This window comes from Ovis aries, chromosome 3 (genome assembly GCF_016772045.2).
Source record: "Ovis aries strain OAR_USU_Benz2616 breed Rambouillet chromosome 3, ARS-UI_Ramb_v3.0, whole genome shotgun sequence".
NCBI classification, from domain to species: Eukaryota; Metazoa; Chordata; class Mammalia; order Artiodactyla; family Bovidae; genus Ovis; species Ovis aries.
The window spans coordinates 34,224,862-34,500,812 of record NC_056056.1 but is presented as its reverse complement, the minus strand read 5'-3'; the positions used below and the strand labels follow the sequence as shown (position 1 = coordinate 34,500,812).

At 47.6% G+C, this 275,951-nt stretch overlaps 16 protein-coding genes and 1 long non-coding RNA gene across 57 annotated transcripts in view; 10 read left to right on the top strand and 7 right to left on the bottom strand.

Annotated features, from left to right (window-relative positions):
* IFT172 (intraflagellar transport 172) overlaps window positions 1-13,884 on the top strand; it is a 34,439-nt gene extending 20,555 nt beyond the window's left edge. Inside the window, exons 23-48 of the mRNA XM_004005769.6 lie at window positions 74-152; window positions 325-445; window positions 622-766; window positions 1,965-2,054; window positions 2,656-2,753; window positions 2,918-3,053; window positions 3,142-3,258; window positions 3,593-3,735; window positions 5,555-5,648; window positions 5,810-5,874; window positions 6,067-6,247; window positions 6,471-6,580; window positions 6,736-6,865; window positions 9,448-9,546; window positions 9,738-9,847; window positions 9,974-10,037; window positions 10,138-10,224; window positions 10,559-10,675; window positions 11,231-11,341; window positions 11,599-11,718; window positions 12,218-12,313; window positions 12,531-12,590; window positions 12,676-12,774; window positions 13,078-13,231; window positions 13,433-13,524; window positions 13,748-13,884. Coding sequence (XP_004005818.1) covers window positions 74-152; window positions 325-445; window positions 622-766; window positions 1,965-2,054; window positions 2,656-2,753; window positions 2,918-3,053; window positions 3,142-3,258; window positions 3,593-3,735; window positions 5,555-5,648; window positions 5,810-5,874; window positions 6,067-6,247; window positions 6,471-6,580; window positions 6,736-6,865; window positions 9,448-9,546; window positions 9,738-9,847; window positions 9,974-10,037; window positions 10,138-10,224; window positions 10,559-10,675; window positions 11,231-11,341; window positions 11,599-11,718; window positions 12,218-12,313; window positions 12,531-12,590; window positions 12,676-12,774; window positions 13,078-13,231; window positions 13,433-13,524; window positions 13,748-13,837 — 2,808 coding nt within the window. The 3' untranslated portion in view covers window positions 13,838-13,884. The remainder of the gene's footprint in view (window positions 1-73; window positions 153-324; window positions 446-621; window positions 767-1,964; window positions 2,055-2,655; window positions 2,754-2,917; window positions 3,054-3,141; window positions 3,259-3,592; window positions 3,736-5,554; window positions 5,649-5,809; window positions 5,875-6,066; window positions 6,248-6,470; window positions 6,581-6,735; window positions 6,866-9,447; window positions 9,547-9,737; window positions 9,848-9,973; window positions 10,038-10,137; window positions 10,225-10,558; window positions 10,676-11,230; window positions 11,342-11,598; window positions 11,719-12,217; window positions 12,314-12,530; window positions 12,591-12,675; window positions 12,775-13,077; window positions 13,232-13,432; window positions 13,525-13,747) is intronic.
* A 72-nt stretch (window positions 13,885-13,956) lies between these two features.
* KRTCAP3 (keratinocyte associated protein 3) lies at window positions 13,957-15,604 on the bottom strand. 2 transcript variants are annotated; one of them, XM_042245920.1, is made up of 7 exons: window positions 15,537-15,604; window positions 15,210-15,394; window positions 15,039-15,098; window positions 14,639-14,845; window positions 14,377-14,511; window positions 14,159-14,272; window positions 13,957-14,040 (listed from the first exon to the last, which is right to left on the bottom strand). In XM_042245920.1, the coding sequence occupies exons 1-6, from the start codon at window positions 15,562-15,564 to the stop codon at window positions 14,165-14,167; spliced, it is 723 nt and encodes a 240-aa protein (XP_042101854.1). In that variant the 5' UTR covers window positions 15,565-15,604; the 3' UTR covers window positions 13,957-14,040; window positions 14,159-14,164. The 2 variants fall into 2 exon arrangements, with proteins under 2 accessions (XP_042101854.1, XP_027822430.2); XM_027966629.2 differs by having other exon boundaries at window positions 13,957-14,037.
* Window positions 15,605-15,718: 114 nt separating this feature from the next.
* Window positions 15,719-28,449, bottom strand: NRBP1 (nuclear receptor binding protein 1). Its single transcript, XM_004005768.5, has 18 exons — window positions 28,349-28,449; window positions 25,299-25,528; window positions 24,634-24,756; window positions 24,347-24,448; window positions 23,349-23,438; window positions 23,167-23,207; window positions 22,698-22,792; window positions 21,105-21,188; window positions 20,861-20,919; window positions 20,601-20,699; window positions 18,028-18,160; window positions 17,737-17,842; window positions 17,545-17,595; window positions 17,314-17,449; window positions 16,802-16,855; window positions 16,651-16,714; window positions 16,352-16,407; window positions 15,719-16,263 (listed from the first exon to the last, which is right to left on the bottom strand). Exons 2-18 carry the CDS (start codon window positions 25,506-25,508, stop codon window positions 16,159-16,161), a joined length of 1,608 nt encoding a protein of 535 aa, XP_004005817.1. The 5' UTR covers window positions 25,509-25,528; window positions 28,349-28,449; the 3' UTR covers window positions 15,719-16,158.
* A 15,899-nt stretch (window positions 28,450-44,348) lies between these two features.
* Window positions 44,349-64,042, top strand: PPM1G (protein phosphatase, Mg2+/Mn2+ dependent 1G). The gene is made up of 10 exons (XM_004005766.5): window positions 44,349-44,664; window positions 58,537-58,606; window positions 59,060-59,145; window positions 59,480-59,612; window positions 60,311-60,726; window positions 61,305-61,439; window positions 61,779-62,013; window positions 62,382-62,511; window positions 63,026-63,128; window positions 63,433-64,042. Exons 1-10 carry the CDS (start codon window positions 44,545-44,547, stop codon window positions 63,634-63,636), a joined length of 1,632 nt encoding a protein of 543 aa, XP_004005815.1. The 5' UTR covers window positions 44,349-44,544; the 3' UTR covers window positions 63,637-64,042.
* Window positions 64,043-64,506: 464 nt separating this feature from the next.
* On the top strand, window positions 64,507-68,053 carry ZNF513 (zinc finger protein 513). Of its 2 annotated transcripts, none has more exons than XM_027966624.3 (4): window positions 64,507-64,542; window positions 65,070-65,231; window positions 66,204-66,791; window positions 66,882-68,053. In XM_027966624.3, the coding sequence occupies exons 2-4, from the start codon at window positions 65,207-65,209 to the stop codon at window positions 67,706-67,708; spliced, it is 1,440 nt and encodes a 479-aa protein (XP_027822425.1). In that variant the 5' UTR covers window positions 64,507-64,542; window positions 65,070-65,206; the 3' UTR covers window positions 67,709-68,053. The 2 variants fall into 2 exon arrangements, with proteins under 2 accessions (XP_027822425.1, XP_004005814.2); XM_004005765.4 differs by lacking the exon at window positions 64,507-64,542 and adding an exon at window positions 64,569-64,826.
* Window positions 68,054-68,159: 106 nt separating this feature from the next.
* On the bottom strand, window positions 68,160-73,970 carry SNX17 (sorting nexin 17). The gene is made up of 15 exons (XM_027966626.2): window positions 73,794-73,970; window positions 73,257-73,331; window positions 72,139-72,256; window positions 71,453-71,517; window positions 71,058-71,168; window positions 70,853-70,943; window positions 70,607-70,694; window positions 70,292-70,361; window positions 69,910-70,002; window positions 69,611-69,814; window positions 69,351-69,476; window positions 69,109-69,186; window positions 68,908-68,982; window positions 68,769-68,810; window positions 68,160-68,675 (listed from the first exon to the last, which is right to left on the bottom strand). The coding sequence occupies exons 1-15, from the start codon at window positions 73,854-73,856 to the stop codon at window positions 68,562-68,564; spliced, it is 1,413 nt and encodes a 470-aa protein (XP_027822427.1). The 5' UTR covers window positions 73,857-73,970; the 3' UTR covers window positions 68,160-68,561.
* A 232-nt stretch (window positions 73,971-74,202) lies between these two features.
* On the top strand, window positions 74,203-79,970 carry EIF2B4 (eukaryotic translation initiation factor 2B subunit delta). Of its 7 annotated transcripts, none has more exons than XM_012166730.5 (13): window positions 74,203-74,260; window positions 74,641-74,684; window positions 75,006-75,141; window positions 75,324-75,527; window positions 75,794-75,876; window positions 76,075-76,166; window positions 76,402-76,516; window positions 76,716-76,792; window positions 76,984-77,086; window positions 77,318-77,445; window positions 77,584-77,761; window positions 78,169-78,349; window positions 78,475-79,970. In XM_012166730.5, exons 1-13 carry the CDS (start codon window positions 74,230-74,232, stop codon window positions 78,672-78,674), a joined length of 1,572 nt encoding a protein of 523 aa, XP_012022120.1. In that variant the 5' UTR covers window positions 74,203-74,229; the 3' UTR covers window positions 78,675-79,970. The 7 variants fall into 7 exon arrangements, with proteins under 7 accessions (XP_012022120.1, XP_004005813.1, XP_060267967.1 ...); XM_004005764.6 differs by having other exon boundaries at window positions 75,321-75,527; XM_060411984.1 differs by having other exon boundaries at window positions 74,203-74,433.
* A 2,500-nt stretch (window positions 79,971-82,470) lies between these two features.
* GTF3C2 (general transcription factor IIIC subunit 2) lies at window positions 82,471-102,490 on the top strand. 2 transcript variants are annotated; one of them, XM_012166708.5, is made up of 19 exons: window positions 82,471-82,623; window positions 89,765-90,035; window positions 90,198-90,519; window positions 91,112-91,391; window positions 93,223-93,317; window positions 93,740-93,817; window positions 93,968-94,066; window positions 95,164-95,391; window positions 95,563-95,674; window positions 95,889-95,997; window positions 97,267-97,292; window positions 97,477-97,606; window positions 99,419-99,563; window positions 99,662-99,823; window positions 100,000-100,087; window positions 100,345-100,473; window positions 100,761-100,913; window positions 101,064-101,171; window positions 101,449-102,490. In XM_012166708.5, exons 2-19 carry the CDS (start codon window positions 89,789-89,791, stop codon window positions 101,665-101,667), a joined length of 2,730 nt encoding a protein of 909 aa, XP_012022098.2. In that variant the 5' UTR covers window positions 82,471-82,623; window positions 89,765-89,788; the 3' UTR covers window positions 101,668-102,490. The 2 variants fall into 2 exon arrangements, with proteins under 2 accessions (XP_012022098.2, XP_012022088.2); XM_012166698.4 differs by lacking the exon at window positions 82,471-82,623 and adding an exon at window positions 83,075-83,100.
* Window positions 102,491-106,081: 3,591 nt separating this feature from the next.
* On the top strand, window positions 106,082-115,958 carry MPV17 (mitochondrial inner membrane protein MPV17). 2 transcript variants are annotated; one of them, XM_015094269.3, is made up of 8 exons: window positions 106,082-106,165; window positions 106,561-106,633; window positions 112,819-112,934; window positions 113,152-113,244; window positions 113,339-113,434; window positions 113,685-113,717; window positions 113,974-114,026; window positions 115,035-115,958. In XM_015094269.3, the coding sequence occupies exons 2-8, from the start codon at window positions 106,564-106,566 to the stop codon at window positions 115,102-115,104; spliced, it is 531 nt and encodes a 176-aa protein (XP_014949755.2). In that variant the 5' UTR covers window positions 106,082-106,165; window positions 106,561-106,563; the 3' UTR covers window positions 115,105-115,958. The 2 variants fall into 2 exon arrangements, with proteins under 2 accessions (XP_014949755.2, XP_060267973.1); XM_060411990.1 differs by having other exon boundaries at window positions 113,339-115,958.
* Window positions 115,959-116,082: 124 nt separating this feature from the next.
* UCN (urocortin) lies at window positions 116,083-117,704 on the top strand. The gene is made up of 2 exons (XM_015094272.3): window positions 116,083-116,880; window positions 117,142-117,704. The coding sequence occupies exon 2, from the start codon at window positions 117,155-117,157 to the stop codon at window positions 117,542-117,544; it is 390 nt and encodes a 129-aa protein (XP_014949758.2). The 5' UTR covers window positions 116,083-116,880; window positions 117,142-117,154; the 3' UTR covers window positions 117,545-117,704.
* Window positions 117,705-118,104: 400 nt separating this feature from the next.
* TRIM54 (tripartite motif containing 54) lies at window positions 118,105-139,577 on the bottom strand. Of its 2 annotated transcripts, none has more exons than XM_027966616.2 (9): window positions 139,067-139,577; window positions 122,834-123,006; window positions 122,141-122,312; window positions 120,247-120,342; window positions 119,320-119,553; window positions 119,029-119,051; window positions 118,788-118,912; window positions 118,561-118,653; window positions 118,105-118,257 (listed from the first exon to the last, which is right to left on the bottom strand). In XM_027966616.2, the coding sequence occupies exons 1-9, from the start codon at window positions 139,232-139,234 to the stop codon at window positions 118,241-118,243; spliced, it is 1,101 nt and encodes a 366-aa protein (XP_027822417.1). In that variant the 5' UTR covers window positions 139,235-139,577; the 3' UTR covers window positions 118,105-118,240. The 2 variants fall into 2 exon arrangements, with proteins under 2 accessions (XP_027822417.1, XP_027822418.1); XM_027966617.2 differs by having other exon boundaries at window positions 119,029-119,048.
* Window positions 125,550-146,619, bottom strand: DNAJC5G (DnaJ heat shock protein family (Hsp40) member C5 gamma). Its single transcript, XM_027965777.3, has 6 exons — window positions 146,566-146,619; window positions 143,821-143,936; window positions 143,111-143,324; window positions 142,768-142,912; window positions 141,722-141,795; window positions 125,550-141,521 (listed from the first exon to the last, which is right to left on the bottom strand). The coding sequence occupies exons 2-5, from the start codon at window positions 143,931-143,933 to the stop codon at window positions 141,743-141,745; spliced, it is 525 nt and encodes a 174-aa protein (XP_027821578.1). The 5' UTR covers window positions 143,934-143,936; window positions 146,566-146,619; the 3' UTR covers window positions 125,550-141,521; window positions 141,722-141,742.
* A 13,116-nt stretch (window positions 146,620-159,735) lies between these two features.
* Window positions 159,736-168,346, top strand: SLC30A3 (solute carrier family 30 member 3). Of its 3 annotated transcripts, none has more exons than XM_042245913.1 (8): window positions 159,736-159,972; window positions 163,877-164,058; window positions 164,646-164,792; window positions 164,889-165,042; window positions 165,715-165,913; window positions 166,142-166,247; window positions 166,543-166,626; window positions 167,535-168,346. In XM_042245913.1, the coding sequence occupies exons 1-8, from the start codon at window positions 159,878-159,880 to the stop codon at window positions 167,681-167,683; spliced, it is 1,116 nt and encodes a 371-aa protein (XP_042101847.1). In that variant the 5' UTR covers window positions 159,736-159,877; the 3' UTR covers window positions 167,684-168,346. The 3 variants fall into 3 exon arrangements, with proteins under 3 accessions (XP_042101847.1, XP_027822416.1, XP_042101848.1); XM_027966615.2 differs by having other exon boundaries at window positions 166,492-166,626; XM_042245914.2 differs by having other exon boundaries at window positions 166,492-166,626; window positions 167,503-167,679.
* An 8,134-nt stretch (window positions 168,347-176,480) lies between these two features.
* CAD (carbamoyl-phosphate synthetase 2, aspartate transcarbamylase, and dihydroorotase) lies at window positions 176,481-198,247 on the bottom strand. Of its 6 annotated transcripts, XM_042245905.1 has the most exons (45): window positions 197,994-198,247; window positions 197,610-197,749; window positions 195,657-195,786; window positions 194,799-194,941; window positions 194,494-194,635; window positions 194,136-194,307; window positions 193,772-193,957; window positions 193,487-193,599; window positions 193,034-193,179; window positions 192,660-192,791; window positions 192,301-192,534; window positions 191,954-192,175; window positions 191,571-191,759; window positions 191,227-191,351; window positions 190,902-191,032; window positions 187,902-188,014; window positions 187,421-187,665; window positions 186,951-187,197; window positions 186,539-186,637; window positions 186,125-186,349; window positions 185,856-186,038; window positions 185,450-185,668; window positions 185,018-185,185; window positions 184,227-184,409; window positions 183,977-184,081; window positions 183,308-183,547; window positions 182,982-183,063; window positions 182,547-182,713; window positions 182,223-182,387; window positions 181,948-182,079; window positions 181,557-181,758; window positions 181,021-181,211; window positions 180,726-180,866; window positions 180,442-180,543; window positions 179,984-180,080; window positions 179,660-179,710; window positions 179,328-179,372; window positions 179,046-179,215; window positions 178,861-178,935; window positions 178,129-178,341; window positions 177,821-177,946; window positions 177,452-177,607; window positions 177,250-177,351; window positions 176,974-177,068; window positions 176,481-176,862 (listed from the first exon to the last, which is right to left on the bottom strand). In XM_042245905.1, exons 1-45 carry the CDS (start codon window positions 198,073-198,075, stop codon window positions 176,760-176,762), a joined length of 6,729 nt encoding a protein of 2,242 aa, XP_042101839.1. In that variant the 5' UTR covers window positions 198,076-198,247; the 3' UTR covers window positions 176,481-176,759. The 6 variants fall into 6 exon arrangements, 4 of the variants coding, with proteins under 4 accessions (XP_042101839.1, XP_042101841.1, XP_027822415.1 ...); XM_042245907.1 differs by lacking the exon at window positions 179,046-179,215 and having other exon boundaries at window positions 179,649-179,710; XM_027966614.2 differs by lacking the exon at window positions 179,660-179,710.
* Window positions 198,248-198,435: 188 nt separating this feature from the next.
* ATRAID (all-trans retinoic acid induced differentiation factor) lies at window positions 198,436-203,383 on the bottom strand. Its single transcript, XM_012166550.3, has 7 exons — window positions 203,254-203,383; window positions 202,442-202,563; window positions 200,437-200,508; window positions 200,160-200,231; window positions 199,928-200,049; window positions 198,978-199,075; window positions 198,436-198,769 (listed from the first exon to the last, which is right to left on the bottom strand). The coding sequence occupies exons 1-7, from the start codon at window positions 203,350-203,352 to the stop codon at window positions 198,665-198,667; spliced, it is 690 nt and encodes a 229-aa protein (XP_012021940.1). The 5' UTR covers window positions 203,353-203,383; the 3' UTR covers window positions 198,436-198,664.
* Window positions 203,384-203,458: 75 nt separating this feature from the next.
* Window positions 203,459-220,048, top strand: SLC5A6 (solute carrier family 5 member 6). Of its 20 annotated transcripts, none has more exons than XM_060411977.1 (19): window positions 203,459-203,513; window positions 204,216-204,280; window positions 206,282-206,365; window positions 206,500-206,566; window positions 207,172-207,717; window positions 208,049-208,114; window positions 208,423-208,474; window positions 208,847-208,914; window positions 209,198-209,352; window positions 209,718-209,858; window positions 210,054-210,183; window positions 210,702-210,790; window positions 211,180-211,292; window positions 211,612-211,679; window positions 212,083-212,169; window positions 212,316-212,497; window positions 212,733-212,836; window positions 213,064-213,179; window positions 213,590-214,559. In XM_060411977.1, exons 5-19 carry the CDS (start codon window positions 207,325-207,327, stop codon window positions 213,740-213,742), a joined length of 1,917 nt encoding a protein of 638 aa, XP_060267960.1. In that variant the 5' UTR covers window positions 203,459-203,513; window positions 204,216-204,280; window positions 206,282-206,365; window positions 206,500-206,566; window positions 207,172-207,324; the 3' UTR covers window positions 213,743-214,559. The 20 variants fall into 20 exon arrangements, with proteins under 20 accessions (XP_060267960.1, XP_060267963.1, XP_060267964.1 ...); XM_060411980.1 differs by having other exon boundaries at window positions 203,459-203,650; XM_060411978.1 differs by lacking the exon at window positions 203,459-203,513 and adding an exon at window positions 203,773-203,806.
* A 1,667-nt stretch (window positions 220,049-221,715) lies between these two features.
* On the top strand, window positions 221,716-265,973 carry LOC121819017 (uncharacterized). Of its 4 annotated transcripts, none has more exons than XR_006059136.2 (5): window positions 221,716-226,036; window positions 231,224-231,525; window positions 259,878-259,993; window positions 260,399-265,104; window positions 265,591-265,973. It is a non-coding gene; the product is annotated as an uncharacterized LOC121819017 (long non-coding RNA). The 4 variants fall into 4 exon arrangements; XR_009599784.1 differs by having other exon boundaries at window positions 225,712-225,771; window positions 225,885-226,036; window positions 260,399-265,973; XR_009599782.1 differs by having other exon boundaries at window positions 260,399-265,973.
* Window positions 265,974-275,951: the final 9,978 nt, after the last annotated feature.

Genomic DNA, 275,951 nt, shown 5'->3' with positions numbered 1-275,951 from the left:
CTACCTTGCGGGGCTGACAGTTGATTTTTGTGTAGTAGGGGTATCTTTGAAGTAACATGGGATGTGTTAACAGGCAGGTGATCTCTTTGAGAAGATTCGAAATCCACAGCGGGCCCTGGAGTGCTACTGTAAAGGCAGCGCATTCATGAAAGGTACTGGCCAGTCCACAGTGTTGTGGACTCCTGCCCTAACAGTCCCCTGACTCCTGCCCTAACATTCCCCGACACCTGGCTTCAGCAATCCCCCTCCCTTGTACTCCACGCCTCACTTCTCTGCCTCACAGTGCCCGAAGCCTGCACTGAGTACCCTCTCTGTCTCCGGCAGCAGTGGAGCTGGCTCGGTTGGCATTCCCAGTGGAAGTGGTGAGATTAGAGGAGGCATGGGGGGACCACCTGGTGCAGCAGAAGCAGCTCGATGCGGCCATTAATCATTACATCGAAGCCAGGTGTGGTGGTCCAGGGGTGCAGAGGGCATTTGGACATGAGGTGAGAGGTGATGGGACAGGCGAGGGCAGCAAGGCCTCACTAAAACAAGGGAAATCTCCGAATGTGGGTTGGAATATGCTTGAGGTATCTCTGCCTCCATCCATTTTCCTCTTTCCTCATACACCAACTACGCCAGGTGCTCCATTAAGGCAATTGAGGCTGCCCTGGGTGCCCGCCAGTGGAAGAAGGCAATTTATATATTAGATCTGCAGGACCAGAACACTGCGTCCAAATACTATCCTCGCGTGGCCCAACACTACGCATCTCTGCAGGAGTATGAGGTGAGGGATAGCCCCTTTCTGCAGCATGAAGCAGTATAGCGCAGGAGGACGAGGAGAGAACCCAGAAGAAGGAGTGGGGGCCACCTCACTAGATCCTTCTTACTGGGGCCCAACAGTGTCACCACCCTAAATGAGACACACCACCATTTCATTCTGACATGACACAGAACCCTCTCCCAGACATATAAGGCAGGTCTCTAGCATGAGAGATGCTTCAAGAATAACTTCAACATTAGCAGATGCAAACTATTATGTATAGGATGGATAAACAAGGTCCTGTTGTATAGCACAGGGAACTATATTCAATATCCTATAATAAACCATAATGGAAAAGAATATATATATGTGTGTGTGTATATATATATATATATATATATATATATATATATATATAACTGAAGCAGAAGTTAACATTGTAAATTATACCTCAATAAAATTTTTTAAAATTAAACTAAAGAGTATCACCAACATATTTACAGTATAGAATCATCATGGACTGCAAAAACGTGAGGCCATCTTAAGTTCAGTTCAGCCGCTCAGTCGTGTCCAACTCTTTGCCACCTCACGGACTGCAGCACGCCAGGCCTCCCGGTCCATCACCAACTCCTGGAGTTTACTCAGACTCATGTCCATTAAGTTGGTGATGCCATCCAACCATCTCATCTCCTTCTCCTCCTGCCTTCAATCTTTCCTAGCATCAGGGTCTTTTCCAATGAGTCAGTTCTTTGCATCAGGTGGCCAAAGTATTGGAGTTTCAGCATCAGTCCTTCTAATGAATATTCACAACTGATTTCCTTTAGGATTGACTGCTTGGATCTCCTTGCAGTCCAAGGGACTCTCAAGAGTATTCTCCAACATCACGGTTGAAAAGCATCAAAGAAAGTTCAAAAACTTTCTTTATAGTCCCACTCTCACATCCATACATGACTCTTGGAAAAACCATAGTTTTGACTAGACAGACCTTTGTTGGCAAAGTAATCCTAAACTCCCACTGTATTGTCCTCATACCGTTTGGGGCTGGTCTTTTATTGAAACAGAAGAAAGCCTGAGACACCTACAGTCACTTTGTCTTCTCTGTGACTGGACGCTAATGGAGTCCCAGGCTCTGCTCCCTCCCAGCTGAGGTTTGCTCTTTCCTCCTCCAGGCTGCTTTCACTCTGTCACTCTGACCTTTTGCCTCTTCCTGTCTCACCTGCAGATTGCGGAAGAGCTCTACGCTAAGGGAGACCGGACGAAAGATGCCATAGACATGTACACCCAGGCTGGCCGCTGGGAGCAAGCCCACAAGGTGGGCAATGGGTGACATTCATGAGAGGAGAATGCCACCTTCATGGTTGTGTTGTCCCTTCCCCTAGTCGCCAATCTCCCCACTTCACTGGGCTCCCTGCAAGCCAAAGAAGAGTACCAGAGTACGGTCTGGGTAACTGATGCTTAGCCAAAAGGAAAGGCAAGGATCATGAGAGGCTCTAGTTCCCAAACCTGCAATTCTGAAGACAGCAGATGGCCTTGGAAGCTGGGAATCTGAAATACCTCTGCTGAAGCTCTAGTCACACTGGTAGCTGTTCTCATTCGTGCTCCTAGAGCCCAGTGGGTGCAGTAGGAGTATATTAGTGGGATCAGGTGCCCCCACCCAGCACAGGGCATCTCTGACCCTCCTACCTTAGCAGAATGTAGTTCTTATTCTGCTCTTTATGGACTTGGGATCCCTGAGCTGAGTAGGAGAGTGGCAGTAACCAAACTCCTGTGCTTATTGGGAAAGTTCAGAGTTCTTGTGAAAACAAGCTTCCTTGAAGAAACCCCACTTCCACTTCCCTGTCCACTCTGTGTTGCCCTCTGCTTCCCTTGGGAATTAGTGCCTGAGGCTGCCCTGACCCTGTGTGTCTGCACAGCTGGCCATGAAGTGCATGAGACCAGAAGACGTCTCGGTGCTATACATCACTCAGGCTCAGGAGATGGAGAAGCAGGGCAAGTACCGAGAGGCTGAAAGGTGAGCTGTGGCCCCAGGGGAGGTGTAGCGGGATATGGGGCTTGAGGGCTGGGGTCTGCAGATATGTGCCCTCTGCCCAGAAGACAGGGACGGAATCCCTTAGGAATGACTCTCACAGCAGGAATCTGGGTCTAGGAGGCCACAGGTGTTTCTCCTGTTCCCAGGCTATATGTGACCGTGGAAGAGCCTGATCTTGCCATCAGCATGTTCAAAAAGCACAAGTTGTATGATGATATGATCCGCTTAGTAGGGAAGCACCACCCAGATCTCCTCAGTGACACACACCTGCATCTGGGCAAGGTGAGCTCTTCTCCTGCTTCTGCCCATCTTTCCCCAAAGAGGCTCCATCCGCCCCTCTCCCCATCCTGACTTGCCTCTCCCTCCCCAGGAGCTGGAGGCTGAGGGCCGACTCCAGGAGGCTGAGTATCACTATCTTGAGGCCCAGGAGTGGAAGGCGACAGTGAACATGTACCGGTCCAATGGGCTTTGGGAAGAGGCTTACCGGGTAAGGTCTTCCCCTTACTGGGTAGGGATGCACAGGGTCCTTCCATCCTGCTTTCCCACACTCAAGTAACTGTCTAATTTTAAACTGGTCGTGGGTGTCTTTGAAAAAAGTCCACACCTACACACACAATTTCACATACAATTTTAATGGTTTGTGAACGACCTGAAATCCATCCTTGGACCCTAATCAGGTTAATAGGGCTGAAATTTAGCCCTCTTCCTACTGCTCTGGAGAGGTACCTGATCCTTTTCCAAGCTGAGGTCAAGTCAGAGATGACAAGGGAGCAGCCATGTACCCCTGTGTTGGAGGGTTGCCACGGGGCTTTGCTTTTCAGGTGGCCAAGGCTCATGGAGGAGCTAATGCCCACAAACACGTGGCCTATCTGTGGGCCAAGAGCCTAGGAGGAGAGGCTGCTGTTAGACTGCTCAACAAGCTGGGACTCCTGGAAGCTGCTATTGACCATGCTGCTGACAACTGGTGAGGCCCCAAGCCTTCTCTCTGGGGGCCCCATCCCAGATAGCCTCTATATAGAGAAAGAAAATTGATGTATAACTGAAAAGCATTTCTAGAGGCTGAAGCAAGAGTGAAGAAATGTGGTAAGGAGAGATCCTTGGAAGAGCTTGATAGAGAGGCAAGAATGAATTAGTAATTCTGCTCCTGTTCCCCTGGGGGCTCAGAAGGGTGTTTAATTTTTGGCTGTTTTAAGGAGAAAGGAGGAAAGAGAATAATTTTTAAAGCTAAAATGCTCTAAGCCAGTAATTTACTGCTGAGTAATGTGTGATGTGAGTAAAGTGTGGGTCTCTCCAGTGGCTCAAATGGTAAAGAATCTACCTGCAATACAGGAGACTTGGTCTTGATCCCTGAGTTGGGAAGATTCCCCTGGAGAAGGAAATGGCAACCTATTCTAGTATTCTTGCCTGGAGAATCCCATGGATGGAGGAGCCTGGTGGGCTACAGTCTAAAGGGTCAGAAAGAGCTGGACATGACTGAGCAACTAAGCACACACACACACAATGGAAATGTGATTCCATTAAATGCAAAATGAGCTTTTCTTTTTTTTAAAATTAAGTTAAATTATTAATTTTTTGAAGTGTAGTTGATTTACAATATTTGTTTCAGGTGTCCCACATGGTGATTCAATATTTTTTATAGATTATACTCCATTTAAGGTTATTATAAAACATTGGCTGTATTCCCTGTGCTGTGTAATGTATCCTTGTAGTTTATTTATACCGAGTAGTTTGTACCTCTTAATCTCCTATCCCTGTCTTACCCTTCCCCCTTTTCCTCTCCTCACTGATAACTACTGGTTTGTCCTCCATATCTGTGAGTCTGTTTCTGTTTTGTTATATTCATTTGTTTGTTTCATTTTTTAGATTTCATATATAAGTAATAACCTATAGTATTTGTCTTTATCTGACTTACTTTACTAAGCATAATACCTTCCTGGTCCATCCATGTTGTTGGAAATGGCAAATTTTCATTTTTTATGACTGAGTAATATTCGTGTGTGTGTGTGTGTGTGTGTGTGTGTGTGACATCTTCTTTATTAATTTATCTGTTGATGGACACTTGGTTGCTTCCGTATCTTGGCTATTGTAAATAATGCTACTATGAACATTGGGGTTCCTGTATCTTTAGTGTTTTTGTTTTCTTCAGCTATATACCCAGGAGTATAATTGTTGGATCTTATGGTAGTTCTATTTTTCAGTTTTTTGAGGAACCTCCATACTGTTTTCCATAGCGGCTACACCAAATTACATTCCCACCAACATTTCATAAGGGTTCCCTTCTCTATACATCCTCACCAGTATTTGTTATTTGTAGATCTTTTTTGATGCTAGCCATTCTGACAGATGTGAGTTGTCTTCTCATTGTGGTTTTGACTCGCATTTCTCTGATGATTATTGCTGTTAAGCATCTTTTCATGTTAGCCATCTGTATATCCTCTTTTGGAAAACATCTATTCAAGACTTCTGCCCCAAAGTGAGGTTTTCTTAAGCAAATGTTAAGAACACCAGTAGGAATCCTGCAATGAGTCAAATTGCTATGGGTGGTTTTACTTGTTCCCAGAAGATTATTTTCCTGCTAGTGCAGATGTGGCTCTGTGGGAGGCGGTGGAAGCACCAGGGGTCCTTCTTGCCTGTTGGTATCGTGCTCTCTGTGCTTCTCTTATCATTTTGTTGATTTTTAAAAATCTGTCCCTTTTCTTCCCCTCAATCCTTGCCCTCTGTTTGTCTTCTGTTATAAAAGGAAATATAGTGTAGACAAACCTTGTTTGCACCTCCCATTTCAGCTCCTTTGAATTTGCTTTTGAACTCTCGCGGCTGGCCCTCAAGCACAAAACCCCTGAGATCCATCTCCGATACGCTATGTACCTGGAGGATGAGGTATAGATGTGGTTCTTCCCCAGTACTTTTGACTCTGACCACAGAGCCCTCCTTCCCATGCCCTGGTCCACTGCTGCCAGGCATTCAGACCTCCTGTCTCACGGCTGCCTGGGGTGCCAGTCTCTTCCGCATCGTGTATGGCTGTTTCCCTCTCCCTCTAGGGAAAATTTGAAGAGGCTGAAGCTGAATTTATCAAGGCCGGTAAACCCAAGGAAGCAGTCCTCATGTGAGTTACCCCACAAATCCCCTAATCCTGTCCTCCCAGACTCAGTCCCAGGACCTCTCATTGTCATTTTCACCTTCATCTAAACCTAGTTCCAATAACTCTTACCCCCTCTCAGTGACACGGTGGTTTGCCTCTCATCATTGAGGCTTCAGTCCTGTACTCAGCCTTCTCTCTGTCCTCATCTGGGAACAGGTTTGTCCATAACCAGGACTGGGAGGCAGCTCAGCGTGTGGCCGAGGCCCATGACCCTGACAGTGTCGCCGAGGTGCTCGTGGGGCAGGCTCGGGGGGCCTTGGAGGAGAAGGACTTCCAGAAGGCAGAAGGGCTGCTGCTTCGGGCCCAGAGACCAGGCCTGGCCCTCAATTACTATAAGGTGGGGCAGCAGATTCAGGGGAGGAATCCCATGAGGAAGGGGGAGAGGTAGGAGAGCCCATAGTGCACTACACTGAACCCTGGTTTTGAGAAGGTTAACCCTGGGGAAGGGGGAGGAGCAGAGAGAAGGAGGAAAAGAGGTCCAGGGACCAGTGGGCTATAGTGGTGGGCCTGTGTGCAGTGGGAAGCTGTCATACCATCCTGATACCTGGAAATCTGAGCAGGAGGCTGGACTATGGAGTGATGCTCTGCGGATTTGCAAGGACTACGTGCCCAGCCAGCTGGAGGCACTGCAGGAAGAGTACGAGCGGGAAGCTACCAAGAAGGGGGCCAGGTATGAAGCCAGGGCTCCAGGAAAGAAGGGGGCCAGGTATGAAGCCAGGGGACCAGGAAATGTTGGCAGGACTGGGGGTGGATCAGAAGGTGCACACAGGCTCAGCCACACTGCACCTTCCCCTGTCCTGGTCACAAGGGCTCTCGTCCACACAGGGGCATGGAGGGTCTGGTGGAACAGGCTCGACAGTGGGAACAGGCTGGAGAGTACAGCCGTGCAGTCGACTGCTACCTCAAAGTGCGGGACGCAGGAAGCAGCAGCCTGGTGGAGAAGTGCTGGCTGAAGGTGAGGTGCCACACCCGCTGGGCTCTGCTCCCCGCCTCCGTTCACACCCAGCATTCCTTCTCAGACATTCTTTGTTTTCAGTCAGGTAGCGGGTGTATGCTGAGTTCCTGATGGATGCTAGACCAGAATCTATGAAGGCTATAAAAAGGGATGTAAGACAGAACTGGAGAGACAGCAGTTGGGGGAAGGTAGACTAACACGTGGATCAGTTGCTTAATACTGCAAGTTAGTGAAGACAGAAGTTAACTAGTGAAGTTCAAGTAGAGTTCAGAGAAGGGCGAGATCTCCGTGGCCTGGAGGGGTCAGGGAGGCCTTGTGAGGGAAGAGTAGGCCTAGGGCCAGAGTTGAAAGGGCAAATCCAGACCCTGAAACTGGGCCAGATGGAGGCCGTGAGAAAAGCAGAGGCCCCTCATCCACTCAGTAGCTCCTTAAAAAAAGCCTCTGGCAGATTAAGCCAAGCTAGTATGTTTCATCAATTCTAAGATGGATTCTTAGGGTCTTTGTGATGGGGATACATGTATATATTAATGATGTGCCTCAGACGCAGGGAAATAGGGTATTAGAAGTAATGAAGGGTTGAGACTGATCAGTCCCTGAATAAAATGTTTTTGTGCAGATGCCCCTGCAGAATTTCCCAAAGGTTGTGAGGCCTTGTCATTGAATACCCCTTGAAGTTGGAGGGGAAGGAAGTAGAAAGACTGAGGTTGGTTTTGAGAGTTTAGCAAGTTTTATCAGGTATTAAGCATCTGCAAGCTGGAATCAAGATTGCTGGGAGAAATATCAATAACCTCAGATATACAGATGACACCACCCTTATGGCAGAAAGCAAAGAAGAACTAAACATCCTCTTGATGAAAGTGAAAGAAGAGAGTGAAAAAGGTGGCTAACACTCAACATTCAGAAAACTAAGATCATGGCTTCCGGTCCCATCACTTCATGGCAAATATATGGGGAAACAATGGAAACAGTGACAGACTTTATTTTGGGGGGCTCCAAAATCACTGCAGCCATGAAATTAAAAGATGCTTGCTCCTTAGAAGAAAAGTGACCAACCTAGATAGGATATTAAAAAGCAGAGACATTACTTTGCCAACAAAGGTCCATCTAGTCAAAGCTGTGATTTTCCTAGTAGTCATGTATGGATGTGAGAGTTGGACTATAAAGAAAGCTTTTGAACTTTGATGCTTTTGAACTGTGGTGTTGGAGAAGACTCTTGAGAGTCCCTTCGACTGCAAGGACATCCAAGCAGTCAATCCTAAAGGAAATCAGTCATGAATATTCATTGGAAGGACTGATGCTGAAGCTGAAACTCCAATACTTTGGCCACCAGATGTGAAGAACTGACTCATTCGAAAAGACCCTGATGCTGGGAAAGATTGAAGGCGGGAGGAGAAAGGGATGGCAGAGGATGAGATGGTTGGATGGCATCACTGACTCAATGTACATGAGTTTGAGCAAGCTCCAGGAGTTGGTGAAGGACAGGGAAGCCTGGCATGCTGCAGTCCATGGGGTCACAAAGAGTCGGACATGACTGAGCGACTGAACTGAACTGAAGCATCTGCTGTACCTTACTCTAGGGAATTGTTAACCCAGGTCTGTGCACGACTATACCTTCTTTAGGTTAGTCACAGGGTGGGCTTTCTGGGTGGGAGCACTTAAGCCTTGAAGGGTTTGGCAGGTAAAGAAGAAAGGCAAGAACAGGTGGGGAAAGACCAGGAGGCTTCACATAGACTATAGCTGAAGTGGACTCTGTGGAAGTTAAAATCTGGTGAGGATATCAGCATCACAGCATAAACAGAGTGAGCTCATGGAACAGTTGGATTTGTAGAATTACTGAGTTTTATGGTTGAAAGGGGTCTCCAAAGTCATCTAAACCAACACCGTCCAGTAGAAATACAATGCAGGTCACAAAGATCTAAGTCATATATGTAATTTTAAAATTTTCTAGTAGCCACACTCAAGTGTAAAGAAAAAGGTGAAAATAATTATATTCTGCTTAACCTATTATACCAAAACTATTATCAATATTTCAACACAAAATCAATATAAAAATCTATCAAGGTAGTCTACATTCCTTTTTTCATACTAAGTCTTTGAAATATGTAAGGTTACTGCACATCTCAGGACTAGCCACATGTGACTCGTGGCTGCTGTTCTGGGCAGTACAAATCTAGACCAACCATCACTCTGATGGGTGAAGAAACTGAAACTCAGAAATGCCCAACAGAAATAGTTGCAGAATGTCCTGGGCTCCTGCTTTAGGGGTTTTTTCCCTACACCATGCTACCATGGTTCTGTTTGTGACAAAGACCTTGAGAAACCAGTTTGTGAAAGGTGACAGAAGCAAATGCAGTGCTCTCAGGCAGCAGTGAGTGAAAGAGGAAGGGCTGAGAGGAACAGATAGGTCCTCTGATGGTCATGGAAAAGCTCTGATGGACCATGAGGCAGGATTTGCCCCAGAGGGCGGAAGGTGAGGGAGAAGGCAAGAAAGTTGGCATCTGGAGGCAAAAATAGAGCTGGTCGAGGACCCCTGGGCAGTATGTGTCTCTCTGCCCACTACCATCTTCTGCTCAACCACTCAGGCAGCTGAACTCTCCATCAAGTTTCTACCTCCCCCACGCAGTCTGGAAGTAGTTCGGGCTGTGGGACCCCAGCTGATTGGAATTGGAAAGCCCAGCGCAGTAAGTAGGATGCTGGAACTGACAGAAATAGATTCCACAGAGATGGGTAGAAGCTGTGTGAAGTCGGGGTTGGGGGGCGGGGGTCTCCTGGCAGGCTCGGTGTGCATTTCTGTTTCCCCAGAGTTCCCAGAAGGGAGATGAGGGAAGGAGAGGGGAGAGACATCTCCAGTCTCAGATTTTCCCCTGTGTAGGCTGCAGAGCTCTATCTGAACCTGGACCTCGTCAAGGAAGCAATCGATGCTTTCATTGAGGGTGAGGAATGGAACAAGGCCAAGCGTGTAGCTAAGGAGCTAGATCCCCGGTAAGCTCATGACCCCTTCTCACTAAAAATTTTTTTACTTCCTTTTGTAAAGACTAGGAGGAAGTTCTTATGGGAAGGGTGTGCTTCTGGGGCTTTGATGTGCGAGCTTTCTCCATGCCTTCACAGGTATGAAGACTATGTGGACCAGTGTTATAAACAGTTCCTCAAGAGCCAGGGCAAAGTGGACTCGGTGAGACTGGCAGAGGCAGCAGGAGGCGAGCACAGGGAGGCTCAGAGACTCTTTCCCTCTTCTTCCCTCGTGTAACTCTGTCTTTTTAACTGGCCCATAGCTAGTGGGTGTGGACGTGGTGGCTGCTTTGGACCTCTATGTGGAGCAGGGCCAGTGGGACAAGTGCATTGAAACAGCCACCAAGCAGGTACTGCTCCCTTCCTCCCACACCAGCCCCTCTGGGTATTTCCTCTGACTCCCCACCTGTCCCGGAGAGTGTCTCTCTCTCTTCCTCCAAAGCCCAAACCCCAAAGATCCCTAATCAGCATCAGAGAGCTCAGTCTTCACGCTCTGACATCAGGTCAGAGCAGGCATGCACATGCCCTTCGATGTCAGAGCAGGCATGCACATGCCCTTCGCCTCCTAAACAAATCCATGGCCTCAAGTCAGGACCCCACCCCCAGGGACTCAAGTTACGACCCCACCCACACAGCCTGGTCTGACCCCAACCTCCCCCTGCTTTTCCTGCACCCCTCAAACAGAACTACAAGATTCTGCACAAATACGTGGCATTGTATGCAACTCACCTGATCCGGGAGGGTGGCTATGCCCAGGCACTGGCCCTGTACGTGCAGCATGGAGCCCCTGCTAACCCACAGGTACCAGCCTGCTCCTCAGGGTGAATGTTTCCCCGAAGAAATTTTTACCTTCTCCTCGACAACTGCTTACCCAACTCAGGATCTGTCTTCTCAAAGAATTCCTTTGTTAGCATCGTGGCCAGAGACTCCGCCTAGGCTCTTCTGAACTGTACAGCCTCTCTGGAGGATTTACCCTCTGAAGGCTAACACAGGGAACAGTCTTTCAGAGCTGAGCCCTGTACACACCTCGAGGGCCTGACTAACTTCCTCCAGAGTGTGAACACCCCTCTCCTGTCTGAGCATCACAGCTTTCCGGGTGTTATGCTGTTAACACCATGACTGTGCATTCACAGTCACACATCTGCCCACACCCACAGAGCACCAGTTAGGAAGAAATGGGTGTTTTCTTACCCTCCTTCTTTCTCTTCCCTGAAAAACAGCACTTTCTCCAGCAGCATCTCATAGCTCCTCCACATGCCATTTCCAGCCCAGTTTTCCTCTTTAGCCCCACTTCCCCTGACTTTCTCATGCAGTTGTATTCCTCTCGCTCAGCTCCCCTTCCCCTTCCGCCTGCAGAACTTCAACATCTACAAAAGGATCTTCACTGACATGGTGAGCTCTCCTGGGACCAACAGTGCTGAGGCCTATCACAGCTGGGCTGACCTCCGGGACGTCCTCTTTAACCTGGTGAGGAAGCCAGGCAGGCAGCAGAGTGGGACGGCTGCTCAGGCCACCTGGCCCTGCCCTCGTCTCTCCCTTCACACCCAGTCTCCTTCACCCTCGAGCTCTACCTTCCTCTGGGCAGCCGTCCATTGACCACTCTGGCACTCCTCTGACCCACCCTCAGGCTCTACCTTCCTCTGTCCAGATGGCTGGCTGTTGACCACTCTGGCCCTGACACTCCTCTGAACCCTGACCCAGGCTGTGTGCTCTTCCCACTCTAGTGTGAAAACCTGGTGAAGTCCAGTGAGGCCAACTCTCCAGCCCACGAGGAGTTCGAGACCATGCTGTTGATTGCTCATTACTATGCCACCCGCTCTGCAGCCCAGAGCGTCAAAGAGCTGGTGAGATGGAGCAGGGAGGGGCACTCAGCTTCACATGTGTGAAGCTGAATGAATGCAAGTTCAGGACAGTGTCAAGCTTGGCCCACTTCTAGTCTCTCTTCCATTCAAAGAAATCTTTAGCCCTTGCTGAGATGGTTTCCTGTCTGTATCCCTTTGACCTTCTTAGGGCTCTGTGCCCACACAGCTCCAGCCTCCTTATGCTCAAACATTCCAATTCCATGATTTCTGCATTGACCTCTTATAATAGATATGTACTTTTAGCTTATTTATGGTACTATATTGAGTTACTGTAGTTGGATGATGGAATTCTAGAGGTGGGAGGAAATAACCTAGGCCCAGTTCTCTTGTGCAGACGAAAAAAACTCAGTCCATGACCTAGAGCAATTTAATATTGATCGTTGATCTTCTGATTCTATGGCTGTTTTAGTTATAAGATCATTGGTCTGGTAGCTCAGTCACTATAGTGCCAGAATCATAATGCTTTTACTTTAATTCACAGGAAACTGTAGCTGCCAGGCTTTCTGTTTCACTCTTGCGTCACACCCAACTACTACCTGCAGATAAGGCCTTCTATGAAGCAGGCATTGCTGCCAAGGTGAGCAATGGGGCCAACCAAGGGTGGGGCTGAGGAGAGAAGGAAGTAAAAGTTGGAAGGTAGACTGTCCCAGCTGCTCAAGTTAGAGCAGAGCTGCGTGTGGGGCCGATGTGGAGGATACCATTTTCCTCCATCTTCCTGGATTCTAGCCCCTGCATCCTGGAAAAACAACAGCCAAGGTCAGCTGCTCACTCCTACTGACATTTCTCTGTTGCAGGCAGTTGGCTGGGAGAATATGGCCTTCATCTTCCTCAACCGCTTTTTGGATCTGACTGATGTGAGTAGGGCAGTTGTGCCCAGAAGTTGCAAGGTTTGGCCTGTCACAAGCTGTGCCCATCTCATGGCTGCCCGCTCTGCCACAGGCAATTGAAGAAGGGACCCTGGACGCCCTTGACCACTCTGACTTTCAGGACACAGACATTCCCTTTGAGGTGCCACTCCCAGCCAAGCAGCACATCCCGGTAAGGGCACAGAAACAGGAGGCCTCACGAGCATGACTGCACTGGAAGGGAGGACACTCTTATGGATGGTCCTCCCAACACTCTCATGGCATCAGACAGCAATGTCTTTGGAGGGGCCCCAGCCCTCACTATTCCTTCAGTGAGAGTAGAAGCAGAGGAGAAAGCTAAGGCTGAGATTGGCTGCCAACACAAGGAGTTTCATTCGTGGGTGAAAGATGGTACATGGGATGACAGCTTAGCAAACCCCTTCCTTACCACCCTCCACTTGCCCTGCACCGTGTGAAGCTGCTCTGTCCTTCCCAGGAGGCTCAGCGAGAAGAGGTTCGAGACTGGGTTCTCACAGTCTCAATGGACCAGCGGCTGGAGCAGGTTCTACCTCGGGATGAGCGTGGGGCGTACGAGGCTTCCCTGGTGGCAGCCAGCACTGGGGTTCGGGCCCTGCCCTGCCTCATTACAGGTACAGAACCCTAGAGCACCATATTTTGTGCTGGGTGGAAAGAAGGGGGAAACAGCAGGATCAAGAAACTGTTTTACTGTGATTCAGTAAAGGATGCAGAAGACAAGAACATCCAACTTTCTACCCCTCACTTGCTCTTTGTTATTGCCTCTCAATCCCCCTCACACTCCAATCATCTTTTTCTCTCCCTCCAACCCCCAGGATACCCCATTCTGAGGAACAAAATTGAATTTAAGCGGCCAGGGAAGGCAGCTAACAAGAAGAACTGGAACAAGTTCCTTATGGCTATCAAGGTTAGAGAGGAAGGCTTGAGGGATGAGGGCAGGGAGAACACTTAAGACCAACCAGCACCAACCACTGGGGTGGTGTGTGTGGGGGGGTGGGGGGTGGACTGTCAAGAAGGCAGGTGCAGGCCCCACAGCCTGCTCCTTACACTGAGATGGAGCTGGTCTTCCTTCTACCGGGAATGTTCTTCCCAGTACTGCTGAGTCCCTCTCCTGCTCTGTTTGCTTACAGACCTCCCACAGCCCCATGTGCCAAGATGTGCTGAAGTTCATCAGTCAGTGGTGCGGGGGGCTGCCCAGCACCAGCTTTTCTTTCCAGTAATTGGGAGAGTTAGTAGGTTCCATCCTTCATTAAAGTCTTGTAAGTAACTGAGACCACTGTATTCTTTGACCCCTCAACACTAGCCCAGCACCCCTTTCCCCCAAAAGGAAACAGTCAAGCAGAAGAGACGTCCTTTTATTACAGCTGTTACTATATAAACATATCCTAGGGGTCAGTGGACGGAGCCTTTGGACCTGCACCTGCTTGACAGAAGGGAGAGCCTGGTCAGAGGGCCAGCAGCACAGCAACGGACTCAACCCAGTTCGAGGCGTGCTCCCTACCACTGCCCTTTCCCAGGCCACAGTCCTCTTGGCCCATTACCTGGCCCTAAACCCAACTTTTCTGTGAGGTCCGGATTTCTTGGGTTTGGTCCAGTAGCTGCACATTTTCCTGCCATTTACGTTTAGGAAATTCAAGCTCTGTCAGCTCCTCCAGCTACAGAAGAGGGCGGGGTCAGTGCTCCAGCCCTCAGTTGTATAATCCAGCGTCTCTTCAAGACAATGTGTATTGAATGAACCCTTCCTGTTCATCTTCCTTACCTGTTCCTGTAGCCCATCCTTCCTACAGGGCCCTACCCCACGCAGGGTGAGCGCAGCCACACAGCAGTAACCAGAGAGAGCAGCCTCGGCTGCAGACATGAACACAGAAGGGATCCAGAGAGCCAAGGCTGTGTCCTAAAAGATGAAGGAAGGGCGGGAGACAAGGAGAGGAAGCCAGGCAGGAGTGGCAAGTGCGGGCGATTAAAGGGCAGGACCCAGGCTCTGTGGACTGCAAAAAGGCTGGGGAGAGAACTGGACTCACATAGATTTTCGTGGGGTCAAAGGGGCAGTCAGCATGTCCAGACCCCTGGTCCAGCGGTACCAAAGGATCCAGCAGTCCTGGGTGGCAGTCAGCAATAAGACGGCGGCCGCCATTGGCCACAGTGAGGGACACAGCGAGGAGGAGGCCCAGGGAGCAGGCAGCAGACAAGAGAAGGTTCACCAGCGCTAGCGCCAGCAGGGCCCAGTGCTGGCAGGGGCAGGAGGTCAGGGTGAGCGGCCTGGGCGGTGGCTCCCTCGCCCACTGACCAGACACCTTGGTTACTCTTATTTGGGGCTCCCTCTCCCGCTAAAGACGAAGCTGAACCAGGACACCCCCACCACCACCACTCTCCCCGCTTCCCTGCCACCAGGCCTCCTCCTTAAAGCTCCAGAAATCTCACCAGTCGTGGGCGAAAAAGATTCCTGGACGCCAAAAGGGCCACAAGTCCCAAGGAAACGCTCTGGAAGAAACGAAACCTGAAGCCCGAGCCGCTCGGCGGCCCTCACCGACCGCGCCCCGGCCCCGGCTCTCCGTGCCCCGGCCCCGGCTCGCCCCGCCCCGCCGCGCTCACCAGCAGCCCTGAGCCCACGGAGATGACATTGGCGGTGGTGTACTCCGGGGTGACGGCGCCGCGGGGGTTGGCCACGTGCCGCAGGACGGTGCCGTGCAGCACGGCCCCCAGCAGCAGGTTCACGTGGCCCACCAGAATCAGCGCCAGGCCCACCCGCATGAGCCGCCGGGGGCCCCGGGCCGCGTCTGCAAGGAACGGGCGAGGGGCGGGCTGAGCCGGCTGAGGAGCCGGAGGCCCCGCACGGCCACCCCAGGTCGGCCACTGGCCCGGGGACGGATCCAGGGTGGGCCCTCGGGGGAAAACAAGACCGGAGGGGCCGGAAATTACCGAAAGCACAGAGGTGGCGGCACTTCATCCGGTCCGTCGGCGCCCGCCGCAGGGCAGCTCTTACCTGCCGGCCCCGGCTCCGCCCCCGCGCCCCGGCGGGCTCCGCCCGCCCGGCACACCTGCGGTCCGGCCTCCGCGCCCCCTGGCGGACAGCGGGACACACCACACACACACTACGCGCGTAGCAAAAAGTAGACTTTTATTACAGCAGCAACTGAGGCGAATCGAATGGCCCCCTGGGGCCATCCCTGCAGCACCACCCTTCTCTCCCGCCCCGTCCGCCCCAGCGGGATGGTAGAACTCAGCTCCCCGCGCCCGTGCGCCTCCTTCCACACAGGCTGGGCGGGAGCGGCATTTCGGCTACTAGCCCCCGACTAGAAGGCGGCTGCTGAGAAGGCCAAGGCCCAGGCCCACGTCTGTGCAAAACAAGTAAACAAAGTGCAGAGGGATGGAAGAGAAGGGGAGGGCTGGGGAGGGTGATGCTCAGAACCAGGGAGCCCAGAGCCCTCCTGAATAACAGAGGAGAGCGGGGCTTCACGGGGTAATACTGACTGGGGGGCGGGGCGGGAGCCGCAGCCTCTTGGGAGGCCACAGCGCGGAGGAGGGGCCGGGCCGAGTGGCTCTAAGAGGAGACGGTGACAGCGGCTGAGTTGAGGGTGCTGTTCCTGGCGAAATTGAACTTGTTCAGGGTCTCCTCCAGCAAAGAAGTCAGTCGGCTCTGGTCAGCCTGGAGGGGAAGGACTCTCTGAGATTCCGCGGAGACGAGAGAGCGGAGGGGCCGCCCTACCCCGAGCGGCGGAAGGCAGACACCTCACCTCACTAATGAAGCCCAGCTGCACCAGCTCAGCCGCCAGCTCCGGGATGTTCTCATCTGAGAGAAACAGGAGAGGGTGAGCACAGTGGCGACTGAGGGTCACGGGAGCCCTTCCAACAGCCCCGGCCGGGACACAAGCAAAACTGTCAAATCAGATCCACCCTCCAGTTTTAGGGGCGAAGATACTCATTCTAAGTGAATCTGCGTGTTGCTGCCATGTCACCTTCCCCACCCCTCAAAGTGTCCCTCACAGGTGAGGCTCATAGACTCTCCATCCTCTGAGGGACAGGAGAGACTCACTTGGCATCAGGTCACAGCTCAGGTGCCGGTTCAGTTTGTCCTCCAGCTTCAGCAGAAGCGTCAGCTGGAGAATAGGACAGTCAGAAAATGAGGCTCCCCTTCCCCACCCTCTGGCCACCCAGCGCTACTCAGCCTGGGCCCTGAGCCTTACGTGGTGCTTGACTCCCTCCTCCACCGACTCGATGTTGCACTGCATCAGCACCACCTAGGGAGAGGAGGCAGAGAGGGTCACAGGCGTAGAGGCCAGTGAGCAAAAAGAGCCCTTAGGGAGAGAAGGCAGAGAGGGCCGCAGGCGTAGAGGCCAGTGAGCAAAGAGCCCTTAGGGAAGGGAGGCAGAGAGGGCCGCAGGCGTAGAGGCCAGTGAGCAAAGAGCCCTTAGGGAGAGGAGGCAGAGAGGGCCACAGGCGTAGAGGCCAGTGAGCAAAGAGCCCTTAGGGAGAGGAGGCAGAGAAGGTCACAGGCGTAGAGGCCAGTGAGCAAAGAGCCCTTAGGGAGAGGAGGCAGAGAGGCCACAGGAGTAGAGGCCAGTGAGCAAAGAGCCCGTAAGAGGCGCGGTTCCCAGCCCACAGGACATGGCTGCCAGTGAGCAGACACACATTCCTGTCTTTACAGCAGAAAGCCTTATTTGAGATGTCCCTCTCTGCTACAACCACACAGCCATACCTTGCGGGTCTCCACCTCAGCCGGCTCGGGTGTTGGAGTCTTGACAGAGGGGGGCACCACAGGTGATGTCACCTCCTCCTGCTGCGGCTGCTGGGGCCGAGGCAGCCCAAAGGCTGTCAGGGGGTAGATCCCATTCCTAAATGGAGATCAGACAGGTCAGATGGGCTCTGGATGCCTTCGGACACCCACCCCTACCTCCTAAAGGAAGTTTTTTTCTTATTCTTCTCTCACCTGACATCTTCAAGGAATTTATCCAGTTCTAGAGCTGGAGACTGAGAGTACCTGGAGAGAAAAAAAAAGAAGATGGAAGTAAAGAAGCGAAACAGCAGGTTGAACCATTCCCAGACAAAGGACAGTTGACAGAAACCTCCAGGTGGGAGTGACCGATCTGTCCCTTTCAGAACCTCTCAGTTAGTTACTCACAGAGTCTGAACTGGTTCTCTTCCTGGTCCTGCAGGGATTTCAGCCAGTACAGCACTGGTATCCATGTTTTTGGTGATCTCCTCCAGAGCATTCTCTGGGATCATGTCTGGAGGGCAAGATGGAATGGGAAGTTATATGGATAGTTCAGATTAATATTATAGAGGGCACAGGGGTCCTGGGGGAGGGTGGGAAAGAATCCTTTTGGAAGTAGAAGAGGAAAGGGAATACTCCAGTGAGAGTTACAAGGCTCCAGACTAGAAAAAAATTCCTGAAAGGGTCAAGAGGACTCACGCTGGTGTCCCACAATGCAGTGGGCAGCAAGGAGTTTGAGCGAGGGCACTTCGAACAGTGCTGGGTGAAACAGAAGTTCTCTGGCGGTTGGTCTGCGAGCAGGCTCAGACTGCAGGCACTTTTGAATGAACTCCTAGAAAAGGGAACAAAGGAGTGGAGCAGGCATCTGGTAAGCAGCCCACTGTATTTGTCTTTCTCTCTCTCACTGTATCTAGCACAAGACTTTGTTATTACTAGGTGCTCATCAATGGCTAAGGCAACAAATTGCTAAATGTATTTGAAAAGACTTTGAAAACTATAATTATATATGAAATATCATTGTCTTTCATTGTTTTAATTATTTTTTTGCTTCCTAGCCACAAGCTTTCTCTTTCCTTTGCTGTTCAAACTTATGATATCTTTTTCCTTATTTTCTCTCTCTCTGCTTTATTAGCCCACTCACTGCCTACCTTCTTCTCCAACTCTCACCAAATTTACCTCTTCCCAAACTCATCCACTGTGGACAGTAATATTCACCATCTTTTTATTTCCCAAGCCTACTGTCACAATTTTCTTTGTCTACTACATCATTTATTCACTGGATTTCCCTCTGTTTCTCTAACCCCTACTTATTTACCTCTCCTAAGTCCCATGACAATTAACCTGCTTTCCTCCTTTCCCTGTGGAAGGCCAAAAAGCCATATACCTAATCTTTTACTTGAACATCGCACCCTGAAACTGAACTAGAAACTTTTTCCACACTACCCTCAAGATTCCCACTAGTCTTCCTTCTTTTCTCTTCGGTCCCTTTTAAATGCATGTAATGACTTACAAACTAACCTCCTCTTAGGACCTTTCTTTCCAGACTCTACTCGCCATATCTTATTACCTGATTCAAAACCCTTTATATCCTTTCAGTCTTAGCTCATTTATTCAGGGCACTTTCCCTAACTATATAAATATACAACCCCAAATGACTGGTTTGAGAAATTCACACTGATTCAGTTCAGTCGCTCAGTCGTGTCCAACTCTTTGCGACCGCATGAATTGTAGCACACCAGGCCTCCCTGTCCATCATCAACTCCCGAAGTTCACCCAAACTCATGTCCATCAAGTCGGTGATGCCATCCAGCCATCTCATCCTCTGTTGTTCCCTTCTCCTCCTAACCCAATCCCTCCCAGCATCAGAGTCTTTTCCAATGAGTCAACTCTTCACATGAGGTGGCCAGAGTATTGGAGTTTCAGCTTTAGCATCAGTCCTTCCAATGAACACCCAGGACTGATCTCCTTCAGAATGGACTGGTTGGATCTCCTTGCAGTCCAAGGGACTCTCAATGGTCTTCTCCAACACCACAGTTCAAAAGCATCAATTCTTCGCCACTCAGCTTTCTTTCAGTCCAACTCTCACATCCATACATGACCAGTGGATAAACCATAGCCTTGACTAGACGCAACTTTGTTGGCAAAGTAATGTCTCTGCTTTTGAATATGCTATCTAGATTGGTCATAACTTTCCTTCCAAGGAGTAAGCATCTTTTAATTTCATGGCTGCAATCACCATCTGCAGTGATTTTGGAGCCCCCAAAGATAAAGTCTGACACTGTTTCCACTGTTTACCCATCTATTTCCCATGAAGTGATGGGACCAGATGCCATGACCTTCGTTTTCTGAATGTTGAGCTTTAAGCCAACTTTTTCACTCTCCTCTTTCACTTTCATCAAGAGGCTTTTTAGCTCCTCTTCACTTTCTGCCAGAAGGGTGGTGTCACCTGCGTATCTGAGGTTATTGATATTTCTCCCGGCAATCTAGATTCCAGCTTGTGCTTCATCCAGCCCAGCGTTTCTCATGATGTATTCTGCATATAAGTTAAATAAGCAGGGTGACAATATACAGCCTTGATGTACTCCTTTTCCTATCTGGAACCAGTCTGTTCCATGTCCAGTTCTAACTGTTGTTTCCTGACCTGCATACAAGTTTCTCAAGAGGCAGGTCAGGTGGTCTGTATTCCCATCTCTTTCAGAATTTTCCACAGTTTATTGTGATCCACACAGTCAAAGTCTTGATTAATTTGTTTAAAAATATCAAGATGGTTGTTTAAGAGTATGTATCAATTACCTGAGGTAACCATCAAATCAGTTTGCCTTCATGTAGAGACACCTAAAGTTAACATGCAACCTTAAGACTCAACCTTATTACCCATCTTAAACCCCTGACCTGAGAGAGAGAGAATGTGTGTGTGTATCAAAAACACCTGGGGAAATGCTCACTACTTTGCCTTTCTGCTTTATATTCTCTTGCTCTTAGAAGAGAGCATATTCCCAGTGGGTGAAGTGAAAGTTGCTCAGTTGTGTCTGACTCTTTGCAACCCCATGGACTATAGTCCATGGAATTCTCCAGGCCAGAATACTGGAGTGGGTAGCCTTTCACTTCTCCAGGGGATCTTCCCAACCAAGGGATTGAACCCAGGTCTTCAGCGTACAGGCAGATTCTTTATCAGCTGAGCCACAAGGGAAGCCTGCCCAGGGGCTAGAAGGAAGAAGAACCTACAAACATTTCAAAGTCTATTAAGGAGAAGTGATCCTAAGGATCCTCACCCTTTGTAATGGGTCTTCTAGAAGCTGAATGGCACTGCTGATGGCTTCCTGTGGCACATATGAGGACTCTCCATTGCCCTGAATCTCCAACACTGCCATCTGCAGAGAAGGGGAATAAAAAGGAAAAACAGAGACCTAAGAAACCTCAGTGTTTCCACGATCACTCCCCCAGACCAGTTACCTCACTTGCCAACCCTCCATTTCCCCTTCTATCTTCTAATCTGACCCCTCTCCACTATCCACCCTTCTGGTCTCCTCACCTCCAGTGCACACATGCCAAAGGAGTAGATGTCCACTGCTGTTGTCACATTAGTGACTTCTAGGGAAAACAGAGCAGCTTTGGTGAATCAGAGATTTGGGGCAGAGCATGGCAGAGATGTCTTAAAACTTTGTGCATGCCAGTAGAGAAGGACAGCAGTTTCAGTTATGTTATCGCTGACCCTTAGGTTATAAATTGGAGAATCTGGGGGATGGGCACAGGGCAGAGAAACTGGGATGCCTTACCTCCATATTCTGGTGCAAAGAAGTGGAGGTTCTTCTGCTCCTCCCGACAAGTCTTCACATGATTGTTGATAGTGTCAGGAGCCACTGGGAGTAGGGGAGATACCCACAATCTGACCACCGTCAACAAAGCACAGCTTTGCTCCAGAGAGAGGCCCCCAAAAGATAAATTCTCTCCTGAAGTCTCTAACCCTCAACAGGCATAAACTGAGCCCTTTCCCATCAGGAAGTCCAAACTAAACATGAACACCACCTGCCTCCCCTTTCTCAATCTACCACTTCTTATCTAAGGTCCCTAACTCAGTAGCAACAAAGGCTCTGCACTAAACTAACAGGTACCTAGGGTCTTTGGGCTGGCAAGGAAAAGCCTAAGGAAAAGCTTTCACTTGTGACCTGCTCACCTGCCCCAAAGCCCAGGTACATCTAACCCCTGATCTCATGAAAATGTTTGGTCTAGTTCTTTCATCCACCTTGCATACAGCATAAAAACACTGGCAGCCCTTCCTAATCTGGAACAATTAAGAGACCTCAGAAACTTGGATGAAGATGGGTAAGAAGGATTAACATACAACCATAAAAAAGACATCCTCCTTCTTATCCACCTTAACTTCTTATCCACCTGACTGAAACTTAAAACGAGCTCAAAATTTAACCAATACCCTTAAATCAGTTTCACTTGGAATCCATCAAAAACTTTAGACCCCTGCTCTACCCTATCATCAACACTGCCTGCCACAGGGCTGAATGAGGAACCAGGGCCGGGCCCAGTTTGGACTCACTCGGATCATAAACAATGACTACAAGTCACAGAGGGTCTGGGAGCACAGTATGACTTAAGGAACCAGCCTGATGATGAGGGAGGAGTAAGAATCCAGGACATAGTGGCCAGCCAGGCAGAATCCACAGGAAACAAGCAGGTTATGGAAGGGCAAGCAGGCGAAGGGTTGGTAGGGCAGCAGCCAAGCAGGCATAATTAGGCAGGGGGACAGGGTTTGCTCCCACGACTGCATGCACTGGGCAGCCGCAAAGGGGAGCAGAGGAAGCACAAACAGCGCCCCACGAAGGGCAGAGGGGGCTCTCACCATTAGCAAAAATCCTATGAAAGACTGTTGGGAACAGAGCAGCCCGTAAGCGGGAGGGAGGAAAACAGAGAAAAGTTGTGAGCGATGGAGCAGCCAAGCCCCAGACAAATGGACACACAACAACACACAGACACGGCACACAGAAATGTTAAACACTGCACACGTGTACACAGCAAATGAAAGCACTCACAGCAGGCACAGCCTGGAACCTCCGATGGTAGGTCTAGCCCCAGGGGCTCAAGTCAGACCTTACACCAAACTCTTGCCCTTTCCCAACCTTCTATCGAGATCTCTGTATTAACCCCAAATTCCCTCCAGAAAGGTTCAAGATTAGGCCCTACCCCTTTTTCCACTACTTGACTGGCCTCTCTATAAACTGCCCCTAGTAAGGTCCTTTCTCTTATCACCAGCCCACACCTCAGAATTTTGCTCTTTTCCCCCATTCCTTTCAGCTTACCCCCATGGTTCCCAAATTCCCGAGGCTCCCCTGCCCAGAACCTCTCCCTCCCCTCACCAGAGCCAATCTTGATGAGTCCGTTGTGCTGGATGAAGATGGTGTCACAGGTCAGGTTCCCATGGATGATGGGGGGGTCACACGAGTGCAGGTAGCTGTGGGGGCACTGGGCTGTTAGAGGGGCCAGTGGGAAATTAGGGCAGGGGGAACCCAAGGGTTAAGAAGAACAAGGGCCTGGTCTCCTGCTGGTCATCACAAAGGTAATACCCACACTCTGAATCTCCATTATGTCTGATGAGTTAAAAAGCTGGATAAGAACTAGGAGAAAGAGGTGGGAGACAGTATCATGGTCAAGCCATTGGGATAAACCCTTTAAAAGACCCATAGGGGCCTAATCTTGAGAATATGGTTCAAAGAAAGTGGGGAAGAAAAGTGGGGCAGAAAAGAACAGCAGAGTAGTGCCCTGAAACTTGTCTGGAGGAACTAATCAGGAATAAATATGGGAAAGACACTACCAGATCTTGCTTACCTTAGGGCGGAGAGGATTTGTGTGCACCAACGTTTCCAAGCCTGGAACAGAGTTTGATCCAAGGGTCAGAAGTTATCCACTCTCTTCACCCTCCACAGTTCCCTCCATCCCTTTCCTGATCCGCTTCATAATCTTTTTTAAACTTCCAAACCAGCCTAAAGCTTTGTCTGTTCTCTCTGTACCTTTTCATTCATAGTCTTGTGGTTTTTTTTGGTCTTCTTCAGAAATTGCTTAAGACTCCCAGATGACATGTATTCTGTGATAAAAATGACCTGGAGAGGCAGAACACACAAATAAAGCTTTACAATAGAAATGATCCCCTATCTGGGTAACTTTTATATAACATACACATAAAATTGGGAAGCCTGGTGTTTTTCTTTTTTCCATCTCCCATCCCGTCCCACCCCTCTAGGTGGTCACAGAGCGCCAGGTTGGGCTCCCTGTGTCACACAGCAAATTCCCACTGGCTATCTGTTTTATATATGGTAATGTGTATGTTTCCATGCTGCTCTCTCAATTCCTCTCTCCTCCCCTTACTGTGTCCACAAGTCTTGTTTTCTGTGTCTGCGTGGAAGCCTTGTATTTTTAATAAAGTTTCTCTCTTTTGTTCTTAGTATTACTTCCTTAGATTTAATAGGGCAATGAAAATTACTGAGCAATATGAGCTATGGCAAGGAAGAAACAAAAATTCACTCACTTTTGCCCCGACTATAACCAGACAAAAGGCACAGGTAATAGTCTTAGGCATACCCTTGGACTGCGAGGAGATGAAACCAGTCAATCCTAAAGGAAATCAACCCTGAATATTCACTGGAAGGGCTGGTGCTGAAGCTCCAATACTTTGGCCACCTGATGCAAAGAGCTGACTTACTGGAAAAGACCCTGATGCTGGGAAAGACTGACGCCAAGAGAAGGAGGTGACAGAGGATGAGATGGTTGGATGGCATTACTGACTCAATGGACATGAGTCTGAGAAAACTTGGAGATGGTGAAGGACAGGGAAGCCTGGTGTGCTGCAGTTCATGAGGTCGCAAAGAGTCGGACACGACTTGGTGACCAAACAACAACATCTCAACACCAGCTGATTCCAGGTCTGTTTCAATACTACCTTTTTCTGAATGTAAAAAGAACAATAAATGTAGCTAGTCTGTTTCCAGTAAGCTCAGGAAAAAGTTCTTACCCTGGCCTTGTTCTCTTTAATGTCAGCCCAATACTTATGAAACTTGACAATGTTGAGATGTTCCAACTGAATCAGATTATCAAACACAGCACGGACCTTTTCCTGGAAGCAGGAGAGACGTTGGGATTACAATGTTCAGAAAGCATTATCATCCTAAAAAGCCATTTCCTATCCCCACTAGAAATGATCTAACCCCAACATACTCTTCTAGTAGTTTCCCAACATCAATTCCTCTTTAACACCAGCATTCTAACAACCACAGGCTGCATCCTTTCACCATTGCTTACCTCCTGCAGCTTGTAGTTCTTGCGCTCTGAGAACTGTACCTCATTCCACACAACCTCTACACCCTCCTCTGTATCCATGGCCAGGTATGCGCTGTCAATACCTGGTACATTCCGCTGATTCACCTGAGAAGAAATTCAAATGAAAGGGAATTAAAGTTACCAAATGAACTGTCTGTTGTAATACTCCATACGATCATCTTCTCCCTGCCTCTGACCTGTTCAAGTTTGGTGCGCCCCTTTGAGACTCTGTCCCTTCATTTCTCACCTCTTAGAATTCAGTGTGAAGTAACACTCCCACTGTGCTGTGCTGTGCTTAGTTGCTCAGTCGTGTCCAATTCTTTGCAACCCCATGGACTGTAGCCCTCCAGGCTCCTCTGTCCATGGGGATTCTCCAGGCAAGAATACTGGAGTGGGTTGCCATGCCCTGCTCCAGGGGATCTTCCCAACCCAGGAAGCAAACCCAGGTCTCCCACATTGCAGGCGAATTCTTTACCATCTGAGCCAGCAGGGAAGTCCAAGAATACTGGAATGGGTAGCCTATCCCTTCTCCAGGGGATCTTCCTGACCCAGGAATCAAACTGGGGTCTCCTGCCTTGTAGGTGGATTCTTTACCAGATGAGCTACCAGGGAAACAATACTCCCACTAAACACTCCCACTGCCTTACCTCTTCTCTCCTCTTCTGCCAGCGCCCACAGGGTGACTCTTCCAAGATTTCAGACTCATCTTCGCTTTCTTCTTCTTCCTCTGGGGAAGCAGCTGAGGTTGTGGAGGTCACAGGAGGTGACACTGACGTCAAACCAGGAGTTGAGGATGAGGATTCTACCTTTGGGTCCGAACCACTGCTGAGTACTGCCTGGGGCTCGCCTTCCGACATGCTGGAACAAACACTCAGGCCTGTATTGGTTGGAGCAAGGGTGAAGGGAGAAGGTGGAGAGGGTTAGAATAGATTCTATAAAGATTCCATCCTAATAACCTAATCTGGGGTTTAAAAGTAAATAAAACATACAGCTCCCTTGTTTCCTTTAAGTCCAAAATCAGAATTAGTCCTGTATGAACCCTAAACATTAACTGCTCTCCTAGTCTGGAGAAGGGGAGCTATCTCAGCTGAAGATGACTCACCCAGGTCAGTGACCAACTGAAGTACACATCAAGCTTAAAGAATATGCTGCTATGCATAAACATGTTAATAAATATATTCTATCATGTAAAAAGATGATTCACCCAAGACTGGCAAACAAAAGATTTATGGTTGTGCAACTCATGTTTAGTAAGGTCCAAATGGAACAGCAAAATCAGGGGCCTCATTCTTTCTCAGCAAATACCTACCCAATAGCCTTCCCTTTGAATTCTCATCTACCTCATCTGCATTATGCTCAAGAACCAAGCTACACGGGCACTATGCAGGGCAGATGACTCCAGATCCCCAAATGTTCCAATGAACCAGCTCGAGAGTTAGAGCTGTAGTATTCTCAACCAATTTGTCCAACTGAAACCCTAAGCTGATTTATTCCACTTGCACTAACCCTGGCATCCACTCTCCATCCCTCCTATGCACAGAATAAGTCTGCCAGTCCATGATGAGGCTACCCTTGGGCCAGGTAACCGGTAGTGGTTAGTGACTTCATTCCTGATGACCTCACCTGCCCTGTGATGTGAGTGTGGCAAATGGGTGGGTACTGGTTAGCAACATTTTTTTTCCATTCACTCATTCAACAAGTGTTTATTAAGCACCTATTGTGGGCCAAGCACTGAGCTAGGTGCTCGAGATACCACAGTGAACAATATAAATAAGATGCCAACACTCATAAAGCCTAAATTTAAGGCACAGCTAAGATTTTAATCTTCCAGTTTTCATTTCATTCACATGGCTCAAAGGCTCCATCCTCTGAGGCACTGGATCTGACACAGGTATCCCTTTTAAGCACAAATAATTCAAGACAAAGCCATTACAGGAAAAGTACTATATTACACTAAATAGTGTATAGTATTATACATGGATATGGCTTCTTGGAAAAAAAGAATTCTCAAAAGCGAAATGTCACAAATTTCAGAGTCATAGGAAAACTGCTGAATGTTATTCCACATCTCTAAGAATGAAGGCCGTGAAGAAGTTGGAACCTGTGTGTGCTGGGCTAAAGGGGATGCTCCCCAGGATGAAAGTATCTTGTAGATTTGCTCCTCTAAGTCAGTTCAAAATACAGAAGCTTCTGATCAGGATCTTTTGAAAAGCTCTCATTTCTTTTTAGAACTCAGATGCCCTCCTCTGCCCATCTCTGCCACCAACCTGCACTATGTTTAACTCAAGTCAGGAGATTTCCTTGGTCTTTAAAAAAAATTTTTTTTTTTCATTTTGGAGGAGATTTTTATTAGATGACATTCCAGTAAATATCAAAGAGCAACAAAGCACTACAGAGAAAATCTGGCAAGATGCTTTTTTTCACCTGTTTTTTCCTCAATCTTTGCCTATCATGGATTTCAATCAACAAGTTTTAGTAATCTATCAGTAAATTTAAGTTACAGATCATTTTTCTTCTCCCCATGAAAAGTAGCTAAAAGCTCACAGGGATTACTTTCTAGAGTAACTATTTATAGAATGTATCCTGAATCTGAACAGCTACGGAAAGAACCAGCTACATAATAAGAAATATCAGTGGAACTGTAATACAGGAAGCCTGTGGCCAGTGGGCTCTAAAGAAACTTCTGGACCCAGGGCACAGACAGTTAATCCACAGTATGGCACGAGATGCCAGACCTTCATCAGTCATAGACGCTCTTCGAATGTGCTTGTCTTCTCCCTCCCCAATCTCTCCCCAGTAGGCAAGATGATGGCAATGCCCAAGAATCCCCAGGACCCCTCCTGCTGATGAAGAAACCTTTGCAACACTGGGAGTTTTTGTCTCAGGGTCAGTCGTTCAGAAATTTAAATAAGACCACAGACGGAAAAAGGGAATCTCCTCGCCGCCTCCAGCCACCCCAAGATGCACAGTGTTCACTTCTGAGCCGTGCAGGTAAAACACTGCAAAGTTTTTTCCTGCGAAGTTTTTCATTTTTTGGACTGCAGCTTCTTAGCATCTCAACTCCTCAGCAACACCTCGCAGGCCACAGGCCTCTCGCCCGCTCTCATCCTGAGGGGACCGAAGAGGACCTGAGACCTGCAGGACTGACCAGTCAGACAGATATAAACTCGAGGAGGAATTTAACACTCCAACAGGTCGCCTAGCCCGCTGACTGCGAGGGAGCGTCGGGCCCCCAAGCAGGCCCTGTAGCCAGCAGCGGCCACCTCACCAGAGGCCGGCCCCGCGGCGCCGTCAGGGGCGCAGGCCACGCCCCCGCGCAGTCGGCGCGCCGGCCCCGCGAGCAGGCGCGGCCCCGACGCTGCGCTTCCGCAGGCCTCCGGGCCTGCGGCCGCCGCCCCCGCCCCCGCCCCCGCCGCCGGCCCCGCCTCTCGTCAGGCCGAGTTCTACACGAACGCCGGGGCCTCGCGCCCCGCGCCCGCAGAATTCCGGGGCCCCCTGCCGCCACTCGGGGGCAGTCGGGGAGGGCCGGGCAGGAAATGTGGGGCCGAGGCGGCCCCCCGGCTCCGGCGGGCCGGGCCTTGGCCACCGAGTGAGCAGGGCCGCCTCCAGACACTCGCCTGCTAGGGTCCCAGATCCGGGCCCTAGAGGCCGATCCTTCGGTCCTCTCGCTGAAACCTTCCCTCCCCTAGGCGCTCACCTCCTGACTCCGCTCCCCGCAGCCTGCGCTTCAGTTCCAGCTCGGGTTCCGGGGCCCCGGATCAGAAAGACTCGCTCACAGCTGCGCTCCGCGGCGCAACCGAACTGCGGGCCCCGCCCTCGTGGCGTCCTGACCAACAGTGGGCGGTGCCGCACTGCCGTTGGGTTTCCATTGGACAGGGCGGCCAGGGTGGGCGGTGCCCCGGGTGTACTGTGGCTGGTAGAGGTAGCCTTCAACCCGGTCTCCTCCCGCTGCGCCTGTCCGGCTGAGATCTCTCGGCGGGTTCGGTGTTTTCGGTCTCAGTGAGGCTCGTCTCTCTGTCTACCCCTCGGTCCGGTCCTGGTGCCCCGGACGATTCTGCTGGGCGAAAGGAAGGCCTTGCCCCTTTTCTTGAAGGCGCCATGACAGTTCTAGTACGACTGAAAGACAAAAGGAGCGAAAGACGCAGCCACAATCCGAGAGGAGAGCCCACCCGCTTTCAGTATTTGGGGGTGAGACTGTGCAGGACACCTATTCAGAAAACTTTCTTTGAATTACTGTGTACATTAAAACTGAAAATTAATAGTTAACGCTTCGTAAGTGGATAGTAATGACGTTGGCCAAAACTTCGCAAGAGGTTTTCACAGATGTTCTCTCTTTTGATCCTCATAAGAAATTGAAATTTTCTTTGAGCAGTAGTTGTCAAATGGAAAAATACTGAATCAGAGGCATTAAGCTATTCACCGAAAGTTGGTAAGAACTAAATTAGGATCCGAAACAGTAAGGCTTATCACAGATTTCCTTGAAAAGATGTTTGGAAAAAATTTAGATCGAAGAGAGTCCAAAGGAAAGAAGTGGACTCGGCTCTTAAGACACGTATTGTGGAGGGAGAAGGGTGAATCAATCAGTACTTGGGAATGTCATAATCACCAAATTTCACTAAAGGACATCTGTTGTCCTGTTTAACTGATAAGACTGGCAAAAGTCTTCTCATTTTCCATCTCTTCACCTCAAAATTTTTAAAATCACTCTTTGTTCCTTGATGCTTTCATCTTTGAAAGAGAGGGCTCCAACACGCTTAGAAATCTGGACCTTGTTTTGGATATTTAGCATATAATTTCAGGGAGCTGAGGTTAAGAATCTTTGTTGTCATCTCAAAGAAAGAATGTTCCTCCTCCTATCCAGATTAATCTCTTAACTTCGTATATTCCAAAGCACTGAATACCTGCCCCACAGTAAACATTAAATATCAGTTGATACTACTATTGCAGTTTCCCATTATCTCCTGTCTGGGTCTTAGTATCATTGACCTTTACCTTTCAACTAGCTCCTTTCAAATCTGCATAAAGGACCTAGGCATCCTCAAGCTCTTATTTGTTTTTAACCTTTCATTCATGGTTTTTTTGTTGTTTTTTGCCCAGCTGCATTCCCCACTGCCCTTACAGTGGAAGTTGAAGTCTTAACCACTGGATTTCCAGGAAAGTCCATTTTCATTCATATTTAAAATGCCCAAGGAGACTTCTCTGCCAGACCAGGGGTTAAAACTGCCCTTCCAATGCAGGGGGCATGTCTTCCAATCCTAGTCAGGGAACTAAGATTCCCGTCGTGTTGCAGCCATGCTGCCAAAATAAAAATGGTCAATTGTTGCCCGTGTTTACACCACATTATTTTTTATTACCTCTTTTTTCTGCTTAAAGAAATAATATGTACTTATTATAATAAACTTTCAAAAATAACTGTAAAGTAACTATATAGTTGCTTGTATGTGCTATTGGAGAAGGCAATGGCACCCCACTCCAGTACTCTTGCCTGGAAAATCCCATGGACGGAGGAGCCTGGTGGGCTGCAGTCCATGGGGTCGCTAAGAGTTGGACACGACTGAGCGACTTCACTTTCACTTTTCACTTTCATGCACTGGAGAAGGAAATGGTAACCCACTCCAGTGTTCTTGCCTGGAGAATCCCAGGGACGGGGGAGCCTGGTTGGCTGCCGTCTATGGGGTCGCACAGAGTTGGACATGACTGAAGCGACTTAGCAGCAGCAGCAGCAGCAGCAGTATGTGCTATATTCCACTGTTTTAATTCCTTATGACATATTAAAGCATTTAATACAACTATCCTATGAATATTGTGAATTAATTGCTATAGAAAGTGAAAACCTCTTATTTTCACCAAAATAATTAAAAGACTTTGATGTATATTTCTCCATATTTATTTTCCTAGGTATATATTAATATATATAGTTTAAAATAAAAGCAAGCTTATACCACATAATCTTTTTCAGTTTACTTTTTACTTTTTTTCCCCACAGCAGCACATATAGCATTACTTTAATTTTTCAACCATTGTAGAGTATTCCATTATCCAAATATGCCATGTTTGATTAATAACTACCAGGGAACTTTCAGATTATTTCCAACATTACTTATTTTAGATAAAGCTGTAATGAATATTCTGCTACATACACGTTTGCCTACTTGTGAAAATGATTTCACTCATTCTTAGAAGGAAATGGCAACCCACTCCAGTATTCTTGCCTGGAGAGTCCCAGGGACGGCGGAGCCTGATGGGCTGCCGTCTGTGGGGTCACGCAGAGTTGGACACAACTGAAGCAACTTAGCAGCAGCAGCAGCAGCTTCCCACCATCCTTACCAACATTGGGTATTCCCGATCTTTTCAACTTTGTGATATATTAAGGGAAAAACAGATATCTTACTGTTTTGAATTAGTAGTGAAGTTAAACATTCTTCTATAAAAACTTTTTAGAATAATTTTACAACAAAATTGAGAAGAAGCTACAGAGACTGCCCACATACCCCCAATCCATTTGCACAGCCTCCCCACTATCAAATCACCAGAGTAGCATATGTTGTATCAAAGATAAATCCATCATAATCACACAAGCCCATAGAACCTTAAGGTTCTTGGTGGTGTACATTTTGTGGGTTTAGACAAGTGTGTAATGGCATACAGAGTGTTCTTACTGCCCTAAAAGTCCTCTGTGCCCTGCCTACCCATTCCTGACAACCACTAATCTTGTCTCCATAGTTTTGCCTTTTCCAAAATGTCATAGAGTTGGAATCATACAGTATGCAGTCTTTGCAGAATAGCTTATTTCTCTTAGTAATACACCTTTAAGTTTCCTCCATGTCTTTTTAGGGCTTGATAGAACATTCCTTTTTGTTGCTAGATAATATTCTATTGTCTGGATGAACCATAGTTTGTTTATCCATGTACCTATTGAAAGACATCTTCGTTGCTTCTTTCAAGTTCTGGCAATTATGAATAAAGCTCTCTATATACATGTGTATACAGGTTTTTGTGTGGGCATAAGTTTTCATCTACCTTCAATAGATAACGAGTGCAATTTCTGGATCATACATTAAGGGTGTGTTTAGTTTTATAGTGAAGTCACTCAGTCGTGTCCGACTCTTTGCGACCCCATAGACTGTCGCCTACCAGGCTCCTCTGTTCATGGGATTTTCCAGGCAATAGTCCTGGAGTGGATTGCCATTTCCTTCTCCAGGGGATTGTCCCAACCCAGGGATTGAACCTGGGTCTCCCGCATTGTAGACAGACACTTTACCGTCTGAGCCAGTCTTCTAAAGTGGTTGCACCATTTTGCACTTTGACCAGGAATATATGAGAGTTCCCATTGCTCCACATTCTCACCAGCATTTGTCTTTTGTTCTGTTTTTGGCCATTCCAGTACGTGTGTAGTAGTATCACCTTAGTTTTTGTTGTGTTGTTATTTGGTTGGTATCTCTTTAATTTTCATTTCCCTGGTGACATATGATGTGGAGTATCTTTTCATATGCTTAATTGGCATCTGTGTATTTTCTTTGCTAAGATGTCTCTTAAGATCTTTGGCCCATTTTTCAGTTGAGTTGTTTTCTTATTGTTGAGTTCCAAGGGATCTTTGTTTATTTTGGATAACAGTCCTTCATCATATGTGTCTTTACCAAGTAATATCTTCTCCCTGTTTGTGTTGTCTTCTTACTCTCTTGACACTGTCTTTCACAGAGAAGGAATTTTTAACTTTACCAAAGTTCAGCTTATCAATTCATCTAAAAAAGGCCTCATCACACCCAAGATCATCTAGATTTTCTCCTATGTTATCTTCTAGGAGTTTTATAGTTTTATATTCACATTTAGGACTGTCATCCATTGTGAGTTAATTTTTGTGAAGTGTATAGAGCCTGGGTCTAAATCCACTTTTTTGCATGTGTGTATGTGGATGTCCAGTTGCTCCAATACCATTGTTTTCATGTGTCTACTGCCTCAAAGCATTTCATTTTCAGTTTCTTGCCAGTATATGTTCTTTGCATAGTATTTTTAACTGGGTTGATCATTTTTTTCTTATTGGCTTTTAAGAGCTCTTTGTATATTAGGAAAATCCTGTTGTTTTCCTAATCTTCTACAATGTGAATCCCATCCTTTCTCTATCTCTATGGAAACTTTACACTCAGTTTATTATAAACCTCTGTTTGAAAAGCCCTTTCTCATTTCCCATTCTCCATGACTTCTTTGGGCTTCCCTTGTGGCTCAGCTGGTAAAGAATCCACCTGCAATGTGGGAGACCTGGGTTCAATCCCTGGCTTGGGAAGATCCCCTGGAGAAGGGAAAGGCTACTCACTCCAGTATTCTGCCCTGGAGAATTTCAGTCTGACAGGACTGAGCGACTTTCACTCACATGACCTCTTTAGCATATAGGACCAATGAATAGCACATTCTTAAATGCCTCTATTTTCATAATACTAATTTATTTCTCTCTCAACTTCTTTTCCTTCTTTACTTTCTGTTCTTCCTGCTTTATTATTATTATTTTTTTTATTCCACACCACGTGGCTTGTGGGATCTTAGTTCCCTGATCAGGGATCAAACCTGGGGTCCTGGTAGTGAGCATGCCGAGTGCTAACTACTGGGTTGCCAGGAAATCCCCCTTCATAACTATTAATGTGCCTATCAGTGTGTCCAAAGTTATATTCTTTGTTCTCTCTACACCATCCTTTAGAAAATACGTCCACTGATGAGCTTCTAATATATCACCAGGATGACAGTTATCATGTCCAACCTCCAAGATAATATTGGATGCGCCACTGTCACTTAAGTTAAAGACTTAACTTGCCTAAGGATTTTTATTTCAGGTTAGTAATCCACCTCAAGAACTAATTTATTAGGGATAGAAACAAGATGGCTGGGTGACAGAGTGGGAGGGAAACTTCTTGTATGATCATTTATACCTTTCAACTTTGCACCATATGTACTTTTTTTTTTAGTTTATTTATTTTTGGCTGCACTGGGTCTTTGTTGCTGTGTGTGGGCTTCTTACTGTGGTGACTTCTCTTGTTGCAGAGCATGGGCTCTAGGATACACAGACTGCTGTAGCTGGGGTGCACAGGGGTAGCTGCCCTGCAGATCTTCCTGGACCAGGGATTGAACCCGTGTTGCCTACATTGGCAAGTGGATTCTTAACCACTGGACCACCACCACCTTGGGTTTCTGCTCAAAGCTTTTCTTCCTCAGTGTGCAACTCACTGGTCACACTTCCAATCTGGTCATTCTTCTGGGGATGTGATGCAGATCCTTTCTTCCAAAAGAGCCTGTTTCAGAATGAAGGCATAATCAAAGGTACAGAAATGTTCCTTTGCCTCAGTCTTGGCACTTACACTTCTGTAGGACCTCCTAACTATAAACCTAGATTTTGTGATGATTGTGAATTATCTAAGGTGGTTTAAGTGGGGCTTCCCAGGTGGCTCAGCAGGTAAAGAATCCACCTGCAATGCAGGAGACGCAGGAGATGCAGGTTTGATCCCTGGGTAGGGAAGATCCCCTGGAGAAGAGAATGGCACCCCACTCCAGTGTGCTTGCCTGGAGAATCCCATGGACAGAGGAGCCTGGTGGATTACAGTCCATAGGGTTGCAAAGAGGTGGACATGACTGAAGAGACTGAGCACACACAAGGTGGTTTAAAACATACACCTTCCCAGGACCCTACCTAAATCAACTGAATCTGAATCCAGAGGACAGGGAGAATTTGAGTATCTGGATGCCTAAGAATCTGCCCAGGTGATTCTGATGTAGGTAGCCTGGCTCATCACTAGGCTGACGGGTGGTAACCATCATTCCAGCTCATGTTTATTCCTGTCCAGGAATGATTCCTGGAGACATTGCCTCATAACTTAGGCCTCTGAACTTCATTATTTAAGTTATGAGATGGAAACATGATTTAGCTCTATACCTTTACATCATGTCATAAGAAATTGAGTCAACTTCTAAAATAAACATAGGGCCCTGGGAAATTAAGAAAAAAACCAGTTGATCTAAATTAAGAATTCATCTGTGATTATTAGATGTCTGCAACTATATTCAATTATGTTCAAATCAAGTTTCTTTATTATTTATTTTGCTCTATGTTTTACTGGCCTAAAAGTAATACCTATTTTATCTCAGAGGGATGTTGTGAATTTAAAATAATTATCAAGTCATTCCACAGCTTTTTCTGGGCTAAAACTCCTAATATAAACCTTTTGTTTGTTTTCATACACTTAATTTACCTTTGTTGTAGCAATAGAGAGAACTTTTCTAAATCTAAAATTATTTCCTGAAAAAACAGATTCAAACTTTAAGGAAAGACCTTTGGAGATCCCTTTTAGCACTGGTAAATTAGATTTCATTATTTCACAGCTCACAACTAGGCTGGAATCAAAGAACAAAATTCAATTTAACTAAGCAAATGTCTATTGGCTTGTAACAGTACATGCCAGGTGCCATCCGAGGCAGACAAATGATAAGACAAAGTTCCTATCCTTAAAGAGCTCAGATGTATTTAGGAAGATATCTGTGTAAACAAAAAAGTGACTACTTAACCGGTACAAATGTATGTATAAAGTTCCGTAGGCTGAATAGAGAAGAGCTGCTTGACTTCACAGAAGGAAAATACAGGGGAAGTTGTGGAAGGCTGAATAATGGCCCCAAAGATGCCAAGGTCCTAATCCTTGGAATTTGTGAATGTCATACCTCAGAAGGCAAAAGTTACTTTAGATGCAATTAAATGAAACATTTTGAGATGGAGATATCCTGGATTATCAGGACAGGCTCTTAAATATAATCACGAGTGCCCATTAAAGAGGGCGGCAGGGGAAATTTGACTACAGTAGAGAAAAAAATGTAACCACAGAAGCAAGAGATTGTTATTATGCCAAGGAATGCAAGCAGCCTCCATAAGCTAGGAAAGGAGAGGAAATAGATTCTTCCCTAGAGCCCTTAGAAGGAACCAGGAGTGCTGACACCTTAACTTTAAACTCGTGAAACCAGTTTCAACCATCTGACCTCCGGAACTGTAAGAGAATAAATTTGTGGGGTTTCAAGCCACCAAGTTTGTGGTAACTTGTTTTAGCTGTCATAGGAAACTAGTACATAAGTTTTCCCAGAGAACAAGAGTGATGTCTGCCTGACCTGGGTTTTAAAGGATGAACAGGAATGTTAAAAGAAGAAAGAGAGACTTTCCTGGTGGCGCAGTGGATAAGAATCCACCTGCCAATGCAGCCTCCTGGTCTGGGTAGATTCCACATGCCTAGGAGCAACTAAGCCCGTGTGCCACAACTACTGAGCCCACATGCCGCAACTACTGAAGCTTGAGCGCCTAGAGCTTTTGCTGCACAAGAGAAATTGAGAAATATTGCTTTCCACAATAGAGAAAGCCCATGCAAGACAACAAAGACCTAGTATAGTCACGAAATTTAAAAAACGAGAGAGAAGGAAGGACAATCTGAAGAAGACTGAACCCTCCTTTTCTCTGACTCTCCAGTCTCAGAAGATAGGAAGTTGGACCATAAGATTTATGATTTTCCACCCTAAGTTTTGTGACATATGCCTCATTTTTTAGCAATAAGAAGAATAAAAGATTTCCAACACAGGTGTTATTTTTCTTCCCTTCACATCACCTCTGGCTTTTCAGTTTGAATTTTAATCTTTGTTTTTACAAAATTTCTTACATCTCAGAGAGGAGAGACTTTAGGAGAAACATTCTTCAGAGAGCAAATGAAAAGACTTGAGAATCTGATAAGGATAATTGTTTATTATTGGAGAAAGCGTAAAACAAGCAACAGAGAGTCCTTGCTTCATTTGTTTGGGACTAAGAAAAACAAGATAGTGAAATTAAAAGTTAGCAAGAGCTCTAAACTGGGTATAATTGAGTAGAGAATAAGTTACCCAGAATATAGCACAGACACAAGGATATATAATTAAGAGAGAGGGCAAATAGATGAAAAGCCCCAACATGTATATTGAGAGTTCTAGAAGAAAATAGCAGAATGATGGTGAAACAGTGTTTGAAAATGTAAAAGATAAAATTTTTAAGTATTGATGAAAGACATCAATCACCAAATTTTAAAAATAAGCTTTTAATATTAATAAAACAAACAGATGCTGAGGCACATTATAGGAATATTTATACAACATTAAAGATAAAGAGAAAATAATAAAAAGCTACCAGAGAAGAGAGGGGAAAAAAAAAAAGATTACTTATGAAACAACAGTGATGACTGATAAAGGACTTCCCTATAAACTTAGAATTTTATCCCCAGACAAGATATCATTAAAGAGTGGGAGCAAAGTACATTTTGATATACCAGAAAGAATTAAGGAAAACTTTTAAAACCACCCATGCAATCTCACTGAAAACTATAAATGACAATTTATAAAACTGCTTGGGGGACTTCCCTGGTTGGGACTCTGTGCTGCCAGTGCAGGGGTGTGGGTTCAATCCCTCGTCAGGGAACTAAGATCTCACATGTGGTGCAGCACAGCCAAAAGATTTTAAGCAGAAGTTTAAAACTGCTTGGGAAACTTTCATTTCTGGCCATGATGGTATTACAGGGACCACATTTACCCTCCTGCCTTAATCATCTAGAAAACTGGACAAAATATATGAAGCAACAGTTTTCAGACATCAGACAACAGGCAGCACAGGACACTGATCCCCGAGAGAAGGGAAACAAATCAAGAGAATCCTATGGGTACCCCCACTTCAGGCCACTTTGTAGAAAGAGGAGACCCAAACAGAGCCTGAAAATCTCACTGCATTGGGAAGACAGAGTTTGGAGTTCAGGGAAGCCTAGGTAGCTAACTTGTGCCTTAAAGCATGGAGATAAACATGGAGAGAACTATGAAGCTCTTCAGGAGCCTCTCAAGATCTTGGCTAAACATACTCATGATGAAACTATCAAGGCTCAGGAAAGAACCATTTGAAAGGAGGAGTTGGAAGAATCTTCCAGTGGTGCGAAAGCCATTTTGGTGGAGAGGGTAGCAGGATTCCAGCTGGTAGGTTTCCTATTACTACTGGGTGTATGTGTGTGTGTGTGCTCAATCACTCAGTCATGTCCTGTTCTTCGACCTAATGGACTGTAGCCCACACCAGTCTTCTCTGTCCACGGAATTTTCCAGGCAAGAATACTGAAGTGGGTTGCCATCTCCTACTTCAGGGGGATCTTCCTGACCTAGGGATCAGGCCCACATCTCTTACGTCACTGGCATGTGAATTCTTTACCACTGTGCTACCTGGGAAGCCTCTTAGCAAATCATAGAACCAAGAGATTACAAACTTGAGGTCATTTGTTACTTTGTGTGTGAGTCTCAGTTAAGAACTTCTGTCCTCATGGTGACCACAAGAACCAGCAGGACTTTTCTAAGTAACACTCTGGTTCTCTTGGGCCAATCAGTCAGACTCAGCTTGTAAGTCCTCAGTTCTCAGTAGCCAACAGAACAGAGGAGTTCTTTAAAGGATACTGAGGAATCTCTAAGGAATGTTTAAGTGTGACACAGATCCTCCCTGGAAATTACCATCACTTTTGCCAGCTGTCCCTGCTCCAAACCACTGTGGCTCTTGAACTTTACCACCACCTCTTCAGTCTCCCCACATGGCCCCATCCCAATGAATACATATCTTCTCACTTGATTCCTCAAAGGTCAGTTTAGTCCAGACACAGAGGCACAGATATGAAACACAAGTAGTCCATGACTGCCAATCAGTTCAGTTCAGTTGCTCAGTCGTGTCCGACTCTTTGCAACCCCATGAACCACGGCACACCAGGCCTCCCTGTCCATCACCAACTTCCAGAGTCCACCCAAACCCACGTCCATTGAGTCGGTGATGCCATCCAACCATCTCATCCTCTGTCGTCCCCTTTTCCTCCTGCCCCCAATCCCTCCCAGTATCAGGGTCTTTTCCAATGAGTCAGCTCTTCACACCAGGTGGCCATATTGGAGTTTCAGCTTCAACATCAGTCCTTCCAATGAACACCCAGGACTGATCTCCTTTAGGATGGACTGGTTGGATCTCTTTGCAGTTCAAGGGACTCTCAAGAGTCTTCTCCAACACCACAGTTCAAAAGCATCAATTCTTCAGTGCTCAGCTTTCTTTATAGTCCAACTCTCACATCCATACACGACCACTGGAAAAACCATAGCCTTGACTAGACGGATGTCTGTTGACAGAGTAATGACTCTGCTTTTTAATATGCTGTCTAGGTTGGTCATAACTTTCCTTCCAAGGAATAAGCCATTAGAAGTGGCTATTCTTCAGATTCCCGATAAGGCAGAGCCAGCTCAGCCTACCCATATTCCCCGAAAGGAATCTCTAGATTATGCCACATCTTGGAGTCTTCATGCCAGCAAGAGGCACGAGTCTAAAGAGAATCTTTCTTTTCCAGTTCAAGGCCTGCTTATGTTCACTTTAGAACGTCTGACTGAAGCACTATCCTTTTCCTTACGGGGGAAACACTCACCTCCACTTTGGCCTGGTTGACACAGTCCCAGGAATCATGGACACTTTCCAGGCTTCCAATAATCCAGCTCTAGCACCACTTTGTAAGATACCAGTTGTTCAAACCAGTCTGTCCTGTGTGAGATACGAAGAAAACTGGCATACTCCTCAGGGTGGCTCCAGTTTTGTGATCACCTGTGAGCAAACACTGGATAAAAATGAATGGTCTCCTAAGAACAAATAAGGATTTTAAGAAATATTCCAGTCTATATTCTTATTTAGGGGGAAACAGATCTCTCTCTGCAAGGGTGCAATCCTGTGAAAGACATAATTTATAACACAAATAAATTAATCCCCGCAACTCAGCCTGAAATATCCGGATTTTGGTTAATAGTAATTTCATGATTTTCTTTAGGATAAAAGTGAGTATTTGCTTTATGTATGTGTAGTGGGCCCATCCTGGTGATTTTCCTAAGCAAAGACAGACTGCTTCAAAATGAATTTACATCTTGCCTTCTAGAAATATAAAACTGAAACTGAAATTTTAAAAACTGACTTTAAAAAACATTTCATTTATTGGGTACCCTTTAAAATTTATGAGTACAATGAGGAGCATGGACTGGACCACATCTCAGAAATAGACTCCTTCCCTCCTCTTTTCTACTAACTTCAAAATATCTGTGTTTCTTTTTTCTTAGCCTTAAATCTCCCCCCCCCCCACTTTTTTCCACCTCCATGGACCAATCTTTCACATTTAATCCCACATGGGGGGAAGTGGGAGGGCAGCTCAAGTATAAGTGTATACATATATATATATATATATATATATATATATATATATATACACACTTATGCTGATTTGCACTGTTGTATAGCAGAAACAAACACAACATTGTAAAGCAATTATCCTCCAATGAAAAATTAAAAAAAATCACACATAGGAAGGAATGTAGCATAAAATCTGTTGAGCTTCCAAAGGTAATCTTTTATCAATAGTATAATGTCATCAGAAACTAGATGTGAAGAGAGTACATGAACAGTCAAAAGTAGTATTAGAATCTCCCAGAAAAGCCTGGATGTGGGTTAGCCTGGGAGAACTTATGTCTCAACTTCTTGCTTTTTTCTAATTCTCCCCTCACTAAACATCTTTCACATGCAGGTTAGGTTTCTCAATCTGTGGTCTGTTACTATCTGAGGGTCTTGAATTTTCAAGGCACTATCAGTCTTCTACAATAATTTTATTTTTTTCTTTTTAAATTTTTATTGGAGTATAGTTGATTTACAATATTGTGTTAGTTTCTGCTGTACAGCAAAATGAATCAGTTATATATACATCCACTTTTTAAGATTATTTTCCCATATGCATCATTACAGAGTATTAATTAGAGTCCCCTGTGCTATACAGTAGGTCTTTATTATCTATTTTATATATAGTTGTATGTATATGTCAATCCCAGTCTCCCAATTCCTCCCTCCCCCTTTCCCTCTTGGTTACCATAAGTTTTTTTTCTATATCTGTGACTCTATTTCTGTTTTATAAATAAAGTTCATTTGTACCTTTTTTTAGATTCCACATATACACGCGATCATATGATATTTGTCTTTCTCTGACTCACTTCACTTAGTATGGTAATCTCTAGCTTTATTCATGTTGCCGCAAATTGCATTATTTCATCCTTTTTAAAGGCTGAGTAATATTCCATTGCATGTGTACCACATCTTCTTTATCCATTCCTCTGTCAATGAATATTTAGGTTGCTTCTATATCTTGACTACTGTGAACAGTGCTTCAGTGAACATTGGGGTGCATATAACCTTTCAGATTGTGGTTTTCTCTGGATATATGTCCAGGAGTGGGATTACTGTTGAAGCGAGCACTTCTATAAGAATTTTAAAACATTGTGCTTTAAGTTTATAATAAAAGCTTGTTAGCATTTTTGGATCATCTGGATTAACATCTGACATTTTTGAGTGATCCTGAATTAATGTTTAAGTTTACAGTTTAACTAGTGTCCTATTATACTCTGAAATTAGCATTTAAATTTTAAGGCAACGTTGCCCAACCTTGGCAGTGTGTATGTGGTGTCCCTTAAATCCCTCAAAATCTGCAGGTATGTCTCAGTGGTAGACAATTACTTATGCTTGAAAAACTGGCTTTAACTACTTTCTTTTCTTTCCTCATGAAAGAAGCTCATGAGAGGCTAACAGAAACAGACAGACAAAAGTTTTTAAAATGACAAGTATTTGTCAGTTTATTCTCAGTGTTTGACCAATTTGAGGGACAAGAAAATAAGCAATCTAATTTTAAATATGAAAGTTGAGAATTCCCAGGCAGTCCAGTGGTTAGGCACCCCACTCCAATACTCTTGCCTGCTTGCCTGGAAAATCCCATGGACAGAGGAGTCTGGTAGGCTGCAGTCCATAGAGTCGCCAAGAGTCTGACATGACAGAGCGACTTCACTTTCACTTTTCACTTTCATGCAGTGGAGAAGGAAATGGCAACCCGCTCCAGTGTTTTTGCCTGGAGAGTCACAGGGATGGGGGAGCCTGGTGGGCTGCCATCTATGGGGTCGCACAGAGTTGGACACGACTGAAGTGACTTAGCAGCAGCAGCAGCCAGTGGTTAAGAACTCAGTGCTTTCAGTGCTGTGGCCAGGCTTCAATCCATCCCTGGTCGGGGAACTAAGATCCCACAGGCAGTGAAGCAAAAAACAAAAACAAAACCCCAAAACCTATTATTTTTAAAAATAAGTCAAATGCAATACTGTGATACTGTGAATACATAAAGAAATTGCCAAATTCTTAGAATTAGTTATTTTCTATCTACAACTAATTCCATGCCTTTATCCCTTTTTATTGAGTGAACTTGGTATATACTTTAGAGATCTTTTTTACATTCAGGCCAGCCCCTAAAGTACATGTTCAGAAGCTGCTTCTGCTACCATGTGTGATTGGCCAGATTTTTGAGGCTCACAGTTTACGAACTCAGGTAAATCAATCTGGAAATACAGTGTTTTGGAGTATTTTTGGTATAAAAATTTTTTTGCTCCCCATCAAAGCATGAAACCTTTGTGTCCTCAGAATTGTAATGTGGTGGTTTGGGGGGAAATGGAGGTGAAGGAGGGAGAAGATAATCTTCGTATTCATTGTCTCTTCCCTATCTCCTTCCATGAGTTACTTAGTCTCCCCCATTTCTCCTCTCAGGGTTACCACTACCCTCCCAGTTCCTTACTTTTTCTTTGAATCATATTTTCTTTCCCACATTTTTCCTTATCTGTTTTTCTCCCATTTTATTTCAGGCTGTCTTCTATTTTTTGTAAACATAATTTAATGTTATTTCCATTCCATATTTAGCTTGTATATATGTATACTTAATAAATGGTAGATTTTTGGTTGACTAATAATACAACATTTATGCAAACTTGCCATTTTATATTTAGCTCTTCTTAGCCTTAAAGCAATCTGGAAAAGTAGATTTTGTATGTCTTTTATAGATGAGGAACTGAGTCTGAGACAGAATAAGTAACTTGTGAAAGACCACACAGGCAGGCATTATATATCAAAACTGCTTTTTTTTTTTCTTTTCACAACGTCACATTCTATTCTTAGAAGAAAAAAAAGAGGTTGAGTAATTTTACATTCCCTTAACACTGCCTTGGTAAGTAAGAGATCTCATCCAGGTTCATGATGACCAACCGGCCTAATTATCATCTTCTACCCTCAAAGCTTAATTTTAACCAGTTTCCGATGTCTGTATGTCTAGTTGTTACCTTAAATCAAACCATTTTCTCCTCAAATTAGCACTACCCCCCTTCCCCATCACACCATTTTCTGTTAATGGCTGCACCAATTTTTGTCATCCAGGGTCAAAACCTTGGTTATATTCATTCATTCAACAAGTATTTAAATGCTTTTGAGCACAAAGTGTGCTAGGGGTGCTGGGGTATAGAATGTCAAAAGTTTGACAAGAGTTTCTGCCTTCCTGAAGGCTTATAGTCTATCCGGAAAAGATAAGTGGGGATCCAAACCAATGTAGGGATATTAGAGAATTCCTAAAGGAAGTAAAGATGGGGGTGGGTGGGGAAGTGTATTCCATGGGTGAAAGCATAGGAAGAGAAAGCATGGAGAAACCCAAAGACATATTGCTGGAGCACTGGGTGGCAGAAACAGAGAGGAAGTGGGAGAGACATGTAGTAATTGAATCAAATATGAAAGGTCTAGTAAACTATGTTAAGGCATTAGAACTTTCTGAAGAGCAGGAGGAAGCCATGATTAGTTTTGTATTTTAAAATAATCTGTTTATCCTTTGAGAATTTTTCCTTTCTCTACCATCCCCTGAATCTAACCTATTACTAAATCCTGTCCATTTCTTTTTGTCTAATTTGTTCTTTTATCTCTGTTCCCATTGCCACCAATTTAGTCCCAGCCTGTCTCACGCTTAGATGAAGAGCCCTTTTTAGCTAGTTAGTCTCCAGGCTTTCTCTCTCCAAACTGCACACAAAGACTAGACCAATAAACTCCAAAGGCTCCACCAGGATAACACTGAAGTCCAAGCCACCCATTTTGGCACTTACGACCATTCTCTATCATGTCTAACGTTACTACTTAAAATCACTCTCCAACGAGGCAAGCAGCTTCCTCAAAAACCCTCCCCAAAGCAGTTCACTTTCTTCACCCCTGCAACCCCGTAACATTTTTCCCTTCTCCCCGGGCATAATGCACGTCTGGGGCATCCTGAGGACCTCAACCAATAGCTCTTCCATTCCCTTTTCATTTCTTCTCCACCCGCACAGACTTGGTCACAGAGAGAGGTCTTCATTTTCTTTGGTCAGAAAGACTGTCTCACATCCTACTCGCATAGGCCTCACAAGGGTACTTCATGTGCTCAGAACAAATTATTAATACTAGTCAACTCTAATTGAACCGCATCGGGAGATTTGTGGGAGTCCGAGGGCGCGGCGGAGAGAGAGATGGCACTTTAGAGGATGAACCGGAAGTGCCCAGTTCCACACAAAAGAGCCTCAGACAAAACGCGAGAGGCCAGGCTAAGTTAGTGAGACGTACTAGCTAGGAGCAACCTACCAGGCCGCCCGAGGCGGGCCGCGGCCGTTGGTGGGCGTGACTACGCCAATCTCGCGGGAGCGGCGGTTGGGCGGGCCGTTGTCCCCGCGGGCGGGGCGAGTTGCTAAGGAAATGACTGCCCGCAGCGCCGCGCCGCGCCGCGCCGCGCCGGCTGGGCGGGGTCTGAAGCGGCGCCGTTTCCGCTTCCGCTCTCTCTCTGCTCCCGTCCCGTTACCGCCTCCTGGCCCGCCTCGCGCCTTTCACCGGCACCTTGCGTCGATCGTGCAATTTAGCTAGTTCTTGCCACGCGCGCAACCCGGGGCTCCGGCTCCAGCGCCGGCACGGGTTGCGCTTCGTTCGCCTGCCCCTGAGGCCGCCGGTCAGCCGCCGCTATGGGTGCCTACCTCTCTCAGCCCAACACGGTGAAGTGCTCTGGAGACGGGGTCGGCGCCTCGCGCCTGCCGTTGCCCTACGGCTTCTCCGCCATGCAAGGCTGGCGCGTCTCCATGGAGGTGAGGCGGGAGGGGCCCATGGGCTGGCGGCTGCAGGGCGGGAACCCGACGGAGAAAGGGAGCGGGGGATGGGGTCATCCCCGGGGGAGGGTCCTAAACGAGAGGCTGTGGCCGCAGCGGCAGTTTGTGAGGCGACAGCGAGAGCGGGGCCGTGGCCGAGAGCGACCTGCTGGGGCTAGGGGACCGTGTGACGGTGGCCAGCTTGGCGGCGAGCTCTCAGCCATGTGGGGAGAGGCACCTTCCGCCAACTGACCGACCTCCCCGTGCCTTCGCGCCATCCTCTCGTGCCAACCCAGCTTTCCAGGCTCGTAAACGGTGTGAGGTTTAGTGTAGGAGTAAAGAAAAAAGGGACTATTTATCCATTGACTTTTGCTCGGGAGAGGCGGATAGATGTGAATGACTGTACTTTAAGAAAAAATGTGGTATGAGAGCTCTTTCTGGGCGAGGAGTTTGACAGTGAAAGGAAGCCAGGCAGATAGTCTGTTTCAAATTCATATTACCTAGTTGCCTGGTTCTGGGCACCACATGTTAATTTCAGAGGCTTGACTTGACCTCCAAGAATTGTCACTCGTTTTTTTCCTCAGGGCCTTTCCTAGCCTTTGGAAAACTTGAATTGTGTCAGTCATTCTAATTTCTTTTAAAATTATGCCTAAGTATTTTTTTCTTACTGAGAATACCTCTACAACTTAGTAGTTGTCATTTGCCTGTGCTTGTTGTAGTTTATAATTTCCTTGATTTTCTATAAAAAAAACTTTACAGAAAACTTATCCTTTTATAGAAAATTGCACTGTTGATAAAATGGAAAATTCTGGATTAAAAGGAATAGTGTTGGGCAAATGGATATGAAACTACAAAGGTGAATAGAGAAAACTGTGGTAGGAGGGAAAGGGAGAAAGACATGTGTAAAACCTGTTTTTGTGAAGAGTATTGTGAGGTCTAGGCAGAGGAGCCAGGGAAATGCTCTAATTATGTCTGGGATGGAGGGTTTATCCAGTTAAACTAGGTGGGCTTTCAGGTAGCAGGCAAATACTGTCTCCCTTGGGAATTTCTTCAAATCCCTCGCTCCTCCCTGTGGTTAGCTCTGGAATGACAGTATAAACTTAAATGGTTTGTTCTCAGACTCAAATTTTATACCTCTAGCAGACTTTATCTTCTCACCAAGTTTGGCTCCCAAATTTTACAACTTAGAAATTGAGGCCCAAAGAGATTAGGATAGCTGTGCCTTGGTGGAAAGAATCTGTAGGATAGAAATTTGACACACTGTTCTCATCTGAATCAACCTGAAATGAAGCATTTATGTTTCTCTATGGTACACTGTATGGAGCTTACCAATTCAGTTGGGTGCTTGGAAAAAAAGCAATTATCTGGCTGGTGGAAATATCTTGATGGAGCTTTGAAAGGAAAGGCTTAAAGTCAATCTTGTTTTTGCGTTAGTTGGTAATTGGAGGTTCCAGTTCTATGGCATTTTCTGTTAATATTGTAAGATTTGAGGTGTCTGTCTCAGAGTAAGGCTTTTCCTTTGAGTTTCTCATTCCGTATTTTCCTCTTTTCCTCTCTGCTGTGGTTTTTTCCACTTCTCTGATATTCTTTCTGGTTTTCTTCATGAATTGAGTTGCTTGGATATTCAATTTTCCAAGTCATTTGTCCAGTGATTCTGTACTGTTTGCTTCTCTGTAGGGCATTTCCTTTTATTTTTGGTTTCTCCTCTGGTAATTGGAATATAAGTGTTTCATGAGAAGCTGTTTGGTTTGTAGAAATCTTACTAGACTATTCCTTAAATCCTAATCTTCCTCCTGAGAGATAACCACTTAGGGTTTTAAAATCTTGTTATACTATTTCTGAATCTCCCTTTGTTTGAATAGTTAAATATACCTAATCAGATCCTCTTGAAGTCCTGTTTGGGCTCGTGTTGTGCTGCATCCATAACATTTGCTTCTGGCTTTGTTTCCTTTCTCCCTAAAGTATAATAGTTTCTTTGCTATGGCAAGAAAAGAACTTTGACTTCAACCTCTTGAGTGAAGAGCTACCTCTTAGCTTTACAGAAAGTATACTCCTGTTCCTCTTAACCTTTGGGGCTTAATTCCGCCAGTTTATTAATTCTGTCAACCTTATTTGCTTAGTCCTAATGATTTAGTTGAGGTGAGTTTATCATAATGGCACACATAATAAAGGTTACTGAAATCCTGATTGATGCATAGATTCAGCCTTAGAGAGTACTGTTTATCCCTTCTCTTGAGGCAAGATGGGAACTACCAGTAGCTGGCATTTTATACTTTCTGCCCCTCTCTAGCCCCTCTTGCTGTGGAACCAGGGTGTTTTGAGGAGGGGTAATCAGATTACTACAGTTGATGTTCCCTTCCCTTCTACCTTCTTGATGATTTGGAGGGACCCTTAAGCTGGTGGTGGTGGTGGTGGTGGTGGTTCAGTCGCGTCCAACTCTTTTTGACTGCATGAATGCAGTGCTCCAGGCTTCCCTGTCCTTCATCATCTCCTGGAGTTTGCTCAAACTTATGTCCATTGAGTCGGTGATGGCATCTAACCGTCTTATCATCTGTCATCTCCTTCTCTCCTGTCTTCAATCTTTCCCAGCATCAGAATCTTTTCCAGTGAGTTGGCTGTTCGCATCAGGTTGCCAAAATATTGGACCATCAGCTTCAGTATCAGTCCTTCCAGTGAATAATTAGGGTTGATTTCTTTTAGGATTGACTGTTTTGATCTTGCTGTCCAGAGGACTCTCAAGAGTCTTCTCCAGCACCATGGTTCGAAAGCATCAATTCTTTGGCACAAAGCCTTTTTTATTGTCTAGCTCTCACATCTGTACATGACTACTGGAAAAATCATAGCTTTGACTATACGGACCTTTGTGGCAAAGTAATATCTCTGCTTTTTAATATACTGTCTAGGTTTGTCATTGGTTTCTTCCAAGGAGCAGGTGTCTTTTAATTTCATGGCTGCAGTCACCGTCCACAGTGATTTTGGAGCCCAAGAAAACAAAGTCTGTCACTGTCTTCATTGTTTCCCCATCTATTTGCCATGAAGTGACTGGATCGGATGCCATGATCTTAGTTTTTTGAATGTTGAGTTTGTTTGTTTTTTTTAATTAATTCTACCAGTTTATTGCTACCAACCCATCTCCCTCCACCCTCATGCATGCATGTTCAGTCATGTAACCCCATGGATTGTAGTCCGCCAGGCTCCTCTGTCCATTGAATTTTCCAGGCAAGAATACTGGGACTGGGTTACCATTTCCTTCTCCAGGGTGAATGTTGTGTTTTAAGCCAGCTTTTTCACACTCTTCTTTTACCTTCATCAAGAGGCTCTTTAATTCCTCTTTGCTTTCTGCTATAAGGGTAGTGTCATCTGCATATCTGAGGTTATTGATATTATCCTCTGCAGCCTTGATTCCAGCTTGTATTTTGGGAGTTAACAGGTATGTTGTGGAAGGGTGCCTGAGAAATATTTATGGAAAGGCTCTTGAGTTTCTGGTGTCAAAGAGACTAGGGTCATTTTAGTTTTTGGTTATGAGGGTCTCTGAAGTGACAAGATTGTTTCCAGTTAGGAAGTGAAGATATATATTTTTATAGATACATACTGTGCATGTGTATATTATAAACACTTACATTTACCCCCTTTTAAAGGCAGCATCAATGCATAACATATAATTTTCAGTTGGATAGCTGTTGCCATATAGAAGCTGGCTTATTAATGGTCAGAATGGGTCATCTAGAATTGAATGTACATAAGGTTGAGCAGAAAGTTCTTAAGCTACATGCATGACAGTTTCAATCATTATATTAATAGGGGGGATATAAAGTGAAATATCACAGGCATGCTGTGGGGTTCCACTGGAGAGCAGGCATCTGAAGCTGAGGAGCATTTATTGTTTGATCCTCAGATTAGCGTCTCATCTCTGTGACTTAAAGCACTTTTTACTTATTGAACCAGATCAGAATTCCTTTGTCTAGGACATGGTTAAGCAACTTTCATGGAAGGGCATTCTTTTCATTTGATCAGCATGCAGTACCTTTTCTTCAACAATTCAAAGATAGTATGAAATGATATCAAATGTATGCCCTTGAGTACAGAGAAGTTGTTTCCTACTCTTCCTTTGTAAGTTTTCAAACAGTTGTAAGTTACAGTCAGAATGTATTTTTCAAGATTTCAAGAATATTTTACATAAATTATTTCTATTGCCTAGTCCTCTAGCAGTTAAAACTACTCTCAACCCCTGACCACCCTCTATTGGGTTATCTACTTAGAATTGTAGAGCTTGAATTTGAGTGTAGAAATAAGATCAGATTGGTAGTTCTTGTCATTATTAGCTATCATTAAATTTGTGCTGTCTGGAAGCACAGATCTTTCGAACTGAACTAATAGCATCTCTGATGCTTAATGACACATTGTCATCTCAGTACCAATTACAGTGGAGTTTTCTGTTTCCCTCTAGATCTTGTTCAAAGATGGAGTATATCAGCTTTAATCATGTGTAGTCCTTGAAAATGTATATTCAGGTTCTTTTTAAACAACTTTCTTGTGCCATGTCCATTTAAAGTATACATTTCAAGGGTCATCCAGGTTGTGCATGAATCAATCACTACTTCATTCCTTTTTTTGGCTGAATCATCTTCCATTGTATGCACATTTTGTTTATTTATTCATCAGTAGATGGACGTTGGGAATTTCATATTTTGACTTTTTTGAATAATGATGCTATGAACAATCATGTTCAAACTTTTGTGTGGAAATAGTCACCCTGCTTATTTAACTTATATGCAGAGTACATCATAAGAAACATCCAGCTGGGCTGGATGAAGCACAAGCTGGAATCAAGATTCCCGGGAGAAATATCAATAACCTCAGATATGCAGATGACACCACCCTTATGGTAGAAAGTGAAGAAGAGCTAAAAATATTTCTTTTGAGTGTATACCTAGGAGTTGAATTGCTGGGTCATATAGTAACTCCCATGTTTAACATTTTGAGAAACTGCCTAACTATTTTCCAAAGTGGTGGTTCTATTTACATTTCTACCAGCAGTATAAGAGTTTCTCTTATACAGCAGTTTCTCTACCTCCTCCTTATACCTGTTGCCCTTTTTCCCCCTGATTATAGCCATTCTTATGGATGTGAAATGATATTCCATTGTGATTTTGATTATATTTCTGTGATGGCTAATGATGTTTGACATCTTTCCTTGAGCTTATTGGCCATTTAGGTATTCTTGGAGAAATGTCTATTCATATCCTTTGTCTTTTTTTTTTTTGGCCATGCTTAGTGGCATGCGGGCATTCAGGATCTTAGTTCCCTGACCAGGTATCAAACCTGTGCCCCCTGGAAGCATGCAGAGTCTTAACCACTGGACCACGAAGGAAGCCCCTGTTGGTGGCTTTTTAGGCACCAGAATTTTAAATTTTGATGAAATCCATTTAGGTGATCCATTTGGAGTTAATTTTTGTGTATGGTGTAAAGAAGGGGTCCAACTTCATACTTGTGCATCTGGATATGTGTTTGTCCCAGCATCATTTATTTAGGATCCTGTTCTTTTCCCTCTTTGAATTATCTTGGCATCATTTTTTCAGTCCAGTTCAGTTCAGTCTCTCAGTCGTGTCCGACTCTTTCTGACCCCATGAATTGCAGCACGCTAGGCTTCCCTGTCCATCACCAACTCCCGGAGTTTACTCAAACTCATGTCCATCGAGTCGGTGATGCCACCCAGCCATCTCATCCTCGGTCGTCCCCTTCTCCTCCTGCCCCCAATCCCTCCCGGCATCAGGCTCTTTTCCAATGAGTCAACTCTTCACATGAGGTGGCCAAAGTATTGGAATTTCAGCTTTAGCATCAGTGCTTCCAATGAAACCCAGGACTGATCTCCTTCAGAATGGATTGGTTGGATCTCCTTGCAGTCCAAGGGACTCTCAACAGTCTTCTCCAACACCACAGTTCAAAAGCATCAATTCTTTGGCACTCAGCTTTCTTTCAGTCCAACTCTCACATCCATACATGACCACTGGAAAAACCATAGCCTTGACTAGTCGGACCTTTGTTGGCAGAGTAATGTCTCTGCTTTTGAATATGCTATCTAAATTGGTCATAACTTTCCTTCCAAGGAGTAAGCATCTTTTAATTTTATGGCTGCAGTCACCATCTGCAGTGATTTTGGAGCCCAGAAAAATAAAGTCTGACACTGTTTCCACTGTTTCCCCATCTATTTTCCGTGAAGTGATGTGACCAGATGCCATGATCTTCGTTTTCTGAATGTTGAGCTTTAAGCCAGCTTTTTCACTCTCCTCTTTCACTTTCATCAAGAGGCTTTTTAGCTCCTCTTCACTTTCTGCCAGAGGGTGGTGTCATCTGCATATCTGAGGTTATTGATATTTCTCCCAGGAATCTTGATTCCAGCTTGTGCTTCATCCAACCCAGCTGGATGTTTCTTTTATGATGTACTCTGCATATAAGTTAAATAAGCAGGGTGACAATATACAGCCTTGACGTACTCCTTTTCCTATTTGGAACCAGTCTGTTGTTCCATGTCCAGTTCTAACTGTTGCTTCCTGACCTTCATATAGGTTTCTCAAGAGGCACAGTTGACCATAAATATAAGGGTTTATTTCTGGACTAGTCATTCCATTCCATTGATCTGTGTACCACACTGTCTTGGTTACTATAGCTATTTTTTTTCATTTCTTCCTTTTGAGTCCCTCTTATATCTATATGAACTTTAGGATCAGTTTGTCAGTTTCACTGCAAAAGGTACCAGGGATTTTGATAGGGCTTATTCTGAATTTGTAGATCAGTTAATGAGTATTGCTATATAAAGAGCCTCTTGATGAAAGTGAAAGAGGAGAGTGAAAAAGCTGGCTTAAAACGCAACATTCAAAAAACTTAAGATCATGACATCTGGTCCCATCACTTCACAGCAAATAGATGGGGAAACAATGGAAACAGAGACAGACTTTATTTTCTTGGGCTCCAAAATCACTGCAGATGGTGATTGCAGCCATGAAATTAAAAAACGCTTGCTCTTTGGAAGAAAAACTGTGACAAACCCAGACAGCATATTAAAAAGGAGAGACATAACTTTACTGGCAAAAGTCTGTGTAGTCAAAGCTATGATTTTTCCAGTCATGTATGGATATGAGAGTTGGAGCATAAAGAAGGTTGAGCGCCAAAGAATTGATGCTTTTGAACTGTGGTGTTGGAGAAGACTCTTGAGAGTCCCTTGGACTGCAAGGAGATCCAACCAGTAAATCTTAAAGGAAGTCAGTGTGGAATATTCATTGGAAGGACTGATGTTGAAGCTGAAGCTCCAATACTTTGGCCACTGGATGCAAAGAACTGACTCATGAGTAAAGACCCTCATGCTGGGAAAGATTGAAGGCAGGAGGAGAAGGGGATGACAGAGGACGAGATAGTTGGATGGCATCACCAACTCAATGGACATGAGTTTGAGCAAGCTCTGGGAGTTGGTGATGGACAGGGAAGCCCAGTGCATTGGGTTGCAAAGAGTTGGATACGACTGAGTGACTGAACTATCTTAATGATATTAAACCTATAGTTTTCTTGTGATGTCTGTCTGGTTTTGGTATCAGAATAATATTGGCCTCATAGAATGAGTTGGGAAGTGTTATCTCCTTTATTTTGGAAGAGTTTGTGAAGAATTCATACTAATTTTTTAAATATTTGGTAGAGCTCACTGGTGATGCCATCTGAGCATGGGCTTTTGGTAGGAAGTGTTTGTCTGGTAAAATACACACAACATAAAATTTGCCATCTTAACCATTTAGAACGTACAGATCAGTAGTGTTAAGTAAATTCACTTTGTTGTGCAGCCAATCTCCAGAACGCTTTTCATCTTGCAAAACTGAAACTATACCCACTAAACTACTCCCCATCCCCCTCCCACCCCGTACCCAGCCCCTAGCAACCATTCCTCTTGTACTTTCTGTCTATGAATTTGACTGCTCTGGATACCAAAGTACTGGCTGGCTTATTTCACTTAGCATCATATCCTCAAGGTTTATCCATGTTGTAGCATGTGTCAGAATTTCCTTTTTAAAGCTGCATGATATTCCTTGGCCCATATATACCACATTTTTAAAATTCATTCATCTCCTGGTGAACACGTGAGTTTTTCTACTTTTGGGCTATTGTGAACAAAGCTGCTATGAACATAGGTGTGTCAGTACCTCTTTGAGACCCTAATGGGAAGATTAAGATCAGGTTGTCTGGAAAAGGCTCACAGTGGATTAGCTGTGTCCTCACCAGGCAAAGGACTCCGCTGGTGTCTCTTACTATAAGAGTACTAATCTCATTCATGAGAGCTCCTTCCTCATGACTTAATTGCCTCTCAAAGTCGGCACCTCTAAATACCATCACATTGGCAATGAAGTTTCAATATATGAATGTTGGGGGGACATAAAACATTCAGTCTGTAACACAGTGGTAATATGTGCATATGATTTTTATAATCAGACAGTAATACATGACTTTTAAAAATGTAGTTCTCTTTCCAACCACTTTGAAAATTTTTTCCTTGAGTTGCAAAGATTTAGATAAATTTAAGTATCAGAAATCTAAATGGTTGATCCAGTAACAAAGGAGCTTTCATGGATGTATTTGTAACCTTAGGAATAATAAAGTGAAAGTGAAAATTGCTCAATCGTGTCTGACTGTATGCAACCATGTGGATCGTAGCCTGCCAGGCTCCTCTGTCCATGGAATTCTCCAGGCAGTTCTGCTGGAGTGGGTAGCCATTCCCTTCTCCAGGGGATCTTTCCAACCCAGGGATCAAACCCAGCTCTCCTACATGCAGGTGGATTCTTTACTGTCTGAGCCAGTAGGGAAGCCCACAGGAAAGGTAAGCAGTTTATTAATAACAGATCCATTGTTTGTCTAGATGGTCAGAGGGGCTGTGTGATACATGATCTAATAAGGCAAGACCTGAGAGTCCTGATTCAGGTGACCTGTGTATTCTACATCATTTCTTTCAGATCATCTCGGTTAATATGTTAGGACACATCTCTAGGTTTAGAATAGTAAATAAAGGAGGAGTTATCCCTAAGATATTTGTAAAACAGCCTGTTTTCATGCTGTTTTGGACCTACGACACTTTTTCCCTATGGAATTTGGATAACGATACAAGATAATATATGCTGAATGCCAGATTATTGGTACAAACAGTCAATATTAAGAGAGTTCAGAACGGGAATGATCACAGAACATTGGTGTGATCTTTTGGAGGTGGTGAGACTAACTGGACCTTTAGGAAATAGTATAAATGGTAACAAATGGGGAGGAGAAAAATGAGAGAAGGAAAAATATTAGAAGAGATAGGAGGAAAGATTGAGGTAGGCATGCTTACTATGCCAGGGTAGAGTGTTCTAGTATCAAGAGTGCTAAGAGTAGTTTCTTTTGGGGAATGGTATGAGTTAAAGAGACTATAGGTTATGGAGATGGATAGAAATGATTATTGAGTGCCTTTAGTTGCCAGTAAGTTATATGGAATTAATCTAATGCAGTAGGGTTCACTGAAGGGCCTGACAGTAAAACATCATATTAGGGAGATTAATCTGGCAGCTGGATGTATGTGGGCTGGATTACAGGAGATAGAGAGTAGAGACAGGAGAGGAGTTAAAATATTGAGTAAAGTAATCCAGGATCATAGTTATGAGGGGGAAGTTAGCAGAACTCAGTGATAGATGTTGATAGATGGAAGTCAGGGAGGACTGATGACTAGGTGTTGCCTAGGAGAGTTAAGATTCCATCCACAGGAATAAGACATGTAGGAGAAGCTGTGATTTTTGTTGTTGTTGGGGGCAGTGACTGCTAAGTTCCTGTTTACATATGTTAAGTTTGAGGTGGAGAAGGGACATCCTGTGGAAACAGACAGTTGGAGGTATAGAATTACAGTTCTTCACAGAACCCAAGAGAACTTTTGAGAAAGCTGACATGGTTTGCACTATTTAATTTCATACAGTGGTTGGAGAGAATGAAGCCTGCAAAATGGCTATTTGGGTTGCTGTTATGTTTATTGCCTGTCTCTGACTTATGATCATGAGGGAGAAGGGTTTGTGTTTGAGAGGAAAATGTTAATCTAGAAAGAGAAGAAATACTGCTTCTGAGGAAGACGTGAAGGAGAGGTTAGACACTGCTATGGAGAAATTAGAAATCTTCCTAGGGAAGTTGAGGTATATCTTGAAATAAGACCTCAATCTAAGTAAAGTAAGAGGTTAGCTCATCTGCTAAGTAATTGTTTTGTCGCTAAGTCCTGTCTGATTCTTTGCAACCCCATGGACTGTATCCCATCCACCAGGCTCTTCTCTCCGTGGAATTTCCTGGGCAAGAATACTGGAGTGGGTTGCCATTTCCTTCTCCAGGGGACCTTCGCCACCCAGAGATCAAACCTGTGTCTCCTGCATTGGCAGGCAGATTCTTTACTGCTGAGCCACCAGGGAAGCCTTTTTTTCTGCTAAGAATGAACAGAAAATATCCTTGAGAACTTGAGTAGTGTGGAAAAGGTTTGTGACTAACTGTGGTTCATATATTTAAGAGTCAGTGCAGAATAGAGAAATTCTAAATGGAAGTAGTCACTGCAGTCAACATGATTTCATGACATTTTTATGACTAGCAATACTTAGTGGCTTAGATTCAAGGGTAAAGAAAGCAGTTGGTTGGGTTATACAAGGATGGATGAGTTTTTCTAGATTGCTAAGAGACAGTGTTGAAATGCTTAGCTCTGACTCAGAAAGGGACAGAAAGGCAAGGGTAAAGGTAGGGAGGCTATGGTTGAAGATATAAGGGGGGAATTGAAGTGCTTAGAGAAGGTAGAACAGTTCCAAGTGACAGATCCAAAGCCTTACCAAAAGGTGGAGGAGAACAAACCTCAAGGCAGGAAGTGAATCTTTATTGTGGGCATTCCTGTTTGAGAAAAAGGATAGAGAAGACAAATGTGAACTGGGTATGACATTCAGAGCAGAATACATGTATATACTTCCGTACTACATCCCAGTTTCCAAAGAATTTCTACTCATTTTACATCATCCTCATGATTGTCCTGTGAGAATATGAATAATGCAGATACTCTCATTCCATATTATAGAAATAATTATTACCCAAATCTCACCTTCCACTATTTGGTATGCGATCTTACAGATTTCTTACATACAGATAATTTATGTTTTGTTTATCACTTAATATGTTGTGAAATCATTTCTAAATGAACACATATTCATCATTTCTAACAACTGCATATATTCCGTTGGAGAGATGTACTGTTTGTGATCTATTCATGGAAATTTAGATGATTATAATTTTTTTATTGTAAGTAATGCTATAATGAGCATTCTTTGTATCTTTTTATCCTTCCTTTAGTACTCCCATAAGATAAATCTAGAAGTCAAATTTCTAGATCAAAAGACATGCACATTTTAATACATATTACCAAATTGCCTTCCAGGAAAACTGCTAACTTATATTCCTGTTGATCAGAGTATGAGAATGTGTTTTTATCTTCACTCTTATTAGTACTGGATACTGTTACTCTTTTGCATCACTCTAATTTGCACAAAAAGATAATTCCTTGTTTTTTTAAATGTCCATTTGATTACTGTAGAGGGTAATGATTTTTCCAGTGTTCACTGATGGCTAGATCTGCTTCAAAATCACATGATCTTGTGAAGAGCGTTGAGAAGTCAGAGATTTTTTAAATAGAGGTGTGGGTTCAAAAGAGACAATACAGCTGTGATTTAGAGTGGTGTTGCAGGACAGAGAAAGACCAGTTGATTCTCTTGTCCACTGGGAAGTAGTAGACAGGAATAGTGCTAAACTCCTCTACCAAAAAGGTGCAATTAAAAGACATTTAATTTACTTTTGAAAAGCTAAACATTCCCATGGTTCCCTCTTGCTCCCATTCATCTGTTTGCACCCTCATGCAGTTTATTAGTTTTCTGTGTGTCCTTATAGTATTAAAGTATGAGAAGACAGATGTACTCCCTCTTACACAAAAAGCAGCTTACTAAATAAATATGTTGTTATATGCTTTGCTTGCTTTATTTAACAGAATATCTTGGAGATTGTCCATGGTTTTTTTTTTTTTTTTTTTAAGGAAAGCAGAATTTGTGGGTCTCTAGTATTCACTGACATGGTTTTAATTTACTGTTACTTCAATGTGTACAGACATAGACCTGGACATAAATTCCATGCCAACAAACCAAACTGCAAAATCAACAGAACTAAAATCAACATTAATGTGACATAGCTATTTTGCTGAAACTAATCAGACACAGCACATCTTGGCACATAATGGATACTCAGATATTTGAATGAATGAATGAACAAACGAATGAATGAATTCTGAGGCACGTTAAAGGCTGAGAACCACTGTAGAGACGATCATAAAAGGCAAGAAAGATGTTGGTGAAAGGAGAGGAGGGGGCAGTATGATAATCCCTGGCTTAGAGGGATGGTAGGTCAGCATGGCTGGTGGTGGAGTCATTGGTAAAGTGGGGGAGAGGAGGAAGATGACTTTGGTGTGGGGTTCTCTAGATCTCAGGGATGAGGCTAAGAGGCAGTTGTGTCGATGACCACACAGGCCATCAAAGGCCTTCTGAGGATCCCCATTAGCTTCTGGGGGCCTTTCTCCTGGAGACAGAGGGAAATAAAAGAGTCCCTCCTTTTCGTTTGCATGTCTTAAAACCCTAAGTTTAATTTTCTAGCGGACTTGTATAATGACAGCATAGTCTTATTTTAGGGACAGCAGAACTGATACACTCAGATTTCCTCTATCAATATAATTTTAAAAATGTAAATACTAAATACTTGAAAGACAAAGTAGAACTATTAACTTTACTATTTAATCAGAATAAATAGTTACATCCTTTTTGTCTGTAGAGAATATACCTATAAGACCATTGCAAATTTCTTTTCAGATGTGCTGTGCCTTCAGAATTAAATGGTGTCTCAGTTCCAGCTGGGGGTGGGAGGTGGGACAACTCTTTGTGACCCCATGGACTATAGCCCTCCATGCTCCTCTGTCCATGGGATTATCTAGGCAAGAATACTGGAGTGGGTTGCCATTTCCTTCTCCACGGGATCTTCCCGACGCAGGGATCTAACCCACGTCTCCTTCATCAGCAGGCGGATTCTTTACCACTGAGCCACCTGGGAAGTGGCTGATTTAATTGTAAATTCCAGTTAACAAGTACCGCATACAGTGTAGTTTAATAACTATTTGTTGGAAAGATTTTGTTTTGTAACTGTATCCTCCACCTAGCCTGGTGGGGTAATCTGTTTTGATGGTGCTTTTCTGGGGATGGGGGGTGGGGAAGGGATACTTCCACTCAGGCTGTCTTAGGATTCTCCTAGAAATTTTGCAGGTAGGTAAGACTTTCCGGTCGCTTTGTCACTTTTTGCTGTCCTCCCTAACATTTTCTTCCTTGAAGTTCACTGATTCATAGAATGGGTCTGGAAGTGACTTTAAAGATCCTTTATTCTGGTTCTTCCCATAGCTGCCACAAATCCAAAAGGGTCAGGTCTAGAGTTCCAACAGCCAAACATTCTGCCATCTGGACTGAGATCTCCTAGGCTGAGGCTGCTAGACTGCAGAGGTAGTGGCCTGATTCATCTCTTCCCTTCTTCCCTCCCGTCTTCTTTCCTTTTGCTCTCTCCCTCCCTTCCCTCCTTCCTCCCCGCTTCCTTTCTCCCCCCTTGTGCTGTTCTTATCATCCCATCTTCCTTTCTTATTTCTAGGCCATGTAGGTCAGCCACGGAAGGGTTTAGTGAGATTAAGATGTGAAGGCAATCCTTCTGACCTGAGATGCACAAGGAAGAATATCCTTTGACCTTAAGAAATGCTAATTATGCTCTTTTTCATAGGATGCTCACAACTGTATTCCTGAGCTGGACAGTGAGACAGCCATGTTTTCTGTCTATGATGGACATGGAGGTAACTTTAGCAGATCATATTGGTAAATTCTGGGAACCCCAATTCCAGGTCCTTTGTTCCTTTTTTTCCCAGAGTTCTGGTCCTCAGATACCATTTCCTGCCTAGTGCTGTTTTTCTCTATTCTGCCATTCGTTTTTCCCAGTAGGATATTTGATTTGTTCTTAATCTCACCAGGCCTTGTTTTAATACAAGAAGGCTTCCCATATATTAACATTTGTCTCTTTTTCACTGAAAACTAAGTATACAGGTGAGAAAACACATGGGCAGTATTAACATAGCCCCGAGAGAGGTGATGGTAAAATCCATTTTCTTGGTCAGAACATCCTAAAACGTTGTTCAGATAGGTTTCAGATGTGCTAAGATATTAAGCTTTGGGATTCACTGGTGTGTTGATATTGTATCACTTTCTGTGTGTGCAAAGCTGTGCTCTGGGTGACTTTACCTTTCTTCTAGGAGAGGAAGTTGCCTTGTACTGTGCCAAATATCTTCCTGATATCATCAAAGATCAGAAGGCCTACAAAGAAGGCAAGCTACAGAAGGTCTGTCTTCCCACACTGTTCGTTCTCCATTTCTGCAGACTTTCTTTTTCTTCCTCACCTCTCCCCGGCCCCAATCCTTGGCTTTTCTTTTTTGATTGCCACCTAGCTATATTTCTTAATTCTTTACCTAAAATGAGCTTATTCCCACTTGGTCCTTTTTAGAGTGTCTTATTGATTCCCAAGTCTCTGAACTGTTTGTCTCTGAGTTATCTCACAGCTTGGTGGATCACTCTGATTTGCATCCCATCCTTGTGCCCAGGATTGTGTATAGGCAATTCATTTTGTACCTGCAGTTTTTCCTATACTTGCTTTATACTATTTTGCTTATATTTAGGCTTTGGAAGATGCCTTCTTGGCTATTGATGCCAAACTAACCACTGAGGAAGTCATTAAGGAGCTGGCACAGATTGCAGGGCGACCCACTGAAGATGAGGATGAAAAAGAAAAAGTTGCTGATGAAGATGATGGTGAGTGTGGCACCTTTTGTTTGAGAGGAAATAGGCATATTAAAGAACTATTCTTTAATATACATATAAATTACGTGTCAACTCTGAGAGAAAATGGCTTCCTTGAGACCTGGGAAATCCCCTGTATGTTAAAGAATCCCCTGTACTACAGGTGGTCACGAACAGGAGAGAGGATTAACCTTTGTTGAGTCCATAGTGTTGTAGTTGTAAGAACTTTAGTATACATTATCTTTTGTCATTGTAATGGGGTCTTTCTGGTTCCTTTCGATGTTTATGTGATCTTTTCTTTTAAGATTGGAACTGCTGTTAGCTATACCAGCCGGTCATTAAGCCTGGGCCATAGGCCTGGACTGGCATTGTGGACTTCCTGGGTCCTCAGTCAGAATAGGGTTTCCAGCTTACCCATAAAACATGAGAGGTGATAGGCGACACATACAGTGACTAGTATTCCTTTGACTAAGAAGGGAGTGAAGCACAAAGACCAAAGGAGATATCTGGAGGCTGATGTTGCTTGAGGAAAAGGAAGCAAAGGGCTGTTTTTCTGTTTTCTGAGTTGTGAAAAGAGACAGGAGCTACTCGAGAAGGGGCGGTGGTGGGCAAGTAAGTCGGAAGTCAGGTCACAAGGGCCATGGAGGTAGTAAGGGACTGCTTCCTGGAGGAGTCTGGCGTGGGGCGCTGATGTAGCATCTCCCCTGCAGTGGACAATGAGGAGGCTGCACTGCTGCATGAAGAGGCTACCATGACTATTGAAGAGCTGCTGACACGCTACGGGCAGAACTGTCACAAGGGTGCTCCCCACAGCAAATCTGGAGCTGGGACAGGCGAGGAACCAGGGTCCCAGGGCCTCAATGGGGAGGCAGGACCCGAGGACCCATCTAGGGAAACTTCTGCAGAGGAAAATGGCCCCACAGCCAAGGCTCACACAGGCCTTTCCTCCAACTCGGAATGTGGGACTGAGGCAGGCCAAGGTGGGGAGCCTGGCACTCCCACTGGTGAGGCTGGGCCTTCCTGCTCTTCAGCCTCCGACAAGCTGCCTCGAGTTGCTAAGTCCAAGTTCTTTGAGGACAGTGAGGATGAGTCAGATGAGGCGGAGGAGGAAGAGGAAGACAGCGAGGTAAGGGCCCATGGGGTCAGACAGATGCTGAAGTTGTAGAGAGGGCCTGGTTGATCGCGGTGCATAATTGCTTTCTACTCTTTTCTGTCTCCTATTTTGACAGCATCCCGCAAATATAGTTTAAGCTTTTAAAAAATTCATTATCTCTGCTAACACAGGTACCATTAGCGCCCTCTTACCTCTTCTTTTGTTGACATTGTAACAAATAGATTTAGTTCTAGCCTTTCAGAATCTGTCTCCTAGAGAGATAACAAGATGGTCTTCCTTTTGGATAGTTGGGTGTTTTTTTGGGGGCAGCTTATTCTCTGGTCATGTTGCTGGAAGGTGCATTTGGCTAGCAGCCCTGGCCTTCCCCAAGGTTTCCTGCTAGTGACCACTGAACCTAGTTCAGGAAACCAGTATTTCCATGCTAGCCCTCTCTCCCTTCTGCCACATTTTTCCATCAGGATCTTACATATATGCATCTACTATGTTTTGAGAATCTGTGTTCAGTAAAGGCCTCTTGGTTCTGAGTGCATTAGGGGGAGGGGCAAGGGGGTCACCCCAGCCTCAGTAGCCTGGGGTCGTCCCTCTGGCAGGAATGCAGTGAGGAAGAAGATGGCTACAGCAGTGAAGAGGCAGAGAATGAGGAAGACGAGGATGATACTGAGGAGGCTGAAGAGGATGATGAAGAAGAAGAGATGATGGTGCCTGGGATGGAAGGCAAAGAGGAGGTGTGTGGGGAAAGGGTGGGCAGTGAATCTGAGAAAGCCAAGAGGCTAGGTGTGGTGAATTCTCTGACTGTGTTTTTGGGAGAAGGGTCCCCTTTCTGTCTTCGCATTGAAGTCAGTGGTCACGGGGGGATTTACTCTACTACAAGGGGAACTAGGTCTTTTGGGTAGAATTGTCTCACAAAAGGGGGCCAGCATGCTGTAGTTTCTGCAAAGATTAAATCTGTGCTCCTTCTGTCTGTTAAAGCCCTCTTGGTGGTCCTAGGGAGAGGAGAAAATATAGGAGAATGATGAGAACTCTTATCCAGGAGCTCCTATGATGCTCCCTTTCTTCCTTTTAAGCCTGGCTCTGACAGTGGTACAACAGCAGTGGTGGCTCTGATACGAGGGAAGCAGTTGATTGTAGCCAATGCAGGAGACTCCCGCTGTGTGGTGTCTGAGGCCGGCAAAGCTTTAGACATGTCCTATGACCACAAACCGGAGGATGAAGTGGAGCTAGCACGCATCAAGAATGCTGGGGGCAAGGTTACCATGGATGGGCGAGTCAACGGTGGCCTCAACCTCTCCAGAGCCATTGGTAAGTGCCAAGAAACTATGGGAAAGACTTCTGGGGTCTTGTTCTCTGTTCTAGTCGCCTATAGCAAACTTTAATTTTCAAAGGCCTTTTATTTTTCAAACTACTTTTGTATGTACTACCTCTGTCCCTTAAACATCTCTGTGAAATAGGTAAGATAGGTATTGAAAAAGACAGGTTAGTGACTGACCTAAAGTTCAGCAACCTAAAGACAGGGCTGAAACCAGAAAAATTAAAACTCACTTCATCCCACTAGATAATAGAACTTGTAAAGAATAGAAATGAATGGCAGGGTTTGACTGGCCTCAAAACACAAATCTGTGGGAGGTGCTCAGACTACTTACTCATCAACCAACCATTCTTTACTTCAGGAGACCACTTTTACAAGAGAAACAAGAACTTGCCACCAGAGGAACAGATGATTTCGGCCCTTCCTGACATCAAGGTGCTGACTCTCACAGACGATCATGAGTTCATGGTCATTGCCTGTGATGGCATATGGTGAGCACTGGCAGAACACCCTAAAATTCCCTTTTTCCCCTGCAGTGTTACTTCTCATGTGGGGCTCTGAGCTTCTTTATCTTCTTACTAATGACTATAGTCAGCCCCTTTTTTCAGGTTGCTCTAACATTAGAGCCTATATAGGCAACTAACTTGGTGTCAAGATCCCCAAGCGGAAGGCAGAGCTGACAGCAGTCTCTGTGGGTGTTTACATTGCCCTGGGGCATCTGTCAGGCTTCCCAGGTGGCGCAGTGGTCAAGAATATACCTGTCAGTGCAGGAGACAGGTTCAGTCCCTTGTTTGGGAAGATCCTCCTGGAAGAGATATTGGCAACACTAGTATTCTTGCCTGGAGAATGCCATGGACAGAGGAGCCTGGTGGGTCCATAAGAGTTGGACACACTTGAGCAGCTGAGCACGCACACATGGGGCATTTGTCACCGATTCTATCCATATTCTTCTACTCTGCCTTGGTGGGACTAAAAAAGATTCTTTACTGTTGTTTATGACCCTAGGAATGTGATGAGCAGCCAGGAAGTTATAGACTTTATTCAGTCGAAGATCAGCCAGCGTGATGAAAATGGGGAGCTTCGGTTACTGTCATCCATTGTGGAAGAGGTAAGTCCAAGGATGGAAGAGGGTGTTTGGTTTGTGTATCCAAAATTTTCTCTTTTAGCCTAAGTTAAAATCAGAGCCTGGGAATATCACTATTTACTGACATACTAAACTCTGACTAGAAAGATCCACTTTCCCTCGCTTCCCTGACTTATACCTTATGGACTCGCTTATAGCCTGTTTTGTGGCGCCTGTTGCCTGTTCCCTTCCTTCTGCCACCTTGTCTCAGCAAGGCCAGCCCTCTAAGATTTTACGTTCCCAGAAAGTTTTCAAACCCTGCAGCTGAGCTGCCCCTTCCCTTTTGTAGCTGCTGGATCAATGCCTGGCACCAGACACTTCTGGGGACGGTACAGGGTGTGACAACATGACCTGCATCATCATTTGCTTCAAGCCCCGAAACACAGCAGCGCCTCAGCCAGAGAGTGGCAAGCGGAAACTGGAGGAGGTGCTGTCTACTGAGGGGGCTGAAGAAAATGGCAACAGTGACAAGAAGAAGGCCAAGCGGGACTAGCGGTTGTCAAGATCTCTGCCCACCTAGACTGTTTTCTGAGCCCTCCAGACTGAGACTGAGTTTTGTCTTTTTCCTTTAGCCTTAGCAGTGGTTATCAGGTGTGCAGGGAGAGCTGGGTGGCTTGGCTCAGCCCATTCCAAAGAGGGCTCTCCCTCCACACAGCAGCCTGGGAGCCTCTGCTGTCCTCCCCAGCCTCCTCCTTGCTCCTTGGGGCTCATCACCGGTTCTGTGCCTGTGCTCTGTTGTGTTGGAGGGAAGGACTGGTGGTTCTGGTTTTTACTCTGTGAACTTTATTTAAGGACATTCTTTTTTATTGGCGGCTCCATGGCCCCTAGCCGCTTGCACCTGCTCTCTGTTGTACACTTTCAATCAACTTTTTCAGACTAAAGGCCAAAACCTAATCGTGCTCATGGTGTCCTTTTTTTCTCTACTGCCATCTTCGCTCACCCAGGGTGCCCTGGCTGCGTACTTAATTCCCACCAGAGTAGCATCTACGTAGCCTTTTTCCTGCGCGCGCGCGCGCGCGCGGTTGTTTGTGCGTATGTGTGTTCGCGCCTGCTTGCCTGTAGTGTAAGTTGGGGAGAAGGGGCCTGGGTATTGTAATTCCCTGAGCTGCTGACAGGCTAGCCTGCCGTCGCGGCTCATTCTCACTGCCTCCTAGAGTTAGGAATGATTTCCTTGTTCCTCCTGCAAGGAGTCAAAGGCTGGTAGACTCAAAACCTAGGGGTAGGGTTCGACCTGTCCTCCTTACCGGCGAGGTTCCACCTGACTCCTGATTGGCTCTTCCGCTTGCTTTCGTCACAATCACTTCCTGGTCACACTGTGGACGCTTTAGCTGCTGCTACTTTTCACGGACTACGCGTCCCGTGTGGCTCTGCGGCAGCGGAAGCGGAAGCGAGTACGGAGGTACCAGCTGGTGTCCGTAGGGGGGTAGGGGGCTCCATGAATGGACGCGGCGGCGGCGGCGGGAGCGGCCTGAGCTGGGCGCCTGGGCCAGGGCCGGGGGCTGCCCGGGGCCCGCGCCGCTGTATGGGGGCTGCCTGCGGGCCCTGAGAGGAAGGGCGGGCGGGCCGAATTGGGAGGGCGGGGCCGGGCGGCCGCAGGCCGGAGGCGCGTCGGGCTGGAGCCGGTCACGATGCCCCGAAGGAAGCAAAGCCACCCGCAGCCCGTGAAATGCGAGGGGGTCAAAGGTCAGGGGTCAGGGGCCGTGGGGTGGGGAGGAGCGGGGGTGGGGTCAGTGGCGAGGGTTCGGGTCTGGGTGGAGGGCGACTCCTGAGGGATGGGGTGGGCGATCTGGGACTCCTAGCTTCCCATCAAGGTACCCGAGAGGGTCTGCGAGTGCGGGAAGTACGGTCTGTGAGGATTGGCTCCCCGGGTGCGGATGATGGGCTCGGTTCCTGAGGGAGAATCTACAAGCCCCCTCCCCTCTTCAGTGGATACCGAAGACTCCCTCGACGAAGGACCCGGGGCCCTGGTATTGGAGAGTGATTTGCTACTAGGCCAGGATCTGGAGTTTGAAGAAGAGGAGGAAGAGGAAGAGGAGGAAGGTGACCGCAACAGCGACCAGCTCATGGGCTTCGAGAGAGACTCTGAAGGTGGGTTTGGGGGCACTTAAGGAAGTGGCCACTGGAATCTCAGCCTTTAGAAGGCGGGTTAGGTTTAGTGCTTGTGAGCAAAACATGCTTTCCTGCCAGTGCGACGGGTTTAGTGTAAGTTTAGATTTGAGCTAGATTTCTTCATTTGTCTGATGGTCCTTCACTTTGCTGAGGTGAAGTTTTGGGGCCTGGTTCAAAGATGTTATGAATAGTACAGTGGAGGAATCACAAAAAGCAACTGATTACAAGTAAATGCCCTTTTAATAACCTTGTCTTGCTCCCTAGCCCATTCACTCATTAAGAGTTTAAAGAGGTTTAGGGAAGCAACCTCATTCATGCTGGTACTTATAACTCCATTTCACCTGCAACATAAACTCCTTTTGTACTGAGGTTTTAACCTCTACCCTCAAATATCCTTCACAGTCTTCCCTGTGATCTTAGCATCGCCCCATCCTAAGTTGCTGCACTACCTATCCACTTAATGCCAATTCTGGAAGTTGCTTTTGAAAGTCACTGAAGGAATCCACATAAAACGGAATCCACCCTTTAGGCTTAGAAGTAGCATTACATGCATTACTTTGCTTCTTCTCTCCAAATTTTGCCTCTTGAGGTAGTATGAAGCTGATTATAAATTAAAAACTGAGTCCCCACTGGTGGATGAATTAGAAAAACGTCTCCGGCCTCTGCCTTGTGTATTTTTGCTTTCTTATCCCAAGAATTACGTAATTGTTGATTGATTTCAATCGGTGGTCCACTGTGAACCACACCTTTTTTTCCATTTCATGGACCAATATACAACTCTTGTCATCACTGGGTTAGTCCAGGCTCAGAGGTAGCTAATTCATGTTCAGTGTTTAGGGTCACTGAATTGAAGGGTGGAGCCCAGCAAGTGGTGAAGCTACAAGTAACAAGGAGGGAGTTTTGAGTCTGGTTCTGCTGTGTTGATGTCTCTTCTCCTGTCTGTCTCACCAGGAGACTCTCTGGGGGCCAGGCCTGGGCTTCCCTACGGGCTGAGCGACGACGAGTCTGGGGGCGGCCGCGCACTAAGTGCGGAGAGTGAAGTTGAGGAGCCAGCCAGGGGTCCAGGGGAGGCCAGGGGTGAGAGGCCAGGCCCAGCCTGCCAGCTGTGTGGGGGGCCCACAGGTGAGGGGCCGTGTTGTGGGGCAGGAGGACCGGGTGGGGGGCCCCCGCTGCCCCCACGGCTACTGTACTCATGCCGCCTCTGCGCCTTCGTGTCCCACTACTCGAGCCACCTGAAGCGGCACATGCAGACACACAGCGGGGAGAAGCCGTTCCGCTGTGGCCGCTGCCCCTACGCCTCAGCCCAGCTCGTCAACCTGACACGACACACCCGCACCCACACTGGCGAGAAGCCCTACCGCTGTCCCCACTGCCCCTTTGCCTGCAGCAGCCTGGGCAACCTGAGGCGGCATCAGCGCACCCATGCAGGGCCCCCCACTCCTCCCTGCCCGACCTGTGGCTTCCGCTGCTGTGCTCCACGTCCTGCCCGGCCTCCCAGTCCCACAGAGCAGGAGGGGACAGTGCCTCGGCGACCCGAAGGTAAAAAGCCAGGACTAAAGAACCTGGGACATGGGTGGGTGGCCTTAGGGGGTACCTGCATTCATAGCCCAGGTCTCATTGTCCCCACAGATGCCCTGCTGCTTCCAGATCTGAGCCTCCATGTGTCACCAGGCGGTGCCAGTTTCCTGCCGGACTGTGGGCAGCTGCGGGGTGAAGGGGAAGGCCTGTGTGGGACTGGGCCAGAACCACTGCCAGAGCTGCTGTTCCCTTGGACCTGCCGGAACTGTGGGCAAGAGCTGGAGGAGGGGGAGGGCAGTCGGCTGGCAGCAGGCACGTGTGGGCGCTGCATGCGAGGAGAGACTGGAGGTGGTGCCAGTGGGGGACCCCAGGGCCCCAGTGACAAAGGCTTCGCCTGCAGCCTCTGCCCCTTTGCCACTCATTATCCCAACCACTTGGCTCGGCACATGAAGACGCACAGTGGTGAGAAGCCCTTCCGCTGTGCCCGTTGTCCCTACGCCTCTGCTCACCTGGACAACCTGAAACGGCACCAGCGTGTCCACACAGGAGAGAAACCCTACAAGTGCCCCCTCTGCCCCTATGCCTGTGGTAACCTGGCCAACCTCAAACGTCACGGTCGGATCCACTCTGGGGACAAACCTTTTCGGTGCAGCCTTTGCAACTACAGCTGCAACCAGAGTATGAACCTCAAACGCCACATGCTGCGGCACACAGGCGAGAAGCCCTTCCGCTGTGCCACCTGCGCCTATACCACGGGCCACTGGGACAACTACAAGCGCCACCAAAAGGTGCATGGCCACGGTGGGGCGGGAGGGCCTGGCCTCTCTGCTTCTGAGGGCTGGGCCCCACCTCACAGTCCTCCCCCCGTTTTGAGCTCTCGGGGCCCGGCAGCCCTGGGTGCCACCAGTAGCCGAGCTCTCCATACAGACTCACCCTGAACTAGGTCCTTCTGTCCCAGGGCTCCATGCAGTAGTCCTGACCCTCCTGTGTTTTATACAGACGGACCAGAAGCCACCTTCTCCTTCCTCCCCCGCTGGCCAGGGGGCTCCACACTGACTCACCTAGGCACTGTATGGACCAGCCCAAACCCCATGGGCAGGGGACCTATATGGACCAGGGGGCCTTGCCTTGACTGATGCACTTCATAAGCTCAGTGAGAAGGGCCCTGTATTCATCTCCACTGCTCCCAGGGGCAGTGGAGGAACTGGCTGGGGGACTGTCCAGCCTCACACCTGTTTATTTAACTTATTTCAGTGCTTTATAATAAAGGAAACACTAACAAAGCCATGTCTATGCTGAGTTGGCAGTGACAAGCACGGCTCAGGCTCACCCTTAGCACAGCAGTGTGTGCTGTGATGGGGGGAGCAGGGGCAGAGAGGGAACCAGAGGTAGGCAGCAATCAGGCTGAGTTTAATGATGGGGAGCTGGGCCAGACCGTACACAGACCTCTGCCCATCCCCTTGGCTCATGGCCCTGAGAAGCCAGAAGCAGCCTGAAGGGAACTGTGGTTCCTCCCCAGGCAGGTAGCCATGGTCCCGTGGACTTTGTGCAAAATACTAAATGCTAATTTGGCATTGAGGGCCAGCTCTGGGCGATCCTTTGTGTAGCCAGCCCCAGGATGGGGGGGGGAGGGGGAGGAGGAGGTGGGTTAGGAGGTCCCTGGCTGAGAGGAGAAAAGGGAATAAGAGAAAGGAAAATGCCCCACGTCTGGGGGGCAGGGCGGGATACAGGCACAGGGCAAGTTTCTGAACATTCTCCCAGGGCAGAGGGCAGACATCCGAGTGCTGGAGATCACAGGTCCTCGTCTCCAATGCCCTCGAAGGCAAAATTGCCATGGACATCACTGGCACTGGCATCTGTACCGGGAGTGCCAATCCCCCGCAGGCTCACAGCACTCAGCTTGCTCTGGAATAAAGGCAGGGTTGGGGGTCAGAGGGATTGAGCCTCCCTGAGATCCCCTACAAACACCAACCTCGCCAAGCCTTGTGGGAAACTCACTGAGAGTTTGACCATGGACTCCCGGCTGGCGTCCGGTGACTCCTGGAGAAGAGGAGACAGCAGCATCAGAGAGCTCGTGGGGAGGTCAGGCAAAGCTGGGGGCTGGGGGCTGGGGCACCGATCAGGGAGCAGTACTTACAAGCAACGGTGGTGACTTCACGGCTTGCTGGCTCTCTGAGCGTCTCAGGGTGCCCCCCACCCGCCGCCGCAGCATCTGGGGATGGAGACGTGAGGCATTGCTAAGGGCAGGATCACTCCCATGGGAATCCTGAGCCTTCCCCTCCCTCTCAGAAGCGTCAGCCCTAGGACAAAAGGCAGGGAGAGCACAGCCACCGCGTACCTTCCTGATACTGCCGCCAGATTTCTTCACCATCAGTTCATCTACCATGGACTGCAAGCAGATACTCATCATGATAGCCTGAGGGCAAGGGGAGAGCTCAGCCTGACTAGAGTGGTCACCCTGAGCCCAGAACCCCTAGGACAAGGGCTCCCACTCACATGGAGTCCTGGAAGCCCTAGACTTGGGTATCTAAGAGAGACGGTGCAATGGGCTCCAGAGGAGGTCTGAGGGTGGGCTCACACCTGGGGGCTGGTGATGGTAACCCACTGTAGCCGGTCCTTGCTCATGAGGTATTCAAAAGCCAGTTCCAGGCGCACCTCACCCCGGCCCCGGCCGGGGCTGCTTGTGCCTCCACTGGGCAGTGGCACCTGGAGAAGGGGAATCAGGTTGAGTTCGTTCTCAGCCTGAGAGACTGTTGCCTTGACCTACTCCAGCCTATTCCTGAAGCTCAAGGCTTGCCAGGCCTCCATCCCAAAGGCCTCCCCCTCCTACCCCAACTCACAGAGGAGGTGACCCGCCAGCACCGCATGCGGGTGACCCGGAAGGAGCCTTCACGGAGTTGCTGGCCAGGCAGGCGGAGCTGGAGGCTGAGCTCACTGTTGCCTGCGCTCACCACCACCGGACAGTCCTTTTCTGGGAAGTCAGCCACACAGGCATCGAAGCGCAGGTAGCCGTAGTGCCGCAGTGTCTGGGCCAGTCGCAGGAACTGAAACCCAGTCACCATGGGGGCGAGTCAGGAGGGGAAGCAGGACCGCCCAGAGGAAGCAACCCCTTGGAGGGAGACGGGGAGGTAAGGCTCACCTCCTTCTTGGAGACCTTCTCCTGCAGTGATTTGAGCTGCCGGTGCTGCTCCTTGGTGACCAGGATCCAACCATGCTCAATGTCTGCTACCGTCTACAGTGGAAACACGGTGTGAGGGGCTGCTCCCAGTCAGAGGTCCAAAGAAAGTGTCCAGTTACCTCTGTCCAGCCTGACCCCTAGCCCCACATCTGAGCCAGCTCTTTGCAGTGAGTATTCTTGACCAATCAGCTTACAAAGCAGGGAGAGTACAGGCTGTGCCAGATGCCCTCAGAGTATGCTAGGAACTTCCCCTTGAATTGGCAAGTAAAAACACGAAAGGAGCTTTCTCGGCAGAGTGGGACACCAGCTCAGGGGAAGGGTTCTGAGGCAGCTCCAAGCTCACCTGAGCATAAAGCAGGTTCAGGCCAACCCGGTTCTCCATGACATCGTCGTCATAGGCAGAGTCCCAATAACTGTGAGGCCAAGGGGTGGAAAGGGGTAATGGGGCTAAGCTGAGAGAAGGCAAGAGGTAGAAAGGAAAGGGGGGCAAAACGGGAGCAATGTGGAACTATGGGGTGAAGGGTGATAAAGTCAGAGGAAGCTTTGGAGGCCTAGTAGAAAAACCCAGCACTACCCCCTTGCCCAGGTCACTCTGTCTCAATACATGGCCCCGTAATCCAACCCAGCACTCTCTCCCTCCTCCCAGCCCACCCCTGACCTCTTCCTTAGCACAATCTTATACTCTTGACTCCGAAGACTGGTAACAGATACATAAGGCAGCTCAAACTCTTGCAACTTCCGTACAACTATGGGTTTAAAAAAAAAAAATGAAAATGTCAAGACTCAGGGGAGGGAAAGCAAGAGGGGAAGCCCTGGGGAAATGCCTGCCACATTCTTGGGGGAGACAGGGAGGCAAATTTACTACTTGAAACAGAGGGAAGTCGTAAAGTCCAGAGAAACTCACATGAAAAGGCTCCATCCTCTTTTTCTCGAACTAGAAAGAGACTGAAGTAGCCAATCAAGTCATCTGGAAGATCCAGCTTTGCAGCCACAGCCTGGGGACAAGGAAGGAAGTACAGGTCCTCAAATGGGGTGGTTCCAATCATCTTAAGCCTGGGAAGGAGTGCAGGGGGCACAGGGGAAGGAAGACCAGTGCAGAAGTGCCTCACCTCCAGGACATCCTCAGTCTGATCTGAAGTTAGCACATTGACCAGAACTTTCTGCCCATTGCTGAGCAGCACCTCCAAAGAGACCTCTTCTGTGGGGACCTGCTGTGTCTCCTGGTTGTGAAAAAACATGGGAATGGAATGGGAGCACCTCCTTGTTAACCACATGCCCAGCGTCCAGCTCTGACCCCTTCCCAACTATGTATTTCTAGGTCCCTCCAGTGCCTTTATTCTCAGCTGCTTAATTATAAGCTGTGTTTCCGTAATTTCACTGGTACAGCAGAAGCCCCCTTCCATGAAACGGTGCCAGAATAACTCCTCTGTACTGACCTGATTAAAATGTGGTGGCCCTAAAGGAAAGTGCTTCAACCTTAAATCTTGGTCCCCCAAGGCCTTACCTGCTGTGCCCGACGCAGGAAACTATTGAAGGTCTCACTGCTCCCAAGCAATGGGTCTTGTCGAACTGTGGGGACAAGAGAATGATGTTCTAGTAACTTAACGGTCTCCTCTTGGCTCCTTCCAGTTCTCTTCTTGGTAGGCTCCCTTTCCTTGGCTGATGGTGGCCTATCACATCTTCCAGCTGGCCTCACCCCACTCACTGTTTGCATAATTTCTTTAACTTAATTTTTATTTTTTGGCTGACCATGCAGTATGTGGGATCTTAGGTTCCCGACCAGAGATCAAACCGGCACCATCAGCCTTGGAAGTGCAGTCTTAACCACTGGATTGCCAGGGAAGTCCCCTGCATAAACTCCCCACCTGCCCTACCTTTAGCTACCATCAAGTTAAGTACTGCCTACAGAACTTAATGTTCATCTAAAGCACATCAAACACAAATGAAGTATGAAGTTTTCCCCACTAACTAAAAATGCTTTAAGACTGTTTAGTATTAGTACTTCTTACAGATGTCAGGGCCAAAACTGCTTTTCTGGTACCCAGATGCTAGAGCATATTTACATGTTATTTACTTTTGCTTACTAAATCAAACAAGAGGCTTCCCAGCAGGGCCTTCTACAGAATCAGCTGTTTTGACTCTCCCCATAATCCTCAACAGAGTCAGCCTCTGTTCCCTTGAGCCACTCACCAGCTTGCATGTACTTCTCTAACTGCTCCCTCCTCTGTTCCACCTCAGCAGGTGTCAGAGAGAAAAGCTTCTTTGGGGGAAACGCAGGAAGCACATTTGCCCCATATTCCTTCCGAAGCTATTTGGAGAAAGAGATATAACTCTTTACATAAACATCACAAGTGACAAGAGGCAATCCACATTCATAATGTTCTCTTGGGCTCCCCTTCCTTTTCCTCAATCACTGCTCCCCTACCGACCCTGTTCACCCAGGAAATGATTCCTTTGGCAGGGGCAGCCATTCCTCTATCCTAGATATATGTCCTTTCCAGTCTTACAGTGTGCAAGTCAGCCCCTTCATAGGGTGGGAAGGGTTTATATAGGGCCAGGGCCTAGTGAGCCCCTTGATTATCTAGCAAGGCTGTATTCACTGAACCCCTACAGGAAGCAAAGGGTTTTGTAATGAGAGTTTATGTGCACAATCATAGCTAAGTATATTCACAAAACAATCTTAGGATTTAAAGGTACACTGCAGATCAATGAATCCATTTTTCAGCTGGAGTAGCTGAGGCCCAAAGAAATCAGGCAGCTTGCTCAGGGTTACACAACTAGTTATCAGTAGAATCAAGACTCTACTGAATTAAATACAGAGCTCACAATCTGGTGAGGAGAACAGAAACAGTACATCACAGACACAGGATAACTGGAACAGCTACACCCACTCAGGTGCATCAAGGAACATAGACCCAAACTGATGAATGGTTTGTATGAATCGGGAAAAGAATTTCAAGTTGCAGCTCAGCTGACAGAAGGAAAGTGCTTTGGCAGCCGAGGGGGAAGGGTGGGCGATCTCTCCATGCACAGGCACAGGCAGTGTACAGGCTGTGTAAGACGGGGCAGAGAAGCAGGAAGGAGAATGTGAGTATAGACAGGGGTGGTTAGAGTGGCAGACATTAAGCTTCCTAGGGAGTTCCCCGGAAATGTCACAAGACCAGACAAAGCACTAAATCCTCCCCTGCGGCTGTGATTAAAAGGGAACTACAGCCTACGGATAAGCGACGAGGCGGGAAATGGAGACGCTGGTGCCCAGGTGGAGGATAGGGCTTGACGCTGCCTCAAGGCAGGGGTGCCAGTCCCACCTGCTCGTGCAGCCCCAGGAGCTGGCTGTAGCGCACCCGACAGTGCAGGACTCCATTCACGTGAATGTTATAGGCCTGAGGACACAAAAGCAGGCAAGCATTTTAGGGTCGCGGTCTGGGCGGTCCCCTTGCGAACCCTGGCCGGAAGTGGCCTGGCACAGCTGCGCTGAGGAACGCGCCGAGATCTTCCGAGGATTGCCAGTCTATCTCCCCCAGAGCCAGGTCCCAAAGCAGAAGGACCAGTCGGGGCACACTCGAGCGCTCGGGCTGCAGTCTTCTTCCCCAAGAGGCCAGTGACGCCCACCAGAGTAGCCGCGGCCCAGCCGAGGGAGGCGATGCGGCCGAACAAAGGACCTACAGGAGCTGGGGCGACCTCTGGACGAATCTCAGACGTAATATAAGCTCCCAGCGAGGCCGTCGGGAGTCGGCGGCCTGTGACCAGGCCTGAAAGCTGGCAGCCAGACCTCGGAGGCCGCTCGGAGAGGCTCCGGCCCGTTATCCCCGCCCCTGCCCGATCGGGCTCCGGCCGCTCCTCACCACGTAGGCGGAGCCGCCGCTGTCCCCGCTGCGGGACTCGGTTTCAGGAATGGAAAAGTGCATATTCCCTGCAGCAGGGCCCGGCCGGGCTCCGGACTATGAGGGCCGCAGCGGCTTTGCACGCTCGCCTCCGCTTCTCAGCGCGTCCCCGCAGTCTCGCTCGCCATTTTGGGGGGTGGAGGTGGGCGCGAGATCGGCGATGGGAAGGGCTGGGAACGTCCGCTCTGGGACGCAGCGCCGCCTGGCATTCTGGGAACTGTAGTCTAGGGTTGGAAGCTTAAAATTGAGATGGCCCTTATCGCGACCCGTAGCCCGGGGCGGGGCCCCAGTGCACGCAGGGGTTTGTAGTCGCCCTGGGGCTGCGCTCCACGGGTGTCTACCCAGGGGGCGCTCCAGTCGCGGTGACCCCGGCGGGCGGAGCCTAGAACGGAGGGTGATGGCTACCGTGGCTGTGGCTGTTCGCGAGGGTGAGTGAAGGGCCGGGCGCACAAATAAGTACGTGAGCCAACGGCTCCAGACGGCTATTTCTGGGCCCTGGGTTCTTCTGGGCCCGGTCATTTGGTTCCCGCGCCACGACGGACTCTGGCCGGCAGCGCCTCGGACGCACTGCGCCGCGCACCGTCTTGTTTCTCCGGGAAGAGTGCGTGCTCGTTTCTTTCCCCCGCCCGGCTTCCCTTTGATCTGGCCGCGCACTGCGTCCCCACGCGGATCCCAGGCTCACCTCCCGCCTGGTGGCGGAGCCGAGCTCTGGTCATGCCGAGCCAGCAACCAGCTGTGCCGAGTACGAGTCCCCCCAGACCCTCCCGGAGCCTCTCTAGTTCACTTTGTGCCCTGTTTTCTGATGCAGACTCGGGATCTGGGATGAAGGCGGAGCTTGCTCCTCGGCCTGGGGTAAGTGAGGGTGCCCGCTCAAGCTACCCTGTCAGGCGGTACGCAGGAGCCTGTATCAACTTCATTCCGCCCCAGCCTCCATCCTCGTTCCACTTTATTTTTCGGTAAAGGCAGCGGATTTTTACAGAGTTTTGTCAGCCTTAATGGTAGTGTGACTCTTGAAGGAGAAACTTCGATCCCTGTGGGCTCTTAGCTTGTAACAAGGAGCTGGTGAAACTCAGGAAGGATTAGGGACCGTGTGGGAGTCTAGTAAGTATCCAGTAGTGTTTATTCATTTTTGGAATTATTGGGGAAGAGCAGTATTGTGTGTCTGTGTCTTAGGCAGGGGGGAGGGAGATGACCCAAGAAGAAAAGCTGCAGCTTCGGAAGGAAAAGAAACAGCAGAAGAAGAAACGGAAGGAGGAAAAGGGGGCAGAAGCAGAAACTGGCTCCGCTGTATCTGCAGCCCAGTGTCAAGGTGCGGGGGCTTTTCAAAGGGCTGGGGTGTGAAGCTGGTAAAGGGATGTGGTGGGAGAAAAGAGGGGGAGACAGGACAAAGTTGATTTGAACAAGTGAAAAGGAAAAGAGGCTTTGGTTGGGGCATAGCTAGTACTTACCTGCCCAAGAGGCTCGGGCACCTCCTTCTTCTACCTTTAGTAGGCCCAGCCAAACACCTGGCAGGACCGGACAGTCAGTTGGGCACTGCCAAGGAGAAAGTTCCAGCAGGTAGGAGTAAAGCTGAACTTCGAGCTGAACGGCGGGCCAAGCAAGAAGCTGAGCGGGCCCTGAAGCAGGCGAGAAAAGGGGACCAAGGAGGGCCACCTCCTCAAGCTTGCCCCAGCACAGCTGGAGAAACCCCCTCAGGTATTGTCCCTTCATTTCAAGATCTCCGTTGAGTCAAAGGCCTATATTAGCTGAGGCTTTCCCACCGGAGAACAGCTGCCAGTTTTTACCTTGGTTCGCAGAGTTCACAGTTCTCCCGTCAGCCTCTTCCTACCCCTGTTTCTTCATCTACATTTTTTCTCCAATTTTCTACCCCGCCTCAAATTTCTCTTGATGTCCCTTATGCCCTGAATGTAGATTTCTCTTTATCACCTACAGTGTCTTGAAGACATGTTGTTATCTTCTAGGAGTGAAGCGTCTACCTGAGCATAGTCAGGTTGATGACCCTACACTTCTGAGAAGGCTTGTGAAAAAACCAGAGCGACAGCAGGTAAGAAGTGGGTTTGGAGTATGGCCAGAAAGAGCCTAGGGAGATGGAATAGAGAGAGGAAGGTTGCTTGGGGCAAAGTGAGACCTTGGAAAAGGATGAGTATTTGGGTCAAAGCGGGCTCACTGTCTTCTTCCTTCCCAGCATCATCCCACAGTTTTAAACTCTGGGCCCTTGGTCCTGTCCTCTTGTTTTGTCAAGGTTCCTACACGAAAGGATTATGGATCCAAAGTCAGTCTCTTCTCCCACCTACCCCAGTACAGCAGACAAAACTCTTTGACCCAGTTTATGAGGTAGGATTTTATGAAACTGTCATAACTTTTAAGTCTGAGGAGTTTTAGTGATTCTGTTTTCAAAATGACTGGAACCTGGAGGTTGGATCTGTGGAAAGAAGTATAAACACAAGGCAGAACTGTTGAGGAAATGGGGGTGTCTGTGCTAGTGAAGGAGGTTCATTTTCATCAGAGGCAGGTGGGCTGTAGGTGCTCAAGTTCCCTTGCAAAGTGTATGACACCGCCATCCCATCAGCATCCCATCCTCTGTGATCCACCCAGCCATGGTGCGGCTCGGCCTGCAGTACTCCCAGGGCCTGGTCAGTGGCTCCAATGCCCGGTGCATCGCCCTGCTTCGTGCCTTGCAGCAGGTATGTCCCATCTTATTCCCTCTTATGACCTAGCCTCACCTTCCCCAACACTACTCCAGCTTCTCTCAGCCAGAGTCATCTCCAGGGGAAGATGAAATGACACCATCCTAGAAGTCTCTCCTCAGAGAAGCTTACCCTATCCCCCTTTCAGAGACTTTTTTCAGGGGACATTTTGCCAATCAACTTGTGTACCCTATAGGTGATTCAGGACTACACAACACCTCCCAGTGAAGAATTGTCAAGGGACCTAGTGAATAAACTAAAGCCCTACTTCAGGTAAGGATGACCACTGCACGTCTGCTCCCACTCTTTACCTTGTTCCGTCCTTTTGTTGAAGCCTTTTTCTTGCTCTTCTATCTCTGTTTTTAATTTTTCTGTCTTCTCTTTCAAAAGATGTTTTTAAATATAAAAGCTTTGTGAGCTGTAAAGCATTGCATGGATGCAAGGTGTTGTGGTTGTTGTTGTAGCTTCCTGACTCAGTGCCGTCCCCTGTCAGCGAGCATGTACAATGCCATCAAGTTCCTTAACAAGGAGATCACGGGTGTGAGCAGCTCCAAGCGGGAAGAGGAGGTGATGAGTATGAGGCATGAGCAAGGCATGCATGGGAGGATGGAGCTGGAAACATATTTGGGACTCCCAGGAAGGGCAACTATCTGGTCTGCCTGGGCAGGGGTTAAGGAGGTGGTTGGACTGTCTAACCTGGGCCCCTTTTAGTCTCATTGTTATATGTTCAAGTATCTGGCATGATAATCAAAGGAAAAAATGTCCATTTCTTGTTTCTTAAGTGTCTTACTCCATTAGGCCAAGTCAGAACTACGAGCAGCTATTGACAGATATATAAAAGAGAAGATTGTGCTTGCAGCTCAGGCAATCTCACGCTTTGCTTATAAGAAGATCAGTAATGGAGATGTGATCCTGGTATATGGATGGTATGGGCCAGACCCTACGACTGAGAAAACTGGGAAGTGAAATGATCTGAAGAAGGGACTGCCCCTTTGCCCTTTAGTAATGAGCTGACCATCAGTCAGTGACATTTATAACTGAATCCTCCTCTCCCTTCGCTCCAGCTCATCTCTGGTATCACAAATTCTTCAGGAGGCTTGGGCTGAGGGCCGGCAATTTCGTGTGGTAGTGGTGGACAGCCGGCCACGGCTGGAGGGAAAGCACACGCTACGTTCTTTGGTCCGTGCTGGGGTCCCTGCCTCCTACCTGCTGATTCCTGCAGCTTCCTATGTGCTCCCAGAGGTGAGGGCAGAGTAAAGGGACTCCAAAGTGGAGTAAAAGGGTACAGTAGTGTAGACATAATCTCACCTTCCCAACATTGCAGTTACCTAGAAATCCTAAAACTCTATAACCTTGTTGATAGCTAATAGGAAGAACATCTCCAGCACATTACACAGCATGTCTAGCTATGACAGGAACCTTGTATTAAACTACCAGCCACCACGAGGGAACCAGACAAAAGTAACTTCACAGTTTAGTCTTCCTGTGGGTGGTGCTGTGAATCAGTGGTGAGGTGTTTTCCAAGGGCCATTATTATGATTTGTTATTCATTGTCTTAATGTTGCTATCCTGGGAGGAGTTGGAAACCTTATTCTGTATTGGTCACACATGATTTTTTTTTTTTTCCTTCTCTCTACTCTTCAAAATAGGTTTCTAAGGTGCTATTGGGAGCTCATGCTCTCCTGGCGAATGGGTCTGTGATGTCCCGAGTAGGGACGGCACAGCTGGCCCTGGTGGCACGGGCCCATAATGTACCAGTGCTGGTCTGCTGTGAAACATACAAGTTCTGTGAGCGTGTGCAGACTGATGCCTTTGTTTCTAATGAGCTAGGTAAGGAGGCCCAGGCGGGCAGAAGAGGAAGTTCCGGGGACCTGAGAAGATTTGGGAGGGAGAAGGGAGGTTGAACTACAACTCAGGTTTTAAAAGTACATAAAAGGGTGCACCTCCCATTGCAGATGACCCTGATGATCTGCTGTGTGAGCGAGGAGAACATGTGGCCCTGGCTAACTGGCAGAACCACTCATCCCTACGGTTGTTGAATCTGGTCTATGATGTGACCCCCCCAGAATTGGTGGACCTGGTGATCACAGAGCTGGGGATGATCCCTTGCAGTTCTGTACCTGTTGTCCTACGAGTCAAGAGTAGTGACCAGTGAGTGGCGGAACACAGGGTCAATAAATGACATACTCCCTACACTTAGCAACTCTGCTGCCTGTTATCCTTTTTAGCATCACCACCACTTAGGAGTCAAGACTCCCCAGTCCCTTTTAGCACCTGCTGCGAACCTCTAGACAAACCTTAATGGAAATGTTCTCAGGTGATTAGGTCCATGCCAGTGCTTTGGGGCCAAAGTGAAGGTCAGCATGGCAACCAAAAATTATCCCAAGTCATCAACCATTTATTGAGCATCTATGTGCCAGACACTGAGCTAGATATAAGGAGCAATACAATAAGGACAAGTAAGAGTCCTATCCTTAGTATTTACTGTTGTTATTATATTAATGTTAAATGAATACAATGGTATTTTATTAAATAATCTTACACATTAATATATATTCTTAGTACTCAGTAGTTAACATGTATTGGAAACCGTTGGCCCTTTCTTATCATTTACAGAGATTCATACCATCCTATGAAGTAAGATTTTACAGATGAGAAAACTGAGGCACAGAGAGTTGAAGTTACTTGCCCAGTGTAATGCTAAGTAAACTGGCATGCGATCTCAGGCATTCTGGATCTAGAGTCTGTGCCTTTAATTTTTATGCTGTGTGCTGTTAGGGAGTACTCATCATGATGGACGAAGACACATGGTATCTACAGTATGAGATAAATTCTACTAGTAGTAATGAACAGAGTTCATTGGAAGCAACTCAGGAGATCTAGTGAGGCTGGGCAAGACTTCACAGCTAACATCTGACCTGGGCCTTGAAGGAGAAGAAATTTCCCAATTGGAAAAAGGATGAGAAGGCAGATCAGCAGAGGAAATAACTTAGACTACAGAATAGGCCTTAAAATGATCAGCTAGTTCCAAATTGTCAAGTCATGAGGTAAAGCTAGAATGGAGGCTTATGTGGAGAATTAGTGATAAAGCTGTTAACATAGGTTGGATTAGGTTCAGATGGTGAGAGTCTGACCATTATGGTTAGCCTAAAAAAACAAGAGTCATCCGTTTTGTGTGTGTATATGTGTGTGTGTTATTGAAAAATTTCAAGTAGCATAGAAGTACAGTGAACTATACGAAGAATCCCCCTCACCAAATGCAGTAATTATCAAGATTTCCCATGAATGCTTTCTGTTTCCCTTTTTTTTTTCCTTGCTGAAGTTGCGTTAGACCAAATCCCAGTCATTATATCATTTCACTCCTCCAAACATCAGCATATCTCTAAAAAATATGGAAACTTACCATGTTATTATACTTATTAAATTCTTACTATCTTTGTCTAATCCATAATCAAATTTCCTTCATTGTCTCAAAAGTGGCTTTTTACAGTTGAATCAGGATCCATACATTATCTGTGGTTATTATGTCTTTTTTGTTGCCTGAATTATTTCATTAGAGGATGCAACATGGTAAATTTTTTCCCTAATTACATCATTCCATGCTTAGTAGCTGATAATCTTCTATAAAGAACTCTCTCTCATCAGTTCATTTCAGTTGCTAAGTCGTGTCCGACTCTTTGCGACCCCATGGACTGCAGCATGCCAGGCTTCCCTGTCTATTACCAACTCCTGGAACTTGATCAAACTCATGTTCATTGAGTTGGTGATGCCATCCAACCATCTCATCCTCTGTCTGTCATCCCCTTTTCCTCATGCCTTCAATCTTTCCCAGCATCAGGGTCTTTTCCAATGAGTCAGTTCTTTGCATCAAGTGGCCAAAGTATTGGAGCTTCAGCTTCAGCATTAGTCATCAGTTACTATTCTGAATTACTAATTCATACTGGAAAGGCAAGATCAATGCTTAATTTGTTAAATTGTCAATTTTCAGGAATTGATCACTAGTTACTTCCAATGCCATGCAGTGAGAAGTTGTTGAATTTTTGCGTTTTCTCTATAAAAATCATGAATTCATTTTTTTTTTTAATTGAGCATACCACTCAATCATCAAAATTAAGCAGAGGTTCAACAGGATCAGCTCTGTGCTTTAGAAAGCTAACTGGTAGAGATTAGAGATGGAGAATCAGATCAGTAAAAAAAGACTGCCCATCAATCAAAACCACAAGTGCACCTAAATTTTGGTCCAGCAATTCTGCTTCTAGGAATTTATACATATGAAGTAACTTAGATACAAGGTTATTTACAGCAGCATCTTATTTTCCCCCCTTTTGGCCCCTGTGAGGCGTGCCCCTACAGTGGAAGCAGGGAGTCTTAACCATTGGACCAACAGGGAAGTCCATATGTAACAGAGCAGGACACCACGGGACCTTCCCACACAGCCTTTCCCCTGCATCCTCTGCTTCAGCTCCTCTCAGGTAACTCAATAGTAGTATTTGATGCACATTTCCCAAGTTGTTTTGCAGATGTAAAAAATCTTCCCTCTCCAACAGATGTAAGATGTTAACTACCATGAGCACACAGTTGAAACCTTTTGGGGCGTTCAGGGCTTTTAGGCATGAGCCACTCAGCTCCTTGTATGGCCCTGCAGTAAACCTTTTTTTTTGTTCCAAATTCCGTTTCAGTTTGTTTGGCTTCATTGTGTCTCAGAAACATGAACTTGCACTAACACATAGAGCAGCATTGTTTGTAATAGCAAAAGACTGGAAACCACCTAGATACCCATTAATAATAAGAACTAACACTACATTTATATAATTACATACTAAGCAATCATAGGGGCTTCCCAGGTGACTTTGTGGTAAAGAATCTGCATACCAATGCAGGAGACTACAGGTTCTATCCCTGCATCAGGAAGATTCCTTAGAGAAGGAAATGGGAAATCCACTCAAGTATTTCTCGCCTGGGAAGTCCCATGAACAGAGGAGCCCGGTGGGCTACAGTCTACAGGGTCTCGAAGAGTTGGACACGACTTAACAACTGAGCACACACAAGAAATAACAATAAGGAAGGTTTTTATGTATAGCAATGGAATAGTCTCCAAGGTACACTCAGTTAAAAGTAAGGTGCAGGACAACTTGGATGCTGTTTGAATTAAAATGGGGAAAGATGTATATGTATTTGCATGAGTATAAATACAGAAAATGTCTTGGACTTGTAACAAGAAACTGCCTAGGTAGATGTGGTCTGGGAGACTGGAGAGAGAAGTGGAAAAGACTCTTCACTATACCCTATACATTTTTTGAATTTTGAATCATGTGAATGTCTTATCCCCCAAATAGATACAATTATTAATATGAGAAAGATTTTGCAATAGTTGAAGTCAAAGATAATCTAATCTGAGGCAACAGGAATGGAAAAGAGTCAGGTTTGTTCATTAGAGAAATAAATGGTTGAAACAAATTTTTTAATGAGAAATGCTTGAAATTGAGAGGAAACACAGCCTCCACTACACCCACTTCAGCATTCTCACAAAGCCTGTCCTAAGCCACAGCACAGTCATAGCTTGTCTTAGGCCACTTAAGACGAATGGATGGGAGTCCCCTTGCTCTAGCTTTTAAATCCTGGCTAGCTTCTCCCTTGCTTTTCATAAATATTTTGTGTAACCAAGGGAATTTAATAGATGAGATTATCTGGGAAAAGATTGGTTTACCCCATCCTTTCCTGTCCATATTTCTACGTCCTGAACTCTCCTATTCGGTATATGCAGACCTGTGTGATTTACAGCTTTAAATGCCTCAGGAAACGGCAGAAGTTTGTTGCATTCTTTCTCCAACCACAACCGACCACCCAGGGAGGGAGTGGGGAGAGGCCTGCGACCAAGGGGAGGGTCCAAGCCTGAGGATCATTTGAGTAGAGCGTCTCCAAGCCAGGCTTTTCTTCTGCTCCTCCCCTTCACTGTGTTTCGGTCTCGGGTCCATCCCTGGCTTCACTAGTGGCTGGATCTGCTGGGGGCTGCCCTGGGGCGGAAGCCGGAGTCGTCCCCCCGCGGCCCAAGGCACGGATTCCTTTGTCTCCCAGGCTTCCGCTCGACGGCGCGGGGGTTGCGGGTAAGTACTCTCTGGTCTGCCCGGCCCTGCCCGCCACGGGCCAGTAGTCTTCGCACAAAGCCAGGATTCAGCGATCGGGAGCGACACTCGGGCCTGGGCGCCCGCACTCTCGAGGCTCGCATAGAAGCCGCGTGGGAACCCGCGGGGGCGCGACGGCCGTCACCGCGCAGGCGTCAGTCTTCCCTTCGGGACACTGCAATTCCCATAAGGCCGTGCCGCGTCCCCCGCGCCTCGGAGGCCCGGGAGCGGCGCCCGCTGCGACGGGCTCGGGGACGCTCGCCGCACTGCATTATGGAATACATAGTCTAATAGAAAACGTCCTGGGGCACAAATTCCCGACCAAACCCACGTGTTTACCTTGTGCACTGGGGGGGTGGGGACGTCAATGAAGAGTAGCTACTAGATTTCGTCATAAAACGGCGACCAGACAGGCGGCGCCATCTTCGAACTTGGACTTCCGGAAGGACTTTGGTGAGGGTGAGTGTACCGCAGCGGGGTGTGAGGGGCCCCACGGTTACTACCCCCCCTTCTTTTTTTGGTAGCACTAAGACATTGGGAACCAATTCCGGCTCCGCTTTTCCGCCTCTGCTCAGCATCGCGACCTCCAGCCCCCGAGCTCCTACGGAAACCGCCGTGCTCCCACCTCCCTAACCCACGGTGGCAGCCCCTATCTCTGATCTCCTCGGGTTTCGCCTTCTTCCCCAGTGAGGTGTCCGTTACATCTTTTCCTGTGTCCGGGCCCCGGCGCTGCGAACATTGCAAACCTCGAACTCTGCGAACCTACTGTAGTTCTCAGCCTTAGGAAACTCACGGCTCACTTCCCGAACAGGCTAGTGGTGAAAGCTAACCCCACTCCCAGAACTGAGAAAGGGCAAGCGGTCACCCCTAGAGGGGTGGCGGGTCAAGTCTTCTCATTGTAGTGTGTTCAGCCTCTTCCTCGGCGAGGTCCTTCTAACCCTGGGGGTTGTGCCCCGCGCGCTGCAACCCCATTGGCGCAGCCAGGGGCCAGTTATGTTTCCCAATCTAGTCCTTTTATCACGCAGCAACTTGGCTTTCTGTTCGGGAAGGGAGAGGTGGCGACTTCAGCTTCACCCGCGAAACTCACTTTGTTAAAAGTGCAGGGTGCAAGCCCCATGGCCCCAGCGGCATATTGTTACACAAACGTCATTCCTGTGCCTTCGTTCCTTTTTGCTACCGTTTCTTATCAACTGTAGCACTTTCTTAATTGTTTTCTTTAAATTGATTTAATTTTAAGGTTTAAGTGCTTTAGTCTTGATCTAACTAGTCCATGGGTTTCATGGACTAGTTAAGGTTTTTTTAAATACAAGTTAAAATAAAAACATAATGAATCAAATTAAATTGTTCAATTTTGTATCAGAAGTCATCTTGCAGACCACCAGTTGTACCATAGGAACACTTTGGAAATAGTGTATTAGACCATGTAGTGTGTGTAAAATACTTCCATACCTGCAGAACAGGGTTACCTAATCATTTTCCGTGATTGGGGAGATCAGGCTGGCAGCCTTGGAGCAGCATGGGAACCAGACAATTTGGGGTGCAGATTTAAAATTTTGTAAATCCTGGTACAGATTTATTAAACCTCTTTTGCTTGTGTCCAAAATTTGTATTGTAAAGTCAAAAATGGAAATTAACCACCACGCCCTGCTCCTGCCTTCTCTGAGAAGTGAATCCTTATAGAGATTCTTGTACCTTGAGAAGTTAGTCCTTAAATCAACAAAGGTTAATGATTGCACTTACCATGTACCAGTTTCTGGATACAATAATGAATCAGACAGACAAGGTCCCTATCTTATGAAACTTATAAAGAAAATAGATACGGAATAAGTAAATATCCATATCTCTTATTAAAAAATCCAGATGGACTAAAGAGCTACATGTAAGATCTAAAACTTACAAATCATTAGAAAACAATAAAAGAAGATATTTTATATTCTGATATTATTATCAATGGGGTAGGAAATACCTTTTTAAAGACAGGAATTTCCTGGTGGTCTAGTGGTTAGGACTCTCCACGTCCACTGCAGGAGGCAGGGGTTCAATCCCTGGTCTGCAGCTGGGATCCTGTGTGAGGCAGGGTGGCCACAAAGACACAAAAGCCATAAAGGAGAAGACTGAGAAATTTAACTCATAAAATTTAACCTTAGTTTTGCAAGAAACATTATAAGCAAAGTTAAAAAAGGTAGATACAGAGAAAAATATTCACAACATAACTCCACAGATCAATAAGAAAATGATCAATTTGTCCTACAGAAATGGGCAATTCATAAAAGACATAGATGTCCAACATATAAAAAAGAAGTTGCTAACCTCAGTTATTATCAGGACAATGCAAATAAATGGGCTTCCCTGGTGGGTAAAGAATCTGCCTGCAATGAGGGAAACTTCAAATGGGTTGTCCCTGGGTCAGGAAAATCCCCTGAGGGAGGGCATGGCAACCCACTCCAGTATTCTTGCCTGGATCGCAAAGAGTCCGACATGACTGAGTGACTAAAAGCACACACAAGGAGGAATTTTTTCACCCATCAGACTGGCAAAAATCGAAGATTGACAAGGGTAGTTAAATGAGTATACCCATTTTTACAGTTAGTGGGAGTATAAATTGATTTTCATCTTGGCGACCTGTTTGGAAGTATCAAATTTTGAAATGTGTGTACCCTTTAACCCAGTAATTTCACTTCAGATGATTATTCTAGAAAAATAATTTCTCATTACTGAAGAGATCTATACTTGAATATTCATTGCAATAGTATTTGTAATAGTATTATAAGCCAATTGTTCATTAAATGGGAAATATCCAAATAAACTATAATCCTATGGAACACCACATAGTAACCCAGAAGAATGAGATAGATGTATGTGTACAGATATGGAGAAATCTTCAAGACATATAGAAGTTCTCTTAACTGATCTTTATTTAACTAACTCCCTCTATTAACTGACATTCTCCATTTCCTCTATAAAGCATGCAAACTGATGCCCATGGCACACTGAATTCTCGAAGCCTATAGGTTTTTTTTCCTGTAGGTCTGAGTACTCTCACTAGTTGATCTGAATGCTTGCCAAAAGTTATTGTATTGTTTCCCATCATTTTTAATGTCAATTGATTTGTCACTATATTTATATATTTGTGACATATGTTTAAACTTTAAGAAAATTTGAGTATGTACAAGTTACGTTTCTATTAAAACTGAATTGAAATATGGCAGATACACAGGTGTTTTATTGTTATTTACATTCTACACATATTTATATGTATTTTGTATCAACTAAAGGTTTTATACAAACCTAAAAAAGAAAAGAAAGCAAACTAAATTGAATACTTTGGAAGGACAAAAGTAGTGAGTTTGCAGATAAGCAAAAAAGCTGCCAACTAGGTGTAAAGACAAGAAACAAGTGAATTGTTAAATGTTAGAAGGCGTCTGCTCCAGTTTAGAAGGAAGCAAGGGAAAGGAAAAAGATAAGGCTTGCTAGTTTCCTTGGGTGGGCCCAGAGAGGGCATGGAGCTAGAACATAACTGGAAAGCTTGACTTCAGAAAGTGGACGTCAGACTCACAAGCAGGGAGTGTTAGTTATTTGACAAGAAATTGAAGTATGGCTTTTGGTTTTTTCTTTTTGAATATTTTTTTGACTATGTCAGGTCTTAGTTGCAGCACACAAAATCTTCCTTGTGGTGCACAGATTCTCTAGTTATGGCACAGGGCCTCAGTTGCTCTGTGACACATGGAGTCTTAGTTCCTTGACTAGGGATCGAACCTGCCCCTGCATTGCAAGGCGAATTCTTGACCGCTGGTTTTTAGTTTTTGTTTCAGAAATCTAAGACTTAGTCATTTGCTGAAGACTATGGGATTAGACACTAAAGGAGAGGGTATGGGAGCTGACAGAAAGAAAGTGTGACTTTAGTGCCCAACCAGCTTAGATGCGCTGGTTGCAGTAGGTGATTGGTTCATCCAGGACTTGAGTTTTGCCAGGCCTATGAAACAAAAAGATGAAAAGAAAGGAAGTTTGTAATATCAACAAGAATCGGATTAAAATAAAGGAGTCTAAACTAGATGGGATATGGCTGACGCAGGGAGAAACTGGAGTGATCGGTGGATAGTGGAGTAATTAACATGGTGAAGAGTAGATACAGTTATCATAGTTGAGCAACCTGGCTGTAATGATGGGAGGTCGTGATCAGATAGTGGGTGTCTTAGTGATTTTGGAAGTTAAAAGAAGGTTTTAATATGTTGGCAAGGTCCAGGGTGTGACAGTGGAGTGGATACTAGTGATTTAGCCAGATGTTACAGGCTTGGAAGGAACAAGGTTTTACAAGATGGGGAGGACTTTTCGGTCAAGAATTGGCACTGGAGAGGAACTGAGAAAACACTGATCCCACTTTCTACTCTGGGGTAAGTGGAATTCGAGAGAATGAGCAACCTCCACTTGTGAGCCTGGAAAGCTAGAAACTCTACTTCCTGGGATTTTTCCATTCAAGATTCTGAATATAATTTAGGTCTTGCAAATCAAATATGCTCTTGAAGAACTCAAATTTAGACTTGAGTTTAGAGAGGAGGCAGGCCAGAGGGCATGCATTCTGCTTTCGCAGATTGTGGCAGTGACACAGTTCTGGATCTGCAACCCAGAGAAGAGTCTGCCTCAGTCAGTCACTTTCTGATTATTGCAGAGGCAGCTTGTTTATGGAGCCATCACCTATGGCAGGGGCTTCTTGATTCAGCTGTGACTCCCTACCGTGGCAGAGAGAGGCCAGGTGGTTCTTGAACCAGCAGCTATGAACCACTTCTCAGTTTGATAAGCACTTGTTCCTAAACTTTTTTTTCCCCTAATCCTTCCTCTGTTCGGGGGATTACTTTTGTAATTTCTAGAAACTTGTAGAAGTTTCTATATTTAGAATGTCATCCTGTTATCTTTACATGAATGACAATTAAGAATTCTCTTGATCCTTCTGTTTCTTTATCCTCTGGCATCAAATGTTTCTGAGAACTCCCAGGCTGACCTGATTCCCTCCCGCCCCGACTTGTAGGAGAAGTTTAGTTTTCATTCAAATATTTCTTGATGAGTCTTTATTGATCTTTGTGTCCTTTTTATACGATAAGCCCTTTTAACTTTAGGCTGAGAACTTGCTTTACTTCAGGAAAGTACACATTCTGTTTTTCTTTTCAGGAAATTTTCTTTTGTTAGGTCCTTGAACATTTTTTTCTAGTCCCATTTTTCTTCTCTGTTCTTTAGAAATAGCAATTATTCATATATTGGCTCCCCACTTTCTCTTTTCACCCATACCATCTTTTCACTAGTCACCAGTATCTCTTTATAGCCTGCATGGTTTCTCTCAAACACCTTTCATACCCCTGATTGTCTTTTCAGTAGTTTCAACATTTTGCTTCTCCTCTGATTTTCATTTCTTTTATTCAGTTTCTTTCCTTATGACTACCAACTCTTTTTTTTTTTTTTTTTTTGCCTTGCCATTGTTTTATCTCTTCTTTGATCTCTTATTTCTTGGATTTCACAGTCTCTGGCTTTTTTGAAAATATAGAAGTTTTTATTGGAAAATTTCTTGTTTTCTGGAGACATTCCTTGAAACGGTCCTTTTCACCTTTCATTTGAGTCCTTTTTATTCTTTCTGTAGCAACTATGCATAGGTCCCATTGGATCCTTTTTGCTTATTCCTGATTTTGAATGGAGTAGTTCTCTCAAGGTTTGCTGTTTGTTTACCAGAGAACAATGTCGGCTTCCCTGGTGGCTCAGTGGTAAAGAACCTGCCTGCCAATGCTAGAGATGCAGGTTCAATCCCTGGGTCAGGAAGATCCACTGGAGAAGGAAATAGCAACTCACTCTGGTCTTCTTTCCTGGGAAATCCCAGGGACAGAGGAGCCTGGTGAGCTACTGTCCATGGGGTTGCAAAGAACAGGATACCACTTGGCAACTAAACAGCAACAAAGAGAATAATGTAGGTGGAGTCTCATTGACCTCTATTTACCTTGATATTGTTATATCCTATCTTTAGCACATGGTGTTATAATGTATCCTTAGCACCTGAGTTAGAGAGTTGGCTGTTACTATAGTTCATAAGGATATCTTCTTGAAGAGAGACAGTTGGAAATTTTAATTTGTATGATATTTCTTATGGTATTTGTATTAACACACTTTCCACTGAGGCTGATGAATTCTGCATCCTTAAGACATATACAGAGATTCCTCCTTTGATCTGAGTTATTTCTTCCCTTTTGTCAAAAACAGGTAGGTTATTCTGGTCACAAACTGGGCCCTTGTAGAGTTCTCTGTTGCTCAGGTTTTTGGTGTGGCAGTCACTGGTTTGTTTATCATTGTCAGTTTACTTTGGTCCGTGGTTGCATAGCTGACTTTTTGGGTTTGAAGAAAATGAAGACCCGTGACTATTTTTTAGTCTATTCTTCAATGTCTAAATAGTTTCTTAATGTAGTGGGATGTTCCTTAATTGTCTCATAGGCTACCACCTCCCCCATCCAGCTGAAAGATTGCTAGCAGGACACTAGAAATTACCTATCCTTAAATAAATCTGAACCTTGACTAATATTCACAAAGATGGATGTTAGCTCTAGTCATCCTGTCCTCCTTCAGTTTGATCTAAATTTTATAGTATCTGGCAGCTATACTTTATAGTTTATTTTAGAAACTTGTGGCCCTTCCCTGCTTCAAAACAGGTGACTTTTTTTTTTCTTTCTCATTTTTTTTTAGACAGGAGTGATTCATTTCAGTAGGTTTCAGAGAAAGGGGTTAAATAATTGTTCATTCACTTTAAATCATCTAAATAAAGCACTTAGAACAGTACTTGGCGCATAGTAAGCATTTACTAAATGGTAGCTTGTTATTGTTTGTTCATTGTCAGTTCCATGAGGTCGGGCACCTTGTCTGCCTTGCTTATTGTCATGTTACCAGTTCCTGGAATAGTGCCTGTTATATAGAAGATGCTTAGGAATTACTGCTGAATGAATGAATGACCAGAGTTTGGGTTTCTGGTTGGTGGGGAAGGTGGGGGGGAGGTTGGAGGAACAATGATGAGAAGAGAAAGACAGGAAAGTGGAAAAATCTGAGCTCTTACCGGAAGCTTTTTCCTTCTAGTCATTTGTATGTCTCTTGCATGCAGGGGCAGCCATTTTTTTGGGTGCTGATGGATACCTACGGGGTCGGCTATATGGCTCTGGAGGAGGCCGGCCCCGTGGGGAGCATGACTGTGGTAGACTCTCCTGGACAAGAGGTGCTGAACCAGCTTGATGTCAAGGCCTCCTCAGAAACAACCAGTGTGGAGGCTTCCATAGAGATGCCATTATCTACCCCTTTCCCTGGATATGATGATTCTCTTGATGAGAGCAGGCTCCTTCCAGAGCAGGAAAGCCTCTCCAGACTGCAACAGGAAGGTATGTCCCTTGACCTTTCAGCCTTTTAGCCCCCCATGCTCAGCTTAAGATGAATGAGAGCAGGTCAAGCTCATAGGACTTTACAACCTGGATATGGTGTAATCTGTTCCAAAGAGGTTTGAGCTCTGGTCCCATCTCACAGACCCATATTCTTCTCTACAGATCTTTCTTCAGAGATGTCAAAGGTCCCAAAGCCTAGGGCCTCAAAGCCTGGCCCGAAGAGAGGTGGTAGGACACGGAAAGGCCCCAAAAGGCCCCAGCAGCCTAATTCTCCATCAGCCCCTCGGGTTCCTGGTCTCTTAGATCAATCCAACCCTCTGTCCACCCCCATGCCTAAGAAACGAGGTCGAAAGTCCAAGGCAGATCTGCTACTGCTGAAGTTGTCCAAAGGCCTAGATCAGCCAGAATCTCCACATCCAAAGATGCCCCCTGAGGACTTTGAGACCCCTCCTGGGGAACGACCCCGCCGAAGGGCTGCCCAAGTGTAAGGATTGTGGGGCACAGCTTGGTGGAGGGGGGCTGGGGTGAAGGGGTGGGGGTGGGGCAGATGCTGGAGAGATAAGTGGACTGTGGTGAGGTGTCAGGTAAGCAGGGGTGGTGCTGGGTTCTGGGCACTTGAGCAATCTTCTAGGTCTTAAAACAGCAGTTTCTGTCTGTGGTTAAATTCTGTCTGTGGGCCGTTTCTTTCTGTACCTCATCCTATCACATTTTCCACTATTTCCTCCAAGTCTTCACTGCAGTTTCACTGCGCTGTATACGTCAGCATATATATATGTCCTTCCATCCTTTCCATTTTCCCTCAGTGATCTCTGACTGTGGTAGAATGTGAGGTACTTCAGACTTGGAGTCAGAAGACCTGGGTTCAGATTCCACAATGTGATCTGAATCATCTTGGCCAAGTTAACTAACTTTCCTGGATTTCTGTTTCTACATCTGTCAAAGGGGAAGGGAAATTAATAGCCATTTCACATGGTCACTGGGAGGATCTAGTGGGATGAGAATCAGCCAAGTGTCAGGCAGAGGGGACTCTGGGTGAAGTGGCTGTGCTATGGCTCTGACTCTGCCCTGTCCTGCAGGGCACTTCTGTATCTTCAGGAACTGGCGGAAGAGCTCTCAACAGCCCTGCCTACTCCAGTGTCCTGTCCTGAGGGCCCCCAGGTGAGCAGCCCTACCCAACCGAAGATAATCCAGCCGCAGGCAGCCTGTCTCCGTGGAGAAGGGGATAACACCGCACGGGATGAAGACTTTGTTCTCCAGGTTGAGGCTGAAGAAGCAGAAGAGAGCGAGGCCCCAAGTGAGAACTCTTCTGACCCTGAGCCTGCAGCACCCCGAAGCACTGCCCGAGGATCTACTCAGGTAACCTGATTGGACAAGAAAGTGGAGGGAGAGATAGGATTATTGGGAGGATCAGCAGGGTGCCCAGAAGGAAGGCTTTAGCCTAGTAACTAGGATGGCCAAAACAGGGGAAAGTTAAGAAAGAGCAACTTCAAACACAGTTGAGATTTTGGGAGCTGAGGGTGTAGCCAAACAAGATTATTTGTTCATACACTGAGCATCTCCTCTGTGCTAGGAAATACAATCATGAATAAGACAGGGTCCTCCATTACAAAGCTTACAGTGTAATAAATGCTGCACCAGGAGTGAACAGAATGCTTTAGGCATATAGAGAAAGGATGGTTAACTGCTTAGACTTCATATAGAAACGCTAGTTGAGTTAGGTCTTGAAAGGAACAGAAGTTTTCCAGAGAGGATGATTTCCCAGAAATTGGTTGTGGCTGCAGCATAGGGCTTGGGTTAAAGTGGGGAAGATTAGACTAGAGAGGATGAAAGAAATGAAACTGGTAGGAGCCAACAAAGAGTATGTGCGTGTATAATTATGGTAAAATAGATATAACAAAATTTACTGTTTTAAAATGTACAATTCAGGGGCATTCAGTACATTCACAATGTAGTATAACCATCACCACTAGCCATTTCTAAAACTTTTGTCATCCCAAACAGAAACTCTGTACGACAATGGTTTGTAGATAGGAAAAGAACATGATCGGTTAGGAAAATAGGTTAATTTGCAGTTGACAATGAGAAGATACCTTCAGTTCTCTAGGTGAAAGGTGGTAAGGGCCTAAACTAAGCAGTGGAGGAAGAAAAGATGAGGAGACAGATACAAGAGATATGTAAGAGAATTAATAGCAGTTGGGAGTTGAAGGAGAGGAAAGGGTAGGAGTTTCCAACTTTGATGATGCTCTCATATACTGAACTTGGGAACACAGAAAGGTTGGGGGATGCAGGAAGGGTGAAGGTAGGCAGGCAAAGTGATGAGTTTACTGTCTGACATGTCGAGTTGGAGGGGCCAATGGGTCAAGGGCCATCCTTCTGGAGACATCTGGTTGCCAGTCAGATATACGGGACCAGTGCTTTACTCCTCCCAGGTGCATTTAAGGGAGCACCAAAACCCTCTAATAAAGATAAATGTCTCACTGCAACATTTTTAAAATAAAAATTAATGCGACAAATCTATGCTGAAGAAAATATTAAAAAAGAAGAAAATATAAACATTTTCAATATGCTGAAAGAAAATATAAAAATTTTCAATAAAGGCAGGAAGTATACTAGTGATATTCACTTTTGCCTCAAGTTCTAATATGGCTCAGCACCACACTGTATGAGTCTAAATTTTGTAGAAAAGTTGAGACTGAGTAAAGGTTACATTTGCTAAGATGCAGTCAGGCATAAAAATGGGGGTCAAAGCCATGAGTCAAAGGATGAGATTACCAGGAGTACATGTATTGAGGGTTGAGAAGACACAGGAACTCTAGGAAATACCGTCAGTGACTAACCCTCAAAGGAGGGAGAGACTACGAAGGTATAGCGGTGGAAGGAATAAGGAGAGACTACCCCCAGGGCAGGAGCTTCAGGAAGCAAATAGGAATGCTCTGAATTAAGTGCTGTAGAGACACACCAAGGAAGATGAACAGGAAATAGAGAGCAGGTTTTGCTGGAGAAGTAAGAGCAAAAGATGGAGAGGTCATTGTAATGGTTAAGATACAAATCGTTTAAGATGCTGATAGGAGAAAAATCAGAGAGCAAGTAGTACCAGGAGAAGAAAAAGCTGAGACAGCTCTCTCCTGAGGATTTTCTCTAACCTGTAAAATTCTCTAACTTACACTTTCTTCAATTTGATCCTCAGAAGCAGAAGCCACACGTCCGGGGAATGGCTCACAATGGCTTACCAAATCACATCATGGCCCCTGTTTGGAAGTGCCTTCATCTCACCAAGGATATGTGAGACTTGGGGAACGGGAGCTGGGGATGAAAGGTAGGGGTGGAGAGCAAAGGAAGACCGAGGACCCAGCCTAGCAGTGGGGCTGTGAGAAAGGGGGGCAGGCACCCGCAGGGTAGAACACGGGAATGACATTTGTAACTCAAAGGTACTGCTGCAAAGGCAGAAGCTCTCAAGATGTGCTGTCCAATATGGTAGCCACAAGCTGTACGAAGCCATTTAAATTTCATTTAAAATTAATGAAATATAATTAAAAGTCCAGTTTCTCAGTTGCTCTAGCCACATTTAAGTGCCCAATAGCTACTTGCAGCTCGTGTGTTAGATTAGCACAGATAACAGATTGCTCCCATCCTCACAGAAAGTTATGGGGCAGTGCTGCTCTGGAATCTCTCTTCCTTCACTAATGCTACTTGTGCTCCTCCAGCCGAGATCAGAAGCATTCATACTGGGAGTTTGCGGAATGGATTCCTTTAGCCTGGAAGTGGCGCTTGTTACCTGAACTGTAAGTTGAAGGGGCATCTTTGAAATCTAGGAGTGGGTGACACCCCTGGAGACAGAAGGGTAACTGAGGACTCTAGATTGATCATCAGAATCCCAGTACAGGTGAAACTTTTCCTCATTTAGACTGTTTGTTCCCTTTGCCATCCCCTAGTGAGGCAGCTCCCTACCTGCCCCAGGAAGAGAAGTCCCCGCTGTTTTCTGTACAACGTGAAGGACTTCCTGAAGATGGCACCCTCTACAGAATAAACAGGTGACGATTGCATCTCTTTTTTCTGATTCTGGGAGACAGAAGTAGGAAAAAGGGATGTCAGAAGGGATGGGAGATTGGCTCTGTTCTTCCCTGAATACTGGTCTAGTTGGTCCCAAGGCTAGGAGAGCTGCCTTTATTTGCTCAGCCCCCTCTAATCTGTAGCGCTTATCCCTGCTGGCCTAGGGAGGTTGAGGGTGGAACAAGTTTTCAAGGTCACATCTACTCAGCTAGACCTGGACAGACTGGCCCTAGAGTGAACACTGTAGTGAATCAGAATGCATGGGCTGTCACCTTTGAAGGTGAGCCTGGAGCTAGACAGACTTGGGGAAGGAAAGGAGGAAGATAACATGGTGGCTAGGCCTGGTCTCACTTGTAGACTGTGAGTGATGTTCTGGTGCTTGCTTAAGTCAGGAGCTCCAGGTGGTGCTCCCATTCTGTCTGCGTTGCTTTTTTTTTTTTTTTTTAATCTTTTTTAAGAACAGTATTAGGTTCACAACAAAACTGAGAGGGGGATACAGAGAGTTCCCATATTCTCCCTCTCTCCCCACCCTGACAAGCACAGCCTTCCCCATTATCAACAATCGCTCACCAGAGGGGCGCATTTGTTATGATTGATAAACTTACACCAACACATCACAATCACTCAAAGTCCATAGTTTACTTTTGGGTTCACTCTTACTGTTGTACATTTTATGGGTTTGGTTAAAGGTTTAGTGACAGATATCTATCATTATGGTATCATACAGAGTATTTTCATTGCCCTAAAAATACTCTGTTCTGCCTGTTCATCCCCTACCTCTCCCACCCTCAGCCTCTGGTTATCACTGACCTTTTTACTGTTTCCATAGTTTTCCCTTCTCCAGAATGTCTTATAGTTGGAATCATACAGTATGTAGCCTTTTCAGGTGGGCTTCTTTCACTTAGTAATGTGCATTCAAGTTTCCTTCATGCCTTTTCATGGCTTGATAGGTCATTTCTTTTTCATGCCAAATACTGTTCCATTGTCTGGATGTATCACAGTTTATTTATCCATTCATCTACTGAAGTCCTTACTGCCTTTTACTAGCTCCGTTTTTTCATCTTTGCCTTTTCTCTAGATTTAGCTCTATCACAGCACACCCAGAGCGCTTGGATGTGTCTTTCTTCACGGGGGGCCCACTCTGGGCTCTGGACTGGTGCCCGGTGCCAGAGGGGTCAGCAGCCTCGCAGTATGTGGCTCTTTTCTCCAGCCCTGACATGAATGAGACACACTCACTGAGCCAGCTGTATTCGGGCCCTGGGCTGCTCCAGCTCTGGGACCTTGGGACCTTGCAGCAAGAAAGCTGGTGAGGTGGGGCTGGGACACTGCCAGGGGAGAGTGGTGGAGGAGGAAAGAAGGGTGGGCTGGGCTGGGAGCAGGGGAAGGCTCAGACTGGGTTGAGACAAGGGGAACACAGGCTCTAGAAGCTCTAGACCCTTCCTTCCTACCCATTCTCTGCACATGCTCTCTCTCTCAGTCTTGGCAACAGAGCCCACTTTGTCTACGGGATAGCTTGTGACCATGGCTGCATCTGGGACCTCAAGTTCTGCCCCAGTGGAGCATGGGAACTTCCAGGCACCCCTCGGAAGGTACTTCCCAGTTGACTGTGGGGTGGCCTTTGGTCTCAGCCAGAACGAAGGGGACTTGGGTCTTCCCAGAGTTGGAGAAAGGGAAGTTGGAGAGTGGGGGGTGGAGTTTTTCCAGCAACTCCATATCAGACTTTCAGGGACCAGAAGCTCACGCATTTTCTGAGACATGCCTGCCAGCAGCAAGTCTCAGTGCAGATCTGGTGTCACCCTCTAGGCTCCTCTCCTGCCCCGACTGGGTCTCCTGGCTCTTGCCTGCTCAGATGGGAAGGTGCTGCTGTTCAGCCTTCCCCATCCCGAGGCCCTGCTGGCTCAGCAGCCCCTAGGTGAGTACTGCCCCCAAGGAGAATGGGGCTGCTGGAGTTGTGGCCAGAGCTTAGAAGGGCCTATCCATCCCTGCACCCCAAAACTCCTCTAGGCCCAGTGTCTCCAGTGCAGAGCCTTACCCAGTCACTCCTCCCATTCTGACTTCACTCTTCCCCATTCTTTTACTTCTCTCTTTGGCAGCCTGCAAGCTGTCCTCTCTCTTGCAGTCTTGTAACTGCCTTCTTGGAGCACATTGTCTTTGATCTCCCCACTTCCATGCTCTCCTTGCTCTCAGGTCTTCCCCCTCTCACTGCCCCAGTTAGCTGGCTGTGTGAGGGGCTGCCGCAGGCTGAGGCTGGTGCCTGGCGCTTGTCTCCTGCCACACTCCTCTTCCTCCCCCAGCCCTGTCCTTACCTCTCCCCCGCTCACCACCAAACATACATGAGAACACGCTCTCTCATGTGAAGGGAAGGAGAATATGGAGCTGAAGGTGAGCATGAAGAGGAAGGGGCAGAGAAGGGCAGCTCCCATTTGATTAAATTTATTTGTTTTTCAACAGTACTACATGTTTAAAGAAGAGGGCCCCTAGGTTTAAACTCTGAGAAATCCCCTATTTAGTGGTTTCTGGTGTTAGGCATGGATTGAGAAGGGAGTGGGAATTAAGGAAGTTAGGACAGAGGTGTACAGACAGTTCTTTCAGGATGTTAGTCTGTGAAGGAGATCATAATAAATGAGGGCGGTGGCTGGAAGTGAATGAGGGGTAAAGGGGGAGGGTTCCTTTGCAGCCCAGTGGTTAAGAAGCCACCCTTCCAATGCAAGCAGGGGCACAGGTTCAGTCCCTGGTCAGAGAACTAAGGTCTCACATGCCATGAGGTGTGGCCAAAATAAGGGGTAAAGGAAGGCTTTGGTTTGTTCATTTGATTAACCAGAGACAAGAGTGCATGTTTTACTTCTGTGCTTGCGAGTGACCCAATAGCAGGAGAGAAAGTGGAGAGTCCAGAAGGGGAGATCAGATGAGCCACGTTCTAGGTAAGGAAAGAGAGGATGAGAGGAGAGTAGAGTGGAGAGATTAGCCATTCTCATAGGAGGAAGGGCACAGTCAAGTAGAACAGGAAGAAAGAAGGATCTGGGGGCAAGCAGAGGCAAGTTCACACATTGATGGTGGCAAGAGAAAAGTGAGAGGGAGGGGCATTGTTGAGAGGGCAGGGGTGCTGGTCTGCGAGCTCAGCCTGGTTGGGACCCCAGCCGTCTGGATCTAGAACTTCAGTTTCTGCCCTTCTTCCTCACAGATGCAGTGAAGCCTGCCATCTATAAGGTGAGTGAGGAGCCTGCTCCCTTAGCCGAGGCTCCATCTTCTAGAGCCTCCCTTACCAATTCCACAGTGAGTCTCCTTCCACCTCTGGAAAATCTCCCACCCCGTGCTGACTAAACACTGATTTGAGCCTTCATTCCAGACAGTAGTTATGCCTAATCCTGGTCTTGTCTCTCTGTCCCTGCAGGTTCAATGTGTGGCAACCCTCCAGGTAGGGTCTATGCAAGCTTCAGACCCCTCTGAGTGTGGTCAGTGCCTTAGCCTGGCTTGGATGCCCACCCGGCCCCACCACCACCTGGCTGCTGGATATTACAATGGTAAAAAACAAAACATAGGGAACTATTGCTCTTTAAATTTTCGTATATGCTTGTTTTTTGGTTGTTGTTTCCCTTTTGGTTCAGTGTTCAACATTATGTAGTTATAAATATTCATGCTTGTAGAAAAAATACAGAGAAGGGAAAAATATCACTAGACTTTTTCCACTCAGAAAAAAAAAATTAAGAATAGATAAACATCATTTCTTGCTGTTCTCTATGCGTGTATAAAAGATGGAAAGAGAAAGAATTCTATAAAAATGGGATCATAAAGATACTTTTAAGATTAAAAAGGGAAAAAATAAAAATTTTAAGTAACATTAAGTAATTGGTATCATTAGGTTGTTACTGTTTTTACTTGTGTGAATTAGATCTTGGTTGCATCATGTGGGATCCTTCCTTGTGGTGCACGGACTCTCTAGTTGTGCCACGAGGGCTCAGCTAAGTTGCTCTGTGGCATGTAGTATCTTAATTCCCCAAGCAGGGGTCGAACCTGAATCCCCAGCGTTGCAAAGTGAATCCTTAACCACTGGACCAGCAGGGAAGTCCCAGTTGTTACTGGTTTTAAATAACAGTTTCACTTTTGGCACACCAGTAGACTTTCTGCTGGGGATGAGGAATTTAGCACTCTTACCCTGCTTTCTTTCATCCCTCTCACTATCTCCTGTGTCCCTTTTGGTGGTCTTACTCTTACATTGTCAAGGTATGTGATACTTGACGCTGCTTTGCCATCTTAATTCCCAGAATTACTAAATCTTAACTCTATATTGAAAAGAGTGCCTGTCTCCACCAGACCTTTCATCTCAGGCTCCCCCTCGGTGGCTCTGTTATTTAAATTGCTTAGCTGTAATTCACTGTCAAGTTTTTTCAAGAAAGGCTCATAAGTGTTACATTTACTGAGTTTCTATATAAAAAGGGGATGTCTTTTACATTGATCAAAGTTATACTTTTGTTTACCTCATCCTCTGCCAGGCTGGTCAGCTTGCTTTGTGGATCAGCCCAGTTAGTTTATTTGTCCATTTGTTTTCTATTCCTCTACATGTTGCTTTTGGCTCTTTGCCTGTTCTCTTTGCCATAGAGTAGAGTTGGCAAACATTTCTGTTCAGGTTCAGACAGTGAACATTTTATGTTCTGTGGGCTGTTTGGCCATTGTTGGAACCATCCACCTCCGCCATTGTAAAGTGAAAGCAGCCACAGACCTCAGGGAAACAAATGGGTGTGGTCGTGTTCCAGTCAGACTTACCAAAACAGGCAGCAAGCTGTGTTTGGCCCCCGGGCTATAGTTTGCCAACCCTTGTCCTAAAGGGTTTATCCTTTAAAAATAAGAAAAATACCCTTGACTGTTATTTACTGGTTGCATTCAATCTATCTTTCAATAGTAGATCTCAAACTAAGCTATTACTTTTATGTTGATGAGCACTGGAACTAAAAATATCAGGTTGAGTCTTTAAACCATGGAGGGAATGTTGGCTAGCTAATCATGATCCCTCCAGTCTCTCATAAGGGATCGATCTGAGAGTAGAAGACATAGGTCCTAGGAGCCAGAGAAAGAAATTAGAGCAAGGAAAAGAGATTATTGTGTGCTGTGCTCAGTCGTGTCCAACTCTTTGCCACCCCATGGACTATAGCCTGCCAGGCTCCTCTGTCCATGGGATTTTCCCGGCAAGAAGACGAGTGGGTTGCCATTTCCTCCTCCAGAGGATCAAACCCATGTCACCTGCATCTTCTTTATTGGCAGGTGGATTCTTTACCACTGAGCCGCCAGGGAAGCAATAACCTAACCGTAACACCTATGCATTCTTTCCTGACCCTCAGGCATGGTGGTTTTATGGAACCTCCCCACGAACTCGCCCCTGCAGCGGATACGGCTCTCTGATGGCTCCTTGAAGCTCTACCCCTTCCAGTGTTTCCTAGCCCATGACCAGGCTGTGCGTACTCTTCAGTGGTGCAAAGCTAACAGGTATGGAACAGGAGGGTTGTGGCAGTGGGAGGTGAGGACAGGCTGACTCTTCCAGAGTTGTTTAGATTTGATCGTTTCCTTCTCTCATCTTTCCACAGTCATTTCCTAGCCTCTGCAGGGAGTGACCGGAAAATCAAATTTTGGGACCTTCGACGACCTTATGAACCAATAAACTCTATCAAGCGCTTCTTGAGTACAGAGCTGGCCTGGCTGCTCCCCTACAATGGTGTCACCGTGGCTCAGGACAACTGCTATGCCTCGTACGGCAGGATGGAGAGAGGATGAGCTCTGGGAACAGGCCCTCAGGGTTGGGGTGCATTGTGCCAGTTTGTTGTGGGGAGAGGAGGGTTGTTTCACTGAGGGAGTCTGGATTTTGGGGGAAGAAATGAGTCTAATCTTAGAAAAAGGAAGATTTTCTTTTCTTTATCTCTTACAGTTATGGACTCTGTGGAATTCACTACATTGATGCTGGTTACCTTGGTTTCAAGGCCTATTTCACTGCTCCTCGAAAAGGCACTGTCTGGGTGAGCCCCTCTCTTCCAAACCTTCAGTACATAGGCAAACGGTTCCTAGTGGTGGTCAGAAAGAGGCCATAGGTTTGGAAAGAAAGAGAAGATAGGTGTGTGGTAATTATCATCAAGGATATGGATTATGTTAAACTTATTTATGCTTGTTTATGTGAATATGTCTTTCCCCCTCAGACTGTGCAGTTGTTACCAATTCACAGAACTGAATTAATGAGTGAGTGAGTGAATGACAAATATCTGTCTCTTCCTATTAGAGTCTTTCAGGATCTGACTGGCTCGGGACAATAGCCGCAGGAGATATATCTGGAGAGCTCATTGCAGCTATATTGCCTGATATGGCACTGAACCCAACAAATGTCAAGCGACCTTTAGATCGAAGATTCGTACGTATATGAATATTTAATAGCACCATCTGTTGGGTCCTAATCCACCTGACCTCCCAAATTAGTGCTGCCAAGTAGCAGAAGAGTCTCCCAGCCCCAGTATTCTCCCTAGAAGTCTTAGCATAGAGTTGTACATAATCTCCCCTACCCTCGTGTATCTGAACATAGGTTTAAACATACCCTTTTCTTCTACCCTAAAGTCTTTCCTGCTCCAAACCAAATTTCTCTCTTTTACTTTTACCTGGTTTTCAGTATTACAGGACCTAATCTCACATTCTTCTTTCTAGCCTATATATAAAGCAGATCTGATACCATATCAGGACAGTCCTGAAGGTCAAGACCACACTTCTGCTTCATCTGGGGCCCCCAACCCTCCCAAGGCTCGAACTTACGCTGAAACGGTCAATCATCACTACTTGCTGTTTCAAGACACAGATTTGGTAAATTGAGGCCAGGAGAATGGGTGCAGCATTAGAAAACGTAGAAGACGTGAGTCCTTGTATAGCAGGGGATCTAGAGGAGTTGCAGCAGAAAGATGCAAAACTAAGAATCTGCTCGCTTTCTCTCTCCTCTCATACCCTCCTCCCCAGCGTTCGTTCCACGGTCTGCCCCACAGAGAACCAATGCTGCGCATGCAGGAGGGAGAGGGGCAGACGCGGCTCTGCTTGGACCGGCTGCAGCTGGAAGCTATTCATAAGGTAGGAACCTTACCTCTCAACTCCTCCCTACTCTGAGCCTGTGAGCCATGAAATCGGAGAGGAAAAGGTAACAGAGATGGCAAAGGAGGGGAAACAGCTCCACACCCTCATCCTCCAGAGCACGACAAACACATCTTTCGTGGTCTTCTTGTCCTGCTTCTCACCCCATCATGGTCCTGTTCTTTCAGATTGCGGCCCTTCTTTTTGCTCTTAGAGCTAGGACTCACCCTGAAGTACCAACTCTGAGCATCGCTTTTGTTTTCTGTTCTTTTCACAGGTACGTTTCAGTCCAAACCTGGACTCCTATGGATGGCTGGTCTCTGGAGGGCAGTCGGGGCTGGTTCGGATCCATTTTGTCCGTGGACTCACCTGTCCACTGGGCCACCGTATGCAGCTTGAAAGCCGAGCCCATTTCAGTGCTATGTTCCAGCTGGCCTCCCCCTCTCCAGGGCCTGGCTTTCCTCCAACCAGCCATTGCCTCCTGCCCGGTCCCTAGTCATGGTCCCCACAGGACCCTCGGAATGAAGTCTGCCGAGAACAGTTGGCTCCGAGCACACAGCCATAGGAACTGGGGCCTTCCTGGACAGTGATGCTGCCAGGCCTGGATCTTTAGACCTGCCTCCCCAGGACCCCTTAGATCCCTCTCCTTCCACAGACTTCTCCTGTCATCATGGCCCCCCGCGGGCAGGGGGGTTCTCCCTCCACAAACTCTCAAGTCTCAGCATAAAACTATGACTCACAAGAAACACTCAGCCTGACCTAGGCTTGGGAGTCAAATTGCTCATATTGAGCATATTGTGAAGTGGGTAAAGCTAAGTAAAGGTACTGGGTGTTTTTGAGACCACATGTGAGTGGGTGTTTGGAGAACTGGAAAGGGTATCTGCATGAAGGCTCCTGTCTGACTATACTCTGGATCCAATATTACTGCCTTCCTAACTTCCTCTTTAGAGTACCCAACACACAGGCTCACGAGCAGGTGATGGTAACTCATTGGACTGAAGCTGCTTATAGGACTTCCTTAACTAAGGAACACACCAGACGCCCTGCCAACAGAAGAGTGGCTCAGATCTTACTTGCTCCTGCTTATGAAATATTCCCAATCACTGGTCATCTGACCCTTCTTGAGCACTCCTAGACAGTCATGTTTTTAAAATCTTCCTTTATATCAAGTCAAAGAGTATACCTCTATACATTTTACCATGGGTGTTAGGAAATCTAGTCACTCTTCCCTGTGATTGCTCTTTTAAGTATTTAAAAATAGCTATCATGTGTTTCCCAAGTCTTTTCTTCTCTAGATTAAATATCATCAATTACTTTAACCATTCTTTCACACGTCATGGTTTTTGATCCTTCTGTCACATTGTTGACTTATTAAACATATTTAGCTACTTTATTTCAGTTCTCTGTATAGGAGGTATTTAAAATCCAAGCACAGTAGTATATCTCATCTTGTTAAGAGTCCTCTTGTGGGATGTTGCAGGCTCATAGTGACGGCAGTATTGCCTGTTAAGCAAGGATGGACCACCCCCCCCCCCCCCCCCACCCCCCGCCACCAAGGAGAACTAGGCAAACAATAGTCTTCGAATGTATGAGTATAACCTGAGGTTTGGTTGTGGGGAGCAGGGGAAGAGTCAGCTGACTTTAGGAAGTAAGAGAAAAGCACACAGCCAGCTCCTATTGAAGGGAGTGGAGATTAGTTCAGTGCCTTCTTGGAACAAAACCCGCTGGCACTCTAGACTGATTGGACAAATATCTGGGAAGAACTTTCTGCCTCTTCAGTGGAGAATTTATCACATGTCAGAAAATGTCCTTTAAGGGGAAAGGAATCAAGTAGTTCAATTCCTTTCCTGTGCAGGAGAGGAAACAGACCTGGAGGCAACCCAGACCATTAGCAGCAGAGGGACCACAACTCACGTCAGTGCCAAGTATTGCACCATCCTATTGTGCTAGCTCAGATTATGCCAGTTTGTTTTTGTGACAGTTGGTAGGGAAGTGCTTTCCATTGCAGCGTTGCTTTGCTCATTCTACACAGCAGCTCCTTGGCACTGCACCATGAAATCCCACTTTTAGTGGTAGAAAGATGGGGTCTGGGGACCCATGCCACTGAGGCTGTAGGCTGGTATTGGCAGCCCTGCCCTGCTGCTGGTTCTGCCCTCATCTCAGCCTCCAAAAGAAAATCAGGAAAATGCTCTCAGCCCTTGCTTCCTTTCTCTACCGTAAACCGTTTACTCCCCAGGCCATCCCCCTTCCAACCATTCCTTATCCATGGGTTCCTGCACTTTTCTTCCTTTGTGCCTTTGCTCTAACTAGTTCCTCTGGAATGTCCTTTTCCACCATCTCCACCTAAGTACTATTCATTGTTGGAGGTTCCAGCTCATTCTAACCTTCACCAAAGGGCTTCCCAGATTTCTCCAGTGAAAATTATTCTCTCCCATGTGTTCCCAAGAGGAAGGAAATGAGGCTAAATGAATATATATTAGGCATTTGATCTATTTCAAGTACTTTAACATATATGACTTAATTTAACCCCAAAAAGTCAATATTGCCCCATTTTACTTGATAAAGATTCTGAGAGCTTAAGCAGTCTGAAGGTCATAGAACTGCTGATAATCTGACTTCAAACTACAACTGTCCAATTTGGCACATTTGGTCTCCTATTACATCTGCTAGTGTAAATTCACTCCTCTAGCATGGTATTTTGTATATAGAAACTTAGTTAAAAGTTTGTGATATCAAATTCTCTTGCTTCCTAACTGCATTTCTCCAGTATCTCTTAGAGGATTCTCCCTGCCTTAATCATACAGGAACTGTGTAAATTGAGGGACGAGCTAATCAGGTAAAGAGCCTGAGTCAGACAAGGCTGCCTCCTGAAGTGTGAGCTTCCTGGGGATAATTAAGCAAAGGGTGCCAGGCTGACATCTGCCAGGGATCTTGCAAAAGTTTCCACTACCCTAGAAAGAATGTTGCAGTATATTCACAAACTGTTACAAATGTTAGAACTGGAATGGGATTAGGAAATCACCTAATCTATTGGTTTCCAAACACTTGCAGTTGTGGGCCTCCTTGTTTAAATGTGGGTTTTTCTAGAAATATACACATATTTTTTATGTGGGTAGCCTTTCCCTTCTCCCGGGGATCTTCCCAAACCAGGGATCAAACCAAGCCAGGTCTCCTGCATTGCAGGCAGATTCTTTACCAGCTGAGCCACAAGGGAAGCCTAAGAATACTGGAGTGGGTAGCCTATCCCTTCTCCAGCGGATCTTCCCAACTCAGGAATCAAACAGGGGTCTCCTGCATTGCAGGCAGATTCTTGACCAACTGAGCTATCAGGAAAGCCCTTAGGAATATATACATATTTTAAAAAGTTGAGATAAAGAACAACTTGTGATACCTCTCTCCCTAGACATCTGCTGCTAAGTCACTTCAGTCGTGTCCAACTCTGTGCGACCCCATCCCTGGGATTCTCTAGGCAAGAACACTGGAGTGGGTTGCCATTTCCTTCTCCAATGCAGGAAAGTGAAAGGTGAAAGTGAAGTTGTTCAGTCGTGTCTGACCCTTAGGGACCCCATGGACTGCAGCCTACCAGGCTCCTCCGTCCATGGGATTTTCCAGGCAAGAGTACTGGAGTGGGGTGCCATTGCCTTCTCCACCCCAAACATCTATAAATCCCTAAAACTGAGGAGCCCTTGGATTGCAAGGAGATCCGAGCAGTCCATCCTAAAGGAAACCAGTCCTGAATATTCATTGGAAAGACTGATGCTGAAGCTGAAACTCCAATACTTAGGCCACCTGATGTGAAGAGCTGACATTGGAAAAGACCCTGATGCAGGGAAAGATTGAAGGCGGGAGAATGGGTTGACAGAGGATGAGATGAGATGGTTGGATGGCTTCACCAACTCAATGGACATGAGTTTGAGTAAACTCTGGGAGTTGGTGGATGGACAGGGAGGCCTGGTGTACTGCAGTCCATGGAGTCGCAAAGAGTCAGAGGCGACTGAGTGAATGAACTGAACTGAGGAGCCCAGTGTGAAAACCATTTCACAGATGAGGAACTTCAAGTCTAGGGATGACCAAGGCTGCAAGCCTGCTTAGTTATGAAACCAGCGCCTAAACCTGAGGTTCTGTAATCCTAATGCTTTCCATGGAAGAGTCATCTTTACGCAGCATTTCTAAAGGCTGCTGCTGCTGCTAAGTTGCTTCAGTCATGTGGGATTCTGTACGACCCCATAGACGGCAGCCCACCCGGCTCTGCAGTCCCTGGGATTCTCCAGGCAAGAACATTGGAGTGGGTTTCCATTTCCTTCTCCAATGCGTGAAAGTGAAGTAGCTCAGTCGGGTCTGACTTTTCTCGACCCCATGGACTGCAGCCTACCAGGCTCCTCCGTTCGTGGGATTTTCCAGGCAAGAGTACTGAAGTGGGTTGCCATTGCCTTCTCCGTTCTAAAGGCTATTGTGGACAAAACATTGAACTAGTTGGCTAGGAGGACAACAAACCCGAAACAAGACCCAGTTCCACCCATTCAGGAGCTCACAGTTGAGGCTAGTGAAGAACTTACATTTTTCAAAAAGTAACACACACATATAATTACGGCTAACAAGTTTCCAAACTCTGATTCCTGAGACCTAGAACTACGTCTGGACCTTGGCCAGTTCCAGGACACGGGAAAGGTGAGGGTCTATAAGAGGCCCTGACACCGAGGAGAGAAGGGGCAGAAAGAGGTAGAAGGACCCTGGTGGGCTAGCGGGCTCAGCAACGAGACCCGGCGCAGAACGAGAAGGAAGCCCTCTCCGCGGTTTCAGAGGCTGGGTTCACTCCTGTTCCGGCCCTGGACACAACGAAAGCCTAGCAGTCAGCCAGGCGGACAAGGCGGGACTTGGGGCGGAAGTCCCTCCGCCCACTCAGGTCACGTGGGAGAGGCCGCGCTCGCGCCCAGGTGAGTAGCTGCAGATCCTTGGTCACCGGTTCAAAGAGACGCGTCCCGCGAGCGCCCAGGGTGCGTGGGACCGCTGCAGGTTCTGGGAGTCAGGGAGTTTGTTTCCGGCGTGGAGTTGGGCTCTGGAAGGATGCGGGCTGGTGCCAACTAAGAGTCTGAATCTGAGGACCCACAAGGCTTTGGGTGAAAGTCCGAGCAGACGTGTCCTGTGTGATCCGGACGGAGACCCCAGATATCTCTGCTCCAGGGATAGGGGTGGGGTAGAGGGTGGCAGCCCCTGGGATTCTTCTCTTGCCCGATTGTCAAAGGAGACCCTTGTGACAGGAAGCTGTCCAGGAAGCCTCTGCCCCTTTAGAGCGGGACAGAGAAGGCGTGGGCACAAGGGAGAAACAAAAGTCTCTTTAACTGTGAGGAGGGGCAGTGGGGGTGACCCCTCTCTCGTCTCGGCTTGGCAGGAAATGGCACTTTGGCGGGCCTACCAGCGGGCTCTGACTGCTCACCCGTGGAAGGTACAGGTCCTGACAGCTGGTGAGTGTCCCGTGGGACCTAGGTGATACCAGAGCAGGCTGATTTGGGAGGCAGAAGCTTGCTGCACACACTCCCTCACCTCATTTCTTGCTTCTATTCAACGTCCTTGAAAGATTGGCTCTCACCCCAGTCTGTTTTGGAGGGAGGGTCCCCAAGGCTGTTTATAAGGAAAGGAGTACACATAGGTGACCTCGCTATAATGTAGGATCTGAAAGTCCTCACAAACCTGAAGGGTCATCCCTTTAGGACAAAGGCATTGGCCCCAGGAGCCCTTAACTTACAAAATGAACAGAAACAAAGGCTCCTTTAACAATTCACAGTGTGCAAAGCACTCTGAACACACATTATCTTACAGGGTCCCCACAAAGTCAATGTGTTAGAGTCCATGTTAGATCCCACACTTAATAAGTGCTGGAATCAGACTCTTACCCCAGTTTATTTTTGTTAGTATTGTTCTTATTGGAAAATATATCTTAACACACAAAAGAAACATGAAGATATATGTGTAGCATTTAAATAAAACTAAACTGAAAACTCCTGAATCTGTACCCAGCTTTGAGACCCCTTGAATGCCTGTCCCTAATTCATACACCCAAGAGATAATTACTTTCCTGAATTTTGTTTAATATCATTCTTTTGCTTGTCTTATAGTTTTACTGTCTATGGATGTATCCTCAAACAATATACTAATCGAGGATTTATTATTGCTCTAAATCCAGTGATTGAGTAGCGACCTCACAAAGGTAACCCAGTGATTTACCTGCATTTGTTATCATCTTTATTTTGCAGATTAGCTACCATGAGAGGAGATGTCATGAAGCTTTGTTTTATAGTGGGAGGGATTGGAAGGCCTGTAACTGTCGGGGCAGTGCGAGGGTCACAAGGTTATGGTGAGGTCTTGCCTGTGTTTAGAGGAAGAGAACAAGATTCTAATGAGAACCGTGGGCTTCTGAGAGGGAGATTGTTAAAAGGGGTGAGGGATGGGAGGACTACTGAAAGCCAGAGTTCAACAGCAATCTTTCTACTGGAATAGCCCCACGTCAGCACTAGAAGCTTCATTGAGTGACTGGCCAAGGAGTCTTGCCCCTCCCTGGGCCCCTCTCCAGCCTCCTGTGCCCAGCTACCCTCCATCCTGTCCTCGGAGTGTCCGTCAGCCGGCATGACTCACCTGGCTGTGCGTGTGGTGACTCATGCTGGACTGGGTGGCTGTGATGGGAACTGACACGCTGGGCCCTTTGCCCAGCCTCAGATTCCCTTGGGGACCCTAGCTGCTGGAAGGAAGGTTCTCCCTCTCTCCCTCGTGGCCATCAGGAATAGGGAGGGGAAGGACCATCCTTGTGTTTCCCTCCCCAAGGGATCTGCAGCAGATCAAGGTAGGAGCTAGAGCTCCAAGAGGTCCAAGTGCAGCTATGTAGCTGAGCTGGGGTTACTGGTGGTCGGTGCTGGAGCCCTGGGGCTCCACACTCCCAGTCTTCATGAGGCTGTACCAACATCTCAGCCTGAAGCAACCTCTAGTTAACACCTTTCTCAGACTTTCCCAAATCTTTCAGAATCTTCCTTCCCTGCTGCTCAGTGTATTCAAATCAAACTGCAAATAAAGGGGGGAGGTGGATTTAGCTCACTGAGCTGTTTTTAGATCCCAACACAGTTGTTCCTAAGGTCCCTTGGGATAGCTCATCACACTGGAAAACAGAATAGAGATTTCAGACTTGGAGCTCAAAGACCAAGATTTGAATCTCTGAGCCATAACTCTTAGCTTTGTGAGTCAAGACAAGACGATAAACCTCTCTGAGCCTTCATTTCCTGATTTAGAATTTGAATTTAGTTATATGACCTCACAGAATCAGTGTAGGGATTATCTCTGTGAAAAGACTTTAGAAATCAAAAAATGTTCAAGAAACTTAAAAGGTTCCAGGAGTTGGGCCTTTGTATGAGTGTTGGCAAGCCAAGCACAAGAAGCTCTTCTTTTTGTAGTGGTGTTTGGGTTGGGTTTGTTCCACTTGCTGTAAAGTTAGCCATCTACCTTGGTTCTCCAGAAAGTAGAGTCTGCAGCTTCAGTGCAGGTAGTTTGGTAGGAAATAATCCCATGGAGGGAGAAGGGAAAAAGGGACAGTCAATATAAGGATGCTTTATCAAATGGACATTGCTTAGGGCCCATGGCTACTCATCCCCTTAAAACTGACTGAGAGGCTCTTTTGAAATGCCTCTTAGGGTCTATGGGTGACTAGTCTTTTCTGGAGACAAGGAGAAACCTTTACGCACCAGCTCCATCCTACATTGGTCAGAAGTTTGCCACATGGAGTATGGATGCCCGTGTTCTGTGCTCTACCACACTGCCCAGGCATCGTCCCCAGCAGTAGCTCTGCCCGAGGTATGGGGCTTGTCTCACATGTGAGCCCCTTGTCTCAGGACAAGGACCCATCAGGTGAACTGCAGTGGTGACTGAAACTGATGATTGAATCAAAAAGATCTGAGTTGGTTCAAAAGAAGTGTCTGATACACCCAGTTTGGGCCAAGTCAGAGTCAGGAACAGGGCACCCAGGGCAGAGTCTGAATCAGCCTTCAGCCTCCAGTGGGCCCAGGGCCCTACTCCATCTATCTCAGGCCACTCTAGTGCTGCTGTGGAAGCTTCTGCAGACACTGGTTTCCCTGGAGTCTGAACATGCAAGCTCAGCGGACATTAGAGACTATTCAGCCCAGCCCCTGAAACCAAGAAAGAAACCGAGGCATGAGAGAGGAGTGACATACGTTTAGGTTTGCGGTCAATGATAGAGCTGCCATTAAAAGCGGGGCACCCCCAGGGCACTAATCCTGCTTGGTCTGGGCTTAGGTACCTGAGGAGCTATGGAACTCTCCATGGTATCTTATTTTCTACCAGTGAGAAGGGCTCAGGCCATGATGGGGAGGGCACTGCCCTCTCGCTGCTGGGCTTCAGCTCCCTCAGGGCTCTGCCAGACCAAGCCCCTACCCCAGGCAGCTATTTAATTGTTGGAGACTTCTGGAGAGAAGTGAGACGGCCCTTGGGCCCTCTGCCAGCAGCTCTACCTGCCAACTCAGGCCTCTCATAGTCAAGGACAGCTTCCTGCTCCTCATTCCAACTTCCTGCCCCTCAGTTTCTTCATTTTCCATTCATACATTAGTTTCCTGCATCTAAGATTGTACACACAAAAGCCAGGAGAGGAACAAAACAGGAAAAGTAGATAATTTACCCCCACCTGTGCCTAGGAAGAGGGCATGGGAAGTTGGGGCTTTTCCACTGGCTGGCAGAGGGTGGTCCCAGATAGATCTGTGCTCAGAGGCAGGCACTCCCAACCCCTACGCCCTCACCCTGCTGAATCTGGTGGTGAGTGACGGCATGAGAACTGGCACCTACCCAGGGGCATGATGTCACAGCCGCGCCAGCGTCTGCCTGCTGGGCTCTGCGCCCAGCCTGGCATTGGGGCATCACTGCCCGGCAGCCCCTTGTCCTGCCTCATTGGGGCTGAGGCATTATGTCTCTGCAGGCCTCCAGCTCCAATCCCCCAGAAACAAGTCCAAGGAAAGGGAAACCAGAGCATTGGAGGGTCCAAACCAACCAAATGGGTCCAAGAGGACTCCCTGAACCTAGGGTGGTTTGGGTCTGTTTGGGTTTTGGGTTGGGGACGGTGGGATGAGGAATCCGAAATGCCAGCCCTTCCTGCTCACACAATCACTTGGACCAGAAGTGCAGGCTTAGACCAGAGCCTTAGACTGCGCTAGAGCTGCTGTTGGCCCAGGGGGCCTGATGATCCATAGGCACAGAAGGAGCTGGGCATGGTTCTGTCTGAAATGGACAGAACAGACAGGGCTAGAGGCTCTATACCACCCCACTCCTGCTGCTGCCCTTTCACTTGGTAATATCTCAGGCCTGATGGTCATGGTTTGGGGGCCTGGAATCCACTTCTCTCCAAGGCTGCAGGCTTCTGGGACCTGGCTACAAGTCAGGGACTTTGGTTTTCACTCCTGCTATGCCTTTAGCGTGTTGTGTAAGCCACGAAGAGTGAAAATGCATGTCTCTTTGCGACTCTTTGCTTCCCAAGGGTATTGCTGCTTGCCTTCCCCACAGGGTGACAAGAAGCAGAGGTTATCACATTCTGGGGAGTAGAAGACAGGAAGTGTGTTAATCCAGGAAATGTCTGATATGCAGGCCTTTGGGCCCTTGTTTGAGCAGGAAGCTCCTGTGAGTTGAAGCCACATGAACCTCTCTGTGCCCATTGGCACCTGAGCCCAGGTCTCTGCCTCTGCTGGGAATTCCTGGCCTCCCATTTCCCCTTGAGAGAAGGCCTGTGTTCAGGCCCCAGCTCCCTTCCTTACCAAGTCACCTCATCTCTCAAAGACATTCAGTGGAGAGGTAACCTCTATCTTCTAGACCTTTTGTGAAGATTAAATGTGTGAGAGTCCTTTGTATACTGTAAATATCTTGCCAGAGTAGAATGTCAAACTGTTGGTCCTTTCATTTAAGCAGCAACTCTATTCCTGTTCCACCCTCCCTGGGCCTTTTCAGGGCCACGTGGCCACAGCAGCTCCCTCCTTTCCCTGAGTGTTCAGCTGGTGACCCCAAGTTGTTAGAGGGAACACGGAGCTAAGTGCTAACTGCATGGAGAGGGAGAAACCTTCAGCCCCGCTGCTTCTCACACCTTAAGCCAGTGTGCACCCTTCAGGTCAGATTTAGCATTCTCCATGTCCTTCCCAGGGCAGTCCTGTTGCCTGGGGTGGTCCGTTTGACATTTCTCCTTGGCTATTTTCTGAGTCCCTGCCAGGCTTGATGTGGTGGGAGATAACAAACACATCTAGGATTCTGTCCCTGCTAGCCATGTTTTGGAAAGAGCCTCTACCACTTCAGGAGTTTCAGGGAGAGGAGAGGCAGGGCTGCCTTGATGGGTGTGCTCGGGGTCCCAGCAGCTGAGGCCAGCAGCCTCGGTCACTGTGGGTGCCCCAGCTCTCAGCCTTACGCAGCTGCCTCTGACGAGGCTGCATGGGCAGGGCTCTTCCGGGGGTGCATGGCGGGGAGCAGTGAGTATGCAGCCAGCACAGACGTCAGCACCAGCTCCGGGCCAAGGAGTGGGGTTGAAGGATGAGGATGTGTTTGCCCAGGGCTAATTGAGGGCACAGTGAAAGTGGTGGCTGCAGGGCTGGAGGGGCCTCTCATTACTCAGTGAGATGGATGGGCAAGCTGGAGGTCATACGGTTGCTCGCAAGTGGCCCTAGAAGGGTGTGTTTGCTATAAACCACCACTCGCCATCACTGACGGGGGGGGCTCTGTAAACAGTGACGCTCTCTGTCTTGGTTTCTGGGTGTAGGTGTCCAACTAGTGCTGCTTGGAGCTAGGTGTCCGTGCAAGTGAGGGGAGGGCAAGCGGGTACGAAGACCTGAGGAGAGATGGCCATCGTGCCTGTTGGCAGCTCAGTTTGAGGCTGTGAATGGGAAGTCTGGGTCGACCTGCCTGTGCTGGGAGGTGACCAGACCCTTCCTTGCAGGGTCTCTTAGCAGCTCAGCCAGTCATCCCCTGCCTGGGATCATTTAAGTACGTCTGTATTAGAAAGAGTTATTCTTGCTGTTCTCCCCAAAGAAAACTCTCAAAACCAAGATGAAGGACATTGGCCAGGGTCCTGCCTTCAGCAGAGGAGAAAAAACCACAGAGTTCCTTACCATTCTGCACATGATCTGTTCATAGTACAGCATTCTGGAAGGAATACCGTCTAGGAAATCAAGCCACCTGGTTCTTCTTGGCTCTGCTACTTACTGTGTGCCACTTCCTGGGCCTTCATTTCCAAGCCTCTGGAATAAGGGGTTTGCACAAAAACATCTGGAAGGCTTTTCCAGTTCCAACAGTCAGTGCTTCTCAGCCCTCAGCACCTCAGATTCACCTTCCTCTACCTGCACTTTCTGAGGCTAACTTCCCTTCAGTGCTCACTGCAGAGTTCTTGGCCGTGGCCTGCTCCAGGCTGCTCATCTCCGTTTCTAACAGGACACATGTGAAGTGTCACCATCCTTGGGGAGGTGTCACCATCCCAGAAGCAGTGGGAAGGGACTGGCCGTTTGCCCCAGATTGAAGCCCTTGGCCTCCAAGTGCCAGAGCCTCATTCATTCATTAGACTTACCTCCCTCCTTGGGATGGCAGCTTGTCCCTGGGAGGTATCCTGATGGCACCTGTGTACCCTGCACAGGGTCTCTGATGGGCCTGGGTGACGTGATCTCACAGCAGCTGGTGGAGAGGCGAGGTCTGCGGGCACACCAAGCTGGCCGGACCCTGACAATGGCCTCCTTGGGCTGTGGCTTCGTGGTAAGTTTTGCCAACAACAGGGCTGCCGGTGAATTGGACAGTGGTCTCAGTTCCTTGTCATCCTTTGGTTTCCATTGGACCCTCTCACATCTAAGCCAGCCTTCAGTGTCTCCTCCCCCTGGGGGTTGGTTTCTAATACTTGAGGATGCAGCTTTGTGATGTAAAATCCTGGTGTCCCCTCCACATCCCTGTTCACCTCTCTGGGAGTTCCTTTTAGGGCCCTGTGGTAGGAGGCTGGTACAGAGTTTTGGACCGGCTCATTCCTGGCACCACCAAGGTAGATGCACTAAAGAAGATGCTGCTGGATCAGGTGAGTGGAAGGAAAAGGGATTTGGGAAGGGTGAGCTGTGTTGCAGGAGGGCGAGGGTTTAGGTGCTCACAGCACTTTAATTTCTCTTCCCTAGGGGGGCTTTGCCCCATGTTTTCTGGGCTGTTTCCTCCCACTGGTTGGGACCCTCAATGGACTGTCAGCCCAGGACAACTGGGCCAAACTCCAGCGGGTGAGCTGGCCCGGTGTGGGGATGCTTTCTGGCTGGTGGACCGGCAGACCCAGGGGAATGAGGCAGGGCGGGGTGGAGATGCAGGCAGAGCCGAGCTCTGGAGGGGAGGAGCTGGGGCGCCGTGGTGCAGTGGTGTCTTCTCTGAGCAGATGTCTGTGTGTGATACTCACACCAGTTGGCAGTTGGCACTGGGAGGTCCAAGGTGCCCGAAAGTGCTGGTGTTCACTTGTTCCTTCTCTTGTCTCCTCAGGACTTTCCTGATGCTCTCATCACCAACTACTATGTAAGAGCTGGCACCTCAGCTGCTGCTTCTGCTTTCTTGAGTCCAGAAATGCCCAGGGATCAGGGGTCCTCCTGACACAGAAATCCCTCCATTGGGATTACTCCCTCATGCCCATGTGGGCACCATAGTCAGGGAAGCACTCACTCAGTGCCATGTGTTCCTGTCTGGAGAAGCTGGAGTCAGACCAGGCAAGGCCTTGAGACTGGCGTTGGGAGATGGAGGCAGCCCCCCAACCTTTCCCTTCTCTCTCTCGTAGCTCTGGCCTGCCGTGCAGTTGGCCAACTTCTACCTGGTTCCTCTTCATTACAGGTATGGCAGATCCCCACCCCACGCTTCAAGGAAGATGCATATTACAAACAGAGACAAAGTGATCCTCATTTTTAACCTTGAACTACCTTATAACACGCCCTGCCCCTGCCCCCATCCAGAACACCCTGCCCTGGTCAGAGCTCCTCAGACTCCTGAGCACTTTGTTCAGAATCTCTTATGTTATAGAACATCCCAGAGCATCTGCCTACTGACATCTCATCTTCCTAGGGAGGATCTTGCTCCACAGCCCTCATCTCCATCCCACCTGGGCTCTCTACCTTTGATGGCCTGACTGTAGGGACAGTATTACAGCCTAGGTTAGGCAGAAAGGTAGACCAGAGTCAAGTAGGAACATGGTCAGGTTAGTCCACTGAAAAATATTATTTTATCCTAAATAATCAGGGTAGTGGCTGAAAACTCAATAAAAATAAATATAGTGGAAACAGGATGAGTGGTTAAAATTATTGGAGGTGAGGGGGCTTTGGGAACAGGGGAAATCATGAAACTCTTAGAGGAGACAAGGTCAGAATGGACATGAATAGCATAACTAAAAGGAATACAGACTTATGAACCAAATCAAACTTTAGAGTCCTGGCAATGCTCTTTGAAACTAGAGTGAAGTATATTTAAAGTAAAGAGAAGGAGGTGCTGCTTTATATGGCAGGCAGCACATTTTTGGAAGATGAGATCTCAGCTGTACAAGACAGATGTGTATTTAGAAGGAGCTTGGATAGAGTATGGATAAAGCCATGCATGGCAAAATGGCTGCTGGGGGGCAGTTAACTTTGAGACTCTTGTCCAGGAGACAGAGCTCTGGGCCAGCACAAGCACCTGAGCTGGTTGTCCTCTCATCTGAGCCACACATCCCTCCATGGGGGCTGAAGGAAGGAGACCTAGATCTGGACATTCTTGGAGATATTCACCCTTTGTCTGCTGCACTTTCCCCCCTCTCCCCTTGGCTTCTTCCTTATACTTCCTCTTCTTCATGCCACTGTCCCTGTTCCTTAGGTTGGCTGTGGTCCAGTGTGTTGCTGTTATCTGGAACTCCTACCTGTCCTGGAAGGCACACCGGCTCTAAGTCGGCTTCACTCCGTCACTTCCATCTTGTAGTGATGCACCTTGACCCTGGAAGGATCAGACCACCTCTTCAAAGTGGGCACATTGGTCTTCACAGGGTTCGGTGGCTGGTCAGAATTTAATGGGGTTAGCACCCTGAAATGGCCCATTTCACTCTAAAATGTAACCTGACTCCTATTGAAATGGCTAAAACGCACCACACAGTAGGCACTCCATAAATATTTGTTGAAACATCATTTTGTCAACTTTAGATTATACGCTCATCCTGGAAGATGCCACTTTTCCCCAGTCTTCATAGACAGCTGTTTTCCTAACCCTTCCCAGCCTCAGTGTAGCTCCAATTTGGGGGAGATCCCCTCAAACTCTCTATAGGGTGCCTCTGTAAATATATTTCTAAATAGGTAATCTGGAAGCTGCAGAGGCAATGAGTAAGACCCAGCAGAAAATGACTGGGGAGTCTCATTTTCCAGGGTTTGGAAAGAAGTCTGGAGACCCCCAAACCCCAATCTTCTATTACAGATGAGGACACTGAGGTCCATAGAAGTAAAGTGACCTGTCCACACTGTGAGTTAGTGGCAGAGTAGAAACACGAACATGTGCTATCATCATTTGAATGTTTGTATCTCCCCAAGTTCATATGGTGAAAACCTAATGCCCAAGGTGATGGTATCAGAGGTGAGACCTTTGGGAAGTGATTCGGTCATGAGGGTAGGGACCTGGTGCTTACAAAAGAGGCCACCTGAGAAGACAGGAAGAAGCAGGTCCTCAGTGGACAGTAAACCTACTGGTACTGTGATCTTGGACTTCCTGGCCTCAAGAACTGTGGTGAAATAAATGCTTGTTGTTTATAAGCCACCCAGCTTTTGATATTTTTGTTATACCAGCTCAAAAAGACTAAGAAGCCAAGTTTTCTTACTTCCTACTCAGTGATCTTAACCTAGAGGTCTGCGATAAAATAATATTGCTGCTGTGATTCCCAGGAGAAAATTTAACTTGGCTAAACTTCAGCTTTGAGGCAAACCAAGAAGCAGATGGATCAGCCTTTGTTATCTGAAAGCACCCCGGCTCGAGAGGCCCTCTTTTTTAGGCACGTCGGACAGACAGCCCTAGGATTTAGATCCTGGGGCTGGAAGAAGATCAAGAATCCTGGCAGCTCAAACTGCCTTTTGGGTAGGGTACCATTGTGGTAGCTGAATGCTAGCAGTGCCATCCTGACTGCCTCCATTTATAGAACAGATAGTTGGGGCAAGGGACTGGATCTGAGCAGCACAGCATTTTCCCCAAGGTCTCTGGCCCCTTTCAGAGGCTGAGCACAAGGTCAGCACCATGGACAGCACCACCGTCCTGCCTCCCTTTCCTGTTCCAGAGAAGGTTGGAGATCTGGACTAGTCTGGGGACTGACCGGTCCCCCTAGTCCCTGCTGGCTGTTCTAAGTGAGTGAAGGACTCTCGTGGCTCCCAGAGCAATCTTTACGCCCCAGAAGGCTTCTCTTTCTCTTGAGTCCAGTGTCATTTCCAGAGACACAAAGTCTGGTGTCCTCCGGCGCGCTCCTGGGGTCTCGCAGCCATAGGGTCGGACTCAGAGTTGCGGCCGTCATTGCTCTACAATCAGTGCATGTTCCTCGCTGACGTCAGCCGGAGCTGTTCTGGCGCTATATAAGGCTGGCGAAGGTCCCGGGACAGACCCCGTGTTCCCCGTGGCGCCCTCAGCCCTCCCCGAGGGACAGAGACTGGAGCTCCATCCTGCAGGGTGCAGAGGCTCTGCTCTCCTGCGAACTGTGAGTGGCTTCTGCGCGTCTGCCCAGACTCCCTCAGCACTAGGACAGCGCTCAGCTCACCCAACGCGACACCCCAAGAAGGAGGCAGGGAGAAAAGGGTGGCACAGGACTGGGAGCGGCTGGGGCTGGTGGGAAGGCTGTGGGCACCTGACGGCAGTCGCAGGGGCCGGGCAGGGGCGCTGGACGTGCTCGGGAAGGGGAGCGGCGTCCCCTGAGACTGCCCGAGGCGCACCTCACACTGCGCTGCCCCTGTGTGTCCAGGGCCGGCGGGACCATGAGGACGGCGGGACGCGCGGCATTGCTGGCCGCGCTGCTGCTCCTGGCACAGCTGCGCCCGGGGAGCAGCCAGTGGAGTCGGGAGGAGGAGGCGGCGGCCGCCGGGTTCCGAGATCCGAGTCTGCGCTGGAGCCCCGGGACTCGGAACCACGGCGGCGGGGCCCACGCTCTCCTCTTGCTGCTGGCGGAGCGCTTCCCGCGCCGCCGGGCGGAGCAGGGCCGATGGGGATCCAGGACGGCAGGTGAGCGGCAGCGACGAGACGACCCTCCCCTGTCCATTGACCTCACCTTCCACCTACTACGGACCCTGCTGGAACTCGCGCGGACGCAGAGCCAGAGGGAGCGCGCCGAGCAGAACCGCATCATATTCGACTCGGTGGGCAAGTGATCGGCGGGTCTCGGGCCCCGACAATCTCGACCCCCATGCTCCACCTCAGGGTTGAGACGTGAGCGACAGGAACTGACCAAGTCCTGCAGGGCTAGAGCGGCCTAGGGATACCCTGAGCACTCTCCGCGTTACCGGTTTTTAATAAAAGTGCTGAAGAGCCGTTGGCCTCTGTTGTGGGGGCGCGGGGAGCCACAGAAGGGTGTGAGCCCGCGGGGAAGTGGGGTCTCCCAGGCCGGCGAGAGGGAACCAGATGCTGTGGGAGGGCTCCGTGAGAACCGCTTTCTGCCAGGGTCCTGGGGTCCCCATCGTCTCCAAGTCTCCAGGAAGTCAAGCCCCAGTGTCGCCGCCCCACCCCCCTGCCCTCTTCTCTTGGCTCTGGGCTCGCGAATCCGTGCCTAATGTCAAGGAGGTGCCCCATAAGGGTTCGTTCCGCTTCACACACCCCACCCCCACCCGTCCTCGCCCCAAGAGGTCCCAGATTTGGAGAAGGGCAGGATGGATGGTGATGCTATGTCTCCGAAGCAGAAGCTCAGAGAGTGAGCAGTGAAAGGAGCTGCGGGTCGGGACGCATTAACTCTTTATTGAGCCCCTCCCCCGCGGCGCCACGCCGGGCTGGGTGGTACGGTGGTCTCTGCTCAGGTCGTTCACCATCCGAGCGCCAGGACCCGGGTGCGCAGGATCCGCAACAGGAGCGAGTCAGTGCTGGCCTGTGCCTGGGAAAGAAAGCTCAGTGGGCGGGCGCTCCCAAGAAACAAGGCAATTCCGAAGCCCAGCTCACTCGTTTCTCTAAGCAGGAGGGTTTCTCCTTCACTTCCCCACCTAACCCGGTCTCCCACCAGCCCAGAGAGATGGATAGTGTTAAAGAAAGTTGTACTTGGGCCGGCGCGCTAGAGGGCGCGCCCCTCCTGGTTGAGGTTGGGAGTAGGGGCTCCAAGCGATCCCTAATGCCCCCGAGAGTACGATGGCCCGACGGTGGAAGGGGGTCCCCGCCAGGCCCCGCCGATGTCCACACTCACTTTCCCGCCCATCCGTCCGCTCTTCCTCTGCTCCTGCGTTGCCCTCTTCCCCTTCTACCGCGACCTCCTCATCCTCTTCCTCTCCAGAAGTGCCTAGGCCAGGAGAAGGCTGGGTGAGTTGGGGTCCCTTATTCTCTGGCCGTCTTACCCCCATCCCTCCCAGACCCAGAGGGTCTGGACGCCCAGTCCTAGCGGCTGGCCGCTCCCTCCCATCCTGGCTTCCTCACCTGGCTGGAAGTCAATGGTCCTCAGCATTTCCGCCACATGCTCCACGCTCAGGGTGAATTGATCCATTCTTTCATAGCCCGGCTCCGGCCGGCCGGCCAGCTCCACCTTCGACATCGTCCCGACCCTGCAGCAGCCCAGCGGCTCAGCTAGAGACTCCCAGCACCACTACCCCCGCTTCCCACCCTTGTCAGTGGAGTCCCCGCCCACCCCTTCCTCTCCCTTCCCGCTTCACCTACTCACTTATTGATCAACTCCTTGGCCTGCTGCAGGGAAGAAAGGAGGGTGAGAGTAAGCACTGTGCCAACGTCCAGCAATATCCCATTTCTGATGCCCACCACTGTCCTGCGGGTTAGGGGGGATGCATGTCCCAATTTGTTAAGGAAAAAAATGGATAGAGAGGGTGACTTGCCCAAAGCCACGGGGCAAGTAGGAGCCAGAGGTAAGACTTGAACCCGGCTTCCCAGTGCAAAGGCCCCCACTCCAGCCACTAGGTGGCCTGCCACTGCCCGCCCCCCTCCCCCCAGGGCCCACCTGCAGGTAGAGTGCCATCTGCGGCTCCTCCATGGACTGGATGGCAGACTCCACCAGCTTAGAGGAGGCCTCCAGGTGGTCTCCGTACTGGCGGATGAGGCCCCTGACTCGCTGCAGCTTCTCCTCCTGCTCCCGGGCCAGCGCCTGCAGCAGCTCACCCTTCCGCTCCTCCAGCACTGCACACAGGCCCTCAAACCTCTGGTTCAGCAACTGCTTCTGCCTCCGGCTGTTTTCCTGAAAAACCAGGAGTAAGGATGAGACCTCACAGCTGGGAGAGTACCAGGCTACTTGTCCCACTCCCCACTTAATGGCAGTCACGGGGAGCCAAGAAGAGATGTGACCCGTCAATTACAACCACAAATTAGTGGCAGAGACCGGACTCCACCCAAGGGCTGCTGGTTCCCAGATCTTTTCAGTAATAATACTGATATATACTTTGTTGAGGTTTAATTGACATATAACATACTAGCTTCAGGTGTACAACATAATGATCCAATATTTGTATATGTTGTGAACGGATCACCACAATATGTCTAGTTAACATCCAGCACCATACATAGTGGACAAAAATTTTTCCCTGTGATGGGAACTTTTAAGATCTACTCTCTCAGAAAATAACACTATATATTTAAAGGAGTTTCATTGAGTGCTGCTGCCTAATTCTCTGACTCTGGTTTTTGTTTGTATTATCTCACTTAATTCTCAAAAAGATCCATGGAGGTAGCCATCATATCATTCTCATCATCACTCTTTTACGTAGTTAAAAACAAGCAAACCCAAACACTAAGAAGTTAAGTCACTGGACCAAAGTCACAGAGGAGGACAGAGCTGGGATTCAAACCTAGCAGCCTGGGTAAGCACATTCTACTACTTGTGATTCACCTCCAGTAGCCCAGCAACTTTCCCTCCCTCCCTTTCCAGGCTCACCTCGATGGTCTGGCACACCTCCTCCATCTGTGTGATCACTGCTTGCACACGGTCATTGCCGGCCACCAGCATCGCGATGCCATCGCTGAGCTCACTCTGCCACACACAGAGGCCAGCACTCAGGGCTGGAGGACCTGGTCTGGAGCTAAGCCCCTCCCTCCCTCACCAGGGCTACCCAGGAGAGGACTGTCCCCTCCACTCCACCATCAGGGCATCCTCAGGGAAACTCTGACAGAGATCTAGAGAGTTTGGAACCATTCAAGAAGTTTGGAAGCACAGTCTATAAATTCTGGAAGGAAGTGGAGAGAGGAAGTCCTCCACCACCAAGTGAGAAAGAGACATTCACCAAATATCCACCAAATACCACACACTGGGCTGCATGCTTTATCTTCCATCAATTTTGAAAAAGTCTTCAGGATTTTCCTTTAAGATAATATTGCCTCTTCTGCATTCTCTTTATTCTCTCATTCTGAGACTCTGATATCTAATCAGAGTACCTAATATATCTAGAGTATCAGATATATCTAATCATATATCTAATATGTTAGACCTTCTCATTCCCAACCTTCTCATCTCCCAGTGCTATATTCTAAGCTATTTTTTCAGTCCTCTCTTTCCCTTTTAAAATTCTTTTATGTGAAAAAAAAAATTTTTTTTTTCTGGCCATGCTGTGTGGCTTGTGGCATCTTAGTTCCCCAACTCAGGCCCTCGAGAGTGAAAGCACAGAGTGCTAACCACTGGACAGCCAGGGAATTCCCCAGTCCTCTCTTACTGAGAGAAAGTTGTCATTTAATTCATCCCTTGAATGTTTTGTTTTCTACAATTATATTTTCATTTCTAAAAGCTCTGTTTGGTTCTTCATCAAATCTGCACTTTTGATAGTCTATTATTGCTTATTTTCAAATTCCATTTTTTAAAGCATTTTATACAAAGCTGACTTTACATTCTTTAATAATTCCAGTATCTTAATTTCTTGAGGGCCTAAATCTGAAAGTTTTGTTTCTGCTGACTTCACTCATGAGTACATTTCTTTGTGTATCTTCAATCGGGAGCTCATCTTATGTTGATCTTAATCTAAGAAAAACCCAAGGCCTAAATTGAGGGTTTTTCCACCAGGCAGAATTTGCATTTGCTTTTGTCAAAAGCCAGGTGGCACAACTGCCCACTTTAGGGATTCCTGGGATTCCAGTGTATCCTGTGATCCTTGGGGGTCTTTGTTGTAGGTCCCCCAAGTTTCAGGAGTTTGTAGGCATAGTCTCATCTGTCTAGTTCAGTAATAATTTGCCCTGTGGGAAATCCTGCCTTTCCCATGCCTATCATATTCAGGGTTCTGTTCACATCTCTCTCCCCCTCCTTCTCTCCCTACCTCACCCACACTTGGAGCTTTCCTTTACTTTCTACCTGTCTATCAATTTAATTTTTATTTTATTTTTTCAATTATTTTTTTAAAATTAACTGATTAATTAATTTTTTTGGCCATACTGCATGGCATGTGGAATCTTGTTTCCCCAACCAGGGATTGAACCAGTGCCCCCTGCGTTGGAAGCTTAACCACCAGACCTCCAGAGGAGTCCCTTAATTTGTAAATAATGTTTTATGTAGAATCTACTTGTATGACAGTGTGATGGCCTTGAGAGTTCACCATACTGCATCCATTTCTCGTATGATCCTTACAACTCTCAAGTGTAAGCATTTTCATGCCCATTTTACAAGTGAGGAAGAATTTTAGGGCCAGAGAGGTCAAGTGACTTACCCAAGGTCACACAGTGAGCTGGGACTTCAGCCCTGATCTGCATGCCTTTGAAGTCAAGTGGAGTAAGAGGCTGCAGTTTGAGATCCCATCCTGTGTCCCCACCCCCACCCCCCCATGCTTGCTCCCTCTGCTGCTTGATACCTTCTGGCGTTTGTAAATGGTGGGCAGTGGGGCCACCTCACAGTCCTTGTGGGCACCAAAGACCTTGCAGAGAGAGCAGGTGGGCACTTCACAGCTCAGACAGTAAATGTTGATCTTCTCGTCTTCATGCTCCTCACACATGAGGTGCTGCTCAGCCTTGGAATGCAGTGGCCTGCGGGGAGGCAGGCAGTGTAGGAGCAGGGGTCAGGGGCCAGGCAGGTGGGGCAAGTGTGTGAGGCCCCCTGAGCGCTTTTTCTTCAGCCTCCACCAGCCACTGCCACCTTGTGCCCCGACAGCTGCTGCTGTGGCTGGGCAGGCAGATGACTTCCTCTTCACTTGAGGAACAGAGCTACATACAGGGTACAGGAGGCCCAGATCCAAGAGTAGTTTCTATTCCAGGGGGCAGGAAGTGCCACAGGGAGGGAGGTCATAGAGGGTTGGCAGGGACCTTGCTGATAAATGGCCAGCTCCTGCCAGGTGAAGAAGGGGAAGCGCTGACCGGGAATCAGAGGCCACCTGAGCTGGTGACCTACCAAGCTGGGGGCAAGTCCCTCCTTCTCTGAGGTCCACTCCTCTCGTCACTAAACTGAAGGGACAGGTTGATCGTTTCAGCTTCTCCCTGCTGGCCCTGATGGGCTCCCTGGCTATGTCCCAGGCCCTGCATTTTAGATAAATGAGATGCTAACAGCTCACCGGGAGGACTCCTGCTTGTAAATGTCGATAATATTCTCCACGAGCAGGTTCCGCTGCAGGCCGTAGACACCATGTCGGTCCAGGACCACCTCGTGCCTGCAAGATGGGCAGCGGAAACGGCCCCCCGAAGACACAGTGGTGGAGCTTCGGGACTGCCACAGAGGGTTTGAGGCCTGTGGGTGCAGAGAGCATGAGAGGAAGGCCCAGTGAGTTATGGGGGAATTGGAGGGGGTGGGAGAGAAAGTCACCAGGGCTGGGGAGTAGGACAGTGATGGAGGGGGAGGCAGCAGCTCTTTTTTTTGGGGGGGGGGGGCATGGTGTGCTGCATGGCATGTGGGATCTTAGTTCCCCAAGCAGGGATTGAACCCGTGTCCCATGCACTGGGAGCACATAGTCTTAACCACTGGACCACCAAGGAAGTTCTTTTCTATGGCTGGGTGCTCCTCTGAGAGCAGCCCCAGGTGGGTGGCCATGGAAATCTCTCCCACCTTTGTGTCGTTACTCAGCCCACCCCTTTGAGTATTGCTGCATCCAGAGCCTAGCTTGATCAGGCCTTGTCAGGACAAGACCTCCTCAAAGGGGCCCGGCTTGGAGCTGTGGGGAGACATTGACCTCAGCAGGAAGACTGAGAAGGGAAATGGACCCTGAGTGGTGCAGCCCATAGCCTCCAGCCTAGGGCTCTCGTGGGCCACGTGTGGGGGAGATTCTTTGCAACCCCGGGCAGGGGCACAGAGACAAATGCTGAACAACAGAGCAGACACGTAGAGTCAGGCAATCCAGGGAAATCTCTCCAGGCACAGGGAACCAGGGCTCCTGGGTTCTCATGCTGTTCCTGTAGTGCCTACTGTGCATGTCTGGGCAAGCATTCAACCTCTGCACAATTAAGGATGAGACTGGTTTATTCACTCTACCACAAATATTAAGTGTGCCAGGTAATTGCTAGGCTCTGGGGAAAAGATGACTATCCCTGCCCTCAGGAGGAGCAAACTCACAGCTCCATCCAGTGGGCTGGGTGTTACGACAGGAGGAAGCTTGGAAGGAGAACTCACCAGATGGGATCAACAGTTCCTCCCATTTATACCCCTGAGAGGACCTGCTCCATCCTGTCCTAAAAAGGAGAGCCCTGCCATGGCTGAGGCCACAGAGCGTTGGCTCAGAATTGAGGACATGATCGGTCACCTGACCCAATAGGACCAATCAGTTTTTCTTTCTAGGAAATTGGAATGGAGACACAGAGGCTGACGTGACTAGACCATGTGCAGCTTTTGAACTGAAAAAAGATCGGTGGAGTTGAGCTAAAAGCCGACATTGTGGCCATCCCGAAATCTGTACAAGTGGGCAGTGTGAGGGGTCAGACACTGTGAACAGAGAAGCCTGGTCTGCAGGGAAGAGAAAGAATCGATCTGGGGAGAGAAGTGGAGAGGAAAGACAGGTGGAGACTGCTTGCTGTTCCTCAACATTCACCTCTTCTTCTTCTTCAATAATAGAGACCTTAGATTTTTAGTAAGACACCTGGGATAAAGACCATGCAACCAAGCCTCCCTTCCAGCCGGGTGTGACGAGGTGACTGTGTTCTGGCCAATGGGATATAGATAGAAATGTTTTGTGCAATTTCTAGGAAGTATCTTCAATGTGAAAGGCACGCCCTACTTCTCCTCTTTTCTCCTTCCTGCTGACTAGAATGAAGATGAAATGGCGTAGGCTGAAGCAGCCATCTAGAGCCAGGCAGTAGCCACATGCTGAGAACGGCAAGATAAAAGGAGTCTCTGATGAGGCAGAACTGGACTGCCCACTTTCACTGGAGAGTAAAAAAGTTTTACCTACTTGAAGTCACCGTTATTTTTGGTTTTCTGTCTTTCACAGCTGAACCTAATCCTAATTGGCTGGAAGAACACTCCTAGAGAGTGATGGAGAGGATGGTCATCTGTGACTTTGTGTGTTTAGATGTATTTCCCACAGTTGGGTTCTATAAACTTCTCCAAATCCTTATCACATTTTGGCAGGATTCTCTTTTTTTAATCTATTTATTTATTTGGGGGTTTGCTGGGTCTCTGTTGCTGTGTGGGCTTTTCACTAGTTGTGGCAAGAGGGGCTACTCTCTAGTTGTAATGCACAGGCTTCTCGTCGCAGAAGCCGAGAAGCCTCTCTTGTCGCAGCACGGGCTCTAGAGTGCTTGGGCTTCAGGAGTCGTGGCTTCCGGGCTCTAGAGCACAGGCTCAGTAGCTGTGGCGCATGGGCTTAGTTGCTCAGAAGCATGTGAGATCTTCCTGGACCAGGGATTGAACCCGAGTCTCCTGCACTGGCCAGCAGATTCTTTACCACTGAACCTTGAGGGAAGCCCTTGGCGGGATTTCTTGAAAATTGTAAGTTAACATTTTAGCCCATCATAAAGCTAAAAAGATTAGCTTGAGATTATCCCAAGGCTGCGTTTGTGTAAGTAAACATAAATCCTTCTTAGTAACTGGAATTGTGTGAATATTGTTAAGTTTAGCTTAAAGACTGGGTTAAAGTGTGAGATCACTGGGCTTTTGTTTGCTTGATACAGTTATCTTTCAGTATTTAGAATCCAAGTGAGCAAGGTGGTGTCAGGAAAACTCTAAACCTGCAAACTCCTGGAATCTTGCTTCTCTTTGATTTGCTGGTGGCAAGCATTTGAATATGCTTGGTGTCTGAATGGGAGGAAAGGGGGCATATTATTTTTTATATAAGTAAATTATTTTATTTTATTTTTGGCTGCGCTCGGTCTTCACTGCTGCACTTGGGTTCCTCTAGCTGCAGAGGGCAGAGCACTCTTCGTGGTGGTGTGTGGTGGTCTCATTTCGGTGGCTTCGCTTGTTGCAGGGCACAGGCTGTATGTGCATGGGCTTCAGTAGTTGCAGCTTGGGCTCAATAGTTGTGGCGCATCGGCCCTGTGGCATGTGGGATCCTCCCACACCAGGAATCCAGCCAGTGTCCCTTGCACTGGCAGGTGGATTCTTAACCGCTGGACCACCAGGGAAGTCCAGGGGGCATATTCTAAAGTCTTGCCCCAGAGCAAAGACAGACTCCTAAAGCTTCTTCTAACCTCTGCCCCTCACTGCGCCCTTCCTCCGTACTCATTATTTAACAGTCAACACAGGTTTTGAGGACCTATTATATGTCAAGCACTGTGCTAGGGGTTTTCCATACATTCTTGAATTTAACCCTCAAGAATTTCTTGTAAAGATGGTAGAAAAGGGACTTCCCTGGTGGTCCAGTGGCTAAGACTCTGAGCTCCCAATGCAGGGGCCCAAGTTCCATCCCTGGTCAGGGAACTAGATCCAACATTCCCCAGCGAAGATCAAATGATCCCATGTTCTGCATCTAAGACTCAGAGCAGCCAAATAAACAAATAAATATTTTTTTTAAAAGATGGTGGAGGAGTTGAACATTTACCCTCTGACCTGAACTATAAGAAATAAAGTAAGAAACATACAAGTCTAACACCTATTGAACACTTAGTTTATGCGAGGCTTTGCTCTAAATCCTTTTATTTGTATTAATTCATTTCATTTTCATATCATTAGCTCCATTTCAATGATGGGAAATTGTAGCCCAGAAAAGTTAAATAAATTTGCACACGATCATCAGCCAGTTGGTGGCAAAATCAATATCTGAACTCAGGCACTCTGACCTCAGGGTTAGGGTAATCATTATACTCTGAATAATCATTATACTACATTGTCAGTTCAGTTCAGTTCAGTTCAGTCACTCAGTCGTGTCCAGCTCTTTGCGACCCTATGTATCGCAGCACGCCAGGCCTCCCTGTCCATCACCAACTCCCGGAGTTCACTCAGACTCATGTCCATCGAGTCAGTGATGCCATCCAGCCATCTCATCCTCGGTCGTCCCCTTCTTCCCCTGTCCCCAATCCCTCCCAGCATTAAAGTATTTTCCAATGAGTCAACTCTTCGCATGAGGTGGCCAAAGTACTGGAGTTTCAGCTTTGTAATATTGCTCTTTACAGCATCGGACCTTGCTTCTATCACCAGTCACATCCACAGCTGGGTATTGTTTTTGCTTTGGCTCTATCCCTTCATTCTTTCTGGAGTTATTTCTCCAGTGACCTCCAGTAGCATATTGGGCACCTACTGACCTGGGGAGTACCTCTTTCAGTATCCTATCATTTTGCCTTTTCATACTGTTCATGGGGTTCTCAAGGCAAGAATACTACATTGTCAGATACAATGAAATTTAGGTCCATTGAAGAATGATGCCCAAAGCTAACATTTTTCTCTCTGAGCCTTAGGTGAAGTGTTTTAGCAAAAGAGTCATGAAGGACCAAGCATCATCCTTTCATATAGGAACCTTTCAATAGGAAAGAGAGGACAGCCTAAAAGTCAACTGTGCAACTGTGGATTGAAGTTATTTCAACAGAAATAAACAGAAGATGACTCATCATGCCAAAATCTCATGTGCCACACAGTGCTAGCTGGCAACCAGAGTGACCTTCTTGTCTGTGGAGAGATAGTTCAGATCTCACAGGAGACCTCCTCCTATGGCTACACATGCCCCCATGGTAGATAATTCATCATAATTCATCAGACTCGTGTGAAAAATATTCTGAGGCAACATAACCAAACTGAAACACTCAACTGCCTACTAATCCAGGTCATACCCCTCTATTCATCCAAGAAGCCAAAGAGCTAAACAGAGATTACAAACCAATGACAACATTCAGAGAGCCAGTCTGCTTTTGGAAGGAAGCCAAGGTCAACGGGGTTGAGTGACGAATTTACCCTCAGTACCAGATAAAGCTACCCTATTTAAAGAGGACTGATAAACAGAAGAGATGCAACAGGAGATGCAAGCCAAGATAATACAAAAAGGAAATGGAAAAGAAAGCATGATGAACAAGGGACAAAGATACCTTCTGGAAGAACTGCTTCAACAAACAATTTCAATTAAAGAAATGAAAACAACTCTCAAATCCATACATGACTAGTGGAAAAATCGTAGCTTTGGCTAAACAGAACTTTGTCAGCTAAGTGATGTCTCTGCTTTTAATATGCTGTCTAGGTTTGTCATAGCTTTTCTTCCCAGAAGCAAGCGTCTTTTAATTTCATGGCTGCAGTTACTGTCTGCAGCAATTTTGGAGCCCAAGAAAATAAAATCTGTCACTGTTTCCATTTCCCACCCATCTATTTGCCATGAAGTTATGGGACCGGATGCCATGATCTTTGTTTTTCGAATGTTGGGTTTTAAGCCAGGTTTTTCATTCTCCTCTTTTACCCTCATCAAGAGGCTGTTTAGTTCCTCTTCACTTTCTGCCATTAGTGTGGCATCATCTGCATATGTGAGATTGTTGCTATTTCTTCCAGCAATCTTGATTCCAGCTTGTGCTTCATCCAGTCCAGCATTTCACATGATATATTCTGCATATAAGTTAAATAAGCAGGGTGACAATATACAGCTTTGATGTACTCCTTGCCCAATTTTGAACCAGTCTGTTGTTCCATGTCCAGTTCTAACTGTTGCTTCTTGACCTGCATACAGATTTCTCAGGAGGCAGGTAAGGTGGTCTTATATTCCCATCTCTTTAAGAATTTTCCACAGTTTGTTGTGATCCACACAGTCAAGGGCTTTAGTGTAGACAATGAAGCAGAAGTAGATGTTTTTTTTTTTTTTTTAATTTTTTTTAGATTTTTTTTGTAATTCCCTTGCTTTTACTGTGTCCAATGGATATTGGCAATTTGATCTCTGGTTCCTCTGCCTTTACTAAATCCAGCTTGTACCTCTGGAAGTTCTCAGTTCATGTACTGTTGAAGCCTAGCTTGAAGGATATTGAGCATTACCTTGCTAGTAAGTGAAATAAGTAGAACTGTGCAGTTCTTGGAACATTCTTTGGCATCAACTTTCTTTGGGACTGGAATGAAAACTGACCTTTTTCAGTCCTGCAGCCAATGCTAAGTTTCCAAACTTGCTGGCATATTGAGTGCAGCACTTTCACAGCATCATCTTTTAGGATTTTCAGTTGCTCAGCTGGAACTCCATCACTTCTACTAGCTTTGTTCATAGTAATGCTTCCTAAGACCCACCTGACTTCATACTCCAGGATGTCTGGCTCTAGGTGAGTGACCAAACCATTGTGGTTATCCGGGGCACTAAGATCTTTTTTGTATAGTTCTTCTGTGTATTCTTGTCACCTCTTCTTAATCTCTTCTGCTTCTGCTAGGTCCTTGCTGTTTCTGTATTTTATTGTGCCCATCTTTGCATGAAACGTTCCCTTGGTATCTCCAATTTTCTTGAAGAGATCTCTAGTCTTTCCCATTCTACTGTTTCCCTCTATTTCTTTGCATTGTTCACTTAAGAAGAAAGCATAGTCTCCTTGATTAAAGAAGAACCAGTCACAAAAGGACAAATACTGTACGACCCTTCTTATATGAGGTACCTAGAATGGTCAAACTCACAGAGATAGAAGGGTGGTTGCTAGGGGTTGGGGGAAGGGAAGTGAGGAGTTATTATTTAATAGGTATGGAGTTTCCATTTGGGATGATGAGAGTTCTGGAAATGGATAGTGGTGATGGTTGAACAACAATGTGAATATTCTTAATGCCACTGAACTGCACACTTAAGAATGGTTAAGACAGTAAATATTTATTTTATGTGTACTTTACCATAGTGCTACAAAAGAGAAGAAAAAGTAATCAAGACTTGTTGGGTTATCTTGGTCAAGGGTCCTACTTCAAATTCCCCACAGTGAGGACTCACCACAGAGATTGATCTGAGGTGGGCTGGCGAGGCACGTGCCTCATCACCGCTTCCATATCTGCCAAAGAAATTTCCTTGGTGGCTCATCCCACTGGCTAATCCTGGCTAATCCATTCTCCCAGGACCAGGGGCTCTGAGAAGCAGTGAATGCTTAGGCAGTCAACCTCAGTCTCTTGTTTCAAGAGCACCTTTCTTGGAAGCTGGAGAGCAAGCAGGGCAGGCGAGGGGGAGGGTTACTCCTCTCTGACCACAGGCTGGTGCTGCTCCCTGGAGTAGATGCCGCAGCTGAGCACAGCTTTGCCACTCTTCCCCGGGTCCTGGAGTCCTCCCCTCTTGCACAGCTCAACTCCTTCTGCCATATTCTACCTCTGGTTGGCTTTCCTCCTAACCTCGAGGGCACTCTTCCTTTTTGTAATGGCTTCAGCAATGTTTCCCCTACCCAACTCCACATCCAACTTTCTTTGCTAGAGTAGACCCTGAAGCGTATATGTATGTGTGTGTATATATATAGACACATACGTGTGTATATATGTCCTTTGGTACTAGGGCTAAACTTGACTACTAATAAACAGAGAAGTTTCTCTTTTGGCCTTTTGGGGGCTTCTGGCTCATGGCATGACATGTTGCTAGCTTATGTAGCTCAGACTCCCTCACTGTGCTACCCAAGTGTGCATTTCCCAAAATGTGGTGGACATACTGAGGACAGGCATGAAGATTTCAGGCGGCATGGGGATGGACATATACATTTCTTAGGTGTTTGTTCTTTAGTCGCTAAGTCGTGTCTGACTCTTTTGTGACCCCGTGGACTGTAGCCCGACAGACTCCTCTGTCCATGGGATTTTCCAGGCAAGAATTCTGGAGTGGGTTGGCATTTCCTTCTCCAGGGGATCTTTCCAACCCAGGGATTGAACCTGCATTGGCAGGCAGATTCTTTACCACTGAGACACCAGGGAAGCCCTCTTATGTGTTTCAGTTCAGTTCAGTTCAGTCGCTCAGTCGAGTCCGACTCTTTGCGACCCCATGAATCGCAGCACGCCAGGCCTCCCTGTCCATCATCAACTCCTGGAATTCACTCAGACTCACGTCCATCGAGTCAGTGATGCCATCCAGCCATCTCATCCTCTGTCATCCTCTTCTCCTCCTGCCCCCAATCCCTCCCAGCATCAGAGTCTTTTCCAATGAGTCAACTCTTCACATCAGGTGGCCAAAGTACTGGAGTTTCAGCTTTAGCATCATTCCTTCCAAAGAAATCCCAGGGCTGATCTCCTTCAGAATGGACTGGTTGGATCTCCTTGCAGTCCAAGGGACTCTCAAGAGTCTTCTCCAACACCACAGTTCAAAAGCATCAATTCTTCAGCACTCTGCCTTCTTCACAGTCCAACTCTCACATCCATACATGACCACAGGAAAAACCATAGCCTTGGCTAGATGGACCTTAGTCGGCAAAGTAATGTCTCTGCTTTTCAGTATGCTATCTAAGTTGGTCATAACTTTTCTTCCAAGGAGTAACCGTCTTTTAATTTCATGGCTGCAGTCACCATCTGCACTGATCTTGGAGCCCCCAAAAATAAAGTCTGACACTGTTTCCACTGTTTCCCCATCTATTTACTTTAATGTATATTGGAAAAAAATAACCAGCCTTTAAAATTGGTGATTTTTCCTGGACTCTGTCATGTAGAATTATAAATATTTCATCTTTAAAGGTGAGTTCTTTTTTACAGAGTTATTTACTTGACTGTACCAGATCTGGTTTGGGGCATGCAGGTTCCTGGTACATGCAAGATCTAGTTCCCTGACCAAGGAATCCCTGAGTTGGCAGCTCTGGGTCTGAATCACCACGGAAGTCCCCAGAGTGAGTTCTTTTAAGTAGAAATACTCGAGCATAGTACAAATGGTGTACACAGCTTTGGCAAAAATCAGGAAGATGACAGAGAATGAAGTTTGGGACATTTGCTCTAACTCTTTCCTAACTCCCTCCCCTAATCAAAACTTGTATCTCTTATGTCCTAAACAGTTTGCAAGTGTGAAGCGGCTACCTTGAGAAAGTCATCTGTACTAGATATGCAGATAAAATTGTTCCCCATTCTTGGTAGCATCTCTGTATTTTAATTGAGAGCATTTAATGCAAGATGATATAGGGAAAGTAGCAGTGATCTGAAGATGTGGTTTGGGATTTGCCATTTATGACCTTGGGAAAACAATTTCTCTTATGGCTCACATTTCCTCAGATCTAAAAAGAGGATTTGTACTTAGCAGTAGCTCCATTCAAAGGCTGATGTTCTCTGAGCAATGAGCCTTAATGGATTTATTTATGGTAAGAACACTGACCAGTGTGGTGGAAGGGAGTTGTTAGTTTTTATAGCAACCTTCTCCTCTCACATCTTGCAGGTCACCATGTCCCTCTTTTGAATCCACTATCTCTAGTTAGTGCCTCCCTCTAGCTGTCCCTTGAATGCCCTCTTCCTGTTTGATATTAACAGTTCCTGAAATCCCATCTTCTCTGAAGTAACCCTAGTGTGTTTAGATGGATTTATACATTCTATAATTGTATATTATTTATGAGGCTTAAAATTTACATAATACAAGAGCTCCCTGGTGGTCCAGTGGCTAAGACTCAAGAGCCTAATGCAGGGGAACTGGGTTCCATGCCTGGTCAGGGAGCTAGATCCCACATGCTGCAACTAAGCCCCGGTGCAGCCAAAAAAAAAACAAAAAAATCACAACACACCTGTATTATCTTTATAACCAGAATAAACAGTAAAATTGTTTTTTCAGATAGTTAACATGCTGGTTATTTAATGCTGCTGCTTAGTTGCTTCGGTTGTGTCTGACTCCACAGACGGCAGCCTGCTAGGCTCCTCTGTCCATGGGGATTCTCCAGGCAAGAATACTGGAGTGGGTTGTCATGCCCTCCTCCAGGGGATCTTCCTGACCCAGGGATCGAACCCAGGTCTCCTGAACTGCAGGCAGATTCTTTACCACCTGAGCCACCAGGGAAGCCCGGTTATTTACTAGTAAAGACTAAATGAGTTACAATGGTATTACAATGCAACTATGTTTAACATGTTCTTAACATGGGGAGAGACTCATGAAAAAAGCAGGATGTAAGTCTATATAGACAGTAGGATCCAAATTTTGAAATGGGTGATGGGAGTTATAGGATTTTTAAATTTCTTATTTGTATTCATCTACATTTCTCAAATTTCTTTGTATAAACCATGAATTACTTTATTAAATGCATAAAATAAAAACTAAATATTTTTGCAATAATTTCCACTGAGTGATAGAATTGTGGGTGATTCCTTCTTTCTTTGAAAAATATAATTTTGAAATTTTGTACAAGGACCTCATATTTGGGGAAATAAATGTTTACTTTTTAAAAATACAATGCTTAATCCTGCCGTGAATGAACAGGGGGCATTAGAGTGCCAGAAGCATTAACAGGAGAAAAGATACTTAGCAGACTTATGTTAGTTTACTCCCTAGTTCATACACTACAGATGCCCTATTTCCTGGGCAGGGGATTCAGGCTCCATCACTCCATTACCTCCCTAAGGGGTTCTTACCGTCAACCTCATCCCTGGGGGCCATTTCCCCATTAACTACCCTTCAGCCCAAGGAAGGGTGATGGGAGAAGGGTTGTCAGTTATATTAAGGGGGTTGTTCTTGTTGTTTTAAACAAACTGGAGAAGCATAAATAAGTAAAAGGGTTTATCTAAAAAAAAAGAACTGTGTTAGTTTAAGGAAAGTGTCTAAGAAAATACCACTTGAAGACAGGGTAGACAGGAAGCATGAGATGGTTATTAGAAAGAGTTTTAGGAAAGCAAAGATACTAGAGGAGTTCAAATTACAGATAGAGGAGTCATGGGACAGGGGAACTTGAAAGGTAGATTTTACCATGAAGGGCTTTTAAAAAAATTGTTTTAAAACCGTACAGGATTTTGAATCCAAGGGTAAGGAGCTGAACTTAATTTTGTAGGCAAGGTTTCTAAACTGCAAGAGAAAATCAGAGTGAATATTAATCTAACAGAAGTGATTTGGATACTCGGGAGAGAAGACTGGCCATTGCTTCTGATGTAAAGGCCCAGGCTTCCCTGGTGGTCCAGTGGCGAAGACTCTGCGCTTCCACTGCAGGGAGCGCCCTTGGCCAGGGAAGTAAGATCTCCCACGCCTCCATCTGGCCAGATAGACACACAGATCAGAAGCAAGTCACAACCAAGTTGCCGTCTTGCCCTCAGACAGAAACAGAAAACCCTGCAAAGACCAGGGATGCCAGAGGTGGAATCTGACCAATTGCATGGGTGTGAGTGGGCTGCCGGGGAGAGGAGGGAGTCAAAAAAACTCAGACCTTTCAAAGTTGGTGCTTGGGAAGACATTGGTGCCTGTGACGCTGCAGAACTTAAACCTGGGGGCCACTGCTCCCCAAATGAGTAGAATTCAAGGGTTCTGTGAACCTTGATGGGAAAAATGACATCTTTATTTTCACTAACGTCTAGAAATTGAGCACTTTCCTTTATTATGAAGGTAGGAAGTGGGGTGTGGAATTGGGTGGGGGAAACATTGCCGAAGCCATGAGCTGTCTCTCTTTTAAGCTATATTCCTTTGGTAATGGTCTGCAGCATCCAATGGAAACATTCCATCTAGAAAGATGCTCTGTGAATGCAGTTCCTCTATTGAATCTACACTTCTCTCAGAATGCTTTCCCTCTTTCCTGGCTACCCAGAGTGATGCTGATTTGGGATACTTGCCCAGGACGTAAGAACGGTTGTTGGCAGCTCTCTCCCCTAAACTGTTGGCCTGGCCAATGATGAATAGGGGACCATGCAGGTCCTCTGAGACAGAACCTCAGAATATACTAGAGAAACTGGGAAAACAGGGGCAGAAGACCACGCATTTGAAGCAAGTTGAAGACCTTTAGAAGAATCCAGGTGTTGGCAGCAAAAGCTGAGTTGTGGGTGGGGGAGGGTTTTTGAGGGGAGGGCTTGCTCTGCCCAACAGAACCTAGCAGTGAGCATGACACAGATTTGTGAAAGGAGGCTGGCTCAGAGGAGGACTGGTAAGCAGGAGAGTGAGCCACGGGACTTCCCTACTCGGTCCAGCAGTTAAGACACCATGCTGCCAATACAGGGGGCGTGGGTTTGATCCCTGGTCGGGGAACTTAGATCCCACATGCCAGTGGTGCAGCCAGGAAAAACAAGAAACAAACAAAAAGAAGAGTGAGCCAAGATAGGACACTAGTAACTGAATGCAAAGTCCTGAAAGAATGGAAATACATGATGATCTCTCTTCAATTTGTGAAATCGGATTGTTAGGTTTACAAGGATGTTAAACAGCAATTTAAAGCCCCTCTTTATCCATGTGTGTGAAACAACCTGCTTTACTCATGACCAATTAAGGAAGAAACTGGTAGGATAGAGCCCAGTAGTGCTGAGTCTCCGTCTATGATTTTGTTTCCCAGTAAATCCAGTTTCTTTCCTCAACTAAGATCCTTCAATCAACCAATTTCCCGTAAAAGAGACCTGCCCAAGTCTGGGCCGGGGAGGGGACATCTCAGTGCCCTCAGTGGCAGGTGGAAGTGGCTGAAGAGGAAGGCTGTGTAGGGTTTTCACCAGCTGGCCTGTGCTTGTACAGCAGCCCTAACAATTAGACTGTAAAGAACTGGAATTTGGGGGACTTCCCTTGTGGTCCAGCGGTTAAGAATCCATCTTGCGATGCAGGGGTCAAGGGTTTGATCCCTGCTCAGGGAACTAAGATCCCACGCGCCATGGAGCAATTAAGCCCTGCAAACCACAACCACTGAGCCTGTGCACCACTACTGGGGAGTCTGTGCACCGCAATGAAAGATCTCACATGCTTCAACTGAGACCCAAAGCAACCTAAATACTAAAAAAAAAAAGAAAGAAAGAAAAAAGGAACTTGAATATGGGATGAAATTAAAGAGGTCATTTCTTTCCCAGTTTGCCCTTTATGACAGAAGGAGGCCCCTTTCTTGCTGTTCCCATGTCTGTAACTCTCTCCCTACATGGACACCCTCCAGAAAAGCTGTTTCTGAACAACCTTCTCACAAGGCCTTCTGGTTGTCTGTTAAATTACAACAGGTTGCAGCTCATAAACAAGTGCCCACAGTGAAGTGGGGGCAGGTATAAAAATAAACCACAGGCTGTTTTAAAGCAGTTTAGGAAGGAATAGAGTTTACAAATTCAGAAACACATGGGAAGATGTTTGTGTCAAATTCCCACACCAACAGCTTTCCCCTAGCCAAAATGCTTGGTTGCTGAGTGGGTGCAAGTGTGGGGAAAGAGAAAGAGAGAAATTAAAGGGGGTTAATGTGGTGTTTTGGTGTTTTATTCTGTTTAAATTCAGAGAGAGAGGGAGAGAGAAAGAGAACTGTATCACAGCTCTAAAGAAAATGAGTTAAATTGTGATGGCAACTATGTAAAAATATGTATAGAGACAAGCATAATATGCAAACATGAAAACAATTGCATTGGGGAAGGTGGGATTATGGATGATTTCCTCCGAAACCTTTAATACGTTCAACATTTTCAATGAAAAAAAAATATTTTTTTGGTCCCACCATGGGATCTTAATTCCCCAACCAGGGATTTAACCCAGGCCCTCAACAGTGAAAGACTCCTAACCACTGGACCGGCAAGTAATTACCTCAAAGAAATATTTTAATTTTTAAAATTTTGTTTCCTGACTCTTTTGTTAACCTGATGTTCAGTTCAGTTGCTCAGTTTCATCTGACTCTTTGCAACCCCATGGACTGCAGCATGCCAGGCCTCCCTGTCCAGCACCAACTCCCGGAGTTTATTCAAACTCATGTCCATTGAGTCGGTGATGCCATCCAACCATCTCATCCTCTGTTGTCCTCTTCTCCTCCCATCTTCAATCTTTCCCAGCATTAGGGTCTTTTCAAATGAGTCAGTTCTTATAACCTGATGTTGTAAGGTCACAATCCCTCCAAATTATTATTTTTTAAAAAATTATTTGGTTGTGCTGGGTCTTAGCTGTGACATGTGGGATCTTGTTCCCTGACCAGGGATCAAATGCAGGCCCCTTGCATTGGGAGTGCAGAGTCTTAGCCACTGGATCACCAGGGAAGTTTCTCCTTCCAAATTCTTCTTTGTTGTCCAGCACAGTAGTTTTTTAGAACAGCCAAACACTGAGCATCATCTAAATGTTTCAGAGCATGGGTGGAATAGACTGTGGCTGTCATAACAAGGGGCCACTATAGAGCCATTCAAAAGGAAAGCGCCTGTTGGAATGTGTGGCTATGGAACAACAGCTAAGATAGTAAACCAAGGCAGGTATAGGATAAATTTAAATGTGTGCACACACACACACACACGCACACACACACAAATGTGTACCTAACCATGTAAAATTTCTGGAAGGGTACCCGAGAAAGTTGGTAATGGCTACCTCTATCTGGAGAAGGGAATTAGAGAGGGCCCAAGGTGAAGATTCGCTTTTCATAAAATAAATTCTTACAGTGTTTGAAAAAAATATGTGTGTGGGTGTGTAATATACTGGTATTACTTTTCTAAGTCCTATTAACTTTCTAGGCAATGTTCTAAGTGTGTTCTTCCTAAGTAGTTTCAAGATATAGAAGTCCTATTCTCGTCCCCATACTTAGAAAACAGACAATCTGATTATGCCTAGAGTTGTCAAAATGTGGAGGCAATGTGTGAAAAAACTAAATATGCTCATCTTTCAGAGGGAGGTCTGCTGAGATGTATATACCTAAGTGCAGCCAAAGAACTGGGTCAGCCTCCCACCAGGCCATCCCAAATAAAGCAGCAAGGAAATGAGCTGCTTCACTCTTCTCTCCTTGGAAGGCCAGGGGTGCCCTGTACTTCAAAAGATACACATTAGTCCAGATCCACAGAACCATCGTGAAGCCCTGGGAATCATGTTATCTCCCAAATATTCTACACAGGGTTCGACCCAAACAATTCCCAAGTCTCTCTGGGCTCAGATCAGTATTCCAGACCTTCAGGCAACCAAACAGTGTGTCTGGATACAGAAGACTGACTTTAAAAAGTTTTCTTTGCTTTCACATATTTCAGGCTCTAATGAAAGAATGTTTAACTACAAATTCATGAGAAGGGATGGGCGTCTCAGCCTGAAGGATGTTCAGAGTTAACCAGATCAAGGGAAAACCCAAGATGGTTGGTTGTACCTGACTGAACGCCTGGGATGATCAGACCCCAGAGAGGGAAAACCACTGGCTCTGAGGTTCTCTGGAACCAAATAATGACAGGTTTGGACACTTAGAGGAATAGGAGATGGCAAAGGCCTCGATGGGAAGATGGCAGGAGAGACCATGGAGCTCAGCGAAGATAGCAGACAACAAACAGTGGGTTGTGGGCACAGCTGCAGAATGACCTGAATTAGCCAGTCCACTATTTTCCCCCAAACATGCTGCCCCCAAAGAACTTAAAAGGGAAGCATTCTCTTGGTTAAGTTAAAAATCACTGTGTTCAACACGTTTCCCCATAATTTCTGATACAGATGAAGACTGCGTGTTCATGATGTTCCTTATCGCTGCCATGCCTACTAAGTCAGCCAGCTCTGGTCTATTCTGAGCTTTTACTTCATTGGTAAGGACACGTGTGTTTGTGTGTGTGTGTGTGTGTGCCTTTATCCCTGACTCTCCCTGATCTTTGTTCTGTTTTAGAGATTACTAGAACCTACACCAGGGCATGGGGCAAGAAAGAAAGCCCATTTATATAAACCATTCTGATACGTGCTGCTTTTAGTTCTGAAACCAGGAGCTAAAATGAGATCTGTGAATCTGATTAGCTATGCTTTGCTCCGTGACCACACACAAGCCAAAATTGGTTCCATTTGGAGGAAGTAAAATGTATTCTCTGCCTTCTTCCTGCTTAAGTGACCTCGATCCCTTTTAACCAGCAGGTCTCTTGACTCACCAATCTGGGGAGGAACACAAGTGTCACCTCCAGTGGGGGTGAATTCCCAGTGTTCTGTCCACTAACTTTGCCTGCCCCCCCCCCAGATGGATGTGCTCAGTCTTTTGCTTTAAATACAAATAATTCCACTGTCATCATGGACCTTTCGCACAGTCCACTTTTTAATGTTTCATTATCTCATTGCTATTTTTTCCAGATTTTCCATATTGTTCTTGAAATCTCAAGTCCAAGCTGGAATGCAGAGTCTAGCACAGACTGTCACACAGCCTGGTTAGAGGATCACTTCCCTGTCCAGTTTCCATGTGGGCCTCCTTTCCTCTGTAGAGACCAGCATCCCAGGGCTGTCCACACACAGGCTGTACGCTCACCACCCTGCAGAGCAGCTGCTGACTCATGCTTACTTGGGGATCTGCTAGGACCCCTGGCTCTCCTTCTGCCCTTCAGCCAGGACAGCCACCACCAGCCTCCTTGGAGCGCCTTCCTCCCATCACCTTCTGGGCGCTTGGCGCTGACCTGACAAAGAAGCCTCACCAGCCTGCCCTGCCCCGGCCCGGCCCCGGCCCACCTGGAAGACGTCGTTGGCGCACTTGCGACACAGGTTGTGCTGGCAGGGGAGGATCACCACCGGTTTGGAGAACATCTCCAGGCAGATGGGGCAAATAAGCTGCTTCTCCAGGTTGTCCATGCTGTGCGCATCCCCTAGCAGCGGCTTGAAACCCACCGTGAAGTTCATCCCCTCAGCGACTGTGCCTACCCTGGCCTTGGCCCTGGTCTTGGCCTTCTCTCACTGCCTCTGGACCCTTCCTCGTGTACTTTCGACAGTCTTCCGACTGTGTTCCCTTCTGTTGCTCACTCCTGAAACAGCTCTATGTCTCCTGTCCCTTCCTCAAAACTATTTGCTCGTCCTTAGATAGCTGTTTTCAGACACTTCTCTGCCTCGCTTTAGTTTCTGCTCTGTACCCTGGCCAGGCACACGTAGCTTTTTCTCTTCCTCTCTCCCTGAATGGCTCTGTCCCTGGAAATTTCTCCTTTTGTTTCCAAAACCCCTCTTGTCCACTCTCTGGGCACCGCTGTTTGTCTCTCACTCCCCAGAGAGGAGATTAGTTTTTAACGTGGGGGTGGGGAACAAGGGGCATGTGTGTGTGACATTCCAGCTCCCAATTTAGCTCCTGTAAGGCGAGCCACAGCTGTCACCGAATGAGTGACTCTGACTCATTCGGGAACGGGTGACTCCCCAGAGCAAGAGTGGGGTGAACTTCACTGCTGTGGTGGAAGCCAAGGTGGGCAACAGAGGTGCCCTCACTCAGAAGGCTCCTGTGAGTCCCCAACCCCCATGCTTGGGCCTAGGTGCCTCTTCCAGGTAGCAACACAGAATCTCAACTGGCCTGTGTGATAGGCACCATACATGGCCTGGGTGAAAGGAGAGATCCTGCTGGACCTATAGATAGAGACAATGAAATTTTTTGCCTCCAAGGCTTAGTCAGTGACTCTGACCATCTTCCTCTGAATCCTATGATTCAAAACAAGGGCACCAGAGATGAGAGAGAGGCTCTTTTTGGTTCTTGCCCAGATCTTTCTTATATCCCCCTGCCCTAGGAAAACAAGCCCAGGAGGCTGGAGCTGGCAGGTGCGCCAGGGCCTGAAACGACCTCATGAGCATATCCCTGAGAAAACATAGGATTCTAGTCCCTGAACACATCACTGGAGCCACACCAAGGACATCTCTTGATTTGTTAGGAAATCTAGAGAAGCGGAGTTGGGCAGAAAGGACCTGGATGCCACGGACCTATTTTGGGCACCGAGGGAATTGGTCTCCAAGAGAAATTTAGAGCACTGACAAAGTCATCATCACAAGGCTCTGGGAAGCCTCTGCCCCAGCTCCACACATGTCCTGATCTCTGGCTCCCTGAGGCGGGCTGGTCTCAGATATGCCCACCTGTCCTCTACCTTTTTCTCCTTCTTCTTCTCTATCCCAGGCATGATTTGTCTTTTGGGGGCCCAACATATGCACTGGGATTGGATTTTAAAAAGCTCTTTTATTAACTGACATTCCTTAGCCCTTCTCCCAGTCAGGAGAGAGAAGTTTGAGGAGTTACTAGGTTCTGACCCTGCGAAGATGGGGAACGGTGTGATGAGGATACCAGACAGACAGTGCGATGAAGCACACATGGGGAAAGGGTCTGGAAACATTCAGTCTTTACCCTATCACATTTTTCATGCCCCTATTTTAAGCGCAAAACATATAGTAATCAGCTTGTACAACATGAGACCAGAAGGATGGAAGCCGGCAGGCACTGCGGTGTGAACTTCGGTCAATCCACAGGCCCCATGCTCATGGATGCTGTGCCAGCAAAGCTGCAGTCCAGGGAGAACTGAAAGGCGGGACAACGACCTCTAAGCCTCAAATGCACCTATGCTCTTTTTGAGTTGTCTCATGGTGGTACGGGATGAGGCTGGCAATGCCAAGGGCATGGGCACCAGAAGAAGACGAGACCAGCTCCCAGAAAGGTTAACTCGCTTGGGAATGAGGCTGAACGAAGAGTTCTTGGCACACAGAGTTGCAACAAAGGCGGGTCACCTGACACAGCAGCTCCAGGACAGGATCCCTCCTGCTCGGTTTTCAGGATCCTGATGGAAGTCTCATAAGTGGCTGACACTACCGCTGACACTGGCTCAAATTCCAAGGAAGGCACAGGAAACACAATGTTCAGGAAAAGACTGTCACCCCTGCCTAAGACCTCACAAGGGTTGGGTAGGAGGGCTGCTCTCTAACAGGTTAAAACTGGGACTAGAGCTAAAAAGAAGAACAGCAGGGTGACCCTGTACGGCCAGGGTCAGTGACAGCATCCAGGACAAAGACGGGATCCTCACTGGGATGGAGGCCAAAAGTGCTTCTGAAGACGCGAGTCTTACATGTAGAAGGGGCAAATCAGGGTCAATGTCAGGACAGGGCTACTTGCTCCTCTCTTCCCCGAGTCCAGTGGTCTGGGCAGCAGAAGGCACCCTCACTGGGTCAGCATCTAAGGGCAGAAGAAGATGGCATCTTATTAACTAGAGCGAATGATCATGCAGAATTTAAAGCAAACCCCCTACAGGTAAGGATACAATACCTGTAGTCCACACTATAAAGATAACTCTCCAAAAAAGACTCAGCTGAATTGTTTTTAGTGTGTATTTTTTCCCTTACCCTTTAGTTATTACTGCATTTCAGTTTTCATACCTCACTCTTCTTCTTCTTTTACTAATTATCATCATTAGAATCATCGTCCCCTCTTCTAAAATGTTCTCTGCGTCCTATGATGGATTGAAAAACACACGTGTAAACATCTAGTAACAATTTTTTACTCTGTTGTATAGTTGCTAAGTTATGTCTGACTCTTTTGCGACCCCATGGACTGTGGCCCACCAGGTTCCTCTGCCCTTGAGATTTCCCAGGCAAGAATACTGTAGTGGGTTGCCATTTCCTTCTCCAGGGGATCTTCCTGACCCAGGGATCAACCTGAGTCTCCTGCCTTAGCAGGCAGATTCTTTACCACTGAGCCACCTGGGAAGCCCATTTTTCAGTCCACTGGTGAGAAAAGGGTTACCTTGCAGTTATGTATTCCTGTCACTAGATGGCACTGGTGTGAATTTCAGTCAACCCACACCCCAGGGGATAATCTTAGACACTACCTCTCTTGCTGCTGCTAAGTCACTTCAGTCGTGTCCAACTCTGTGCGACCCCATAGACGGCAGCCCACTAGGCTCCTCTTTCCCTGGGATTCCCCAGGCAAGAATACTGGAGTGGGTTGCCATTTCCTTCTCCAATGCATGAAAGTGAAAAGTGAAAGGGAAGTCGCTCAGTCGTGCCCTACTCTTAGCAACCCCATGGACTGTAGCCTACCAGGCTCCTCCGTCCATGGGATTTTCCAGGCAAAAGTGCTGGAGTGGGGTGCCATCGCCTTCTCCACCCTTTCTTGAGTAAATGCAAAGAACTGCATCCTCTAACTCGTCTTCAACTACTGCCTTTTCTAGGCACAGTCTCCCACCCCATTCCTTACCTTAATTCTCACCCCATTCATTAAGCTTAACAGTCAGGGAAAGCGAACATTACATTTAAACTGTCAGATTTTGGCAGAAGCCCCTCAGAAACCAAGTGTATCCTCTTCTCTTTCTTCACTTGGCCCCAATACTGACTTGAGAGTTTGGGGTTCACAGTTGAGAGTTCAGGGTTTCACCCACAACCCTAATTCAGCTCTCACCCCAGTCCCTGCCTGTGGTTCTCACCTGACCTTGGAGGCTGATGCTGGACATTTGACGCATATTTCTTGTTAGTTGCTTCCTCAGGTGGTGGCTTAAGTGCTCCACAGCAAAAGCAGCAGCAGCAGCAGCAACAGCAACAGGTGAGCAGGGCACACAAGAGGACAAGTGTCTACAAGGTGGGAAAGAATGGCTTCAATCCAGCAGTTACTGTGTATTTCCATTCAAGCTCCACCCAGCCTCAATGCTTCCAGCACCCAGTATATGAGACAATAGAAGCATTTGTCGTAGGAGAGGAGAATCAGCCATCCTAAGAGTGGAGGGTTGCCCCTCCTTCCTTATTTTTTAAGGGACCAGAGGAATTGTGTACCTTGAACCAACAACTATTCATTGTAAAATAGTATGTGACGCCTTCTTCGCCAAAGTGATCGTATATATATATTCCCAATGAGCCATGCCGGTCATAAATTTTCCGCTTCTTAGGGTCACTCAGTACGGCGTGGGCTGTGTTGATCTCCTTGAAGATTTCTGCTGCTTGAGCATCCCCTGGATTCTTGTCTGGATGATACTTCAAGGCCAGTCTCCTAGCCAGGCAATACACAAAAGAAGGGTGGGCAGAGGATGGGAGTGGTGGGGGTGGGAGGGTTATGATGAATAACAGGGATAAGTCTCTAGAGGGTGAAGAAAGAATGTATAAGAGGATGGAGGCAAGCAGCCCAAATCTACATTTCTTCACACGGAAGAGGATGATGGCCCCATCTGGCCCCAAAGTGGAGGTCTGGGTATTTAAAAATTGGGTCAGGGGACTTTCCTGGTGATCCAGTGGTTAAGAATCTGCTTTCCAGTGCAGAGGACGTGGATTTGATCCCTGGTCAGGGAACTAAGATCCCATTTAGGCAACTAAGCCAGTGCCTTCTAGAGCCTGCATGCCACAACGAAAGATCCTACCTGCCACAAGAAAGACCTGATGCAGCCAAATAAATATTAAAAAAAAAAAGGGGGGGGGTCAGAAAGCAAGGTAGGAGGAGAAGGGTTTAAAGGGGAGAATTGCGAGATTCAATAAGGGGCTGATGTCTGAACCTGTAGGCCTTCTTGACGTCTTCAGGTGAGGCGCCCTTCTTAAGCTCCAGCACTGCATAGAGGGTTGACCCAGACTTGGACAACTGGCGGGCAGCCTCGTCCACATGAGCCATGATCTGGGTGGGAGAAGGGGAAGAGTTTGTGAGAACTTCCAGGGGTGGGGGCCACAGAGAAGTGAACTTCCAGTGACAGGAAACTCATCCCCTTCAGGGGTGAGGCAGGAAAGTGGCTAATGGGACAAATATCAGACAATGATGAGCGGCATCTGTGACTAGCAGGGGAGCACGGGTGACAAGACATTTGAATTCAAGTTTTACAGAGGAAACATCTTCTCCTCAGCTTCCCCAGTGCCCATCAGATGCACAGAGCTCCAGACACCCCACATCCTACAGAGGTGAGGTAAGAGGAGGGCTAAACCCTGCCAAAAGATCCATTTAGTCCAGAGCCTCAAGTACTGTACAGAAGGAGTCCTGAGCCTGTCCAAGTCCTTGTTGGGTCTGAAAGCCCAGCAGGATCCCAGTCTCGGAACAGGCTGGGTGGGGAATCCTGTTGGTCCACAAGCTCCAAGGGAAGAACAAGTCAGACCAAACCATGAGCTGCCTAAGAGAAGCCAGGCGTCTAGAAACCAGGCCAGAAGGCAGTGCCTGCCCCTAGGCCAGACACTTTCTCCCTCCTAGCCACCCCTCTCAAACCATCTCACCCCTGTCCCTCAGGGAGAACAGGGAGAAGACTCAAGGGATGAAGGAAGAAGTGAAAACCGGGAGCTGTTGGATCTGACCAGAGAGGCAGCAGGGAGCAGGACCCAGGGAGTGGGAGAGAGCCTGGGAGGCCGTGGTCTGGGAGAACCAAGGCGACAGCTCAGAAGAGAGTGTTCTGGTTCCTCAGGTCCCCTCTGGCTCTGTGTGGACCCCTCATCCGGCCTGGCATCTACCTCGTAGTCGCTCTATTCAGCCGGGAGGCCTCACGCAACCTCCATGAAGGTGTGAAACTTCACACGGCAGCGGGCCAGTGGTGACCGAGCGTGCGCACTGCGTCAACACTACGGGTCACTTTTTGGCGCTGCCGGTAGGTCTTGGTTGGGGCTGGGGTGGGACTTATTTCGCTCGCGGGAAGCCTGAGCGTAGGGATCTGCCTGGTGACCGCAGCCAAAGGCTGTGGGGTGTCAGTTTCTGCCCCACCCGCGGGTGCAGCCTCCAGGGGCGTCCCTTCTCCCGTGGGAGGGGGAATCATTCATCCTGATCGGGGACATGCCTCATCGACTCACTTAAGGAAAGATAACAGGGCTTGGAGACCGTGGCTGGATGCGTTGTACGGTTGCTGCGAACCTTTCTCAAGAGGTGTATTACCTTCCTCGTGTTCTTTCACAGAATTTATAGGTCGCCACTTGGTCCTTTTTCTTTTCCTGTCCACGGGAAACTCCTACACATGCTTTAAGACCTACATCAAATGTCAGTATTCCTAAGAAACTTTTCTTCATTCCTTCAATTGTTCCCACCTTCCTCTATAAAAGCATTTATCCTATCGTATTGTAATTTACCTTGCATCTTCCTTTAAAATGATGTCTTGAACATTTCCAAAAGTCATGCCTGTTCTTCAGAAACGTCCTTTAAATACTATTACATAAGGAGGATGTACCATAATATAATTACATAATCCAGATTGGATAATTGTTTCTAATCATGATATAATAGTATAATGACCTTATGAAAATTCTTATCTTTAATCTTTGAGAAAATCTTTTTTTTTTTTCTTTAGTGTAGATTTCTGAAAGTGGAATTATTGGGTCAAAGTGAATTTTTTTGAGGCTTTTGAGGCTTTTGATCCACTTTCTTTCTAGAAAGTTACCAAAAGTACCAATTTACCTCCTTAACTAATTTGCCTTGCAGGACATGAGGGCACCTATGGGTGCTTGGCCTCACTTCCTGTAATCTCCGACAGGCTTGCATGAAGTTTACTACTTCATGATGTTGGTTTTCGTAGCTAAGGAACGCCAGTGGTACCTGTAATGTGTAACTGAAAGAATTTTATTGTTTCAATACTATCTCTGCCACCTGTCTTTTGGCTGTTATTATCTTTTCCCTTTATTACTGTTATTTATGCGCACTTACCTCCTCTTCTACAGATATTAATCCAGTGGTCATTGTGCTGGTTGCACATGGATTCAGTTGCATGCCAAAGATGTGAGTCATCTGAGCAAACTAGAGAGTCCATGTTCAACATGCACAACGACCACTGGATTAATTTATTTCTGTAGATCAGTGTAGGGGTGGGGACGAAAACCTTTGGTATCACGCACCAGTTCATAGGTTCTGGGTTAGATGAGTTTAGAGGTTAGTCACCCAAAGTAAAGGAGCTAAAGTTGACAATTTTTTTTTACTAAAGTATATTGTTTCAATATATTGTTCTATTTTATTACTGTTGTAATTTTTTTTAATTTAAATTTTTTTAACACTAAAAACATTTTGTATTCGGGTATAGCTGACTAACAGTGTTGTGGTAGTTTCAGGAGAACAACAGAGGGACTCAGCCATATCTGTACATGTATCCATTCTCTCCCAAGTTGCCCTCCCATCCAGGCTGGCACATAACATTGATAAAGTTGGCAATTTTTTGATGGTTTGTTCTCTAACTAACCTCCAGCTTTTTGTCACCATCATGGGATGACAGAACTAGTGGAACAGCCCAAGTCGTTTCTTCACCAGCACTGGGAAGAGAGCAGAAGGCACTGAAGTTCACTGTACTTACCCGAACCCCTTCTCTCAGTCTACAGGCCCAGTGTGGTCCGGCCCCGCCTCTCCCTCCAGCTCCATGAGTACCGCTGTCTTGCTTGCTCAGGTCTCCGATGAGCCACTTTTCTGTCAGTTCTTTGAAGACACTGTGTTCCTTCCCCCTCCTCTGCGTGGAGGACTCCTCCCCAGGCTACATGCATGGCTGAGTTTAGAAGGCTGAGAGTCTCTAAATTGAGTTCCACTTCTCTCTCCCCGTCTCAGAACACCCTCACCATCATTTGTGAATATATATTTATCTGTACGTTAATTTAAGGTCTGCCTTCACCAGTAGACAGTGAAGTCCATGAGGGCAGGACCTTGTCCACTTGTTCACCATTGTGAACAACACCTGGAACCATGCCTGCTCAGAATAAGTGAATTAATGATTTGCTGAATGAGCAATAGCAGAGGGAGCCCTCTGCTGGTCCAATGGAGGTCCAGAGTTTGGGCCCTAGCAAGAATTCCCTGGAACAGAAACGCTTAGCTGGAGAATTGGACAGGACTGAGAGTCAGCCTTTCCTCATACAGCCTAAGACAAAAAGACAGACACACGAGGGATAAAGAGACAGAAGCATTAGGAGAGAGAGTAATGGCAATTCTGGGCTCCTTGTTTCTCGTTTGTCTTAGTTTTCCTCCATTTCTTAACATAGTTTCTGGAATATTGTAGATGCTCAGTAAATGTTGGTTAAATTGAATGAACAAACACACTAGTGTACCTTTTCAAAACACTTTTACCTTATTGTCTCCTTTGATCCTCATAGCCCTGGGAGGTGGTGTGATCACGTCCCTGCTTTATAGAAGTGAGCCTGAGAAAGAAGACAAATTGTGTTTGGAGAAGGGTTAGTAAACATCTTTCACATCTTGTCAGAGGCTCCAGAATGTTATTACTTCTTATCACTGCCCTCTGACATTCTAATTAATTCTAATCATAGTTTGTGGCTCTTGAAATAGCCATTATCTTTAAGCCCTCTGCTCTCAAGGAGATGACACGGCAGCCAGCAGGCTGCAGAGATGGGAACAGAGCAGTCAAGCTGGTCTGGCACTCTCTGGCCTGGGGCCCTCCCCTAGAAACAGAGCCCTTTTGACTCTCTTTCCTATGCACGGGGTCTCTTCTAACACCCAGCGCAGAACTAGGAAGAACACTCAAGCCAGGAGTCTGAAGCCCTATGTCTTTGTTTTGGCTCTGGCTCTAAAAGCTGTGTGATCTTGGACAAGTCACTTAATCTCTGAGTCTCTTCCCTCTTCTGTGAAGTCCTGGGCTGTTTCACAGGGTTGAGATCAAGACTAAGTTAAATTTGGTTGCAAAAGTAATGGAAACAATTTAAATAACTGCTAAAGGATGATGATGGACTCAAATTTTTTCTGAAATCATTTGCCCTCCCACCGTATCTTGAGTCAATGATCTTAGAAATTTACTACCTCATAGAGCCATGTGGTCTTTCCTGGAGAAAACCAAGAAGCATCCCTTATTTACCCACAAACAACTGAAGGTTTAGTCATATAGCTGGAATATACACATTCAGACAGCACACATTGGCATATTTATACCCAAAATATCACGCTCTCGAACATATGTGGTGGGAGAGAGAGATTGTAATTTGTCATACCCAATTCCCAGGTTCTAGAATTGTACAGATTTTGAGCTGCAAGGGACCTCAGAGACTTAACCAATGCCTTGATTTTTTAATGAGAAGTGTGGCCCAGAGAAGATTAACCTGTACAGGCTCAATCTGTGAGCTCTAGACCTGTCTTCTGACTCCAAGTTCAGTTCATATACCATGTCAGCTCCTTATGCACACCAGCTCCCTCCCCACTTTAAAATCTAGGTGTAGGAATGGACCAAAGTTCTGGTTGATACTCACTTGCTTTCATGATGATGTTAAAGCAGGTAATATCCTGCTTTCACTCCCCCCAGTTGAAGGCATATGTACTACGTGTGGCTGAAAACACCTTCGGCCCAGTTTGTTTGCTGGTCCTCCCCAGGGCCGTCGCCCATCCTCCCAACATCTCATGGTGGGAGGTGGAGGGCTTCCAACTGGAGAAGCTGCTTTATACTCGTCCTCTCTGCCCTGCAGCCTCAGGCTCTGCAGACATAAGGGCAGGCTAACAGGGCACATGGACAAAGGAGCCTGGTGGGCTACAGTCCATGGGGTCGCAAAGGGTTGGATGACTGAGAGACTAACACTTTCACACTAACAGGGCACCCCTGCCTTACCTGTAAAATGGAGATAACAGCCTGCCTTTTAGGGTTGTTAGGAAGATTAAACATTTAATTTGAACAATGCTTGGCGCGTGGTAAGTGCTGTGTCATCGCTGTCATCATCATCACTGCGGTACTTTCTATCCTGTCTCCTCCCAATTTTGTAAAGGGAGAAATTGCTTTTCATTCTGTCTCTGGGAATAAGGGGTAAATCAAGATCCTCCCTCTAGAAGATTTGGAAATTGCCATTGGGATCCTTCCATTCCTTTTCTACATCCTTTCTCAGCCTCTCAGAACTCTATTTTCTCATTCCTCTACCCATTGCCCTCTGGCTATCCAAAATATCCCCCACAGTGCCACAGTGTTCCCCAAGCAGTCAAAAGTCCAAAATTACCCCTCTCATTTCCTCTCCTTTAAATGTTTCTAATAAAAATGATCACCTCCCTAAAATGACCTCATCCCTAAAGGTTAGGTGGGAAGCAATTTGATTAAAACCCTGTAATTCAGCTTATAGTGAGAGCAACTGTTAGAACCTCATCCCCTTAATTCTTATTAACACAAAAGGAATAACTGGCAGAGTTTCAGGCAGTGTGACTGAATGAAGTGAAAAATGTCAGGCTATGTTTTGGGAGGTGACTTTGGGCCTTAAATCACTTCTTTCTGTTCAACTCTACCAATTTCACGTCTTTTCAGCTCTGGGGCTCTGCGTTGTTCTGAGTCTCCTCCTCCATCTCCGCTAAGTTTCCTGTCCCCTTTGCTGGGTCCTCTCCCTTCCTTCATCTCCTGATTGTGGGTATTTTGTATGGTTCAGTCCTTAAGCTCCTGCTTCTACTTGAGAGATGCAGTCTGTGGGTGTGGCTTCAGCTGGTACTGCTCTGTTTTGGCTCACCTTAGAGCCATCCACACACCAGTCTTCCATTGCCTCAAAACCACACTCTGCAGTCTGAGCTCATGACCTTGTCCCCACACTGGTTGTTCCTCTTGCTTTGTCCATTTGCAGTAATGTTACGACTCTTTCCAAGACAATGCTGCTCAAAACCCAAACGTCAGTGGGCTGTGGACCATTATTTTCCCCCAAATTCAGGCCAAAAATTCCTACTCATTTCTTTTTTTTTGTTTGTTTTAACATTTTTATTTATGTATTTTTAGCTGTGCTAGGTCTTCATTGCTGTGTGGGCTTTCCTCTAGTTACAGTAAGCAGGGCTACTCTCTAGTTGCAGTGTGAGGGCTTCTCGTTGCGGAGGCGTCCCTTGTTGTAGAGCCCCGGCTCTAGGGCCTTTGAGCTTCAGTAGCTGTGGTATATGGGCTCCCAGGCTCTAGAGCACAGGCTCAGTAGCTGTGGCCTACGGGCTTAGTTGTTCCGCGGCATGTTGAATCTTCCCAAACTACGGATCAAACCCATGTCTCCTGCATTGGCAGGTGGATTCTTTACCACTGAGCCATCCAGGAAGCCCTGTTCTTAACCATTTCTTTTTTCAAAATTGCACTCTATTTTTCTTCTTCTTCTCAGCTTCCACAACCTTGTAGCACCTCAGTCAGAGGGTTTCCATGTCACACTAACTGCTGTTCTAGCCTCCTAAGTGTTCTTGCTACCGCCACTCTCATGGTGTATACTGCTACCAGATCTTTGTAAAGTGGTGCCTCCGTCATTACTACTCCTTTGCTCATAGCCTACAGGGTGCAAAACAAGCCTTTAAATATGACAATGGGAATTTCCCTGGTGATCCGGTAACTGGGACCCTGAGCTCCCAATGCAGGGGCCTGGTCAGGGAACTAGATCCTACCTGACACAACTAAAAGATCCTGCATGCCCCAGTGAAGATCAAAGATTCTTTGTACTGCAACTAAGACCTAGTGCAGCCGAATAAATAAATACAGAAGTCTATAAATTATGGCAATGAACTCAACAATTTGCTACCAAGTTGCCTATCCAAATGCATTGCGTGCTATTCCCCTAAACCTTCTGTAACCATCAGTCTTTTTTCCCTCCCTGTTCTTTCTATCCTCTATACCATTGCCCTCACACCAGTTCCCTTCATGAACTGTCCTCTTAGTCAGTTCACTTACTCAACAAATACATATTTAGCATTGCTCTATGCCTAGTACCTTAAATACAATGATAATCAGTTCTCATAGATTATGGCTTATTATGGAAGATAGACATTCATTAATATCTTCAACAAATATTTATTAGGTGCTATCAGGTGCCAGATACTCTTCTAGGTACTGGGGATATAGCAGCATACAAAACAGACAAAAATTTCTGACATCATGTAGCTTAAATTCTGGTGAGAGGAGATAGACAATAAACAAGGAAAATATTCAGTATGTTGGGTGGTAATCATCACTATAGAGAAACATAAAGCATGGGACGGAGATGGAAGATTTTTGAGGAAAGAATACAATTTTAAAAAAGAATAACAGAGAAGGCCTGTAAAAGTGATATTTAAGTTAGGACCTGAAGCAGGTCCTCAGGTGAGTCATGAAGACATCTGGCAGCGTGTACCTGGCGTGTTGTAGGACCCATCTGCACAAAGGCCAGGGTGGCTGGGGATTGAGGTGGGAATAGTATGAAATGAGATCAGAGGGGCTGGACTGCATAGGGCTTTGTGGGCCAGTGGAAGCCCTTTGCTCCTCCCGACCGCCACCCCTGACCTCGTACGTGGGGTAGCTCCTCTTGGCCTCCGCCCTTCGGGCGTGGGGCCCTCCCGGCTTCTGCCCCTGACCTTGGACGCGGGGTAGCTCCTCCTGGCTTCTGCCCCTGACCTCGGACGTGGGGTAGCTCCTCTCGGCCGCGCTTAGTGCGCCGGTCACAGCCACCTGTGCTTAGTGCGAGGCCCGAGGCCAGGGGCGGCGGCGGGGAGGAGTGACCGCAGGTCCAAGGAGCGGTGGCTGCGCGGCCGCAGGAGGGCCTAGAGGAGCCATCCCACGTTGAAGGTCAAGAAGGGCGGTGGTGAGGAGATACCGCTCATCCAAGGTAAGGAGCAGAGGCTGCACCTTGCTGGAGCAGCTGTGAAGAGATACCCCACGCCCAAGGTAAGAGAAACCCAAGTAAGATGGTAGGTGTTGCAAGAGGGCATCAGAGGGCAGACACACTGAAACCATACTCAGAGAAAACTAGTCAATCTAATCACACCAGGACCACAGCCTTGTCTAACTCAATGAAACTAAGCCATGCCCGTGGGGCAACCCAAGATGGGCGGGTCATGGTGGAGAGGTCTGACAGAATGTGGTCCACTGGAGAAGGGAATGGCAAACCACTTCAGTATTCTTGCCTTGAGAACCCCATGAACAGTAATGAAAAGGCAAAATAGGATAGGATAGGATACGGAAAGAGGAACTCCCCAGGTCAGTAGGTGCCCAATATGCTACTGGAGATCAGTGGAGGGATAACTCTAGAAAGAATGAAGGGATGGAGCCAAAGCAAAAACAATACCCAGCTGTGGATGTGACTGGTGATAGAAGCAAGCTCCGATGCTGTAAGAGCAATATTGCATAGGAACCTGGAATGTCAGGTCCATGAATTAAGGCAAATTGAAAGTGATCAAACAAGAGATGGCAAGAGTGAATGTCCACATTCTAGGAATCAGTGAACTAAAATGTACTGGAATGGGTGAATTTAACTCAGATGACCATTATATCTACTACTGCGGGCAGGAATCCCTCAGAAGAAATGGAGTAGCCATCATGGTCAACAAAAGAGTCTGAAATGCAGTGCTTGGATGCAGTCTCAAAAATGACAGAATGATCTCTGTTTGCCTCCAAAGGCAAACCATTGAATATCACGGTAATCCAAGTCTATGCCCCAACCAGTAACGCTGAAGAAACTGAAGTTGAACAGTTCTATGAAGACCTGCAAGACCTTTTAGAACTAACACCCAAAAAAGATGTCCTTTTCATTATAGAGGACTGGAATGATAAAGTAGGAAGTCAAGAAACACCTGGAGTAACAGGCAAATTTGGCTTTGGAATGCAGAATGAAGCAGGGCAAAGACTAATAGAGTTTTGCCAAGAAAATGCACTGGTCATAGCAAACACCCTCTTCCAACAACACAAGAGAAGACTCTACACGTGGACATCACCAGATGGCCAACACCGAAACCAGATTGATTATATTCTATGCAGCCAAAGATGGAGAAGCTCTATACAGTCAACAAAAACAAGACTGGGAGCTGACTGTGGCTCAGATCATAAACTCCTTATTACCAAATTCAGACTTAAATTGGAGAAAGTAGGGAAAACTGCTAGACCATTCAGGTATGACCTAAATAAAATCCCTTATGATTATACAGTGGAAGTGAGAAATAGATTTAAGGGCCTAGATCTAATAGATAGAGTGCCTGATGAACTATGGAATGAGGTTTGTGACATTGTAGAGGAGACAGGAATGAAGACCATCCCCATGGAAAAGAAATGCAAAAAAGCAAAATGGCTGTCTGGGGAGGCCTTACAAATATCTGTGAAAAGAAGAGAAGCAAAAAGCAAAGGAGAAAAGGAAAGATATAAGCATCTGAATGCAGAGTTCCAAAGAATAGCAAGAAGAGATAAGAAAACCTTCCTCAGCAATCAATGCAAAGAAATAGAGGAAAAGAACAGAATGGGAAAGGCTAGAGATCTCTTCAAGAAAATTAGAGATACCAAGGGAACATTTCATGCAAAGATGGGCTCGATAAAAGAAATGGTATGGACCTAACAGAAGCAGAAGATATTAAGAAGAGGTGGCAAGGATACACAGAAGAACTGTACAAAAAAGATCTTCACGACCCGGATAATCACGATGGTGTGATCACTCATCTAGAGCCAGACATCCTGGAATGTGAAGTCAAGTGGGCCTTAGAAAGCATCACTATGAACAAAGCTAGTGGAGGCGCTGGAATTCCAGTTGAGCTGTTTCAAATCCTGAAAGATGATGCTGTAAAAGTGCTGCACTCAATATGCCAGCAAATTTGGAAAACTCAGCAGTGGCCACAGGACTGGAAAAGGTCAGTTTTCATTCCAATTCTAAAGAAAGGCAATGCCAAAGAATGCTCAAACTATCGCACAATTGCACTCATCTCACACGCTAGTAAAGTAATGCTCAAAATTCTCCAAGCCAGGCTTCAGCAATACGTGAACCGTGAACTTCCAGATGTTCAAGCTGGTTTTAGAAAAGGCAGAGGAACCAGAGATCAAATTGCCAACATCCGCTGGATCATGGAAAAAGCAAGAGAGTTCCAGAAAAACATCTATTTCTGCTTTATTGACTATGACAAAGCCTTTGACTGTGTGGATCACAATAAACTGTGTAAGATTATGAGAGAGTTGGGAATACCAGACCACCTAAACTGCCTCTTGAGAAATCTGTATGCAGGTCAGAAAGCAACAGTTAAAACTGGACATGGAACAACAAACTGGTTCCAAATAGGAAAAGGAGTACGTCAAGGCTGTATATTGTCACCCTGCTTATTTAACTTATATGCACGGTACATCATGAGAAACACTGGACTGGAAGAAACACAAGCTGGAATCAAGATTGCCAGGAGAAATATCAATAACCTCAGATATGCAGATGACACCACCCTTATGGCAGAAAGTGAAGAGGAACTAAAAAGCCTCTTGATGAAAGTGAAAGAGGAGAGTGAAAAAGTTGGCTTAAAGCTCAACATTCAGAAAATGAAGATCATGGCAACCGGTCCCATCACTTCATGGGAAATAGACAGGGAAACAGTGGAAACAGTGTTAGACTTTATTTTGGGGGGGCTCCAAAATCACTGCAGATGGTGACTGCAGCCATGAAATTAAAAGATGCTTACTCCTTGGAAGAAAAGTTATGACCAACCTAGATAGCATATTCAAAAGCAGAGACATTACTTTGCTGGCTAAGGTCCATCTAGTCAAGGCTATGGTTTTTCCAGTGGTCATATGTGGATGTGTGAGTTGGACTGTGAAGAAGGCTGAGCGCCGAAGAATTGATGCGTTTGAACTGTGGTGTTGGAGAAGACTCTTGAGAGTCCCCTGGACTGCAAGGAGATCCAACCAGTCCATTCTGAAGGAGATCAGTCCTGGGATTTCTTTGGAAGGAATGATGCTAAAGTGGAAACTCCAGTACTTTGGCCACCTCATGTGAAGAGTTGACTCATTGGAAAAGACTTTGATGTTGGGAGGGATTGGGGGCAGGAGGAGAAGAGGATGACAGAGGATGAGATGGCTGGATGGCGTCACTGACTCGATGGACGTGAATCTGAGTGAACTCCGGGAGTTGGTGATGGACAGGGAGGCCTGGCGTGCTGCGATTCATGGGGTCGCAAAGAGTTGGACTCGACTGAGCGACTGAACTGAACTGGAAGCCCTTCAGCTGATACTGAATGAGATGGAGAGTGAGGAAATAGGTCTAGTTGCCTAGCCTGGATTGAGGCTAGATGACAGGGCAACAAAAGCAGAAAAAGGAAGACAACTAGGAGGCTACTGCAATAATCAAGAAGTCAGACGATGGTGGTTTGGACAAGAATGGGAGCAGGATTTGCTGACAGGTTGGATGTGGAGTAAAAATAGAGAAGTCAAGGATGATTCTAAGTTTTCTGGTCTGTGCAAGTAGAAGGATGGAGTTCCCATGTTCTGCCCCGGGAGGACTGCTAGAAGGGAACGTTTGGGATGGGTTGATGATCAGGAGCTTGGTTTTAGATGAATCTTGAGATGCTTTTAGACATTAAAGAGGAGAAGTCAAATTGACCTGGGTATATGAGATCAGAGTTCAAGTGAGAGAGAGAGATCTGGGAATCATCAGGTAAGATGCCACTTATTTTTTTACATTTTTTTTTTCCCTCCCCAACCCCTACGTTTTTTCTTAATAGAAAGTTTCAAACACATATAAAAACAGAATAGTCCAATGATCCTCCAAGTACCCATCCCCCAGCTTCAACAATTGTTTCTTGCTGTTTCCAGGTAGTCTTTAGAACCTGTAGACTGGATGATATATCCATGGGACTGAGTGTAGAAAGGTAAGAGAAGGGGGTGACCAAGTCCTGGACTATTCCAGCATTGGGAAGATGAGGAGGAACCAGCAAAGAAGAATGAAAATAAGCAGTCAATGAAATAAGAGGAAAACTAGATTATGGCATCCTGGAAGCCAAGTGAAGAAATAAATAATCCCTGAATAACAATTTAAGTATGGTATGATAAGTGCTAAGGAAGAAAAAGAAGTGTGCAATGAGAATGTATAACCCACACTAGCCTGGTTTGGGGGAATCAGGGAAGGCTTCTTTGAGGAGGTAACATTTAAGCTGCAGCCTTCTTTCATCCTCTATATCTCCACCTAAATCCTGCTTCCTCCATCCTGCTTCCACTCTGACAATCAGCTCTTCCTTTCTGGGATGGCTTTACAGAGGATTGTGTATCAAACCCTGGGGACACAGTGGTGAGAAAGATAACATCTGTATTCAGGGAGCTCCTGCTCTAGTGAAGAGACAGACAAACAAATGATTTTGTTATCATGTGGTGTTTCCAGCACCTAAGCACGGTGGGACCTTGAGATCACCAGGGAAGAGCAGGTAACCCACCTGGGACAGGGGATGGGGGGATCAGGAAAGGCTTTCTGGGGGTAACACTTCTGTATGTACCCTTCAGTCTGACTTAGGCCTTTCACACATTAACCCTTGCCCACAGTCTTGGACTCCAAATCTTGCCCAAGATCTCTGGCTCAGCCTACATGCTGACCTCAGCACTGGGCCTTGCTCTCCTTTTCTCCCAATGTGAACTGGTCCAGCCTGAGGCCCCCTGAAGCCCCCTTTTGAGCTGCTCTGTCACTGTATGCTCTGGAAGCTGGCACTGACCTGTTCTTTTGAGAACCTCCAGGGCTCCCTGCCTCATCTCCTTTGGGACTAAGAATAGCCTAAGGACACACCTTAGGGAAAATTAGCATCTGAGGAAGAAGTAAGGGCATCCAGAGTGGGTAAATCAGTAACCCAAAACTGCAGAAGAGAAATCAAGTCAAAGCCAGGAGGCGAGAAAACACGTCCATCTTTTTCACCAGGAATCCCCAGGTGGGAGAGCAAGGTGCATGGCAGGAAATTAATGTTCAGTGAAGGTTGAATGAAGTGTTCCATACAGGGCACCAGCCCTAAGCTGTCCTAACTCCTGCACAATCTTCCCATCTCCTGTCCAGGTGCAGAATGTCTTCCTCAGACCTCGCATTCAAGAGGACACTTTGCAAAGATTTTCACAGGGCCACTTGATGGTTTCTTGAGAAACAGGTGCAAGCTGTCTGTTTCAATGCCAAGCTTTTCTTGCATAAATTTCCAAGCAAAAGAAACTGTTGGTATTCTCCCAACCCGTTGCACTCGGCTTCCCCAGGAAGCATGTTCTAAGGCCAGGGAGCTGAGGGGAAGGGCAGCCCAGTGATCCATCTGCTCCGACGCCCCTTTCCCTTCCAGCCTTCTCGCTCCCTGCCGGGTGGCGGGTGAGCACGTGCCAGCGTCTGCGCCCCCTCCCGGGCACCCGGGGCTGCTGTCCTTGAGCCATGCAGGGGCTGCCCAGGAAAGGAAATCCCAGAGGAAGCCATTGTTGCTATCACATTCCCCTGTTGTCGTCATTGGCTGAGGCGTGCCTAGCGGCCCCTGTCCCGCACAGACTCCGGTGGTGTCTGCCCCTTTTCCAGCTCGCCGGCGCTGGCCGCTTCGGGCGAGGCTACCGCATCCGAGCCCTGGGGGGAGAGGTGGCCCCCGCGTCTCCGCTCAAAGGCTCTCAGAGTTAGTTGGCCAAGTCCCAGGCCCGGTGCGGAGCTTCAAAAACAAACAAACAAACAAACAAAACACAAAAAACCCGACGGCGCCAGGCGAGACTTGCCAGGGGACCTGAGCGAGGACATGAGCTGCACCCTGATTATGACACGACGAACAAGGTGACCTTGGCAGGTGGCTTCCCCTCGCGCCGATTCAGTTTGCTTCCCCATAACCCACACAGGAAACTGAGGCCCCATGCTTCTCGGAGAGACTGAGGGAAGAAAGTCACGCCACCCTCGCTCCCTTGCAGCGCGTGGACTGTGGGCTGGGTCTCGCGCGGAGAGCTGGGGAGAGGCGAGCGCGTGGAGGAGAGGCTGGCGCGGGCCCCGCGCAGGGCGTGGGTGGAGGCGCGGCGCCCAGGGCGCGCGCAGACCCTTTAGTGCTTCCGTTCCTCACCGCTCCCCAGCGCGGTACCATCCCTCAGCGCTCGCCGCCCGCAAACCTTGGCACGAGCTGCGCTCTCCCCCGCCAGAACAGCCAGCCCGCCGCCCAGTTTGCCTAATCCGTTCAAGCCTCACCTCCTCCGCGAAGCTCTCTCGGCTTAACCCCATCACTTCCAACCACTCAGTCTGGCATGTACTCCAGTTTTTGTTGTTGTTGTTGTTGTTTTAGGAAGCGCACACGCAGTCTCATTGTCCGGAAAAACACTGTTGGGATTAGATGTCTATCACCAGAACCCTAAATTCATCCTGACAAGTGTTCACAAGTCCGGTGTATTCCGAAGGGTGCGTCTGATGGGTTTCTTGCCTGGGCTAACTAACCACTCCCACCCTCCACCTTCCGCATCCATGCTCACTCTACCCCCCCCCCCCACCCCCCAACCCCGGCTCCGACGAACCCTCCTCTTCACAGAATGTGACAGCTTGGAGTGCACAATCCATCACCATCCCCTTTTCATTCCACACTGGCGGCAGGTGTGAGGAGCAGGGAACACTGTGCATTTGAAGTTTTAACTCCCAGCTCAGCCACCGACTTCGCTGTAAGCCACTCCTTCCCCTGTGCTTTAGTTTAAATGAGGCAAAATGAGGTAATGCCTGGGAAGGTGCTATAGCTTTGAAAGTAAGGAATCCACCTGCTGGCAAGCTGAGCGCTGCCTCCATGAACTTGGGGCTTGTGACCACTGAGAGGTGGCGCGCTCTTCCCTCCGGCTACCCCAGCCTCTGGGCGACAGGACTGCGGCCAGTCTCTGTCCAGTCGCCAGTGGGGCGCCCTGACCTGGGAGGCAGAGAGGGTGGGGTTCCAGTCCCGGTCCTTTATTCATTGGTCGCATGACTTTGGACAACTCTTCCTCTGGGACTCAGTATATTCATCTGAAAAAAATAGGGATAATAACTGATTGAAGGAGAGTTGGAAACTTTTTGTCACCCCATGTCTCTGTATAAAAATAATCATGAGCTGTACAGTGTTTGGCAGCAGACTTTGCTCGCGAATTCCGACCTCACATGCTTCACAGAGGGGTTTCTGGCCAGAGTCCCTGGAGTTCTCCCTGATTTGTCATACTGCTCACCCCACGTCCTTTTTCTGGTTCTCTCCTCCACACCTGTTTCTGCCTCCGTGTGTGGGGAGCTGGGGCTATGAGGTGACGGGTGGTGGAGAGGGGTTGAGATGCCCTGGGGTGGCCCTGCACAAGTAGATGTTCCTTGGGCGAAGATTGGTTGGGAGGTCCCCAAACCTGAAAGTGAAAGTCCCTCAGTCGTATCTGACTCTTTGTGACCCCACGGACTGTAGCCTACCTGACTGCTCTGTCCATGGGATTCTCCAGGCAAGAATACTGGAGTGGGTAGCTGTTTCCTCCTCCAGGGGAATCTTCCTAACCAAGGGCTCGAACCCAGGTCTCCCGCATTACAGGCAGATTCTTTAGTATCTGAGCCATCAGGGAAGCCCCCCAAGCTTGAGGAGCTCCGCTTAGGGCTGGTGGGCGGAGCCATGGGCGGGACTAGTCAGCCTGGGGGCGGGGCTATGGAGATTAGCATTCTCTAGAACAGGTTAGGGGCTCAGAGAGCTCCCACCGCCCCACCTGGCTCTGGCACCGGGAAATAGAGCCATGTCTATGGGGACAGGGCCCCGGAGGCGGGTTTTAGGCGTGGTGGGGAGAGGCTGGGGAGCCTGGAGGCGGGGCTTGGGGAGCTCGCCCCACGCGGGGCGGGGCTCCGGCAGCCGCGGGAGCCGCAGTTCGGACTCCCAACGCCTCAGCCGCCGCAGTTGCCTTCACTCTGGTGGCCCCGCGTCCCTGCGGGGAGTCTGGGGGTCGGCCCGCCGCTCGGACTTGGCGCGGGGCCCGCCACGCCTCTCCCTCCCTCGGTGGGGCCTAGACGGTCGGGGGCCGCGGAGAAATGGAGCCGGTTTCCACTACGGGGGGCTCGGAGACCACTCGCCTGGTGGGCCCCCGAGACCGCGGCGGCGCTGGTGGCGGCCTGCGTTTGAAGAGGTAGGACGGATCTGGGTCGGCCCTCGGCCGAGGAGGGGCGCTACCCTTTTGCTTTCCGTCAATTTCGTTGTCTCTCTCGGCCGGCTGGCCTTCCCAGAGCACCGCGACCCCCTTGGCTTCGTGGCGGCCGGGCTCTGCCTCTCTGGCCGCGCAGACGCCCCCAGCTCGCACAGCCAGCCCCGGCCCCTGCAGGTGGACAGCCCGCTCTGGCTCCTCTCGGCCACCCTCCTCCCGGTCCCGAGAAACTGCTCCCAGGCCCGTCTCCCCAAGCCCCTCGACCTTCCCCGAGAGCGACTGCCCCTCCGTCGGGCCAGAGTCCGCTCCAGGAACCCCGATGTACCCATTGCTCCGGGAGCCCTGCCGTGGGAGCCCCTCGGAGTCCCTTCTGCAGGCCCCCGGCCCTACCCTCCGAGCGCCGGGGTTCGGGGAGCCGCCTCCAGCTGCGGACACCCGGGCCGAGGATGGGCCCGGGCTCCGCAGCGGGTCTTGTCGGCTCCTGGGGGGCGGGCGGCCGCGGGGAAGCGAGGGGGCGGTAAGGAAGGAGCAGGTGCGGTCTGGGCGGCGGGGGTATTCCCGGCTCCGCACAGACGGGGCCGGGGGCGGCGAGGTGTGAAATGAGGCGCGCCGAGCAGTCGGGACAGCGGGCCGGGGGCGGTCGGAGAACCGCCTCCGCGTCCCGCCGGCTCCGTCCGCCTTGTCCCTCCGAGCGGGCGCGCCGGGCCTTCCCTGGTCACCTCCGCCGGCCTTTTTGTCTGTTGGCCCACCGTCCGTTTATCTCGGGAATTTGAGACTCTCAGGCTTTTTTTCTTTCCTCGTCTCTCCTTTTCCCTCCCAACCCCTGTCCCTTTGTCTCTGCTGCGGTGCCTCTGTGTATTTCTCGCTCCTTCTCTGGGTGGAGGCCGTAAACCTGGATGGGTGGGCGAGTGGATGAACAGAAGGGAGGGAAGACCCCCCCTGAATCCCTCCCACCCAGGACCGCAGTTGTGGGGGCTCCAGCCTTGGCCCTAGCATGTCTTCGCATCCCTTTTGACTCTGCTTCAAGACAGTCTCTCCTCTCTACCTGTCCCCTCTACCCAACTCAATATTATTTGTTGTTTGTCCGGGGTTTCAGAGGGCCAGGGAGAGAGAATTGTCTTTCCTTCTCTCTAAACAGCAGGTAGCCCCACTACACCCACACACCAACAATGAGGCTTCTTTATTGCCCAGTTAATGCCAAACAAAAGGAAGCAGCCTGTTGATGGCTGACTACCTTGATGCCTGGCTGCACTGTGTCTTCCCCAGGCCAGGACCACTGCCCCAACACCGCTTACCCTCTGTTTGTTCTTCAGACCTGCATCTCTGACTCCCAGTTTCGCCTCATTCTCATATGACCATTAGTCACCAAATCCTGCAGTATTTTCTGAAAGAGGTTCTTCCCTACCTGCCTTCCCCTCCTCTAAAATTCTGCGCAGGGAGCCTCCAGCCTTGTCTGCTCTGGATCACTCCATCTCCTCTCCTCTCTTCCTCCTCTCCTCCTCCCAGACTAGTGCATCAGCAAGGTCATTCATCTCATGGCTCAGAAAAGATCAAATCAATCAGCGCATCTCCCTTTATGTTCCTTTGAGCCCATCACTTTCCTTCTCGGTTCTTCCCTTGGTTCCTCACACTTACACTCCAAGCTGCATATCTTGTCATTGTCATTCCACATGTCTGGAGCCCCTTTGTTTACCTCTGTGAGGTTCTCCTTATTCCCATTAGAGTTGGTCACTTCTTCCCCTGTGATCTGAAGTCCTTTGTTCATAACCCTTCCGGCCCCAGCTTCTCCTTGCATAGTAAGTCATTTGTGACACATGTCTCCTACCAGCCTGAGCTTCAGTACATGTACACTGCCTGGTATATCTTGTTGAAGAATGAGGACAGATTTCAAAGCCACCCTCATCTCCTGTCTCCCCTGGAAACACACCTGTATCATACCCATCTAGATTCTAAGTCTTAGAAGGGGATTCCAAGAAATTAATCTACCTGCCAGTTTTCCCTAGAAGCACTAAATGTGCCCTCTCCTCCCTCCCACCTAAATTCACCCATTGGCAGAGCTTTCCTCAACCAGAAGACCCCCAGGCACCCCTCCCCACTTTACTACTGGGATTGCCTTTCTATCATCTGGAGCCTTCATCTTCTCTCAAGGTTTTTCTTGTCACACCTCCATAGAATTCCCAGGACTGTATTTTTCTACTTAGGTCCTTTATGCTGTGGAAGGTTCTATCTCCCCCCACCACACCCACTCCTCCGACTTTAGGTTGGGTGGTATCAGGGACGAGAATTAGGCCAGAGTGGAGCTCAGAGTGGTCTGAGCTCAGCCTCTCGAATCCCCAGGTGATGCTAGAGGTGAGGGCCCCCCAGACCCATTCACTGGTCCAGGGAGGCTTATAGTCCTGTGCAGTTAAGGTGGCCTCTGCTGGGTGCTTATGGTCCCACTGGTCCCGCTAACACATGGCAGACTCCCAACCCAGCGCTCTTGCTGCTGCCACCCCAGCCACAGCAGTCTGCACTGTCTTCTCCCCATGACAACCCAGCTCTGGAATCTGGCCAGTAATTCTCCGTGCCAAGAGCTTCAGAGTTTTTGGGTCCCCACATTCTACTCCTCTCTTAAAAGGGCCACATTCAGCTGCATGTCTAGAGAGGGAAGTGGAAGGACCGGGAATGGAGGCACCTGGAGGTAGGTCCAGGAAGGAGGCCAGGTCTGAGCCCCACTCAGCACTTTCACACCACTTCCCCATCATACTGCCTTCGCTGGCACGTGCACCTCCTCTTTATCCAAAGCCTCTCTATCTGCCCAGGCCCTTCTCAGGGGCCTCCTTCAGGCCTTCCCTGGTGTCCTCATTAGAGTCAGTGTATCCCTCTATCTGAGCCCTGATAGCACTTTGTTTTCGCTGCTCTAAGGCAATAGTTTAGTTAGTTCAGTCGCTCAGTCATGTCTGACTCTTTGTGACCCCATAAATCGCAGCACGCCAGGCCTCCCTGTCCATCACCAACTCCTGGAGTTCACTCAGATTCACGTCCATCGAGTCAGTGATGCCATCCAGCCATCTCATCCTCTGTTGTCCCCTTCTCCTTCTGCTCCCAGTCCCTCCCAGCATCAAAGTCTTTTCCAGTGAGTCAACTCTTCGCATGAGGTGGCCAAAGTACTGGAGTTTCCACTTTAGCATCATTCCTTCCAAAGAAATCCCAGGGCTGATCTCCTTCAGAATGGACTGGTTGGATCTCCTTGCAGTCCAAGGGACTCTCAAGAGTCTTCTCCAACACCATAGTTCAAAAGCATCAATTCTTCGGCGCTCAGCCTTCTTCACAGTCCAACTCTCACATCCATACATGACTACTGGAAAACCATAGCCTTGACTAGATGGACCTTAGTCAAACAGCTACCTTCTAAAACATCTCACCGTACTTAGGTAGACATTTGTCTTGTTCACCAAAGCCTCCCAGAGATTAGAAAGGATACCCAGTTCATTTGTATTCCTTGTGATGCCTATCATAATGATTTGATTTGGTTGGAGTCGAATCTCAGCTAGACCACTAACCAGCTGTGTTGCCCCATAAGTCCCCTCCCTCTCTGAGCCTTATACGTCTAATTCCTTAGTAAGCGGTAGAGTAGCTCATCTCTCAGGTGCTTTCCTCTGTGCTGTGAGACTCTGCAGCTCTCTATATGAAAGGAAAAGGGAGGCTGCGATCTGAGTTGTCCGTTCAGCCCCCATTTCTCCTGTGGCCCTCTGTGTACAAGGCTCCTGGTTTTGAAGAGGACTCAGAAAAGGAGAGGGAGATGGGACATCTGGTGAAGCTAATCTAGGGGACCCAGGACCTGGGAGTGAGGAAGGAGCAGGCGAGCCCTTGAGCCAGGCCCCAGATTGAACTGTGTTGCCTGCCTCAGTCTCTTCACAGAGGCCCCTGAGCCCCTCCCTGAGGAGCCCAAACCCATGGAGATATCCTTCCACCACTGCCACCGGGAGCCCCTGCCTCAGCCGGGTCTCACCCCGGAGAGGATGCAGGCGCAGAGGCAGCTGTGCACCGCCTGTGCTGTGTGCTGCGTCTTCATGGCCGGGGAGGTGGTTGGTAAGTAAGAGAGCAGCTCCTCCAACTCCATCCTCAGGATGCCTAAGTTCCTGGGTAGACAGGCAGACAAGATGGGGTTGGCTGGGATGGGGGAGCTGGGTGTCCAGGATTCAGGAAGCAGGAGAGGGTGAGGGACAGGCAGTACCAGGGGGACTCAGGACTGGCTTATCAGTACAAACTGGTCCTTTAAAAGCCCTATTTCTTATTAAAACATGTTATTGTTGGGACTTCCCTGGTGGTCCAATGGCTAAGACTCCACGCTCCCAGTGCAGGGGGCCTGGGTTCAATCCCTGTCAGGGAACCAGAGCCCACATGTTGCAGCTAAAGATCCCGCATGCCACAACAAAGATGGAAGATCCTGCGTGCTGCCAGTAAGACCTGGTGCAGCTGAACGTCTTAAAAGAATCTGTTACTGTAGAAAAACTAGAAAACGCGAATGAGTGAAAAGATGTGTGATCCCATCACCAGAGAAAAACCACCATTCACATTTTGGTATATGTCCCTCCCGATCTCTTTTCCATGCCTCCACACGCACAGCATGATATTTGCTTAATGGAACCAGATGATACGTCACTTCACCCTTGCAGGTGGGTACTTGGCGCACAGCCTGGCCATTATGACTGACGCGGCCCACCTGTTGGCAGACGTGGGCAGCATGATGGGCAGCCTCTTCTCCCTCTGGCTCTCTACTCGTCCAGCCACCCGCACCATGACCTTTGGCTGGCACCGCTCAGGTAAGGTGCCTGCATGGCCTGAGAACCCTTCGACCTGGCCAGAAGGTACCTCTCAGGGACCTGGGCCACTCTCTGACAGCTTGTCTCCCCCCACAGAAACTCTGGGGGCTCTGGCCTCTGTGGTCTCCCTCTGGATGGTCACTGGCATCCTCCTGTACCTGGCCTTCATCCGCCTGCTGCACAGTGACTACCACATCGAGGGGGGTGCCATGCTGCTGACCGCCAGCATTGCGGTCTGTGCCAATCTGCTGTACGTTCTAGTATGGAGCAGGCACCATGTTGGAGGGGGGGTGAGGGGTCCTCCTGCAGGCTGGGAGAGCAGGCTATCTGCCCAGCAGACCATCTGCCCAGCAGACCCACAGCACATGCACACAATTCTCGCCTTGCTGTCCTGGGGATGTCTGAGAAGGGGCTGGGGTGGAGACCTAAAATTCAGGGTCAGGGTCAACAGACCTTGGTTAAAGGCCTGCTGGGTGCTGGCCCCTCTGCTGGGGACCATCATCAATGTTGTCCCATTTAAAGCATTCAGTTAATGAGAGATGGTCGAGTGGTTAGGATTCCAGCTCTCATGGATGAGAGCCTGGGATTTGATACCCGTTCGGGGTGTTGAGATTCTGCAAACTGCGCAGTGTGGCCAAAACAAATAACAAGAAGTGACAAGGGGCCTTGCCTGCCCAGGGCATGTAGCAATTTCGGTAGTAGGGCCAAGATCTGAATCTACATCTCTAGTACCAAGTATTCCTCCCCCCAGGCGGCTCTGTTTGTCTCTCTTGGACAGTATTGCTTTCTTCTGAGGACTGGGAAAATAGGGAGAAAACAGGTAGAGAAAGGGCTCCTGGGAGGTGAGAGGAGGGGACGTGGAAGTGGGTGAAGGAGGCTGGGAGCAGGCCACCTGGGCTGAGCTGCTCTGCTTCCCCTTCAGAATGGCTTTTGTGCTGCACCAGGCTGGGCCCCCCCACAGCCACGGGTCTAGGGGGCCAGAGTATGCACCGCTGGAGGAGGGGTCCGGGGAGCCCTTGCCCCTGGGGAACACCAGCGTCCGGGCGGCCTTTGTGCACGTGCTGGGAGACCTCCTGCAGAGCCTTGGGGTGCTGATTGCCTCCATCCTCATCTACTTCAAGGTACCATGTGTGTAAGCCTGCCCAGTCTTCCCCTCGCCTCTCTATATCCCAGCCCTGCCTTCCCTGGGTCCCCATCCCAACCCTACTCCACCTCCCTGCTCCATAGGATCCCTGGCCCAGGGTTATGGTCCCTTTCCCCTCTCAGGTCCTGTTTGTCCAGGGTGCCCCTAGATCTTCCCCTGAAAGGTTCCCAATTCCCAGGCTCTTAAGGGCTTTCTTTCTGTGCAGCCTCAGTACAAAGCAGCTGACCCCATCAGCACCTTCCTCTTCTCCATCTGTGCCCTTGGATCCACAGCTCCCACCCTGCGAGATGTTCTCCGTGTCCTCATGGAAGGTGAGTCTGATGATGCTGCTTTCCTACATCCCCTGCACCGGGCCCTCCCTGACCCCACTCCAGGACTAGGCACCCCTCTTTCCTCTGAAGAGTGTGTGGGGAGAAGGCTTATTGCTGGAAGGAGGATTCAGGGATGAGGTGAACTGTGGGGATCAGGGTGAGTGGTACAGGAGAGGGGAGGTGGGGTCCTGACCTCTGGGCAGGAGCAGCTTTGGCAGTAAGACGTGGTGGGTGCTACTTGCAGGGACCCCCCGAAGTGTGGGCTTTGAACCCGTGCGGGACACCTTGTTGTCAGTGCCAGGAGTCCGGGCAACCCATGAGCTGCACCTGTGGTCCCTGACGTTCACGCACTACGTTGCCTCTGCACACCTGGCCATCGGTGAGTCCACGCTAGCCCCAGCCAGTTGCTTCCCAGAAACGTTTCTCCTTTCCCCTCCCACCCTCCAAACACAGGAAGCTGGTCTGAATTATTGGGACTGTTCCCATCTCTCTGGCTTTCTCGACCTCTAGCTCTGTTTTTGTATCTCTCTCTCTTTCTCATGCATGTTGGAGCCCTAGACAGGGTGTTCCGGGGGAGATTTCACCCTCTTTAAAGTAGTACAGGGCATCAGTAATCCTTTAAAAGATCACTGGTACCCACAGGTCTAAGTGATGGGGCACAGCGAGGTAAATTGTGGCTTCTCATTCCACGTAACTTTTAAAAATGATGATTATGAAGACTGTATGGCAACTAGGAAAAATGTTTATGGTATAATGCTAAGAAAGAAAGCTGAATATAAAATTATAGCCACATTATGATTCAACTATTTAAAATATATAGGGTGACTCACAAGCTGACAAAGGATTTTTGAGTTTCTTCCAGATGCAAGAAGCAATCAGAGACTTGCAATTTGCATGCCAAAAATATTATACTCTGTAGGATACTTGATGGTAACTCTAGAGGGACAATGGGAACAGAATATTTGACATCTGGATCGTTGTGGAAAATCGGGTGGTGTGGCTGCTGAAATACACAGCTGTACACTGACATCCAAAGAGAAGAAGCGAATAGCAAAATAACAACAGTTTAGCGTGTTAGGCTAGTCAGTTAGGGATGAGTCTCCCCAACCTTTTCTTTGAACAGTTGTACACGGTTCGTACAACAGAGAGAGAAAATAAAGCTCCCATTCAATCCTGGCTTTCATGCCATGCAAAACCCCTGGGTTCCCCTTCACCCATCCTTATCTGGACCCTGGCCTGGCTCCCCACTCCCCAGGGAGCTCGCTGCTTCTTATCACTCCCCCGCAGACTCCACGGCTGACCCCGAAGCTGTCCTAGCTGAAGCTACATCCCGGCTGCACTCCCGGTTTGGATTCTCCAGCTGCACCCTGCAGGTCGAGCAATACCAACCTGAGATGGCCCAGTGCCTGCGCTGCCAGGAGCCCCCCCAAGCCTGAGCCCCGGCCCCAGCCTCACCCCACTGCCAGGCCCAGGCTCTGCCCTGGACTCTCCTGCCTCCCTGCTCACAGAGAAGGGACGGAACTGGGCCCGCACCCTTCCCCTCTCCCCCGCTTCCACCTGCCCCTTCCAGCCCCAGTGGGCAAGACCAAAGTGTGTGTGTCGGGGAGTGGGCCAGAGTCAGGCTGAGCAGGGAAATCAGTGTGGTGGTTGGGGGGTGGGTAGAAGTCCTGTGGTCCCCGCTCCCCATGGTCTGGGGAATCCCCAGTGTCCTTTCTGTGCAGTTCATTTGTCTGCGTGGCAGCCTGGCTGGCTGCGGGTATCTGCCTGTCTGTGTGCTGTCCGTGTGCCTATGCCTGGGGGAGGTCAGCAGGGGCCCCCTCCCCATGTGGCCCTTGCTCTGTCTATGCAGGAGCCCCAAAGCCCGCACTTTGTCCGTGTGTTCTAGCCCTGTGGTTCTGTGTCTGTGTGTGTTTCTTGGTGCTGTGGCCTGTGTGTCTCTGTGCCTTGCGTGGCTGTGCTGTGATCTTTATGAGTCTGCACCATCCGTGTGTCCGTGTGGGATTCTGTCTGTCCATCCTTCCGTTGGTGCTGTGCCCTCGGCTGTCCCAGAGAGAGGGAGACTCTGCCGAAGCTCCACCAATAAACTTGTGTCAACTGCACCTCTCAGCCCTGTGCCAGCTCCTCAGGAGGGGGACGTAGAATCGGCCATCTGGGAACTGAGGGAATCCCTCGGCCAGAGTGACCCTGCACGGCCCCCCTGCCCCCTTCCCAGCCCCTCCACCTTCAAAGATCTGTTGCAATGTCATGTAGGCCGAAACCCGCCAGTCTCTTTACTACCTTCCCCTTCTTGGCAGCATGGAATCTGGGTCCTTGACATAGGGGGACACCCACACATTCTGGGCTTGGTTGTAGGAGAAAGCCAGATGGCGAGGGGCCAGGAGACCCCAGAGAGTCATTCTGACAGGGGTGGCTGGTGGGCCGGAAGCTGTGGCCGTGTGGGGGAGTGATTGGACCACAGTGCTGACCTGGCTGTGTGCTCAAGCTGTGGGAAGTGCTGGGGAGCAGCCCCCAGTCCTGGCTGCCCCAACTCTGACTCCTAGCAACCAACTCAAGTCCATGTTTAAGCTGGGGGCCCCAAGGACCTCATTCATCATTACCCTCCCTTTGTCCTAAGAATCAATTATTTTGACAGATTTGACCTTAAAAGCCAGTCTCATTAAGGGATTGTTCATTTTCTCTTAAAAAAAAAAAAATCAAACTTTGTACTTTGATTTTGGATCTAGTGCAAGAATCTACTATCGTTCCCATCCTAGGCTGATATAAATTCCAACCTGCAGCAGAGACCTGGAGCAATTTCATTAGCCCATGCATATTTCTCCAAGGCTTCTCCCCCACAATGGAAATATCTTTTAAGTTATCTTGATTTTTCACAATCAGGAAAGCAATGCATGTTTGCTTTAAAAACCTCTCAAAAGAGGGACTTCCCTGACGGTCCAGTGGTTAGGACTCTGCACCGGTTCCATCCCTGGCTGGGGAACTAAGGCCCCACAATCCATGTGACCCAGTCCAAAATCAAAACCTATCACAGGAAAATGTATAAAGTGAATGCTTCCCCTAAAATCTTACTCCCAGAGAGAATGGAGTTTGGAGTCTGCTTACATTTTCTCATCTTCTACAAGAACATAAAAGGATCACTTTACAGTGAGAACATGTAACCTGCTTCTGTGATGCAGCTGTCCATCTGGGTGCATCTTTCCAAGTCAGAGATTTCCACAGAGATTTCATCACTCATTTTAAGGTGTGGCCTTTGGACCCATTGAAGATAGGCCTCCTCACTCTGCTCTCCAGCTGGGGGCCTGGGACCAGGCTGGGTGAATTGTTTGCTGCTGGTCGGCTGGCCTGAGCCGAGCATGGGAGGATGAGCTGGCAGTCCATCACACTCGGCACCAAGGCTGCCCCAGCTGCAGTCTATGCTTTGCTAGTTCCTGATACTTTCTCATTTTACGACTCATTGATTATAGGCCCCAAGCGACAGGATGGGGGTGGGGGAGAGGGAGGAAATGAAGAGCGGAGAAAACGAGGACTAGATTTTCACACTAGGAACAGCCTTAAACGGCAGCCCTGCCCTATATGTACCAGGCTGTGTCCGCTTGCAGGGGAGGGGACAGACCTCACACAGCAAGCAGTCCATCTCAGCCCCCAACCCATCCACTCCTGCAAAATGGAGGAAGAGAAAACGGAGGGTCAGAGAGGGAAAGGGACTTCTGCAAGGTCACCCAGCAAGTGACCGGGGCAGGTGCAGAGCTTGGGCTCTCACTCGCTCCCATCCAGGCCCTTGGAAGCTCTCACCTAGTTGAGTTTCTCAGCAAAACTCTTGCCCACTCCCTCCCAGCAACCTGCTGCCACTGGCTCACCCATCCTGGCACTCTGTGCTCAGACCCCTTAGTTCTGCCCTGGCCTTCTGCTCATACTCTGGTCACTGGTAACCCCGCTGCATTCCAGCTTTCCTAATTACTAAAAGAGGGGTGATGTGACGTTGTGTGTGTGAGTGTGCCTGGTATTAAGAGGGCGTGGAGGAAAAGGTTACCTTTTGTGTGGAATCCTGAGAATCAGGGGAGGGATTTCAGGGCAAAGGGTGACCTGGCACCCTGACAGCGGGGACAGGAGCCCCACATCTATTGAGCTTATACTTGGCGCCAGGCACTGCGAGGCAGAAAATGTGATCTGTGCTTTATAGATGAAGAAACTGAGGCTAACCCTGCCCATGCAGCTAGTCACTGTCAGAGTTGAGTCAAATTCAGTGCTGGCTGCACTAAGTCCCCAGCCCTTTTCCACACCGCCCTGCCTTTCCACCCCCCTCCTCCAGGCGTTGCTCTGTCAGGGACAGGGAAGGACAGAAGAATCAGGAGTGTTTGCCCATTCGCAGGGCACTCCCGAGGGAGTCCAGGAAATCCTTATCTGCAGGAGCTGCCTGTCCTCCCTATTATCTCCCCAACCCACCTCTCCACTCGCTTACCCAGCAGGCCTGTTCCTCTCGGTGTCCTTCCTTGATGATAAAAATGACTGGTGGAGGAAGAAGTGAGGAGAAAGGGCCGGGGAGGGGCGGGGACCAAGGGGAGGCTTGAGGAAGAGCAAAGCAGAGGAGGGCCCATCCGTCAGCCCAGCCCTGGCAGCTCTTTACATGGCTGGTTAATAATACCAGGGGAGGAGAGGGGAGAGGGCCCCTCTTGAGGCCCAGAGGGACTAGGAACAGGGAGAACCAGAGGAATAGGAGGTGGACTGGAGGGTCAGAGTGCAATTGTAGGAGAGTTTGAGAGAGGCCAAGGAACTAGAAGGAAAACCCAGAGTGGGAGGCAGTAGGACGAGGGGGATGTGGGGGGTGGGGTGGGATCAGGGCAGCTGGGCTGGCCCTGCCCTCCTCACAGAGCCACTCACCTGGGGGCAGCCGGACCAGCTGGCTGCAGGCGGGACCAAGCCTTCCTGTATGAGGGGCAAGGGCTGAGGACTCAGGGAGCAGGGGGGCAGCCTGTCTGTGGCCAAGAGCAAGCTCAGAGTGATAAAGCGGTATCCTCCTCCCTCCAGGGACTCTGCTGCCCCTTCCAGCACTTCCCTAAGATGTGGTCCCATCCTGGCTGCCTTGAGCCACGCTATCTGAAACAAAAGGGGGAGCAGCGTCCCCCTGTGGCCTGTGGTAGCAGCCCAGGCAGCTGGAAGATTCTGGAGGGACTGGCAGGATGTCAAGATATGCTGGGAAGACCCCTGCCCCTCTTCCTGGCAGATTCCCCCACCTCTGTGGGGAACTGCTTAGGGAGTTCCTTTTATGGTTTTTTAGGGGATTTGTTTTTTTTTTTTTTTGGCCGCACCATGCAGCTTGCTGGAGCTTAGTTCCCCAACCAGGAATGGAATCTGGTCCCAGTAGTGAAAACGCCAAGTCCTAACCCCTAGGCCAAACAGGGAATTCCCTAGAGAATTTCTTTTATACTTGCAAGACTTTTCCTCCCCAACTGTGAGAGCTCCCTGGGCCTCCCTGTCCCAGCTCTGAACCCCCAGACCATCCCCATGAGCACCTGATCAACACCTTCCAAAGGATGCTGGGCAGTTCCCAAGTGCCCGTGGAGCAGAGCCGGGGGCTACACTTGCAGCCCTGATCTCAAAGGCTCCCTCAAAGTGGGTCCTGTTGGCAGGACAGATGAGAGAGAGTTGGGTGGGGAGCATGGGGAGGACGAGGGGCCAAGGGTTGCCAGAGCCTGAGTCCCACGCCTGCAGCTGCACTCCCCACCCTCCCTCTGCTCCAGCCCTCCTCCCTCTGCCCTCTGGCTTTAGCATCCGCAGCCCCTTGTGTGGGTGGTGCTCACTCAGAGGACAAATCTCTTGTCTGGGCTGAACTTCTGCACCTGGCACCAACCTAGAGGCCATGGTGGCCACCCTGGGCCACCCTCACACCTCATCCGTGGGCTATTCCTGGCCTCTCCTCGTGAGCTAGAACTCCCAGTCCCTCTGTTAGCAAGCTTCTACTTGCTCACTGCACAACAGGCCAGTAAAATTGAGAAATGAATTGTTGGGTCAGGAAATAGCGACTGTATTCAGAAAGTCAGAAGACTGAGAAGATGGTGGACTGGTGTCCCAAAGAACCATCACACTGGAGTTAGAATTGTGGCTGTGTTTACTGTTTATGGCTGAGCCACATGGGGTGTGGGGTCTTAGGTCCTTGAAGGGATAGGACCCATGCCTATCCCTTGTGTTGACCGATAGACTGCCAGAGAAGTCCCTCAGGCTTCTGTCCTAAAAGGGGAGGACACGTGGTTGGTTGTTACAGACTTGTTGGTGCTGGAATCTTTTGTTCTTGGCAGCTGTTTAGGTAGGTCTGGTCACAATGTTCCTATAAACCTCCAACAAGACAAATATTATTCTCTGTTCTGCAACTTTTTATCTCTGTGTGAATGGAAAAGTGTTAAACCTTTAAAGATCAGAACCTTGAGACTATCCTGTATATTTTAGGCTATAGGCAACCTTCTTAATTTGTAGCAAAGGTAATGTGTGTGTTTTAGTCATTCAGTGGTGTCCGACTCTTTGTGAGTCCATGGACTGTAGCCCACCAGGCTTCTCCGTCCATGGAATTCTCCAGGCAAGAATATTGGAGTGGGTTGCCGTGCCCTTCTCCAGGGGATCTTCTGGACCCAGGGACTGAATCCAGGTCTCCTGCATTGCTGACAGATTCTTTACGGTTTGAGCTACCCAGGAAGCCCCCGAAGCAAAGGTAATAGTAAAAAAAATAAAATTAAAACAAGCAAACAACAACCCAAATCCTTCTGGAAGATTTTATGGTTAATTCCTAAGTTAATTCTCCTCACAATTGGAGAAAAGTGCAACAGCCTCTGCCATCCTAGCCTAGAGCTATGCTCCTGAGGAAGACTGCAGGCTTTGGGGGTGGATGGGTTTCCTTTCTTAAAGAAAAACAAAAAAAATCTTCCCGGACTAGAACACGGAAGCTCTGTGTAGGTGATCTCCAGGTGCACCCCTTTTGAGTTTTCTTCTCTCCTCTGGTACCGTGCTCATGGCACCTGGTCCCAGGGCTTACTGCCTGACTTTTTCTGATGCAAACAGTCAGAGCATCCATTTCCATTCTCTGATTCCCTTTGGCTCAACCAAGACAGGCTATAACTTTTAAAAGGACTGTTGCCAAAAAGCCTAGGGAGGGACAGAAGAGAATCAAACCCATGAAATAAAAGACAGCTAGAGCTTCCCAAAAGAAGCAGGTTTCAGACATTAACAACAGCAAACTTGCCTTTTTCCTGACCTTGGAGTCTGCCCAGAGATCACCTCCTGGCTCCCTTCCATCTCGCCCACCTGCTGAACCAGAACAGGGTGAGATCTGGACCTGGTTGCACAGGATTTCTGAGAGAGTGGCAAGGGGCTGAGGTTGCCTGGTAGATTGATAACAGCCCCTGAGGGAAGGCACTGCTTTCCTCGTGTTCGTCTCCCTAGCACCAAGCTCATGGCCTGGCACCTCATAGACTCTCAGCAACAACTGCTGGGAAGGAATGAACCAATCGATGGAAGGAGGGGGAAGGAATGGGCGTGGGGTCAATACAAAGCCAGTAAAGTGCCCTCTTAGTCCCCAGGCAGGCCCCCATCCCTGGCTCAGCAAGCCCGTGTGCCTTACAGGCTGACTCCGCAGGGCAAATTTGCAGCACATTTTTTTTGTTGTTCCATAGCTAAGTCGTGTCTGACTGTTTGCGACCCCATGGACGGTAGCACACCAGGCTTCCGGGTCCTTCACCATCTCCAGGAGTTTGCTCAAACTCATGTCCATTGAGTCAGTGATGCCAACCAACCATCTCATCCTCAATAGGGAAGAATTTGGGGAAATGATTTTGCAAGGAAAAAGGGGAATACATTAGGTTAGACCTGTTTTTCACAGAGGTTATGTATTTAAAGAGTTCATCCAAGAGTAAGTGTAAGTAAAAAAGAATGTTAATATTTGTAAAGTGCTAGAATAGTGTTTGGCACATAACTAGAGCTGTGTTAATTTCTTTTTTTTAAGGAATAGATCAAATCACTTAAGAATCTCAGGGGGAAAAGAGACTAGGAAACTTAATTTTTTAAAAGCTTTATATGGTTAATGCTAACCACCTGGAGCACATGAGGTTGCTTCTTAATGGACGTGAAACAGGCTCATTTCTTACTGATAGCCTCTTTTTACTTCCCAGTGTCATAAGAGCTCCTTTCTGGTTGGAGGAGGAAAGAAGTGTATTCAGCTTCGAGTTGTGTTATGATTAGGAGAGCCAAAGGGAGGGGCGGAACACCTCCACCACTTAGCGCTGAGTGGAATGTGTGTGCCGCTTGGCAGCAAACACTGCTTCTACTGAGGGTGAGCTGTACTGAGTCCTGTGGGAATCTGTGTGTTACAGAGTCCCCAGTACTTGGGAAAATAATCTCTGATTTCTTCGAATAGCCTGCGAAGGGTAACTGAAGTTCTCGAAAGGAGTAGAAGCATTCTAAAACGATACTCTCCTTTTCCAACCAAACGGGTCCTCCAGGTACCCCAGGGAGAACTCACCAGGGTCAGGACTTTGAAGAGCCTGGGAAGGGTTAACATTAGGAGGACTGGAGACAGCTCAGTGCCCCAGACAAGCAGATGGTGTTATAGCCAGTCCCATCCTTCTTCAAACAGTGCCCATGGCTGTAAACTCCTATTTCTGTGGTAATCTACCTGCAAACCTCTCAGTCTGGCTCATCAGACTCTCGACTCTTGACAGTACAGAGCAGAAAGTTTCTGCTATGTCCAGGTACATTCTCTCACCATGCTGCAGACACAGAACCGCCACTGCTACATTCAAGAAACTAAGATGCTTCACCCTCCTCCCATCCCCCTGCCAAAGCTTGCCCCTTCCTCAGGAACCAGCCTGAACTCCAGCTCTGTGGGCCTTTCTGACTCCAGGACACCTGGGCCGATCTCTTTTTGGAGAACCAGCTTGCCACACATGCCTTAGACTTGTTCTCTGGGAGCCTAGATTTGAATGACTTGTCTCTTCTATTGCCTTTGGATGCCCTGAAAGCCTGAAATAACTTTTCCTTTTTATTGGAAAAGTGGGTTTGAAGTCAAGTGGTCCTGATGTATGACTACAAGCGATGTGACTTTGGTCAAACCACCCTTTTTAAGCATGTCTGCATCTGTAAATGGTTGGAAGTTTAGCATAGGATTAAATGAGGAGGTGGAAAAATTCCTCCTTATGCTAAGTTTTCAAAAAATGAGTTGTCTCCTTTTCCCATCTCTGAAACTTGCTAACTGCTCTTTTCCCAAAGCAAGTTCTTCCTGAACATTAGAGCAGTTTGGACCATCATGTACCAATTCAATCTGTAGAAGTCACTGGATACCTCCCTATCTAAGAGGCCTCAGAGGTGAGGGTGATAACTACCTTGTTTGTCCTTATACTCCCACTGCACATGGTGCTTTGTACCCAGAGGGTGCTAAGTTAGCCTATTGGATCCAGAAATTTCTCTAATGCTACTGAAGTTAATGGAACAGTTCATACACTTCCCCACGGCCCCAGCCCAGGGTTCCCCAGCCAAAGGGCGCTTCAGCGTCCCTGACCTAGTCCAGCCTAAAAAATCCAGCAAGGTGGTCTCCCAGGGAGAGTAGGCTGTGGGGGCGGGCTAGGGTTGGAGGTTGGGGGTGTGTGTGTGGTGCTCCTCCCAGGGATGGCAGAGGTTCTGAGGATGCAGTGGTCACCTGAGCCCCCGAGAGAGGACTGACCAGAGCAGAGGAGAATAATGGTAGCTCATGGACCAGTACCTTCTTGACTGGTGGCATTAAAGTACACAATAAATGTAATATGCTTGAATCATCCTAAAACTGTCCCCACCCCCCCCCACTATGGGAAAATTGTCTTCCATGAAATCGGTGGTCCTTGGTGCCAAGAAGGTTGGGGACCGCTGGCCTAGAGGAGAATGAACCTCACCATCAGGGCCTAGATGCTCAGCCCTCCATTCCCCATGACTCATGCACCTGAATGGAGGAAAGAGGGCCAGACGTAGATCAGTGGAATGTGCTCCTCAGTGGAGCACAGGCCTCAGCAGCACCAAGAGAATGGCGTGTTCCTGCCCAGAACCTCCAAGAACCACCACAATGAAAATGGGGGCCTGCCTGCTCCCCTGGCCAGAACAGAGGCTTGCCCAGCAAGGTGCCCTTGTATTTGAGAAACTCTTCTCATTTTGTAGAAGAAAGCTCTGCCTACTGGACTTAGCATCCTCTGCTAAAGCCAGGATACACTCAAGGAAGCAAGAAGCAGAGGCAGCTCAGCTGCTTTATTAAGTCAGTGAAAAAGTAACTATACAGATTTGAGGTGCAAGAAGGGAGATGGGCCGACTGGGCCCCACCCCTGCGGCCCCATCTCCATGCTAGATGGCTCCAGTCCAGTCCAGTGTCTGAAGCGTGGTCCCCACATGTGTGCATCTGAGCACAAGGCCTATCTGGATGCCCCAGAGCAGCTACTAAGGGTACAGCCACTGTGGGGGGTGCGAGATCCCATGCCCACAGCTGGGCCTGAGCCGAGGCTGAGGGGTCGGGCCCTAGAAGCGGCCCAGCACGGTGGCCAGCAGAGCCATGCGGATGTACATGCCGTTCTCTGCCTGGCGGAAGTAGGCGGCTCGGGGGTCTGAGTCCACCTCCACGCTGCAAGATAAGGAAGAGTTAGTGCCCGGCCCAAGACAGCCTGAACGGGACTGAGTGCAGGCCCCCGCCCCCGTGCCCCCAAGCACAGCCCCCATCTTGATGCCACATCACCTGATCTCATTGACACGGGGCATCGGGTGCATCACCACCATCTTCTTCTTGGCCCGGGTCATGATGTGCGGAGTGAGGATGAACTGGCCGAAGCACTGCGGGAAGGGAGGGGCCCCGTAAGCACCTCAGGGCTGCAGTGGCTATGAGCCCATGCGGCCTGGGCCCCCACCACCGGTCCCTGGAGGCAGTTATTACAACCGAGGGGCCCAGCCTTCCTGGCTGCCAGTCTGGAATGCCGCAGCTACCCCGGGTTGCTCCTCCCCGCTTCGCACTTACTGCTTCATATTCCTGGGTGGAGCCGAAGCGCTCCTTCTGGATGCGCGTCATGTAGAGTACATCGGTGTCAGGCAACGCCTCCTCGATGCTCTCAAATTCCTCCTAGACAGTGAGGCCCGGCCAGGGTGAGCGCAGTGCCTGCACTGACCGCCCAACACAGGTCCCTCCCCATCCCACCACGGGAGGCCTCCCAGGTCCTGACCTGCTTGGTGCCACGGGAGGCCACGAAAGCCCGCACGTCAGGGGGCATGCGCAGGCTGGGGGGCGCCACGTAGCGCAGGCTGACACGGTACTGGGTGAGCAGGCAGGCCAGCGAATGCACCGTGCGGCCATGCTTCAGGTCGCCCACCATCGTGATCTGGGCGGGGAGTTGGTGGGGGTGGGTGGCAGCCCATCACCAGGAGGACCCCAGACTGAGCACACCCTCACCCCCATTTTGAAGCTTTCAGCCTCAGGACCAGAATGGAGGCCCCCTGATGCAACAGGCTCTGAAATGCAGAAACTGCTTCCCACCTGCCTCCCTCTCCAGACTGTCCCAGGGCAGGCCTCTGAGCCCCGCCTGCACCCTTACCGTCATGCCGTTGACTGTCCCAAGCTCCTCCCGGATGGTGAAGATGTCCAGCAAGGCCTGGGTAGGGTGCTCTCCAACCCCGTCCCCTGCATTGATCACTGGCCTCCGGCAGTGCTTGGCTGCCAGCTGCGACACAGGGACAAGGAAAGAATCCTTTCTTCTGAGTCTCAGGGACCCCCACTCCCCGCCGCAGTCCCACTTCTCCTGAGTCCCCTCACCCATCTGGCCCCACCTGAGACCTGCAGTTACAGGCAGTGTCTGCAGGCCCTGCCCAATCGATCTTGCCCTGGAGCAGAGGCCGGCCTCACCTCCACTGCCCCGGGCTGGGGGTGCCGCAGCACGACGACATCGGCGTAGCAGCTCATGGTCTGCACCGAGTCAGCCAGGGACTCGCCCTTCTGGACAGAGGATGTGGCTTCGGAGAAGCTGAGCACAGCGCCCCCGAGCCGGGCCATGGCTGCTGCAAAGGAGCTGCTGGTCCGTGTGCTCACCTCGTAGAACATGGAGGCCATCACCTTCCCCTGGGAGGCAAGATGCATGCGTGTGTGTGTGTAGCTGTGTCCATCCCAGGGAGCATGTGGGGCTGCTGCCTGCTTCCTCAATGTGTCCTAGAGGGGTGCTGAGAAAACCCTTCCCCCAAACCTCCCCGTGACCCACCGAAGCCCCGGCATCTCCAACAGTGTGTTCCTGTGAGCTAAAGGTCTGCCTCCAAAAAGCTACTGTTAAGCGTATGAATGAGACGTTTGTTCTCTGGGAGAGGTATACCCCGTCCTCTCCCATGAAGACATCAGTATCCACCAAGGGACTGGGTTGCTGGGCCTGTGTGCTGGCACTCAGGGCTCGCAGGTCAGCTGCACACTGATCAGAGGAGGGTCACCACGGAGGCAGCCTAGAGCGGCGGGACCATCAGAGCAGGGCTCACCGATGGAGGGTGTAGACTACCATGCGGGAACCCAAGGTCGGGGAGGGAGACCCCTCTGACTACTTATAGAACCCTGCCCACTGGGCCTGCATCCTTAGCCCACAGCCCTGACCCTGACCTTGAGGATGTCGAGGCTCCGCTCCTTCTGTACCATCATGCGCAGCGTGTGTGCCACGTTGAACAGGTGAGACATCTGAGAAAGATCCCGAGTCAGCTGGAAAGGGTGTGGCCTCCAGGGCTCCTGGCCCCAGCTCTCCAGATCCTCACAGCTCTGGGTGGCCCCCTCCTCCCTCCCCCAGGCACCTGATCCTTGGTGAACTGCTGGACGGACAGGATATGTTGGCCCACTAGTGAGTGCAGCAGGGGTGAGGTCTGGGGGTGCAGCAGGCCAGGGGTCCCCAGGTTCTGGGGTGACGCCTGTCTAGGTACTGGTGGTGGAGGGTAGCAGATGCCATCAAGGGTTCCCATCAGCTCTGCAGAGTGAGGGGCGTGGCAGAAGAGGCTGGTCAGAGGGTTCCTCCTACCCAGGCCAGCTCAGAGAGGTCCCCAAAGGTGAGCGAGCGTGTGCTCAGGACAGTCTCTTACCTGGCTCAGCTGCCTTCCGGGAGGTCTTCTCCTTTGGCTCCTCAGCTACAAACAGGGCAACAGGACAGATGTAAACCTGCAGCTGGGGTGTGTGAAGAGCCCCAGCTTCCTGGGACTCGGATCACAGTGTCTGTGTTAAACCAACTCACACCATAGTAGCGACAGTAGGTTAGCTGAGGGCAGGGGTGGCAGCTCTGGGCACGGACCCATGATTTCACACAGGGGCTGTTGGGTGTGATCAGCGGTGCCCTCCCGGGACCCTCCCAGCTGGCAAAGGGATCCTAGGCAAGGGGGGCAGCCAGGCCCACAGCAACCAACAACCTGGATTTTACCCCACGCTCTGCTGCCCCATGGGGTCCCAGCTCCCGGGCGGAGGAACACAGCTGCCCACAACAAAAAAGGGCCTGTGAGAAGAGGCTGGGGGATGCCTACCTCACGCTGGGTGGGCTGATTTAGGCACGGGGGGAACAGGGGGTTAGATAAGGACTGGGGCGGTAGGAAGGACAAGGGAAGTGGACAGCGGGACTGGAATAGCTCTGAGGCCACAGAGCCCCCAAACTTGGGCCACCTGGGACACTGCGGGGAAGAGGAGCCTGTCCCTACATGTGTCTAGGTCCAGGCGGCCCCACCCTCCGATCACAGGATCTTTCTCTTACCTGGCAAACCTGGGTCGGAGGCTCGGTGGATCCGGGGAGGCAGGTGGAAGCGGCCATCGGGGAGTGCTGGGCCGCTCCGGCGGGGCCTCTCCGGGGTCTGGAGAGACAACATCAGGTAGTGACGTGATCTTCCTCAAGCTCAGTCCCTCAAGAAAAGCCAAACTGCTTCCTGTCCACTCCATCACGCCCCTCAACCTGCTCTCCCACTGGGCTGCCCCCAGCAGGGGTGGCCCACTGGCTTCTTAGAGATTTCTCTCTGGTTGGGTTAATGGATTAGTGTTTCCCACAGGAAGCCTCCTAAATTGAGTTAATTTGCAGTAGACAGGGTAGGTGGTGAGGATTTTAACTGTTAAGTGACGAACCTTCCATTGCCCCTGACCCACCAATTAAAATGTTTGTGCTGTTTATACCTGCCCCTGACTACACCCCCATGCCAGCCCCCCAGCCCTGAAAATTACCGTGGTTAGCTCACTGGCAGCCGGGGCCGAGGGCGTGAGCTGTGGAACAGCGCCCTGGGGCCACTTGCGGACATCCTGTCCGTAGCCCGGTGGCACCAGCACCTGTGGACAGAAGGCAGGGAGGGCAAGTGAGCCAGGCAGTCAAGAGGTGGAAGCTGGCAAGCAGAAAAGATGCCCTGGGGACCTGTGCTTGGAGGGGTAGTGGGACCATGCAGACCTGCTGGGGTGGGAAGAGAACGGCACCCAACAGGTCATGACAGCCCAGGCCTGGGCCACACACGTACCTGCCCGTCAATATAGGCCACCTCCCCGCGCAGGACCACACGGCGGATGGTGCCCTTCACTTTCTGCCCTTCAAAGGGTGTCCAGTGGGCCTTGGAGAAGGGCATGTGGCTAGGGACTGTCCACTCGTGCTCCAGATCCACCTGCCAGAGTCATGGGTCATGGTGGGCACGGGCGCCACATGCACCCTCTCCCAGGACTGCAGAGGCCCACCTGCCCCTGGCCCCACCCTTCCACATAGATGTCCTCCTGAGGGGGGTCAGGAAGAGCCTGCTCGCCCCCAGCCCCAGCCCACACCTCCACGTAGGTGTCCTCCTGGGGGGGCAGGTGGAAGATGCGCCGAGGGTTGTGGTGCAGTCGCTGCAGCACGTCGTCCAGGCTGAGCCGGCCCTCGCTCACTGCCGTCAGCAGCAGGGGCAGCATGGTCTCCAGCCCTGGGAAGCCGGGGGGAGGCCGGGGCCCACACTTCTCCTCCACGGTGTGGGGGGCTGGGGGAGAGAGCACCACCCTCAGGACAGTGGCCTCCATGCTGGGGAGTCACACACGCCACCAAGAAAGGCTTCACTACCAACCCAGACTCTAGCTTTTCCTGGGAATCCGAAAACAGGGAAGCTGGGACTGCTGCCTTCTTCAGGGCCCATACCTTCCACCCAGATTCTCTCATTTACTGTTTCCTCATTTGCTCATTCGTTCTCTCAGTAAATACCTATCAAGCGCCTATGATAGACCAGGAACTTGGCTGGAGTCCCACCCAGACCAAGCCCAGGCCTCATGGAGCCCAAGGTCCTGGCCCAGATCCCCTGGGCCAGGGGGTACGTCCCGGGCCTTCTCACCGTGGTCGGAGGCAAAGCAGTCGATGACGGCCATGTTCTCCCATAGGGCTTCCATGTCCTCCCGGGAGCCAAGCTCGGGCCGAACCTCCCCCTTCCCGGGCCCCAGACGTTCCAGGTCATCACGGCTCAGGAACAGATGGTGGGGTGCCACCTCACAGGTCACCGGCAGCCCCCGTGCCTTTGCCGCTTTAATCAGCAGGATCTGGGGGAGAGTGGGGAGACCTCGAGGTGGGGGTTGTCCCTCGAGGCCCTGACCTGCACAGTCCCCGCAGCCAACCTCCCCTCCTGGAAAGTCACGGGGCAGGCGTGCTGAGCCGCCCCTGCCCCCAAGGACCATCCTGATCACCTGGAGTCACTGGGAAAGCCACAGGGGCGCCCCTGGGGCTCTCACCTCCTCCTTCCGTGCCACGTGACAGATGTGCACAGAGCGCTGGGCCAGCTGGGCCACCATGAGGACGGCTGCGACACTCTGCCGCTCGGCGTGGGCCACGATGGGGAGGTGGGATGGCCATGTCTCGAAGTGCTGGGGAAAGGAGGAAGGTTCCGGGACCCTGCAGCGCCCGAGCCCTTGCAGGGCTCCCAACTCACACTGCCTCCAGCCTGTCATGAGGGGGCCCTCAAACCAGGGGCACTGGCTGGCTGGCCCCACCCCCACCCACCCCCTACCTCCATCCACTGGGCCACACTGTCCAGCCGCAGTTCAGAGAAGGTCTCGTTGAGGTAGAGCTTCAGCCCCGCCGCAGACCCAGCCACGGTGCCCAGGGTCCCTGCATTTTCCGACGAGGCTCCGAGGAATAAGGCATAGTCACAGCGGGCGCCGGCCTCTGCCAGCTGGAAGGAATACATTCGAGATAGGGCCCACCGGCACCTGTGCCAGCCTGGCTCACGTGGCCTGGCCCCTGGGGAGGGGTAGAGGGAGCAGCGTAGAGGGAGGTGGGGGAGGCAGGTGGGGGATGTGGGTCACCAGGAAGCAGGAGAACCGGGGCTCACCTTCTGCGCCAGGGCCAGGGCAGGGGCGTCGGTGATGGGGGGCCGAGTATTAGGCATAGCACACACCATGGTGACGCCCCCAGCCAGGGCAGCAGCTGTGCCCGAGGCAAAGTCCTCCTTGTGTGTCCCCCCTGGTTCCCGCAGGTGCACATGGACGTCGATCAATCCTGGGAGAACACACAGGCAGCAGGTTGGAGGGAGAGTCAGAGACTCAAGGGCATCAAGGTAGGAAAATAAGCAGCGACTGACACCAGTGAGAGGTGGTGAAGCTCTCAGTCAGGGGCATCGTGGATGGAGAATAAAGAGCTCAGAGTGAGTAAGCTTCTGGGCCCTTCCCACTCTGAACAGTCCAGGGCTGAGTGGGCCCCACAGCCGTCCTTCACCACAGCCCCTACTGATGTACAGGAGCCAGGTTCTCTCCCGAGATGCACTTACCAGGCAGCCGCACGAGCTTCTGGGAGGTCATGCAGTCAACATGCGCTTTCAGAGGAGGGGCTGGCCCGATCTGTCCCAGCGCCTGCGGGGGGAAAATCAGGGTCAGCAAAGATCAAAGGGCAGCCTGGGATCTGCAGATGGGGCCTGGGTTTTCCCATAAACCAGGCTTCCTCTCTACATCCATCCTCTCTCTTTGCAGCCACAAAGCTTGATGACTAGCAAGGCCGCTCCATGAAGAGATTTCCCAGCCCCAGAGCATGCTCACTTCTGCCTCCTCCCTTGCTGACACTGGCTGCCCCAGTCCCGGCGCCCAGGGTCTCAGTTACCTCCACAAACAGTTTGGTGCACTTGATGTCAATGATGAGGGGTACGGAGAAGTCAGCGGCCAGGCGCCGCGTGCGGTAGCCCTTGGTGACGAAGGAAGAAAGACGCCGGCCCCCGGCCCCACGCATGGACAGGTTAATCACGAGCTCAAAGTTTTTCTCAGCGAGCTGCTCCAAAATGCTTCGCTGTGGTGGGCACTCTCCATCCACTGCCTCTTCAAAATGCCAGTCCACAGCCGTCACCTGGAGCCCAGAGACAAGACTGGAGCAACCTGAGCCTGGCAGGGGGCCAAGAGGCCAGCGTGAAGGGAGGGGGGAGGTGGCCTAGGAGCCGAGGAAGAAACTGAGGACCCACAGGAGAGGGACCAGGCCACTTCACTTTACTGCAGGCAAAGCATTTTTCTTGACCAGAAAATCTTTACACTATGGTTACCAAGGATTCTGCAGTATGGAGCTCACACAATACACAGAGGAAATCATGGAAGGAAATATGCCAGAATGTTAACAGTGGTGGAAAGATCACGAGGGATTTTTTTTTCTCTGCTTTTCTGTATACTCTACTGTTCTACGTGGAACAGATGATTCGTACAATGACATGGAAAGCAGGGAAACAGGAGAGAATCCGGGTGTTCTTATATCTCAGCGGGCGGGCAGTGGGGGGTCACCCCATACCTTGACGCCATGCTCTGTGTAGAAGTCAGCGGTGCCCAGGCTGGCGTAGAGGCTGTAGCCCAGGCTCTCCAGCAGCCTCACAGTTGGGAGCAACTCACTTTTGTTCTGAAGAAGGGAGGATGAGGTTGTTTCTCCTGTCCTCCACTTCAAGTTAGCCCTGGCCCAGGGAGCAGTGGCCATCTGTACCCACCCCCACCTCTTCAGGGCCCACCCTACCCTCCACCCCCCCACCCCCAACGTGGGTTCTTACCTTATAGCTGCCAATGGTCAGCAAGATGTTCTTCTTGGGGATCTTAAAACCAGTACTGAGCATGGCCTTGAGGTAGGCTTCGCAGCGGCTCTCCCCAAAGCCAGCCACTTCCCCAGTACTGGTCATCTCCACACCCAGCACCACGTCAGCCCCCGCCAGGCGGGAGAACGAGAACTGGGGCACCTGAGGGAGCAGGAAGTGAGAGCGGCCCACATCCCTGCACCAGGAGGGGTGGCAATGATCTCCTCTCTTGGCCTTCTCCAGACAGGGTGAGCCTTCCCCGTGCTGCCCTACATGAACCCGCCAATCATTGGCTACTTCCCAAACAGGCTTGCGCTTCCCTTGGCCTCCACGAGGCTACTCCCTAGCCTTGGAACACTTCCTCAACAAGCTCGGCAAATCTCAAACCTTGACTATATTCCAAGGCTCAGTGCAAACACCACCTTTCTTCTTGAACCTTCCCGGGTCACCCTCTGTGGAAGTGGCACCTCCGTGAGCATTTCACTTCGGTCTCTACTCTGCAATTTTATCACATGCTATCCTAGAAGCAAGCTGTTTGGGAACCTCTAGAAGCAAGCTGTTTGGGAACCAACTTCTCTTGCCTCCCATCACTAGAGTGGACACTCCTCAGGGAGGAGGGCCATCTTATTCCCTGACCACCCAGCAAGGCCTTGCCCACAGGAGGTGCTCACTTTATTCGTCAATGGGCACATAGCTTGGGCAGCAGGTGAACTCCCTCCTGCTATCTGCCTCCCTGCTGACCACTAACCTGGGGCTTCCATCTTCCTTACCTTCACCCCCACAACTCCAGAGCCAGTCATGAGTCCCACAGGCTCCACTTCTTCCCCCATGATGACCCGTGTTGCCAGGGCTACTAGGTCCACACCTAGTGTCTTGGAGACGAAGGGGAAGGAGCGAGACACACGCACGTTGCATTCAATGACTTTCAGCTGGTCGTCCTGGGCAGACAGAGATTGATCAGGCCTTCTTCAAGTGGGCTTGTGACACCACCCCAGTGAATCAGGTCTTCCCCTCACTCATTGTTCTGTGGGTCATCAACCCAGGACACGGGGCAGGTTGACTGTCACAAACACTGGGGGCCTGAGATGTGACCCCGCCCCTCTAGCTCTCCTCCCAGTGAGGGTGCCCCAGCACAGTGGCCAGCACAGAACAAAGAGGCGCTTACAGCCCTTGGGTCCCTTTCTTTGGCCCCCTCTTACTACCTTGGCAATGAGCTGCAGATTGAAGGGTCCTGTGACCTGCAGCTCCTGGCCCACGGCATGCACAATGGCTTTGATCCGCTCCAGGGTTTTGGCAGTGATGTCCTGCGGTGGGGTCACCAGCGTGGCATCACCTGAATGCACACCTGCGTTCTCCACGTGTTCAGAGATGGCGATAGCTGCTACCACACCATCACAAGCCACAGCATCCACGTCAATCTCCTAGTGGGGCAAGGTGCACAGGGCAAGGTGGTGAACAGCAAGGGCCATTTCCTTCTCTCACTTGCCCCTGCAGGAAGCTTCCCTGCCTTTAAAAGCCCTGGCACAACCCGTCCTTCCCAGATCAGAGACAGGGAGTCGCCTCCGTGGCTGAAGGACTGCCTTCAGAGACTCATCTGCAGCCTCCCACCTTGGCCTCCTGGATGAACTTGGAGATGACCACGGGGTGCTCCTTAGAGACAGCTGCTGCACTGCTCAAGAAGCGCTCCAAGTCCCCATCGGTGTAGGCCACGTTCATAGCAGCACCGCTCAGCACATAGGAGGGGCGCACGACACAGGGGTACCCCACGGTCTGGCAGAACTGGCGAGCAGACTAAGGGCACAGGGAGCTTAGCTGTGTTGTGCACACTCACCCATGATGCCATCTGGCCTCCAGCCCCCCACCAGGGCCCAGCCCACCTCTAGGTCACTGAGCTCCCTCCACTGAGGCTGGCTGATACCAATGGTGTCCAGGAGCCGGGAGAACTTAAACCGGTTCTCAGCTGAGTCAATGGCTTCTGGGGAGGTGCCCAGAACCCGACACTGCTGCCGATGCAAAGCCATGGCCATGTTGTTGGGCAGCTGCCCGCCCATGGACAGGATCACACCTTCAGGGTTTTCCAGCTCATAGATGTCCATCACCACCTGCAGTAAAGGAGGAGAAACAGGTGGTGGTTAACAGATAGGGTCAGGGGCCTGAGCCTTCTTGCTCACCACCCTGCATCCTTCACCCAAACCCCCTCAAACCTCACAAGTTCCAAAGAGTCTGAGGTTTGCCAGCCGCTCCTACTTGACGGGCCACCCAGGCTCACAGGCAGCCTTCACCCGTCTCACCTCAAAAGAGATTTCATCGAAGTAGAGTCGGTCACACATGTCGTAGTCGGTGCTAACTGTCTCTGGGTTGTAGTTCACCATGATGGTCTTATACCCCATCTGCAATAGGAGGGGAGGGATAGGAAGCCCAAGTCCCTACTTCAGAGAGTACTGCTTTGGCTGTCTCTGAAATCGCTGTACAGGACGCCTGCCTTGGGAGGGAAGGTACTGGAAAAGTAGACACGGAGTTCTGTAGAGGAACCACATGTAGGGCACAGGACGGCCTAAGGGACCCCCAACCCCACTAAAGCCCTACGACAGATGTGAGGCGCAGCAATGAATAGAAAGTGCTAGGATCGAGAATGGGGGGAAGATGGCTGCGGAAGCTGATCAGTACAGCAGAGAGAACCATATGAAAGACGAGCTCGGAGACCTTTCGCAGCTGCTGGATGCAGCCCACAGCACACCAGTCAAACTCGACGCTGGAGCCGATACGGTAGACGCCAGAGCCAAGGACCAGGACGTGAGGTGTTCGAAAGCTGAGGTCATGGGTAGTGCCCCAGTACGTCAGGTACAAGTAATTTGTCTGGGCCGGCCACTCAGCGGCAACTGTGTCAATCTGCTTCACTGCTGGGCAGATCCCTAGTTCCTGACGCAGCTTGCGAACAGCCAGCTCTGTGCTAAAGAAGGGTCAGAAATATAGACCATGGGGGTGGCGAATGGCTCCAGCAGAGGGCAGAGATCCAAGGGAGGGATCAGAGAGGAAAATCCCAGGGAAGAAGGGCAGTAACCTCCAACACCCCCCCACCCCAACACACACATTTTTCCTCCTGAGGGCCCCTCAGGAGTACAAAGGTTCTCTGCCCCAGGTTCTCAGCCTGAGGTCCTCCCACCATCCCTGACCTGAGGACCGCGAGGGCAATCTGCTTGTCTGAGAAGCCAAGGCGCTTGGCCTGATGCAGCAGGTCTGGGGGCAAAGGTTGTCCACGGTGTTGCTCTAGCAGCTGGGTGTGTGTTATGATCCGCTTCATCCGGTGCAAAAACCAGCGGTCGATGCGAGTCAGTTCATACAGGCGATCCACTGAGTAGCCAGCCCACAGGGCTGCTGCCACCACGAAGATGCGCTTGTCTGTTGGAGTCTCCAACTCCTAATGGGGAGAGGGCAGACAAGCTAAGCTTCAGTTTCCTCACCTATAGAAACAAGTCTAATGATACATCCCCATAATAAAGAGAAATGAAACCACAGAATCCTCAGCAAAGTGAAAACACAGCAAAGTCCACTAGTGACTGGTACTAGTATTACTGGTAACAAGCTTGGGGGCTGGGGACACAAAGAAGCAAGGTACATTTTGAAAGTGCTGTCACAGGTAGGGGAGCCACTTACCATATCACTGACAGGCTTGACCGTGTGATCAAAACCCACGCAGTTCTCATCCACCATGCGCAGAGCCTTCTGGAAGGCCTCCTCAAAAGAACGCCCAATGCCCATGACTTCACCTGGAGGAATCTGATGTGAGGATTGAGGGCCGGGGGCACTGGTGATGCCCAGAATGTGGGCAGTCTACCGTCAAATCTCTGGGAGGTTCTCAAGCCCACAGTGGTGGATTTATGTTGTTTCATTGAGAATCTTACACTTGCAGCTTTTTCTCCCTACCATTTTCATGTGGACATTGGAACGATCACAGAGGCCCAATCACTGATGGTTATCCATTTATTTGGTTTCCTTTATTCATATTGTAATGATGTAATCTGGCTGATCCTTTAAAACTTTTTAAAAGTCTGGGTAGTAAGATGATCCCATTATTCTTTGAATTCACTCAGGGTTAATCATATTTCCAACTATCACTCTAGAGTACGTCTTCCAAATGTTTATACAAGATTATAGTTTACATAAACATTTATCCTGCTTTTCCCCTCACTGTAAGCTTTTCCCACATTAGTGTGTGACAGTAAAGCGTCTGTCTACAATGCAGGAGACCTGGGTTCGATCCCTGGGTCAGGAAGATTCCCCTGGAGAAGGAAATGGCAATCTGCTCCAGAATTATTGCCTGGAAAATCCCACGGACAGAGGAGCCTGGTAGGCTACAGTCCAGGAGGTCGCAAACAGTTGGACACAACTGAGTGACTTCACTTTCCTTTCCTTTGTTACTAGCAGTTTAACTCTTGTGTGATTTACCATAAAGTGACTGCTCACTCACTGAAGGACATTTAGCTTTGAAGTGTTCATCACTGTAAATAAGATGGTAATGCTATCTGGGATTTAGTTTATCCTCTGAGGATATATTTTCAGAAGTGCATAGGCAATAGGCAAGGTATGTTTTCTGGCCCTTGATAAGTATTAATTGCTTTGTAGGAGTCTGTGCTTTATAATACAAAGTATTGGGTTGGCCAAAATGTTCATTTAGCTTTTTCCATAAGCTGTTATGAAAAACCTGAACAAAGCTTTTGGCCACCAATATAAATTTAACTAATCTTTTAAGAAGTGTGTATAATCATTTAAAACAACTTTTGCCAACAAGTAAAAATAATTCTCTCATTTTAACTAGATTTCTTCTAACTACTACTAAGAGGAAACTTCCCCCCTACACCCAGGCCTGCTTATTGATTTCCTCATCAATGAAGTTTGTTCATGTCCTCTGACAATTTACCCTAGAGTCTTCAAATATCTCTTACCAAATGTAGTTTTCTATTTACAATTCTAATATTTGTTTCTTTAAGAAAATTTTCAAAAACATCAAGATGGTACTTGTAGTGTTAAGGAAGAGGATGAGTGATTTTGTTCAATGTCTTTGTAATGTGGTTATATTACAAAAGTTTTTATCCTGGATAAAAGAGAAACCCAATGCACTCACATGCAAGCCTAGAAAAATCCCAGAATCATATAAATCCCCAAATTAATGTCTGTGTGATAAGATTATAGGTGATTACTCTTCTTTGGTAAAACTACCTTTTCTAATTTCTCAATGATTCAGGTATCTTACTTGTATAATAAGAGTTACAAAAAGTTACCAAAGAACATCAAATTCTAAGAATACTCAGATGTAAAATACTTAAATCTCTCATCTAGGAATCAATCTTTGATTGTCCTAGTTTCAATCCACTTCTCTTAGCTACAATTTATGGCTTCGTTCCCATGTTTATTATAATTTTCACATAACAGAAATTCATCTCCAGAAGGAACAACTTGGCAGTCTTGTAAGATTTCTAAAAATCAAGTAATATCTGAGCTTAGACTTACAAGTTTAAAGGCTACTATTGCTGTTAATGGAAATTTGGAGCACAGTAAAAAGCTATTATCCTTAGCTGGTGGCAGCTTGGTATGTGCACATGCTTGTTTTAGTAGAAATGTTGCGGAGGACAAACTAAGGAAACTTAAAGAAAGGGTCACTGTAAGGAAGCATACTAACTCAATTACAGCATTCTTAACACTGCCTAAAAGCTGACCATCATACCCATTCATTACTAATTGTCTCGGTTTCTATGAAATTTCTCTTACATCCTGCTCTGATCTTAAACAATGTATTGAAAAATATTTGAGGGACTTCCCCAGTGGTCCAGTAGTTAAGACTCCATGCTCCTAATGCAGAGGGCCTTGGTTTGATCCCTGGTCAGGGAACTAGAGATCCCATGTGATACAACAAAGACTTTGCATGCTACAACTAAAGAAAGACCCTGCATGCTGCAACTAGCATGCAGCACCAGATCAATTAATTATTATTATTTTTTTAATTTTAATTTAGTGACTATGGCAGGAAGTGCCCAGAGGAGATACACTGGGCATGGCTGCCACTGTGCTGACTTGGCCTTAGAAGAGATCATAGTAAACAGCAGTTATTTCCTTGAAACACTGGTACTTAAACAAGCATGGAGAACAAATTGTCACTGGCATTAACAGCCTGGGGATGAGGCCAAAGGCAAAATGCTATGAAACACTGTGGGTGGAGTTTCATGGAACTGGCCTCACCCATGACTGGTAACACACTGTAACAGAGGAACGTGCAGCTAGCAACAGATCCAGTTTTCAGCTCTGCCCTCTACTCAGCCACACACTCTCCTTCTGTGGGTACCTGCTTACTCATTTGTGACACAAGAGACGAGAATCTGATGGTTATCACCCCATTCCAAGATTTCTGACATGCCATCTGGGGAGTGGAGGCAGTGTGTATATGGATTTCCAGATGCCTTGGATCCTCACCCCTGGGGAGAACCACTATCTTAGTTGGAAATGTCCCTATTAGTTCTGAGAAACCGCTCACAACAACCTGCTCATACAAGAGCTGAAAGGACACGCCAGGGAGCTGACTCTATGACATTCTAAGTCCTTCGGACGTGTGGGACCCCGTGAGGTGATCTGGGGAGGGGTCTCTTGGGATGTGTCTCTCACCCACGCTCTTCATGCAGCTCCCAATCTTTGTGCTGACGCGGAGGAACTTGCTGAGGTCCCAGCGAGGAATCTTCACCACGCAGTAATCCAGACTGGGTTCAAAGGCTGCCGTTCCCCCTGTCACCGAGTTCCTGGGGGCCGTCAGGTGGGGTTGCCAAGAGGACAGGGCAGGAGCTAAATGGTGAGCTTGCAGATACTGCTCTCCCACCCACACCCAGGCCAATGTCCTTTTCCTATCCCTCGTCCCATAAACTTTTTTTTTTCCCAGCTCCCACGATCTCACCCCCACCCCTACCCCTACCCCATCTCTTCCCAATCCTTGTACCTGAGTTCAGGCAGAGGGATGCCCAAAGCCAGCTTGGCTGCCACATAGGCCAGTGGGTAGCCGGTGGCCTTACTGGCTAGCGCAGAGCTGCGAGAGAGCCTGGCATTCACTTCAATGATGTAGTACTGCAAAGAGAGAAAACAGAGACTAAATAACTGGCCTAGAAGGCCTCAGAAAGGAGAGGCCTCAGAAAGGCAGGACGATAAAGCCCCAATCCTATCAAAAATAATGCTAGCTTCTGCTCCAGGGTCTGGAGGGTTAAAAGGCTCCTTGGCCTAGAGGCCCTCAAATTACAGACGGTGCTCCAGCAGCTAGAGTATCAGCCCCACGGCCTGGAGTCTCACCTGCTCAGACTCAGGGTTCAGGGCGTACTGCACGTTGCACTCCCCGACGATTCCGAGGTGCTGAGTCACCTTGATGGCCGTCTGCCTCAGTAGCTGGTACTCCCTGTCATTTAGCGTCTGGCTTGGAGCCACCACGATGGACTCCCCGGTGTGGATACCCAGTGGGTCTAGGTTCTCCATATTACACACCTGTGAAGGTGACCATGAGGTCATCGCCATAGGGAGTGAGGAGGGGCAGGAGGCTGCATCCCAGGGTCCTATTGCCTCTGGAGATGCACCCATCCTGGGTGTGAGGACACTGAACTCTCAAAGATCTCAGCCCTGCCCGGGCTCTTACAACAGCTCACGCTGCCTTGCACGACTGCCCCTCTTCCATCACTCACCGTGACACAGTTGCCATAGGCGTCTCTCACCACCTCATACTCAATCTCCTTCCATCCTTTCAGGGACTTGTCTACCAGCACTTGGCTGGTATGGGCAAAAGCTGGAGCCACGAGAGCAGACAACTCCTCTTTGTTAGAGGCAAAGCCAGAACCCAGGCCACCCAAGGCGTAGGCTGCGCGCACCAGCACAGGGTACCCCAGTCTCTCAGCTGCTGCCTGGGCCTGCAATGAGCACAGATGAACAAACAGATTAGGTCTTGACTGCGTGTTGTGCAGAGGGCTCCTGGGCCCAGAGAAAATATACTGTGAAGGAAACGCCACCTGTCTACCCCCACCAGCCCTTGAACCTGCTCAAGAGAATTCGCTGCCTCGCTGGGGGCTACGTGCTCTCCGATCTCTGCCATCCTGGAGGCGAAGGCACGCCGATCCTCAGTCAACTCAATGGTCTCCACAGGTGTGCCCAGGACCCGGACTCCGTACCGAGCGAGTACCCCAGCCTTGGTCAGCTCCACACCACAGTTCAGAGCTGTTTGGCCCCCAAAAGTCAGTAACACACCATCTGGGCGCTCATTACGTATCACCTGGGGGAGGAGGGAGGAGTAACAGGCATTGAGACCCTGGGGTTAGGTAGCAGATCACAGAATTGGCACAGGATCGCCTGGCCCATGTGGGTCTTCTCTGCAGTCCAGCCTCGCCTGAGTCATACCTGGGTTACGTAGTGAGGTGTTATGGGGAGGAAATAGACCTTGTCCGCCAGCCCCTGTGAGGTCTGCACGGTAGCGATGTTAGGGTTGATCAGCAATGTCTGAATGTTTTCCTCCTTCAGGGCCTTGATCGCCTAGGGGGATAAAGATGGCATATCAGCCTCGACTAGAGAAGCAAGATTTTTGGTCTTAGACCAGCATTTATCTTCCTCTTCCCCCTTTCCTGGACTCTCAGTCCCTAATAACTGACTTCTCACCTGTCTGTGTATTCCCCAGTTCGCTTGGGTCACTTCTTCCCTACAACCAGTATTCATGCCTAAGCCCTATTCATCCTGAGGGCCACACGCCCAGAGGGGAAGCAATGGACACACTTTACCTGAGAGCCTGAGTAGTCAAACTCGCCAGCCTGGCCGATGGAGAGGCCCCCTGAGCCCAGAATCAGAACCTTTCGTGGTGCTGTAAGCCCAGAGCCTGGGGTGGGAATCCCAGGGAGACAGAGGCGCTCAGCCAGCCGCTCTCGAACTTTGGAGGCAAAGAAAGACAGTACATTAGAGTTAAACGAGATCATCTAGATTAACCCTCACTTTACGGAAGAAACCAGAACAAGTCACGCCTCTGATGAGTGGCAGAGGCAGGACCATAAACCCGGACTTGACTCTGGAGTTCCTTTGAATGGAAGAAGCATGAATGAATCACTTTGGCTTGGTTGCCTTCCCACCCCTCCCGCCTGACCTCCCAAACTCCTCTCAGTTTCCCGAGGCTCTTTCATCTTATGCCTACCCTGGAGCCCGTTCTTAGATCCCCAACCTAGATCTACTCAAGTGCTTACCTGTCTGGCCCCCAGGGTTCCCAGCTGCAGCTTCTTTCACAGCTTCCAGAAAAATGTCAAAAAGAAGTTCCATATCTGAAGGGCCAGCTTGATGCTCTGGGTGAAACTGGACACTGTTGAAGAGAGGGGATCGTGAAAACTGCCATTGTCACTGGCGGTCTCAAAGGCGGGTAGTGGGAAGGCTGACTGGGGCCCACTGCTGTGATTTCTTTTTTGATCTTTAAGTCTCAGTGGGCTTCAGAGCTGCAGAGATCCAGGTATTGTGCCAGAACCACATAGGCTCACCTGAAGAAGGGCAGGCTCTCATGTACGATGCCTTCGTTGGAGTGATCATTGGCATTGGTGAAGAGAGGAAGCCAGCTTGCTGGCAGTGAGTCTGTTTCCACAGCAAATCCATGGTTCTGGGATGTTAGAAAGCAGCGCCCGGAGCCCACCAGCAAGCATGGCTGGTTATGGCCTCGGTTTCCATATCTGGAGGCAGAAACATCCTGAGTCTCAGGCCCCTCTTCACCCTCACTTCACTCCTGCAGCAAACCCAGCTCTGGCTGATCTCATGATTCTCACCAGCCCCCAGTCCAATTTCAACACTAATAAACATCAAATCTATTCTATTCTCATTCCCAAGACTCCCCACCCCTTGTGCCCCCACCTCATCTTGTAAGTCTTGGCCCCAATGGCTAAGGCCAACAGCTGGTGTCCCAGACAGATCCCGAAGACAGGTCGGGGGTTTGGTTCAGATAAAACACGGCTCAGTGTGGATACCAAGCTGGGATAGGAGGCGGGGTCACCAGGGCCATTACTCAGGAAGAGACCCTCATACTCTGGAGTGGGCAGAAAAGATAATATCAAAATCTATAATTCAACTAGAGAGACACACCATTAGAGCAAAAGCCCTTTTCTCCCCCTTCTTCTCTGCAACTCACATTGACCTTCAGCAGCTGGACGGAGGACCAAATCTTCCACACATGCTGCTTGCCTGAGGCCTTGTACAGACCCAAGCTACTCACCTTGACTGTCTAACGCGTGGTCCCAGGGTACCACAGTGACCTCTGCCCCACGCTGGCACAAGCATCGGACCTGATTATACTTGAGGCCACAGTCCAAAGCAAGGATCCGAGGGGTTCCCCCTGCATTGAATACCCGTGGAACCTGAGGAGTAAATGGTTGACAGCTGTGAATAGTAGGTATAATCTGCACAAAACCTGTATTCTGGAGGCCTTTTCCAGTTCTCCCTCAAGTGTTCACAAGCAGTCTTGACACAGTATTAACTACTATGCTTAGCATGAAACACTCTCCCACTCTATCTCTGTACCTTAGTGGAGACCTCCGGCACCAGGGGGCGGGCATTGGGGTCCAAGAAGGGCAGGGTTGAAGGTTCTGTCCCATCCTGGACCAACTTGCCCAGCAGAGACCCTTGCTCTCGCAGCTTCTTAGTCAGCTCCCGAGTGTCCACTCCTGTTGAAACAGCAGACTCTGAGAGATCACTCCCTCAGTGCAGTCATGCAGGAAGTTAAGACTTCGATTCTAGAGCCCGAGTCACCCACAGCTGTCCTCTGGGCATCAAAATCCTGGGCTGCCCTTCCAGAACGACCCCACCATGAAGTATTCTTGCCTCCAAGTATCACATTTGAATTGAACCACCATCCCAGATCTGTTTACAGAAAGTAATACCAAGGGACAAAAGAACATGCTAAATGACAATACAGGAATATTATCAAACAGGTTTTTTTTTTTTAATTAGAAAACTGGAAAAATTTTAAACACTCCCTGGATATTTGATATTAAGGAATTAGTTAATTTTTTAAAGGTATGGTAGTGTTATTGTCATCATGTTTTTACAGGGGTTCTTTTTCATAGATATTGAACTCTCAGTAGATGAAACAATATTATGTCTGAGATTTGCTCCAAAATAATCTGGAAGTTGTAGTAGTGATGATGAAATTAGTTTAGCCCTGAGTTGATGAAACTGGGGATTCATTATCCTATTCTTTCCTTTTACACGCTTGAAATTTCCCACCTGAGTGAGAGCTCAGTTCGTTCCCCCAGTTGAATCAGGTACATTCTATCACAACCCTGGACTCAAGTCCCAAGGGTCCACAGAGAACCTCTCTTAATTCTTTCTCCCCAGGTACCTATGTTCCATCCAGACACGGCAATGCTTGCACCATACCTTGCAGGCCGGGTATGCCATGCTGTTGCAGCCACTCGTGCAGGGTGCAGCTGGCACTCCAGTGGCTGGGTGTGGGACAGCACTCTCCCACCACCAGCCCTGCCACATGGATCCCCGAGGATTCAAACCACTGTCGATGGAAGGAGGAGACGGTGAGGAGCCCAGGGCCACATACCTCCCCGAGCCATCTTTCCCCACTGGAGGGCCATGGACCCTGTACTTCAGCCACAGTGCATGACCTGTCATTCCTTTAACAAGCCAAGCACCTCATGCTTCTGCCTTTTATCAGCAATGCTGCCTCCCACGTGAAACACTCAACACATAGGCCTGGGGTGCCTGATGGCACTGATATGACAGTGATAACTGAAAGGACATTTTCCTTTTCCCTCCCTTTTCTTTTATCTCCTTTTCCATGATGTCACCCCCATTCTCACCCATGGCAGCTGTGCCTCCTTAGAACTCATCTAAGTTCACTTTTACTTCCACTTGTCTTGCTATTTACATTGTATTACAAATGTGTTCATTTGTCTTCATCAGAGATCTCTGAACTCAAGAGCAAGATATCTGACATATGATAGTAGTCAATGAAGTTTACAGAGGGCCCATTTCATGCCAGGTATAACAGATGCTGGGAGGCAAGCATGAGCACGAATAGACAAGGTCTTATTTTCAGGATGTTAATTTACTACTCAGGGAAGTAGAATATTAAGGTAGTGTAGATAACAAGATCATATTCTCAGAGTAAAACAGTACAGAACAGGCAGGGGCATAGTACCTTAACTCAATAAAAATAAAGGCTCAGGGTACAATACTAGGAATGATTATTACACCCCCTCCATAAGGGACTATCATTTTAAAAAGTAACATATTTGTTACTCAATATATAAGCTTATAATAACGAAGTAGAGAAACAGGCTGTTTATTGCGGAGGAAGTAGCATATTTAAATTACATCTGCTTAGTGGTAGAAGGTTTAAGAAAGATGAATGTTGAGACTGTTCTTTAGGGATGCGAAGGCTAGTCTGGTAGAACCCTCCATGGCTAGACGGTCGAATTTGCACTTGGACATACATTCATGGCATATATGCTGCAAAAGCGTCAGTGGTGGGCTGGGGGCTCCTGGAGGCTTTACTCATCTTGGTTCTGTCAGGGCCTCAATTTTCCAAGTGTATAAACTCAACTTTGACATTGTATCTAGAGTTGACAAAGCTGAAGACTGAGGTAAATTAACCAAGATAATGCATTATAAACTAGAACACTGAATTTGTAGGTCATGATGAGGAGTGGTTCTTTCCAGAATAACAGGCATGTCTTTTACCTAGAGTTTCTTCTCCCAAGTGTCAGGGTGAGTGGTGAAAGCATATGAAGAATTAAAGGCTCAGTAAGCCTAGTATCAGAATAAAATGAGTTTTGAGGAATACTGCACTGAGGCTATGGTGACTATGATGCACGTGTTGATTTGTTTTTTCACTTGAACTCTCAGAGGGCAACTTAGTTTCCAAATTCCAGAGGAGGAATAGGAAAAACTTCACTGAGAAGGAAACTGTTTTCTTATCTACATGTTAAAAACTCTACTGAAAAGTGGTAAAAAAATGAGGCAAGGTAAGTAAAGCAGGTTTAGATGATAATCAGCTTAATTGATTTGGTAGGGAAACTAGGACTTACTACCATTGAGAAGGGTATGACACTGTATTCCAATCTCTTTCCCATTAATCTATACACTCTTAAAGCAGTTAAGCTTTATGACAAAAATCTTATCGGAGCTCAGATTCTTTGGCTTGGTCCAGCACTTTGTGCCTCTCAAGGCACCTAACAAGCCCCGCACAGGGCCTGTCTATCACTTCAGTGTGTATCAGCTTTCTCTAGAATGACTAGCGGAATGGCAGTGTCTTCACTAACAGTTAATAGCTACTGATTCGAAAAGGAATGTAGAACAAGCATTGGTGCTGGCTACCTTGCTGAGCCCGAACTCATCCACTTCATCTGGGGGGATGCCGTAGTTACCGATCAGAGGGTATGTCAGCACTAAGATCTGTGCTTTGTAGGAAGGGTCAGTCAGGGCCTCGGGGTAGCCGACCATACCGGTTTGAAACACTGCAAGAAAGAGGCAGAGCTGGGGCTTAGGCAGGGCATCCTTCGGAGCACTGCCCGGAGCGCTGAGAATGCCCCTGGGCCGTATGGATACGGAGGCGGGCGGGGGGGTGGGGGGCGCGGGCTAGGGAATGGCGGGGGAGGGGGTGTGCAGGCGGGAAAATGGCGGGGTCTGAGCAGAGCAAGCTGGGCAGAGAGGGGCATCAGAGAGACAGATGAGGTCGGCAGCCAGCCCGGACTTGCTTACCCACTTCCCCGGCAGTCGACACAGCGGCCCCAAAGGGCTGGCCCCGCAGGACCGACCCGTCCTCCAACACCAGGGCGGCCATGGGAACGGAGCTCAGAGGCGGGGGTGATCACAGAGAAGAGGGAAACCGCAGCAAGCCCGGGTCGATGCTAGAACCACCAGATGACTGCGCGCCCGGAATCGATCCACGTGGCTCGCCGCGCCGCTGTCTAGAGCCAAGCGCTGTGTAAACCGCGCAGGAGCCCAGGCGCTCTGGGCGGCGGCAGACTGCGGCGGCGCAAGCAGCTAGCGGCGTGAGGGGCGGGGCCGGGAGCGTGAGGGGCGGGGCCAGGGCAGATAGCGGGTTGGGTCACCCCTTACCAAGCGCGAAGGTAAGGGAAACCTGTGAAACACAGCTCTCCCCCGAAGCAGCCTTTCCCACCCCAACCAACAGACAAGAGGAAAAAAAGAAAAACTGTTTATTATGGTCAACAACACAAATGTAAACTGGTACTAGTCCACTCCCGGACTGGATGTCTACAACACACCAGGGTTGTGCAAATTTCCATCTTCCTTCCATCCGAGGCCTCTGCCTTGGGAGGATCCGCTGACGATTGATGTTTAGGAAGCAAATCTCCCTGACTGGGCTAAGATGGGGATGATCTTTAGGTCAGTAGGGAGACCTGTGTGGTTCATGAAGCCTTGGCTTTTCGGCGTTGAGTCCCCCAAAGGAGGATGGAGATGGATAAAGTGGTGGATCCCAGAATACCAAAGAACATGAACAATGGGAAGGAGCCCTGTGAATAACAGACCAAAAACACTTCATACAGGGATACACCAAGGGCTTACAACCTAACATCCAGTAATTTCCTAGCATATCTGTGCCCTCAGCCAGGGCAGTTTTCTTCTAGCTTCCTTCTCTAGGTGATTTGCATCAGCTGCTGATCTTCTTTTAAAGAGGTACTTGATTTATGGGTATCTCAATTAGGAGGCCTAATTCCTTACCTGGCGCATACACTTGTAGCCATGGAAGCCATCAGCACAAACACACTGCAAGAGACCTGGACCATCAGGTACACAAGATCCATTCTCAGGACATATTTCTGAGAGCCAGAGAAAAACAGAGAACATCACTGGATTTCATTAGGTTTATTTCCCATATATCTCCTACAGCTTAGATTCTCTCAACTATTTCTAGGTCAAAGGTAGAGTGGAAAGAAGACTACAGATAATCAGAACACTGTCATGATAACAAAATAATTTTAAGACCTTTCTTTCCAAGGGGTTAAGACTTCCGAGCTATGACAAACCTAGAGAGCATATTAAAGCTATGACAAATGTAAACAGCATATTAAAAAGCAGAGACATTTCTTTGCCGACAAAGGTCTGTCTAGTCAAAGCTATGGTTTTTCCAGTAGTCATTCATGTATGGATCTAAGAATTGGACCATAAAGAAAGCTGAATGCCAAAGAATTGATGCTTTTGAACTGTGGTGTTGGAGAAGACTCTTGAGAGTCCCCTGGACTGCAAGGAGACCCAACTAGTCCATCCTAAAGGAGATCAGTCCTGGGTGTTCATTGGAAGGACTGATGTTGAAGCTGAAGCTCCAATACTTTGGAAACCTGATGCAAAGAACCGATTCATTGGAAAACAGCCTGATGCTGGGCAAGACTGAAGGCAGGAGAAGAAGGGGATGACAGAGGATGAGATGGTTGGATGGCATCACCGACTCAATGGACATAAGTTTGAGCAAGCTCCGGAAATTGGTGATAGACAGGGAAGCCTGGCATAGTGCAGTCCATGGAGTCGCAAAGAGTGGGACACGACTGAGCGCCCAGACTGAACTGAACACTTCGGAAACCTGAGCAAAAGGCACTTTACCGTCCTTCCGATCTAAAGTAGAGAATACAGGGAGGAGAGGTAGTTTCCAGAGGGGTGCAGGTGAGACAGCATACCTGGGTCCTCAGTGCTGTTGCAAATATTCCTTTGTCCTTCGCAGCTTTGGTTGTTTATATAAAAAGTGATAGTATCCCAGGCATTAATACCTCCAGGACAGTTGACATCTTGTGGCAGTATCCTGAACACAACACAGGCAGTCATAATATGCAGACCAAACTCAGACCAATATGCTGAGTTCATAGCACTGCCTCTCTTTGGTTCTCTCCCCGACCCCACACTCTTACTCACAGAGTCTGGAGCTGAGTAAAGCCATGGAAGGTGTTGACCAAGTCACCCTGGAGGGGGTTTGCCTGCAGGTCTCTGCAAAGCACACACTGTTAGCACTGTGCTCTAGGAAAACACTTGACTTCCATTCACACATCTTTCTGGATGGTAATCCAGTTCTTCTGAGTTGTCCAAATGTAGACAATTTTCAAACATCTTTTTAGCAGTCCATCCTCAAAGACTTTCCCATCAACCCTACTCCAAGGTCACCTTTTGGGAAGGAGGATAACTAACAACTTACATGATGATAGCAGTATGTGCTTGAGGAAAGTTTGGACCAGGGTCCTTCAGAGAGCAGTTCTGGAGATCTAGCCTGAGGAAATAAGGTAATTAGTGAAACTGTGTATCTTTCCCCTTCACCCAGGGTAAGCTATTACAATCCCCTTTACAGCTAATATTCATTGAACACACCTATGTCAGGGCCACAAACTAGGCACTCTGGTAGATGGTTTCATTCTGCATTGTCCAATTAAGTAACCACTAACACATGTAGCTACTTAAATTTTAAAAATTCTGTCCCTCATTTGCACTAGTCACATTTCTTCAATATCTATTGCTATTTCTTTACTTAATGGAATAGTGCCTTAATATTTACTTAATGACTACTAACTGCAAATATTACTTAATGTCTACTAACTGCAAAAATTGGGAGAATTAAAAATAACATTCAGTATCTTAGCTTGCAAGTTGTTTACAATGCACTAGGAGAAGGCAATGGCACCCCACTCCAGTATTCTTGCCTCGAAAATCCCATGGACAGAGGAGCCTGGTAGGCTGCAGTCCATGAGGTTGCTAAGAGTTGGACACGACTGAGCGACTTGACTTTCACTTTTCACTTTCATGCCTTGGAGAAGGAAATGGCAACCCACTCCAGTGTTCTTGCCTGGAGAATCCCAGGGACGAGGGAGCCTGTTGGGCTGCCGTCTATGGGGTCGCACAGAGTCGGACATGACTGAAGCGACTTAGCAGCAGCAGGGGAACAAGACCATCACCCAAAATAAAAAATATATAAACATTAAATTGCAATGTGAACAGTATATAAAATTAACTTGAATGCTATGGACACTAAGGATTAGAGGAAGTGAAAAATTAAAAGATATTACTCTGGCATTTAGTAGTACAGATTATTCACAAAAGATGTTGGAATTAAAGGACAGATAGGTCCTAATTTGATGGAGGAAGGCAAGTTTAGGTAAAGAGAGAGGCTTGAACAGAGAAACAAAGGTGGCCTGCTTTTGGAGGTAGAAGGCTGAAGCCAGACTCTCCTGGAGGGTTTGAGTGGACAACTAATTGAAAGTAATGTTGGAAAGGTAGGTTGGGCCAGTCTGTGATAGTTCCTGGTTTGTACTTTATCCTAGGGCCACAGACAATTATAAGTTTAATTTTAAAGCCAAAGAGCAATAATGGAAAGAAACTGGTTTTCTGAAAGTTCAATATAAATAAGTAGATAGATAAGGGAATGAGGAGAATGGAAGCAAGACAAGTGACTTTCTGAAACTGAAGTGAGGGTGCTCTGAAAAAGGAAATATTTAATAGGAATCTATTATGTTTTCTCCATATATCTGGAGAAAAGTCAAAGGAAATGAAAAGAGATCTAGTTTTGGGAGACACCTGCATAATGGTTGAAGCTGTAAGAATAAGTGGATTCTCAAGAGTGTGAGGGGAAAACAATGCAGGAAGTAATCTGTATAAGGGGACAAACAGAGAAATTTGCCTCAAATATGAATTAATGAGAAGAGGAAGAAAACCATATTTCATAGTGTCCTGGAGGCCAAAGGAGTCATTTCATGGAGACACTACAGTAAATAAGCCAGAGAGTTGATAATAAACAAAAGAAATAAGGTTTAAAAATGCTCAAAATTATGACTTTTATGTTTTTCAACCAGGAAGAACCACAGGGTTGTTTAAAGTGTTAGTCACTCAGTATGTGTCCCACGCTTTTCAACCCCATAGACTGTAGCCCGCCAGGCTCCTCTGTCCATGGGATTCTTCAGGCAAGAATACTGGAGTGAGTTGCCATTTCCCTCTCCGAGTGATCTTCCCAACCCAGGAATCGAACCCAGGTCTCCAGAACTGTAGGCAGATTCTTCACTTAGCCAAAAACAGATTTAGAAGTCTGAGATTCATGGTTTAGATGCCTCAAAAATATGTATGAATATTTATCTCCAAAACCAATCAGGCAAGCCTTGAAGAATCCGGCTTGGGAACTCTTTTCCAGTACCCAGGGAGGTCTTCTCCTCCCTCACCCCAGGATGGTGCCTTCCCCATTTAGGCAGCAGCGGGCTCGCAGCGTTAGCTCTGGTGTCCGCTTACAATAAAGAGCCACTTCTGACAAATCTTGCACACTCCCTGGACACTGGGTGCATATCTGCAGAAGAGAGAAAACTATTAGAACTTCAGAAAGAAAAGCCAAGGGGAAACAAAAAACAAAAAACAAAAACAGAAGCTCAAACGTTAACTGCCAGTATACGCTCCAGAATTCCTCTAACACGGGACTTTTATGTCAGATTTACAGAAGACATATTTCTTCCTCTGGAACCAGGCGCCAAAACAGCGCACCGGAGAATTTCTGTACCAGATCTTGTCCAGGAAGGATCTCATCTCTGAGAATTACTATTCGAACACGTTTATAATTATAATGCCCTCTCCAACGACTTTTCAACCTGCCAGCCCCATGTGACCGGGTGTAAAAGGACTGCAGGTACACAAAGAACTCATCAAGCATTACAGAAAGTACAGTCCTACCAACGCACGCTATCCAGCGGCATTAGAACGCAGCAAGCTTGCAGAACGGCCGGAAGACCCATTGTGGAAAGAACTCATAGTTATTCGAATACTAAGGTGCGAGGAGGTCAAATTTCAAACGTCTTTGGACGTCAGGAGGGCGAAAGCGCTGGGAGGCGACAGCGGCGTGGAGTACTCGGGAGTGGGAGCCGGCTGGGTGACGGCTAGGGAGGCCCCAGGGACGAAATCGAGGCTGCGGCAGGCAGGGGAGAGGGGAGAGCCCAGTGCCGGCGAGCAATTCTTTTTCAACCCAACCTTTAATCTGCTTCAGTACCTCGGGTAGCGCCAAACCCCTTCCCACGCTCAGAACGAAGAGCAGGGCTGCAGCCCAGAGAACCAAGCTCAAAGAACTGCCGAGCCCGCAAGGGGCCATGTTCCGCTCCTTCCGACCTTCTCCACTGATCGCGAGACTTGCGCGGGCGGCCCCGCCTCCCACCGTGTCACGCCCCTGTGCGGGGCGTGGCCTGGCCCGCCCGGCTAGTCAGGTGGGCCGGTCGGTGCCAGGAGCGCTGGGGGTTGCCGCTAGTCGTGGAGGTCAGCGCATTTTTTTGGTTGTTGTTGGGCTTCCCAGTCCTAGTTCGGGGGACTGACCACATCCTTTTCACCCCTTAAGCGAAGGCCTCCCTGCCACCGCTTTCTCAGCGACGCGTTCCACGCGCCCGGACGTCGGGGTAGCGTCTCTGAAGCTACTCGGGTTTAATCCATCTGCCCTCAGTAAACATGGCGGCGCGGGGACGGGCAGGGGGCGGGACTCCGCTGTCACCCGGCCTGGCGTGGCTGGGCCGGCTCTCCCGTGGAGGCCTGACCCACGTGTGGAGATCGGGCAGGTGGGCCGGTCGAGGGGGGGGGCGTGAGGGGGTGGGTCGGAGCACACAGGCTGTGGAGAGTGGCGTCAGGGCGGGGAGGGACGGGGAGGAGCGGAAAGATGAGGGGCGGGATGGGCCGGCTTCTAGCCTGGAGTCCGGGGAAGGTGAGCGTGCAGGCGGCGAGGTGGTAGTGATTGTGCCACCGCGCGTGTGGAGGGAAGGAGAGAAGTCAGGAAATAAAGAGGGTAAGGGTGATGGGGGAGCAAAGGACGAAGGACAAATTCTGTCGGTAGGAGACGATCCTGGGGACGCTCGGGGCACCCTGTCCCTTTCAGTTCAGTCGTGAAACCACGCGGTGTCCTGTGCTCTGGCGAGGAAGTGAAAGCGGGTTAGATGCTCCCCTAACTCCTCATCCCCTTTGTCTTCCCAGAAAAGGAGCGATGCAGATCTCGGGAAGAACTACAAGACCTTCTTAGTCTTGGCTGAGCCCTGGAGGTAAGGGGAGACGAGGGCTATCCCGTGGTGGCACGAGGCCCCGACCGAAGGGCGCCGAGGTAGCCCCGTGCGGAGGGACTGAGTGTGGGCTTTGGTTAGGGCCAGCAAAAACTCATCAAAGCTAATCAAAGCTCATCTTCTAGCCTGGCTCCCCTTCTACCTACCCCCAGGTGTCTGCAATCTCCTAAAAGCATTTACCTTCAGAGGGCTGGCACATTTACTAAGGCATTAGTTACTTACTAGCGTTTTAATGAGGACCTCTAGAGCCTTTCAGACCTTGTGGGATTCTAGGCACAAGGACAGATTTTGAAGGCATCTTTTGGGGAAGGTTGCTCCCGCGGTGGCCCCTTTGCCTTTTGTAGGAGTCAGAGCAATTCATTTTGCTACCAAAGTGAGAGTGTGATTAGGGTGGTTAGGAATGATTCTCTTTCTTGTTTGTGTATATCAGTTTTAAAAGAGCCCCCTACAGCCTGCTATTTGGTGCCCTGTGTGTGAGAGTTTTAGTGAAACAGCCTTTCTGTTACTTTTGGCACCTCTCAGAGAGAGGTGAGTTTTTTAAAGGTTAGAAGGTCCCTGTCCTGCTCTTAGAACCGTGTCTGGTGAAGTTTTTGTTACTGGGTCAGGTTTTTCCTGTCTTGCCCCGCTCTTCAGCCATCCAGGAGTGTTCTCTGCATCTCGTGCAAATAGAATTCTCAGGAAGCCCTGCCAGTTTACCCCAGCAGCAGAGGGTCTCCATTTCTGTACATCTTGTTTTCCATTCTATACTTTGACCTTCCTTCCTTTCTGCAACTACCTGCCTAGCCATATCATTAACCCTTTACGTCTATACATTGTTATTTGTACACAGCAGACATATTTCCTCTTATTCTCTGGTAGTTCCTGTCACCTCTATCATAGCAATGAAAAACTTGGCAGAGAGGAGTGAGAAAACTTGAGATGTTGCAATGTAGCAAAGGCCCAGGGCATCTTTAGTTTAAACCTGAGTGGCCTGTTGGGAATATTGTTCTGGGGACTCACATTTGTGACTGAGTAGAACATGTGATTCAAGAGTTGCCAACTTATTTTCACCTCCTCTTTGGCCCCAGGAGGTTCAGGGTTCAGGTTTGGTCTGCATGAAGCCATATCTTGCCAGGCAGACAGCATATGTCCAGGAACACAGGGTAGGAGAGCCGGAAGACAGCAAGGCTGATCTTTCTCCTAGTGGGCAAGAACGGAAGACATGATTTATGTTAATCTGTCTCTAGATTGGTTGAAACCTAAACTTTGTTCCAGGAATGATTGACAATAGTTAACACTCTGCTCCAGCCCTGGTTCAGGGAGTAGGGAGGGAGGGACTTCTGGTGAATTACCTGTCACACCCACTGACAATCCTGTTATTTCTCTGTTGTTTATGATGCTGTCTAACCCTAGAGAACTAAAGAGTGTTCATATAAAGTGTATAACCTGAAAGACATGGTGTTTTGAAAGGTATAGATATTATTTGTCATTGCTAATACTTATAAAGTACATAGCACAGTGCTGTGTTTTCCAACAGGTCTTTAAAAAATGTTAATGGTCATCATGTTAGGCTTTCTAAATTCACGGGCCTCGGTGTGTCTTGGTAAGTGAGGGGGTTATGCTAGTGATCTAAGATTCCTTTAGGTTTTGGCATACTGTGATCTGGTCCTTGTTCTGAGGATAATGGTATTTAATATCTTCTCTAAGGGTTAGTATTCATTGTGCAGGAGTTAGAACAGCAACTTTCCCGTCTCTCAGCAACTCTTTTGCAATTCCTCCTGGCATGCAGTGCCAAGTGGGACTTGCAGCAAAACCCTAATCCATCTAAGAATGCCGTTGAATGTGAGCTCCTTGCTCTCCACTCTGGAGTCTCTAGGGCTGAGCTGGAGTTTGGGGGCTGTAGAGTAATAGGGCCATTTGGACCACAGTGATTGGTTCCCTGAAGGGGCTGGAACAAATAGCTGCTGAGCTTTACCCTTAGCTTTTCTCACCTCTGTTCCTTAGAGACCAGGCCCTCAGCCTCTGTTCAGCTCCAGACACGCAGCTTCTCCAGGCAGCCTTGCTTCACAGCAGGGATTGCTCCTCAAGGTAGGTGTCTGCTCCAGTGGGATAGCACCACTTCCCCTGACTGTTTTTCTTGCCCACCCCTGCCCCAACTCCCTGGCTAGCTAGCTTCTCTCTGAAGTGCCCCTGAAATTGTAACTCTGAACCCCTGGTTCCAGCATGTTGGCCTCTCACTTTTGAACCCAACCTCTCTCCCTGGATCTGCTACTGACTGCCGTGTTACAGGTAGAGGAGCTGAGAGGTGGTTGGCAGGGCTTTAAATAAGTTGGGGAGAACAGAGTGGTTGGCCTGGAGATGCCTGAAAGGGAATTTGAGGCTGCCGTGGTCTTCCTGGTGATCAGTGCTGAGAAGGCGTGCTGTTTGGAAGGTGGCACTGGGGATCATGGAAGGTGGGGCCTGAGGCTGGGAGTATAGAGGAGGCCATGGTTTCCTTAGTCTCTTCTTTCCTGAAGTTTCTTCCCTGCTGGGTGGAGGTGCCAGGCTGGATTCTGCTGGCTTAGTACATTGTAGTGACTGGGTCTGTGCCTTCAGGCAGGGGAGGGTGGGGCAGGGAATTCTGGGAAGAAACTAGAGGGTGGGCTAGAAAGTTTCACAGTTGTGTATACCCAGAAAGGTCTTGGCCAAATAGTTACCTCCTGGCTATCTCAATCTGCTGCTTCCTCCCTCTCCTCCCCACTCTGCCCTACTAAATACATATATCAGTGCCTCCAGACCTTTCTGGTTGCCCTGGGGCCTGGCTGGGCAAATGTGATGGGTGTGGAATGCACAAGCCCAAGGGTGGGTTGCCATGAAGGCAGGGGAGGCCTGCCTGAGAGCCAGTTTCTTTGTAGCTCACCCCGGACAACGTCACTTGGTGGTGGAGGAGAACTGTGAGACGGTGGCTGGAAGTCAGGTCGTAGCCACTTGCCTGTCACTGCCCGGCTGAGTGGCAGCCCAGAGTCCAGGAAGAGCAAGTGGCCGCAGGTCACAGACTCAGAGAGAATATGAGCGTGGGGGTGAGCCCCGCCACACCCCTCCCTCCAGCCTCAGACACCAACATAGTCACGTCCACCTTCAGCCTGGTGGACTATGTGGTCTTTGTCCTGCTGCTGGTTCTCTCCCTTGCCATCGGGCTCTACCATGCCTATCGTGGCTGGGGCCGACATAGCATCGGCCAGTTGCTGTTGGCAGACCGCAAAATGGGCTGCCTTCCTGTGGCGCTGTCCTTGCTGGCCACCTTCCAGTCAGCTGTGGCCATCCTGGGTGTGCCGTCCGAGATCTACCGATTCGGGACCCAGTATTGGTTCCTGGGCTGCTGCTATTTCCTAGGATTGCTGATCCCAGCACATGTCTTCATCCCCATCTTCTACCGCCTGCATATCACCAGTGCCTATGAGGTAGGTAGGGAGGAGCACAGAGGACCCTCAGGGGCAGGGGTAGAGAGAAGGAACCAGGCACACAGGGATCTGGGCTCCTCAACTCTGTCTGCCTGATGAGAGGAGCAGGGAATAAATACATCGTGTGTCTAGAAGTTAGTTCACTGCGGTGAGGTTGGGCAGGGTAGGAGTTCGGGGAGAAGACTGCTGTGCTGATGGGGGCCCAGAGTGGATATGAGCTGGCTATTTCCTCTGTTCCTGGACTTCCTGAAGGAAGTTGTGTGTGATTTGTTGGGGATGGGGTGGGGAGAAATGCGTTTTTTGTTTTTTTTTTTAATCTACTCCTACCTAGTACCTGGAGCTCCGGTTCAATAAAGCTGTGCGTGTTTGTGGAACTGTGACCTTCATCTTTCAGATGGTAAGTGGAATGAGGATAGAAGTTGAGCCTGGTGCAGGGTAGGGGGACATGGATTCGGGCTCGCTGGAGCCTTCCCTGCTCTCAGACTAGCAAGACTGAAATTCCTACTCACCCCCAGAGGCATCTTGTCCCTTCCAGTTCTGGCACGTATAACCATGGTGGTAGCAAACCAAACTTTGGGAGGAGGGGGAGGGGGAGCCTAGGTGAAGGGAGGCCTCTGGGATATTGGAGCTGAAGGCTGTCTTGTCTTCTCTCTCTGCCCCCCCTCATCGGCTCCTCCCCTCATATTCTCTTTCCACACCCGACAGGTGATCTATATGGGGGTCGTCCTCTATGCTCCATCCTTGGCGCTCAATGCAGGTGAGGAGTCACAGTCCCTGGCGCCCAGCCACTGCAGGCTAGGGAAAACCTTTGGGAGGGGCAGGTGGAGGAGAGAATGCAGAAAAGAACCTAACCTTGACCGGCGAATTATTCCACTATCTGGGCCCTTGGCTGGTCTTCACTAGAGGTGGAAAGCTAATCAAACATTACCAGGCCCCATCTGAATTGGTTAATCAACACCTTTTGGTGGAGCTTTGCAAACTTTTTTTTTTTTTTCATTGTGGTAAATGATTTATTTCATCTTTAATGATCAAATGGTTCTTATCTTACCTCATTTCCCTGGTTTTTCCCTGGTTTATCCCTGGGAAACCCTCCTCTGGAGATAGGAATGTGACTTTTATCTGTTTACAGTGACTGGCTTTGATCTCTGGCTGTCAGTGCTGACCCTAGGCATTGTCTGTACCATCTACACTGCTCTGGTAAGCAGTCTTAGGGAAAAGTGGAGAGGAGGGAGGTGGGGGGAAAGAGGAAAGGGTGGGACAAGATAAGTAGGTGGGTAGTAGATAAGAATACTGGTGAGGGGCATGACTTTTTAGGGTGTTGTGAAAAGGGATGGGATTATGTTGGGGGATGGGATGTGATGGTAGGGAGTGGGATGGGAAGGATGTCAGCAGCTGTCCACCGCTGGCGGCTGGCTGCTGCCCTCGCTGGTGGTGTGGCTCCGTGGACATCTGTGGCAGGGGTGCTGTCTTCTCCCTGCAGGGCGGACTGAAGGCAGTCATCTGGACAGATGTCTTCCAGACTCTGGTCATGTTCCTAGGGCAGCTGGCGGTTATCATTGTGGGGTCGGCCAAGGTGGGCGGTCTGGGGCACGTGTGGGAAGTGGCTTCCCAGCGTGGCCTTATCTCTGGGATTGAGTAAGTAAACCCCTTCCCTGGCTGGGATCTGTCATGCCTGGGAGCTGAGCCCCTCTTAGAGCCTGCACCTAGGGCGGTAGTAAGCAGAGGGGAAGCTGTGGGGTTTGAGGTGCAGCCTTGAGGCCAGTGGGAGGCTGGGCCTGCAGGGGTGGAGGACAAGCTCAGTGTTGCCCCGGGTGGTCAGGTGTCAGGATGTTTCTAGTACCTGGGATGAGGCTGTGGGTTGGCAGAATGGAACCACTCCCTCCCCACCCAGCCTGAGTCCACCTTGGCCCCGGCAGCCATCTCTCTGCCCCGCCCCCTGTCGGAGGAGGGCAGGGAAGGCTGAGTCTGGGGCCACAGTGGCACGTTGGTGTCTATGGCAGGCTGGATCCGGACCCGTTTGTGCGGCACACGTTCTGGACGCTGGCCTTCGGGGGTGTCTTCATGATGCTCTCCTTGTATGGAGTGAACCAGGCGCAGGTGCAGCGCTACCTCAGTTCCCGCACGGAGAAGGCTGCAGTGCTGTGAGGGCAGGACCGGGAAGAGGGGGCGCTCGGGATGGGGGAGAGAGCAGGCCCCGGTTCTGCGGGGGCAGTTGCGGTGGGGCAGGATGCCAGGGCACACCCACACCCACTGGGCAGGACATGGGCCTGCCTTCTGGGGCGTGGGGACATGCCTGCTAACACCCTCTGCCTGCTTGGCACTGGCCTCTCTTGCAGCTCCTGCTACGCCGTCTTCCCCTGCCAGCAGGTGGCGCTCGGCATGGGCTGCCTCATTGGCCTGGTCATGTTTACCTACTACCAGGAGTATCCTATGAGCACCCAGCAGAGTCAGGCAGCCCCTGACCAGGTGAGATGGCTTCCCTGCTCCCTGCCTGGACCCCCCAAAGGGAGTGTCTGGTGGCTGCAGAGAGGACCCCCACCTGGGGTGGGCACCGCATGTGAAGTCCTCTGGGATTCTGCAGCTGATCATAGGGCCCGGCCCACGGGAGCGGGGACCTCCCTTTACTGGCTCACTCCTCCGCACCACCTGCCCTGTGGGGAGCTGTCACACAGCTGATCTCTTCTGTCCCTCCTCACAGCCTCACCTGGTAGAGGAGAAAAGGTGACCCATTGGGGTGGGCAGCATGCTCAAGTCACACCACTGGCCGGGGGAGAGCTAGGGCACGGGCTGCTGCGCCCTTCTTTCTGCAGAGCCCACTTTCTCTCCACTTACTGGGGGTCGCCTTCAGTGCCTGGCCCCCTTCCTAAGGCGCCCAGTCCCCACAGACCGGTTGGTGCACGCGGGTGGCATGTGGAGGGGAAGGGCAGCGCTCCCCTGGGAAGGGCTTCTCTGGGGAGAGCTGTACTCTTCTGCCCCACCTGCAGTTCGTCTTGTACTTTGTGATGGATCTCCTGAGAGGCCTGCCAGGGCTGCCTGGGCTCTTCGTCGCTTGCCTCTTCAGTGGCTCCCTCAGGTACTTTGACCTTTCCCCTCAGGCTTGACACAGCTGGCCCCTCTGAGTACAAGGTGATAGGTGGATGGGAGGTCCCTCTGAGCCTCTTGTTGTACCCGATTGTGAACAAGGGACAGCTCCTCTGTGTGGGTAGGCATGTCCTCTCCTAGGCAGGACCCCTGTTTGGTGAAGGAGTCTTCTATACCAGGAATTGATTTACTTGAACCAAACCTGAACCCCACTCAGAAGAGGCCAGATGTCCCTGCCTCCCAGGCCTCTTCCTCGGTTCCAGCTGTCAGAGTAGTGTTTGGGTTACACATGTCCTCTCCTGCCTGCAGGGCATTCGTCCCTCAACAGGGTCCCTTGTTAGGTTTGTGCCTCTGGACCTGACTCTCTCTTCCTTCTGTCAGCACCATATCCTCTGCTTTTAATTCACTGGCAACTGTTACAATGGAAGACTTGATTCGACCCTGGTTTCCTCATTTCTCTGAAGTCCAGGCCACCATGCTTTCCAGAATCATCGGTGGGATTATACTTCCTTATCTTTTCAGCCATGTACTTTCTAAGGTACCCCCTAAGCACTGTCGGCTGTCTGCTTTGAAGTGCACTTGCCCAGTGAAGCACTGACCTTGCTTATGTGCCAGGGAACTTCCTGGGGAGCAGTCTTGGTCATCTAGAAGTGAGGACAGGGTGGGAGGGACCTGGAGCTGGGTCCTGAGGTAATATGCTCCCTTCCCAGGGACAGAGAGGTAGTAGTTTGACCAGGGAAGGAGCTTTGCTCTGCTTTCCCTGCTTATTGTGTTAACTCACATCTGCTTATTTCTCCCCTTCTTTTTTCTCAGCCTTTGGTTATGGGCTACTTTGTCTGGGAATGGCCTATATTTCCTCGCAGATGGGACCTGTGCTGCAGGTAATAACTCTGGAGAGAACGGAATTGTTGGAGAAAAGGAGCAGATTGAAATCCGAAAGGGAAGAAGACCGCTATTGTGAAAGGAATTGACACAGAGGGCAGGTTTCAGAAGTTCCCCTTTGACCGGCTATGCCTGTAGGTCTGAATAGACTCTTTGGTAGCCAAAAGCCCCAGGGTTGTTGTTGGCTCAGAGAAGTCTAAGGGTCAGCCTCTGGAGAACCCCAGGCATATTCCCATAACCATTTCTGCCCTCTAGGATCCTGCTTCTAGTGGTTCCAGGGAGAAGAGACTGACAGACCTGACTGGTGGGGCTCTGAGGCAGTGGTGGTGGCTCTGGGACATTGCTGAGGCTGGGGTCTCTGAGCTGTGTGTTCTTTTCGTTTTCTCACCCTGTCCTCTGCAGGCAGCCATCAGCATCTTTGGTATGGTTGGGGGGCCGCTGCTTGGACTCTTCTGCCTTGGGATGTTCTTTCCTTGTGCAAATCCTCCTGTGAGTGACCCACATGCCTCCAGGGTCATGTGTGGGGGTGGACCTGGGGAATGGCTTGGCAGGGCTCTCACCAGGAGTGCTGGGAACTGGTGTAAAGCTTCGGTGGGGCTGGCCTTGTGACAAGAGAGTGTCGTGTCCCTGGGCAGGGTGCCATCGTGGGCCTGTTGGCTGGACTGATTATGGCCTTCTGGATTGGCATTGGGAGCATCGTGACCAGCATGGGCTCTGGCAGAGCACCCTCTCCCCCTAACGGGTCCAGCTTCTCCCTGTCCAGCAATCTGACTGCTGTCACCATGGCCACACTCATGCCCTCGACTGCCGCCTCCAAGTGAGTCAGAGCTCACTCTCTTTCTCCTTGGGGAAAGCAGCTCATTCTTGAGGGGTTTTCCAGGGCCCTTGCTAAGGGATGGGCCACTAGAAGCCTGAGGGGTAGGGAATGTTGGGTGTTGGCTCCCTGGACTCTGGGACCTGTCAGGGGTGGGGATGGGGAGCCAGGTGCCTGAGGGTCAGTTGCTCCTTCAATGAGTTGCTAATTAATTGTTCTCACCCCCTGCTCTTCCCAGGCCCACGGGGCTACAGCGGCTCTATTCCCTGTCGTATTTATGGTACAGCGCTCACAACTCCACCACTGTGATTGTGGTGGGCCTGGCTGTCAGTCTGCTCAGTGGTGAGAGGGCGTGGGATGGGGGCGCAAAGAAATGAGGACTGCCTGAGGGAGGGCACTCAGGGGCCTGGGGTCTGAGCTCAGGGGCTCCTGGATGTCTGGAATAGTCAGGCTCCTTGGTGGAGCTCTAGGAGGTGGGCAGGGGCTGGGGGCTCAGAGCAGTGAGAGTGGATGGCTCTGGGAAGTGCCCTGGTTATACACTAGGAGCCTCAGGAGCACTTTGTCTTCAGGGGGCATGCGGGGCCGGACTGTGGACCCTCGGACCATTTACCCAGTGTTGCCGAAACTCCTCTCCCTCCTGCCCCTGTCCTGTCAGAAGCGACTTCCCTGCAGAGCCCGCAGCCAGGTAGCTCCTCTGTTGTCAGATCACCCCTCCCCTCCCTCTCAGACTACTGTGGGGCCTTCTGGTTTCCGTCCCCCCCTTTTCTTTCTCCCCCAGCCCCCATCCTCTGATGATCTGCCTGAGCCTGGACTATCCGGCAGCAGCTGCCAGCTCCTTCCCACAGGGAAGCGGGGGCTTGGTGGGCAGAAGGGTCTTGGCCCCGAGAGGCCACAGCTGCTGGCCTGTCCTCTCCCTCCTCCCACCCTCGTGCTCACCCCAGGCCTGCTCCTCCCCTTCTCCCCACTGCCCCTCGCTGGTCCCCTTTCTAGCCGGAATCACAGCAGGGTCACCCTTCCTGCAAGAGGAAAGGGAGGTTCCTTCACCTCCGCTTCGTCTCACGTTCACCCAGCTGCTCCCTTTGCCCGCATTCCCAGGACCTCTCCTTAGAAGCCGGTATGTTTCCAGAGAAGATGAGCAATGGGATGCTGAGGGGCAGCAGAGACCAGGTGGCCATGGCCGTGACTGAGGAAGGCCCCGCCCAGCCGGGGATCAGCCCCACCTTCATCCTCCAGGAGACCTCACTGTGATCCTGGGATCACAGACTTAGGACCCAGACCCAGAGGCCCCCTGCGGTACAGGGATGAATTCCCTGTGTTCTGCAGGAGGATCACAGACTGAGTGATCTCAGCCACACCAAAGGACCTTGTTCTTGGGAGTTTGTGCTACAGTAGAAGCTGTCATGTCACAGGAGGTGTGAGAGTAGGACAAGGTTTTTCCTTGTTCTTTGCCCATTTGTTCTCTAGAGAACCAGACTTGCAGGGGGTACAATTCTGCCAGAAAAGGGGATAGAGGTAAATCTCCTGGCAAAAGAATAATGGCTTCTGATTCAGCATCGCCAGGCTTCTTTGAAGTGAATAGAAATAGCTGTTCTGGGCCCACTCTGGCAAGATTGATGTGGACCTGCCTTGGCCAGCTCTTGTGTCCCTTGCAGTCCCATTGGAGCACAGGTCCTGTCAGCCACACAGGGCCCCGTGACACTACTTTCAGGTTGTCTGTGCTACCCAGACATTCTGATCTGTCTACCTCCATTCTTGAGAGGGAGGTTTTGGTGTCCCTGAGAGGCCTCTCGGAACACACAGGTACATTCATCTCCTTTGTGTACAGTAGGGACGCTTTTCAGCTCTCTGACCCACCCCCTACCTTTGCAGTGGGCACTTGGGGATGGGGTGGATGTTGATCCGAGAACCAGGGCATGACCAGGTCCACTGTGGAGTGCGCCGTCCATCTAACTCCTGAGCCATGCCACCCCCGTGTCATTTGGTCATTCATGCTCCTGTTTCCTTTTGGAGTTTCTTACCTACCTATCTTTGTTCCTAAGGAATAAAAACTGCCACTGGGCTAGAATCTGGGTTCCTGTACTGTCTGCACCTGCTCTGGTCCACCATAGTCCTGTCCCTGGTGAGGGTGAAGAGCCCCTCCCATGCACAGGTCTTCCCCTGCTGAGGAGAGACCTGCAGGGACCAAAGGTGGCTTGGTGAGGTTTCTGATCTCTGGCTGGTATGCATGTCTACAGTGGTAATGTGTTCATGGGGTTGAACGTGCACTTTCCTCTGCTGCTTCTCTTCCCCATGTGGCTCAGTCTGTTCCCTGTCCTGCCCACTTGTCCGTGACCAGAACAATCTGCTGCTCTGAGGATTTCCACTTTGGGGGCAGGAGGAAGAAGGTTGCTGTTTAGCATTTACATTTAAGGTGGACTTTTATGGTCTTGTGAAGAATACTCTGCTCATGCCCACCCACACTTGGTCTCTGTCTCTGCTTGGCCCCCTCCAGCTGCCCAGAGCACAAGCTCTTCAGGCCCCTCTTGACAGCCCCTCACCTTGGTGCTGAGGGCCACAGCTCAGCCTGTTTCCCTACCCCACCAAGCTGCTAGGGTTCTAGCCCTAGCCAGGCTCTCATTCATTCCTTTTTTTTAAAAAATTTTTTTAAATTATGAAAGTATGATAACACATTTACAGGAGACTTGGAAAATACAGAACAAGGTTGCGTATAGTTCCAATATATATTACAATTATTTTAAGTAGATAAAAGACTTCTAGTTGGAGTTTCATCATTTATTCAACATATTTATCCATCACCTGCTTCATGCAAGGGCCTCACCTTGGCTGCCATCTCACAGCTAAAGAATGACTGTGCCACCCAGGGACCCTGCACCAGGTCCCTCCACTGGCATTTCAGAGTGGCCCCTTTTTGTCTCAGATTCCTGTATTTTAAAACTCTTTACATAGAAAAGGGGGGCTGCTACAAGACTCAGAGCTTTCACAAGTTATATTAAAAGGGAATAATAAAGAGATTCATTCTCCATATAAGTAATTCAAACTCTGTAACAACACAGTGCATTCTCTCTGGGAGATGGTGATGGACAGGGAGGCCTGGTGTGCTGCGATTCATGGGGTCTCAAAGAGTCGGACATGACTGACTGATCTGATAGCAACAATGTTCCTTCGCCTCTAATGCAGTAACTTATCTTCATGCAGAAAAGTAGCATTTAATGATTGGGGGTGGAGTCTAATGGACTGATCTGGATTCAAATACTGGTTCATCCATCCACCTAACCTTAAGCTTCAGTTCCTTTATCTATTAGGTGTGCATTTCACAAAGATTCAGATTGACGCATCCTTAAATGCCAGTTATTGTAATTGTAGTTTTTGAAGCACTTTTCATGACTACCTGATTTTATACTTTGGGAGAGAAGTACACACCATGTCCTCTGCATTTTCATGTATCAGGTAACTGGAGTGCTTGTCTAATGATTGGCTGAAGCAGGGCTAGAACCCAGGTCTGTGACTCAGTGGCCTACCGAAGTCACATCTCTTGTCCTGGAAGCTGTGTCCTTTGGGATAGGGTGCACACGCAGGTGATAGGGTCTGTCCTGACACAGCAGTCTGGAGAACAATGATGTATTAAATGGGGTGCTACTGTACCATCATTCTAGAACCTTCCTAGGTCACTGGCCTTCAAACCTTGCTTGAGACCCACAGTAAAGTGTTTCACAGTATGACCCAGTACACTCATACATTGTATTGTGTTACTAAAACATTTCATGAAAAAGGGTCTCGATACAGTTACTATTCCTGGAGCTCCCCTTTTCCCTTTGCTCTCATGCCAGTGATTTCAGCCCTCATGCCATGTAGAGCAGAGCAAGTTACGCATTCATGCTGGAGGCTGTCATGGATGTCAGAGCTCAAGTGAGAGGAGGGAGGCCATGCATAGAACTGGCCCAGCTTGGATGTGAGACTGAACAGAGTGAGGAGGTATCCACACAGGGCTGTAGCCTGCTGTGGTGTGTTAGGGCCCTGCTGGGTGAGAAGTGTCCATTGGGGTCGGAAGCCTGATGTAGGGTTGGAGAATATGAAAGGCATCCTCAGAAGCAAGAAGACATGTGGGCTGTCAAAGGGAGTGAGTGAGGTGGGAGCTCATAAAGGGGACAGCTTGATTCGGGGCAGGGAGGGGTGTCAGCATGAGGAGAGCATCCACCAGGTAGGTGGCTTGGTATGGCTTATCAAATCCTCTGGGTGTGTGTGTGTCTTACGTGGAGAATCAACTCACAGAATGAAAAGGGCATCTATGAATCCACTGTGTTTGTGTCTTGTGTGGAGAATCGACTCACACAGAATCAAGAGGGCATCTACACGTGTGACCAGCTCAACCTGGGCTGTTAGAGCCTGAGTGCTGTGAGAAGGGCATCTACAACAGGGGGAAGACTCTGCTATCGGGGGAGCCCAAGTAGGGTGAGGAGGCCACCTGCCGCGGAGGCAGCCAGGACGGGGGGGTTGGCTTGAGTGGGGAGGTGAAGACGTGCACATAGGGGCCCGCCCAGTGCAGTCTCACAGCCTGAGCAGGATGAGGAAGGCATAATATGTGTGTGAGAACTGTTGGGGCTGCGACAATCAACAGCATGAGCCACGTTTCTCACTGTTGGAGAAGAGTGTTTCGTGGAACGGGAGAACGCAAGAAGGAACTCTGGTGAATTGGAACAGGAGGTATTGGCATGTGTTCCTGGTTTTCAATAGATCTACATAAACACAGAAATAAATAGATATGAGGACTTCTGTGGTGACCCAGTGGCCAAGGCACGAAGCTCCCAATGCAGGGGGCCCAGGTTCGATCCTTGGTCAGGGAACTAGATCCCACATGCCACAACTAAAGAGTTCGCATGCCACAATGAAGATCAGCAATCCCGCATGCCACAACTAAGATTTGACACAGCCAAATAATATTAAAGAAGGAGAAAGAAACAGATGGATGTAGATGTGTCTTCTGAGAGGGTTTGGGGGGCAGTAGTAGCATGGAAGCAATAAGAGCTTTGTGCCTAGACCTTGGATTCTAAATAACATTCTCAACGACATTGTCAATGACAACAGCAACAAAAAACCCCAAGGCTTCTTGGAGAAATCAATTCTAGGGCTGGGACATCGTGTACCAGAAAGCAAAGAATGTATCGAGGAAAGATCATATCAAAAGGACACAGAAGCTAGCTTGAAGGAACTCCAACCAGCCAAATCTGGAACATTCTGAGCATTAATATAATGGATGATAAGCTATTAAATGAAAAAAGGAAATCATGAGTTCTTACTGATAAAAGTAGTAAGTCAGAGTTTAGATAGGGTATGGAATCTTTATATAGTTTCAAATACTTACCTCTGCACAAAATACTTATTAATTACAAGGGTAAAAGAACTGTAGTGGAGCTGCCTGGCAGACACCATCTTAAGTAATCAAAATCAACATCTCCTGTAAGGGATAAATCAGTCATACATCACCTGACAAGATGCAAAGGGAAGAACACATAATCACTTCTGTGATTCTCTTGTCAGAGATGTATAACCTGAATCTAATCACATGAAAATATCAGACAAAACAAAATTGAGAGAGATCCCATAAAATAACTGGCTTGTAATTATTGGGACCATAGCTGAAAATTAAATAGGATCTGAGTATTAGATGAAAGTAACATTAACTTCTTGACTTTGATGCTTCTATTGTGGTTATGTAGGGTCATGTTCTTGTTAGTAGGAAATATACAAACATAGGAAATGCATACAAACGTAGGAAATGTATATTTCCTACTAAATGTATTGTGATCCACTGAAAACACTGTAGTGCTAGGTTTCATTCCCAGCTTTCAGACACATAATGTGTTTCTCTCCCACTTTCCACCACCACTCCATAATTCCTCTGGAGGATTCTGAGGCCTCTATGGATTTTCTATTTTCCTAAAGGGGTCGTGTAGTGTGAGAAGCAAAAGACCTATGAACCTCCAGTCCCAGCAGCCAGCCTTGGCTCCTCTGCATCTGACAGCAGAAAGCAGAGCTGGTGTGGAGGGCTGGTAGTGGCAGCCAGTGGCAGTGAGAAGCGGGAAAGAAACAGATTCCGTGTCTGAAAGCTGGGAATGAAACCTAGCACTTCAGTGTTTTACATGTTTACATGACCCTACATAACCACAACAGAAGCACCAAAGTCAGAACAGGGTCTTCAGTCCATGTGACCATTTTTGCCAGAGAAATATCCATTCATCTACCAATGTATCTCAAAGTCATTTGGCAGAGATTCTAGCTCCCAAGCAATAAACTGGTTTTATCATCTGAAAAACAATTTTACCAACCTAGAATTTTACACTTAATCAAAATATAATCCAAATGTAAAGATACTTTTGGATATACAAGGAAACACAAAGTCGACAGATGTCAACTGTTAGAACGATGACGTAACTGACCAATAACATTTATTGTTATGTCTAAATAAGCAGGGATTACTTTGCAAACAATCAGTATAATGTGGAACTAAACTCCAAGAGCTAAGATTTTCTTTTCTCTTTTTTAGAGAACCGGATGTAGACTCACATTGGATAATAGAAAAATTACAGTATGAGGTAAACATTTAAAAATAGCTGCAAAGAGATCCAACCAGTCCATCCTAAAGGAGATCAGTCCTGGGTGTTCATTGGTAGGACTGATGTTGAAGCTGAAACTCCAATACTTTGGCCACCTGATGGGAAGAGCTGACTCATTTGAAAAGACCCTGATTCTGGAAAAGATCGAGGGCAGGAGGAGAAGGGGATGACAGAGGATGAGATGGTTGGATGGCATCACTGATTCAATGGACATGGGTTTGGGTGGACTCCGGGAGTTGGGATGGACAGGGAGGCCTGGCAAGCTGTGGTTCATGGGGTTGCAAAGAATCAGACATGACTGATCGACTGAACTGAATAGAATAGTAGAAATATATCACTCCCATACCATTAAAGAAAAAAATCAAATGGAGCAATGACAAAGAAAAAACAACCCTGAGTAATCAAGTGGAGTAAGAGCGTGTGTGTTGTCAGGGGGAGGGGAGTGGGGAGGGTGGATTTTCTAAATAAAAATGCTGAATATTATGGTAAAAATAAGTCCAAGCATATCACTCAATATTTATGAACATATAAAAGTAAAACGTAAAAGTCACAGACTTCTAGATTTGGCAATAATAAAAGAAATCCAGCTATTTGCTATTATAAAAGATACACTTAAAAGGAAACAGAATGAAATAATTGAAAGTAAAGATGTGGGAAAAAATTGGCCGTGCAAATGATAAAAGCAGAAGTAGTAGCGGTAATATCAGACATCAATAGAATTTAATAAAACATCGATAGCACGTCAATAGAATCAATGCAGAAAGCATTCAAACTGACCCAAAATTATATTTCATATTGTTTAAAACTTTCATATTGTTTAAAACAAAGAGCATTACTGAATTTATGCAAATTTATGATGATAAGGCTGGTTAAATATCTGGACCAATGTTCCTTTGAAAGTGATGATAATACTGAATAAAATGTTTTTTAAAAATTCCTAAAATCATCATACAGCTATTAATAGTAAGCGTAAGATTTTATTGGGCTGGAGTCAAGTGAGGGCAGGAATCCGGAGAGCTGGGCAGAACCCTGAGATTGCTTTTGTCCCCAGTGGTATTTGCAGATTTGGGTGAATTTGAGCATTGGTTTTGACATCTTCAGCTTTGACAGACATCTAGCTCAGGGGATGTCCAGCATGTGGGGGCTATAAGGATACATTCCCTCTCTAAAACTGGGGTGAAAAAGAGTGATACCCCCAAGGCCCAGGAATGCAAGAAAAACTGCTTTAGAGCCAAGCAGAGTGGTGAAAAAAAAACTCTGTAAAATCATATATCAACTCTTGTGGATTTGCAGTTCAGTTTCAAACTGCTCAACAAGTCAAATATTGGGACTTTGAAAAGAATGATAAAACTCACTAAGTCTGGCAAATATGATCAAGACAACTGAGAAGGTACAAATAATTTCAGAAATATAAAAAGGTACTACATATTACAGACATTGTAGCATTATTAATAAAACAACAGAAGCTATTATGAACAACTTTAGGCCAATAAAGGTGAAACTTTAAATAAAATGGACAAATAACCAGAAATATATCACTTACCACAGACTCAGGAGACAATAAAATATCTAAATAGCCCTATTCCCATTAAAGAAATAGAAACAGAAGTAATAAAAGCATCTAATTGTGAGAAAAATCCAGGAATCACACTGCTTTGCTGTGGAGTTTTGCTAATCTTTCAAGGAATAAATAATTCTAAATTTACATAAAGGATTCCAGGATGTAGAAGGAGAGGGAAACCTCCTGCATGCATTTTTATTTACCAGCAACAAGCATTTAAAGTATGAGATTTTTGCATATGTATGGCTGAGCCCCTTTCCTGTTCACCTGAAACTATCACAATTGGCTATACCCCAATATAAAATTAAAGCTTTAAAAAAATAGATTGCAAATCCCCCAAAACAGTATGAGATTTAAAATGTGTCTTTTATAATAACATCAATCTGATACAAAACTCTATAGAGACAACATAAGAAAGGAAAAGTATAGGTCACTACTACTCACACATAGATGTAAAATCATAAAATATTAATTAATTGAACTCAGCTGTGTATATAAAAAAGATAATGTATCATTACCAATTGAATTTAATCTCTGGGTCAGGAAGATCCCCTGGAGAAGATCCCCTGGAGAAAGGATTGGCAACCCATCTAGTATTCTTGCCTGGAAAATCCCATGGACAGAGAAGCCTGGCAGGCTAGGGTCCAAGGGGTCACAAACAGTAGGACATGACTGAGCAACTAACACTTTTCACTTTATCATTAACAGATTAAAGCAAAAATCTCACAAGATACAGGAAAGGTGTTTATAAGGTCAACCTTCATATAGGAGAAAATTTAGTACTCGAAGGACTTCCCCAACCTGATTAAGGGGCTTTCCTGGTGGCGCAGAGGTTAAAGCGTCTGCTTGCAATGTGGGAGACCTGGGTTCAATCCCTGGGTCGGGAAGATCCCCTGGAGAAGGAAATGGCAACCCACTCCAGTATTCTTGCCTGGAGAATCCCATGGATGGAGGAGCTTGGTGGGCTACAGTCCATGGGTCACAAAGAGTCGGACATGACTGAGCGACTTCACTTTCACTTTCTTTCATGGAAAAAAAAAGTAGGGGTTGGGAGGCTTCCCTGGTAGCTCAGATGGTAAAGAATCTGCCTGCATTGTGGGAGACCTGGGTTCGATCCCTGGGTTGAGAAGATCCCCTGGAGGAGGGCATGGCAACCCACTCCACTATTCTTGCCTGGAGAACTCCCATGGACAGAGGAGCCTGTGGGCTACAGTCCGTGGGGTCACAAAGAGTTGAAGATGACTGAGCGACACAGCACATGAAAAAAAATACTACAACAAAATGTTAAAAAGGATAATCAAAGTTAAAGATAAAATAATTCAATTCATTCTTTTAACTATAATCATTTTTTTAAGAAAAAGGGAAACAGGATAAGAAAGCTGTGGTACATATACACAATGGAATATTACTCAGCTATTAAAAAGAATGAATTTGAATCAGTTCTAATGAGGTGGATGAAACTGGAGCCTATTATATAGAGTGAAGTAAGTCAGAAAGAAAAATACCAATACAGTATATTAATGCGTATATATGGAATTTAGAAAGATGGTAACGGTGACCCTATATGCAAGAGAGCAAAAGAGACACAGATGTAAAGAACAGACTTTTGGACTCTGTGGGAGAAGGTGAGGGTGGGATGACTTGAGAGAACAGCATTGAAACATGTATATTACCATATGTGAAATAGATCGCCAGTCCAGATTTGATGCATGAGACAGGGTTCTCAGGGCTGGTGCACTGGGATGACCCTGAGGGATGGGATTGGGAGGGAGGTAGGAGGGGGGTTCAGGATGGGGGACACATGTATACCCATGGCTGATTCATGTCAACGTATGGCAAAAATCACTACAATATTGTAAAGTAATTAGCCTCCAATTAAAACAAATAAATTAATTTACAAAAAAGGGAAAAAGGAAAAAAAATTTAGTGATGAAATGTTGAAAGCTCTCTCTTTGAGATCAGGAACAAGATAAGCATGCCTGCTATTACAACTTCATTTTATCCTTGAATTAATATTGTAGTCAGCAGGCACACAAAAGCTCAAAACAAAAGAAAACAGTGATTAATTTGATCATATTGATTGCTTACTGTCGAAGGTGTTGAATTTTTGATCTCCAAAGCAGATTTAGCTTCCAGACCAGGGAACAGGATTGATCACTCAAGAGCTTTTGTGTAGCACAGTTTTATTCAGGTATGAAAAGGGATAGAGAAAACTTCTGACATAGACATCAGAAGGGGGATGCAGAGTGCCCCCCTTGCTAGTGTTAGCAAGGAAGTTACATACTTTTTAAATTATCATTACAGTAAATCAAAAGAATGTCTCAAAGTTGTAAAGATGTTACTAGACCCACTCCCATAATTTACATTTAAAGATAACAGGGTTAGCCAGAAGGTTTTCAGGAAGGAGAAACAGTCCTCAAGCAGGATACATTGTTGTCATATAATCCTTAGTACAGCGTTTAAACTGAGTCGTTCATTGTGTAATCATCAGTTCCCCACTTAAAGAAAAAAATGTTTTATGTGCCTAAGATAAGGAATGTAGAGAAAAAAAAAAAAAAACCATGACATTTGTCCTTTCATCCTCCTTGAGAATTCCAGTCTCCTATCTCCTCCTTGAGAACCCTGGATCCCTTTTTCCTCCTTGGGGACCCCGGACTTCTTTTCAACCTGCCTAGGAATTGACTCTCTCAGCATTAAACTTAAAAACTTCCTTCCAATAAAGCTCAGTTCAGTTCAGTTGCTCAGTCTTGTTAGACTCTTTGCCACCCCATGGACTGCAGCACTCCAGGCCTTCCTGTCCATCATCAACTCCCAGAGTTTACAATAACTCATGTCCATTGAGTCGGTGATGCCCTCCAACTATCTCATCCTCTGCTGTCCCCTTCTCCTCCCGCCTTCAATCTTTCCCAGCATCAGGGTCTTTTCACAACATTGATTTCTTTGCATCAGGTGGCCAAAGTATCGGAGTTTCACCTTCAGCATCAGTCCTTCCAATGAATATTCAGGACTGATTTCCTTTAGGATGGACTGGTTGGATCTCCTTGCAGTCCAAGGGACTCACAAGAGTCTTCTCCAACACCACAGTTCAAAAGCATTAATTCTTTGGCATTCAGCTTTCTTTATAGTCCAACTCCCATATCCACCCATGACCACTGGAAAGACCATAGCTTTGACTAGATGGACCTTTGTTGGCAAAGTAATGTCTCTGATTTTTAATACGCTGTCTAGGTGTCATAACTTTTCTTCCAAGGAACAAGAGTCTTTTAATTTCATGGCTGCAGTCACCATCTGCAGTGATTTTGGAGCCCCAAATATAAAGTCTGTCACTGTTTCCATTGTTTCCCCATCTATTTGCATGAAGTGACGGGATCAGATGCCATGATCTGAGTTTTCTGAATGTTGAGTTTTAAGCCAACTTTTTCACTCTCTTCTTTTACTTTCATCAAGAGGCTCTTTAGTTCTTCTTTGCTTGCTGCCATAGTGTGGTGTCATCTGCATATTTGGGGTTATTGATATTTCTCCTGGCAATCTTGATTCCAGCATGTGCTTCATCCAGTCCAGCGTTTCTCATGATGTACTCTGCATATAAGTTAAATAAGCAGGGTGACAATATACAGCCTTGACACATACTCCTTTCCCAATTTGGAACCAGTCTGTTGTTCCATGTCCAGTTCTAATTGTTGCTTCTTGACCTGCACAGATTCTCAGGAGGCAGGTCAGGTAGTCTGGTATTCCCATCTCTTGAAGAATTTTCCACAGTTTATTGTGATCCACACAGTCAAAAGCTTTGGCATAGTCAATTAAGCAGAAGTAGATGTTTTTTCTGAAATTCTCTCTTTCCAGTAAAGTCAGTTCAGTTAAGTCACTCAGTCGTGTCTGACTCTTTGTGGCCCCATGAATCGAAGCATGCCAGGCCTCCCTGTCCATCACCAACTCCTGGAGTTTACCCAAACTCATGTCCATGGAGTCGGTGAGGCCATCCAGCCATCTCATCCTCTGTCGTCCCCTTCTCCTCCTGCCCCCAATACCTCCCAGCATCAGGGCCTTTCCCATGAGTCAACTCTGTATGAGGTGGCCAAAGTATTGGAGTTTCAGCTTCAGCATCAGTCCTTCCAATGAACACCCAGGACTGATCTCCTTTAGGATGGACTGGTTGGATCTCCTTGCAGTCCAAGGGACTCTCAAGAGTCTTCTCCAACACCACAGTTCAAAAGCATCAATTCTTCACCGCTCAGCTTTCTTCACAGTTTAACTCTCACATCCATACATGACCACTCAAAAAACCATAGCCTTGACTAGACGGACCTTTTTGGCAAAATAATGTCTCTGATTTTTAATATGCTGTCAAGGTTGGTCATGACTTTTCTTCCAAGGAGTAAGCGTCCTTCAATTTCATGGCTGCAATCACCAACTGCAGTGATTTTGGAGCCCCCAAAATAAAGTCTGACACTGTTTCCACTGTTTCCCCATCTATTTCCCACGAAGTGATGGGACCAGATGCCATGATCTTAGTTTTCTGAATGTTGAGTTTTAAGCCAACTTTTTCACTCTCCTCTTTCACTTTCATCAAGAGGCTTTTTAGTTCCTCTTCACTTTCTGCCATAAGGGTGGTGTCATCTGCATATCTGAGGTTATTGATATTTCTCCCGGCAATCTAGATTCCAGCTTGTGCTTCATTCAGCCCAGCGTTTCTCATGATGTACTCTGCATAGAAGTTAAATAAGCAGGGTGACAATATACAGCCTTGACGTACTCCTTTTCCTATTTGGAACCAGTCTGTTGTTCCATGTCCAGTTCTAACTGTTGCTTCCTGACCTGCATACAAGTTTCTCAAGAGGCAGGTCAGGAGGTCTGTATTCCCATCTCTTGAAGAATTTTCCACAGTTTATTGTGATCCACACAGTCAAAGGCTTTGGCATAGTCAATAAAGCAGATGTAGATGTTTTTCTGGAACGCTCTTGCTTTTTCCATGATCTAACAGACGTTGGCAATTTGATCTCTGGTTCCTCTGCCTTTTCTAAAACCAGCTTGAACATCTGGAAGTTCACAGTTCACGTATTGCTGAAGCCTGGCTTGGAGAATTTTGAGCGTTACTTTACTAGTGTGTGAGTTGAATGCAATTGTGTGGTAGTTCGAGCATTCTTTTGCATTGCCTTTCTTTGGGATTGGAATGAAAACTGATCTTTTCCAGTCCTGTGGCCACTGCTGTGTTTTCCAGATTTGCTGGCATGTTGAGTGCAGCACTTTCACAGCATCATCTTTCAGGATTTGAAATAGCTCAACTGGAATTCCATCAGCTCCACTACCTTTGTTCATAGTGATGCTCTCTAAGGCCCACTTGACTTCACATTCCAGGATGTCTGGCTCTAGGTGAGTGATCATACCATCATGATTATCTTGGTCATGAAGATCTTTTTTGTACAGTTCTTCCGTGTATTCTTGCCACCTCTTCTTAATATCTTCTGCTTCTGTTAGGTCCATACCATTTCTGTCCTTTATCGAGCCCATCTTTGCGTGAAATGTTCCCTTGGTATCTCTGATTTTCTTGCAGAGATCTCTAGTCTTTCCCATTCTGTTCTTTTCCTCTATTTCTTTGCATTGATCACTGAGGAAGGCTTTCTTATCTCTCCTTGCTATTCTTTGAAACTCTGCATTCAGATGCTTATATCTTTCCTTTTCTCCTTTGCTTTTCACTTCTCTTCTTTTCACAGCTATTTGTAAGGCCTCCTCATTCAGCCATTTTGCTTTTTTGCCTTTCTTTTCTATAGTAGTAAGTAAAGTCGCTCAGTCGTGTCCAACTCTTTGCGACCCCATGGACTGTAGCCTACCAGGCTCCTCCCTCCATGGGATTCTCCAGGCAAGAGTACTGGAGTGGGTTGCCATTTCCTTCTCCAGCGGATCTTCCCGACCCAGGGATCAAACCCGGGTCTCCCACATTCCAGGCAGATGGTTTAACCTCTGAGCCACCGTGTCTTTCCAATAAAAGATACCATTAAAAGAGTGAAAAAGACAACATACAAAAAGTAGAGAAAATCTATTTGTGATACATGCTGCGGTTTAGTCACTGAGTTGAATCCAACTCTTTTGTGACCCCATGGAGTGTAGCTTGCCAGTGTCAACTAAAAGAACATGTACAACTTGAGAGTTGTGAGTTAAGTTTTATTTGGGGCAAAATGAGAACTGCAGCCTGGGAGGCAGCATCTCAGATAGCTCTGAGAGACTGCTGCAAAGTGTCAGTGGGGGAAAGTCAATATACAAGGTTTTGGTGAAGGGGGAGTTCAGTACCATGAAGCACTCATTTTTCAAAAGGTTTTTTTGTTAATCATGAGGATCTGATGTCACCATGAAGGGATTTAGTGCTTCTCTAGATATGAGGAGATGCAAGGATGGAGATCATAAAATCTGTTCCTAAAAACATCCAACTATCTAAAGACCTGTCCCACCAGATTCTCTGGAGCACAGAGTGCCTCTCTCCACCCTGAACTCCCTCAGGGTGTTGAAAGTCAACTGCTATAGCAGCATGGAGCTCAAGCTCATAGAGGCAGGTGGCAAACGCATTTGTTGTTCAGTGATTGGCAATGCTCTTGGTAAATGCTAATTTGTAGTTGACACCAGGCTCCTCTGTCCATGGGATTTCCCAGGCAAGAATGCTGGAGTGGGTTGCCATTTCCTTCACCAAGGAATCTTTTTGATCCAGGGATCAAACCCTTGTCTCCTGTATCTACCTGAATTGTCATGCAGGTTCTTCACCACTGATCCACCAGGGAAGCCACTTAAAGAACTTAAAGAACCTCTAAGAGTCGATATGAGAAAGACAAATCATCCGATTAAAAATGGGGGAAATAATTTAAGTTGACATTTTACAAGAATGGAAATCCAAATTCCATAAGGAATTCAGCCTTATTAGTAACCAGGGATCTGCCAATTAAAGCCGAAATAGGGAAATCTGTGGCGATCCAGTGGTTAGGACTCTGAGCTTCCATTTCAGGGGGTCTCAATCCATGGTTTGGAGAAGGAAATGGCAACCCACTCCAGTGTTCTTGACTGGAGAATCCCAGGGACGGGGGAGCCTGATGGGCTGCCATCTATGGGGTCGCACAGAGTCGGACACGACTGAAGCGACTTAGCAGCAGCAGCAGCAGCAATCCATGGTTGGGGAACAAAGATCTCACAAGCAAAATGGCAAAAAAAAAAAAAAAAGAAAAGAAAAAAGATAAGCCAAAACAAGATACATTTGCATACTCACCAGATTGGCAAAAAAACTCCAGGTACAGTTGGGAACATTGATTTGATTTGTGCTAAGGCGGCTATCAGTTCAGTTCAGTTTAGCCACTCAGTCATGTCCGACTCTTCATGACCCCATGGACTACAGCATGCCAGGCCTCCCTGTCCATCACTCAAACTCATCTCCATTGAGTCAGTGATGCCATCCAACCATCTCATCCTCTGTCGTCCCCTTGTCCTCCCGCCTTCAATCTTTCCCAGCATCAGGGTCTTCTCAAATGAGTCAGCTCTTTGCATCAGGTGGCCAAAGTATTGGAGTTTTAGCTTCAACATCAGTGCTTCCAATGAACACTCAGGACTGATTTCCTTTAGGATGGACTGGTTGGATCTCCTTACAGTCCAAGGGACTCTCAAGAGTCTTCTCCAACACCACAGTTCAAAAGCATCAACTCTTTGGTGCTCATCTTTCTTTATAGTCCAACTCTCACATCCACACATGACTACCGGAAAAGATGGCTATAAGACCTTCTAGAACTAACACCCAAAAAAGATGTCCTTTTCATTATAGGGGACTGGAATGCAATAGTAGGAAGTCAAGAAATACCTGGAGTAACAGGCAAATTTGGCCTTGGAGTACAGAGTGAAGCAGGGCAAAGGCTAACAGAGTTTTGCCAAGAGAATGCACTGGTCATAGCAAACACCTTCTTCCAATAGCACAAGTGAAGACTCTACACGTGGACATCACCAGATGGTCAACACTGAAATCAGATTGGTTATATTCTTTGCAGTCAAAGGTGGAGAAGCTCTATACAATCAGCAAAAACAAGACGGGGAGCTGACTGTGGCTCAGATCATAAACTCCTTATTACCAAATTCAGACTTAAATTGAAGAAAGTAGGGAAAATCACTGGAGAAGGCAATGGCACCCCACTCCAGTGTTCTTGCCTGGAGAATCACAGGGATGGGGGAGCCTGGTGGGCTGCCGTCTGTGGTGTCGCACAGAGTCGGACACGACTGAAGTGACTTAGCAGCAGCAGCAGCAGCAGCAGGGAAAATCACTAGGCCATTCAGGTTTGACCTAAATCAAATCCCTTACGATTGATTATACAGTGGAAATGACAAATAGATTCAAGGGATTAGATCTGATAGACAGAGTGTCTGAAGAACTATGGACGGAGATTCGAGACACTGTACAGGAGACAGTGATCAAGACCATCCCCAAGAAAAAGAAATACAAAATGGCAAAATGGTTGTCTGAGGAGGCCTTACAAACAGCTATGGAAAGAAGAGAAGCAAAAAGCAAAGGAAAAAAGGAAAGATATACCCATTTGAATGTACAGTTCCAAGGAAGAGCAGGGAGAGATAAGAAAGCCTTGCTCAGTGATCAATGCAAAGAAATAAAGGAAAACAATAGAAAGGGAAAGACTAGAGTCTCTTCAAGAAATTGAGAGCTACCAAGGGAAACATTCATGCAAAGATGGGCACAATAAAAGACAGAAATGGTATGGACCTAATGGAAGCAGAAGATATTAAGAAGAGGCGGCAAGAATACACAGAAGGACTGTACAAAAAATATCTTCATGACCAAGATAATCATGATGGTGTGATCACTTACCTAGAGCCAGACATCCTGGAATGTGAAGTCAAGTGGGCCTTAGGAAGTATCACTATGAATAAAGGTAGTGGACATGATGAAATTCCAGTTGAGCTATTTCAAATCCTGAAAGATGATGCTATGAAAGTGCTGCACTCAACATGCCAGCAAATCTGGAAAACTCAGCAGTGGCCACAGGACTGGAAAAGGTCAGTTTTCATTCCAATCCCAAAGAAAGGCAATGCGAAAGAATACTCAAACTACCACACAATTGCACTCATCTCACATGCTAGTAAAGTAATGCTCAAAATTCTCCAAGCCAGGCTTCAGCAATACGTGAACCGTGAACTTCCAACTTGCCAACATCTGTTAGATCATGGAAAAAGCAAGAGAGTTCCAGAAAAACATCTACTTCTGCTTTATTGACTATGCCAAAGCCTTTGACTGTGTGGATCACAATAAACTGTGGAAAATTCTGAAAGAGATGGGAATACCAGACCACCTAACCTGCCTTCTGAGAAATCTGTATGCAGGTCAAGAAGCAACAGTTAGAACTGGACATGGAACAACAGACTGGTTCCAAATCGGGAAAGGAGTACGTCAAGGCTGTATATTGTCACCCTGCTTATTTAACTTCTATGCAGAATACATCATGAGAAACGCTCGACTGGATGAAGCACAAGCAGGAATCAAGATTGCCAGGAGAAATATCAATAACCTCAGATATGCAGATGACACCACCCTTCTGGCAGAAAGTGAAGAGGAACTAAAAAGCCTCTTGATAAAAGTGAAAGAGAAGAGTGAAAAAGTTGGCTTAAAACTCAACATTCAGAAAACTAAGATCGTGGCATCTGGTCCCGTCACTTCATGGCAAATAGATGGGGAAACAGTGGAAACAGTGTCAGACTTTATTTTGGGGGCTCCAAAATCACTGCAGTTGGTGATTGCGGCCATGAAATTAAAAGAGTCTTGCTCCTTGGAAGAAAAGTTATGACCAACCTAGACAGCATATTAAAAAGCAGAGCCATTACTTTGCCAACAATGGTCTGTCTAGTCAAAGCTATGGTTTTTCCAATAACCATATGTGGATGTGAGAGTTGGACTATAAAGAAAGCTGAGCACCAAAGAATTGATGCTTTTGAACTGTGGTGTTGGAGAAGACTCTTGAGAATCCCTTGGACTCCAAGGAGATCCAACCAGTCCATCCTGAAGGAAATCAGTCCTGAATATTCATTGGAAGGACTGATGAAGCTGAAACTCCAATACTTTAGCCACCTGATGTAAAGAACTGGCTCTTGTAAAGACCTGATGCTGGGAAACATTGAAGGCTGGAGGAGAAGGGGACGACAGAGGATGAGATGGTTGGAGGGCATCACTGACTCAATAGACATGAATTTGAATGAACTCTGGGAGTACCAACTCCCAGGCTGGACAGCGAGGCCTGGCATGCTGCAGTCCATGCCGTTGGAAAGAGTCAGACACAACTGAAGACGGCTACAGTTTTACTCATTACTGCTTTTGCGTCATAAATGTGAATGTCCACAGAGTGGAAAGGGCACATTACATCTTTTCTTTTTTTTTCAATTAAAAAAAAATCTTCACAAAAATTTTAATTGCAGGATAATTGCTTTACAATGTTGTGTTGGTTTCTGCTATATAACAATGTGAATCAGCTATAGGTATAACTAATCTCCTCTGTCTTGAGCCTCCCTCCTACCCCTCCCATCCTACCCTTCTAGGTCACCATGAAGCACCAAGGTGAGCTCCCTCTGCTATACAGCTGCTTCCTGCTGCTGCTGGTACTGCTGCTAAGTCGCTTCAGTCGTGTCCGACTCTGTGCGACCCCATAGACGGCAGCCCACCAGGCTCCCCCTGTCCCTGGGATTCTCCAAGCAAGAACACTGAAATGGGTTGCCATTCCCTTCTCCAATGCATGAAAGTGGAAAGTGAAAGTGAAGTCGCTCAGTCATGTCCGACTCTTCGAGACCCCGTGGACTGCAGCCTACTAGGCTCCTCCGTTCACGGGATTTTCCAGGCAAGAGTACTGGAGTGGGGTGCCATTGCCTTCTCCATGCTTCCTGCTAGCTATCCCTTTTACACATGGTGGCATATATATGTCAGTGCTACTCTCTCAATTCAGATCACTTTCTCCTTCCCCTACTGTGTCTACAAGCCTGTTCTCTATGTCTGCCTCTCTATTCCTGCCCTGCGAATAGGCTCATCAGTATCATTTTTATAGGTTCCATATATATACGTTAATGTATTTGTTTTTCTCTTTTTACTTACTTCACTTTGTATAACAAGCTCTAGGTTCATCCACTTCACTACAACTGGCCCAAATGCATTCCTTTTTATGGCTGAGTAATATTTCATTGTATACATGTACCCCAATTTCTTTATCCATTCATCTGTTGATAGACATCTAGGGTGCTTCCATGTTCTAGCTATTGTTAATTGTGCTGCTATGAACATTGGGGTACATATGTCTTTTTGAATTATGGTTTTCTCAGGTACAAGCCCAGTAGTGGATTGCTGGGTCATATGGTAGTTTTATTTCTAGTTTTTTAAGGAATTGCCATAGTGGCTGTATAAGTTTACATTCCCGCCAACAGTGCAAGAGGGTTCCCTTTTCTCCACATCTTCTCCAGCATTTATTATTTGTAGATTTTTTGATGATGACCATTCTGACTGGTATGAGGTGATACTTTATTGTAGTTTCAATTTGCATTTCTGTAATAATGAGCAATGTTGAGCATCTTTTCATATGTTTGTTGACCATCTATATGTCTTCTTTGGAGGAATATCTATTTAGATCTTCCAAGCATTTTTTGATTGGGTTGTTTGTTTTTCTGATATTGAGCTTCATGAACTGCTTGTATATTTTGGAGATTAATCCTTCGTCAGTTGCTTCATTTGAAATTATTTTCTCCCATTCTGAAGGTTGTCTTTTCATCTTGTTTATAGTTTCCTTTGCTGAGCGAAAGCTTTTAAGTTTTTCTCTGATAAAGGAGACGAGAATATACAATGGAGAAAAGACTGCGTCTTCAATAAGTGGTGCTTTGAAATCTGGACAGCTACATTTGAAAGAATGAAATTAGAACACTTCCTAACACCACACACAAAAATAAACTCAAAATGGATTAAAGACCTAAATGTAAGGCCAGACAATATAAAACTCTTAGAAGAAAACCTAGGCAGAACACTCTTTGACATAAACCACAGCAAGATCCTCTTTGACCCACCTCCTAGAGTAATAGAAATAAAAGCAAAAATAAACAAATGGGAACTAATTAAACTTAAAAGCTTTTGCACAGCAAAGGAAGCTATAAATAAGATGAAAAGGCACATTACATCTTAGTAGTATCATAGGAGAATATAGCTTTAACTTCAGTGACTCCTCGATAAGGTCCCTGGGACCCCTAGAGGTTCACGGACCACACTTTGAGAATTGTTGCTCTAAAACAGGAAACAAAAAAGAACTTTCATAGCAACACAGTAACCTCAAACTGAAGGCTAAAAGTTCATAAAAACTAGTGTTACATTCATACAGGAATGCTTTACAGCAACGACAAAAAATTAACCACAGCCACATACATTAATAAGCTAGTGTTGAATTTAAAAAAAAAAGGAAAGTCACAGAAGAAAATCCTGTGTTTTCATTTGTCAAAGTTCAAAGCAGAATAAAAATAAGTTCCATTGTTTATGGACCCATACAAAGGTGGTAAAATCATAAAGAAAACAAGGAAATGATTAATCCCCAAAGCCAGGAGAGTGGCTACCTAGAGGGAAATGGGTGGATGATGTGATCAGGGAGTGGCTTTGCAGATACCAGCTGTATTCTAGTTCCTCACTGTGTGGGAATATCTTAAAGATTCACTCTAAACATTGCAATATATCTTATATGCTCTAGGTATATTTCTCAGTAATTAAAAACTCTGATGTGTGATAGTCATAGACATAGCTCTCATTTTCAATATATTCTTAAGAAGAAAGAAAAAGAAGAAAAGCGAGATGCAGAATAATACATAATACATAATATGCCACCTTTTGTAGGATAAATGAGAAGGAAAAGAATACATTAATACTTGTCTTAATGCTTCTGTTGATAGACACACAGACTATTGCTGGAAAGGTATGGAGGCAACTAACAACGATGAAGGCTGTAAGAAGGGCTGGAATGATAAGGAGACTGGGCTGGAAGGGGAGCCTTTTCTTTCATCTTTTGGCACCTTTTACACATTTTGCTTTTGAACAATTCATGCATTACCAATACTAAAATATTTTTTTAAAAACCTGTACATCTGGAAGTTTAAAAATACTTCTAAATAACAGCTGCATTAAATACAAATCTTACTGGAAATTATAAACCATTTAGAAGCTTACTGCAACTTGAGCATTACATAGCAAAAAACGGCTTTAAGTAAGCTTTTAAATCTTGAATAATCTGATGGGCAAATACATCTCATTTAATTTGCTTTTGTTGGTTGCTGTTGAGTTTGAGCTTCTTTTCTTCCTCCTCTTTCTTTTTCTTCTTTCATTTGTATTTTTCTATGAAATTCCTGGTCATGTCCTCTGTTGGTTTAAATTATTGTTGTCAGAATTCTGTATATTTTCTGGATATTCATTCAATGCAATAATTTTTTTCTCCTACATTTTTCTCATTTCTTCCAACTTTTATTATAGCATTTCTTTTAATAGAAGTTTTATATTTTATAAGGACAAATCTTGCAGCTTTTTATGGTTTCTGGGTTTTGTATTTTGCTTAGGAAGGCTTTCTCCACCCCAATATTATTAAAAATATAGTTTAAAATACTTTACCTCGCCCCCACCTCCACCACAAATGTTTAACTACTTGGACCATCTGTGCTTGATGTGATGGGCCAGGAGGTTCAATCTAAAATTATTTTTCCTTCAGTGGATAGCCAATTATGTCATATGATTTATTGAAAAAAAGCCACCCTTCCTTCATAGATTTTAAACATTGCCTGTATTGTTAGTTCCATATGGATCTGTTTCTGCATTTTATTCTATTCCATTGATCTATTTTTAATCCTTTGGTTTTATATTGCTAAATCTATTTCTAAAATATTAATATAGATTTATATATTAAAAATATAATTTTATTTTTTTATTTTTGGCTGTGCTGGGACTTTGTTGCTGCTCGGGCTTTCCTCTAGTTGTGGTGTGCAGGCTTCTCATTGTGGTGGCTTCTCTAGGGTGTGTCGGCTTCGGTAGTTGTGACATGTGGGCTTAGTTGCTCTATGGCACCTGGGATCTTCCCAGACCAGAGATCAAACCCATGTCTCCAGCATTGGCAGGCAGATTCTTTACCACTGGGCCACCAGGGAAGCCCCAGCTTTATGTATTTTTATATTTATGTTGCAAATATTTATATTTATATAAATATAAAATAAATATAAATATAAAAATTTTATATTTATATTTCAAATTCCCATGCAATAATCTTTTTCAGATTTTTTTGACTGTCATTTAATACTTTATCTTTCGGAAGAGAATCAGAATTCTTAAATTCCAATTTAAAAGTCCTGTTAGGATTTGACTGGGGTTGCAATGAATTTATAGATTAATTTGATTGTTTTGGATGACAATAGCATAGAAAAGTCTTTTGCATGGTGATGTAAGTACCAGATTCGAGTGGCTTTCCATGCAGTCTCCTTTGTGAATTTCTGTTGTTTGATTCTGACAGGCAGTTCCAGGAAGCCATCACTATCTGAGTTGTCCACAAGAGGTTCTTGATATCCAAAGTGTTGATGGTGCTTACAGTGGGCTCTGCTCTGTCTTTGGGTAAACGCTATAACTTCAAATTGGCAGGCCGGGTTAGATGCAAAGAGCCTATTTAACTTACAATATTTCCAAACAGAAGTGCACTGGTAATCCTAAGTAGTTTACTTAACTACCTCAGTGACTGAGAAATACCCTCTATTTACTCTACAAAACATACTAAACAGTGACGGAAATTCATTAAAATTTCAGAGCTAGTAACCTAGCTCCTGCTGGTGGGGTTGTATAGTTACCAGTTATTAGCTCTGGTTTTTTTTTTTTTTTCAAAAACCTGTATTTGTCAGTTGTACTTGATACTGATTGTAATTACATACAATCACCGTGTTGTCAGATGTCAGAGCCCCTGTGGACACCCCGGGAGGGCAAACTTTCCTTTGCTAACACACCCTGGCTGGGACAGGGAGGGGTGCTCCCTAGAGGTCGCCAGTGACACTGTGGGGGTGGGGTCTATTTTCTGACTCTATGGATTTGCCTGTTCTAAACATTTCACATCAATGGAATCAACAAATATGTGGCCCTTTGTAACTGCCTTCTTTCACTTACCATGTTTTTAAGATTCATCCACATTATAGCATCTGTCAGTACTTCACTGTTTTTTATTGTCAAATAATATTTCATTGTGGAGGAGGTAATGGCAACCCACTCCAGTATTCTTGCCGGGAAAGTCCTATAAATGGAGGAGCCTGGCAAGCTATCGTCCACGGGGTTGCAAAGAGTCAAACACTACAAAGCTACTGAGCATGAACGTTAATATTTTCATTGTGTGATTATACCACATTTTGCTTATTCATTCATCAGTTGGTAAATATTGGCATTGTTTCCTCTTTTTGGAAGCTATGAATAATGTTGCAATCAATATCCACATGCAAACTTTTATGTGGGTAAGTATTTCCATTTCTCTTGATTGTACACCTAGGAGTGGAATTGCTGAGTAATATGCTAATTCTGTGTGTAATCTTTTAAATGATTACCAGACTGTTTCCCAAGGTGGCTGCAAATTTTACATTCCTACCAGAAATGTATGAGAGTTCCTATTTCTTACTATTCTTCCTCTTTTTTAAAAAATGAACTTTTCATTTTATATTGACGTATATAGCTGGTTAACAATGTTGTGACAGTTTCGAGTGTGCAGCAGAGAGACTTCAGCCATGCATATACATGTATCCATTCTCCCTCAAACTCCCCTCTCATCCAGGCTGCCATGTAACATTGAACAGAGTTCCCTGTGTTGTACAGTAGGTCTTCGTTGGTTATTCATTTTAAATATAGCAGTGTGTATGTTGATTTTAAACTCCCTAAGTATCCTTTCTTTCATCCTTGACCCTCCCCCTCCCATCACCGTAGCAATCATAAATTCATTCTCAAATAAGTCTGTGAGTCTGTATTTTGTAAATAAGTTCATTTGTATCATTTCTTTTTAGATTCTGCATGTAAGTGATATTTCCCTCTCTCTGTCTGACTTATTTCACTCAGCATGACAATCTCTAGGTCTCTCCACATTGCTGCAATGGCATTCCATCCTTCTGTACGACTGGGCTGTATTCCATTGCATATATGTACTACATCTTTATCCATTCCTCTGTCGGTGACTGCAGCCATGAAATTAAAAGACGCTTACTCCTTGGAAGAAAAGTTATGACCAACCTAGATAGCATATTCAAAAGCACAGACATTACTTTGTCGGCTAAGGTCCGTCTAGTCAAGACTATGGTTTTTCCTGCGGTCATGTATGGATGTGAGAGTTGGACTGTGAAGAAGGCTGAGCGCCGAAGAATTGATGCTTTTGAACTGTGGTGTTGGAGAAGACTCTTGAGAGTCCCTTGGACTGTAAGGAGATCCAACCAGTCCATTCTGAAGGAGATCAGCCCTGGGATTTCTTTGGAAGGAATGATGCTAAAGCTGAAACTCCAGTACTTTGGTCAACTCATGGGAAGAGTTGACTCATTGGAAAAGACTCTGATGCTGGGAGGGATTGGGGGCAGGAGGAGAAGAGGATGACAGAGGGTGAGATGGCTGGATGGCATCACTGACTCGATGGACGTGAGTCTGAGTGAACTCCGGGAGTTGGTGATGAACAGGGAGCCTGGCGTGCTGCGATTCATGGGGTCGCAAAGAGTCGGACACGACTGAGCGACTGAACTGAACTGAACTGCATTTCCTTTAAGTCAATTATGTAGAGCTCTTTTACAAACCAGTTTTGACAACGTCACACATCTGCCACACACACACATATAGATGCATACAAACACAAAAACAGACAGAGACCCCACATTTCAAAATTTCAGCTGTGATTCAGATATGACAATATAATATCCAGATGTTACAAAAGAAATGCAATTCAAACTGGGTCTGCCTGATGGAACAAATGAAGGTCATCTGTTTCAATGACTAAATCCTTTTTACTAGTATTTATGGAGACGACGTTTAAGATTTGTATTAGCCCTTGACAAGTCACAGCTATTTGTAAGGCCTCCTCAGACAGCCATTTTGCTTTTTTGCATTTCTTTTCCATGGGGATGGTCTTCATCCCTGTCTCCTCTACAATGTCACAAACCTCATTCCATAGTTCATCAGGCACTCTATCTATCAGATCTAGGCCCTTAAATCTATTTCTCACTTCCACTGTACAATCATAAGGAATTTGATTTAGGTCTAGCAGTTTTCCCTACTTTCTTCAATTTAAGTCTGAATTTGGCAATAAGGAGTTCATGATCTGAGCCACAGTCAACTCCTGGTCTTGTTTTTGTGGACTGTATAGAGCTTCTCCATCTTTGGCTGCATAGAATATGATCAATCTGGTTTCAGTGTTGACCATCTGGTGATGTCCATGTGCAGAGTCTTCTCTTGTGTTGTTGGAAGAGGGTGTTTGCTATGACCAGTGCATTTTCTTGGCAAAACTCTATTAGTCTTTGCCCTGCTTCATTCCGCATTCCAAGGCCAAATTTGCCTGTTACTCCAGGTGTTTCTTGACTTCCTACTTTGGCATTCCAGTTCCCTATAATGAAAAGGACATCTCTTGGGGGTGTTAGTTCTAAAAGGTCTTGTAGGTCTTCATAGAACCGTTCAACTTCAGCTTCTTCAGCATTACTGGTTGGGGCAAAGGCTTGGATAACTATGACATTGAATGATTTGCCTTGGAGAAGAACAGAGATCATTCTGTTGTTTTTGAGATTGCATCCAGATACTGCATTTTGAACTCTTTTGTTGACCATGATGGCTACTCCATAAAGAAAGATATAAGCACCTGAATGCAGAGCTCCAAAGAATAGCAAGGAGAGATAAGAAAGCCTTCTTCAGTGATCAATGCAAAGAAATAGAGGAAAAAAACAGAATGGGAAAGACTAGAGATCTCTTCAAGAAAATTAGAGATACCAAGGGAACATTTCACGCAAAGATGGGCTCGATAAAGGACAGAAATGGTATGGACTAACAGAAGCAGAAGATATTAAGAAGAGGTGGCAAGAATACACGGAAGAACAGTACAAAAAAGATCTTCACGATCCAGATAATCATGATGTGATCACTCACCTAGAGCCAGACATCCTGGAATGTGAAGTCAAGTGGGCCTTAGGAAGCATCACTATGAACAAAGGTAGTGGAGCTGATGGAATTCCAGTTGAGCTATTTCAAATCCTGAAAGATGATGCTGTGAAAGTGCTGCACTCAATATGCCAGCAAATTTGGAAAACTCAGCAGTGGCCACAGGACTGGAAAAGGTCAGTTTTCATTCCAATCCCAAAGAAAGGCAATGCAAAAGAATACTCAAACTACCACACAATTGCACTCATCTCACATGCTAGTAAAGTAATGCTCAAAATTCTCCAAGCCAGGCTTCAGCAATACGTGAACCGTGAACTTCCTGATGTTCAAGCTGGTTTTAGAAAAGGCAGAGGAACCAGAGATCAAATTGCCAGCATCCGCTGGATCATGGAAAAAGCAAGAGAGTTCCAGAAAAACATCTATTTCTGCTTTATTGACTATGCCAAAGCTTTTGACTGTGTGGATCACAATAAACTGTGGAAAATTCTGAAAGAGATGGGAATACCAGACCACCTGACCTGCCTCTTGAGAAACCTGTATGCAGGTCAGGAAGCAACAGTTAGATCTGGACATGGAACAACAGACTTGTTCCAAATCGGGAAAGGAGTACGTCAAGGCTGTATATTGTCACCCTGCTTATTTAACTTATATGCAGGCTACATCATGAGAAACGCTGGACTGGAAGAAACACAAGCTGGAATCAAGATTGCCGGGAGAAATATCAATAACCTTAGATATGCAGATAACACCACCCTTAAGGCAGAAAGTGCAGAGGAGCTAAAAAGCCTCTTGATGCAAGTGAAAGTGGAAAGCTAAAAAGCTGGCTTAAAGCTCAACATTCAGAAAATGAAGATCATGGCATCCGGTCCCATCACTTCATGGGAAATAGATGGAGAAACAGTGGAAGCAGTGTCAGGCTTTATTTTTCTGGGCTCCAAAATCACTGCAGATGGTGACTGCAGCCATGAAATTAAAAGACGCTTACTCCTTGGAAGAAAAGTTATGACCAACCTAGAGAGTATATTCAAAAGCACAGACATTACTTTGCCAGCTAAGGTCCGTCTAGTCAAGACTATGGTTTTCCAGTGGTCATGTATGGATGTGAGAGTTGGACTGTGAAGAAGGCTGAGCGCCGAAGAATTGATGCTTTTGAACTGTGGTGTTGGAGAAGACTCTGAGAGTCCCTTGGACTGTAAGGAGATCCAACCAGTCCATTCTGAAGGAGATCAGCCCTGGGATTTCTTTGGAAGGAATGATGCTAAAGCTGAAACTTCAGTACTTTGGCCACCTCATGTGAAGAGTTGACTCATTGGAAAAGACTTTGATGCTGGGAGGGATTGGGGGCAGGAGGAGAAGGGGACGACCTAGGATGAGATGGCTGGATGGCATCACTGACTCGATGGATGTGAGTCTGAGTGAACTCCGGGAGTTGGTGATGGACAGGGAGGCCTGGCGTGCTGCAATTCATGGGGTCGCAAAGAGTCAGACACGACTGAGCGACTGAACTGAACTGAACTTGACAAGTCAAGTTCCAAATTACCTATCCCCTTTTTGTTTTTTCTTTCAATAAATCATAGTTCTGAAATCTGCATTTTTAAAAAGATGGCCTAGATAGGGGGCTTCCCAGGTGGCTCAGTGGTACAGAATCCACCGGCCAATGCAGGAGACTTGGGTTCGACCCCTGGGTCAGGAAGATCCCCTGGAGTAGGAAATGGCAAGCTGCTGCAGTATTCTTGCCTGGAAAATTCCATGGACAGAGGAGCCTGGTGGGCTACAGTCCATGGGTTGCAAAGAGCATACACAAAGAGATCTATGTTATTGACTTAAAGGAAATTAAGTGCTCATATAAATACTCAGAAATACAAGCAAAAAGAGGAGACAAGGTAAATTCCTCCTTGGAGGAACTTTTGTTCCCTAAAGGCCAGAAGTTTTTACTTGCCTCCTAGATAAATAAGGGAGGTTTAGGGAGTGGTACAAAGATTGGTGGACTTGGAATTTTTTCTGGAGCCACACCTCTGATTCTGTAAAGATTAGACTTGTAAAACAAGGACTGGCTTTCATTCCTCAAAGGACTGGGTGGCCACCACAAGGATATCAAAGGACTGCTGTACTGGTATCTCCTTAATGTTTTCAGTAGGGCTCCTCTGAAGGGCCACTGCAGTCCTGAGGGCTAATCCTCAGCTACTTCGGCTAAGTTCTCAGTCACCGAGGACACCTTGTGGCCAGAAAGAGCAAATGTCCCTTGCTCTTCGGAGCTGAAAATTTGTCTCTCATTTCACTAGCAAATGATTTGTTCAGACCAGATATTGACTTTTTTTTAAAGTCATATTTAACAAAAATTCAGCCACCTCTGTTTTCCCTAAACCTACTGCTCAGATCCTCCAAGGACATGTACTGATGTCCACTAAGACTCCAAGTCATAAGTGAAAACAGCTTGAATAACATTTTTTTAGGATCATCACTTAAAAACGATGAGATCCAGATATCAGGAGAACTCACTGGAACACCTGAGGAGTACTGAGAGGTAGCGAGGCTCAATGGGCTCTGGTACTGAGTGCCAGTTTGGGGTGGACTCCAGGGGTCCCTATTTCCCATGTGGCACTGGTGGTAAAGAACCCGCCTGCCAAAGCAGGAGACGCAAGAGACACAGGATTGATCCCTGGGTCGGGCAGATCCCCTGGAGGAGGGCATGGCAGCCCACTCCAGCATTCTTGCCTGGAGAATCCCATGGACGGAGTAGATCGGCTGGCTACAGTCCACAGGATCTCAAAGAGATGGGCGTGACTGAAACAACTTTGCACGCCCACATGCCAGGGGTCCTCTGGTGGGTATCGCTGATAATCCTGTCCCCTAGGCCATGCTAATGTCACCCCCAAAATTATCTATAGTTTATCTAAGAAAGAAATGGAAAATTTTATTCAAACCAATGTGAGGATTATAACTTGGGAGATGGTCTTTCAGTAAATTCTGGAGGACTGTCCCTCCTGCTGGTCTAAGCCCAATTACATAAGTTTTTGATACAAGGGGTGTTGACAGTTTACAATCCAGATCTGCACGTACAAAGGGGGCAGTACGTCATGGTGACCCATCGGCTGTACTGGAGACCAGGTTGTCTCCTGTGACTTTAACAATTACACCCATGAGGTTTGTTGTTGTTTGTTTGTTTTCTTTTTTTTGTTTTTTCTTTTGCAGCACCATTAGGTCCGTGGGATCTAAGGTCCTAGACCAGAGATGGAACCAGTGCTTCCTGTAACGGAAATGTGGAGTTCTAACCATTGAACCGCCAGGGAATTCCCAACAACCTCTTTCGATGCTGGGGTTGGCATTGCCCTCAATGACCACGTGATCTAGCTCATTTCCCGTTAGGACAGTGAATTTGCCTACAGCAACAGGGTGGTGGACCTGGGCTGGCACCCCCAATGAGAGAACAAGAGGGAGAGAGAGGGTCGCAGCTGCTGGGGAGCCCTTGGCCTGATCTTGTCGCTCAACACAATGTGAATCTCCCTGAACTAATAGTTTCCACCCCAGACTCCCTGAAGAAGGGGATGAGGGGGGTCCCAGAGAGCTCTACCTTGTCACATACCATCAATAAAATACACCCTCCCCGCAGCCAGAAGAAAATCCTGATTTATGCAGCCCAGGGCTTTTGTATGTGTGTGTGGGGGGGGGGGGGGGTGGGGTTGGGGAATGGGGTGGGGCAGGGGAGATCTAAAATTATAGCTTTATAACATTACAGAATAAACCCCCAAATTTCAGGGTCAGATGGCATGGTCAGACAAACTGACAGATTTGTTAAAGATAATATGTGTGCAGGACAAGTTACCATCTATAATTTACACTTGTATGAGCCAAAATATTTTGGGGCTTCTCTGGTGGCTCAGCTGGTAAAGAATTCGCCTGCAATGTGGGAAACCTGGGTTCAATTCCTGGGTTGGGAAGATCCCCTGGAAAAGGGAAAGGCTACCCACTCCAATATTCTGGCCTAGAGAATTCCATGGACTATATAGTCCATGGGGTCGCAGAGAGTCAGACACATCTGAATGACTTTCAATACACTAGAGCCAAAGTTTTTGAAATCACCAACCAGCCAGTGCGCTTCAGTGTTGCTGTGATATCTAAGGAAGAGGACACAGCAGCCCCGTTGCTTCCTGGAACCCTGGAGTTTAGCGTGTGGAAGATGAGTATCACTGCCTTTTCAAAGACCACTTGGGACAGAAGATTAAGGTGCCATGGAAATGATGTGAGAGAACAGGAATATTTCCTATGGATGGGTGTCAGTGCCAGTTCAACACTATTTTTATGCTTTTATGCCAGGGGGTGATTACGATGTCTGTAATGAAAAGGCATTTCTGGGTCCTGATTACAAGTGTGACTCCTGGGAGACTGCTCAAAGACATACACAGACCCGCAACTCCTCTGCAAGTCACCAGCTTAACACTGTTAGCAGCTGCCAGGCTCCCACAGCCCTTTGTGAGATCACTGGTTTGTCAGACCCCTGCGAACTCTGGCCCACAACCCGGGCAGCTCGGAAATTCTGGCTGTCAGACTGGAACAGGTGAGACAATGCTTTTAAAGTGTCTCTCCTGGGAGACAAAAACCCAAAACGGCTTGCCTGGAGATACATACTGGGAGCATGTCTGGTAAACACCTAAATTTTCTGAGATTGGCCAGAAATAAACTTATGTGTATACATATTTTTTCATGAAAAAAGTAATATCCTTTTCCTAAACTACATTTATGTTGTAGACTTGCTTAAAGGAGGGGTTGGGTAAACATGAAAGATTGAATATGTTTTATCTGTTTCTTCCTAAATCTCCACTGTAATAACAGTTAAAAAAAAAAAAAAAAGACCAGAGATCCGTAAGGTTAGAGAGAAAGGAGAAATGACAACAGGAGTTAAGAGGTGTCAACATAATATTGCAAAATGAAAGCCAATGGATGATTGATAACTGATGTAGCAAGGTGGAGAGACTTAAATGGAAGAAGCTGGTGAAAGGAGGGCTGCAGGCACTGGCGGGTAGTGGAGGGCAGCAATAAAGAGCAATCAGCTGGCTCAGCAGAACACAGGAAAGGACCAGGAATCAACGTGCAACCAATAGAGTGGTTCCTCATCTCTCTATTTTTGCCTTTTTCAGTTTTTAAAAAAAATATTTATTTATTTTTATTTGGTTCCACTAGTCTTAGTTGGGACACAGGAAATCTTCCATCGTCGTTGTGGCATGCAGGACTTTTTTTGTTGTTGTGGCATGTAACTCTTAGTTGCGGCATGTGGGATCTAGTTCCCTGACCAAGGATCAAACCTACCCCCCTGCATTAGGAGTGCAGAGTCTTAGCCCCTGGACCACCAGGGAATTCCTCCAGGGTTTTACTTAAAAGGAATTAGGTACTGTTTTGAACCTCGTTTCTTTCGTTTCACACAATACCTTTCAAAGTCATCTGTGTTGTTGTATCAATACTTCTTTCCTTTTAATTGTTAACTTGCCATCTGTTTGATAAATGTGCCACAGTGTGTTGAGTTGGTCCCAGGTTCTGCTGTAAACAATGGTGTAGAGGTTTTTCAGTTTTTTTGTCAACAGAGGTTTTCATTTCACTTGGGTAAACACCTAGAAGTGAGGTTCTGGGTCCTAGTAAATCCTCTGAATAATGCTGATTATTCTGTTGTTGTTTTAACAAGCAACCGATCCAATGAGATTCAGACCACAAGTTCTGGCTCACCTCCTACAGAAAGTAATTCCCACGTTAGTTCAGCTTTGAAAGACTTTGCTATACTGTGTGGATCTGTCTGTTCATGTCCTACTCTGGGGTTGGTCTGGGACTTAGATGTGTATCTATGTATATAGGTTATAGTTGCATTCTTAATGCTTTGCCTGCTTCTCTGTGTGTGTCTTGCTTATGAACAGCTTGGGGGTGAGCCTGAGTCTTGTGTCAGCTCATAGGAAAAATCAGAGCTGCTTCTCCAACTCTCTCACGTGAGGGATTTCCACGTTACAAATTGATGGATCGTGTGACTTCTCTTACCCGTCATAGCTCATTGTGAACGGTGAGAAGGATGCCAAATTCTGTTGCTATAAATGTCTAGTGACAGCATTTCATTTTAATCTCCACCCCGTGCCCTGCCTCTTGGGTCATCCACAACCACTGTGTTCACACATTTCTCATGAAACAAACTCACTGTCCTTCTGTGTTGCCAGGAAGATTCCCACCAACAGAATGTTTGGGAAATGTGTTGTAACATCCTGTACAGGGGCTGCCAAATAGCCATTGCACCATATTATTTTTTTTTCTGGCACTTTAGAGACTCTTTAATCACCCTATTGATGTAAAAAAAAATCTGCCAATCAGTTTTTTTCTCTAAAATAATAGGTTATAACAGGATTGTTGTATCGTTGCTAAGTTGTGGCTGGCTCTTTGCAACCCCATGGACTATAGCCCTCCAAGCTCTACTGTCCATGGGATTTCCCAGGCAAGAATACTGAAAGTGAAAGTGAAGCCTCTCAGTCGTGTCCGACTCATTGCGACCCCATGAAGTGTAGCCTACCAGGCTTCTCTGTCCATGGGATTTTCCAGGCAAGAGTACCAGAACGGGTTGCCATTTCCTTCTCCAAGAATACTGAAGTGGGTTGCTATTTCCTTCTCCAGGTGATCTTCCAAACCAGGGATCAAACCCACATCTCCTGCATTGGCAGGTGGGATCTTTACCACTGAGCCACCAGGGAAGCCCCATGACAGGATACAGACACACAAACTATTTTTGCAATTGGCCATATAGAACTCAGTAGCCATAAGGGTGCATTTGAAAACTTAAAAAAAGTGGTATTCTGTCTTTATCATAAATAATAATTGGCCTGTTATCATATTTGATGTTGCTCTATTGTATGACTATCTGCTTGATTCAGCTTCCCAAACTGAGCAGTACTTAAGCACAGAGTCTTTCAAGCTGACAAAATTTACCTTTGGTATCACATCCAACATTCAAATAAGAATTCTTATATCTTGATCACATTCTTACCACCTTTCATTTCATACTTCTGTGACTAGGGGGAAACAGAAACAAATATGAAAGTGTTCCCCTGTTGAGAGTTTGTTCATGAGTCCCCTTCAAACAAATATTCAATGTATCACAAGAAAATAAAAGTACAGATCAGTCCTAAGGACAGTCATTTTCTCACAAAACAAGATTTCTAGTAGCTAGGTGGTCTAAGATCAGCTCAGAGTCTGAATGAGGTCATTACAGATCCCCAAAGACCAACTAGTCCATCTTTGTGCTTTGCCAGCCTCAGCATATTGGTGATGCTTCCACTTGGGGTTTCAAGATGGCTGCAGAAATTTGCAGACAATGCATGAAGACATGATTTCATGCAGCAAAGAGGAAAAGGTTCTTCCCATGCATCTCATTACACTACAACAGGAAAAAACTCAACATACCATTTCAAAACAACAAATATGCTTTATTAGTGATTATATTAATCATTTTTTGGCAAGAGCAAATAAAACTACACACCTTTCTGGCAAACAGCAAAATCCAGAAAGTTACACGGCTAAGGTATAGATCCAAGACCGAGTGGTGTTTTGTTTTGTTTTGGGGGAGGGAGGCACACTGTGAGGCTTGTAAAAGTGAGGAGCCCTAATGGCTGGACTGCCAGGGAATTTCCCCTGTTATTTTATAAGACAATTCATCAGCAAGTCTAGGAGACTGATAGTTGCACTTTACAACTGACATAATACAAAATTTTGGGAGGCCTAATGTCTACAAGAAAGTTCTAATAACTAACAGTGAAAGACATTTTTTATGATTACACGAAAAGAACAAGAAGCTATTGAACAGGAAAACAGGGAAGGTAGGTCTGCACAGCTCATCCAGTCAACATATAGTCAGCATAGCTTCTGGGTGATGAAGTGGTCTCTGTTTTCTCTAAGATTTCTCAGTGATTAATGTCAGCAGTGTAAAAATGATGTCATACAATATGTGGTTTTCGTGTTTGTCTTCTTTCACTTAATGTTTTCAAGCTTCGTGTGTGTTGTAGCATGAACCAGTGCCTCATTCCTTCTTATTGCCGAAGAACATTCCATTGTGTAGATATACCACATAATGTTTATCTACTCATCATTTGGTGGATATGTGAGTTGCTTCCACTTTGGGGCTGATATGAATAGGGCTGCTATGCATGTTCCTGTATAAGCTTTTTTTTTTTTTTTTAATTAGTTTGTTTATGGATGGTTGCTCTGGGTCTTCATTGCTGTGTGTGGGCTTTCTCTGGTTGGGGCGAGCCAGGGCTACTCTTCATCCCAGTGCACAGGCTTCTCCCTGCAGCAGCTTCTCTTGGTGGAGAGCAGGGGTTCTAGAATGCAGGTTCAGTAGCTGTGGTGCGTGGGCTTTTTTGCTCTGCAGCATGTGGAATCTTCCTGGACCAGGGATTGAACTGCATGTCTTACACTGCAAGGCAAATTCTTAACTGCTGGACCACCAGGGAAGTCCCCTGTATAAGTTTTTATTTAAACACTTGTTTCAGGGACCTACCTGTTGACCCAGTAGCTAAGACTGTGCTCCCAAAGCAGGGGGTCCAGGGGGCCTGAGTTTCACCCTTGATCAGAGAATTAGATTCCACATGCTACAACTGGGGAAAAAAAAAAAAGATCCTGCCTGCCTCAACTAAGACCTGGCGCAGCCAGATAAATAACACTTGTTTCCAGTTCTTTGGGGTACATACCAAGAGTGGAACTGTTGGGTTATTTTGTAGTTCTGTTTAACTTTTTGAGGAATCCCCAAATTCTTTTTCACAGTTGCTATACCATTTTACATTCCCACCAGTAGCATATGAGGGTTTCAATTTCCCCACTTTCTTGCCAACATTTGTCATCTTCTGTGTTGTTTTTTGTTTTTGTTTTTTAAATTATGGTCATCCTAAGTAGATGTGAAGTGAGTCAACTTGCATTTCCCTAATGACTAATGATATTAGTTATTATTGGGGTATTTGGTTTGGACACGTTCTTTCTGGCAACTAAATCATCCAAGGAATGCGAGTGCTTCTGGTGAAGGTAGTAATTGAAGCAGATAAAAGTTTAACTGGTGCCCTGGTAAAAATTTGAGTCTGTACATAGGCAAGTCATAGATCCAATGTATTCAAATAGATGAACATAAGCCTGGTGATGCTCTTGCTTGTCATAGTAAATGTCACTTCAAGCCATTATGACCATCTTGGAAGGGCGATGGGCTGAAGCACAACTCAGATCCACACAGCTTGCTTATAATAATGTCCTAACTCCCTCGGAAGATGGAAGACATGTGTTTGTGTTCCTTAAGCTAATGCATAGAAAAATTTCACCAGACACACTCTGGACCACTGTTCTTTGTTTCTCTTTTTTAAAAATAAATGGGCTTCCCTGGTGGCTCAGACAGTAAAGAATCTGCCTGCAATGCAGGAGACCTAGCTTCAATCCCTGGGTTGGGAAGATCCCCTGGAAAAGGGAATGGCTACCCACTCTAGTATTCCTGCCTGGAGAATTCCATAGACAGAGGAGCCTGACCAGTTACAGTCTATGGGATCCCAAAGAGTTGGACACAACTAAGCGACTAACACAATGCATAGAAAAACTGCACTAAGACACACTTTGGATCACTGTTTTTTATTTCTTTTTTTTTAAAATAAATAATACAGTCAGATTATTCAAAAGTGAAATAACTTAAAAATGCATGGCTTTAAAAGACTTACTATTGGGAATTTCCTTGTAGTCCAGTAGTTAAGACTGTGCAATCCCTAGTCAGGGAACTAAAACCTGCTTGCTTCACAGTGCAGCACCCTCTGCCACCAAAAAAAGGGGACTCACTCCTACCTTATCCCCATCCACTCCAATTCCCCCTTCAATAAGTATCTGCTTTTCATTGGTATGTGTGTGTATTTCCTTTCATAAGAAACCATATATGTTCTGGGAGCATAAAAGTACAGACTATTTTGTACTTTTTCTTCATTTATTTCTGTCTCAGAGATCTTTTAATATTAATGTTACAATAGATAATATATGTTTTTCCATAGAGCATATTATCAAACTTTTGGATTTTTATTATTATGATGGTTGAAAATGGTATTTCACTGTAGCTTTAATCTTTATTTCTTTTTATTAGTAATGAATGTGCCTGTCTCTTTGTATATTAAAGGATGCTTGATTCCCTTTTCAGAGATCTGTTTATATTTTTTTTCCATTTTTCTATTGGGTTGTTGGCCTTTTCTTAATACTTTCTAGGAGCTCTTTGAATATTACTGATATTTTCACTATGCCTACGACCTGAACTGTTAAATACTCTTGTTCAGTTTGTCAATTGCCTTCTGACTTTACTTATAATGACTTTTGCCTTCCTAATTTTGCCCATACTACTTAAAAAAACCCTTTTTATTTTGTGTTGGAGTATAGCCAATGAACAGTGTTGTGAAAGTTGCAGGTGGCCAGTAAAGGAACTCAGTCATACATACACATGTATCCATTCTTCCCCAAATCCATGCTACTTTTATATTTATAATTAGAATGGAGGAGGAGGAGCCAGGAAGAAGACTGAGAAGGAACAGCTGGTTAAGGAATCTAAGAGAACCCTTCAAGAAGACAGGGTTTTCTAAAGGGTCAAATGATGCTAAAAACCAAAACAAAATCCAACACAAGGCAATAGAAATGAACATCGCATTTGGCAAAAGGGGAGCAATTTTAGAAGTAGAGATGAACACCTCGATGGAGCAAGTGAGTAAGGAAGGACAATGGAGAGAACTTGGAAAAAGTGTTGCTCTGAGGTGGGGCAGAGAAATGTGGTAGCAGATGGGGATACAGGTTCAAGGAAGGATGTTTTAGTGGGAGATCTTTACTAGAGAGTATTTGTAGGCTGATAAAAATAGGAGAAATGATCCAGTGGTGAGAAAAAAAAAAAAGCCAAGGATGCATAGGAAACAGAGGGAATACTTTTCAAAGTGAGGCCCTTCAGAAGGGCAAGAAGTGTGGGATTCAGGCCTATATAGAAGACACACTTCATCCACGGTGAGTGTGGGCTCAGCTGGGAAAGTGGGAGGTCTGGTCGAGGGTATGATAATGGAAGAGTTCCTGCTTGACTGCTCTTGTTTTCTCATGAGTATGTTGTGAAGGCAAGCTGAGAGGCCTCTATAAAAAAAGAAAAAGTGGGAAATCAATGTGTTAGGATGTGGGAAAGGAAGCATATGTGGGAAGGTTGCTGCAGGGCTGAGTGCCCATTTGAAATTTATGGTGAGAATTTCAAGGGAGGCCAGGGAGCACAGTTGTGGTTTCGTCTCCAGCCCCTTATTCAAGCAAGGCCTGGAGTGGGAAGTTAGTATGGGGAGAACCAGGCAGAACCAGTGGAGGGGGAGGGAGCGAGGGAGAAGGGTAGCAGCAAGGGAGCGATTACAATAATGAACCTGGAATATGAGATGAATGAAGAGGAAGTAAGGATAGTAAAGGGAAGGCGGTTAGTAAAACAGAAGGTGGTAAAAAAAAAAATCAGAGGTCTCAATAAGATTGAAGAAATCAGTTCAGTTCAGTTGCTCAGTCGCATCTGACTCTTTGTGACCCCATGGACTGCAACAACACCAGGCCTCCCTGTCCATCACCAACTCCTGGAGTTTACTCAAACTCATGTCCATTGAGTTGGTGATGCCATCCAACCATCTTGTTGTCCCCTTCTTCTCCCACCCTCAATCTTTCCCAGAATCAGGGTCTTTTCCAGTGAGTCAGTTCTTCGAATTAGGTGGCCAAAGTATTGGAGTTTCAGCTTCAGCATCAGTCCTTTCAATGAATATTCAGGACTGATTTCCTTTAGGATGGACTGGTTGAATCCCCTTGTTGTCCAAGGGACTCTTAGGGTCTTCTCCAACACCACAGTTCAAAAGCATCAATTCTTTAGCGCTCAGCTTTCTTTATAGTCCAACTCTCACATCCACACATGACTACTGGAAAAACCATAGCTTTGACTAAATGGACCTTTGTTGGCAAAGTAATGTCTCTGCCTTTTTAAAATGCTGTCTATAACTTTTCTTCCAAGGAGCAAGCGTCTTTTAATTTCATGGCTGCAGTCACCATTCATCTGCAGTGATTTTGAAGCCCCCCAAAATAAAGTCTGTCATTGTTTCCCCATCTATTTGCCATGAAGCGATGGGACCAGATGCCATGATCTTAGTTTCCTGAATGTTGAGTTTTAAGCCAATTTTTTCACTCTCCTCTTTCACTTTCATCAAGAGGCTCTTTAGTTCTTCTTCACTTTCTGCCAGAAGTGTGATGTCATCTGCATATCTGAGGTTACTGATATTTCTCCCAGCAGTCTTGATTCCAGCATGTGCTTCATCCAGCCCAGCGTTTCTCATGATGTACTCTGCATAGAAGTTAAACAAGTATGGTGACAATATACAGCCTTGACACATACTCCTTTCCCAATTTGGAACCAGTCTGTTGTTCCATGTCCAGTTCTAACTGTTGCTTCTTGACCTCCATACAGATTTCTTAGGAGGCAGGTCAGGTGGTCTGGTATTCCCATCTCTTTCAGAATTTTCCACAGTTTGTTGTGATCCACACAGTCAAAGGCTTTGGCATAGTCAATAAAGCAGAAGTAGGTGTTTTTCTGGAACTCTCTTGCTTTTTCGATGATCCAATGGATGTTGGTGATTTGATCTCTAGTTCCTCTGCCTTTTCTAAATCCAGCTTGAACATCAGGGAGTTCACGGTTCACGTACTGCTGAAGTTCCCCCACCAGGGATGGAAACTGTGCCCCCTGTAGTGGAAGTGCAGAAGTGGGTTTTTTTTTTTTTTTAAGGACTTTAATTTTATTTATTTTTGACTGTGCTGGATCTTCTTTGCTGTGCGAGGGCTTTCTCTAGTCGTGGTGAAATGGGGCTACTCTTTGTTATGGTGTGTGGACTTCTCAATGTGGTGGCTTCTCTTGATGCTGATCACAGTCTCTAGAACTCAGACGAGGTAGTTGTGGCACATGAGCTTAGTTGCTCTCCAGCATGTGGAATCTTCCCAAACTAGGGATGGAATCTGTGTCCCTTGCATTAGAAGGCAGACTCTTTACCACTGGACCACTAGGGAAGTCCCAGGAAATTGCACTTGAGGAGGTTAGGAGCTGAGATTCCAAGATGTTGGATAACACCTCTGGGCAGAATCAAAGGATTGGCATTTAGATTGTATGCAATAGGAAAATCTTATGGGAATATTCTGGCTGAAAGTGTAAATAAAAATAGATTTTTTGAATAAGCAACTTGTTTTACTTAGACACAGATTTAAATGGTGGGAACTATGGAGATGTGTACTTAAGTGGGTTAAGAAAATTATATACTATGAGGTTATTTTGGGGGGAACAGAGGGTGGAGTGACTTCATGATAATTCATAATGTTTGGTATAAGCCTGCTAGGGGAAAAACGCTGAAAGATCATGGCCCAATCAAGGTCTCAACTCACATTATTTTGCTCACGAATTACACAACTTTCTTGTCTGTTTGCTGGGCAAGCTCTGCACACGTGTTTACAATCTGGTTAAAGAATCAGCCTTTACAATGACGTTATTAAACATGCGAGTACACAGTGGTGGCCATAGTAACAGCAGGGAGGCTCTGGAGTCTCATCCTCTCAAACCCAGTTTCCTCAGCAACAAGGAGGAGGATGGTGAAGACGTTGGGAAAGACCATTTTCTCATTCACACTCACAGGAGACAAAAACATGCCGCTAGAGAATGTTCACAGCGTTGGTGTAACCTTCCCTGTCCTCCTGGTAGGCAGTCATACTGGTAGACATCCAAGACTCTCTGCTCTTTGGCTCTGAGTGATTTCTGTGACCACGTCCAGACGCCATCAACAGCCAACAAGCGAGGCTCTGAGGATCTGCGAAACTTGTCACAGCCCTCAGCTTCCCTGTTTAAAAGAGGAGTTCAATGCATTCTTGGTCAGGAGGAAAGTCAGAACTGAAACTTGCCGAAAAGAACTGAAACTTGGCTGTAGTATCATTCAGGGTCTAGTCAGGAACATAAAAACCACACCACTCTAAAAATAATATTTGTTTTTATTTATTCATTTGACTGTGTTGGGTCTTAGTTGCAGCATGTGGGATCTACTTCCCTGACCAAGGATCGAACCCCTGGCCCCCTGCATTGGGAGTGTGGAACCTGAGCCACTGGACCACCAGGGAAATCCCCATACCAGTTCTTTTTAACAGAGGGAACTTGTTATAAGGACTGCAAAGGCCAAAGGAAAGAGTTTGGGAAACGTAGATGTGGCAACAGGAGGAAGCTCTCAGATGGGTGGTGGTTAACAAAGGCAAAGGGTGGAAGTTCCAGGAATCCAGATGCCTAGAGGAGGTGGAGGATCTCAGACCTGAGAGGAAGGAGTCCAGGCAGAGTCAGGCGGAGGTGGGGGTGGGATGGGGGGTGGTGGCTGCAAACCCATGACACTCATGACACTCAGAGGAGGGAAGCAAACTGTAGAAGCAAATCCCTTTTTTCTCTTCCTGCCTCAAAGGTTTCCTCTAGCACTCCCTACTGGTAGAACCTAACAAGGTGACAGCTGGTTTGCAGGAGTCCAGCCTCAGCAGCTGTAAGAAAGGAATACAAGTCTCCATTGTGGGACTATCACAAACAATGCTGCTATGAGCATTCCATTTTTTTTTAAAAAATTTACTTATTCATTTATTTTGCTATGCCAGGTCTTAGTTGTGGCATGCAGGATCTTTAATCACAGCATGCAAAGAATCTTAGTTGCATTCCCCAATCTGGGCCCCCTGCATTGAGAGCATGACGTCTTAGCCACTGGACCATCAGGGAAATCCTTGATATGAGCATTCTTGTGCAGTTTGGATGTCCTTTGTGCACTCACATTCTGGGGGTTTATACCTAGATGTGTACTTGCTGGACACAGGTATTAACCATTCTGGCAAATGTGTAGTGGTATCTCATGATTTCAGTTTGCATGGAATATGGAATGAAGCAGGGCAAAGGCTAATAGAGTTTTGCCAAGAAAATGCACTGATCATAGCAAACACCCTCTTCCAACAACACAAGAGAAGACTCTACACATGGACATCACCAGATGGTCAACACCAAAATCAGATTGATTATATTCTTTGCAGCCAAAGATGGAGAAGCTCTATACAGTCAGCAAAAACAAGACCAGGAGCTGACTGTGGCTCAGATCATGAACTTCTTATTGCCAAATTCAGACTTAAATTGAAGAAAGTAGGAAAACCACTAGACCATTCAGGTATGACCTAAATCAAATCCCTTATGATTATACAGTGGAAGTGAGAAATAGATTTAAGGAGAGAAATAGATTTGATAGATAGAGTGCCTGATGAACTGTGGACGGAGGTTCGTGACATTGTACAGGAGACAGGGATCAAGACCATCCCCATGGAAAAGAAATGCAAAAAAGCAAAATGGCTGTCTGAGGAGGCCTTACAAATAGCTGTGAAAAGACCAGAAGCAAAAAGCAAAGGAGAAAAAGAAAGATATAAGCATCTGAATGCAGAGTTTCCAAAGAATAGCAAGAAGAGATAAGAAAGCCTTCCTCAGTGATCAATGCAAAGAAATAGAGGAAAAGAACAGAATGGGAAAGACTAGAGATCTCTTCAAGAAAATTAGAGATACCAAGGGAATATTTCACGCAAAGATGGGCTCGGTAAAGGACAGAAATGGTATGGACCTAACAGAAGCAGAAGATATTAAGAAGAGGTGGCAAGAATACACAGAAGAACTGCACAAAAAAGATCTTCATGACCCAGATAATCACGATGGTGTGATCACTCACCTAGAGCCAGACATCCTGGAATGTGAAGTCAAGTGGGCCTTAGAAAGCATCACTACGAACAAAGCTAGTGGAGGTGATGGAATTCCAGTTGAGCTATTTCAAATCCTGAAAGATGATGCTGTGAAAGTGCTGCACTCAATATGCCAGCAAATCTGGAAAACTCAGCAGTGGCCACAGGACTGGAAAAGATCAGTTTTCATTCCAATCCCAAAGAAAGGCAATGCCAAAGAATGCTCAAACTACTGCACAATTGCACTCATTTCACATGCTAGTAAAGTAATGCTCAAAATTCTCCAAGCCAGGCTTCAGCAATACGTCAACCGTGAACTTCCTGATGTTCAAGCTGGTTTTAGAAAAGGCAGAGGAACCAGAGATCAAATTGCCAACATCCTCTGGATCATGGAAAAGCAAGAGAGTTCCAGAAAAACATCTATTTCTGCTTTATTGACTATGCCAAAGCCTTTGACTGTGTGGATCACAATAAACTGTGGAAAATTCTTCAAGAGATGGGAATACCAGACCACCTGACCTGCCTCTTGAGAAACCTGTATGCAGGTCAGGAAGCAACAGTTAGAACTGGACATGGAACAACAGACTGGTTCCAAATAGGAAAAGGAGCACGTCAAGGCTGTATATTGTCACCCTGCTTATTTAACTTCTATGCAGAGTACATCATGAGAAACGCTGGACTGGAAGAAACACAAGCTGGAATCAAGATTGTTGGGAGAAATATCAATAACCTCAGATACGCAGATGACACCACCCTATGGCAGAAAGTGAAGAGGAACTAAAAAGCCTCTTGATGAAAGTGAAAGTGGAGAGTGAAAAAGTTGGCTTAAAGCTCAACATTCAGAAAACAAAGATCATGGCATCTGGTCCCATCACTTCATGGCAAATAGATGGGGAAACAGTGGAAACAGTGTCAGACTTTATTTTGGGGGGCTCCAAAATCACTGCAGATGGTGACTGCAGCCATGAAATTAAAAGACGCTTACTTCTTGGAAGAAAAGTTATGACCAACCTAGATAGCATATTCAAAAGCACAGACATTACTTTGCCAACAAAGGTCCGTCTAGTCAAGGCTATGGTTTTTCCAGTGGTCATATGTGGATGTGAGAGTTGGACTGTGAAGAAAGCTGAGCACCGAAGAATGCTTTTGAACTGTGGTGTTGGAGAAGACTCTTGAGAGTCCCTTGGACTGCAACCAGTCCATTCTGAAGGAGATCAGCCCTGGGATTTCTTTGGAAGCAATGATGCTAAAGCTGAAACTCCAGTACTTTGGCCACCTCATGTGAAGAGTTGACTTATTGGAAAAGACTCTGATGCTGGGAGGGATTGGGGGCAGGAGGAGAAGGGGATGACAGAGGATGAGATGGCTGGATGGCATTACTGACTCGATGGACATGAGTCTGAGGGAACTCTGGGAGTTGGTATTGGACAGGGAGGCCTGGCGTGCTGCGATTCATGGAGTCGCAAAGAGTCAGACATGACTGAGGGACTGAACTGAACTGAATTACTATTGAGGTTACACATCTTGAATCACTTGAGTATCCTCTTTAGAAAGGTTTCCAATTGTCTCTAGACCATTTACAATTGGGTGGTCAGTCTTTTTCTTATTGTACTATAGGATTTTTAAGTAAAAGTTCTTGATACAATTCTTCTAATCCTATATATTACAAATATTCTCTCCCAGTCTGTGAACTTGCCTTTTTCACTCTCTCAGTGGCCTCTTAAGACAAATAGATGTTCCTAATTTCATGTAGTATAATGCATCAATTTTTCCTTTAGAGTTAGTGGTGTTTGTATCTTTTTAAAGGACATTCTTATTCTAAGGTGATGAAAATACTCTCTGATATTCTTCTTTTCTCTGTTTTCTGTCTCTTTGTCCATATGTGCTGAATTCTAGTAATTTCTTCAGATCTGTTCCTATTAGTTCTGTTTTCAGCAGTTTTGAATCATCTATTGGATTTCTAATTAAAATGTTATATTTTTAATTTCTAGAAATTCTGTAATTTCCCCCAGTTCTGCCTGGTCATGTTTGACAGCCTCCTGTTCCTGCTTTGTCTTTTCAAAATACTCTTCATTTCTTTATGCATAAAGTAAACATTTAATGTGTATTCTGTACCTAAACATTACAACGTCTGTGGTCATTGCCAGTGTGGTCCTACCACTTGCAAGTTCAGGGTTTTGCTCTCACTGCGTATGGCTCCGTGTTTCCTTCTGATTTTTATAACTGCTATGAGCTCAAGTTTTTATCCATGGAACTCCTTCCAAGCCTGATTTAAAGTATGTTCTTCCAGAAAAGAATTGTACTTTCTTGTGGTTAGAAATACTTATAAAATTGAAATCACTTAAAATAGGGGTTTTTTTGGTTTCTCTCCCCAAATTTTAAGGGTTTGGAAATCCATGGGAGACTCCCTCCCCTACTTCTACCCCAAGCCCAGACCTGTTTGGGCAAGTATTCTCATCTCTCTTTTACTCATGAAGGATGTTGGCATTTGGGGATCCCAGGTTGATCACAGAGTCCTTGATCCAACTTCACACTTCGTATGGACCCTGGGCTTTTGTCTCTTGTCCCCAGAGCTGGCTTCTTAAAACCAGGAACCAGCATACATCACCAGGGCTACCCCGGCTTTAGTGCTGGCCTACCAGTTTTGTTTATATACTTTCTTATTCCTTTCCCTCACTTTTCTGCCAGCCCAGCAATGCATTTTTAAATATTTAAAAATTTTTATCCATCGTTTTGAGTATTCTGTACCAGAAGGGATTTCCTACACATTAGTCTACAATAATGTCAGAAATAGAAGTCCAGTAATGTTTCGTAGAAAATATGGCACTCATGCAGGAGTCCCATAAAGCATATAACTTCTTTTTCAGCAGTCAGTTAAGGAATTTTTTACAAGCCCAAGCTTTCTCTCTCTCCTGATGTGTTTCTTCATGTTCACTTAGGGTATCTCAGGAGAAATTCCTTCTGTAAATGTGTGGTTGCCATAACTGAGAACAAATCGAATGAAAGCTCCCTAAGAATAGCGATTATTGTACCAGGTAATGAGATGATCATCCAGGATCATATTAAGTTGGGAAAAACACTAAAAGCTATGGAAGAACTGATCAACCCAACCTCCTGTCAAGATCAGAGCCATCTTCTTTCACAATTTTTCAATTTACAAAGAGCTTGGAGTTGTTTAAGATAGATGAGCTTCCTGTCTTGGGATGTAAATTTAAGTGGAGAAGTTCTGGTAAAGAAGCCAGCAGGTGGCTTCTGAACAATTCCAGTTCTGGCTTTATATAAAGATCATCCTTGAAATGCTTTAAAGAAAAAAAAATCCTCCAGTAAAGGTGGTGGGCAGAAAGCCCAGCCAATCTTTGTGTCTCCTTAAGCCGGAAAAGACATTTTTCTCCTTCCTGAAAGAGCTTTAGAAGAACCAATTTAGGATTTTTACTGTTCCTGGGAGGCTATGGATGGCTCTGACTTTTTTTTTTTTTTTGGCTTCTTTTAATGTGCAGGAGACCAGCTGCTTTTCATTCTAGGTCTTAAATAAGCTTGGTGTTAATAACATATCCCATCACTTCACTGGTAGTGTTTTTAACAGTTGGTTTCTTAACAGGATTTGCAGTGTAAGGTTCTCTTCTAAAAGTGCCGCTGCCTTTCAAAAAGGGCTATCCAGTCTTCTCACCCAACGCCCACCCCATGGCTCACATGTAACAGGAACCCCGTAAAAAGCTGTTAACTTTGGGCCCTGTTAGTCATCAAAATACAACCTAGGATTTCACAGATTTTTAGTAACACTTTTTAAAATCTCATGTAGAGTTCCACCTTTCAAAGGCGCCAGGAAATATTCATTTTTGTGGGAACATACGAGAGGCCTGCCTGTCTGGGTTACTGGCGTATTTTATGACAACTTTCTGAGAGCAAAACAGGTCTGCCTTGGTCTGTACTTCTGTCCAGGGAAATGATGTTGGCAGCGTGTTGTTGTCAACAGACACCTGGTAAGACTGGTCAAGAAGGAACCTCCTTGGCCCGTTGGTGAAGTATCACTACATGTTTGAAGCACATTAAACCAGCCCTGGCAGATGAAGGAAGAGGAGCTTTGCTGACCAGCACTTACCACATCTGGCTGCCCTCCCAGCGTCAGGGCCAGTGGCCTTTTGTGATGAGACATAGCCCTTCCCTGCAGGCTTGGCATGAACCCACACTTCGGGGATTAGAGCTGAGCTTTGCTTCAGATTCTGCTTTATGCTACTACCCTTATTCTCAGAGCACAGCATGTATTGACAGTCTTTTATTCACATGGCTCCTTCTCTAAGCCCTATTCAAAGTCTGCATTTGAAGAGACAGTGTACCTATATTTTCTCCAAGACTCTGTTAGCCACCATGCAGTCAGCAGTGGTTTCTGGGATGTGTGACACAGAACCTATTTTCATCCAACTTGGACACAACCCAGAGGTTCTGACCCACTGAAACCTTGATAGACCTGCTGGTATTTAGGCCAACGTGATTTACTCAACTTATTTTTCTCCTTCCAGCCTCCTTAATGTGGAGGAGTGTTCCTAATCTGATAATTTCTTATTTCCTTACAGGCTAAAAAACACCCAGCTTCTCATAGCTTCATAGCTTTTCCCCTTCATAGCTTCTCAGCTAATTCAATGGTCCTAGTTTCTGCTCTGTCCCCATGATCTCCCCAGTGCTGCTGGTTTCTCCTCCATCTTTCCAGCATCTCCTGTGGACAACACTTAATCCTGCTGCTCCTGCCCTGGGAAGTTGAGATGGTCCCTGTCCTTTTTTTCTGTGCCTAGCTGCTGTCCCCTAGCTGTGTTGTATGTGGGGAGGGGGCTCCTCTCCCAAGCTGAGGCTGGATAGCAGAGCCCCCAGAGAGGGGAAGAGCCTCCAGCAGCCAACCTGGGGGTGGGGGGAGTAGGAAACCCAGGCTCAATCAAGAGGAGATAGATATTCACTCCTGGGGTTTCTCATCATCAAAGCTGAAACTGCGTGGTTCTTCTGGAGGCCACTTCTTCCTGGGGTGTGGGGAATCTACGCTTGGCCGCAAGTCTGGAGGAATCATGGGGCCAAGTGGTCTGTGCAGTGGTGATGGGGGTATGGAATAAGGAGGGCATAGGGACTCCTGGGCTCCTGGGTATTCTGGAACCATCAGGCTTCTTGGTGGAGCTCTAGGAGGTGGGCAGGGGCTGGGGGCTCAGAGCAGTGAGAGTGGATGGCTCTGGGAAGTGCCCTGGTTATACACTAGGAGCCTCAGGAGCACTTTGTCTTCAGGAGGCATGCGGGGCCGGACTGTGGACCCTCGGACCATTTACCCAGTGTTGCCGAAACTCCTTTCCCTCCTGCCCCTGTCCTGTCAGAAGCTACTTCCCTGAAGAGCCCGCAGCCAGGTAGCTCCTCTGTTGTCAGATCACCCCTCCCCTCCCTCTCAGACTACTGTGGGGCCTTCTGGTTTCCGTCCCCCCCTTTTCTTTCTCCCCCAGCCCCCATCCTCTGATGATCTGCCTGAGCCTGGACCGTCCGGCAGCAGCTGCCAGCTCCTTCCCACAGGGAAGCGGGGGCTTGGTGGGCAGAAGGGTCTTGGCCCCGAGAGGCCACAGCTGCTGGCCTGTCCTCTCCCTCCTCCCACCCTCGTGCTCACCCCAGGCCTGCTCCTCCCCTTCTCCCCACTGCCCCTCGCTGGTCCCCTTTCTAGCCGGGATCACAGCAGGGTCACCCTTCCTGCAAGAGGAAAGGGAGGTTCCTTCACCTCCGCTTCGTCTCACGTTCACCCCACCCTTTGCCCGCATTCCCAGGACCTCTCCTTGGAAGCTGCTATATATCCAAAGAAGATGAACAACGGGATGCTGAGGGGCAGCAGAGACCAGGAGGCCATGGCTGTGACTGAGGAACGCCCCGCCCAGACGATCAGCCCCACCTTCATCCTCCAGGAGACCTCACTGTGATCCTGACCCGGGACCCTCTGTCCACATTCTGCCAGGCACACCCTGCCCCCCATTACCTCAAGCCCCTTGTCTCGAAGGCCAGGACTGAATCACTGTGTCCGCCCCAGGCAGAGTGTAGAGTTGTCACATACAGGGTCAGGGGGATGAGGTGAGAGCTTTTCTTAACCATTGCCAATCTATTCTAGAACAGAGATTCTAAGAATTTTTGGTCTTAGGATCCCTTGCATTCTTTAAAACGCAGGACTCTGAGAAGATTTTGCTGTGGGTAGTTTCTATTGATATTTATCATATTAGAAATTAAAATAGACTTAAATATTTATTTTAAAATAACATCAATTAACCCACTATATGTGACTATACATACCATTTTTATGAAAAATAATTATGTTCCGTATTGGAAAATATTTAGTGAGAAGAGGCATTGTTTTACATTTTTGCAAATATCTTTAATGTCTCTTGTAATTGAAAGCTGGATTCTCCTATCTGCTTCTACACTCCATCTGCTGTTGCAATATCCCATGTTGTTTGGCTTCTGGAAAATTCCATTATATTCATGAGAGGGAGTGAAAAAAGGCAAATCACATCTTGCATTACAAAAATAATTTTGGCCACTTAGAGCACAGAATGGGTCTCAGGGACCCCCAGTGTTCCTAGACCAACACTTTGCATGTCTGTGATCAAGAGCAAACTTTTTCTATAAAGGGCTAGAGTTCTTTCACAGAACCCTAAATATTTGGGGCTTTTCTGTCTGTGGCAGCTATTCAACCCTGCCATTTTATCAGGAAAGTAGCCATAGATTCTATGTAAACAAATAGATGAATCTGTTCTCCAATAACTTATTTACAAAATCTGGGCTTCCCAGATGGCGCCTGCCAATGCAGGAAACACAGGAGACTCAGGTTCAATCTCTGGGTTGGGAAGATCCCCTGGAGGAGAGCATGGCAACCCACTCCAGTATTCTTGCCTGGATAATCCCATGGACAGAGGAGTCTGGTGGGCTACTGTCCATGGGGTCGCAAAGAGTCAGACAGGACTGAAGTGACTTAGCACAAAATCTGGGGCTGCATTTGGTTTGCAGGCCATAGACTGCCAACCCCTGCTCTTGAATACCAAAGTTGCAGGGGCCCTGGGTTTAGAGAACTTAGGCCACACAAGGGAGAGGATCTCATCCATCAGGGCCATCTGACTCATCCTCGCCCGGCTCCGTCCAGAGGAAGAGAAAGGAAATTTCTCAGACAAGACTAGATTCTCTGTTTCTAATCACTTAGTTCTCAGTTTAGTGAAATCCGCAGTCTCTACCTTAATATTAGGTATCCCTTGGCCAGCTCTGCTTTTCCCGAAGCTCATCTAAGCCTCTGCCCTCTAACTTTGTTGCCCCTCAGAAAGCACAGGCATATCACACATCGGGCCCCAGGGAAGCCGTCCTGGCCATCACTGCCCCACCCCTACGGTGAGGGGGCACCCGGGGATGGGGCAGGAGGTAAAAGACCCACCAGTGGACCAGCATCCTTCTCACTCCCGATCCAGGACACCTGAGTGTCATTTTGTCGTCTGGGCTCCTGTTTCCTTTTGGAGCTTCTTTCCCACATACCCCTTCCCCTAGGGTCTCCTGCTGCTGCTGCTGTTATGTCGCTTCAGTCGTGTCTGACTCTGCGCGACCCCTGAGACGGTAGCCCACCAGGCTCCCCCATCCCTGGGATTCTCCAGGCAAGAACACTGGAGTGGGTTGCCATTTCCTTCTCCTAGTGAGAGGGTATTTTCTTTCTCTGCTACAGAGGAAAAAGGGCCTCCTCTTGGTTCTGGTTCATTTATGGGTCAAAGTCTCCAAGCTGACATCTCTTCTGGTTATTCCCTTTCATCCCCTGGTCCTTTCCTTGGCAATACCTGCCCTCTTGCACCCTTTTGCCTCGCTGGTCTGGGCTGTGCTGGGTGCTGACTGGAGAAGGCTTTTGGAGCCCACGGGGCCTGTCTAGATCACTAAGGAAAGCAGCTTTGCCTGGAAAGATCCCGAGGCAGACTTAGCAACTCATCATGATGGCCCTTGCCCTCCCCAGCTCCCACCAGCTGCATCCTTCTCTGGCCTTCCTTGTCTTTTCGACCAGGGTAATGTGATCCTACTGCCCTCAAAGGATGTGACATTACAAGGCAAAGGCTGGATGTGAACTGGGTGGATGGAGCAAGCTCCAAACCCTGAGTCAGCAGAAGCAGCCCCATGCTATGGCAGATGGGGTGGTGGGGGGAGGCAGGGACCCAACACACCCTCAAAGCCAGCTTTCCCAGCTTCATCCCCAGAGAGATGGTATGCTACCAGCTCATGAAGAAATTCATCTGTTCCTCTTCCGACCATGCTCAAACTCAACAAGGAAGATACTGCTATTTGGCTTTAAAAATAGAACATTCAAGCTGGACTTTTATGGTCTTGTGAAGAATGCTGTGCTCGTGCCCATCCACACCTGGTCTCTGCCCTGCCTGGCCCCGTCCAGCTGCCCAGAAGCAGCTCTGCACAAGCTCTCCGGGCCCCTCAGCGGAGACTCAGGAGATTTACGAGTCTGGCCTTGGCCAAGGCCTTCTCCCCATGGCTCCCAGCCCCGGTCCAGCTGCTCTCCCACGTCTCACGCTGCCTCGGCTGGGACGTTCTGTGTCTCCTTTCCTGCCTCCACCCCAGTCTGCTGAGTCACTCCCTCAGCCCCCTTTCTCCTGCTGTCCTAGCCAGCCCTGCGGAGGAATAGCCACTCCGCACACCAGACCTCAGGCTCCTGGACGCTCCCAGCCAGTCGGAATCTCATTTGCTCTCATGGTGGCAACGGTGGCTTCTGTCTAAGGCTATCCATCCTTTTGGGACTCTAGTTGGCTTGATCCCAGCCTTTCCACTCCAAGACACTGAAGTTTAACAAAAAGGTGGTTCCTTCTCTGTCTGGGCTTTAGGTGCCTGATCTGAAGCCACACCTGATCTGGAAAGTTCCTTTCTGTATGTATAGACTCTGTGATCTTTCCTCAAACAACTTCTACAGGTCCAGAGATACATTCCATCAAAGCACTATCTGATTTCTGGCACCCCAAGGCAGGACAGGGAGAGAGCATGGGAGGGCAGTGCCTGCGGGGAGGAGCTGGCCCAAGAGAGCTCATTCGAAGACAGACTGTGGAAATAACTCGTGAGCCAGTGAGGCCTTCAGCCAAAATCATGGAAAGAACCCAGTGAACCCAGGCCTATCTTGTTTGCCTTGGAGGTTAGGTATCTAATACAATGGCAGATTGTCATTATTAGCCCCTGGAAAAGATACACATTCTTCTTCTAAGGTCCTTCAAGGATGTAATTGAGTCTTCATACATAAGGCGTTAAGGTGTTGGGATGAAATTTCAAACCAAGCAGCTAGGACCATGTACAGATTTCTCTGCATCCTGGAATGTAAGCAATGTAAGCTTTCTGGCTTAACCTGTAAATATAATTCATATCAAGAAAAGAGTGGAAGGCTGCAGGGCCCAGAGAGGGAGAAAATGTAGTGATAAGGGGCAGCTGGAGAGACCATGATGCAGATACAAGACTCCTAAATTCCTCCCTGCCTCTGAAGTCGGGTGAGCATCTTGCAGTGCAAATAGCAAAGGATGTTCCCTTCTTCAGTGTCCCCTCTGTCTATATGACCCCGGTTCAGCTCTGTTTACACTCACAGCTGCCAAGAGCCTTCTGGCCCCTGGTCTTCCCATCAGCCCCTGCAGCCTCTGCCAGCCTCAGCTGCTACCTCAGCCTCAGCTGCTACCTCTGTGCCGTTGTCTTGCAATCTCCCAGGGTTTGTGGGAACCTCAGGAGAGAAAAGCTAAGGACAGTGCATGAATTCAGCTTCCAACTCAATCAAACCTTTTCCTTGTAACTGCTACAAGGGAACCCCTGGGGCGTCACCCGTGGGTGGCAAGCTGAGGCTCTATCTGCTTCTGGTCCTCCTGAGTACTCTCATCACAGAGGTGCCCACTGCTCTGCTGGGACCCGGAACCGAGACTGAATCAGATCCGATGGGTGAGAGGCAGAATGAAGACAGGTGAGGCCTGGCAGAGAATCTAGGTCCCAAGGCTTGAGTCGCAGTCCAGGAGAAGGGGGCGACTGGATGATCACTTGTCACTGGGTGCTGGTGACAGTGGCCTGGTGGGAAGAAAGGCATCTGCCTCTCCAGAGACCTGCGGCCCCGCCTCTGCCTCCTTTGTTCTTTGGCCTGAGTTGGAGGCTGTGGTGGAGTCAAGACCAGTGCACCCCAGGCCTCCAGCGTAGAGACGAGATCGCATCGGCCACTTCTGCAAGACACAGGGAGGGCGTGAGAGTCAAGCTCACTAGCAAAGCCCCTTGTAGCCCTTGGCACCCAAAACTGGGCCTTCCCTAGCCTCCCTCCCTGGGACCACCCCCCTCCCACCACCGCAACTGCACTGTGACAGTGGTCCTGGGCTCACCACCACTCCTGGCCTCACACCTTCTCCTGACCACCTGAGCCTGGCTGAGAGGCACAGGAAGAACTGTCTGAGGAGAGCAATGACCACAAGAGGAAACTGCCCCCACCGTGGTGGGGAGGGAGGTGGGCAGCCGTCAGGGGCTGGGTTGTTGGGAGGGCAGCCGAGTGGGGCAGGGAGAGGCTCCTCCTGACACTGAACAGTCCTGGCTCCTTCTCTCGCCCAGCTCCTGCCCAAGCGCCTGTGGCCGCACACATCAGTGCTGCCCACTCTCTCTAAAAGCAGCAGGCCTCTCAGGCCCGTCCGTCCTTGCAGCAGGCACGTGGGCAGTCCCAGAAAATGCCAGGTTGACTCTGCCCTAAGATCTGCCCTCCTTTGACAGCCCTCTGGCCCAGTGGTTGAGGGCCCCTGCTCCTGGGTAGCCACCCCACCCCGCCAAGCTGCCAGGGTTCTAGCCGCAGCCGGGCTCTCATGTGTTCATTCTCCAACATATTTATCCATCATGCACCTCATGCAACTGCCTCCCCTCAGCTAAGGAATGACTGTGCCACTCAGGGACTCTGCACCAGGTGCCACCACTGGCATTTCAGAGTGACTTCTTTTTGTTTCAGATTCTTGCATTTTAGCTGTATTTACATCAAAGAAAAATATCTCAAGTCTCAAGACATTTCAGACCTATGATGTTTAAGGGAGAGAGATGGTGACAAGTATCCTCCATAAAAATAAAGCTGCTATCCTCAGAGGGCAAAGATGACCCTTTATCACAGTTACACTCTGCAACTGGCAACTTACTTTGCAGTCCCCACCCCCGCAGCCTGCCTAGTAGCTATGAGCCTGTGGTGTAAAGTCACTCTAGGGTTCAAACAGCATTCAGATACTTAACCTTCCTAAGCTTTGTTTTCCTTGTCTGTAAAGTAATTCTCAACTGAAAACAAACAAACAAACAAACCTTCATTTAGTCCTTGTGTGGATTAAAAGATGAAAATGCTCTAAAGCCCTTAGTCCAGCTCCTGGAATAGCTTAACATAATGTTAACACAATGTTAACTGTTATTGCAATGATGATTATTATTAATCGTACTTTTCCTTCATGATCTCATTTCATTCCCTGGAAGCGAAGTCAGAGTCACAGTGTCTTCCTTTTTACGCATAACAAAATAGAAGTTCGGGAAGGGTAGGTGGCAGCCTGGTAACCTCTGCATGCAGTGTGCCCTCCTCCCCGATTCCCAGCCCCTGCTGGTCCCCTACCCGGCTGGGCTTCCAAAGTGATGTTTTCTTAGACCAACCCCTCCTGAGACAGAAGTCCAGAGGACACCAAGGCGGAACCGTGTCTTGAAGGCCCTGGAATCTATGAATCTCCCTAAAGTGTGGTTTTCTTCCCCAGGCCCCAGCCCTGGAAACTGCCCACTTTGCTCCTCGACCACTAAGTGCCCCAGGGCCTCTTAAGAATTTCCCTCCCCTTGGAGGAACCACATTCTCATGGAGTCATTTCTAATCATCACCCCATGAGAAACACAGAGTCCGCCCAGTCCCAAGAGCCTGCCTCAGCTCCCCTCCCTCTGAGAGAGCAGGAAGCAGCTGGTCCCCATGTCAGCTCGGCCCAAGAGATGGGGCCTGAGTCCAGGGTGTTCCCCATCCCAAACCTCCTTCCCCAAGGCCCCGGGCCTGCAACCTACCTTGAGAGGGTGCAAGTAGCGGAGTCCACGCAGGAAAGGAGGCCAGGGGGGGCCGGGCATCTCTTGTCCAAGCGTGCGGGTGAGGTGGGCTATGTAGCTGGTGGCCAGCACCAGCACATCCAACTTGGACAACTTGGTGTCAGGAGGCACGGCCGGCAGGGTGGCCTGCAGGGCCAGGAAGGCTTGGCGCAGGGTCCTCACCCGGCTCCGCTCCCGCGCAGCGTTCTCAGGACTGGCCTCGCTCTGCACAGAGGACCCGGGTGAGTGGGTCTGACCGGACACCCATCACCCCTGGGTGCTAAGTGTATCCTAGGGCAAGGTCTCCTGCCAGAGTAGTAGCAAGCCAATCGGCAGAGACCCAAGGGCCTCATCCCCTCTTTGTCTGTTCTTGACCCAGCCCCACTTTACAGTGGAGGAAATGGAGAGAAGACCTCGCCTGGGCTCAGAGCTGCGAGTCCTGGCCTCTCCCATCCTCCACTGGGCCTTCCTCGGCTCTTGCTCCATCGACACCTAACTCTGAATCCTGCTTATCAGGATGCCCTGGGTCCACAGCAAGCGCACAGTCCTACCCTGCTCTATAGGGCTGACTCTCGGCCCAGCCAGGTCCTGAGATGAGGACGCAAAGGACAGCAAAGCCCACGGGCCCTGCTGCTGACAGCTGCTCAGGAAACTTGGGAAGCACCTCACTCCTCTGGGTCTCAGTTTCCTCAAGAGAAGTCAGCTGGGCCAGCTCTCTGAGCTGCACTCTGGTGAAGGCCAGTTCTGACTTGTCCCAACTACCCAAGCATGGAGCCCTGGAGCAGACGTTGACCAGTGGCCCCTCTCTTGGGCAGGACAGTAACCATGAATGAGACTCTGCCATCAGAGATGACATTGCAGCACCTCCCATGCCTGCCTCCCCCAGCTCCCTCTTCAGGCCCCGGCTTTCTTACCCGACCCCGAGCCAGGCTCCTGGCCCTGGCTCCTCGAGGGTTCGGGGCTGTTCGGCTCCATCTTTGGTTGCTCCAGCTGGACTCTTCCCACAGGTCCTGCCCTCTCCTGCTCAAGCGGCTCCTCTTGCTCTCAGTGCCTGCTAACAACCTCGGCGTGGCCTTGGCTGGGCTCTGCCCCAGTCCTGGCATGGCCCGTGCCCCTCTGGCCCCGCTCTGTGACATGCCACACCCCTGAGGTGTGGTGCTGCAGCCCCCAGCTCCGGGACACAGGGCCCAAGGGAGCCCTTGGGCTCTTGCTAGCAGGGCAGGCTGGTCATCCAGCCAGCAACGTCTATATCTGAGGGAGCTGGCGCCAACTCAGTCCTGCTCGGTTCCTTGCTCTGGGAAAACCGCCCACCCGGCACAGCCCCCGCAAAAAGCCTCCTGACTGCCTCCCAGCCGGCTGAGGGGTGGGGGTGCTGGACGCGGGGAGTGGCCAAGCCCTGGGAGGAGGCCCCTGCCGAACAAGGCAGGAGGATGGTGGGAAAGGAGCACCCTTCCCGGAGCCCTGACTGACGCCGCCGGTGGTCCTGGGATAGACCTGCAGCTTCAGCTTTGGGGCTCAAGTCCCTGGAAGGGCCCTGAACTCCCTTCCTGGTGCCAGAAGCCTGGCTGTGTACGTCCCTGAAAGGACCTTCCCTCACCTTTGCTTGTGAGCACGACCTTCTGGCCACAGGTCCTCCTCCCCCTACCCCAAGCATTCTTCCTCTTTCCAACTCAGTATTGTAACTCTTACTTCTTTGTCCCTCTGGAATACCTCCCTCCAGCTCTGCCAGGGGAAAAGCTACCCATCCTTTGGGTTATGCCCAAAGGATTTCAACCCCACTGAACCCAGAGCCCACGTCTCCCTGTTTGATTGGTACCCCATTCTATGCACAGCCACACCCGCTTAGCTTCTTAATGGTTCACTGTTCTAGATCAGTACAGGCCAAGCACTGTGGTAAGTACTTCACACATATTATCTTATTTCTTAGATCAAGATCAACCTTTTAAGAAAAAAAGACTCTTATATCACCACTTTACAGAAGGGAACACTGAGGTATTTGGAAGTGAAATAGCGTGTGCAATGTCAAACACTGAGCAAGTGATGGAGGTCACGAAAGCCCAGGAAGTCAAGTGGGACTTGGAATGCTGCCCCTCACCCTGTGCTGCTCTGCCTTGGGTGGATCACTCACATGTCTGTTTCCCTGTGAGACTCGAGGTCTTTGAAGGCAAGGACCAGGTTGTTTGCTGAGCTGCCTCAAATCCTTCATACAGCTGGTTAGGAGGGGCAGGCTGAAGGAATAGCCAGCCTGCCAGGGTCACGCCTGAACTTGAGTTACCACCCCTCCCTGCAGCAGAATCACTGCAAGTCCCTTATCCCTCAATCTTAAACACCAGCAGAGACAGAATAAGTAAAGGGAAAGTACAGAGAGGACAGAGAAACAAAGGAGGATGTACAGGGAGACAGACATTCAGCCAACCAAAGAAAGGAAAACAGAGGCAAAGTAATACTGACTTGAATGTCCATCAGTAAAGAGGTGATGACATTGATTTAGGTATATTCATACTGTGGGATGATATGCAGTAATAAGAAGTAAACCTGTGTATAGCGACCTGAAAAATCTCTCCATAATACACAATGAAGGGTCGAAACGTAGTTGTAGATAGATCACTATGTACAATAAGATCCCAACTAGGCAGTTTGACTGTCTAAGAGCAACACCTGGCTCAGAAAATGGGAAAAACCTAAAGTTTCAACAACTCCAGCCGGCTGACCATCCTGTTCAGGGCACGCAAGATGAGACTGATATGAAACATTTCTGTGCTTTACCTAAGAGATATACATGTTCTCAGGGGCATAAGAACCCCGCCTTATACAAGAACCTCTCTGCTATTGAAACTAAGGGTCATCAGAAACTATTGCGGCAATCCTGTTTTGGGTCAAAGGTCATATCAATCTGAAGACCTGTTCACTGTGCCCTCAGGACAGAAGAATGGCATTTGGATGGAAAAAGCAATAACTACATACTTTTCAGACATAACAGAACTGTCTTGTGTTATACATGTAGTTACTCCAAAGTTATGAGATGCCACGCTTCAAGTGATGAGCTAAGAATCAGTGGGATGCTCATCCCAAGACCCTCAGCCCTCAGTTTTGAAAAGCTGCCTACAGAGAACTCCACCACCATAAACACATAAATTGGGCATTCCAAATCTAACCATCCGTGAGATGAGGAGTGGCCCATAGAATGAGTAGGAAGTATTTTCAGACTTTCAGTTCAATATTGTCTTTCTCAGCAGGCATTCAGGTGTGGCTAAGGCAGGCCTCTCCCAAAAGCTTCCATCCAGAGTCCATCTGAAATGTAATCAGGTCAATGGCAAAGCCAGACTTCTAAGGGAACTCATGAAAGCCCTTGGCAGATGGTAAATGGTATGACCTCGCTCCTTCTGGAGGAACTTACCTGTCAGGAAGTATTTAACAGGAGGTTTCCTGTGTGCTGTTTTGGATCTGTCAGGAATTCTCTGTTCCTTATTAATTCCTGAGTACTCAGGAATTAAGAGGAGAGGCAAGCCTCTCCTGGGACTGAGGAATCCAGGCATTTCCTTCATTAGTTTTTCTGTACGGTGATAAGTATACCCTCTTCCTACTTGTAAACCATATGGTAAAAGTGATTGTTTACAACTCTCTCTCTAAAATGGATTGCCTATGTTTTATAAGTCTGAAATTTCAATCTTTATCTTTGCTGAGAATAACTACCTTGCAAGACAGTATAGATGCCGTGTTGATTAAAACACCTTTGCTCCATCAGAGCTCTGGTTCCCATGTCTGTCTTTCTCTCCCTCTCTCTCCCTCTCTCTCTTTTTCAGGCTGATCCCCTGAAACGCAGAGGCTCTCTGAGTTCATTTTCCTGCCCGGACTTCTAAGACCCTCTCGAGAAGGCGCTCTGCGCCTTCACCCCATTGAGAGGGCGCCTGAGGCCTTTGTGAACAGAGCAAGCCCTGTGCAGGGGCCTTATTGGCTTTCTGCGTAAACCAAGGAATATCAGCCTCTTTCTCTCTCCTTTAGTTTCTTACTGGTCGACTCCAGACCACCAGGTTCCAGTCCATTAAAGGACCTCAACACTTACTTATCAGGGAAGGAGGGAGATCTGGCTCCAACTTTTCTGAGTCAGGACACAGATAGGAAGGAAGGAAAAAAATTAAAACTACATCTGCAGCCACAAGGAAAGAGATCTCCTTGTGCCCAAGTGCATTCCTACACTCTCAAGGAGCTCTTCTACCCATATGATCAGTCCTCAGGACTGCCAAGTCATGGCCAGTTTAACCTGGGACTTCTCAGACTTTCACCTCAGGACTCAAGAGTTTCAACTCACCTCAAGACTTTCACTTCTCAGATTTGCATACTCAGCAGAGATGCTAGAAAGGAAAGGAAATCTTACACAATGATAAGCAGTGTCCACAAAGCCCCAGGAGGTGAACCTAGATAGGGTAAGCCTGATGTACATGGGTGGTGTTTCCCAGGTCAAAAGTCCAAGGGACGTATCTGTTTCTCCAGTATCTTGCACAAGTTTCCTATCCGGCTGCAGACTCATCTACAGGGCACAGCTCAGGTCCATGCCATGCCTGGCTATCTCTGCTGGTACGGGACTACCTGCATGCACCTGTGCGGACAGTCCTATCAAGTACAGCATTGTCCCAGTCTTGGGCTTCGTCCCTAAAAGCCAGGCCATGGATATGGCAGGGCAGGTTCTGGCACATTGGCCCAAACAGGCTTCATGGAGAACACTGACAGATGATGGGTGAAGGCACAGCTTCTGCCATGTGTTCTCTGTCTTTTTTAAAGTATTTTGTAATTTAATTTACTTATTTACTTTGGCTGTGCTGGATCTTCATTGCACTGGCTTATCTCTTGTTGCCACAAGTGGGAGCTACTCTCTAGCTGTTGTGCATGAGCATCTCATTGTGGTGGCTTCTCCTGTGGCAGAGCATAGGTTCTAGAGCACAGGCTCAATAGTTGTGGCTCAGGGCTTATTGGCTCTGCAGCACGTGGAATCTTCCTGGACCAGGGATTGAACTTGTGTCTCCTGTATTGAGCCACCAAGGAAGTCAGTATTCTCTTTTGAAGTTGGTCTGGGACATCTGTTTCTGGAGTAGGAAACAGGTATTGTCCCAGGAACTGGTCTAACTAATGGAAGTTGGGCCTAATGGCTCCTATCTTGGCCTCTAGTACTGATGACAGATTCTCCTCCTCCTGGGCTTTGTTTCAGTACAGCACCACCAGCCCCCACTATTTCAGGCTGAGGACAAAGCCCCTCCACAGTTCACATTGGCTCTGTCTACAGAGATGTGGAAAGGAAGTGGATATAGACAGAGTAGGATCATTTTCAACCAAGAACTTGAGCTCCACCTTCCAGGAGTTGTCATCTACACCTGGAACAATGACCTCTTGAATACTATTCATATTTGAGGTCCCTTTGAGAAGAAAGCTGAGAGCCGAAGAATTGTTGCTTTTGAACTGTGGTGTTGGAGAAGACTCTTGAGAGTCCCTTGGACTGCAAGGAGATCCAACCAGTCCATTCTGAAGGAGATCAGCCCTGGGATTTCTTTTGGAGGGAATGATGCTAAAGCTGAAACTCCAGTACTTTGGCCACCCCATGCGAAGAGTTGACTCATTGGAAAAGACTTTGATGCTGGGAGGGATTGGGGGCAGGAGGAGAAGGGGACGACAGAGGATGAGATGGCTGTATGGCATCAGTGACTTGATGGACGTGAATCTGAGTGAACTCCAGGAGTTGGTGATGGACAGGGAGGCCTGGCGTGCTGCGATTCATGGGGTCACAAGGAGTCGGACACGACTGAGCAACTGAACTGAGCTGAGAAAGAAGTACTCAGTAAGCTCAGAATCTATCTGCATGGCCAGGGGACCGGTGCGAAGGGACGAGAAGAGTAGCTGTCTCCCTCTCTTTCTGGAACAGTCACTCATATTTCTCTCAGTGCCTCAAGTGCTATAGAAATGACCTGGAAGTGTGATTACTTCCACTCCAAAGGAAAAATATACTTTTATTCTTTTTCAATCTTATGTCTCTAGATATATTCCCATTTATTTTTGTTTTGTCTTTTATTTGCACCCAACTCTTTTTTTTCTTGATGCCACTCAGCATGAGGGATCTTAGCTCCCCAACCAGGTATTGAACCCAAGACCCCTGCAGTGGAAGGGTGGATTCCTAACCACTGGACTCCAGGGAATTCCCACACACAACTCTTTTTTGTGTTCTTGATCAGTGTTGCTGGAAATATGCCCAGATTATCAACCTGCTCAAAGATCAGCCTTTTTTTTTTAATATTCCTCATCTTTAAAAATTATTATAAAATGTACCACTTTAACTATTTTTAAGTATACAGTTCAGTGGCAATAAGTATATTCACTTTGTTGTGCAAACATCACTGCCATCCATCCCCAGAGCATTTTTCATATTGCAAAACTGAAATTCCATACTTATTAAACAATAATTCTCCATTTCCCCTACTCCCAATACCTCTGAACTTTCTGTCTCTGAGAATCTGGCTACTCTGAGTCCCTCATATGAGTAGAATCATGAAATATTTGTCCTTTTGTGAAACAATATTCCATTGTATGCATTTATCACATTTTGTTTATCCATTTACGTGTCAATGGACATTGGGTTATTTATACCTTTGGGCTATTGTGAATAATGCTGCTAAGAACATTAGTATACAATATCTCTTTGAGATCCTGCTTTTGATTTTGGGGGGTAATTACCCAGAAGTGAACTTGCTGGATCATATGATAATTCTATTTTTAATATTTTGTGGAAGAACCATACTGTTTTTTATAGTAGCTGCATCATTTTACATTACCACCAGCAGTGCACAAGAGTTCTAATTTCTCCACATCCTCTGCAACACTTGTTTTCTGTCTTGTTTTGTTTTGTAATTGCCATCTTAATGAATGCGAATCCCTATTCTTTTAAAGTCTCCATTTCACTAATTTTTAGCCTTATTTTTATTTTCTTCCTTCTCATTTCTTCCATTTTGCCTTAGTGGTCATTTTCCAACTTCTGGAGAAGAAAGCTGGGTTGGTTTGTCTTTAAAGTTCACTGTGATTTGCTAAATGATAAGAGGAACAATAGAACAGGAAGACTTAATTATTGTAAACATAGCTTTGCACCTAATAACACAGCCTCAAAAATACATGAAGCAACAACTGACAGAAATGCAAGGAGAAATATATAAATCAACAGTTAGAGTTGATTTTAATACATCTCATGAGAAATCTGGGCTGGATGAAGCACAAGCTGGAATCAAGATTGCTGGGAGAAATATCAATAACTTCAGATATGCAGATAACACCACCCTTATGACAGAAAGCAAAGAGAACCTTAAGAGGTTCTTGATAAAATGAAAGAGGAGAGTGAAAAAGCTGGTTTAAAGTTCAACATTCAAAAAAAGAAGATCATGGCATCTGGTCCCATCACTTCATGGCAAATAGATAGGGAAACAAGGAAACCAAGACAGACTTTATTTTCTTGGGCTCCAAAATCACTGCAGATGGTGACTGCAGCCATGAAATTAAAAGACACTGCTCCTTGAAAGAAAAGCTATGACCAACCTAGACAGCATATTAAAAAGCAGAGACATTACTTTGCCAAGAAAGGTCCATCTAGTCAAAGCTATGTTTTTTTTCCAGTAGTCTTGTATGGATGTGAGAACTGGACCATAAAGAAGGCTGAGCACTGAAGAACTGATGCTTTTGAACTGTGGTGTTGGAGAAGACTCTTGAGAGTCCCTTGGACTGCAAGGAGATCAAATCAGTCAGTCCTAAACGAAATCAGTCCTGAATATTCTTTGAAAGGACTGTTGCTGAAGCTGAAGCTCCAATACTTTGGCCACCTGATGTGAAGAAGAGACTCACTGGAAAAGACCCTGATGCTGGGGAAAATTGAAGGGAGGAGGAGAAGGGGATGACAGAGGATGAGATGGTTGGATGGCATCACCGACTCAATGGACATGAGTTTGAGCAAGCTCCAGGAGTTGGTGGTGGACAGGGAGGCCTGGTGTGCTGCAGTCCATGGGGTCACAAAGAGTTGGACACAACTGAGCGACTGAACTGAACTGAACCAAACTTAACACATCTCTTTCAGAAAATGATAGATTAGAGATACATAAGCAGAGACACTGAATTATAATTGATAAATTCAAATATTAGATATATCCACAAATAGAGGACAAACACTGGACATTCCTGGAGAGAGTAAAAATAGAAAGAGTATCAAGGCCATCTTATAAATTTTACTCTGTATATGTATGCATTGTTTGGATTTTTTAATAATGGAATTTATCTGTGCATTGTTAGTTTACTTCAAAGAACAAGAAGAGCCAAAAGGCAAACAAGCCTTTGGTTCAACTGGCTGGTTCAGGTATTTCCACCACAGTACTGTCAAAGTCTTGTTGAAGTCAATGTATAAAGGGATAATTATAATTCCTAGGCTAGAAAACTCATTTACCAAGTAGGAAATAAGAGTAATGTGCTATGTAGCACAGGGAGCCCAATCTGGTGCTCTGTGATGACCCGGAGGGATGGGATGAGGGGAAGGGAGGGTGGCTAGGAGGGAAGGGATGAATGTATAATTATGGCTGATTTGCATTGTTGTGTGGCAAAAGACCAATACAACACTGCAAAAAAAATTTTAATGTAAATAACTAAAATGAGCATACACAAAAAGGGTAATGTGGGAAATTTTATGAAGTAACTAAAGACTATATTTCACAGAATATCACTATATATCAGAGAAAGTGAAGAGGAACTAAAAAGCCTCTTGATGAAAGTGAAAGTGGAGAGTGAAAAAGTTGGCTTAAAGCTCAACATTCAGAAAACAAAGATCATGGCATCAGGTCCCATCACTTCATGGGAAATAGAAGGGGAAACAGTGGAAACAGTGTCAGACTTTATTTTGGGGGGCTCCAAAATCACTGCAGATGGTGACTGCAGCCATGAAATTAAAAGACGCTTACTCCTTGGAAGAAAAGTTATGACCAACCTAGATAGCATATTCAAGAGCAGAGACGTTACTTTGCCAACAAAGGTCCATCTAGTCAAGGCTGTGGTTTTTCCAGTGGTCATATGTGGATGTGAGAGTTGGACTGTGAAGAAAGCTGAGCGCTGAATAATTGATGCTTTTGAACTGTGGTGTTGGAGAAGACTCTTTAGAGTCCCTTGGACTGCAAGGAGATCCAATCTGTCCATTCTGAAGGAGATCAGCCCTGGGATTTCTCTGGAAGGAATGATGCTAAAGCTGAAACTCCAGTACTTTGGCCACCCCAT

Bases quoted from the DNA above. Each gene is read 5' to 3' on its own strand.
- KRTCAP3 (XM_042245920.1), bottom strand. From the start codon at position 15,564: ATGAAGTGCCGCCACCTCTGTGCTTTCG. The intron at 15,395-15,536 runs GTAATTTCCGGC...CGTTCCTTGCAG, and splicing joins CCGCCACCTCTGTGCTTTCG to ACGCGGCCCGGGGCCCCCGG. The intron at 14,512-14,638 runs GTGAGTCCAGTT...TTCATCTTTTAG, and splicing joins TTGACCCCACGAAAATCTAT to GACACAGCCTTGGCTCTCTG.
- NRBP1 (XM_004005768.5), bottom strand. From the start codon at position 25,508: ATGTCGGAAGGCGAGCCCCAGGCAGTACTCAGCAGTGGTTCGGACCCA. The intron at 17,596-17,736 runs GTGAGTAACTAA...TTTTCTCTCCAG, and splicing joins AGAGAACCAGTTCAGACTCT to GTACTCTCAGTCTCCAGCTC. The intron at 16,408-16,650 runs GTGAGTCTCTCC...TGTTTCTCTCAG, and splicing joins GAGCTGTGACCTGATGCCAA to ATGAGAACATCCCGGAGCTG.
- PPM1G (XM_004005766.5), top strand. From the start codon at position 44,545: ATGGGTGCCTACCTCTCTCAGCCCAACACGGTGAAGTGCTCTGGAGAC. The intron at 44,665-58,536 runs GTGAGGCGGGAG...TCTTTTTCATAG, and splicing joins GCTGGCGCGTCTCCATGGAG to GATGCTCACAACTGTATTCC. The intron at 63,129-63,432 runs GTAAGTCCAAGG...TCCCTTTTGTAG, and splicing joins TGTCATCCATTGTGGAAGAG to CTGCTGGATCAATGCCTGGC.
- ZNF513 (XM_004005765.4), top strand. From the start codon at position 64,772: ATGCCCCGAAGGAAGCAAAGCCACCCGCAGCCCGTGAAATGCGAGGGG. The intron at 64,827-65,069 runs GTCAGGGGTCAG...TCCCCTCTTCAG, and splicing joins GAAATGCGAGGGGGTCAAAG to TGGATACCGAAGACTCCCTC. The intron at 66,792-66,881 runs GTAAAAAGCCAG...TTGTCCCCACAG, and splicing joins AGTGCCTCGGCGACCCGAAG to ATGCCCTGCTGCTTCCAGAT.
- SNX17 (XM_027966626.2), bottom strand. From the start codon at position 73,856: ATGCACTTTTCCATTCCTGAAACCGAGTCCCGCAGCGGGGACAGCGGC. The intron at 73,332-73,793 runs GTGAGGAGCGGC...TTGTGTCCTCAG, and splicing joins GCGGCGGCTCCGCCTACGTG to GCCTATAACATTCACGTGAA. The intron at 70,003-70,291 runs GTGAGCTTGGAG...TTTCCACTGTAG, and splicing joins TGAACCTGCTTTATGCTCAG to ACGGTAGCAGACATTGAGCA.
- EIF2B4 (XM_027966619.3), top strand. From the start codon at position 74,547: ATGCCGAGCCAGCAACCAGCTGTGCCGAGTACGAGTCCCCCCAGACCC. The intron at 77,087-77,317 runs GTGATGAGTATG...TTACTCCATTAG, and splicing joins GCTCCAAGCGGGAAGAGGAG to GCCAAGTCAGAACTACGAGC. The intron at 77,762-78,168 runs GTGAGGGCAGAG...TCTTCAAAATAG, and splicing joins CTTCCTATGTGCTCCCAGAG to GTTTCTAAGGTGCTATTGGG.
- GTF3C2 (XM_012166708.5), top strand. From the start codon at position 89,789: ATGGATACCTACGGGGTCGGCTATATGGCTCTGGAGGAGGCCGGCCCC. The intron at 91,392-93,222 runs GTAACCTGATTG...TTTGATCCTCAG, and splicing joins CTGCCCGAGGATCTACTCAG to AAGCAGAAGCCACACGTCCG. The intron at 93,818-93,967 runs GTAAGTTGAAGG...GCCATCCCCTAG, and splicing joins TGGCGCTTGTTACCTGAACT to TGAGGCAGCTCCCTACCTGC.
- MPV17 (XM_060411990.1), top strand. From the start codon at position 106,564: ATGGCACTTTGGCGGGCCTACCAGCGGGCTCTGACTGCTCACCCGTGG. The intron at 112,935-113,151 runs GTAAGTTTTGCC...AGTTCCTTTTAG, and splicing joins CCTTGGGCTGTGGCTTCGTG to GGCCCTGTGGTAGGAGGCTG. The intron at 113,245-113,338 runs GTGAGTGGAAGG...TCTCTTCCCTAG, and splicing joins AGAAGATGCTGCTGGATCAG to GGGGGCTTTGCCCCATGTTT.
- UCN (XM_015094272.3), top strand. From the start codon at position 117,155: ATGAGGACGGCGGGACGCGCGGCATTGCTGGCCGCGCTGCTGCTCCTG.
- TRIM54 (XM_027966616.2), bottom strand. From the start codon at position 139,234: ATGAACTTCACGGTGGGTTTCAAGCCGCTGCTAGGGGATGCGCACAGC. The intron at 123,007-139,066 runs GTGGGCCGGGGC...CTGCACCCACAG, and splicing joins GCGCCAACGACGTCTTCCAG to GCCTCAAACCCTCTGTGGCA. The intron at 119,052-119,319 runs GTGGGCCCTGGG...TCTTCCCTGCAG, and splicing joins AGATGGCACTCTACCTGCAG to CAGGCCAAGGAGTTGATCAA.
- DNAJC5G (XM_027965777.3), bottom strand. From the start codon at position 143,933: ATGGCTCATGTGGACGAGGCTGCCCGCCAGTTGTCCAAGTCTGGGTCA. The intron at 143,325-143,820 runs GTTCAGACATCA...TTGCCTGGCTAG, and splicing joins GACGTCAAGAAGGCCTACAG to GAGACTGGCCTTGAAGTATC. The intron at 142,913-143,110 runs GTACACAATTCC...CCCACCTTGTAG, and splicing joins TGAATAGTTGTTGGTTCAAG to ACACTTGTCCTCTTGTGTGC.
- SLC30A3 (XM_027966615.2), top strand. From the start codon at position 159,878: ATGGAGCCGGTTTCCACTACGGGGGGCTCGGAGACCACTCGCCTGGTG. The intron at 164,059-164,645 runs GTAAGTAAGAGA...TCACCCTTGCAG, and splicing joins CATGGCCGGGGAGGTGGTTG to GTGGGTACTTGGCGCACAGC. The intron at 166,627-167,534 runs GTGAGTCCACGC...ACTCCCCCGCAG, and splicing joins CTCTGCACACCTGGCCATCG to ACTCCACGGCTGACCCCGAA.
- CAD (XM_042245905.1), bottom strand. From the start codon at position 198,075: ATGGCCGCCCTGGTGTTGGAGGACGGGTCGGTCCTGCGGGGCCAGCCC. The intron at 191,352-191,570 runs GTGAGACTCCAG...CTCTCTTTGCAG, and splicing joins TGAACCCTGAGTCTGAGCAG to TACTACATCATTGAAGTGAA. The intron at 185,669-185,855 runs GTGGGAGGCTGC...TTGCCCCACTAG, and splicing joins AGTTCATCCAGGAGGCCAAG to GAGATTGACGTGGATGCTGT.
- ATRAID (XM_012166550.3), bottom strand. From the start codon at position 203,352: ATGGCCCCTTGCGGGCTCGGCAGTTCTTTGAGCTTGGTTCTCTGGGCT. The intron at 200,509-202,441 runs GTGAGGGAGGAG...TTATTTCCTCAG, and splicing joins GGGGAAGGCACCATCCTGGG to GCTAGATCTCCAGAACTGCT. The intron at 198,770-198,977 runs GTAAGGAATTAG...TGTTATTCACAG, and splicing joins GCTACAAGTGTATGCGCCAG to GGCTCCTTCCCATTGTTCAT.
- SLC5A6 (XM_060411971.1), top strand. From the start codon at position 207,325: ATGAGCGTGGGGGTGAGCCCCGCCACACCCCTCCCTCCAGCCTCAGAC. The intron at 212,170-212,315 runs GTGAGTGACCCA...GTCCCTGGGCAG, and splicing joins TTCCTTGTGCAAATCCTCCT to GGTGCCATCGTGGGCCTGTT. The intron at 212,498-212,732 runs GTGAGTCAGAGC...TGCTCTTCCCAG, and splicing joins CCCTCGACTGCCGCCTCCAA to GCCCACGGGGCTACAGCGGC.